At 53.8% G+C, this 264,430-nt stretch overlaps 9 protein-coding genes and 1 long non-coding RNA gene across 20 annotated transcripts; 6 read left to right on the top strand and 4 right to left on the bottom strand.

Moving 5' to 3' along the window:
* Positions 1 to 2,360: 2,360 nt before the first annotated feature.
* Positions 2,361 to 14,752, bottom strand: CCT3 (chaperonin containing TCP1 subunit 3). The gene is made up of 14 exons (XM_044991764.1): positions 14,612 to 14,752; positions 12,837 to 12,898; positions 11,147 to 11,197; positions 10,987 to 11,049; positions 10,680 to 10,776; positions 9,891 to 10,008; positions 9,232 to 9,418; positions 7,537 to 7,686; positions 6,969 to 7,101; positions 6,195 to 6,276; positions 5,702 to 5,882; positions 4,418 to 4,663; positions 3,600 to 3,731; positions 2,361 to 2,726 (listed from the first exon to the last, which is right to left on the bottom strand). Exons 1-14 carry the CDS (start codon positions 14,640 to 14,642, stop codon positions 2,622 to 2,624), a joined length of 1,638 nt encoding a protein of 545 aa, XP_044847699.1. The 5' UTR covers positions 14,643 to 14,752; the 3' UTR covers positions 2,361 to 2,621.
* Positions 14,753 to 14,968: 216 nt separating this feature from the next.
* TSACC (TSSK6 activating cochaperone) lies at positions 14,969 to 18,695 on the top strand. Its single transcript, XM_044991765.1, has 5 exons — positions 14,969 to 15,100; positions 15,905 to 15,973; positions 16,967 to 16,996; positions 17,777 to 17,929; positions 18,307 to 18,695. Exons 1-5 carry the CDS (start codon positions 15,034 to 15,036, stop codon positions 18,492 to 18,494), a joined length of 507 nt encoding a protein of 168 aa, XP_044847700.1. The 5' UTR covers positions 14,969 to 15,033; the 3' UTR covers positions 18,495 to 18,695.
* Positions 18,696 to 20,525: 1,830 nt separating this feature from the next.
* On the top strand, positions 20,526 to 26,026 carry SSR2 (signal sequence receptor subunit 2). 2 transcript variants are annotated; one of them, XM_044991925.1, is made up of 6 exons: positions 20,526 to 20,616; positions 22,720 to 22,874; positions 23,975 to 24,073; positions 24,526 to 24,634; positions 24,843 to 24,920; positions 25,255 to 26,026. In XM_044991925.1, the coding sequence occupies exons 2-6, from the start codon at positions 22,720 to 22,722 to the stop codon at positions 25,363 to 25,365; spliced, it is 552 nt and encodes a 183-aa protein (XP_044847860.1). In that variant the 5' UTR covers positions 20,526 to 20,616; the 3' UTR covers positions 25,366 to 26,026. The 2 variants fall into 2 exon arrangements, with proteins under 2 accessions (XP_044847860.1, XP_044847859.1); XM_044991924.1 differs by lacking the exon at positions 20,526 to 20,616 and adding an exon at positions 21,014 to 21,367.
* An 18,058-nt stretch (positions 26,027 to 44,084) lies between these two features.
* On the top strand, positions 44,085 to 157,908 carry ARHGEF2 (Rho/Rac guanine nucleotide exchange factor 2). 6 transcript variants are annotated; one of them, XM_044991029.1, is made up of 27 exons: positions 44,085 to 44,169; positions 52,808 to 53,114; positions 56,179 to 56,353; positions 58,705 to 58,813; positions 60,773 to 60,812; positions 71,253 to 71,382; positions 118,180 to 118,330; positions 139,473 to 139,540; positions 140,385 to 140,448; positions 143,735 to 143,864; positions 144,192 to 144,301; positions 144,770 to 144,916; positions 145,560 to 145,810; positions 146,485 to 146,610; positions 147,072 to 147,189; positions 147,471 to 147,728; positions 148,064 to 148,140; positions 149,162 to 149,331; positions 150,094 to 150,161; positions 150,334 to 150,525; positions 151,156 to 151,257; positions 152,260 to 152,321; positions 152,784 to 152,825; positions 153,193 to 153,243; positions 153,906 to 154,343; positions 155,174 to 155,327; positions 155,930 to 157,908. In XM_044991029.1, exons 2-27 carry the CDS (start codon positions 52,834 to 52,836, stop codon positions 156,013 to 156,015), a joined length of 3,600 nt encoding a protein of 1,199 aa, XP_044846964.1. In that variant the 5' UTR covers positions 44,085 to 44,169; positions 52,808 to 52,833; the 3' UTR covers positions 156,016 to 157,908. The 6 variants fall into 6 exon arrangements, with proteins under 6 accessions (XP_044846964.1, XP_044846968.1, XP_044846967.1 ...); XM_044991033.1 differs by lacking the exons at positions 44,085 to 44,169; positions 52,808 to 53,114; positions 56,179 to 56,353; ... (1 more) ...; positions 60,773 to 60,812; positions 71,253 to 71,382 and adding an exon at positions 86,692 to 86,853; XM_044991032.1 differs by lacking the exons at positions 44,085 to 44,169; positions 52,808 to 53,114; positions 56,179 to 56,353; ... (1 more) ...; positions 60,773 to 60,812; positions 71,253 to 71,382 and adding an exon at positions 87,328 to 87,422.
* Positions 89,960 to 100,781, bottom strand: LOC123351585. The gene is made up of 3 exons (XR_006574040.1): positions 100,648 to 100,781; positions 97,584 to 97,689; positions 89,960 to 90,811 (listed from the first exon to the last, which is right to left on the bottom strand). It is a non-coding gene; the product is annotated as an uncharacterized LOC123351585 (long non-coding RNA).
* Positions 157,909 to 160,250: 2,342 nt separating the features above from the next.
* Positions 160,251 to 167,565, top strand: LOC123351924 (tyrosine-protein kinase Fer-like). Of its 2 annotated transcripts, XM_044991615.1 has the most exons (10): positions 160,251 to 160,405; positions 161,323 to 161,535; positions 162,312 to 162,440; positions 162,830 to 162,883; positions 165,302 to 165,420; positions 165,513 to 165,607; positions 165,894 to 166,017; positions 166,242 to 166,399; positions 166,818 to 166,940; positions 167,347 to 167,565. In XM_044991615.1, exons 1-10 carry the CDS (start codon positions 160,331 to 160,333, stop codon positions 167,487 to 167,489), a joined length of 1,233 nt encoding a protein of 410 aa, XP_044847550.1. In that variant the 5' UTR covers positions 160,251 to 160,330; the 3' UTR covers positions 167,490 to 167,565. The 2 variants fall into 2 exon arrangements, with proteins under 2 accessions (XP_044847550.1, XP_044847551.1); XM_044991616.1 differs by lacking the exon at positions 162,830 to 162,883.
* A 16,338-nt stretch (positions 167,566 to 183,903) lies between these two features.
* On the bottom strand, positions 183,904 to 185,154 carry RXFP4 (relaxin family peptide/INSL5 receptor 4). The gene has a single exon (XM_044990878.1). The coding sequence runs from the start codon at positions 185,152 to 185,154 to the stop codon at positions 183,904 to 183,906; it is 1,251 nt and encodes a 416-aa protein (XP_044846813.1).
* Positions 185,155 to 189,275: 4,121 nt separating this feature from the next.
* ANKRD35 (ankyrin repeat domain 35) lies at positions 189,276 to 213,799 on the top strand. 2 transcript variants are annotated; one of them, XM_044990903.1, is made up of 14 exons: positions 189,276 to 189,406; positions 194,213 to 194,343; positions 195,810 to 195,898; positions 196,358 to 196,422; positions 198,343 to 198,400; positions 199,464 to 199,534; positions 199,744 to 199,850; positions 200,462 to 200,646; positions 202,008 to 202,045; positions 202,801 to 205,179; positions 207,075 to 207,164; positions 207,663 to 207,728; positions 208,601 to 208,709; positions 212,233 to 213,799. In XM_044990903.1, exons 1-13 carry the CDS (start codon positions 189,368 to 189,370, stop codon positions 208,661 to 208,663), a joined length of 3,381 nt encoding a protein of 1,126 aa, XP_044846838.1. In that variant the 5' UTR covers positions 189,276 to 189,367; the 3' UTR covers positions 208,664 to 208,709; positions 212,233 to 213,799. The 2 variants fall into 2 exon arrangements, with proteins under 2 accessions (XP_044846838.1, XP_044846837.1); XM_044990902.1 differs by having other exon boundaries at positions 212,194 to 213,799.
* A 4,447-nt stretch (positions 213,800 to 218,246) lies between these two features.
* PIAS3 (protein inhibitor of activated STAT 3) lies at positions 218,247 to 256,043 on the top strand. Of its 3 annotated transcripts, XM_044990905.1 has the most exons (15): positions 221,411 to 221,518; positions 223,975 to 224,030; positions 229,565 to 230,033; positions 236,563 to 236,647; positions 237,418 to 237,468; positions 240,205 to 240,295; positions 242,319 to 242,453; positions 244,840 to 244,945; positions 245,589 to 245,662; positions 246,163 to 246,323; positions 246,686 to 246,822; positions 247,276 to 247,447; positions 249,576 to 249,709; positions 251,705 to 251,742; positions 252,660 to 256,043. In XM_044990905.1, the coding sequence occupies exons 2-15, from the start codon at positions 224,016 to 224,018 to the stop codon at positions 252,921 to 252,923; spliced, it is 1,932 nt and encodes a 643-aa protein (XP_044846840.1). In that variant the 5' UTR covers positions 221,411 to 221,518; positions 223,975 to 224,015; the 3' UTR covers positions 252,924 to 256,043. The 3 variants fall into 3 exon arrangements, with proteins under 3 accessions (XP_044846841.1, XP_044846839.1, XP_044846840.1); XM_044990906.1 differs by lacking the exons at positions 221,411 to 221,518; positions 223,975 to 224,030 and adding an exon at positions 218,247 to 218,507; XM_044990904.1 differs by lacking the exon at positions 223,975 to 224,030 and having other exon boundaries at positions 221,389 to 221,518.
* A 51-nt stretch (positions 256,044 to 256,094) lies between these two features.
* On the bottom strand, positions 256,095 to 263,533 carry NUDT17 (nudix hydrolase 17). The gene is made up of 8 exons (XM_044990907.1): positions 263,405 to 263,533; positions 262,182 to 262,304; positions 261,270 to 261,453; positions 260,438 to 260,463; positions 259,792 to 259,884; positions 258,597 to 258,695; positions 257,925 to 258,061; positions 256,095 to 257,078 (listed from the first exon to the last, which is right to left on the bottom strand). Exons 1-8 carry the CDS (start codon positions 263,477 to 263,479, stop codon positions 256,916 to 256,918), a joined length of 900 nt encoding a protein of 299 aa, XP_044846842.1. The 5' UTR covers positions 263,480 to 263,533; the 3' UTR covers positions 256,095 to 256,915.
* Positions 263,534 to 264,430: the final 897 nt, after the last annotated feature.

Genomic DNA, 264,430 nt, shown 5'->3' with positions numbered 1-264,430 from the left:
GGAAGTGGACAGGAGGCTCAGCTTCTTGCAGCTGGGAAATCCACCTGGAATATTCTGGACCCTCCCGTAGTTTAGAGATGTACGGTGTCAAATCCCTAAAGATGGGACCCAGAAAGCGGACGTCAGGCCCGGTCTGCTGTAAATACATTTGTATTGGCACAGCATGATCCAGCAACAGGTTGACACACTAAACACGGTAGCTAAGGAAGCACAGACCCCATCAGGTTGCTTGAGATTGAGTAAACCATCCAACAAGCATTAAATACACATACACCCACCCCCAGCAGGAAATACACCTCATATGGATTTGAAAATCATTTCAGAGACCCTGTAAATTGTGGGTAACGAGAGGGCACAGATCACAGCAACGGCATGGCCACGTAGCACAGGGAGCGGGTCAGGATGTGGTTCAGCGGGAGCAGTGAAGCCTAGCACGTGCAGTTCCTAAGCTGGTGGTATATACACGCATGGATGTGGTTGCAAGCATGGAATTCTTAGTCCCTGCCAGTGAAGTGCTGCTCCCTTAAAATACACTTATAGCTCCTCCCATTGGAGGATTTCAGAGCATGTTACAGGGAATATACTAAGCCTCAGAACCTCTACCACAATGGAAGTATTACCCCCTGGAGAAACTGAGGCACAGAAAAGTGAAGGGACTTACCCCAGATCACAAGTCTGTGGTAGAGTTGGGAATAGAACCCAGCAGCCCTGATTTCAGGATCCCTTTGCTCTAAAATGCAAACCATACCCCCGGCCTCTACAGTGGTGGATTGACATCAGTGTCACGCAAGCAGGAACGTGAGTTTTTTCAAATAAAAGCTCCAATCTAAGGTGGCTAGTTGAAGTTTCAGGTACTACACATCAACTTTCAGAAGGATAGCTGGGTTAGTGCGTATCAGCAAAAACAACGAGGAGTCCTTGTGGCACCTTAGAGACTAACACATTTATTTGGGCATAAACAATTATAATTTTCATATAGCCCACAAAAACTTATGCCCAAATAAATGTGTTATTCTCTTAGGTGCCACAAGGACTCCTCGTTTATACATCAACTTTGTTAACTATTTACATTCCAGGCAGCAGGTAATTAATTCCCCTTGGACTAATCCATTTTAGTGCAAGTGGGAGAAGGGGGCTCCCAAACCTCAAACAGCCCCATCTCCAGCATTCAGGCGAGGCAGACTTAATCTACCAGCTAGCCCCAGCCCTACTTCAGTAGCCAAGCTTTGGTGCTCACATGCAGGGTCAACGGGCAGAATGATCTCCCAGTTCAAAGAGGTGCGGCTCAGGGCACCACTCAAACCCAACGTCTCAGGGAACAAAGTGATAGGTGAGTGGAAGCCGATGGGGCAGAATTCTTCCTTACCTCCTTTTGGAGCTGCACCGTGAAGTTACTTAAGCCACAAGAGCCAAAGGAGGATGAATCTAAATACGTTCAAGGTATCAAAGGATTCAGTTAAACAATCGTAACACTGCCCTGTAATGACACCCTGAAGGAACAGTCTGGACTAGTCACTGCAGGGCAGAGATAAAGTTGAGTGTCTTTACCATAAAACGTTCAAATTTAAGTTTAACCTTCATCCTCAATTTCCGAGGTTTAGAATACTTGGCTCTGGGCTAATTGTGACATCTCTCTGAGGTCCTTTACCCCGATACTTATCCTCAGTCCTAACTTCATTTTAACAGACTTTTTTGTGTGTGGGGGGGGGAAAGAGAGAAGATATATGTGGGTTGAGATTTCCAGGTTCATGGGGAGTTAGAAACCCAATTCCCATTAAATTAAACGACAGTGGGCATCCAAATTCTAACCTTAAGATTTTAAATGTTATTTTGTGCCAGCGAAAGATGCCAGCCAGTGGCCAGTGCCCACCAAGGAACAGAAGATCTACCCCTCAGATGAGGGAGGGGGAACCAACTGAGAATGGCAAGAGCAACTCAAGGTTCCTGCCCTCCCTCGATGAACCTCAGCCCTAGAGAGCACAGATTTCCGTCTGCCTGGCCGGCTCTGAACTGCCAACACAGGAGCCATGGTCATTGGTGGTTCTGAAACAGACACGATGCCCTCAGTGCTGCTCGTAACGACCATATATAATAGTGTCTCTTTCAGACCCCTTTTGGGGTGGTCGGGGGGGACGGACACAATAGGTGTTAAAGCCCCCAAACCTCAGGGATCCCCCAAAGCCTGTCTTAGTTTTGCTTTTCCTCCACTCCCCATAGGGGATTTATTAGGCCAGCACTGGCATGGCTTCAATCATGGTTGCTAGTAACGGAAATTCTTAAGAAACAGCACAGTGGGATAGTCCAGTGGACCAGCACATCAGGCTAGCGAGTCACGTTAGATATGGACACAAGGGACCGAACAGGAGCGACACGTTTTATTGTTGAAGCAAACAGCAGAAGTTACAGTATATACTTAAATTAAGTGTCAGTGTCTCCAAACAGCACACGTGACGGCAGCCCGTTCCCCACAGTCATGGACCTTCCCTCCCACCCACTGACTTCAGACAAACTAATACTCAATACTCAGACTGTGTCCAGGCCCAGGCCGAGGAGATACAGCGGTAATTTTGTTAGGCTGTTTCCATACTGTAGTTCAAGGCGCATGGTTCCTCAATCTCCTCTTACTCCTGGGCTGCATCTGGAGCTCCAGTCGATCTGCTTTGACCATCACCCTTTTTCTTATGCCCCGAAACGATGTCATCGATACGGAGAAGGAGGACGGCAGTCTGGGGAGAAAAATCCCAGGGCCGGGTCAGGGAGAGGACGTGCTGCAGCTTGTGCACCTTGCTGAGATAGCCAGCGTTCGCTTAGGGCTTGCACGCGCTGTATTCCCACCAATTTAACTAATTTGATTCTTAAACCAATTTGAAGTGGTGTAAAAAAAAAAACCTGTGCTAAATCCAGGGGGGACCCCATTGAATGCTGCTCTGAATTACTGCAATGCCTGCTTTTAAATCTGATCAGCAGCCTTTGCTTTCAGTTCTTGGGAGTTTGTACATTTGTATCACAGAAGAACAACAGTCAACCCAAGCGCACACACTTCAATCCTGTTGAGTCCCAAAGTACTTCACACCTTACCGCAATGCAGCCACCTCTGCGGTGGAACATGGTAGCTGCTTTAACAGCAAACAGCAACACGACATGGTGGGAAGTACTGAAAATATTGAATCCTAGTGTAACTAGGTGGAAGGCTGGCTGGGAGACGAAGCTGATAGGGAAAATGTTTAAAGTTTTCTGGATATGTGCAGGAAGGGAGAGAGTAACTGGTTTAATCTACCACACACCACCAGTCTACTGAACGTTCAAATCTTAATCTGTGGGGGAGAGAGGAAAGGGTCGTTTGATCAAACCAATCGGTTAACCATGGGGCAGGACACAAAGTCCTACCAACTGGATCCCAGAGGTATGTTCTTTGACCTGGATTTCTCTGAGACTGTGGCAACACCCAGCCATAGATAGCACGGGCCACAATATCTACTGACCTTGTAGGTATGGAGACACAGTGGCAATTTCTTCCCTTCCCGCACACCATTTCCTGCTCTAGACACTCAAGCACAGAAGGTCAGCGACACACAATCACTCATCAGTTGCTTCCTTACCTCCACAGCTGTCTTGTAGGTCTGTAATTTGACAGCTAAAGGCTCCCAGATCCCCAGGTCCTTCATGTCCACTAGGGCTCCAGTCTCGCCATTTACTCCCCAAGTTTGACTGCCTTCCTGAGTGTGTTTTGCCTGTAATAAATTGGTAATAAGGTTTCAAACCAACCCACCTTTCTGGAGGAAATCTGAAACACTGATTCATTCAGTCAGTCTTCTATGCAAATAGCAAGGAACTGTTACGATTTTAAACATGTGTAAGTTTTAAAGGGACAGCCGTTTTATTTATATGGAGAACAGCACTCAAACTGCACTAAACACTAACTAGATTTAGAGTCACCAACCGAAGACAAATTAACTCACCAGCTTTGTTAGTAAGATCTGAAACTAAGTGTAAATAAAACTAAACATTTATTTCTAAATCTTCTATGTCATTTGCTTAATTTTGGCATATTCACTCAGTTTAGACTAGTCAGTTTCACTTTCAGGTTCTCATGCACTATACAAAGCTGCAATATCTGGGTACAAACATTGCAGAGAAATGCAAAATAATCTTCCATTGATTTAACGAACACAACTTGGAGATTGTCTGCATGTTTTGTAAAAAACTGTTACAAAGCTGAAATCTAGGTCCCCAACAATCTCACATGCTACCATTACCAAATGATCTTTCATGCTATTTCTACTCGCACAACTAGCTAGGATTTCCAAGATGAAAATATATTTTAGAACTGGAAAAAAAAAAAAAAAGAGGCTGATAGTAACTAGCTCTTTGGAGAAGTTTTTCTTGCCAGCTAGATTCCCATGGACTATACCCTTACTCTTAGTGAGGTCAGAATGCGAATGGTACTGGCTCCACAGTTCTGAATCAGTGTTCTTGGAATGACTTCCAGAGCCTGGGCGACCGCACGGTAGGGCCACTGCTCCACTCCTGTCATGACTTTAGACTTTTCTGTCAAAGCGTGAGAAACAGCCATCTCTGCAGCGCCCCCTCCTGGCACCAGCTGAGGATCTACTAGGACATTACGACACACCTGCATGGCATCCTGGAGGTTGCGTTCCACCTCCTGTGAAAAAAGAAAAAGGCAAAGGTGTGATAGATTTGCAGGTTTGCTCATTTAAAGCACAACAGCAGCATGCCAGAGGCTACAGAGCAGTCAGGACCAATATTAAATCTGCACCAATATGACATGGCTCCTGTTTACAGGAACACTCAATATTGCTTCAAGTTCTGATCTGAGGCAGCAAGGCTTGCAGGTTTAAGAAAGAGATTAGGCACCAGCAGATCTGTGTTCTACTCCCAAATCTGGGAGCCACCAAGTTAGTTCAGTATGTCTTAGATAAATCAGGTGATCATTATGGGTCTCATTTTACTTCTCTCTGCCAGATATGGGGTCAGGAAGGAATTTTCACTCCGATCAGACTGGCATGAATGCACCTTGGGGAGTGGGAGGGTTCCTTCCTCTGCACCATGGGGAGTGTTGGGTTCACCTGGGCATACTTCACCTATGCAATTTGCTGCCATTGCAGTGCCTTGGGCATTGGTGGCAACTTGTTCTCTCCTTATGCTATATCATTTTTGCCTCCTGAACACTGAAATGCTTTAGCCTAAAGTTTTTGGACTCAATACAGGGTGAAATTCAATGACCTGTGATATACAGGAAGTGAGACTAGATGATCTAAACAGTCCCTTCTGGCCTAAAACTCTATGAAACGATTTTAACATAAAAGATATATTTGAAAGATGTTTTAACATCCTTGATGTAAGGTGCTACACAGAAGAAGCTGTCATAGGTGAAGTGCTATTAAAGGCCACACAGATGTCCACTGGTCAATTGTTTACTCTGGGAAATATAGATTTTGCTTTTCCTATGCAGTGTTTAAGGCTGGAATTCCTTGTAAACCATCAACTCTCCCATTTTTCCAAACCATTTCACAATTGAGAGAGATCTGCTAGCAGTAAATTTTGTCACACAAGATGGCTCTGCCTGACAATGGAATGCTGCTGGCAGTCAGAAAGATGCTATGATGATGAATTAGTAAGCTTCTTTCCAGGGAACTCTGCCTCCTGGCATCAAGGGAAGGTCTATCATGCCATAACTTACTGCTAGGATTTCCTTGCTGGCTCCACGCAGCATGATAGTGCAGGCCTTAGGGTCTTTGCAATCTGTGATGAAGGTGAAATACTCATCTCCTATTTTCTTAACTTCAAAAAGCTTGGCTCCAGTTCCCACGTCCTCGTCACGCAGCTCGTCTGTGCGGCTCACAATGCGAGCTCCACAGGCCCTGCCACAAAGGAAAAAAACCAGAAATCCTTCGCTGTAGTTTGGGTTGCAGTAGAGTGGAGAGGCCCTACATGATCAGGGCCCCACTCTGCTGGGTGCGGTACAAATGTGTAGCACAGAGACAGTCCATGCCCTAAATGTCCAAACTAGTTCGTAAGCTGAAGTGCAACATGCGAATAAGTGAGAGTTGGGGGGAGGGACTGAGGTACCAGTGAGAGTCCTGCTGAAATCAACGGTGCTATGCATGTGTGTAAATACCACTCAACGCGAGTGAGGGCTGCGCAACGTGGCTCAACAATGAAGGTCTGTTCACCTGGCGATTCTGTTGTTGTCTGTTTTCCTCACCCTGCGGATGGCTGTAATGTTGGCTCTGATCAGGTAGTGCTGGGCCAAGTCTGAAACCAAGTTTGCACAGAAGTTATTTTACATGGAAGAGTCACCACAAAGACAGTTTCTACAGCTGATGATACGCAGGTTTGGTTTAAGGTTTATCACCACTCTGGAAACCTACCCCAAGGATTATGGAAAGAAAAGAACCTGGTGCTCAACACTTCTCCTAGACCAACAGCAAAGAAAAATGTTCCAGTGCTGCTTGGATAAAACTATGTTAGACATTCCAGACCCAGCTCCTCTATATTCTGCTAGGTTCTTGTTCCCAATAGTGTTAAATACATTACCAAACCATGGGTCAAACCCTGAGAAAAGTTAAGCATCCACAGAAGTCACTGGAATCACAGGATGCATAGTCTGTATAAGTATTGCAACATCTGACTGACTAACCAGTGGAATCGCAAGCTTCCCAATTAGCATCTGTACAGCAGGAGGGGGGTAGTTACCCTAAGCAAGCTACACATCCAGAAAAAATAACAAGTTGGAGGTTTATTTTTTACCCACCCACCCTGGCTGTCTACAGAGTGAGAGGGTCTTTAGCACTCCATAAATCTAAGAGCCTGCTTTAATATTTTCTCTCTGAAAGGCAATATTCAGAACTTGTTACCACTCTCGCACTTGTTAACACTAAAGTATCATGTTGAAACACAACTACAGTTATATTGGTCCATCACGCCACTTAAATCATATACATTACCAGAGATTCCTTTCTCTGTGATGATGAGATCTGGTTTGACCCTTATCAAGTCCTCACAGATCTGCTGAATGTATTCTTCCTCCATTTGCAGGATGCGTGCAAAGTCTTCCTCACGAGTAATTTCAATATCAGTCTGCATAGAAAGAGATTTAAGGGGGTTAGTCTCTTTCTCCAGGGTTTTAACATAAATACAATGCATGTCCCTTAGCTAAAACAATCATACTCCATTTTTCTTGTCCGTTCAACTGGTGCTAAGACAGACTGAACAGAGAAGAGGTGAAAGGAATCATTAGTACCCAATGAAAAGCTGTTGATCCGATGAGTAAGCCTTGGTGTAATGTCTTTCCATTAGTGTAGCACCAGAGTATTTCACTGTTAATTAGGATGGGAACATGTTTCTATGTATATTTTACTCATACTTGCAAGACTATGCAAGACTTGAGCTGCAAGAAACCCTCAAGAAGCAGAAGAGAACATTCAAAACGCCTTGCCCATTATGGCATCGTTGGCTCTTTTCACCAGTATCATACAAAGACCTGCAGACATCTTTACACAAGACCTGCCTTACCTGGCTCTCTCCTTTCTTGTACTCTAGCGAACAGTCCAGAAGCACAATGCGTGGATTCTTGATATAGCGACGCATCCTTGGGTGAGTTACGTCTTTGTTTACCATGATTCCACGCAAGACACAAGAGTCTTCGATTATGCCACCTGGAATCTGACAGACACATGCAGGGCATACGTGAGAGTTATCAAAGCAAATGAGAAGACAAGTAACTCTCCAGATGACTGGGAAACCGATACAAATTTGGCAGATTGTAATCTCTAGCACAAATTTATTTTTAACATAACAGCAAACAAACCAGTTTATACTTAAGGAGGAATTAGTTGCTTCCAACAAATTGTAAGGCCCTTTAGAAGGCTGAGGAGAGATTCCCAAAGGTATTTAGACACATAATAGGTTCCCACAATTTACAAAAGCGCCTACACAGATTGGGAACTGGACTCTCATTGATTCTCTATGGGAGTTAGGCACTGAACCTACTCAGGTCCTTTCATAAATCCCCCCAAGGAGCCTAAATATTGGTGTAAAGCTGGCCCCACTTGTCCTTAAGTTTTAGCCCTATTTCTTCACCATTCCTTTTGCACACTTTGTTTGACACACTGGCTTATTACCCCTTTTACAATCCCACAGTATTCTTGGAACCAACGTGTGGCTTCTAGTTTTGATTGCTGTCCTTTTCCACTACACTGTACAACAGGCTACGTTTCTACACTTGGATGCCTAATTTTAGACATCCGCTTTTGAAAACTGAATTCCAAAATAAGACTTCTCCTTTTCCAATAGTGCCTTTCAAACACATTAGCATCACCAGTCTCCTCTGAAGTAGTTATCCTCATCATACAGATCAGTAAACGGAGGCCCAAAGTGGTCATGTGACCTGCCCCAAGCCACACAACTCTGTGGCACAGCCAGTAGAACACGGGCACCCCAATGCTCTAGCCACTAGAGGATCAGTTCTCCACTCTACAAGGCTGAATGCTGGTTCCAATGCCTTTATTTTTAGAATTTAAGAATTACTTTATGAGAGCACAAGCCCATGAGTGTACGAGCAGAATGGAAAGCTCTCAGAAGTCTATCCCATGAATGTGTGTGTCTGTGCTTTTGAAATCAAATGAATGGGTTTAAAACTGTACTTCGTTTCAGTACTGAAAACAGAATGTGCACTCTGTCTTAACTACTTATGACTTGTTCTGGTCATGGTAGACCATACTAAGGTAACTACTGCAAGCTGGCCTAAACTGTTAGTACCTGAGAAGACACAGAAGGCACTACTTACATTCCATTATTTGTGATACTTTCTTGGAAGTCTGAAAAATCAGATATCCCCCTCTCCCATCAATATTACTTTTTTCCCATTTGGCAAACCTGGTTTCTAAAACCTTGAAATTAATTCCTTCCCCAACGCCATTCCCTTCACTATGCCACAGCATCAAAGAAGATGCACAAAGTATAATATATTCCCAAGGACTGAGTTCCTGTTGACTTCACAGCAGCAGAACACAAAGCCTTTCCCACAAGGTCCTACATTAATATTATTTAGTATTTACATTATTATAGCATGTAGTAGCCCCAGTAATGGAAGGGACCCCATTATGCTAGATGCTGTACACACACAGAGCACACATTGTAGCATCAGAAAATTGCTCTGCCATTAGCGAGAGAGATACAGAAAGAAGCGAGGGTCCAAAGCACACTTACCTTTTCTACTTTTGCATAATTCTTGATATCAATTTCCTTTCTGCCATTTTCCTCAAACTCCACAGTCTTGACAGCATCAAGAGCAATGCCGCAGGCCAAGTCAGACCAGTGGCTTATCGCCTTGGTGTTTATAGCGCTCTTTATTATATTCAGCATCATTTCTCTGTTGTTCACGTCAACTGGAGTGCTAGAGCAAAGAACAAACAGCACATGGGATATTATTCACAGTACAGAAGGAAAAGATTTAGTAAATAACCCAGTTCAGCTCTCTGAAATTGCAAGACTATTCCCTATAGGGAGTGATCTTCCCCACACTGAGAGATGGTTAAAGATCAGACATGCTTAGCAATAATCAAATTACTGTGGGTCTGCTCAGAGACACTAGCCCGGAGGTACCACCATTCAAATATCTATTCAATGTAGTATGATAATTAACAGACTGAAACACAGAAATACTCATCTATAACATCCTCCCTCCCAAATAGAGCCATGAGAACTAGGTTTACTTTATCACCGTTGACACTTGCTAACTTGTGTGGCTATACAAACTGATTTCTAGACCTCCCTCTGAGTTACACTTTGCTGGGCTGAATCACCAGTTTCATCTTTACCCAGAATTGCACAGAGAAATAACTCCAAATCCAACCAGCACTGCTCACCTGATTTTGTTCAGACTGCTGATCATATCATCCAGAGCTTTACGATATGCACCAATGATCACAGTTGGATGCATCTGCTGTTCTAGGAAGTGCTCGGCAACAGCCAACATCTCTCCAGCTAAACAAAAAACAAAGACAAGTTAGTGGGAACTGGTGGCACATCAAATAAGGGACACCTAAAGCATCTGCTACCTATTTCAGGAGCCTTGTAATCACCAACACATCTCTTCTATATTTAATCATGATCATTTGCTTAAACCAGAATATAAGCTCTTGAGGGCAGGGAATTGCCTTCAGCTAAAGACCAGCGGCAATGAGTCTCAGAGCCCAGGTCAACTGACTCAGGCTTGTGGTGCTTGCGCTGTGGGATGAAAAATAGCAGTGTAGACATCTGGGCTCAGAGGAAAGAAAATTTTAAGTGACTGCAATGCTTGGAGGCATACTGGGGGGGGGGGGGGGAGGGAGAGAGAGAGAAGGAGGTGCCCCTTAGATAGTAACTCCCCAGTGCCAAATCACAAAAAATTGGTGCACAAAAGCAAAATGCTCAGCCCTTAGCCATCCATCAATTCACATGGCAAGTTGTCCAAAATTTCCACTTTGCTTGCCAAAGACAGAAGCCAGTCTTAGACAAAGTGGCTCATAATTAATGAGACAGCATTTGTCAATATCTCACAAATAGAAGAGCATCAATGCGAATGTTAAAATGAATATCACTTTGCCATAGATGTATTAACCAAAACACAACAAACTTTAGCTGCAATCCCTCCTTGATTTAAAGCACGTCCTCACCAAGGATAATTACAGATGTGGTCCCATCTCCAACCTCTTCATCCTGAGTACGGCTGATCTCTATCATGGATTTCGCAGCTGGGTGCTGGACCTGAATCTGCAGGGAAGAAAACAAAATGGGAACACTTGGTCTAGAATGCAAGGTACTTGTTCACATTTAGTGGGATACTGTTTTTAAATACTATATAAGGGCTAGATATGATTATTTTCTAGAGTTGTCCAAATCACTGCAAATGTACATTGGCAACGTAATGTGGAAATCACCGAGTATCTGCTTAAGAAAAAGGTATCAAAACTGAAGACTCACTTCTCTAAGTATAGCATTGCCATCATTGGTCATCACAATTCCACCCATTGGATCCATAAGCATCTACATTAGAGAAGAGAAACAGTATATAGATTGATCTTTAAGATATATAGCATTTCTAAGCAGAGTCTAGTGCAAAGACTACAACAAAAGCTCTTACCTTCATCATAGCTCTTGGTCCCAAACATGTTCGGATAACGTCAGCAATGGTCTAAAATGAAAGAAAAATGAGGTGATGCAGGAGTTGTTCATAACTAATGCATGTTCTGCCTTTTTTTTTTTTAAGCAAAACTCATGAGGAGAGGAAGAGAAAATATCAAGCAATAAGCTACTAAGCTGAATGTTACAGTTTTTAATACCAAAAAGTGACTTATGTTAATATTTAGAGCGTGGGTGAGAGAAAAATTCAATCCTAGTCTGTATTGCCTTAGTTCGTTAACCTCTTATTACCAGACCTCTTCGGCACTAAGCATGAACTTTGTGTGTTAAAACTCAGTGACAATATATTCTAACTGACAGCATCAAGAGTTAAACATGAACAGGAAAGGTCTGAAACTCCTATTTCTAATATAACTATAATAGTACTAGTTAGGCAACATTTGACGTATACGTAGTAAGGAAAACATATATAGAGATGGGACTCACTTTAGTTTAAAGCCAGCTAGCGAGCTGGACAAAACTGTTGTCCTGCTCATGCATGATTTAATATTGTGATATTAATTGCTGAAAAAATGTAAGCAATCCTGAGGGTAGGAAGGCACTACGCATAGATATGCTAATACATAACTGTCCCTTGTGAAAAGTAAACACCTTCCGCCGAAACATCCAGAATTAGCCAGTGTCAGAGGTAAGATAATGAACTAGGTGGACCCTTGGCTATGAAGGTTGCGTCTTTGTGCATAGCCCCATGAAATGCTTCAATACATACATGCAATTAGTCAGTACTGAGGTAGCTATATACCAATAGACTAGAGTGTGATGGTACAGAGCGCCTTTTATATACGAGTTACCAGTACAAAACTCTTTACAAAGAAATAGATAGGATTTAAATAGCCATATATTATTACCTAGATATCACACATGAGGTTATGAATTCCTAGGCACACTGTGCATGTTGCAATAAGGATTAGGTGTGTGGTTTCTACTTTTGAACTGCATGTAAACAACACTGAAGAACTGAACTGATTCAGACTTTGTCTAATGTTTCAATTTTTGCCCTGTACTCTAAAATATGAGGCTACCCATTCTGATTCTAAACTATCTCCTTTTAATCCCTTGGGTCCAGCAGTCAGGGTTTCATTAACACACATTCAGTGCTTCAAAATTCTAAATGGGCTTGAATAATCCCTCCAAACTACACAGAAAATGCAGACCTTGTCATTAACATAAAGTGACCCAATGATTTTACAGTTCCTTGGATGAAGCAAGAGCAAGATTTAATTAGGCATGACAATAAGGCTTAAAGGTTAAAACAACAGCTGCCTCTACTCAGACATCAGACACGATATTTTAACGTAATCATCTTCTCAGACATCACCCCAAACTACTTGCTAAACAAGGTGTCACGGTTCAGATATATGCAGCATTCTGGATTAAAGTTTAATTTTTCTTCTACCCTTTTTTTTCCTTTTTTTAATTACTGTCATCACTAGAATAAAAAGTTTTTCTTTTCAATTGCACCTGTTATTTTAGCACAGCAAGGGAGTGACCGGCATTTCTTCATTTGAGATTTGTAAAGAAATATCAACAAGTGGACTATAAAGAAGTCAAAGGACCTGCTAAAAATGTTCCAAGCTCATTATGCTTTTGATTTCTAGTTCGCGAACGTACTTGGTAGCATAAAACAGTACCTTAGCAGCACTGATGTTTCCAATCTGAACCTTCCTTCCAGACTCACGTTTTGTATTCTGACCTTCAGAAAACAAAAAATAGCAACAGCATGAATATAACTGATCTTGTGAGCTCTTAATGGGAAATCCAATGCTGAGGAGGCAATACTGACAACATATCAACGATGCAATCTTACTCGTGCACATGAATTATGGAACCATGCATTTAAATAAGAGAGTACCCAAGAGGTACAGCCACCAAACTAAAACTATGCCAACTTCTCCTCTTAATTTAAAAGAATATTAAAAAATAGCAACATTAAAGATTTCTAAGGTCGTCTTCATTAATTAAGTCTCATGAGTAGAAAGTATGTTTTCAAATAAGGCAATATATAAGATGTCTTGACTTGTCACCAAAAGAGGGCCAATAGTACTGAAGATTCAAGCTAGTCAATATTCCTGAGAATCTACTACAAAATTGCTACATGGTAACTTTATGGTACTCTGAAAAATTACTATTTTAAGGAATTTCTCTACAGCACCATAGTAGGTAGAATAACATTATAAGTGTTAAGTTTCCATACTGCACCTCAATGACCCATAACCTGCCATACATAAAATAGTGTGTATTGATTATACCCATAACCGAGGCTAACACCCATATTAGGTGATCTTCTCCTGTCACAAGGGTCTGCCCCAAAGAAACCCCACCCATATTAAATGTGATGTCATTTATTTATTGCAAGCCCAGCTTGGATAAGCAAGGGATCCTTTTGTGGGGAGGGGGAGAAAACAAAAGTGGAGGAGGGATGGATAGCTCAGTGGTTTGAGCATTGGCCTACTAAACCCAGGGTTGTGAGTTCATTCCTTGAGGGGGCCACTTAGGGATCTGGGGCAAAATCAGTACTTGGTCCTGCCAGTGAAGGCAGGGGGCTGGACTCGATGAGCTTTCAAAGCCCCTTCCAGCTCTATGAGATAGATATATCCCCATATGAAAAGAGTGAAATAACAGGAAGGGAGGAGTGAAAACTCCCACCCCCAATATTGGGAGGGACTCCAAAAACAGAAATAAACTCCATACAAGAGGGCTACAAAAGAGAATCCCCAAATAATGGGGGGGGGGTTAGTAATGTGAGATGGGAACCCAAATAGGAAGAAATGCCAGTGTAGAGGACTACAAAGGGGTAAGGAGACCCCAAGGTGGGAGGGGAACATCCGAGGTACCTCATACAAGAGAGACCAAAATGGGAGAGCACCACCAATCTAGCGGGACACCCATGAGAAGAGAGAGGCTGTAAAACAAGAAAGGGGGAACCTAAATAGGGGGGGAATATTTAGGGGATAACCCCAAGGGTGGAGGAGAAAAGTGGGAGGTTACCCAACCTACAGGAGGAACAATGGAGACCCAAATGAGAAGACACCCCAATGAGAGGCAGTGACCCCAATGAGAGGGGCACTTGGGAGGGGGGGGGGACAATATGAGGGAAGATCCGAGGAAACTCGAAAAGGCAGCACCAGGCGCCAGAGAACTGACATGTGAGGTAATTTTGGGGGGGGGGGGTGGACACAAGGGAGGAACAAGAAGGAAATGGGGGGAGACCCGTGGGCTGGGGAGGGGCAGGGGCAGGGGCACGGTGAGAACCTGACAGGAAGGGCCCATGCGGGAGGGGCCCAGGGCTCGCGGGCGGGGGGGGTTATTGGGGACCCGGGGGGGGGCTGGAAGTTTCCAGGAGGCCCCGGGGGTGGGGGGCTACGAGAGACACAATCGGGGGCGCGGCCCCCCCCTTCACACTCACTGAGCACGAGCACGGGGCGTTGGCCCATCATCCTGGCGGCGGCGCGGAGCAGAGGACCCGGCGCGGAACCTTCTGGAGAGAGAGAGAGAGACACTCCGAACAACGCCGCTTCACCGCGCCGCGTGACACCCTACCCCAATGGCCGCCCGAGCCGAACGCCCAGCACCCAATAGGGATACAGGACCTCAAGTATAGGCCCCGCCCCCCTACACTTCACCAAAAGCTCGGTTGAGCGGTGACTCCCTGCGCATGGGGCCTCGATTGGAACCGCCGCTGTTGGGAGGGGAACAGGCAATAGTGCGCACGCGCCGCAAAGTCGGGAGACCGCGCCTGCGCGATTATTCGGATGAGGTGATTTCACACATGCGCAGTGCCCAGGGTCGTGGTGAGGCGCATGCGTACAAGCTCCGAGCAGCGGTTGGATGGACAGAGACGGGGAGCCCGGCCTGCGTCCGTCGCGCTCGGGTTTCGGCCATGCCGGCTGTAGAGGCGAGTGGGGAGGAGAGCAGAAGCCGTTAGGCAGCTGGCTCTCGCCGCTGTGGAGGACCCTAGGAGTCGTAGTCCCTTCCACCGAGGCATGCTGGGAATTGTAGTCCTAGCCAGCGGCTCCCTCACACTGGGGTATCATGGGAGTTGTAGTTTGTTAATGAGCCATGTTGGGCCATATGACCGATGTCCTACCGTGCACAACATGGGGCCTAGATGTAATTATCTTTGGGGGCCAGTGCTGTGTTGGATGCCACTCACTGACCACCTCACCCCAGCTCCCCTCCATACACAGTGCAGCCAGGACTTATGGAGCAAAAACAGCCCTGTAAGAATGAGTTCTTGCCTTGTAAATGTGTTTTTTTCTCTCTGTGTTAACATAACTATGAATCAGCCAACGCACATGTTGCCATAGTCCACTGTGGATGGAAAGAGAACTGTCTGGTTGTGTGCCAGAGGCCCTATACTGCTACAATCTAATGAAGATTCTCCTTTAGCCTCAAAGCAAAGGACCTGCGCATGTGGAGCGGAGGGTTTGAGCTCTAGCCACCTATTTATATGGTGTAAATCACCCATATAGCTGCTACTGTAAAGTTCCAAGTGGTCACAGCTTTGTTACGATATAACATCTCTTTGTATGTTCTAATTTTTCATTCTTTCTAACCACTACAGTTTAAAAAGAAAGAATACAGTATGTCTCTAGCTAGCACACACAGCCAAGAAGATAGTTACATTCTAGTCTGGGTCTTTCCAACCTTCTTCCTTTAAAATATTCCCTTGGATAACATAGCTCTTTCCTTTCCATAGGCACAAGCTCTGTTCCTCCTCAGATGGAGCCAGAAACAGATGCTCAGGAAGAAAAACAACACTGGAAGAGTATGTTGAATGCATTTCTATTTCAGACACAAGCCAACCTTTAAAGGCCAAATTGGAACTTCTGCAGCGAAATTGACATAAACGCTCCCCATGCCAAAACATAAGCTCTCTGGGGCAGGGTCCATCTTTTTGTTCTGTATTTGTACAGCTCCTGCCTCCATGAAATCCTGGTCCATGAGTGAGGCCCCTAGGTTCTATTGCAATGCAAATAATAAATAATATGCATACTGATTGTATTACAACTTCATACAATATAATTCCTGCTATGAGTATATGTAATTTGCATGGCATTAGGGTTATGCATTGGTGCTGCTGGCTGGGTTGAGGACACTGCTTTGAATACACACCACCACTGAAATGCAGCTAGCACTGGGCTGGATGATGACAGATACATAGCACAACAGAAGACGAGAAGGGGATATGGTAGCAAATCTTTGCTTGTACAGACAGTACTGTGAGGGTCTGATTCTGAAGGGTGCTGAGCGCTGAAGGGAGCGGAGAGTGCTCAGTACCTTATAGGAACAGATCCTTAACTTTCATGAAAAGCATATAGGAGAGTGTTGCCTAGTGATTAGAGCACTGGTCTAGGTCTGAGATGACCTGGGTTCTGTTCCCAGCTCTGCCAGGCCTGCTGGGTGACCTTAGGCCAGTCACTTCCTCTCCTTGTACCTCAGTTTCCCTATCTGTAAAATGGGGATAATATTACCCTCCTTTGTAAGCACTTTGAGATCTACTGATGATAAAATCAGGATTAGCGCTAAGGATTATTATAGCCCCATTGGACATCTCTGGCAGTATAAAGGGGCCCTAAATTATAAATTAGTTATACTCACAGTAGCGTCCCTTTGCACAGGCAGAGTAGTGTAAAGCAGTTTAGTGTCAATAAAGGCACTCAATGCAAAGATATCAGAGCAGCAGAAGAACTCTTCCTTCGGAGTCTTGTTATCCCATCAATATAAAAACTCACGGTAACAACAGTCGTTTCTTTTGCAGACACAGTGAGACGATCCACTCAAAGCCCACGTACGTATTTCCCCAATCTGGAATCCCCAATCTTTATACCTACTTTTACTGTAATGATTGTTACTTTAAGATTAGGTTTTTTTAACAATAGGACATCAAATAATCACAGACAACCAAAAAAAAGGGATATATATATAAAACTGTATTTTATCCATGGTATTCCTATACATTACCTGAGAGGCAGTATGATGTTGTGGCTAGAGCTCCTGACTGCACAATCAGAACTCCTGGGTTCCGATCCAGGCTCTGCTACCGACTTGCTGTGTGGCCTTGGGCAAATCGTGTCATCCTCTATGCCTCAATTTCCACTTCTGTAAAATTATCAGGAGTCCTCCCTCCATGGAGCTGGGGTAGGGATTAATTGGCTAATGTCTACAAAGCAGCATTAACAACTAAAGCCTGATTTTTCATCGCCCTGCATCTTTTGTCATCATTTTCACCAGTGCTGTAAAATGCTACTGGATCAGAATAGTGGTGTTTTGCACTAGTGTAAGTGACAAGGAATAGATCCATAATATGCTACATAGTAAGTCTGTTAGCCTAGTGGATGGACTGGGACTCGGGAGTTGGGTTCCACTCCTGGCTCTGTCCCCAACCTGCTGAGTGACCTTGGGCTTTGCCGCTCTGTGCCTCAGTTTCCACATCTGTAAAAGGGATAATGATACTTGCCTCCTTTGTAAAGTGCTTGGAGTCCTACTGAAGAAAAATGCTATACAAGAGCTAGGGATTATTAATCAATAGTGAAAAACATCCTTGTAATACAAAGCCTTTTTTTGATAGGAGAGGATCACTTCGAAGGCCCTTCCTCTTCTTTTAAGAAGCTATGTCCTGCCAAACCCTCCCCCAGCTTTCTTGAGCTTCCATCTTCCCAACGGAGGCCCAGCCCAGGTCTACCCTGTGCCCAGGCTTCAAGGAAAGGACAGAAAAAATTCAGTAAGTGTTGGAACCACCCCAGCTTTGGGAAGGGCGTGTTCTCTAGCGGTAAGGGGTAGGGGGCTAGGAGTCAGGACTTCTGGAGTTTATCCTGGTTCTGGGCAAGAGCAAGGGCTAGTGGTTAGGACAAGGCACTAGGACTCCTAGGATCTATTCCCAGGTCTGTGTGACCTTGGGCGAATCATTTCCCTGCTTGGCGCTTCAGTTTCCCCATTTGTAAAATGGGAATAATACCCCGTGCACTGGGCTGTGGCACAGCACAATGAGGTTCTGGGATGCAAGTCTCTGTAAACAGACAAAATTTCAATAGAATTACGAATCACTTAGCATTTGAGGAAGGGGGAAACCAAACAGCGCTTTGCTCCTTTTTTCTCCAGCCCCTGATCATCAGCCACAGGAATGCTACGGCCTACTGGAGTGCATGCACAACAACATCCAGATCCAAACCCAGATCGCTCTGGCACAATTGAGCATCCTGGAAGGCTTGCAGGAATCCATGAACTTGCTTCTGGCTAGCGAAGAGAAGAGGAAGGAGCAGAGAGACCAGGAGGGCCTGCAAAGCTGAGTCTCCTCCCCCACCTAACATATCCATAGGTTTGGTGGCTAGCTTTGATTCCCATAGTCTCATCCCTGCGGCCTCGTCTCCTTTGGGTTCACTCTGGCACTGGCTATCAAGTGTATAGCTACAGGATTGGGGTTTGTGTTACCATGACAACTGATAGGGCTCTGCTAGAGGTGCTGCTTGGAAGTAAAACTATTGTAAATACTTTCAGTGTGAGTTTTCCTGAGGGCTACTCTAATTTTTGCTCTGCCTCCAATAGCCCTTGCAATATGTTCCAGCCATGCCTCCTCCACTGGAGACAGGGAGCAGAGTGGATACAGAACCCTTATGCAAGCTCCATACCAGCTGGGGTGGCTCCTGTGCAGGGAGGATTCCCAGGGAGCTGGTTCTGCTCATTTTATGGTCCCTCTGCACTGCCAGAGCAGCACAAAGGGACCTGAGTGTGACTGACAGTCAGGTTCACCATCTCTCCCCAGCTGAGGCTTCCTCATTAGAAGCCAGTCATGATGCTGTGCTCTGTTATCTGCTTTGGCCTTGATTGTGTGTCTGCTGGCTGGATGCAAGAGGGCTGGTTGGTTCTCTGGCACCCTGCATCTTGTGTAGTCTTTTATATGTGTGCAGTGGGGGTGTTGCACACCTGCTTGGTACTGGTGTGAATGAATACATGAGGTAGAGGGCAATATGGGATGAGGCCCCATGTCTGTGCAACCATCTCGCCACTGCATTACAGCTGGGTAGTTCATTTCATCTGGGGATCCCAATGTTAATGAGAAGATTCCTCTCCACTTACCTCCCCTGGGACTTAAGTATCAGAGATGGAGAACATGGAGCATGGCCGAGGGGCCTGCTCTTTAAAAGTGCTGAGCACCCTCAGATCACACCACAGTGGAAGTAGGCAGCCAGCTGCCCCCATGAGTGGGCAAAACCCCTTCATCTTTTCCAGCCAGATCCAGTTAACAATGCTGGCAGGATCCTGCAGTGGCCTGTGTGGTCAGGTGCAAACCGAAAGACAAATACAATGTACTTACCGCCTGAGATTCTATTTTGATTAAATATAAAATTATAGAAAAAGGATACGCACACAGGTGGCTGCTCCCTTCCCTTAAGGCAGCACCATCCTCAACAGGAGTTGAAACAGGAGGAGCATTAGGTTTCTATGTTCCCCATCTAAAGCTCTATTGTGAGGCGAGGTTAGACGATCAGGGAGAGCGGCTGCTCAGAACTCTGGATGCAGAGGCCAGCTGCACTGGGCTTTGAACCCCATATGAACTCTGTTTAAGAATGATTCCAGCTAACTTGGCTTCAAACACCATCAGGAGCAGTGTGGTCCAGTGAAGAGAGGGCAGAGTTGTGGCATCTATTCCTAGCTGTACTGCATAACATTGGGTGTGTCCCCTGCCCCACTCTATGCCTCAGTTTCCCATCTATACAGTGGGGATAATAGTGCTGCCCTGCCACAGTAGGTGTGAGAAGAAATACACTAAGAACTGTGAGATGCTCAGCTACTGTAGTGATGGAGCCAGGCAAGTACCTTAGATAGACAACACCACAGATGGGGTTCTGCACATGCAAAAGGGACCCTACCAACCTATGGAATATGTGAACCAAATAATAATGGGAGAGAGAACTGAAGAGACCATGGAACACTAGCGGTTTCCCATCTGATGGGTGGAGTGAGGCACGGAGCCAGGGATGCACAGAGGTCTGAGGCTCGGGAGAGAAGCAGCTGCTCCGAAGCGGCTCCTGTACCCGAGGAGGGGAGACGGTGTAAACCCGAGCACCGGGGCAGTCAGGCCCTGCTGATGCACCCTTCAGGCACGTGCTTGGTAGCACGGCAGTCTCCGGGGACGGGCAGGCGGCGCTGCGAGCTCGGGAGTGTGCAGGAGGCCGAGCGCAGCGAGCTGCCGGCAAGCGAACCTCCCCCTTGCAACGCTCCGCGCGCCTGGATCCCGGGAGCCTCCTATTGGACACAGCCGGGCTGTGCGCAGGCGCGCTAAGCTCCCGCCGCGGCGGCGGCGCCGGAAGCGGACTCCAGTTCCCAGCGTGCCCCGGGGCAGAGGCGGGTTTCCGGGCGCTCAGTGCTGACTCTGGCTTCCGGTGCCGCAGGGCGAGCCGGGCCGCGGCGGTGAGCGGGGCCACGGGCGGGTTCTGGGTCGGGCCGGGGCCCCGGGGAGCCGTGCGGGTGTGGAGGGAAGGTGGGGTCGGGGGGGAACCAGGGGGTCCGGGGGATCCGGAGGGCAATGGGGGTTGGGGGGGTCTGAGGAGGGAAGGAGGTTTGCAGGGGAGCCCCGGGGGCGGTGGTTGCGGGGGGAGCCATGGGGTTGGGGGGATCCGGAGGGCAATGGGGGTTGGGGAGCCTGAGGGGGAAGGAAGGTTTGGAGGGGAGCCCAGAGGACGGTGGTTGGGGGGAGCTGTGCGGGTAGGGGGGAAGGGGGGGGGGTTGGAGGGGAGCCCAGGAGATGGTGGTTTGGGGGGGACGGTTTGGATGACCCAGAGGTGGGGGTTTGGGTGGGGAGGGCTGTGGAAGTACATAGGGGAGGTCTCTGACACGTCAGCGCTCCATGGAGGAAAGGCAGCTAGGGAAGTTCTCCAGGCAGCCTATAATCAGGCTGTGGGGTTCCTGACTTGCTGCCTGTTCTGGCTCCAGAAATGCCATGGAAATGGAGCCACGTGGCTGAGCGTAGCAGCCAGGCCCTAATGCTTCCTGGTAGAAAGAGCAGTGTGTGCCACAGAGACGGGGGACGTATACTCGGCATAAGGAAGCAATCATCTGTGGCTGCGGGAGGAGGTGGTGGGAAAAGACATGACTGTGCCCTGTACAGGGGCTGAGCAGGAGATGGGAGTGAAAGAGCCACTTTTGCATACTTTCATTTAAGGTAGATCACGGATTCTCCAGCCTTTTCATGCTGTTGTCCAATATGTGTTAGAATAGATGGATCTTTTCCCAGACCCAACCCCCTCACTACTTGATTATCAAAATATAATTTCACAAGCCCCTGGGAAGGGCTGTGTGATATAAGACCACTGTTTAGGAATCACTGTATTAGCCAATTACTCAAGACTTTGTTGTGGCTAGGGAAGACCATGGCGCTGTAGCCTCAAAAATCTCAGAACTACAGGATGAGAGGTTTCCTGAGAGACCTATGGACAGGCATTTATATTGGCTATGATTTCAGGCTAGGTCTGGTTATCTGCCATCAAAAGAGAGGATGGATACAGAAAGCCAAAGGGGTGGTAGGAGCTTAGTGGAGTGAGTGGGGTGTCAGATCATCAGGACAGAGCTCTCTCACTTTTTTTGTCTGGGAAGAAGAGGTTTGTGCCAGGGCTGAAGAAAAGGAGTGTGCACTTTGGAAGGGTCTGCAACCAAACAGCGTTTGGATGGGAGCGGACTGATGTTTGAATATCTGTGTGTGAGAGTAAAGATATGAAATATATGGGCCCTCAAGTTAACTTTGTCTTAAATAACATGTTCTCTATTCTACTGCTAACAGCTGATATTAAATTAATTACTTTAAAAAACAAATCTTTAAGCCATTTGTTTTTCTCTCATCTGAATATAGGCTAGTAATTTTCCAGGTCATTTCTAGTCAGTTGCAATTCTCAGGTGCTAACACAATGCTGCAGTGTTTGTTTGCAGACACTGCAGGGGAATGTTGTTGTGGTGTGTGTTAAATTGTTTCCACTGGATTTCAAAGGAGAAATAGCAGCAAGGTTTTGTCTGGTCTTAGATATGAGACAGTAGTGGGCCCTTGTTGCCTAGAAGGCCAACGGCATATTGGGCTGAATTAGTAGGAGCATTGCCAGGAGATTGGGGGAAGTGATTATTCCCCTCTATTTGGCACTGGTGAGGCCACACCTGGAGTATTGATCCAGTTTTGGTCCCCCCCACTACAAAAGGGATGTAGCGAGTCCAGCAGAGGGCAACAAAAATGATTAGGGGGCTGGGGCACGTGAATTAGGATTGGCTGAGGGAACTGGGGTTATTTAGTCTGCAGAAGAGAAGAGTGAGGGGGGATTTGATAGCAGCCTTCATCTACCTGAAGGGGGGTTGCAAAGAGGATTGCTTTCGTGTACGATGTTTGAAACCACGCAGCTGCCTGTGCTTCATAACACATTGCACTTATGTATCTATTCTGCTGTCTGCTATTGCCCCCTCCAGAAGGCCGCCACCTCCAATTTTTCCTCTTTAGAAACTTGGGCATTACCAGTGAATGTTTTCCCCTCGCAGATGAAGCTGTTAGCTCTTGCTGTGTTTGCCCTGCTGTCTGTTGCTCACAGCGAGGAGGGAGCCAGGCTACTCGCCTCTAAATCTCTGTTAAACAGATATGCGGTGGAGGGGAAGGACCTGACTCTGCAGTACAACATCTACAATGTTGGCTCCAGGTAAGGCTGGTCTGTGTTCTTGGTACCTATCAGATGCCTGGCTCTGAAGGACACGGAGTGTTAGAGGTGTGTCTCTGCGGTGTGTGTTCCCCTAGCTCGGGGAGGAGGGAGACATCTAGAGTAAAAGCCTTTCTCAAGCTCCTCCCAAATCCCCTCTGGGGGCAGGAGCGAATAGAGGGGAAGAATCTCTGTTCATAGATTATAAGTCCAGAAGGGTCCACTGTGGTCACCTAAGGTTTTCTGTTACCGCTGTTAAAATGACTCTTCTCACTGGAGTCCATAGGACTGTTGACTTGAGCAGGAGTAAAGTTGCAGAGTATGAGCCCCCTATCAGGCCCACTTGGGAAGGGGCATTATACGTGGCTTCCAGGGTGATGAGACTAAAGTGTGCAGGGGGTTTTTTGGAGTGTGGGAGAGGAATGTGATTCTGGAGGCTGTGAAAGGGTCTCAGTGGATTCCTGTGTATGGGAGCAAATCAGTGTTCATTGTGTTGCTGTTTTAGACTCCATGGCTTCTCTGTCTCTGTCTGTCTCTCTCTCTCTCTGTCTCCCTTCCGCCCGCAAAGCTCATGTCTAAGCTCTTACCAGGTTCTGGCACTCCACTCTCTAATCCCCCTGTTTCCCCTTTCCTCCCTGTTCCAGCCCTGGTCTCTGCCTTCCTCACGTGTGTCTTTGACTGCATCATCATCCACCGGTGTCCAAAATGCTGCAGTTGAAAATCACCTTCCTTTCCTGTCACTCGTATCCCCAATGCGGGGCTCCCCTCCTCATGTGCATAGACCTCCTCTGGCTTCCCGGGCTCTTTCCACAGCCAATTCCTTGTCCTCCACTTCATGGCTCCTCCCCGCTCTTCCGCCCCAGGTCCAGCTCGTCCTACTCGGCAGTCATTTCTCCTTGACGCCGTCTTCCTTCTACTCTCATCTTTGAGGCTTTTTACTCCAGATCAGCAGCTAGCACTGAACTTTCCCCTGATTGTGAACCAGCCTGTAGCATCATAGGGTTAGAAGGCACCGCCAGGATCATCTAGTCTAACCCCCAGTGGGACTCCCGCTAATGCATACCCCAGGCTCTGTTCATGACCCCTCTCTCTGTTGTGTTTAGTGCGGCTTTGGATGTGGAGTTGTCGGATGATTCTTTCCCCCCGGAAGATTTTGGCATTGTCTCTGGAATGCTTAACGTCAAGTGGGACAGGATTGCTCCGTATCTTTTTGTAGTTTGAAACAATCTCCCCTCATGCCATGTCCTGGGTCTGTTCTTGGGCTCCTCCTTGTCCCCTCTGATGCCCAAGGATACCAAGACACTTCCAACTCCGTGCATCATCCCTGAAATGCAAGCGCACCTGACTTCTGGCTAAGCTGCGAGGGCCAATCCCAATAAAGTGCCCTGGGATTGCGAGTGTCCTTGCAAACAAGAACTAGTTCTCGGGTCTCACAACACATGGCCGCCCCTCACATTAAATTGCATGGAACTCCATTCATCCGTCAGGGAAGGAGGAATAGATGAGTTGTCCCTGTAAGGGTCTGAATCTGTAGTTCAAGGTGGTTTTAAGATTTCAAACCTGCTGGTTAGACACCCCCCCTATGTTTTGAGTCTTGCACCCCCTGTCCCCTGGAACATAATGCAATTTGTTTCCTTAACTGTCTGCTACCCAGAGCCAGCAACGTATCTCACACTGTGGTCCTGAGGCCCCTCAAAGCTGGTTACTTCAACTTCACCTCAGCTACCATCACCTACCTGGCACAGGAGGGAGGGCAGGTTGTGGTGAGTGGCTACTACCTTCTTTGTGAACTGGATCATGTACAGGATCCTTATGGCAGATCTTACAGCAGAGCTGCACAGTGTGTGCTCCTAGACACAACCGTAGAGGGATGATAGATCGTCCCTCTCTCGTCTCATGTAGTGTTTGCCACGCAGCGTCTGCAATGCCAAGAACAGCGGGCAGATGCTATTTCTCTTCCCTCCATTTCAGGTTGGCTTCACCAGTGCTCCTGGGCAGGGAGGAATCCTGGCTCAGAGAGAGTTTGACAGGAGGTTTTCCCCTCACTTTGTAAGTACCATTAAACCAGTAATCCATTTTCTCACAGTGACTGTACAGTTGAAATCCGCGTTGGCCTTTTCTGTGTGCGTGAAAGCGGAAGCCCAGGCACTAAATTAAAAGCCACCTGGGAAGCAAGTTTTTGGGGCAACTTCTGCAAAATCTTGCAAGAAGAGTGAAAATTAATTCATCATGGGCCGTTAGACTCGCTTCTAGGAATGAGCCTGTGTTGTAGGGTTCGGATCAAAACGCTTGGGCGGTGGGGGCTCAGGTATGAGATGCTGGGAGTTCAGCTGTGGATAACCCGTCTCAACTCTACTTCTAATGGGTTTTCCCCTTCTGCTAGCTCGACTGGGCAGCTTTCGGAGTGATGACCCTTCCCTCCATCGGAATCCCTCTGCTGCTGTGGTACTCGAGCAAGAGAAAATACGATACCCCCAAGACCAAGAAGAACTGAGGAAAGCCAAATGCAGCCAGCCCCCAGAGCTCAGGAACCCCGCTTAGAATGACAGTGTACTCAGAGTAGCAGCAATCAACCCTCCAGATCAAGTGACTGGGCCACCAGTTCAGTGCTGGCAGGGGCAGGATTGGTATAATTCTTGTGGCCAGTCGCTTTCTTGAGGGTTTTCTTAACCCTTTCTCAGCAGGTCTGGAGCAAATACCTCTCCGGTTCTGTTGTAATTAAGCTCCAGCCGCTGTACAAGAACGCTAGTAACGCCCAAGGAGTGTGGGGCTGAGAGCCTTTCTGCAGCATCGGTGGCATCACCCCTGCTTGCCGAATGCCAGTCGTGTGTGGCCAGATCTCCACAATCCTCCTCGATCTTGGATCAGCCCATCACCCTCGCTCCTCAGCATTTTATGTTTCTTACAGCTGTCACTGAGAGGATTGATCAAGTGACGGTAACAGAGACCTCCTTTCTATGCAGGTTTATTAGTGCCATTCCCTCTCAGCCAAGCGGTGGCCTATGAACCCCCATAGAAAGATGCCTGCCCTAGAGAGAATGTTGGCTACGTTGTTATATTTTGGTGAGCAATTGACCGCCGTTTTTCTGATGACTCTGTTGAGACGTGTGTGACTGTACGCGCCAAGGGTTTTATAATAAAATGAACACCACAGAGTGAGTCTCTCTCTTCTCCTACCAGTAAGTCCCACAGTCAGACTGGTGGGTTTCAGGAGCCGTACCTAGAACTACAGTAAATCCAGTGGGTGTTGAGGCTCTGTCTGTATGCACCAGCAGCCGGCAGATCCAGCTGAAAGAGTATACCAAGCCCTTGTCTTCATTAGGATTAATGGTCTGTGTTTAACACATGTTAAAATCCTACTGAGGATCCAACCCTCCCTCCAGGGTCCCTTGCGAGCAGTTGCCACATGTTAGAACTAAAACTCAGTGTAGATGAGGCACGTTGAACACTCCACTTTTTTTAGACTAGACATTGCCAAAGAGCTTAAACTCTAAGAGACGGGATGGGAGAGAAACAGCCCTACCAAGGGTAAGTGACTTGCCCAAAGCTGCATGGCCAGGAATAGAACCCAGATGCTCGTAGCTCCCAGTCCAGTGCTGGGTGCTCAGTACCATGCTGGCTGACATGAAGCTTTGAAACACCTGGTGTCCAAAGCACAGCAGAATGTGTGGCACATAACACTGCACTCTCCCTGGGGAGTGGATTAGCTGGGATCAGTCTAGAGTAAAACCCCTTTACAGCCCTCAAGAGCTGAGAGAAAATTGAAGTGGGTCTGCTGTACCTGCTCAGCTCTCTGTACCTTTGTGTATTGGCCGCTGGCTTCTGATGAGTTTTGAGCTGCCCTGTCTAGGGTGCTGTCCTCTGGAGCCTAGCTTCCAGCAAAGGCAGGAGGCACCTGTGTTCCCAAACTGCTTGCTGTCTTCTTATAATGATAGAAGCTTTAGAGTAGGAGCCCCAGCAATGGGACTTATTTTTTTTTTCAAATGCAAAAGATTTTCATAAGTGAAAACCAGGCCCGGGAGGCTCCCCAGGCGGCCCTGCTGCCCTCTTGTGCTTCAGGTCCATATTGCAGCTTATCTGTGCCCTCCTGCAGTGAAGTGACTTCTTACAAGCCAGTTCTCTGAATTGCCTTTCTAGAGATGTCTGCCTTGATTTGGTGGTGGGGTGGGCCCTGACTGGCCTTGGGCAGCGAGAATAGATGAATGTAAGCCAGGCAAACTACACCAGAGGTCCCCATTGGAGGAGATGGGTGTACATGACCTCAGGTGCGGGGGGAATAGAAGTGGGTGGTTTTTGGCAACCTCAGAAGAGAGTGCAGGGATTGGCCAGATCTAAGGCCCGTTCCCAAGGGCAGCGTGTAGTGGGCAGTTTGCCTTGTTGCTACTGCACAGCCTGTTCTCGGCAAAGAAGCCTTTGGTCTGCAGGGCTGTCAAACCAGCTCTAAATTCACACACGCGATTCAATTTAGTCTGCGCCAATTTCTTTCCACCTCCTTCCAAATGAGAATCGCAGAGAGCTTCATGGCCATTCATGAATTAAACCTTTCAGTCCCTCCCTCACTGGAATTAACCATCCCCATTTCACATATGGGGAAACTGAGGCATAGAAAGCGGATGTCACTTGCCTCAAGCACTCAGAGGGGGAAGAACTTGGGTCTCCTGCCTTCTAGCCCTGAACCTTCCCTATGTGCCCCATCATCTTTTCTCTGTCGACCAGGCTTCTGTGAACAGGACCCTGATGGGTGCTGCTAAAGTAGCTGCAGGATTATTATTTTTTTTGCCACTCAGAGCAAAGCGGTCTTGTTATCCAAGAATTCCGTGTCGGTGGCCCAAGCTCCCAGGCTCTGCTGGAAGCAAACACTGCAGCTTTGTCACAAGAACAATGTTTCCAAGGCAGGATTTCTCACCCCCTCGTCTCAACTGCTCGCTGCCGCCACCGGTTTCACCCTTTGTTTTGACTGAGGAGTGTTGCAGTTGGCAGGATCAAGGAAACCATTGATGCTAATACTGAACAAAGGAGCTCCGCTCCACGAAGGGTGTGCGGGGGGGGGGGGGGGGCTTAGAAGCTGAACTAACAGGTCTAACTGGTGCATCCCACTTCCCAGCATTAATGCTTTGTGCTGCCTTGCGTTGAGTGTCCCAAAACAAGGGAGCTTTCCTTGTGAGCCTTGGCTTTGGGAAGACTGTTACTCATCCTTTGCAGCTGCCTCTCCTGGTGATCTCTGGTAGGATGGATTGCAGGCAAACAGGTGAGAACCAACAGCTACACCTTGCACACATGTTGCTTTATTTGCTGCCTTTCAAGTTCTGTGGGGGGATGCTTAGAACAGCGGCTCTCAACATTTCCAGACGACTGTCCCCCTTTCAGGAGTCTGATTTGTCTTGCGTACCCCCAAGTTCCACCTCACTTAAAAACGACTTGCTTACAAAATCAGCCCTAAAAATACAACCGTGTCACAGCTCACTATTACAGAAAAAGGGCTTGCTGTCTCGTTTTTACCATAGCATTGTAAAATAAATCAATTGGAATATAAATCTTGTACTTAAGTTTCAGTGTGTAGTATATAGAGCAGTATAAAGTCACTGTATGAAATGTTAGTTTGTACTTGCTTCGCTAGCGCTTTTGCTGTAGCCTGTTGTAAAACTAGGCAAATATCTAAAGGAGTTGATGTACCTCCTGGAAGACCTCTGCGTCCCCATGCCCCTGATTGACAACCACTGGTTTAGAAGGACCTTGATAACGACTGGTCCTAGGAGGCTGGTCCTGTCTGATCTGTGTAACCTTTGTCTGCGGGGCTGTCAGGCCGGGACCTTACAATGGTAGCATTATTTATTGGTACCGTGGTAGCACCTAGGAGCCCCTGTCACCGATCGGGACCCCAGCGTGTGCAAGGTGCTGTACAACATGGAACAAAAAGATGATCCCTGCTCCCAAACTGTCTCACATTTAGAAAGACACAAGGTGGGCGAGGTCATCTTTTATTGGCCCAGCTGCTGTTGGTGAACAGAAGGGACTGGTGTGGCTATAACAATACTGCATACATCTAAAATGTGTGAATTTCCCAGCTCTCTCTACGTGGGGTAACAGTACAGTGTGCTTCCCAGGGCAGGAGCTTAGAGTTTTCTGCCCTCTTCCCTTCCCCCTCCCCAGGAGATGGGCGTTCTCCTCCTATAGACGGGAAAACTGAGTCTGCGTGCCCTGTATTTAGACTGTCACCTCGTGGACAGTCTGGTGCATTTGCTCACAATGAGATGGTTCTAAGAACAGATGCAGCCTAAATCTAAGGAGTTGTCTGTGGGACTAGCTGTAGGCTGTGCCTGGTCACTGGGGAGACGGGGGTTCACCCCTCACCCCATCTCTGAGGAAGGAAGGACTGGAGAGAAAATCGGGCACATGGGCTCTGTGGCGACTGCCCCCATCGATGGCCAATTGCAGTCATGGCAGCAGGACGCAGAGACTTAAGGGATGAAGGTGCCTTTCTCCACTAGGGGTCAGGCTTTCCCGGCTGCTGGATGCCAGCAGTTCCCAATGGTGTCCCTTGAAGTACTGGGTGCTCAGGTGCTAAAGCTTGAGGGAGACACACCAAGACCATTGTAGAGCTGGCCTGTGCCCGCCGTTCCCTTACACCTGCTCCAGGCTGGATTGAAAATGGATCCTGAGGCTGGAAGCCTCCACTGGCCTCTCCGCAGCTCTCCATGTGGTGGTGTGAATTCAACTGTGCTGTGGCTCCTCCGAAGCAGCGGGCGGGCCCGTCGTCCTTGCGCTGGGCCTGATTCTTACTGCAGCCCGCGGCTGGTACCGGCTCATCTTTGGAAACCTGCACAAAGGTCCCGGTGTCACCTGTTTGCTTAACAGGCTGTGGTCATGTTTACTGAACTAGCCAGAATATGGAAGAAAGGGCACGATCACAGACAGAGCCAAGGTACAAGCTCTGGGACCTGCTGGCAGCTCTTGCTCGGGAAACCTTTCATGCTAGATAAGGGCTAGCTGGATCAGTGCTAGAACTGTCTGAAGAGCAGCCAGATGCTGCAACGTGTGTGTGGTCAGTAGGGGGTGCTCGTCTCTCAAGTAATGTCCCTGTGCACCCCCAGGGCTGTGATGCGGGACCAGGGATGCTTAAAATGAACAAGGCCTTAATTGTTTGTGCATAGAACCCTCCAGGGGACTATTTTTAAATCTTGTTCCTGCTATTATGGCAGGATCCCAGTCCCGCTGCAGGGCTCTGCTTGCAAGCTTTAAAAACCTTCCTCCTAGCTTGGAAGGTTGGAAATTAAACTGGTGCATTAGTGGCCAGGGTAGGTTCCTCATTCCCCCTCTCCCCCAGGAGAGATCTAGTCCATCCAACAGCCCACCCCTATCCTGAAGGACCTAAGGCATTGAGCAGTTGGCCACGTGCATCCGCCACCTGGATGCATCTGGTCTGGTTGGGGGTCCACTACCATCCTCTATCCAGCCAGGCCTCTTCCGTCAGGCTCCACCCAGACATGGCTGGTACGTTGTCTTGCTCCCCATGCACCTGGCGTGCTTGGCGGCAGTCGAAGGGTTAACACACTGGCTCCCACAAGGCGAAGAAGGGACAGTCCCAGAGCTTGGAGCTGATTCGGAGGCAGGCGGTGGCTGGACCCACTGTTTGGAGAAGGCAGCATCCAGCAGCGTGTGGGCAGGGTGATGTCATGGAGGCCTGAGTCACCGCCGCAAAAGGTGTCACCTCCATTGTCCAGCCCTGCCCAAAGCCGCCTTATCACTGCTCCCGGTGGGGCCCCGGCTGGCTTGTGTGCACCCGCTGCAGCCCCGGACCTTCCCTGGGTCAGGCTGCGCGGAGCCTGCACCAGTGAGCTTTGGAGACTGCCACGGGGGCCTAACCACCCTGGCAGCCAGTGATAATTCGCCCTAGGTCTCCCGCGCCTTCCGCTGGAGGGTCTCAGCGCGCGTTGCCCACGCTCATGACTGAAGCCCCGCGCCCGGCCGGGGAGGTAGCTCAGTGTCACCCCCTCTCTGAGCTGCAGTTTCCCCAGCTGTGGACAGGTCACCCCCAGCGTCCTCCGGGGAGTAAGTGGCAGAGCTGGGAACAGCGGCCCGCTGCTCTTACCATTAGATCCCACTCTACCGCAGCCAGGAATTCAAGCCAGGAGTCCTGGCTTAGCCCCCTCCCGCTTTAACCACGAGGTCGCCTCCCTCTGCCTGCGTACCATGACAGGTGGGTGCTTGGTGCTCTGACCTCCCAGAGGAAGCCGTACTGGTTTGCAGATCTTGGCTCCCGGGAAGCCAATTTCCCATCTGCAGGGGGGAGCTGAGCTCCCCCAGACAAGCACCACCTTTGGGGAGCACTGGCAGCCGGGGTGGGGATGCAGATCTCAGTTGCCATCTGCAGGATGCTGCTCCCCGCCCCCGGCCCTTAGCACCATGCTGGGCTCTGTCTGCTCCCTTTCTGCAGCACCTCCTGTTCTCCCCAGGTCTCCCGTCCCCCCCGGATTAGCAAGGCCTGACTGAATCGCTGCTCTCGGCTGTGGGACTGTCGGGTTGGGTCTACGCAGCACGGAGACACCCGCGGCTGGCCTGTGCCAGCCGACTCGGGCTCGCGGGGCTGTCCCCCTGCTGTGTGGACCACGGCTCCAGGACCCTGCCAGGCGGGAGCCATTTCTCTGCGGGGCTCCTCTGTCTCTGCTGGGCCGGAAGAAGATCCCCTAGCATGTCACAGAGTGATCCTTGACATCCCAGGGGGGAGGCAGGTGACGGCGGCCCCCTTCTCACAGGTGGGGAAACTGAGGCACCCAGCCGGTAAAACCAGAGGCAGGATGAGACCTCAGGACTTCCCCATTCCCAGCCTCCTGCTCCAGGCTGCTTCCAAGGAAGCTTTTCTTTCTTTCTTTTCTTTTGTGGTCCAGGCTGCACCCTGGGTATTTTGCAGCCTTCAAAAGGCGGCCGCTTGCTGCTGAACCAAAGGTCCCCCCGCGGTGGCCGCCTCTGCCTCCTGGAGGAGCCCAGCGCCCGGGTGAGCCCCGCTGGGGCAGGGGCAGGCGAGAGGCAGGCGCTGGAGGAGGAGGATGCAGGCGGAGCTGGCCCCGAGGGTGAAGGGTTAACAGCGGGGAGGATCCGAAGCGCTGGGCGGGTCCCGGCTCTTTGATTCGGGGTGAGCGAGGAGACGGGGGAGGAACCTGCAAGTGGCGAAGAAGCGAGGCTGGAAGCGGGAGCTGCAGGAGGGGAGCGGGGTCCTGCCGGGGCATAGCGGATCCGCCACCCCGCAGCCCTCCCGGGGGAGCAGCCGCCCCCAGCCCAGCAGGTACGTTCCTGCCGCCGCTTTCCCCCCATCACCTGCAACAGGTGCCAGCCCGCCCGCCCCGACCCCTCCGGGGGCTGGGCCAGGTGCGTCTCTCCACCTGGGCTGGGGTCGCCCGGCGAGCTCCGGAGAATGGGCCGAGCCCTGCCCTGCCCCCCGGGCTCGGCCCCTGCCCTGCCCCCTGGGCTCGGTCTGTTGACGATCCTGTGGCTTCCTGGGTAACCTTTGCCCCGTGCTTTGGTGTTTAAAAAGGGCAAGGGAGAGGCGAGCTGGCAGCCGTCTCCGGGGCTAGTTAAAGCAGCGTCGTGGCATTAAGGTGGCTGCTCCCAGTACAGCTCTTCCCGCACGGTCAGGGGGACGAGCTACACCCGAGTACCTGCGTCCACACAGTCGGAAATCCCACCCCTACCGACAGAGCTGTGCCAGGACCAAGCCCAGACCTCTCGGTCTGTCCCAGCTCTGAATTCTACCACCTGAAGCCCCGGCTCTCCCTGCCCTCCAATTTTAGGTGTGGGGGTTAGGAGTGTGATTTTATTATCATCACTTATTTTATTTTACCGACACAGGCATGCTGCTAATAGCCCCTGCAGTTCGAATGAATGCTGCTTGGTGGAACCAGCAGAAGCTATTTGGGGACAAGCACTCTTATACCAGTGTAACTGTGTCCACACTAGAGTTTTCCCGTACAGGAGTAACTATACCTGATGAAACCCTCTAGCATAAGAAAGGCCTCAACAGATGTCAGATTTTTCTCCCATCTGGAGGGCTGGAGCGTGTGGCTGTGTTTAGTTATATTGAAAGTTTGGCTCAGCTTGGAAAAGTGACAGTGGAAATATGGCAGGTCTGCTTCTTGTGCGTTATCACTTTAGTGACAAATGACAATATAGTGCCATGAGCCCTGCAGAGCCAGCCTGGTTCTGGGTGCAGGAACTCCAGGGTATTCTACTTCACGCATGATCAATCAAATTGCTTCCTCTGTTCCCCTGGAGTCACACCTGGGGTGTTGTTGAGGGCAGAATTTGGGTGTTGAGGTGCAAGGTGGAAAGAATCCAAGTTCTGACTCTCAGATCCCCAGCTGGGTTTGCAGGGCTGGGTGCTTGGGGTGGGTGGGGGGAGAAAAGGAGAAGGGAGATCCCTTTGCTACAGAATCCTGGGAAGGTAATTTCATGGAGCCCACAACATCATTTTTTAGAACTGTCTTGGGGGGTGGGGGGAACCTGGCTCTGAACTCGCCCTAAGGGAAGCTGCCCCATCCCTTTTGCAAGTGATTCTCCTCTCAACCCATTTGCTTCTAATGGGTGCAAAGTGCTGGCTGAAAGGCCCCATACAAGTGCAAATCTGGGGCTGCTGGACCAAATTCATCCCTGCGTCACCTGGCTTCCCCGGAGTCATGGCGGGGATGCACTTTGGCCGAGGGTGTTTGAAGCACGTCTCCCCCTGCCCCAGTAATGCAGAGTATTGATCTTGGCTCCTTTCCTGAGGATGGCTTGCAGTCACAGCGTGAATCTGGTCTGAAGCGTGTTATTCAGTCCGGGGGGAGGGGGCTGCCAGCGTTGTAGCATAGAGCGCAGGGCCCCCACCCCTTGCATGTACAGGGGGGGGTGGCGGGGAGATGACTGGCCCGCATGAGATGAGCGGGCCGATCTCAGCACCCATTGTAGAAACAGCCCCGACAACCAAGAGGCCACCCAAGAGGCCATAGAGCCCAGAGCTAGACCTGGTTCAAGGTTTCAGTCGAAACAGGTTTCCAGCCGAAAAACGCCATTTTGACCGCGCTGAATTATTTTGCCGACTTGGATCCGTTTCGATGAACTGGCGTTCAGGAAACAAATTTGGAATTTCTTTGGGGAAAAATGCCGCAACGTGTTCGTTTCAAATGAAAAGTTTCCTCTTTTTTGGGCTCCAAAACGTCTTTGCCTTTTGAAATTCGCTTTCTGCTGTATAACTGTTGAAAACGGTCACATCAAAACGTTTCATTTCAATTGACCTAGAAGGATTTTTCCCCCCTGAAATTTCGTTACAGAAAAACTTCCGAATGTTTGGCTTTGGGGCCTGATTGAGGATGGAAAAAAATGTTAAGCTTGAAATATTTCACCGCATGGGCCCAACCAGTTCTACCTCCAATGGGCCATGGAGACGGAATTCCCCTCTCATCCCCCACGGTGTCCTTCTATGGTGGCAGTGAGACACCTTGGTCCATAGGTGGGCACCGTGCCCTGTCCTTACCTGGGCTGGGCCTGTTCTGTGGCTATTGGACTGGGCAGCCATCTATCCTGGATGGTTTAGACACAACAAATCCTGCATCTTGGCAGGGGATTAGACTAGATGACTCTTGCGGTCCCTTCTAACCCTCTGATTCTGTGACCTGGTCCATTGCCTAGTGGGGATCTTCACTGGGGATGGATTGGACGTCCCATGTCGGCAGGTTTTCGATCCCAGCCCAGCCCTCAATACGCTCAGGACCTGATCCAACATGTGCTGAAATCCAATGGAAAAACTTCAGCTGACTTCAGACTTGGGCTTTGGATCAGGGCCTTAATAAGATTTTGATCCCCTCCCACAGGAACTGGATTCTTTTCTTGCTAGCCTAAGCAGCGCCGAGGTTTGTACTTGGGGGAGGGGGGGGGGACTTTCCCCTAATCCTGAAAAGTCAGCACTGAAAGGAACATAAGAATTGCCAGACTGGATCAGACCCAAGGGGAGCCCTACAGCAGTGGATGTGAGATAATCTGCCCCCCAGCATCAGGTCTTATCCTGACCCCAAACAGAGCCTGGCTCAACCCCAAAGAGGTTTAATATCCCTTCCACTAGCCTAGCTCTGGGTAGTCATGCTAGCTGTATACATGTCCAAGCCCCTTTTGAGTCTTGCTGACTTCTTTGCCTTCGGAGTCATCCTGTGGCAATGAGGTCCACCGTCGAACTGCATACCGCACAGGGGACAGTATTTCCTTGTATCAGTTAGGAACTTGCCACCGGTTAATTCCACCTACTTGTTCCTATGTCAGGAGACAGGGAGGATCTGGATCCTGTGGGGGAAGGGGATTCCAGTGGCACCTCCCACGTGGGCCAATTTAGCAAGGTCTTACCCCTCATCTACCCCTGTTATGTTGTAAGGATAACAAAGCTGCTCATCAGTTGAGCCAGGAGCTGCGGCTCCAGTAACACGATCCACGAGCCTCTTTGTCACTCTGAGGCAGGTGGCTGTTGGAATTCTTTGCAAAACATAAACACAGGTTTTAAGAGGGCTGGGTGTTGATTTTAGCCCCATTCGTAAGTTACAACTGAGTCCACCACAATCCATTCCTTTCTGGGGGCCCCCCCGGGACTCAAATCCTTGCTGTGATCTGAGCTGTTCCGGGATGAATCTAGCAGGCAGCAAGATGCCTGGCTGAAAGAATGACCTGTAATAACCGGGGCAGATTCTAGAAGGAATGTGCAGGGATGTCTCCTGCTGTAGCACGAAGGCATGTCTTCCTGAACCCAGCATATAAACTCAGCCTGGAGCAACGAAGTTTTATAATGTCTGGCATTTAAAGCAGAAGAGATGTTTTCAGGATGTCCACGCACACTGTGTCGTGTTTGGATAGGGGTATGTTTCAGTCTGTGGGTGTGTCCAGGCATATAAGTGACTTACACTATCAAACAGTGTGTTCAGAGCCCTTGCTCTGCTCCACAGGACAGGATAAGAGTGTACTACAGCTACCAGCTGAGGGAGCTGCTCTCGCAGCTCAGGTGGTGTAGTCTTGTGCTTGAAGGTCTGGATTTCAAACTGCATCACTGAGCCCAGCGGGGACGGTGTGTCTGTGTGTGTTTGAATCTTTTGTGTACATGGGCGTGTTTATGTAGGGTCGGTGCATGCACCTGTCAAAGGTATTTTGGTGGATGGAGAGAATGTTGCCTAGGCTAGAAAAGGTGCCAGGCAGCGAGCTGGGAGTGTTGGACAGCTGGCTCCGAATGAGGGGCAGGATGGTGCAGTGGTTAGGGCTTGGAAGACATGGGGGTAAGTCCCAGCTCTGGGCCTCCATTCCCCATCTGTACAAGTGGAGCTAACAGCAGCTGCCCTGTGTCATGCGCTAAAGATCACGAGGTTCTGGGGCGGATGTGGGATGGGCCCTGGTTTCTCTCTTTGGGATCTTGGCCAGAGCCGCCCTGTTTTCACGCTGTTCCCTGCACGCTGGCACAGCTCCCACCTGCGCACGTTTCACTCCTGAGCAGCCAGACACTTCATGCCCCGATGCAGGGAGGGGAAGGAGCTGGTGGGGGCAGATTGTCTTGGATAAAATAATAATACCCAGCTGCTAGATGGTGCTTTCCATCAGTAAGGCTCCAAGTGCTTTCCCAAGTGGGTCAGTATGGTTAACCCCATTTTACAGATGGGGAAAATGAGGCAGAGGGAGGTGCAGTGACTTGCCCAAGATCACCCAGTAGGCTAAGGGCAGAGCTGGGACTAGAACCCAGGTCTGCTGAGTCCTGGTCCAGTGCTCTAGCCACTTGGACATGCTGCCTCCTCTTCCTTGATCCATTTTAAATGCACAGATTGACTCATTGGACAGGCAATGGCTTCTGTACCGGGATTGCTGGCTTGGTGAGGAGTAACTTGGGGTGCAGGAATAGATCCACATGAGTGGTGTATTTTCTGGGGTAGCAGCGTTTCCAGGAATGGCTTTGTTATTGAGGACCCCATACAAGCTACAGTGGGGTGCCCCCCCAAAATAATGTCCCAGTGCTGGAACAGGGGAACTGGATGCATATCTCACTAAGGCCCTAATCTGGACTCTCTCACTGTCGTTCCTGAGCACCTCACCTCTGTTTATCGTCACCACTCCCCTGTGAGGCAGGACTACTAGCCCCATTATACAGATGGGAAAATGGAGGCCCGAGCGGCTAAGTGACTTACCCAGGGTCACACAGGGAGTCTCTTGCAGAGCAAGGAATCGACCCCAGGATTTCCAGGTCCCAGGCCAGCCCTTCCCCTCCATCATCTATCCTGCCATGGAGCCCCCTAAAATCACTCTGTCTGACCCAGCCAATCCCACTGCTGCTGGGGTGGGGACGCAGCAGGGGATGTGTTTTAGGGGGCCACGGAGCTTTGAAGTGCCATGGGCTTATGGGTGAGTGTGTGTGAGGGGGCCCCCCGTTTGTGCCGATCCACAGCGGTTGTGAGTGTGGATTTCCCTATGCTCCCCTGCAGTGGTCACTGTGTTGCCAATTTAGTTGTTTTTCAGCCCCCCCTGTAAATTCGTACCCCCCCGCCCCATTTCAATTCCTGGCGAAAACACTAATCAGCCGCTCCCCTGACTCTGCATAGGGCTGACGCCGAGGTGTAGTCAGCGGTGCCTTTAGCAGTTACCAGATGCTCTTCTAGCCAGATCTGAGACTTCCACTGTAGCCCCACGGGCTTGGCTGGGTCCCTTGACGATTGGTGACTCAAGGCTCCGAGATCAGCAAACAGACTCTGCCACAAACAACCCACACCTTAGTGCCGTGTTTCCCGGGCAGGCAGGCAGGCCGGCCTTGTGCCCTGCAGGTCCAGTGCCCAGAAATGCGCAGCAGAGACGATGCAAACAGTAAAGGCAGAGGGATTTTTTTGTTTGTTTTTGCGGGGAGGGGGCTGGGAGGAATGGAAGAGGAAGAAGGGATGTCTACAGGGCAGAGGGGGAGCGGATACCATCGTGATCAGAGCCAGCAGGAAGAGAATTTAAGTGCCAGCGGGTGCCACCTGCTGTTGTCTGCACACCTTGGATTCCATTTGTTGTGCCAGTGTTTTGATGTGGCTTCTTGGTAGGTGACGCACGGCTGTGAATAGGACAGAATACCACACAGGCTGCTGCACCGAGCAGTTGCCCCCACTCCAGCTTTGGGTGAGATCCTGGGCAGAACACTCAGGTTTCTTTAAGCCCCACCTGTATGGGCAGAGGGGAGCATTGTTTAATGTCTCCTCCTGATCTATTATAATCAGTTTTGCGGTAACAGCCGGGAGCCGCAGTCATAGCCCAGCCCCCTGGGGTGCTAGGTGCTGTACAAACACAGAACAAAGCCACAATTCCTGCCCCAAAGAGCTTACAGTCCAACCTAACAGGACATGGCATTTATACAGGGCATAGGTTCTCAGCCTGGGGTTGGCAGAGAGAGGTCGGAGTCCTGACTGGCTGCTCATATTACTGAAAGGAAAGGGGGTCCTGGCTAGATCCTGGCAGGGTACGGGAGAGTTCTGATGCTGTGTTCTTGATATGAGAAAGGGTGAGAGCTGCTGGTCTGGTGCTGTGTGGACATTGATTCCTCTTTTCAGCTCCCTGAGAGGTGGGTCTGGGTTGTTCCCTCCATTTTACAGAAGGGTAAACTGAGGCACGGGGGAAGTGACTTGCCTGAGATGACACCCTGAGTCAGTGGCAGAATCCACAGTGGGGCCTCCTGGCCTGGCGCTCTAAGCCCTGGCCAGCATGCAAATCCCATGGACATCAGCGAGCACTGGAGGGCAGCGCCTCTTAGAGTCTTAGAGCTTGTATTTCTGTTCGGCGAGCCTCGCTTGGAGCACGAATCTGCCTTTCAAACAGCGGACTCTCCTGGGCCTGGGTCTGATTGGACACGGTTTGCTTCCCACTTGCTGGAAAGGGCTTTGCTGCTGCAATGTGACACGGGCATCTCCAGTGGAACAGACCTGCAAGTATTCCTGGGCCTCAGTTTCCTCACTTGTGAAACAGGGAAAGCAGCACTTCCCTACCGCGCAGCCTGTGGGGAGGATACACACAGGCTCGTGGGGTGCCCCCTGGCTAGATGCATTATTAATCTGTCCCTGCATAGGCTACCGGATGAGGGAGCTTGCTCTCTGCAACTGTACATGGCGTTAAGAGTACTGTTCTCATGATTCCAGCAAGGGGGTCTGGAGACCTGACAAGCCATGTGTTAGCCAATAGCCTGATAGAGGCGTGTTGCTCTGGGCACGTTATTTAACAGGAGAGAGTTAAATGCAGATCTACCTGCGTCCCTTGCCTTCCTCCACATCTGCTCTGCTCTCCTGCATGGTCTGGGGATGTTCCCGAGCAGGATTTATAAAGAGCCAAAGAAAAGGCAACCTGAACCCTTCAAGGCAATCCGTGCCACCCGCGAGCCCAGTGCAGGATGGGCTGGGAGTGATGAGGGCTAAGCCAGTTGCCCACCAGCCTGAAGTGCTTTGCTGCAGTTCAATCAGATCACTTTAAGAACGGATTTCAGCTGAATTAGTGCAACTTCTGTGTGGAGACAAAAATCGAGCCGCCAGGCCTGACTTCCACTCCCTCTGCCTTGTGCAACCACTCCGGTTCACGGTGAATGTAAAATGCAGCTAGATCTGGGTGTTTCCCACCCACTTTGTGTGAGGGTAAATGGTGGTCCCTACCGTCGCAATTGTATCCCAGCTCTTGTGATATTTAGTATTTTTTTTCCTTCAAGCCCCAACTCCTGGAGTCACGTGATTTGGGGAGAACATAAGAATGGCTGTACCGGGTCAGACCAAAGGTCCATCTAGCCCGGTATCCTGCCTACCGACAGTGGCCAATGCCAGATGCCCCAGAGGGAGTGAACCTAACAGGCAATGATTAAGTGATCTCTCTCCTGCCATCCATCTCCACCATCTGACAAACAGATGCTCGGGACACCATTCCTTACCCAGCCTGGCTAATAGCCATTAATGGACTTAACCACCATGAATTTATCCAGTTCTCTTTTAAACGCTGTTATAGTCCTAGCCCTCACAACCTCCTCAGGCAAGGAGTTCCACAAGTTGACTGTGCGCTGTGTGAAGAAGAACTTCCTTTTATTTGTTTTAAACCTCTGCTGCCTATTAGTCGCAGGGATTTGTTTAAAGTAAGTTTCTAGCTCTTGTGATTGCTGAGGGAAGCTGGACAACATGATCCCAACATGAAAGGCTCAGAGATCAGGAGGCAAAGGGGAAAAAAAAGAAGCCAAATTATTTATTTTTAAAAAATCTCATGATTTATCAGCTGATCCCATGATTGCATGGGGCTGATGCTGTTATGTAAATGACTCCATACAGTGCAGGGCAGTGGTGAAATCAGAACCTAGGGGTATGTCCTGGCTGATGTCATGGGGAATTTTGCCATTGATTTTAACAGGGTGAGAATTTCAGCACTAGTCCAGTGATTTAAAGAGTTCCCAGCACCTGCATCTCTTCAGACACGGTGCTTCCCATGTTCACATTCTTAACATTCCAAACGGTGCCCAGTAAGCAGGCTCGGAGGGGTTAGATTTATACTGGTAAATGTCAATAGACGTTGATTTTGCTGAACCCACACTAAAGAGAGGACAAACCATTTCCATCAATAACAATTGAAATTTCCAGCTAGGCAAAGCAGGAAAAATGCTGCTTGAGAGAGTTTAACTTAACCATAATACTTAGTCCTTCCACAAATGCAGGGCACTGGACTAGATGACCTTGCAAGGTCCTTTCTAGTCCTAGGATTCTGTGATTTTTTTGTGTGTATTTTCACGCTATGTGTATTGATGTTGACAGTTTGTGACTTACTGGTTACAAAGCTTTCATTTTTTATGTCTCGGCATCCCCTGTCATTCAATAATTGTCTGACACCTGCTCCCATAATTTCTGGCATCTGTGAACATTTAAATAGATCAAAATAGGGGGGAAAATGCATAAACCCCATAATTTTGCACAACTCTGAAAATGTAAATTGATAAAAATACACATTGATATTATCCGTTGACCTAACAATTGAATTCTGCCAAGCCTGCTAAAACAATTTTTATTAGGCTTTTTAAAAAAAATTCTTGGTCACTTTCTCATTATAAAACCATGGTCTCGAGAACAATAAGGATGTCCAGGAATCTCCCACATGTTATAAGGCTGCAACTCCATCAGGAGTGACTGGTGAGCTCAGAAATTGTCAGCACGATGCCGGAATGGCTTCCCCCTCTTCAGTTTGGGAGGCTTTGCTGAACGCCAGCGAGGGATGTGATCAGACAGTTAAAGCCCCTGATGTGGAAGCAGGACTCCTGTGTTTTGTTCCTGGCTCTGGAAGGGGCATAGGCGACTGGGAGTCCGGACGCCTGGGTTCTAATCTTGGCTCTGCAAGGGAAGTGTTTCCTACTGGTTAGAGCGAGTTTTGGCCATGTCCCGTTGAAACGGTTCGTTTTGATGTTTCCGAAATATTTCAATTTTGTTTTTCAGGCTGGAGTCACAGACTTGAGGGCGGGGGCGTTGCTGCCTGGGGAAGTGAGCGCTGGGTGACAGTGAGTGCTGGCGTGCCAAGGAGACGAGTTTGTTACAGCCCCCGCTAGGGTGGTTTGGTTGTGTAGCTCCTGCCATAGCAGCTCCTGCTTTCAGCGGTAGAGGGCCCCGGTGGGCACCATGCGCTCGCAAATGCTTCCCAGCTGAGGTTGCCCAGGTCATGGCATTCGCCTCCAGGTTCTCTTCCCTGCTGCTGCTGACGGGAGCCTGGCCCCTTCGGGGATGGGGACTGCAAGGAGTAGAACATGGGACTCCCCAGGCTGGATTAGATCTGGGGCGGGGGGGGGGTCCCATCGAGTCCCGCATCTCATCTCTGACAGTGGCCAGCACCAGCTGCGTCAGAGGAAGGTGCCGGATCCCTGCAGTAGCAGACAAGAACGTGGCTCAGGCCCAGAGGCCCTGTCCCAGCCCTCTCCTCGCTCTCCCCGAGATCAGTCCCAGCCTCCCAAATCCCTCTTCTCCACCCCTCCCCCACCCCCGGCATTTCTTTTTCTTTTCTTTTTCTTTTTGCCTGTTCCTCCCCCTCTCAGCAGCTTGGGTCTCAAGCCTGTTTACATTCCCCAGCAGCACACACAGCGCGTATGACGTGCTCGTCCGATCTCCTTTCTCCGAGTGTGAGGGTGAGTCCTGTTCTGGATTAAAGCTCGAAAGATGGGTTGGGCTGATGAGCTGTATTCATTCACTACCAAATACTTCTTCTAAAAGTACAGGCAGGATGCACGCAGGGCCGGGCAGGGCTGCCTCATCGTCAATTACGTGTTTGATCCATTTCAGAAGGAGGCCGCGTGTGGGCTGGGGGTAGGGTCCTGGGTGGGGAGTCAGGATTTGTGGGTTGTATTCCTGGCTCCAGGAGGGGTGTGGGGCCTGCCGGTTAGAGCAGGGGACTGGACGTCAGGACTCCTGGGTTCTGTTCGTAGCAGTGGCAGAGAAGTATTTGATTGGGAGGCAGGACTCCTGGATTCCCAGCTCTGCCACTGATTTTCTTGGGTGACCTTCAGCAAGTCACTTCCTCTCCCTTTGCCGGTCTCCCCATTCGTAAACCCCCCCCCCAACCTCACCCCCTACCAAAACAATACTCAATTCTCCCCCTGGGGAGCGGGTGAGAGAGAGGACATATCACAGAGGCCAGATGGTTGGTGGCTTAATGCACACCTGGAAGAAGCTCACTTGCTACTGTGAGGAGGAAGGTACTTGGATTGCAATCTCTTTGGGCGGGGGCTCTCATTTTGTTCTGTATTTGTACAGCGCCTGGCACCATGGGGTCCTGGGGCATGATTGGGGCTCCTAGATGCTCTGATAATTGAAAGAATAATTCATAAGAGAAGATATGAGACCGTCTGTAGAGTCTAGTAGAACAGAGACGTTGCCTCCCCACAAGGGAGTTTTGGGGTGGGGGGGCGCTAATCCAGTGCACTGAGCTCCTCAGATGGAAGGGGAAGGCTGATTTCTAGTCTCTCTCTCCTCATCTGAGCCACCCACCCTGCCTGGGTCATCAGCAGGGGACTGACTTCCCCTGCTTGAGCTAAAAGAGTTTGCTCCGCTCCCTGGCAGCAGTAGTAAGCCTTTATCCTCTAGCAGATCAGCTACTGGCTGGAGTGGGGACACACACGCACATAGCCAGTGGGTCATGCTAGCCCTGCAGGGGGAACTGTGGCCCCAGAAGGAGAATCTCATCGGGGGGGGGCACTTTGATTTGCTTTTCAGTCACTTCCCTGATTCTGGAGCTGTGGCTCTGAGATGGGCGCTGGCCTCTTGGAGTGGTTCCCTGGGGGAAAGGCTGGCCTGTCCTCACCCCCTGCCTCTCCCCACGCACCCCAGTGGGAATCCGGCTGTGTTGTGTACACTCCTCCAGGTTTCCATGGGAGCGCTTCCCGCCCTGCACCCTATCAGCTGACTGCCTCTCAGATCGGCTTCCTTTTCCCTTCTGCGCTAGATATTCCCACCCACCCCCGTTAGCTCCCGGCTGGCTCAGTCCAGCCTGCTGAGTGGTTAAATCGGTGCTGGGTCCACCCAAACTGCCCCTTCCCCAGGGCTCCTAGAGCCTCCTTCTCCAAGCCAGACTCTTCCTCTCCCTCCACACATGAGTCCTCGTTCGCCTCCTGCTCCCAGCCCAATGCTCCTGATTCTTCCCTAGCCTCCAGATTTGCCCAACGTTCCATACTGAATTGGTATCAGAGCTAGGAATAGAACTCAGGTGTCCTAGTGCTCTAACCACTAGACAACACCTAGAGCTGGGTATAGAACCCGGGCATCTCCCAGTCCCATCCGCTATCACACTACCTTGTTGTGAAAAGAGAGCTAAATTTCTCAGGAGTCCTGCCCCCTTTGTTCTAATCCCTACAGAGGCCACGCTCCCCTTCCGGAGTTGGGATGGAACCCAGGAGTCCTGGCTCCCAGCTTTAACCACTAGACACCACTCCCCTCCCAGAGCTGGGAAATGGATCCCAGGCTCCCTGTCCCCTCTTCTAACCACTAGCTCATGCTCCTCTCCCGGTTTTTTTTTTTTGCTCCATCGCTGTATATGGAAAATTGGTAACTGGCCCTAGGACAATTCAGCAAAGATCTGACAGCAGATAAAGGGCTGAAGGGGAGGAAAGTTCTTGTCAGCTGACTGTGCCTGGGCGCTCGAAAACAGGAAAGCAGCTGAGCTCATCCCGTTTGCCCCGGGGCGGTAGCGAGGAAGTTTGTATGTTGGGGAGAAAGAGGACGCCGCAGGCTGGCCACAAGCGTGGGGAGGCGTCAGTGCAGACAGAGACTGGAGCAGATCTCCGCAGGAGCAGGTGAAGAGGGGGAGTCTCTGGCAGCTAGAACAGAAGGATGGGGCTGATCACACATGCAGGAAAACGCAAGGTTTGGTCGGTGACTGAGCAGGGCTAATAGGCCTGGTGTTAAAGATGGTTGTAGGATGGGCAGCATGATCTGGTGGAGCGGGCACTGGGCTGAGCCTCAGGACTTCTGGGTTCTATGCCTGTCTCTGCCACTGACCTGCTGGGTGACCTTGGGCAAGTCCCTTCCCCTCTCTGTGCCTCAGTTTCCCTCCTGCCCTTTGTCTGTTTTAGATTGTGAGCTGTTCCAGGCAGGGCACGGTCTTTCACTGTGTGTCTGGTGCAGCATGTAGCACGTTGGGGCCTCTAGGTGCTACTGTAATCATAATATTGTAGCCAAGGGCCCGTCCATACTAGGGCTCCCAACATTGCAATGTCATTAACCTCCCACCCAACGTGGGTCATCAACAGGGTGTGACCAAGGATCTGCAGCACAACTGTCTGCTACTTGAGCTAAAGGAGTAACTCCGGCAGTTGGCAGCAGTAGTAGCCTGCTATCTTCTATGTGCAGATAGAGCCATGACTAGGGCTCTACCAAACTCACGGCCATGAAAAACGCGTCACGGACCGTGGAATCCAGTCTCCCTCTGTGAAATCTGGTCTCTTATGTGCTTTTACCTTATATTATACAGATTTCATGCAGGAGACCAGCGTTTCTCAAACTGGGGCTGCCAACCCAAAAGGGAGTTGCAGGGAGTGGGTCACAAGGTTATTTTAGGGGGGGTTGCAGTATTGCCACCTTTACTTCTGTGCTGCCTTCAGAGCTGGGTGGTCGGAGAGCGGCAGCTGCTGGCCAGGCGCCCGGCTCTGAAGGCGATGCCCCACCAGCAGCAGCGCAGAAGGGTGACAATACCATCCCGTGCCTCCCTTATTTCTGCACTGCTGCCTTCAGAGCTGGACGGCCGGAGAGCGGCGGCTGCTGACAGGGCCCAGCTCTGCAGGCAGCAGCGCAGAAGTAAGGGTGGCAATGCCAGACCAGGCCATCCTTACTTCTGCCCTGCTGCTGGCGGCGGCTCTGCCTTCAGAGCTGGGCTCTCAGCCTGCAGCCGCCGCTCTCCGGCTGCCCAGCTCTGAAGGCAGCGCTGCCGCCAGCAGCAGCACAGAAGAGCAGCAGTACTGCAACCCCCACCTGCCCCATTCCCTTGCGACCCCTCCCCCCAACTCCTTTATTGGTCAGGATCCCTAAAATTACAACACCCTGAAATTTCAGATTTAAATAGCTGAAATCATGAAATTTACGATTTTTAAAATCCCTTGTCTGTGAAATTGACCAAAAGAGACCGTGAATTTGATAGGGCCCTAGCCATGAACCATAGTGAGGTTATGTCTTCACTGCAGAATTGGTCTGGACTCTTACCTGGGTGTTCCTCCTAACCCCAAACCCGGCCACACACACAACCTCTGACCTGAGTTTGGTGCTACTTTCAACCTGAGCTCACTGAGAGGGGGTGAGATAGATCTCTCTAGTGTAGATGCAGGCTAAACCCCTTGCATGCTGATAGTCCTCCAACGCCTTTCCACAGTTTCAACCCTGTGTGGCCAGAAGGACGGACAAGTTCTCCCACAATTTGCTGGGAAAGAATCCTGGAGCATCTCGGTTCTCTGCAACACAAAGAACCATGGAAATGTCCTAGCGACCCAGAAGTCCTAGCGACAGATACGGGGTGAACGGGGTGGGGGACGGGACACAGAACCAGTGAGGACACAGTCATCCAGGCAGGGCTTTGTAGCAAGGAGGCTCAGAACCCACAATCCCAATCACTCCTTGTACCTACTGCATCCCAGGAGGGGCAGGTCTAAACTGGGGGCGCAGAGGAGGCGGTAAATATGCAGACACATGTGGATGCTCAAATTGTCCGACAGCCACTGAATGTAGGGCCCTTGGGTTTCCCGCGGGGAGGGAGATTTGTGGTGAGCTGACTGTTCGCAGCCCTTCCCTCCACAAAGACACCAACGTGACCCGCAGTTACAGGAGCCATCATCTTCCCACCGGGCTCAGGGCAACCATATATAATCCCTAGTTCTCCTGCAGCACCTTTCCTAGCTGAGGCCTTGTCTGAGCCAGAGGATAGACCACGTCCGTCGGCTGCATTAATGCTGCTCCCAAAGAGACATGCCAGGGTCTCAGCTAATCAAGGGTCACCCCACAGCTGGGCGGGTGAAGGAGCCTAGGGCTGGGTAAGGTGATGGTGTTACAGCTAGGGGAGAGTGAGCTGGATTCCGTTCTGCCTCCCGCATCATTCACAAAACAGGTGTCTCCGGTTCTAATTTGCAGAACTTTTCCTGCTGGCGATACTGACCGGGGCTGGGGCAGGAAGTATTACCCATCCCCTGAGGCTGCCTTTCTTATCACTTGTTAAGTGCCTTGAGAAGATACAATAAAGAGAAAGGCAAAGTATTTATTATAAATAAGAGAGTAACTCAGAGAGGATGGGTGACCTTGTGGCTAACAGCAGTAGCCTGGGATTCAGGAGATCTAGGATCAATTCTTAGCTGTGCCACAGACTCCGTGTAGGACCATGGGCATGTCACTTAGGGTATGTCTAGACCTCAATCAGTGTCTGTGATATACCCCAGTCCTGGAACAGTGAGGCTGCAGCAACTAGAGACACCTTTAATTTTCCTGGGCCTCAATTCCCCATCTGTAAAATGGGATTATTTATTTATTTTGATAACGTTGCTTCCTTTGTCTTGTCTATATAAGCTCTTCAGGGCAGGGACTGTCTCCTACTGTGCGTCAGTGCAGTGCCTAACACCGTCTCAGCTGCGGTCTCTGCACTGTACTATCACAGTAATAATAATAATAATGATGCAAAGAGCAGAGGTGGCATTTCAGATCTCATGGGGCTGGTAGGACAATTATCTCTCGCAAATGCAGCTGGACGCTAGCGAGAGGGGATAAACGGGCCCTTTCTTTTTTAATAGCATCGCTTTTGTGAGCACGCCTGAAAAGTCTGGGCTCTCAAACCGGCAGCCAGGTAAGCCCAGGAGCTCCGGCAGCAGCCAATGGAATAGGTCTCATGGACTCCTCAAAGCACCACGTGAGCTTTTCAACTAACACCGGGACTGGGCCTCTTTTTCTTCATTCTGACTCACCACCTCTGCACTGAAGGAAGGTCACTATCTGGACGGTTTTTGCTTTTAGCACCATGACCTCACGTTGACCTGTGAGTCAACAGTCTCCGGGTGAGAGCATTTGAGTGCAAAATCAAAGGAAAGGAATGTCTGAGCAGGCCTTCATGACGGTCCCTCTGCAACTTACAAATTTCATGCAGTGGCCAGGAATCATTAAAGCCACTTCTTGGGCCGAGCCTTCCCAGGTGTGTCGATAGATCATCAGGCCTTGCAGAAACGGCAGCAGTCGTCGTCTAATCCAATTTCTGTACTTAGCTAATAAGGCATCGGATTATTACTATTGTATAAGTTATTATCATAGCATCTAGGAGTCTTCACCATGGACCATGGTGCCAGGGGCTGTACAAATGCAGAACAAAAATATAGTCCCTGCCCTCCTGTTAGCATTTTAAGGGCCAGGTCATCAGCTGGTATAAGTCAGCACAGCTCTGCTAACTTCAGCAGGGCTCTGCTGATTACCAGCAACTGAAGTCTGGGAAAGTAAACTGGATCAAAATTGGGAGGCTGGATATCCCTCTGTCTTGGGTAGTTTAGACACAACAAATCCTGCATCTTGGCAGGGGATCAGACTAGATGACCCTTGCGGACCCTTCTAACCCTCTGGGTCTATGACTTTTGGGGCCCATTCTTGAAGTTCTGTGGTTGAACTTTGCATTTCTCTCCTGGAAGTCAATGAAGCGAATCTCTCTTCTGTTTATGGTCAGTTTCACATTCAGTGCTGCCTGCCCGGCAGCGTTTGGGTTGCAGACAACGGCGGGGGAGCAATCCAACTGGCTCCGGGCTGGATCCAGTCAAATCGGTTTGAGGTTTTGTAAATGCTTTTAGGTTGTTGGGATTTGGAACCAAGCCTGCGTGGCTGGTGCTCCTGGCCTGCTGGATTTCCTCTAGAAATGGTGTGAATTTCATTACCCCAAAGACCTTTTGTTGGCTAAGTCCAATTTACTCTCTCACTTCACATGATTGTAAAATGAGGCCCTGAGAAGTGATGACTCACCCGAGGTTGCACTGGGAGTCGGTGGCAGAGCAGTGAATTGAACGTGGGTGTCTCGAGTCCCAGGCTAGTGCCCTAACCACTGCCCCCTCCTTCCTCTAAAAGGTATTAAGCCCTATTCAACAGCGGGGGAAACTGAGGCACAGTGACTTGATCCAGGCCAGACAGTGCGTTGGTGCAAAAAACCCAGGCGTAGCTAGCTCTAACCACTGAACCACACTGCCCTTCAATGTAACTTCAGCCCTAATGATTGCTAAACGGCAGCTCTAGGTTGCTTTCGAAATGCTGAATTCCCCTCTTTGTCGTTAGGTATTAACTACGCTCCCTGCCTAGTGTGATTTCCCCATCTATGTTTTCTGTTTTCTGCCGGTGTTAGAAATGCCAGGCGAGCTGTAAGGGGACCGCGATTGCTCGTTGGATCTGGATCTCAGTCCAGCAGTGAGCTGCCTTGGATGCTGTGGCATGTTTACACAGGAAATGCATCACATCAGGGGAGGGACAGAGACTAGCAGGAGCGGGCGGATGGTTTGGTGGTTAAAGCACAGGCCTAGGTGTGGGGACACGTGAGTTCTATTCTTGCTTCTGCCACAGACTTCCTGTGTGATTTTTAGTTCGGGTCCTTCGGCTGGGGTTTGCAAAGGAGCCTAAGGGATTTAGGAGCCCCAGTTAAATTGGATTTAGGTGCCTTAGCCTCCTTGGGAAACCCCCAGCCAGAGTGTAGTGAATGAGACTGGGGAAAGAGGGTCGCGTTTCAGGCGGGGCCTCATTTTGTGTGACACGGAGGGCAGAGTAGTGCAAACTGGGCGAGCCAGGCTGCTCAAGACAAACACAAGCCCCTCCGTGTGTAATGCTGACCCCTCTGCCGTCTCCATACAGCTCTTTCCTACCGCTCCGCTGCGTCGGGTTTTCTTTAACCAGGGGCTAGAAGTGGGCAGCCTCCCAGCCACCTGACCCGGCCTGCCTTGGGCTTTGATGGGAACCGGGCATTGGTGGGGAGCTGGCAGAAGGAATTGCCTGGCAGGCTGCTGGACACCCTCTGTCCCAGGACTGGCGTAAGACGCCTGCTCCCGCTTGTCAGAGGGGCGATGCTGCTGCCGGCACAGGACAGTGGTGCCGGAAGGGGGCGCAATAAATGCTGGTGGTGCATATGTTGCACGATGGGAAGACTCCCAGGCTGGGCCCTCGTCCTCAGGTGCCCCCAAAGGAAATGGTCAGAGGGTCGGACAGCAAAGGCTGTTGGTTTTACAGGAGCACCTAAGTGCTCTTGTCCTGGACCAGGACGCCACAGGGCTGGACGCTGCAGAAAAATGGTCCCTGCCCCAAGGAGCTCGCGGTCGGAGACACGAGACAAGAGATGGATGGAACGAGACAGAGGCTGGATTCCAGGAATGAACCCTCTTGTCTAGGGAGCTTATTAGAGACCCCTGAGTGGCGTGGTCTTTGCAAGGAGAGGTGCCCTTGCACACCCACCCGCCCGCCCACAACTTGTCCATTTACACACACACACACACACACACACCCCCGTATCCATTTAACCCGCGACCCAGGCGTGGAGTGTGTCTAGGGGCACAGGGGGTGGGGCCGGCTCCTCTTTTCCTTCAGAAATTCTTTGCCGTTTAATGAGTAACTCGGGTGGCGAGATGAGAGGGGGGCACTTGGCTTGGGGAGATTTTTTTTTTTTCGCTTTCCTCTTAGCGCGCTGGAATATCCAGGGCCGATAACGCCACCCACTCTTGTGCCCGTCTTGTGCCATCCTCCCAGCTCCTAGGCAAAAGGCCCAGGGCGTGAACGGGTGCCCCCCCCTTCCAGGGTCTGCTCCAAGCCCACGCTAGGCCCGGCAGGGGCGTGTGCTCCCCAGCGAGGGACGTGGACTCTCACGTGCGCTCCAGCGAACGGGCCCGACAGAGGGACCTTTAGGATGAGCGATCCATAGGTGACCTACCCGCCTCTTACAGCCCTGGCTGCTGCTCAGGTTGGCCAGCGGGGCGGCTGCCGGTTGAGCCACGTATCCGCCTGGAGCCCCCCACGTCTGCCTAAGAGGGAGGGAGCTGGCCAGAGGAATTCAGCCCCTTGAGCTGGTCCGCGCCTTGAAGGGCCTGATTCAAACCTGAAGTCAATGGAAAGACCCCCAGGGGGCTTCTGCTCAGGCCGCCCGTTCAAACTCCCCAGCTGGGGGAGGCACTGCAATGAGCAGTTAACGGGGGTGAGTCGCCGCCGCAGTCGTGCCTGGAATGGGACCTGCTCAGCTCTGTGTGTCCTAAGCCCTATACTGCTGACCCACCAGTTCTCCTTTAGCTCAGGTGGCAGCGGGCCCGGCGCTGTCAGCTCAAGAAGAGCTGAGTTCTGTCCCTGCCATGTCCGTGAAGTGCCAAGTGGAGAAGTCTCGGGCAGGAAATACCCGGTGCGGCTACAGACTCATTAAACCATCCATCATCTCTTGGGGTCAGAAGGAGAGAGACGGGATGGAGCGATTGCATAAGGCAGAGGCAGGGAGGAGTGTGTGTCATATCCCTGAGGAGTTCCCAGCTCTGCTGTGAGCCCTCTGGAGAGGGTGGCTGGGCTAGTGGTTCAAATCCTGCTCCGCTGCAGCTCCCCATGTGACCTGGAGTCGCTCACTTAGCTCATGGAGCCTCAGTTTCCCCAGCTGTACAATGGGGCTAATGCGTCCCAGGAGGGTTGTGAGGATAAATACGTCACAGGCGGCGAGGTGCTCGGGTACTGCGGTGAGGGGGAGTGAGTACGACCCACAGGCGCTTGGCTAATTGCTTTGCTGTTTGGGGACGGGCGGAGACTTGTTTTCCCTTAGCGCTTGGCAAGGGCTCGCTGGGAATCAAGGTCTCTTCACCCGCCCAGTGCCCAGCTGCTGTGTCTTGGGGGACCCAGCCAAGAGCCATTGGGGAGCACGGATGCTGGAGCCCCAGATTCTTGGTCGATTCGTCTCCTCCCAGCATCACCCTCTGAGCTGTAGGTCGGCCGCTTGGGGGAGGCTCTGGGGTGGTTTACGACGTGCTCGCTGAATGGGTCTGTTGAAGGGAACACGGGGAAATGGCCAACAAGGGCCGTTCCTCTTTATGGCTGTAATAAACTTTAATGTCCACTTGAAAGGCGGCTGCTTTCATGGAAGAGCTCATAAAGAGAGCATGATGGGACGGGGTGGGGATGGATTGGTCAGGGGACACAGGATCAGCTGTAGCAACCAGCTTACAGGAGCCTCAGTTTTCCATCAGCACCCCCAACAATTGCAGGATAAGGCTTGACAGCCAGGTTGTAACTGGGTGCTACAATCCTGCGTAGAGCCGCAGCGCCGTATTGGCTGACTCACCCGGGAGTTAGCCCAGGTGGGTCCTATCAGCTTGAACAGGCAGATGGAACTAGGGGCTGGGAGAGAGGGGAGTTCCCAGATCCAAAGTGGGGAGTTCCCAGATCCAGCGTGTCTGGTGGTGCAGGGGGGAGGGAATGGAGCAGGATGGGAACTTCCACCAAACTTTGTCCTCAGCTACACAGGCAATAGCAGGACAGGCAAGAGGCTGCCCCGTGTGGATGTACCCCCACCCTGCTCTGACGTGATCAGCGAGCCTGGTTCTGTCCCAGCGTGTTCCGGTTTTTCCCGTACTCTGGCCTAGAAATTTGGGGCCTTAAAATGGGCAACTGTGTTGTCCCTCTTTCATGCTCAGTAGTTCCCCATGCTGCCCCTCCTCCCCCTACACCCCAGTCGAGCAGGCGCCGCAGTGTCCATCAGCCGTGCCACCAACGCCACTGAGCCCCGGACGGCGGCTCTGGCACTGGTACCACCCGGGCTGGCTGGGGTGGGGACTTGGTCAGCTCTGGCACAAGGCTAGCGAGGAGGGGGTGACGGGCCCCTGCTGGGTGAGGAATGACCCAGGGTCCTGGCCTTCGATAATCTGGTCACCGTAATCCCCAGGGTCCGCTCGGGCTCTGGGGGCCTGTCCTGGCCTCTGGCAGCGAGGGGGCTGGTCGGTGCCAGTCAGGGTGATGGCTTTGGGGCTGCGGATGCTTGCAGAGCTGAGAACCCACCAACTTGTTTCCTGTAGGAGCTGTATCCTGCGGGGGTGTGGCTGGAGTTGGGACCTTGCCTGGGGGCTGTGGGGGCAGTTTGGGGAAGGACAAGCATAGGGGCAGGGAGCAGGCACCGGTCCCAGGGTGAAGCAGGAGTCAGGGGTGAGCGGGAGTCATAGCCAGGGGGTCAGAAACCAGACGGGAGTGGGGCTGGGCGTGAGGACTGGCTGTGGAGGGGGCTCCCTGGGCCCAGCTGAGCTCGCTGGGTTGCCTAGTGGTCAGGCTGGAGCTGACGGGCCCCATCCGGTGGCCATCTGATGGGAGTGACCCCAAGTCACCATTGGGAACCCCCTACCCTTCCGTACCCGCCCCCAGCCGGCTCGCTGTGACGTTGCTTCTTGACTCAGCCGGGGCCTGACCTCTCTGTCCTGTCTGTCCCCCCCCCCACAGCGTCCGTCTGTCCCCGTGACTTGAGGATGAACAGCCCCGAGCAATGCCCGGGGGCCTGCGACGGCGCCCCCTGCAGGGCCCGGGGCCAGAAACGCCGCTGCATGTCAGCTGTGGAGCAGGACTCCTGCCCCGACGGTGACCCGGAGGCTGATTGGGAGATAGAGGAGGAGGAGGACCGTTTCCTGGGCGTGCCACTGCGGAGGTCGTGCACGTCGAGGGCCTCCTTCCGTGGACGGGACTCCTACCGGCGCCACAGCTGGGAGCCCGGCAAGAAGCTGCAGAGCGACCCGGACTACGACCAAATGAGGTACCCAGCCTGGCCCATGGCACCTTCTCTCCCTTCCACGGCCTGGAAGCCTGGATCCCCCACCCCACACCTGCCATCTTGGCACCAAACTCAGAGCCTAAGAAATGTGCTTGCTGCTTGACATTAATGGTGATTGGGGGGGAGGGGTTAACCCTTGGAACTGGCCGCTGCAGGGTGGTGGTTGGGGTGTGTCTAGCTGCTAGGGTGTATTACTGGTGGAGATGGGGTGTTAACACCTATTGCAGAATGTTATGTGGGCAAGGGTGTGGCTTGTGGATCTTGTTTCTGAAGGGTATTTTGGGGGCAGGCGGTTAACTTACTGCCACAGGCCTGTGAGATATTAACCCATGGAACTGGCTGCTGCAGCGTGCTGCGACTATCTGCCAAGCAATACTACTTGGGGGGACGTTAACCTGTGGAACTGCTTGCCACAGGACTGCACAGAGTTTGGCAAGACCATTGAAAGGCTTAAACCATGTGGCTCGCACGCAGTGATGCCAGCTGGGATAAAAATCTGAGGGCTCCCCATCTCTCTGCTGCAGGACAAACCACAGCCCCTCTCCGGGCCTCAGTTTCTGCAGCTGTGAAATGATACTGGCCTCCTTTGTAAAGTGCTTTGCGATCTATTGATGGAAAACTCTGTATGTCTGTGCAGCACCTTGCACAGTGGAGCCCTGGTCCGTGGCTAGGACTCCAATCCAAATAGTAATAATAGACCATGGCTCTGTCCTGCTGTGGCCACCTCCCCACTTCCTGTCCTACCCCTGTCCATTCACCCCTATTGCGTGGGCTTCCCTGGGGACTGGCTCCCGTGGACTGGGCTCCGATGGGGTTGGGGATGGGGGCTCTGATCCCAGGGTCGCCGAGGGGGGCTGCAGCTCTGTTGTTTCTGATCTTGGCTGCCTTTGTTCAGTGGCTTCGATTCCCTTTTATTGCCCCTCGGCAGCTAGGCCCAGCGAACGGGCCCCGGGATTGATGGCGATGACCGACAAAGCGATGCTTTGGCAGCTGGCCCGGCTTGAGCCGAGATGCTGGGCTCCATCCTACCTGGCTTGACGAGCTGACCTCCTGCTTTGCCTCGGAGCCTGTTGGCTTTTGCTAGCGAAGCAGAGTCAGGCCGGGTCAGGGCTTGGATGGGAGATTGAAGTGCTCCAGGGGATCGGGGTTTAGAATTTGAACAGGTCAGGATCCAGTTCAGGCCTTTCCCTCGAAAAAGGCAAATGTCATCCCAGGACGTCCAGTAGGGAGAGGGAGGTATTAGCGCCAAGCTGCTGATAAGACCTCGTCGGGCGTCCTGCGTACAATTCTGGCCAGTCGAGTTTGAGAGAGGCGAATGCAGATGGCGGCAAGTGCCGAGAAGGGATCACAAAGGGACTGGGGGGGTGAACCCTACAGGAGGAGAGTCTCTGGCTTGTTCAGTGTGGCAGAACCAGGGCTGAGATCGAGGGGATCTGGCGGCGCTCTGGGAAGACATTGGGGTGAACCCCAGGGAGGGGGACGAGCTAAAGGACAAATGTTGGCATGAGAACAAAGGGGGATGAAGCGGCTGTGAGTAAATTTCACCTGGGAACTATAAGGTTTTCCAACCATCGGAGGACAGAGGGTCTGGGACAGCCTCCCAGTGGCAGAGGCAATAACCTCACTAGCTTTAGGAGGTGCTTGATCCGTTTCTGAAGGGGATGGTCGGAGGGGCTGCCTGTGACAGCCCCGGCCTGGACCGAGTGGTCCCTTCGGGTCCTGTGTTCCGGTTTGACACAAAGTAGGCAGATGGGTCCCCCTGCTGGTAGCTTGAGGCAATTGCGCTCTCAGTGAGCCACCTGCCCGTGGCAAAGACAGAGGCCATTGCTGAGAACCGGGTCCTTTGTTTCACAGTATTTCAGCTCCCCGATAAAGCCGTGCATGGCAAGATCCAAGCTTCAGTGTCTGTAGCAGAAGCCGTGCCCCCTGCTTGCGTGATGGGGGAGCTGGCCCCTCTGACTCACCCTGCTGCTACGCCCACCCCACGGCCCCTTCGTGTGTCCGGTTGAAGCAAAGCCTCTTTCGCTCCGAGGGGAGCGTTGGGTTTTTCTCTTTCTGAAAGTGGCCAGCTCAGGCTGATGATTGGCTTTTTTGTCCGCTGTAAAGAGGCAGCTTTGAAAAATAACCAACCCCCAACCACCAGCCCACTTCTGCAAACAGCGTGGAGGCCGGAGCAGGAAGTCGGGCTCTGAGATCCAGAGACCGATTCTAGAGACGTGCCGGCATTGGGGGAGTAGGGGGAAGGGGAGATTGCGACAGGGGTGAGGGAGGGGTTCATCCAGGCGCTATGTTCAGCAGGCTGTGGTGAGTAAGGTGTGCTCTGTGGGAATGATTTCCATGTCAATTTCCCTCCTGGCCTCTGAGATAGGAGGGGCTGGGTGGGGGGCGGGTGGGTTGTGGTTAAAGCAGGCAACCTGCGTGTTGGAGATGTGGGCTCTGTCCTGGCCTCTGCTTCCCTGGGTTGCTATAAGCATCCAATGCTGTTTGCAAAACTTGCATTAGGATTCAACTTTCCCCTGCTGAAAGTCAGGGGGCGGGTGGGTGTTGGACCCTTTATGGGTAAGGGAAAGGAAAAAGCAGCATGATCCAAGATGCAGCTGGTTGTGACCTCCCTGAAAGAGAGGGTTTTTATTCTGAAGCCAGCGGCGAGTTAAACCTCCTGCTATGCTGAAGCATCTATGACTAAATCCCCCTTGGGGACGGATTATCCCTAGCTGTAGGGGCAGCAAGGCATCATCATCCCCCTTGTGCAAAAAGGGGGAAACTGAGGCACGGAGTGGGGATGTGACCTGCTCCGAGCTCAGGACCTGCCCCCGGCCTCGGAGGGGAGCTGCTGTCAGAACCAGGTGGGGAGCGTGGCAGTTCTGGCTCCCGGTGCTGAGTGCGGAGCCGGGGGGCATGCAAGGTGCCCTGTGCTGCGGTGGAGGGAGCGAAGCAGTCCCAGTGTGCGTTGGTTTGGATTTGGGGTTGGGGTGGGGAGCCAGCTAGCAGGTTTCTGGGCCCCGGCCTCGGAGTTCTCAGCCTGTCTCTCCCTCGTCTGTTTCAGCGTGAGTTTGAAGGGCCTGGCTCCTGAGGAGCTTGACTCCGCTGCGGGGCAGTTGGACGGCTTCTCCCGACACCGCAGGGACCCCCGCCGGGCCCCCATCATCCGCAGCAACGACGAGCTGGAGTCCCTGCTCTCGCAGGACGAGGAGGAGGAGGAGGACCTGGAGCGGGCTCAGGTAGGGGATGCATCTTCCCTCCCTCCCTTGAGCCCCAGGGGACTTGCCCGAAGGGGGTGGAGGGCCAGATCCTGGAAGGTGCTGACTATCTCCTGCCAGCTGCTGAGGGTCCTCAGCTCCCATTGGCTTCAGCGAGAGTTCTCTGCACCTCACAGGATCAGTGCCCTTCCCCTCCCCCCCCATCTCGCCTACTTGCACCTGCATGTTTGCAGCAATCGTGCAACCAGCTCTCATGCTTCAGGGCCTTGTCCTGCACCTGACACAGCTCAGGAAGGAATTATCCCTCTGCTTGTGCATCACTACGCACCTGGCTGCAGTTGTATCCCCAGGGGCAGCTGTTTTGCTCTGAAGCACCCGAAACGGGCCACAAGAGGCAGAGATACTGACTCAGGTGGGCCAATGGTCTCTGATACAAGATGTGGGGAGACCGGGCAGGAATCCGATCCGCTGTGGAGGGAGGGTGGATGCCGGCGGAGAGGGGCCGAATCTGGTCTGGTAGGGAGGTGAAGAGACAATGAGATGGCCCTGCAGTGCAGCCTGGGAGAGTAGGAGGAAGTTCAGAGCAGACTCCTCAATGAGCTAAGCCAGCCAGGCAACCCCTCCGGTCCCTGCCCAGCGCTCTCTGCTCCAGTTCTCAGCTGTTTTCACCGTGACTCTGCGGCTCCCTTTGTTGGCCCGCAGTGGAAGGAGGAAGGCAGAACAGTTCCTGTTCGGGGGCGTGTTAGCCTCGATAAGTGATTTTTCTCTTCTGGGGAAGGGAAACGGCCGGCAGCGCTGGCGAAGGCCCGGGGGGTAAAAGCGAAGTACGGAGCCTCGTGCGAGACCTATAGCCACGGCCTGGCTGCTCGTCCTTCTGTTCCTAGATCGTAGAGCCAGATGGGACGTTGTGATTGTCTCGTCTGACTCTGGGGTGGGGGAACCAGGCCGGGGTGCTGGAACTAGGGGCGTTGGGGGGGCTGCCGCACCCCCTGGCTGGAAGGGAATTCCATCATATACAGGGATAACAGTTTGGTTCAGTGGCTCTCAGGACCCCTGGTACAAATTGTTCCAGCCCCCCATGAACCATGGCTGGGGGGAATCTGTTTACCCTTCTTCTGCTAGACCGAAGAGCCCGTTAATTCCCGGGGGGATCCAGTCACCCCTTCACCTTCCCTTTGTGACGCTAAACAGATCGAGCTGCTTGTGCGTGCCCTTCTTGGACGCGTCCTCCGATCCTTTCATCCGGCTCGTGCCTCTTCCCTGAACCTTCGCCAGCCTCCTGCTGGAATTGTGGTCACCAGCAGGGGGCCCAGGATTCCAGCTGTGATCACGCTGGGGCCAGATGCAGGTCCCACGGTGCTTTAACAAACATCGGGGGTGGGGGTGTTTAACCCCTGGTTTCCTGGCTAAATTCCAGCCTGGGCCAATTCTACCTACAACTAACTATTCTCTGCATTTTTGGTAGGGGCTAGATCAGACCCCTGCTGCAGTAGGTGCTTCACCTACACTAGTGAGAGACAGTCCCTGCTCCAAAGAGCTGGCAGCCTAAACAGAAAGCAGGTGGGAGGGGAAACTGAGGCCCGGAGCAGGGCAGTGACTTGCCCTGGGTTGGCCAGTGGCAGACCTGGGAATGGAACTCAGGGGTCCTTAGGCCCAGGGCCAGGTAAAGGTTCCCATGCTGGAGTACTGCTGATCTCTGGGATGCTTGCTGGTCTCCTGGCACTGGATTCTCTCGCCTCTTTTCCAGCAGACAGGAACAGGGGACGGGGGGAAGAGAAGCAAAGAGCTAAAGGTGGGAGGAGGAGGGTGACTAATTTCTGCCCCAAACAACAGAACCTCGGTGCACCACAGGCAGCGAAAAATCCACAACATGCATTTCAGGTGTGACCTGCCATGGAGGCGGCGCCTGTAGGTGCCATGGGGCTGATGTGATGGGGAATGGCGGGGCTGGGCAACGGAGAACGGGAGGGGAGCCCCCGACAGTGGAGGTGTCCAGGCTGCTTCTTGAATCCTCTCGCTCTCTTGCTGCTGCTGCTGTGGGGTTCCACCCCAGAGGTGGCTGCATTTTAGTGGTGGGCGAAGTGATCTGACCAAGCAAGAGCATCTGGAGAGGCTAAATTCTTCACCCCCTCCCTGCAGCAACCCCAACCAGCTCTCCTTGGAGCGGTGGGTGGGGGTCCCAGCCAGGATTTCAAGGCCCCACGTTCCGCTGGCGAGGGGGCATGGCGGGGACCCTGCCCCCTCTACAGGCGGGTGCTGCGGGAAGCAGTGGGCACACCACTGTGTTTCTGAGCCGTTGCCCCGAGCCACCCCCCTCACCTGGCAGCCGCACCCCTGCGTGGCCTGGCCCTGATCCCTGCGCTTGTCCCCAGGAAGACGCCAGGAGCCTGCAGGCGTATCAGACCAGGCAGAACCCCGTCTCCAGCGCCCTCTCCAAGTGCGTTTCCCTGAGCGGCATCGACCGCTTCCCGGATGTGGATGGTGAGTAGGGAAGGCCCCTCCACCCGGCTCCTCGGCTAGGTAACCCCAAGTGCCGGCGGGGGGGGGGGGGCGTCCAGAGAGGCTCGGGGCGCCGTGCAGCGCTGCAAAGCCCTGAGCACAGGCCAGGTGCACGGGCCAGGTGTTCTGCCATGTACCTCCCGCCTCCTCCTCCTCTTCCCCCTATGCTCCAAGCTCCCCCCCAGGCACTGCCTAGGGAGACCAGACAGCAAGTGTGAAAAATCGGAACGGGGGTGGGGGGTAATAGGAGCCAATATAAGAAAAAGACCCAAAAGTTGGGACTGTCCCTATAAAATGGGGACCTCTGCTCACCCTAGCAGTGCCAGCTACGGGCCACCAGGGAGAGAGCTGAGACCAGAGGAAATCCCCAGGACCCGCTCCAGGGCGTTTGAGCTGTTGGATTTCCCTCCTGGCCGAGCCTCCCTTCTTAGGGGGGAGGGTTGGGAAACAGGGGGCGTCTCTCGCTCTGCAGTCCTAGGACAAACCCCTCCCCCTCCCAGCCGGCTTTTCTTTCTCAGCCCTGCGCCCACCGGACTTTTGGTTTTGCTGGTGGGTGTTCCACACTGGCCCCGCCCCCTCCCCAAAGCCCCGCCCCCTTCCCTGAGGGGACCCCCCCCTCCTCTGAGCGCCTCCCGCCCCTCCCCGCTCACTCCTTTCTGCCCCTTCCTGCCTTAAGGACATAGGGGGAAGGGGGCAGAGAGGGGGCGGTGGCGGGGCAGCCCCGCTCGACAGCTGACGGGCGGGGCAGCCGCTGAAGAGCTGATTGGCCGCCAGCCCCAGGGGTACGTGGGCCCCTGAGCACCCCCAGAGATGGTGCCTATGCCTGCCCCCTAGCCAACAGGGAGGAGGGGAACTGGGCCGGGTTGTCACCAGCAGTCGAGTGCAGCTAGAAGGCTGGGAACGCCTCGCCCGCCCGGTGTTAGCCACTGCCGGGCGGAGGGCAGACTCCTGCCCCGTGGGAGGAAGCCAGATCAAAGCGACCTGGGTCAGCTTCCCACCTGATCCCCTTGCTAAGGTGGGAGACTCTGCTGGGGGCAGAGAGCCAGCCCAAAGCCAGGCCCAAGCAGGCTGCAAGGGGCCCATCAGCCTTTGAGTGGTGCCCCCTCCCCTGTGAGGGGAGCGACTTCTGTCTAGGACGCGAGCGTCCCCCTCGGAGAGCGTCCCGTCCTGCGGCCCTGGTGCTCGGTGAGCTCTCCAGCACGCCGACTGTTTCCTGTGTGTGTGAGGAAACCGCCAGGCCCTCGGCTTTGTGACCACGGCCTTGTGGGCCGCCCCTTCCTGAACCCACTGCGCGTCTCCGGCGCAGCCTCGCGTTTCGGCAGGGAGCTTTCCGTGACTTTGCAGGGTGATGACGTCCACTGGCTTTCGCCCTCCGGGCACCAGCCCGGCTCTGAATCTCTGTCATGAGCCATCTGCTGTGCTGCCGTTTCCCTCCTAAATCAATGGAACACCCCAAAACTTTAGCCTTGAGGTGGGGCTGCCCGGTGGGGCCTGCTCCCCTGCCAGCATGGGGAGAGAGGCGAAACTTAAACCTCTCATTCATGCCCTCGGGGTGCACAAAAAGCCGGGTGATTTTGCAAATGGCTAGTTCTAGGGGGCTGTATCTCAAGACCCCCTTACTCAAACAGCCCCCGAGCTGGACCATTAGCCATACCCCTCCCCTCCGAGGCGGCACAGCAAATTTCAAGACAATCCGAGTAAGTGTGGGGATTTCAGAGCACTTGGCGTAGTAGCAAGACTCAGCGTTAACCGGTGCTCTGCTGTTCCGCTCCTGTGTTCTCCGGTCCTAACCCCGAGCCTTGCGGTATCTCTAGGAAGCTGCAGGGCGCTGGATCGGTATCGTAGTGGTTTGTTCAGTGTAGCCCATGGGACGCTGAACTTGCTGTGAACCTCTTCGCTGGCCTCCGGCTTCCTACTGTCTTTTTGTTTTCACCTTTGCAGAAATCTCCCTCTTCGCTTCCGGGACGGAGCTCGCCAATGGGTAAGGCTTGGAGGCATTTGCTCGTTGTAAAGATCTGCCTGGGTGCTGGGAGCTGTACAGTGGAGGGGCTGTACTTGGAGACGGAGGCTGGTCCTGTGGGTAAGACAGAGGCATTTGCCTCAGGGGGTCCGGGTTCTGTCCCTGGCTCTGGTATAGGCTCCTTGTGTGACCTTGGGCAAGTCCCCTCCCTGCCTCAGTTTCCCCACCAGTCAAGTGGGGTTAATGATACTGACCTCCTCTGTTAAAGCACTTTAAGACCTATTCATGAGAGGAGCTTCGTCACTGCTGGGCCTGTTGTTGTTTCTCTTTTCTATTTAGCTTGCAAGTTTTTCAGGGCAGGGGCTGTCTCTCACTATGTCTGTGTCCCGTGCCTAGCATGATGGGGTCCTGATCTCAGCAGCTGCCTGTCGATGCTCCCATAATACAAATAATAATAAGCCGCTCCCCAAGCCCCGAAGGGTTAACAGGCTAAGGACCCCTGTTAGTCCAGTACCATATGGAGCAGGTTTCACGGATGCCATACTTCAAATGGGATGGGAACCTGGATTCCCAGCACCTCACGTGCTGTTGCTGAATTGGTGCAGACAATAGCAGTGTGGCTTAAGAATTGCGAGTCAGGTCCCTTCTGCCCCCCAAATCATGAGATTAAAAAAAATAAAACCAGTAAACTTGAGGTTCTTTTTATTTACCTTCTGGTTTGGGATTCACATTTTCAAGCTTCTGTTTGCAGCTGTGAGAGCTAGAAACTTGCTTAAAAAAAGAAGCAGCAGCTGAGAGTCTTTCCTAATCCCATGACTCCAGAAGCAGGAGCTTTAAGAAAAGACACCAAATATGAGTAGGGGCCCTACCAAATTCACGGTACATTTTGGTGAATTTCACGGCCAGAGGGTTTTAAAATTGGTCAATTTCACGATTTCAGATGTTTACCTCTGAAATTTCAGGGTGTTGTAACTTTGGGGGTCCCGATTGAAAAGACAGGGCTGTCCAGAGGGGGGGGGGGCAAGTGGGGCAATTTGCCCGGGGCCCTGCCAGGGCCCCCATGAGAATACAGTATTCTATAATATTGCAACTTTTTCTTATGGAAGGGGCCCCCGAAATTGCTTTGCCCCAGGCCTCCCGAATCCTCTGGGCAGCCCTGTGAAAAGAGGATCATGGCTGGGGGGGGTGTCATAGGATTGCCACCCTCACTTCTGTGCTGAGCCCAGCTCTGAAGGCAGCAGCCGCGGAGCTTCCTGCAGCTGGAGGAGGTTCGTGGAGGTGGAGGTGATGCCAATCCTCCCCCGCTGCCCCAGCTGGGGGCCCATGGCTGCTAGTCCCAGCCAGTGTCCAAGGACCCCGGCCAATTTGGAGGACCCTGGAAAAATGGGCACCCTGTGCTCCAGCGGGAGCCGTGGGGGTGGGGCAGAATGCCCAAGCACGGACACCCCGAGGCTGCTGCAGCGCAGAAGTGAGGGTGAGAACTTCTGCGTTGGCTCTGCAGGTGGGTCTGCTCTCCCCACCGAGAGCGGCCGTGCAGGGGGAAGGACAAGTCCTGACCCTCCCCAGCCTGGCCAGGACTAGCAGTTAGGTGCCCCCGGCAGGGATGCTCCCAGCAGCAAGCAGGAGATCGGATTTCACGGGGAAGGGCTGATTTCGTGGTCCGTGACACGTTTTTCACGGTAGGGCCCTAATTGGTGAGATTCCAGATGCAAATCACACTGCCATGGGGGGAAACGTTTCCCTTGTGTGGACAGAGTCATAGAAGCAGATAACAAGTGGCTGAAAGATTTGCTTGAATAAAGGATCTAAGGGGACATTTACCAGCGTGCAGAACTACAGAGGTGTTTAGGCTCCTGATTTCAGTGGAAGTTAGGAGCCTAAATACCTGTGTGGATCTGGGCCCCGCGGACTCCAGGAGCAAACGCCGATGAGAGGGAGTCCCGGATGACAGAGGGTTTAATGCATCTGGGTGTCCCTTTAAGCTGTCGATTTCATTTTGTTTGCTCAAGCATCCCCTTGAGCTCACTGGTTGCCGAAGTCCTTTCCCAAGCACGTCCAGCTGCTGCGTCGCGGCCCCCGGACGTCATGATCCTGGTCGGCTTGTGGAATGTGACTGATGCAAACCCTGAGTAACTCGTCTGAGTCAGGCCGCCAGAATCTCCTGGGGCCCCAGCTCTCACTGCCGTGTGAGCCCAGCCAGCATGCTGGGGTTTGCTCCGGCGCTTGCGGCCCTGCCCAAAGCCCCCCCAAGAGGAATGGGAAGGCGTAGGTTCAGTTCCCGGCTCGGCCGCAGACTCCCCTGTGTGAGCTGGCTCAGGCTCCGGCTACACTGCAATTAGACACCCGCCGCTGCCAGCTGACTCAGCCGGAGCCCCAAGCGGCTGTTTAATTGTGGTGTAGACGCTCAGGCTGCAGCCCAAGCTCTGGGGCCTTCCCACCTCGCAGGGTCTTAGAGCCCAGCCACCAGGCTGAGCCACAACTTCAAAGCACGGCTGGTTTTAGAGGAGTAGCGTGAGCCCCCGCATCTGCGGATCCGGGCTGGGAGGCCCAGTCCAATACACTGCACAGTCTCGCCTGCCACTGATCAGCCACCTCCCAGCTGGGCTGGATCCCTAAAAGCCAGCGAGCGTCTCCGGTGGGAAGCGGGCGGGGTTTTGTGCCGCGGGCCGGAGGAAGAGCTGCGGCCGTACGGTGTGGGAGTTGTTACCTGATGAGTCGGGTGTCTGAAGAATCAAACTGGGTAGAGTCTGGGCGTGTGGGGTCAGCCCTTCCTGGGCTGGGGGAGACAGGCCAGGAGCCTGCAACCAGGTTCAGTTCCTGACCTTGGGCAAATCACTTAGGCCAGATCCTCAAAAGTATTTAGCAGGGCTGTCAAGCGATTAATCACAGTTAATTGCACCGTTAAATAATAGAATATCATTTATTTAAATACTTTTGGATGTTTTCTACATTTTCAAATATATTGATTTCAATTACAACCCAATACAAAGTGTGCAGTGCTCACTTTATATTATTTTTGAATACAAATATTTGCACTGTAAAAAAACAAAAGAAATAGTATTTTTCAATTCATCTAATACAAGTACTGTAGTGCAAGCTCTTTATCATGAAAATTGAACTTACAAATGTCGAATTATGTACAAAAAAAACTGCATTCAAAAATAAAACAATGTCAAACTTTAGAGCTTACAAGTCCACTCAGTCCTACTTCTTGTTTAGCCAATCATCCAGACAAACAAGTTTGATTATATTTGCAGGAGATAATGGTGCCCACTTCTTGTTTACAGTGTCACCTGAAAATGAGAACAGGCGTTCGCATGGCATTGTTGTAACCAGCGTCGCAAGATATTTACGTGCCAGATGCACTAAAGATTCATATGTCCCTTCATGCTTCATCCACCATTCCAGAGGACATGCATTCTTGCTGATGACGGGTTCTGCTCAACAACAATCCAAAGCAGTGCAGACTGATGCATGTTCATTTTCATTATCTGAGTCAGATGCCACCAGCAGAAGGTTGATTTTTTGTTTTTGTTTTGGTGATTCGGGTTCTGTAGTTTCCGCATCTGAGTGTTGCTCTTTTAAGACTTCTGAAAGCATGCTCCTCACCTCGGCTCTCTCAGATTTTGATGGCACTTGAGATTCTTAAACCTTGGGTGGAGTGCTGAAGCTATCTTTGGAAATCTCATATTGGTACCTTCTTTGCGTTTTGTCAAATCTGCAGTGACAGTGTTCGTAAATCAAACAACATGTGCTGGGTCATCATCCGAGACTGCTATAACATGAAATATATGGCAGAACGTGGGTAAAACAGAGCAAGCGACATACAATTCTCCCTCAAGGAGTTCAGTCACAAATTTAATTATTGCACTATTTTTTTAACGAGTGTCATCAGCATGGAAGCATGTCCTCTGGAATGGTGGCTGAAGCATGAAGGGGCATACGAATATTTAGCATATCTGGAATATAAATACCTTGCCATTTTGGTTACAAAAGTGCCACCATGAGAACGCCTGTTATCACTTTCAGGTGACATTGTAAATAAGAAGCAGGCAGCAGTATCTCCTGCAAATGTAAACAAACTTGTTTGTCTTAGCAATTGGCTAAACAAGTAGGACTGAGTGGACCTGGAGGCTCTGAAGTTTTGCATTGTTTTGTTTTTCAGTGCAGTTATGTAACAAAAAAAATCTACATTTGTAAGTTACACTTTCACGATAGAGCTTTCACTGCAGTACTTGTATGAGGTGAACTGAAAAATACTATTCCTTTGTTTATCATTTTTACAGTGCAAATATTTGTAATAAAAAATATTAAGTGAGCACTGTACACTTTGTATTCTGTGTTGTAATATAAATCAATATATTTGAAAATGTAGAAAAACATCCCAAAATATTTAATACATTTCAATTGGCATGCTATTGTTTAACAGTGCAATTAATTTTTTTAATCGCAATTTGTTTTTTTTGAGTTAATCGTGTGAGTGAACTGCGATCCATCGACAGCCCTAGTATTTAGGTGTCTAACTTCAACAGAAATTAGCGGAGCCTAAATCAGGAGTGGAGTGGAGCTCCCTAAAAGTGGGTGGGGGCCACCGGCACCTGAGACCCTGCCTCTGTGCCACCCCTTTCTGCCAAGACCCCCCACCCCACCCCCATCGCTCACCCTTATGGCCAGTAAAAAGTGATGGGGCCATGGCCCCCTGGATCCCCCTGGCCTAAATACTTGTGAGATTTTGGGCCTTCATCTCTGCATGTCTCAGCTCCCCGCTGGAGATAACGGCGCTTCCTGCCTCGCAGAGGTGCTGTGAGGATAAACGTTTCACAGAGTGACGGGGGCTCAGTAAGGGGGACAGAGAGAAATATGCCATCTAGAGGAAGACTAGCTCCAACCCAGGGCTGCCCGGGGGCGGGGGGGAGAAGTGGGGCAATTTGCCCCGGGCCCCACAGGGGCCTTGCGAGCCGCTCTAGGTTTTCAGTGGCACTTTCGCGGCAGGCCCTTCACTAGCTCTGGGTCTTCGGCAGCGGGTCCTTCGGAATGAATGAAGGACCCGCCGCTGAGTTGCCGCCGAAGACCCGGCCCTGCCCCAGGCCCCCCGAATCCTCTGGGCGGCCCTGCTCCAACCTAAGGGCGTAGAAAAGGCTTGAATGCTGCTTTTGGCAGGAGAAGGACCTGCTGGGAAAATCCTTAGCGCTGCTCCAAGCTGGGGAGAAAGCTTCCGTTTTATTGCTCTCCGGTTGTGGTCACAAACCCAGCCTGGGCTGTGCTGAGAGGCCAGGATCGGGCCTTACTTCATTCACTGGCTGGCCCAGGCAGGCAGTCAGCTGCGGCCACCTGCCTGCTATTAACAGGCTTCATTCATATTTATGCCTTGGGCAAAGCCTCCCCCTAGTGGGGTGTCCTGGCAGCTGCAGATACTGCTGGTCTCTGCTTCCGGCGAAAGGGGGGTATTTGTCACAGGTAGTAAGGGAAGGGTTTGAGATTCTTGGGAGGTTGGCGCCAGACTTGTAAAGATTTGAAGATGCTGATAGGCACCTACTGAAAATCGCACTAGGCACCAAAATGCCTTTACAGATCTGGTCTCAGGCCTGGCCGCTTGGCCTGTCTGTCACAGTTCACGGCCTTCGCATATTTCAGCATCGCCATCTCTGGCTGCTTTACTGCAAGTCTTGTGCTATTCAGTGGGGTTTTTCTTTAAAGCTCTAGCTTCTGGGGTCATGTGATGGGAGACCCTCCGGTTTCTTTTCTTTTCTTTTTTTTTAGAGTAAGTTTCTAGCCCCCTTGTAAAGTTTGGAGATGTGATTCCCTACAAGAACTGGGAACGGAACCCACCACTTGCTCCTCCTACACTAGATCTGGCTCCCCTCCCAGAGCTAGAAAAGAGAAGCCGTGTCCTGGTGCTCTGACCATCAGGCTCCACTCTCAGGGCTGGGAAGGCAAAGCTTGGATTTGTGAGTCCCTCGCTCCGACCACTAGACCCCGCCATCTCCCTGAATGTCTCCCGACCCGCCTGTCACACACTGCCCTCCATTGTTTGTGTCTGTGTCAGGCGGGGCAGCCAGTGACGAGGGATCTGTCGCTGGAGCTGGTGGGAGGGGATGGATGAATGAATGAGAATGGAGCCATGGGCTGCCAGTACATTGCTCACCGAGAGCAGCTTCATGACTTGAAAAGGAAAATATTGGTTTGTTCTGGCCAGTCCTTGTGAAAAATCATGGGTGAAATCCTGCTGGCCTGCGGCATAACTCCCAGGGATCCAGTGAAAGCTGTGAGTTAAATCAACATGTCTCTGTGCTACTAACAGCACCTCAGGTTATTAGAACGGGCAGGGTTTAGGACAGGAAGTGAAGACGTAGGCCATATCCAATTGAAACTGCAGGGGGAGGTGGCTGGAATGTAGCTACCCAAACTGGACTTTACCCACCCCTATTTCTGCTGTTTGTTTACTTCTGCTGGACTTCAGTGGGACTAGTCAGTTTCATTTGTACTTAAGGTTGATTTCACATCTAGGCTGTAACTAAGGCCTTGGACTGGGACTCAGGAGACCTGAGTTCAAGTCTGGTCTCCTTCTGTGACCTTGGGTAAGTCACTTAGGCCCAGAGGTCCCAAATCTCATTGATTTCAATAGGACTTAGGAGCCTCAATACCTCTGACTGAGGGTCTGTGCCTCAGTTTCCCAATCTTCCATGGGGGAAAATATTTCTTTGCTTGTCCAGTTAGTGTGAAAACTTGTGTGCCCTCTTGGCCCTTTTCTACACACAATCGTGTGCCACTTCAACCACAGCGGTATGGTTCAAGCCATGCGGTCCCTTTAGTGTGTGGGGGCACATTGAGTCTTGAGAAGACAGGTGGGGGGAGGAGAGCTGAAAACTGTCTTCAAATATGTTAGGGGGTGCTACAAAGAGGACGGTGATCAATTGTTTTCCGTGTCCTCTGAAGATAGAAGCAGCAGCAATGGGCTTAATCTGCAGCTAGTGAGATTTAGGGTAGATAGTGGGAAAATCTTTCTAACTCTCAGGGGAGTTAGGCTCTGGAACAGGCTTGCAAGGGAGGTTGTGGAATCCCCTCATGGGAGGTTTTAAGGACAGGGATGTCAGAGATGGTCTGGGTTTACTTGGTCCTGCCCAGCCGGATTTGATGACCTCTTGATGTCCCTTCCAGCCCTACAGTGCTATGACTCTTTGTACAGCTCCTAGCACAATAGGGCCCTGCTCTTGGTTGCGATCTCTAGGTGACTGTAATCTCTTTGAGAGATTTTAAAGCTTTTTACAACCCAACCTCTCTGTCCCCCTTCACCGTTGGAGATCATTCTGCCACCAGCGCGTTGCCCCGGAAACGAGCGCTGCGGTTCGTGTGGGGCGTTATGACTTCAGTGCAGGGTGGGATACAGGCGCCGGGGCCGGGAGGGGAGCCGAAAGCCTTGGATCATTGCAAACTGGTGAGGTGGGCGGGGACAAGTGAAAGGTGACTCGGTTCATGTGTTGAGTCTGATTTAGCTGGAAGCTTCCCCTTCCTGTTGGGAAAGTCCCTCTACAGCCAGATCTCCGCTTAAAGGTTTCGCCAGCTTAGCACTTAGGGGATGTGACTGTTTAATAACACAACCGCGTCGCAAAAGCCCTAGTGTAGATGCAGCTCTGCTGCCTAAAAAGTGGTTTTGCTGCCATCGTCGATTTTTCACCCCCCGAATCAGGACCAGCGATGGCGGCAAAGCACTCTTTTGCTGGTATAAATACATCCAGTCCAGGAGGGTTTTTGCTTGTGTAGCTATACTGGCAAAGCTTTTCAATGCAGACAAGGCTGGGTGGGAGCTGGGTGGTGCCCTGGGGAGGCACCCTGGAAATCTTGACTCCCTCCAAGAGCGCTGACCCCTGGCTTCCCACCCAGGAAAGGGTCAGGGAAAAACCTTAAATTGGGGTCTGTGGACCATGTGGGTATGAAATTCTGCCTCCTTAATCCCATGACTCCTGGAGCTGGGGCCTTTAAGAACCCCCCCCCCCCCGATACCGCCAGAATTGGTGACGCTGAATTGTCCTGGACAGCCAAGCCCACGCTGAATGCACCAGCCCCATTGTATTCCCTCCGTTCCTGTCGATTGCAGCCAGGGGTGGGGTGACCAGCTCACCCCTGTCCAACCAGCTTTCAGCTGCCGTTTATCCCTGCACTTGCAATGAGAACATGGCCCCTTTTCCAGCCAGCGGGTGCGCCACATGCCTCCGAGCTCTTTACGGCCATGCAGACGTGTTAATTGACCTCTCCTTAATGGATCTGCCTTGCTCAGAATTCACCGCCGTTAATTAGCGCTGAGGCTCATTCCCCACCCGGCCTGGCAAACAGAGAGGCCCTTGTGCGCGGCGCCGGCCCCCTGGGAGCCTGGCCCGTGTTTGCTCAGGGCCCTGGCACCGGTATTCTCGGTGGGCGATGGGGCAGTGAGAGGTGCCGGCTTGCAGCGGCAGGGCAAGCCCCACCCCTGCCAATCTTGCTGGCCCCTCGTATCTGTAAGACAGTGATGCCCAGGGCAGGAATGCAGCTCCCCCTGCTAAGAGCACAGGGGGCTCCCTCTCCCCGCCCCCCAGGCTTGGGGTAAGCAGCTCCCTATCCCATAAGCAGCACTTCCACCCTCACCCCACAGCTCTGGCTCCCCCCTGCCCCAGAACAGCCCCTCTCCTTGGCTGGTGCAATAAGAACTCCCGTGTTGCAATCTTCTTTAACCCCGGGGAAAGCACAAGACGCCAGCCCGAGCGGGGCCCTGTTGTGCCCGGTGCTGGCCATACCTGGAGATGCTGCCTGCCCTGAGCCCATGTCCTCTAGGGACCAGGGTAGGTGGCTCCCTGGGGCCTGCTGCCGTGGACCCCAGTCCTGCTAGGGGTTGGGCTGAGACCCTCCAGCTGGTTTCACGGCTGCTCCCGAAGGGGGAGAACCTTCGTTCCGAGTGGGAGACCCGGCCCCGCATGGTATAAAGCGGCTGTAGCTGCCAGGCAGCCGGAATCTCACACCATCATCTCACCTCTGGGCCCCTGGGCTCGGTTGGTGTCTTTGACTGGGATCCTCTGCCAGGCTCCCGCACCTCCCCACCCTGCCAGGCTGCAGATGTCCAGGTCTCCGCCCGCCCCGCGCTGCCCTGCCGAGAGAGGATTACCATAATCTCCATCCATCGCCTGTCACAGCCCATTCCCGTCTTCATTAGGGGGGGACCGGCCAGCCGGGCGCTTTGTTATTTCAGGGCTGGGATTACTGAGCGGTGCCTCTCCCCTGGCTTTGATAAAGGCCGATCTCTCGCTGGCTGCCTGCAGGGCGCCGGGTGTAGGGAGGGTAACTGGAAGCTGTGTGGCTGGAGTCTGTGCCGTGCGAACCTGGCCTAGATCTGCGTCCGTTTCACTCCGCGGATGGGACCCTTTTCTCTCCGCCTTCCCTTCGCTCAGCCCAGACCAGAGCCTGTCCCAGGAGAGTGGGGGGGAGGGTGCTTCCTTATCGCTCTGCATCTCTTGGCTTTGGAATCAGGTCTGTGCCTGGGACCGTCTCCTGTCCTCGCTCTGTGTGTGTGTAGTCCGGGGGGGGCGGGGGTGACTTCTGGAGCACGCCTCACCCTGCCAAGGCCCGAGTGAGGGCCTCCACGTGTGGCGAAAGACCCAGGATGAGGGACCCCCCGTGATGCTAATGCAGGAAACGGACCCTGCTGGAGCGGCATCCATTCCTTTAGTGGGGATGGCCCTTTCTGCAGCCCTGGTGCTAAGAGTCTGCCTTCCTGATGGCGGTGACAGCAAGGGGCGCGCTGGCTTTTGACAGAGCCTCGGGGCTGAAATTTCTGTGTGGAGGCAGGCAAGCGACTTGCCCCAAGGTCACCCAGGAGGCTAGTGGCAGGGCTGGGATTAGAACCCAGATATCCTGGGCAGTCCCTTAACCACAAGTCCATCCTGCCTCTCGTGGTACAGCCGGCAGGTTCCCACCCTGGTTCCTGCAGCGGGCCCAGGGACTTGGGGCAGGTCTCGTCGAATCTCGACGTCAGGACAGCGGGATCGGCCGGAGGGGGGACGAGGGGAGGGATTTACCTGTAGTTCTCCCCCCTGGCCCCCCGCTTTGGGTTGATTTGTGCAGACTAGTTCGTGTCCCATCTCCCTGGATCAAGCGGGTTATAAGCTGCTGCCCATCACCGGGGCTTCTGAGCGCCTGAGCTCAGGGGTGTGTGAAATCCCCCCCCCCTCGCCCCCAATTTCCTTCCTGTGCAAAGGGGTTGGGGCTACAAACCCAGTAGCCCAGCCCAAGCTCTAAGGCTGCTGCCAAGCAAACAGAGGGCTCTGTGTGCGCTTCGCCCAGCTGGGGACTGCAGCAGCCGCCCTGGGTGTCGCTGGGGCTGCTCAGGGCGCTGGCCCCTCCCTATTTCCTGGCCTTTAAACAACAACAAGAAAACAGGGGGATTGTTTTGTCTTTAGCGCCTGTGGGTTTTTTGTTATCCTCCTTCCCCTGCAGCTTTAATGCCGGGAGCTGTGGACAGCTGGACGCTGCCGGGGAGGCCGGAGACCAGGAGAACCAGCGCCGGGAGGGGAGCCCTCTGGGACGAACCCTGAGCTTCCTCATGAAGATGACGGGCAAGTCGAAGGTAGGAGGGACCGTTCGGTTTGTGACCCAGCCGGGGACTGGCAGTGGGGGGAGCCCGGGGGCTCCTGGTTGGAGCTTGTGATCAAGAACTCCTGGGTTCTCTTCCCAGCTTTGGAGGGGGAGTGTTGTTTTGTGGTTGGCGCATGTGAGTGGATGTCAGGACTCCTGGGTTCTCTTCCCAGCGGTGGGAAGGAAGTCTTGTCTAAGGGTGAGAGCATTTGAGCAGATGAGAGGACTCCTGGGTTCTTTTCCCAGTTCTGGCTGGGGATTGGGGTTCTGCTGGTTAGAGCATGTGAGTGGGTGTCAGGACTTCTTGGTTCTCTTCCCAGCTCTGGGAGGGAAGTGTTGTCTAAAGGTTAGAGTGGGGTGGGGGGACGCCCACGCCTGCTGATGCTGGGACCCCATCCGCTAAGGAAGACGGTGGGACCTGTGGGAGACCTCTCCTCCCAGGGTGCCTGGCAGCTCAGTAAGCGGCATTTTCTGTGAGATGTTTGGCTCATCACCCCGGTGCTTTTGATCCAGGCTGGATTTGAATCAGTGACCTAGTGCTGACGGATTCCCTGTGATCCATCCGCTGCCCTGGAAGGAAGCTCCATTGGGATGTAACCCACCCTCCCGCTCTGCCATACCCTGGAATTCCCCTGCGTCGGGCTGTCGGCTCAGCCTCTTGCTTCCTCAAAACCTGGTGTATCCGCAAAGTGAAAACCTTTTCCTGCCTCATAAAGGGACAGGGAGGCGGTGCAGCAGGAAGGGTTAGCAAGCGTGTGCACTGCTCCGCGTTGCCCACCCCGGCTTTCTTTAATCAGGTCCAGGTCCTGGAGCATGTGGTTCAGAGTCTCCTGCCGCTGCTTTCCAGGAGATGGGCACAGGCAACAGATTCTCCCAGGAGAGTTGTGCACGAGCAGCCATTAGTGAGTACACTGAGCTCAGGACTCTTGGGTTCTGTCCCCAGCCTCCTTGGCCTAGGGATGGTCCTGCTCTCTCATGCCTCAGTGTCCTGTTCCAGGGGGCTAATGTTTATTTACCCACCTTTGTAAAATGCTTTTGAGAGCCACACGTGACTAGTCTCGTGTGAGTGCCGAGAGCCATTATTTAGGATTGCCTGGTAGCCCCCAGGAAGCAGCTAGTTGGCCCCTTCTAACTTGAGCTAATGAGGAATCGCCATCAGCAATACAGGGCTCATGACACATAGCTGGGCAGTGCCGATTCCCTCCACTGGAGGGCAGTGGTGCCACATGCACGCTCGCCCATTCAGCACACTGCAGATTTTCACGCTGGCTTGTCTCGCCCTTCCTCTCCGGGGCTGGGCAAAAAACAGGAAACGTTGCTTTTCTCTCGATAGCATCTGCAGGGTGCAGCCTCGCTCCTCCTGATGAGCGTGGATTAGGCAGCTGGGTTAAACCCCTCTTAGGCTCTTTTGCAGAGCTCTGGCTCCGTAGCCCCCGGGCACAGACCGTGCAGAGCAGAGTGCCGCGGGCGAAGAACAGGTGCAGCTGTGCACGCTTGCCCAGGTGCATTATGGGTTTCCCCCTCAGCTTCCTCCTAAGCATCCCTCAAGAGATTGGGGGATGGGGTGGGGACCTCTCTGACCTGATCCCATGCATGGCACAGATATGGGGCTGAATTCACCAGTGCAGAGCCCAGTAGAAGGGGCTCGAACCTCCCACAATCCTGGAGCTGGCTGGAGTAGGGCCTGTCCCTAGGGCACCTCCGTCTGGCTACCTTCAGTGAGGGGTGCACAGCGCTGGAGCACCTGGTTCTGCTGTACCCTCGGCTGCTGCACCCAGCACACCACCTCCGGCCCTGCTGCTGGCTGGGGGTCCGTAGGATTGAACCCCACCCCCAGACGCTGAGGGGAAGCAGGGCTGTGAACCCGCCGCTCCGGGAGCTGCAGAAACCATTAATCCCGACCAGCCTCCCCAATGTGATCCTCCCTCCTTCCTCACCGTTCAGGGGCGAGGCGGCTGAGCAGCCAGCTGTGAACAGCGCTACCAGCCAGCCCAGAAATACAGCCTCGCTCATCCCCCCTTTTGCACGGTTGGGAAACTGCTGGCAACTTTCACCTCTTGGCTCCCAAGTGTGGAGGAAGGAGCGGGAGGGCGAGGGAATGCCTCCGCTCTCCTTCAGAGGCTGGCTTGGGCCTGTTTTTTCGCTCCATTCAACAGCTGTTTCCAGGTCTGTTCCCTCCTGCCCCCACCCCCCTCGGCCTGAGATGATCCAGGCCATCGCTTGATGCTTGAGTCATGGGGCGCCAGGAGGTTGTAGCCATTTAAACCGTCTCCTGTGCGTTTCGCTGTTGCTTATTAATCATGGGAGGGAGGGAGGGAGGAAGGTGGGAAATGGAATGAAAACCTCTCTGTGCCCGGGGAGCCCTGTCTGAGAGTGGGGCCCCCTTGTGCTGTATGGACACACGGAAAGTCCCGGCCCCAGACAAAGGGTGGGAGGGGAAAGCGGGGGCGGGGGAAGGAGATGCCAGAGGTCACCCAGCAGGCCAGTGGGAGCATCTTTGATCGGAGGATCTCAGTGTCCTACAGACACGATTGAGCTAAGCCTCGCAGCACCCCCTGCCTGCTTTCCAGAGACGGGGCCGGAGGGGATTTGCTTGAGGTCGCTCCGCCAGCTGGTGGCAGAGATACTGCCTGGAGACCCCAGGGGTTCTGGTAGCCGCACTTGTGCTAACCAGCGGGTGATACCTCCTGCCTAGCTGTTGCTTGTGTGTGCAGTTAGCGGGAGGCCAGGGGTGCAAAGGAAGCATTAGAGATGAGCAGGAGAGAGAGATTTGAGGCTGGTTAGAAAGCCCCAGGGAAGCCGGTGTCAGCCGGTTTGGATCCAACGTGCTTCCTGGAGCCCAAGAAGCGGCTCGAGAACAAGGTTTGAACTGCCCTGCGGCTGCGAGTTTGTTTTGCGTAGAAGGGATCAGACTCGGGACATGGGTCAGGGGCCCCCGGGAAAGTTGCTTTCGTAAATTTCCTTTTGAGTAGTTAGGCGACTGAGCCTCTCATTTCAGGGAAGGAGAAGGTGTCAGTTCCTTAGCCTCTCCCCCTTGCCTCTCCAGGAAGTCTGGGATTGTGGTCGCAGGGCCGTAGTCAGGAACCGGCCGTTTCTGTCCAACTTTAAAGCGATCTCCAGCCGGGCGGGGGAAAATCATCTGTTTAGACGTTCTTTGCCAAACCGGCAGGACACACAGGGCTTCATGTAACAATTGCATCAGGCGTTCTGTCTGCCTAGCAAAACAGGGCTGTGCTTCAACTGGGAGCCCGAACGCTTCCCTGCCCCACTGGCCCTTCACCCCCAAATACTAAACCACTGGCCTTTAGAACCGACATCATCAACACAGGGCTCTTCATGAAAAAGCTCAATAATGCTTCGTCCTTCGAGGCTTTCATCCAGGGATCTCAAAGCACTTTCCAAAGCAAGAGAGAGCTCATCTCTGCTTTATAGATGGGGAAACTGAGGCACGAGGAGGGGAAGTGACTTGCCGAGGTCACCCACCAGGCCAGGGTCAGAGCCTGGACTAAAACCCGGCTCCGCTAATTGCTGGCCCAGTGTTCCAGCCGCTAGACCGGGGTAGGCAATCTGTGGCATGGGTGCTGAAGGTGGCACGCGAGCTGATTTCAGTGGCACTCACACTGCCCGGGTCCTGGCTACCAGTCCGGGGGGCTCTGCATTTTAATTTAATTTTAAATGAAGCTTCTTAAACATTTTAATAACCGTTATTTACTTTACATACTACAATAGTTTAGTTACATATTATAGACTTATAGAAAGAGACCTTCTAAAAACGTTAACATGTATGACTGGCACACGAAACCTTAAATCAGAGGGAATAAATGAAGACTTGGCACAGCACTTCTGAAAGGCTGCTGACCCCTGTGCTAGACTATGCAGCCTCGTGTTTTAAAAGGGGCAGGGTAATTTTATGGCCTGTAACTTTGTGCCTCTCTTAGGGGTTGACCCTCAACCTTCGATCCTGACATGGGGAAGATATGGAAATCCCAGTCCAAACCGCCCCGCTGGCTGGAGAATTCGACTCTCACTCACCCTAGAGAAAGATTCGAGCTGTGAATTCGGACCTGAACCCGTATCGGGATCTGAGGTCCCCACTTCAGGTCTCCATTTCTGACATTAGCTCTCGTTGCTTGAGCCCCTGCCTGTGATCTGTGTTCCAGGCAATCCTGACCCTATGCAACAGCTAAAGAGGAGGAGAATAAAAGCTGCTCTCAGATGGCTGGGAATAGCCTCAAACTTCCCAGCAGGACTAAATCCCTGGCCATGAATTGCAGCACCATGGGGAGATGCTGCTAGGTTCCTAGTTGTGCAGCTAGTGGGATTGTTTGCAAGTGACACACATGCACAGAGTAATTTACCCTAATGGCCTGAGCACAGGACTGGGGCCCAAGAACTCCTGAGGTCAGACCCTGCCTTTGACACGGATTCCCTCATGTCTGTTGGTCTCCAAGCCTGAGCTTTCCCATCTGTAAAATGGGGGCTTGGGGTGACCAAACTGCCCCAGCTCCCAAGCGGCAGTGGCTTGCAAAGCCCCGTACAACCGCCCAGTACCCTACTTTGCAACGTGGAAAGAGACTAGGGGCCAGAGTGAAATCCTGAGACGTTGTCGAGCCAAGGAGATTGCCTGGTGTATGGGGAGCTCTCCGCCGTCGTGAGGCCAAAGCGGAAGGTGGGGGGAGGGGTGCTGGAATGTTTCTTGCCCCCACGTTCCCACCCTGTCGCCTCCCGGCTCCCACCTTCGCGTTACCTCCTGGGCCCTGGGGTGCTGCCAGCTTCCCAGCTGGCGAATAAATGCGGCCCGGCTGTTACATGCCCAGATCTCCGCTCCCGCGGGGTATTTTTGTCTCTCCCAGCGATAAGTTTCAGCAGGGCCGCCCGCCCGCGGGTTTGAATCGCCTTCAAAGTGGCACGGCGCGGACGTCTCTCCGCTCCCCAACCCAGCCACTAATTGAGCCCCGCTGCGCGGTGTTTCTGGGATGGGAGATGGGCCCTGGCTGAGTGATCCGGTTGGGCCGCTCCGGTGCTGGCCCTGGCACATCAGGACACGTGTTGTAATGCAGTTGGCCATTCCAGAGCAAGGGATTTTGCTATAGCTGCGTGTCACCTGGCTCTCTCCTTTCTTAGCTGTCCAGGTTAATGAGCCGGGAGCTAGCTTCCCCGATAAGCACCAGAAAGAGCCTTTTCTACCACGCTACACTGCATGGATTTCCCCAAGTCCTCCTCCAACAGGCAGCCTGTGAAATAGGCTCTGTGTTCTGGGCTGTGGAGGGCGTGGGGAGGTGGTGATTCTCCAGGAGGGGCTCTCTCCATGAACTGAGCCAGTGTTGTGTGGAGGAGAGGTGGAACAGAACCTATTTCTGGTTCTTCACAGTCCTCTGGCACTTTTTTGCCTGAGTGTTAACCCTGAAGTCCTTGCCACTGTCCCTTGAGGGCGTTCACATTTTGCGTCCTTCAATTCCCCATGCAGTTTCAACTGAGTACGGGACTCTTCTTTACCTCGTGCCCTAAATGGTTCTGCCGAGTTGCTGTGTATCCGTTCAATAGCAGCAGTGCTCCGCCCCAGAGATGGCTGCATTTCCGTGCTGAGTTAGCGAGCCTTGTGCAGCGTTGCTGTGAGCTACTAAACAGCTGCTGCGTTCCGCCGCAGAGGTGGTTGCATTTCTGTGATGAGTGAGCAATCCCTGTGCAGTAGTACTGTGAGCTGCGATACAGCTGACGTGGTCCAGCCCACAGGTGGCTGCATTTCCATGCTGGGTGGGTGAGTTGCTGTGTAGCATTGCTGTGAGCTACTACAGAGCTACGTTGTTCCCCCCTGGAGGTGGCCGCAGTTGCATGCTAGCTGAGTGATCCCTGTACACTGTTGCTGTGAGCTACTAAACAGTAGTCATGTTCCACCCCAGAGGCAGCTGTCCTCTAGCAGTGGGCAAAGCAAATGCAGCAGGCAGTTTGTGTGTCAGTTTGCGCAAGGTTTGGAAGCGCTCTTCCGCCCAAACACTGCTCCAGTGTCCCCTTTTCTTCAACCTCTACTATTTTTAGATGTGACTCATGTTCTAAAATCAGAATCGTGTGTGTGTTTTAAAAATAAACCCGCCGAGCTGCTCATGAGCGTTACATAGAATCAATGCTGGCCTGGTTTGAATATTTCACTGGCTAATGAAAACAAAGACAAACACATTGTCCCAGCGGTTAGGATGCTGTTTTAATGGCTAGGGCTGGGCCTGGGCAGAACTTCCTGGGAAGTGATTTATCACATGCGATGGCTGCTCTTACGGCAGTTCAAAGATCCTCTTTCATGACCCGATCTGATGCCCACTGAGTGCTTCCATTGACAGCAGGACACTTTGGATCTGGCTGTTAAGAAGCAGGTGAAACCTGCCCACTCCTTTATTTAAAGAGACAGGATCCCAGCCCAAGGGATGCAGGGAATCCGCAGGTCAGCCTGTTTCAGGGCCTGATCCTCCAAGGTCCTGATGCCTGGCTTGGATGGGAGGCTGTGGGGAGGGGGTCTCCTCAAAGGCTGGTTCAGCTGTGTACGTTAATTTTATAGGCCCTGCTCTGTGATGCAGAGGGAGAGGGTTGCCAGTTTTGGTGGGACGTATTCCTGGCGCTTTCATCACATGACATAATTTTTAATTTAATATTCATCTTTAATTCCTGGAGGCGCCAGGCCAATCCTGGAGGGTTGGCAACCCTAAATGAAACCTTAATCTGTCACGGTCTAAATAGGGTAAGCGGGCGAGGGACAAAGACTGACAAGGAGGGGGCAGGGATGGGGGTTAAACCCTAGATCCAGCCACCTCCACATACTGGAGGCAGGAGCAGATCCCAGCTTGGATCCAGATCAGAATTTCTTAACCGACCTCCTGTCCCGCCTTTGGGTCAAAGCAAGTCCCTGGATCGGAACTGAGCGGAAGCAGGTCCGAACTTTGCACCTGGGCTCCATAGCAAGAGGAAAATGAAATCAACAGGACCAAATGCTGTGACCCCTGTGGAATTTATATATGTAAATCATGTGATTTTCATCTCTAATCACATGCACGCAATATGTGTGTATAGATATAGAGAGGGTATCTACATCTAAGGGGGGAGGGATAGCTCAGTGGTTTGAGCACTGGCCTGCTAAACCCAGGGTTGTGAGTTCAATCCTTGAGGTGGCCATTTAGGGAGCTGGGGCAAAAATCTGGCTGGGGATTGGTCCTGCTTTCAGCAGGGGGTTGGACTAGATACCTCCTGAGGTCCCTTCCAACCCTGATATCCTAGGAAAAAAAAATATATCTTTCTCTCCTCTCATTTGTACCTGATGGGCAGAAGGTTGCAAGCAAGCAACAGATGCTAATTGTGCTCCTTAATGCCTTACTGGAAGAGGGTCAGATAGCAGGGTGATGGGCAAGGGATAGGATAGGATTTTTGTCAATAAACACTGCTCAGCATTTCTGACACAGGTAACTTACGAGGGATGGAACCAAATGATGGGTCTGAAACTTCCCCAGGGTCTGGAAGGTACGTAGGGTGTGTGTGTGTGAGATGGAACATTTTGAGTTCAGCCTCACCTCTGTCACTTAAAACACTGAGCATGACACATCAGCAGGTGGGGGTGTAGCTTAGGTCTGTAATGAGAGGTGATGGGGTCGGAAAGTCCCTGCTGAAGAGCGACAGCAGTGATATAATGGGGGTGGGAGTGGAATGTTTTGAACAGCTGAGTGGGATTCCTACCTGTACACAGAAACTCTTAGTGATTGAGAGGTTCCAGCAGACTGAAGGAAACTCATTGAGCTGCCAGTCATAGTTGGAAGGAGGAAGCATCGGACACAGTTTGGGTTAGTTTATGCAGACAGGGGTGGGTGTTACAGGATCCGGGGTTATTTGCATAGGTGCTGGAATTAGGGGGGCTGTTGCACCCCCTGGCTTGAAATGGTTTTCTTCATATACAGGGGTCACAGTTTGGTTCGATGGCTCTCAACACCTGCCCTATAAAAATTGTTCCAGCATCCCTGGTTATGTGGTATCTACTGTCGGAAAGTATGTAGCAAATCTGCATTGTGGGGGAAAATCTGCATAATTTCAACATGAAACTGTTGAGCGGCGACGTGGAGGAGGATCTGAAAGAAAGGGGTGTGTGTCTGGGGGAGGTCTGGCAAGGAAGCACTATAATAATACCTTACCTTCTTCTAGCAGGATCGCCAAGCAAACACAAATGAAGCCACGCACCACCCCGGGGGAGGGAGGAGGTGGTGTTGTCCCCATTATACAGATGGAAAAACTGAGGCACAGTGGGTGGACACGTCTCAGACACCACGTCACATGGTGAGAGGTGCCAGTGAAATACATAGAATGAACAGGGAGTTAGTATCGGAGCAAGGAGTCCAGATTTCCAGGCCCCGCCCATAGCTCTAACCACTAGACAATACTCCCTTGTCCACTGGAGGGAATCTGCATGTGACCCTGTTTTAAGGCATGATCCAGGAAAATGCTGATCAGTGGCTTCAATGGGAAATTTGAGTCCTCCCAGGAGGCAAGCTTGTGGGGAAGAGACTCCTCAAAGATTGATGAAGTCAGAGCTGGGGATAAAACCCAGCAGTCCTGGCTCCCCAGCATCTGCATTAACCACTAGACCATGAATCATAGAATCTCAGGGTTGGAAGGGACCTCAGGAGGTCATCTAGTCCAACCCCCAACCATGCTCCCTCACAAAGCTAGGGATAGAACTGCAGAGTCCTGATGCTCAGCTCCCTGGTGTAACTACCGGACTCCCAGATTCTGTTCCTGGCTCTGCCACTAACTTACTGTGCAACCTTAAGCACGTCACTTCACTTCTTTCTGTGCCTCAGCTTCCCCCATCTATATAATGGGCATATTGAAGCCATAGGGAACGGGGGAGCTAGTTATGGTGATGGCTGCGACTTTAATTCTTAAGATTTTGTTTTCTCTGTACTGCACCTTTCAAATGTCTAGAGAGCTGCCGTCTGTCATGTATCATGTGTCTGAAGGCACAGCTCCTGTTGTGACAGGCAGAGTTTTGTAGCATGTTACAGAGGAGCTATACACAGTGTGCTCTTCCCCCTGGAGACTTTACTTTGGTTCTTTATTGTTCCGATTTTCCATAATCTGAAACAAATTGTTCAAACTGTAGTGTAGTTTTCCTGTTTGCATATAGAAACCGTAAGAGCGGTGTTGGTTGGGGTGATTGCTTAGGCATTGTGCTTGGATAGGTGAGCAAACATCACCCCAGTTTTCCATGCTGTAACAGGGGAGTAATGATTGATATCTTCCTGTGTGAAATGTTCCCAGGCTGCAGGGAACTGGCTGATCACATGCAGCTGCTGGGCTCCGCCCCTTGTTCAGAGGAGTGGAGCAGAGGGGAGCGGGGAGATGAAGTGGAGAACAAAGGAAGCAGGGTGACTAAACTGAAAAGGCCAAAACCTCGCTGCACTTGAACTGAATCTAAGCAATGACTGTAGCAGTCACAGCGGTGTAGCATGAGTGGGAGAGACGCGGGGCTGACGGGTGGGGAATGCCCATGAGATAAAATATGAGCCACTACCGGGAAATAGATTGAGAGTCCCTGGTCCAGAGCTTCATCTGCTCGAAGCACCTGGGTTGATGGATTAGGAAGCGGAGGGACAGAAAGGTGAAGTGACTCGCAGAAGGTCACACATAGAGCCACTAGCCGCGCTGGGAATCGAACCTGTGGCTCTCACTTGCCAGAGCTTGATTACACACCAGGTACGAAACTTCATTGGAATCACAACTTTAGTTCATCACCTGGGCAAATCCCATGGGAACACGGGCCTGCTTGCAGATCAAGCGCCGCCTGGATCAGTCTCTGGCCAGTCCTTCAGGGGGGCGGGCTGGCTGGCTATGCAGCTGATGTTGTCACTGGCGATCTTATTGGGCCACTCTGAAGCTTTTGGTACCCATGTGCCAGCCAGCTAGCAGCCTTCCTGGGTAAAAGCGCTTCAGAATTTGTTGGTCTTCCATCCTAATAACACGTCCGCGCCGAGAGCGGCTGAAACCAAACCAGGGCTGAGGGCGGCCATGAGTGGGTTTGGCTTCAAATATCCTCCTGGCTGATTTTTGGCCTGGAGAATTGCAAAGCTCAATCCGCTGCTCTCCAGCCTTCCTCAGCACTCACGTTCCGCGGCCGGACACTGGCGTTGGTGTTAAACGGTTGCAACGTTGCGCCTTGTTCCTTGGGGCGAACCACTCACCTGCACTGCCTCGCGGACCATTCCTAGTACTTAAACAAGCCCCTCGGTTGCTACGGGAACCAGGTTGGTAACGTTCCATACCCTGCGCCTGTTGTTGAAACACACCATGAGAACAACACCCCCACACACCAGCCCCCACCAATGGTGGCAGAAACAGCTCCTGAATTCCACGCACCACCTGCTTTACCCCCCGCCTCCCCTGCTCCTGGGATTATGGTCCCTCTGCAACGACAGCGGTGGCACTGGGCAGAGAATCGGCCTGGGACTTTTTCTGCTGTGTCTGGGTTAGAGTTGTTGGGGTCAGGCCTGCTAACAGCAATTCCAGGCCCCAGGGCTGAACAGTCAGGGGGCCCCCCCACGCACGCCGTCCGCCTGACGTTTGGGTGGTGCTGGGCCTCTGGTGGCTGGTGCCCAGCGAGCTGCCGGCTGCGCTCCTGGGCGTGCTCTTCTGGCACCGCCCGGTAGGGTTGCCAACTGTCTAATCCTGCAAACCCAAAGACCCTTGCCCAGCCTGCTGCCCCGCCCCTTCTCTGAGGCCCCGCCCCCTGCTCCCCTTCACCTTCACTCACTTTCACCAGGCTGGGGCAGGGGGTTGGGGTGGGGGGGGGCGGGTGCAGGCTCTGAGAGGGAGTTTGGGTGTGGGCTCAGACTCTGGGCAGGAGTGGGAGTGCAGGCTCTAGGCTGGGGCAGGGGGTTGGGATGCAGGAGGAGGTCAGGGGGTCGGCGCTTATCTTGAATGGCTCCCGAAAGCGACTGGCACACCCCTCTGGCAGTGGCTCCTAGGTGGGGAGCCTGGGGGTCTCCGCGCATCGCTGCCCACAGGTACCACCCCTGCAGCTCCCATTGGCTGCAGGTCCCGGCCAATGGGAGCTGCGGAATCGGCGCTCGGGGCAGCGCGCAGAGACCCCCTCCCCAGGGGCCGCAGGGACGTGCCGGACGCTTCCAGGAGTGGTGTGGAGGGCGAGCAGGAAGCCTGCCTTAGCCCCACTGTGCTGCCGCCGCTGCTGGGGGCCCCCGGGCCCTTTTAAATCACCTGGGCCCCTGGGCAATTGCCCCCCACTGTCGGCGGGCCTGGGGAGGGGTTTTCTTTAACCTGAGGTTTTCTGAAGTATTTTGAGAGAGGGAGCGTGAGTGGTGGACACGCAAGCAGAGAATGGAGCTGAAGAAGGGGAGGCTACTGCTAGGCAAACAGACGAGGCTGGAATAAAACAGCTCATCCACCAGTCGGACGCTTTGTGCTGGAGAGGAAGGATGGGTCAGAGGTTACACGGACCGCGTGCGACATGTGGGAGCTGGGCACAATTCCCGGCTCCAACATGACCCTTATCTTGGGCAAGTTGTGGAGGGCGACCTTTCCCAAAATGCTTTAATGACTTGGGAGCTGACTGTGGTTATACTAGAAGCCGTCGGGGCCAGAGACTCTCTCACTGATTGTACAGCTCCTAGCACAGCGGGGCCTGCAGCTAGGTTGGGGTCTCTAGCTGCTCTCCTCCTCAGTGCCCGTTCGACGGATAAACAAACCGCTGCAACCCATTCACCAGCGCTGAGCTCGCTCTTGAGAGAGCCTGGCCTTTCAGAGCTGGAGGGGATGACAGGTTGGTACAAGGAGGAGGGAGAAAAATTGTTCTCCTTAACCTCTGAGGACAGGTCAAGAAGCAATGGGCTTAAATTGCAGCAAGGGAGGTTTAGGTTGGACATTAGGAGAAACTTCCTAACTGTCAGGGTGGTTAAGCACTGGGATAAATTGCCTAGGGAGGAATCTCCATCATTGGGGATTTTTAAGAGCAGGTTAGACAAACACCTGTCAGGGATGGTCTAGGTCAGGGGTAGGCAACCTATGGCACGTGTCCCAAAGGCGGCACGCAGGCAGATTCTCAGTGGCACTCACACTGCCCGGGTCCTGGCCAGTGGCGTAGTCAGGTGGAGGGAAGAGCGGGAGCGGGGAGAAAAAAGGCACCACCCACTACGGCGCTTTTACTGACGGGGCAGCGCTCCGGGTTTTTGGCGGCACCTCGGCGGCGGGACCTTCACTCGCTCTGCAGGTCTTCAGCAGCATTTCAGCGATGAAGCTTCAGTGCCACCGAAGACACCCGGAGCGAGTGAAGGTCCCACCGCCGAGGTGCCGCCAAAGACACCCGGAGCGAGTGAAGGTCCCACCGCCGAGGTGCCGCTGAAGACACCCAGAGCGAGTGAAGGTCCCACCGCCGAGGTGCCGCTGAAGACACCCAGAGCGAGTGAAGGTCCCACCGCCGAGGTGCCGCTGAAGACACCCGGAGCGAGTGAAGGTCCCACCGCCGAGGTGCCGCTGAAGACACCCAGAGCGAGTGAAGGTCCCGCCGCCGAAGACCCGGAGCGCCACCCTGTCAGTAAAAGCGCCGCGGTGAGTGGCGCCTTTTTTTTCCCGCTCCCGGGTGAGTAAAATTAAAAAGGCACCACTTGTGCTCGGTGGGGGAGTGGCCGCTGCCCTGCTCTGCCCCTAGCTACGCTGCTGGTCCTGGCCACCGGTCCGGGGGGCTCTGCATTTTAATTTAATTTTAAAAGAAGCTTCTTAAACATTTTTAAAACTTTGTTTACTTTATATACAACACTAGTTTAGTTCTATATTATAGACTTATAGAAAGAGACCTTCTAAAAACGTTAACATGTATGACTGGCATGAGAAACCTTAAACCAGAGTGAATAAATGAAGACTCGGCACAGCACTTCTGGAAGGTTGCCAACCCCTGGTCTAGATAATACTTAGTCCTGCCAGGAGGGCAGGGGACCGGACTAGCTGACCTGTCAAGGTCCCTTCCAGTCCTATGAGTCTATGAGCTAATCAAAGATGGACCAATAAGTAGAACACCGGCTGCCCAGTCCTGCTGCATGGCTCAGAGGAATGAAGACGCCTGATCCGGAGGCCCATGTATGGCCATCCTCGGAGGAGGTGGGTGAGTCAGTGGAATGTCTTGTGTGGGCCCAGCAGCCCCTCGCTGGGTTTGAATCCAGCTAAAAAGAGATGCCGAGGACGGATTTCCTAATGAGTTGGCAGCTCGCCGCCCGGCCAAGCCCTGTCTCCCTGGGGTTAGAGCAGCAAACGGGCATGGGTAGCATTGAGCGGGTTTTTTACAGCAGTGCCGAGAGCAGAGCCCCATTGTGCTAGGTGCGGTACAAATACAGGGTAGGAGACGGTAGAATCTGGTAGCATCACGCCCTGGGGAGCCACAGCACTAATGGTCTATGGCGGGGAGGTTCCTAGATTCCTCAGGCCTTGGGGGTTTGCTGCTGGTGCTTGGCAGACACCCCCCAGGATCTCATCAAATCCCAGCCACTCTACACCTTATACACAGAGCAGAGTCTTTTTATGAGGGAGAACTAGGATGCGGCAGGGTATTGGTACCAAGCAATGCCAACGGGCTCTCGTCTGTGCTGCGGAGGGGCGCTCGGGGGTGCCAGCCAAGCCCAGAAAGTACTTGTGAAGAGGATGAGCCCTCGGCTCCGCAGGCCTGGGGCCTGGATTCTGCCGTTTAAACCTGGTCTTCCCCTCCTTTCCCCAGGGAGCTGCTGTTCATAACCCTCTTCGCCAGGGCTCTAGCCTCCGAAAAGGAAACTAACCTAGACAGACCCCCCCACGGCCACTTCCCCTTCTCCCCATAAGGGGCCACTTCCTGGCACGTGACCTCCCATCAGCTCCGCTGTAGGGGCTTTCCACTGACGGGAGATCTTACCGGACACCGGTCTCATCCAGGGCCTCTGGAACAACAAGCCGCCCGTCCATGTGTTAATCTGACGCGCCGGGGTTTTCTCTGCAGGGTGCGGGCACCGACTTTTCTGCTGCTGATTCTCCCTTGAACTATTATTAGAGGTATGATGGCAGCAGTTGGAGCTCCCGCCCAAGATCACAGCCCTGCCGTGCTAGGTGCTGGACGTACACGTAGGGAGAGATCCTGTTCCAAAGAGTTTAAATAGACTGGATGGAGTGCAAGGGGAAACTGAGGCACAGAGGGACAGCAGCTTGCTCAGGGGCAGTGGCAAAGACAGGACTAGACCTGCTGTCTCCTGCATCACAGTTTGGTGCTCTGACCACTAGCCCACACTGCCTTCCCTCATTAGCTGGGGCCACCTATGGATGTGGGAATGACAACAGGTTGCTAGGTGCTCCTAAGGAAACCATTCCCCCCTCCTTTAGCTCTAACCAGGAGACCACACTCTGCAAGAAAATCAAACACTGTGGTAGGACCCTCTAACTTCACAGCCATGCCATGACAATCAGCCTTGGAAATATGCTTTAATTATGGAAATTAATTATAATCTCTGTGAGGCAGGAACAGTCTTTTTGTTCGATGTTTGTCCAGGTGGCCTGGGCCATGACACGGGCTCCTAGTTGCTAGGACCCTACACCTCATAATAATCATAAGTACTACAGCATCCTTTCAGTTTGAATGGTTTCATCGAGATTAGGGAACGACCCAAGCAAGAAAGAACAAATGTCAAGTGCGTGCGCAACTCCCTAACATGCTGCCTCCTGATGCAGCCCTGCTGAGACAGCCTTCAATATTTAAAGGCTCAGAACAAAGAGGTAGCAATTACCCAACTCTGCACACCGCAGAGAAGGCTAAATGGGTCTTTTTCCATCTCAGGGTCCTCCCCTTATGAAAGGCAGCCAGGCAAGGTGGAGTCCTGAGAGGCTGCTTGGTAAACATAAAGATGGATTGTTTGTAGGAAGCCCAGGGACTGTTTAACCCTCTTGTCTCCCCTGTGCGCTGGCTCAGGAGCAGAGGCAGCGTCCCCCAGGTAAAAGGTGCTGCAGATCCCACAAAGCAAATTTCTGTCCTCCACACACTCCTGCAAGGAACAGGAGCAGTTCCACCTCCATGGTCTGGGGGCAGTTCTCAGCTCATTAGTGCAAAGTGGGCTGGGAGAGTGGGAGGTGGGATTGAAACCCCACTCCTCCCCTAAACTCATTGTAGCTCAGGTGCGTCTTCACTACGGAGTTTGCCTGGGTGGGAGCAGCCAGGCTGCAAAGCCCTGTCCAGGTTCCTGCGTCCTCACCGCTGCTGCTGTGTGCTGCTGGGACTTCTGGGGCCCATCCCCTGGTTCTTTGGGCTGCAGTGTGATTCGTTCCCTATGAAAAGTGGGCGGACTCACCTGTAATGGGTGCAGAGGGAAGGCACTGGAGGAGTAGCGGCACCTGTGGGGTTTAGCCTGGGTCCACACTACAGAGCGAAAGTCTCTAACCCCAACCCGCCCAGGATTGGATGCAACACTAAACTCAGGTCAGAGGGTTTGGCTGGAGGGGGAACAGCTGAGTTAATGCTGCAGCAGAGACACACTCATAGAGGATATTCGATTTTCTACAGCGGTTGCCCAAATTCTTGCACTTCGCCGCAAACTGGGTCTGACCCAGCGTCTTGACACCATCTACTCCAGAGGAAGCTGTAAACGTGGGATGAGCCTCTGTCCGACAGCTGGCTGCAAAGCGGGTAGCAGTGTTCCTGGCAGGAATGGTGTTTTCCCCTCTCAGCTCCGATGGTAGCGTGCCCACGCTTGGCACACCAGCCGCGTGTCGTCATCCCAGTGCGAGAGAGGGGTTGGCTTTGTTTCTTGGCTAGTGGATTTCGTTAAAACGCCCTTGGCAGTGAGCCAGCACTCCCCCTCCATCCCCCAAAGGGCTCGTTCGGTGCTAGCATTGGCAGCTGCTGCTAACAAAGCAGTGGGCTGTCTAAAGATGAAGTGGTTAATTAATTGAGAGAGTTAGTAGCTCCCATGAGCACTTGGGGTTTGGCCTTAGAGATGTCCTCTCCGTGTGGGTACCTGGTAAAGATTCAGGAGGCCCCCATCCCAGGTAAAGCTAAGGTGGCTGCTTGCTTATTTCTTTCATATGCTTCAATAAATACCTTATTTTAGAGCCCTTTCTTTATACACCTCTCCTTGGGCCTTGGTCCTTTCTATTTGCCTCATCTCTCTCTGCTCGCACACATAATCAGCGCAAGAGCCTTCTCCTCTGCAGCCCTCTCCACCTCTGATTTCTTTCCCAACTGAAGCTCAAAAACCTCCCCTTGCTTGCTGTTGGGTTCTTGATTTCTCTCATGCCTTCTGCTGCTTCAGTTTAACTCTCATCACCATCTATGGCATTTGTTTGGACTTGCTAACAAAGGACACTGCAAATTAAGCTGTTCTGTTCTCTGGGAGCTTAGCATAAATAAAATAGCAACTTCAGGGGAGGCTGTGTCTATGAGTGGTTAGAGCGCTGGAGTGGCTGTCAGGAGCTGGGCTGTACTGCTGGCTCACTCCCCCCTGCCTTTCTTTGCCTCGGTTTCCCTATCTGTAAAATGGGGATAATAATACTGACCTCTGTTGTAACGCACTTTGAGATCTACTGACTTATTGTTTATTTTTTTTAGAAATATACCAGGCCACAAAAATGACACAGGCCTTATCTATGCACAGTTTATCTCAATTTTTAAATTATATCTTAATATTTAAATATTCTTATTAGTTACCTCAATTTAAATCCCAGTGATGTATTGGTGTCTTAATTTAGTGAACCAGGATACACCAAATTAAGCCAAATGCAATCAGATTTAAGTGTCCACATAAGGGGATTTGCACCTGTTTAAAATCAGTCAATGCAACTGTGGCGTATAGCCAAGGTGTGAGGGTTCTGATCTTGCAGGTGCTTGTGTGTCGGTAATTCAATGGGACCCGCTACTCTGGGGGAAGTTACTTGTGTGTCTGCAGGATCGGGCTCTAACTCAGCTGTTGGGTGACCCAAACACTGGACTGTTTCCATTTCTCGGCGGCGCAGCCCGTGTTAAATCTCAGCTTACAGGGAACGGGCGTTCTGTTGCTGGGATCTCGTTAAGCAATGGTGTCCGTCGCTGGGATGGATGGCGGCGGAGGAGTGGGGAGCAGCGCTGGTTCCCATGGTGAAAAGAAGAGGAAACTCGATCTCCTGAGTCCTGTTGACTTGAAGGCAGGGCGCCTAGCGCTCAGGTGTCCTTGTTCCTCTGGGGCTGCTTTTCAGGTTCAGCAGGTTCTGAGATGGAAGATGCTGTTTCTGGTGACGGTGACCAAATGTCCCATTCAAACCCACTTATTCCTTCCCCGGTCTCCATTGGTTATAGGCGAGATTGCCCATCTCCAGCAACTTGTATTTCAGGCCTCCGCTCCTTTACCCCAAGGTCCCCCAAGTATTGCTTGAAGTATCTTCTCCCCATTCCAGAGCAAGGCAAACTGAGGCAGGGAGAGGTGTGGTGACACACCTAAGCTCCCAGAATGAGGTGGTGACTGAGCTGGGAGTGGGACCCAGGAGTCCTGAGTCCCAGCCCCTCTCCTCCTAATCTAATGACTTGACATGCTGCATGGCTAGTGCCTGGGCTGTAGAAGAGATGGGTGAAGCCCAGCCCAAAGGAGGAGCCGCTGGAGAGAGGGAAATTGAGTTGGCCAAAGTCAGCAGTAAACTCTGAGTCCCAGTCCTCTGCTCTAACCACTAGGCCATGCGGACGCCTGTTAAGTTACACAGGCTACTGCTTTCACTGGACTCCCTTGCACAGCCCCGGAAGCTGGGTTGACTACCCTCCGGCAAAGGGAGGTTGGGGGGGAGGGACAGGCCCACTGCAAACAGGGTGGTTGGGTGAAACACACACACACACACTTTTCTTTCCTCGCTGTGCCGTGTGTGTGTGTCCATCCAACCTTACGGCAGGGTCTTGCTGCTCCCTTAAATAAAGAGGGGAGAGTAAATCTGTCCTCCAGCACACAGACTGCACAGGACAGGTGGCTAACTAGCCCTTTGCTTTTAAAAGTTTCCTTCTGAATCCCTTTCCTTCATCATGGCCTAGTGGATAGCGCACCAGGCTGGGACTCAGGAGCCCTGGGTTCTATTCCTAGGTTGGCTGCTGGGTGACCTCTGGTAACTAATGTTGCCCCATCTGTAAAGTGGGGCTAATGGTACTGCCTTCCTCTGGAAAGCACTTGGGGATCTATGGATGGGGAGGTGTTATCTGTTTGAATGAGTGTAGCTGCTAGAGTTCCACCTGGGTGCTGCCCAGACATGTGTAGAGAGACAGATCTTTCCCCTAGAGTTTCCACTCTGCATAGGGATGGGGAAAAGGAGTCTTTATTAATTCCCCATTTTATAGATGGGGAAACTGAGGCACAGAGAGGGGCCATGACTTGCCCAAGGTCTCTCACAGAGTCAGTGGCAGATCCAGGAGTAGAACCTAGCTTCCTTGGGGGCCAGCCCAGTGTCCTCCCCACTGCGCCAGGGTGGGAGGGGGAATGGATGCTGAGAGGTCCTTGTCCAAGGTGAGGGAGCCGGGGTCTCCCACTGGGCCATGCAGCCCCTTTAAACTTCCAGCTTTACTCCAGCTGCTCCTGTGGGATTTGGGAAATAATCCTTCTCTGTTAACTCGCTAGAGGAAACTCCTACTGGCGTGGCCTCACTGGGGTGGTGGGGGCAGAAGGGAAGGTAAATCTTTTATTAGCTCTCTTGCTGGGAAAGTGCCCCCCTCCTTCCCCTCTCCCCCGTTTGGAACAGAGGCCTGAGTGAGAACATTGCTGCTCTTGTCTAAACACTAATGTTTTTCTTCTGCGTCCAGCCCGTTGCATTTTCCGGCCCGTCTTGTGGGACAGAATGAATTTATTTTGTGTTGGAGTTTTGTTTGTATAAAGAGTCCTGCCCTGAGGGGCTCTCTCTGTATATACACTCCACTCAGGAGCACTATATAGTTCCTGGCTTGGCACAGAGTATCTTTATTAGCGGTGGTATGTTTTAGCAGTTACTCATTAAGCCGTGTACCGCTGGCTTTTCCCTTCATGTGCACATGGCCTCGCCTTGGGTTCACTTAGACGCTGGGTCGTGTGGAATGTTACCGGGCCTTTAAAATTTTTATTTTAAAAGCACTTTACTGGCTTACGGTCTAACCTGTCCAATTTCTCTGCCCCGATCTCTTTCCCCCTGCCCCCATGCATGATGATTGCTTTATTGTGTAGCAGGGAGAAAGAAAAAGCTCCCATGCAAAATCCGACTTTGTAGATTTAGAGGCAAGCCAGGGTTTTTCTTGCTGCTGACTGCTGGAGACGAATGTCACTTGGAGCAGGAGTTACTGCGTGTTAGCACTGGGGAGCGGGGGGCTGGTTTTAGTGGATCTGACGCTGCCCTGGCATTCAGGAGATCTGACTTCAAGTCTCTGCCTGCCGAACTCACTGGGCTGAGTGAAATCTGCTGGCCTGTGTTAGAGAGATATATTAAAGCCAGAAGGGACCATTGTGATCACCCTTCCGCATAGCCCATGCCACAGAGATTTGCCTGGCAGTTCCTGCAGGATCGCCGACTAGCTGATCCCTTCTGGCCTTTAGACATATGAAGCAAGCCACAATTCATGGCCCCGATCCTGTGAAACCAGCATGTGCGCTGAGTTCCTGGGACTGCTCACAGGCTTGAAGCTGCAGAGGAGAAGGCGCTCGCGTCACCTGTGGTCTGGTTTCGGGAAAGGGGCTGGGGCTAGGTGAGATGGAAAAGGGGGAGCAGAGACAGTGGTACAAAGACAGGAGGTTCCAGCCCCCTGGATTTCTATAAACAACGATTTGGGGTAAAGCAAGGCTGCTCTGAAGTTACTGTTTCATCTCTCAGGATGGCTCTAGGGAATGTGTTTCTGTTGTTCACTGATCATAAAAGCATTGAAGCCACTGGGAGCCTTTCCACTGATTCCCAGTATGGCCAGCCTCAAGCATTGGTTAAAAAAATCATGAGTGGGGCCTACAAGCAATGAATTTAAAAACAAAACAAAACAGGGATTCTTTTCATTTGTCTTCTGGCTTATGATGTGGGGGAGTTTTTGTCTTTTCCCAAGAAGCCATGAGGACTAGAAACTTACTATTTTCTTTTAAATCAGAGTTGAGATTCCCATAGACTCACGTGACTCCAGCAGCTGGGGCTTTAAGAAGAAACATTAATTCTATCACATGGTTTGTGATTAAACTCATGAGCGCTGGCAGCGGGGGGGAGGGGAGGCTTTTGGATCAGGCTCTGTATCTCTTAAAATGTACCTGTTTTTCTTTCTTTGACTGTAACACAGAGCTTGACTTCAAATGTACAAACCCCCGGGACTGTGTTCCTCAGAAGCTGCCCCTCTCTCTGTTGGCTGGTCACGTGGGCAGAGCTACGTCCCGTTACACTGGTGTCAGACCAGTGCAGTTATTCTGGATTTACGGTGGTGTAAATCGGCACTGTCTGGCCCTGGGTACCCAATTAACTGCCTGCACAGGGTCTGTTGGGGTCTGATCCTTAGGTGGTGGCTACCTCTGCTCCTGTCTTCCCTGAGATTTGCTGTAATGAGTTTAGGCACCTGCCTTTGATTGGTTAATGCTCATTTGGATGAAGGCCAGAGTCTAATCCCTCCGAAATCCTCAACTGACCCTTCTCTGCATCTTTGATCTTTTCCCCAAAACTCTTTCATCTTAGTCTATTAATCTGGATTCTCCCCGCTCCTCCTGCAAACAAAGCAAGCCTCACTCCCTTGTATTTCAGATTATACTGCAGGTTTAAAAGTAAAATTGCTGTTGAAGTAGATTTAAAGAAAACACAAGCAACCTAATTTCTAAATGAGAAGAGCTCTGTGCAGCTGGAAGGCTTGTCCTTTCCCCCTACAGAAGCTGGTCTTTTCTCTCTCTAATTTCTAAATCTCCATCTTCAGCTACACTGTACTAATAACTCTTGGTATTTATCTGCCTTTCAAAAGGAGCATTTTTCTAGTGGTTCGCGCCTGAGATTTGCCATCAGGACACCTGAGTTCTATTTCCGGCACTGTGTGTGAGAAAGATGTCAAATTATTTAACTGCTCCGTGCCTCAGTTTCCCCACATGTGAAATGGAGTCGTTAAAACTTTCTCACCTTTGTAATCATTTGATGAAAGGTGCCACATAGTACTGTGTGGATATCAAAGCACTTTATAAACTGTAGTTAATCTTCATGACAGCCCTGGTTAGGTAGGTAACGTGTTATCCCACTCTTATAGAGTGGGGAAACTGAGGCAGAATGAAGTGATTATCTATGGTCCTGTGATAAATTGGTTGCTGCGTCCGAAATAGAATGGAGAAGCCTCAATGGCAGTCATTTACCCTGCCATCCCAGAGCTGGGCAGAGAACCCAGGAGTCCTGGCTCCCCATCCATCCTCAGCTGGAATTGCTAGACTGCCCTCTCTTTGACAGAACTTATGTTTCTGTCTGCTGATTTCTAACTTTTACCCCCCCCACCCATGTGCACTGCGATCTGCAGGGAAACAAGTGAGATTTTCTAGAGTGGTTGCCCGAATTCTTGCACTTCGCAGCAAACTGGGCAAAGAGTCGTTGTCTTTCGCTGTTCCTTAAAGAGAAGTTAACGGCCCTCCCGTAATTATTTATTAATGTGAAGTATCAGCCTCGTCTTAATATTCACTTTGCTGCAAACCGGCTCTGCAGATTTTACACATGAATGATGCAAAACTGGAACGGATCCAGTGTCTTTGTCTTCCCCCCGCCCCAGCTCTCGTTCTCTATCCATGGCAGAGAGACGCTTTGCCGATTCCTAAAGTGTTCCCTTATTTCTCCTCCTTTAGCTTGCAAGCAGTGAGTAACCATGCTGAGAAAAACTTCTGCCTCTGGCTTTTGTCATGCTTTTTAATGATCGTTTAGCTTCCTGCTAATGCAGAATCTAAGGAGCAGGCCATTAATCAGAAGCCATATTAACTAGTGCTAGCCACCCTTGGGCTGCCAAACGGGAGGTAGTGTTTCCTAAGGGTTAGAGCAAGGGTGGTCTGGGAGTCGGGACTCCTGGGCTCTATTCTTAGCTGTGCCATTGACTCGTTTTGCGACCTAGGGCGAGGACGGTATCCTCTGTTGAGCCTTGTCTTCCCTAGAAATGAGGTGTTAAAACATGACTGTGAAGAGCTGGGTTAGCTTAACATGACTCTAGCTACACTAACAGCAGAAACAAGCAATGTCTCACCTCGACAGCTGATTGCAGGTCATCCTGTTTTGATCAGGGTACCCACAACCAGCCGACGTGATGTTAAACATGATGTTCTCAGTCTGTGCAGAGTCACGTTGCCTGGCATGACTTGTCTGGGGCCACATTCTCGGAGTTAATTTTGTCGTGGCTATCACCCCGACGGGCCTCAGTTGCCCTGTAAACCTGACGCTGCTCGCTAGCTCGTGCTGGGAGGCTCTCCCGAATGGCACGTGCTGCGCTTTGATATCGATCATGCATAGTCTAACTTCCTTGTGGCGCTGACAAACTCCCAAACCCTCTTTCCCGCGTTACTGACCCGAAGCATTCAAAAATCCTGATCTTAAATACAAGGGGTTTTTTGTCTTTAGGGTCACATTTTCAAGCTTTTCTCGAGACCTTCATTTCATTATGTTTTAAATGAAAGCCCGGTTTCTCTCTCGACTCCAGGACCTGGGGCTCTAAGAAAATACACCCAATATCACAAAACTCATGGTAAAATGATGCAAAGCTGGCAACACTTACACATGGCTTCTCTTCAGCACCCAGCATAACCAGGGCCCTCTCCCTAGTCCTGTGAAAAGTTTTGTTTTAGTATTGTGAGCTCTGCAACACAAGACGTGTCTACAGATCCTGCATAAACTGATTTTTTTTCTCCTCAGATTTCTCCCCATCAGAATTTTTTTTTTTTCATGAAACGCTCTGGGCTGTAACAATTTTGAGAGACCTCATGTGTTGGAGCTACATTATGAGTATCCATTTAATCTTCAAGTGCCATCTTGCTGAACAAGTGAAGCGCATTCTAGGTGATTGGGCTGAAGCATGGTGTGGTTTGGGTTTTTTTGTCTTCCTGTGAAATATTACGCATTGGCCACTGTCAGATACACCCGACTTGATAAACCAGGGGTCTGATCCATTACGTCAAGTTCCTAGGATGTGAGGAAGTGACGCGAACGCCTGCGGTGGGCTTTTTTTTTTTTTTTTTGGTCCATCCCAGTTTGGGATATAAATAGGGCCCCAGCAAATTCATGGTCCATTTTGGTCAATTTCAGTCATAGGATTTTTAAAATCATCAGTGTTGTGATTGTAGATACTTAAATCTGAAATTTCATGGTGGTGTAACTGTGGAGGTCCTGACCCAAAAGGGTGTGTGTGTGTGTGTGGGGGGGGGGTTACAAGGTTATTATAGGGTCGGCATGGTATTGCCACCCTTACTTCTGCGCTGCTGCTGGCGGTGGCGCTGCCTTCAGAGCTGGGCGGTTGGAGAGCGGCGGCTGCAGGCCGGGAGCCCAGCTCTGAAGGCAGCGCCGCCGCCAGCAGCAGCGCAGATGCAAGAATGGCATGGCATGCTATTGCCACCCTTACTTCTGTGCTGTTTTCAGAGCTGGGCCCCCAGCCAGCAACCACCGCTCTCCGGCCGTCCAGCTCTGAAGGCAACAGTGCAGAAGTAAGGGTGGCATGGGATGGTACTGACACCCTACTTGTGCGCTGCTGCTGGCAGGGCATTGCCTTCAGAGCTGGGCGCCTGGCCAGCAGCTGCCGCTCTCCGAGCACCCAACTCAGAAGGCAGCACAGAAGTAAGGTTGGCAATGCCATGGCCCCTCTACAATAACCTTGCGACTTCTCCGTGACCCACTTTTGGGTCGGGACCCTCAGTTTGGGAAACACTGGGCTGTCTCTTGGAACACCACATCTAATAAGCTATCTAGTCTGGGAGCCTGTCTAACGTGCCACACTCCAACCCTGCATCAGGATAAAGCAGGATCTTAGCAGATATCCCAATTCCGGCACTTTGCTCCCAGGAATATCGTGGCCCAGCTGGACAATCCTCTTCCAAGGCTGTATTCTGTTGGTAAACCGATTTGGGGCTGGTTGGGGGATCTTGCAAATAACAAAGGGGACAGTGACTGGGCTGCTAGAGGAGAAAATGACTTGGGGGATGTTTGATTCTGTGCACCGCTCGCCACCTCCCCCACCTCTGTCCACGCTGCTGTCTCTCTCAGATCTTGATCAATTTGATCTGTTCTTTTCTTCCAAAACAGAGGTCTGCGTGTCTGGCAGGCTGCAGCAGGATGCGTGTGCCTCCTCTCCGGTCGTGTTCCAAGTATAATTATAGCATACTCTGGAAGGCCCGCTTAGCATCTCTGTAATTCTGGTGGTGGTTACACGATTGCTTATTTTGCAAGAGGAATGCCAAATCCCTTTGGGCCTGGAAAGTTCAGCTCTTGTTCCTAAGCAGGGCTGGCCAAATTCTTTGGAAGGAATAGTGCTCATGCATAGATCTAGCTACTTCTTAAGGTGATATTGTTTGGGGTTCCTCCTGTTGCGTTGGGGTAACTGTTCCCATGTTTTGGCTGAGCTGGCAGGCTGAGTCATTTGATAAAGGAGGTGGTTTTTAGGGTTGTGTGTCTGTGCGGTTAAATAAACTCTAAAAGTCGCCCTTCTTAAATCTTCCTCCTCCCTGCTGCTGTTGCTTACAATCGGCTTTTATCTTGCCTTTGTGGGATCACAAGATGTAAACGCGGCAGCAGGACCACCCGGGTGTAATGCTCTTGCAGAATATTTACTCTTTGTTGTGATGTTTAGAGGAAGACAGGGAGGATTTTGGTCACCTAAAGGGTGTTGATACGTGTCTCTAACGCCTCTTTCCAGGGAAGGGAGCGTACAATAACAGTTTACTCTGTTTTAAGATAAATACGGAAGATCATCCACAGATCAGTGCACAAGGGGCTTAGGAAAAAGCATGATGGACAAATGGTGGAGAACGGGGCATAATTCATCATTTTATATTTTTCTAAGAAGCTGATTCCCTTAGCCAGGGACTGTGTGTTTGTACAGGGGTCAGTTTAGAGAAAATAACAAGGTTTGATTGTTTCCTTGTAAAACAAATTCCAGACATCTCGCAGGTAAAAGAAACCACGGTGCATTAGCTCGGCGGAGACCAGGCATCCCATGAGGGGTTGTTCCTGCTTGAATGCTAGAGCACAGGCCTGGGTTCCAAGGTTGCGAACCTCAAGCAATCAAAAATCACGTTAGCCCGCCCAGAAATAATGAGACTGGCTTAAAAAGAAAATGAAGAAATGTTGGGGTCCTTTTTATTTTCCTTCTGGTTTTCAAGCTTTTCTTTACAGCCGTGAAGGCTAGAAATTAGGATAATACGGACTGACTTTGTAAAGTGCTTTGAGATCTACTGATGAAAAGTGTTGTATGATCCCTAGCTAGGTACATAAGAACGGCCATTCTGGGTCAGACCAAAGGTCCATCTAGCCCATTGTCCTGTCTTCTGACAGTGGCCAGTGCCAGGTGCCCCAGAGGGAATGAACAGAACAGGGAATCATCAAGTGATCCATCCCCTGTCGCTCATTCCCAGCTTCTGGCAAACAGAGGCTAGGGACACCATCCTTGTCCACTCTGGCTAATAGCCATTGATAGATCTGGCCTCCATGAATGTATCTAGTTCTTTTTTAACCCTGTTATAGTCTTGGTTTTCAAAACATCCTCTGGCAAGGAGCCCCACAGGTTGACTGTGGGGGAAAAAAACAAACAAACTTCCTTTTGTTTGTTTTTAAATCAGATAAACAAAGGTATTTGTTTTTTAAATGACAGTGGAGATTCTCACACACAGTAGAACCTCCGAGTTAGGGACACCTCGGGAATGGAGGTTGGTTGTAACTCGGAACAAAACATTATGGTTGTTCTTTCAAAAGTTTATAACGGAACGTTGACTTAATACAGCTTTGAAACTTTACTATGCAGAAGAAACATGTTCCTTTCACTTTATTTTCCAGTAGTTTACATTTAACATAATACTGTAGTTGTTGCCTTTTTTTTTGTTTGTTTGGTCTCTGCTGCTGCCTGATTGTGTATTTCTGGTTCCAAAGGAGGTATGTGGTTGACCAGTCAGTTTGTAACTCTGGTGTTCATAACTCCGAGGTTCTGTTGTAATGACATGACTCCAGAAGATGGGGTACACTTTTTTTAAACAAAAAAACCTCCTAATATCCCATGAGACTCACCAAAAAATCATGACAGTTGGCAGCACAGGAGTTGTAGAATTTCCGGGGTCCTTCCATTGCTCTCCGGCTGACCTTGCACAAGTCGCTATGCCTCAGTTTACCTCGTCTGTAAAAACGAGAATGGCAACACAGGGAAGTTTAAAAAGTATTGCTTATAAAACGCGTTCTGGTCCTTTAGATGAAAAGGTGTTTTTGATAGGCAAGGAGTTAATGCGTCTACCCAGCCCCTGGAGTGAATCTCAAACAATATAATGTATGCAGTGGAAATTACCTCTCCAGGAACACAGCTCTTACCTTCCACTTCTAATAAGCTAGGAGGAATTCTGGAGCGGAGTCAATTGTACATTGCCATTGTCTAACTTTAAGCGTGTTTCTCAGAAGCAATTACGTGGCTTCCTATTTCTTTTCCAGAATCTGAGACCTTAGATTTCCTTTTGTGAGAGATTCTGGGCCTTGATTCTAATGTACAGTAATAATAATACTTACACCTCAGAGTGCTTCGCAAAGGGGGTCAGTAGCATTAGCCCCCTTTTTACAGATGGGGAAACTGAGGCATGGATGTGACTTGTTCGACATCAGCCAGCAGGACTCTGTTCCGCTTTGGCTTTATGTAGGGGCCCTAGGCTGCTGCAGTTTAAAGGAGCTCCTTTATGCGAATTGGAATCGGGGCCTCTGGTTTGTCAAGAGAAATGGGCCAGCCTGGGCGGAGAGACTCAGAGATGAGGACATCCTGGCAGCTAATGAGGTTGTTAATCAGCCCATTGAGGGTCAGGTGAGCCCTGCCCTGTAGCCTGCAGCTGCAGGCTGTATTGATAGCCAGAAAGGAGTGGCAGCTCTGTGCCTTGCAATGTTGATAGTGATTAGAACAGGTGACCAGAGACAGGTGCTTTCTGTCTTTTGGCTGCTTTCTTCTTGAATTAATTTATTTCTAGTGGATAGTGCACTGAACTGGGACATGGGAGGCCTGGATTCTATCCCTGGCTCTGACACTGGCCTGCTGTTTGACCTTGGGTGAGTCACTTCCCTGCTCTGTGCCTCAGTTTCCCCAGGGAACAGACTGTCTTTTGTGTGCTGTGTGTGTACAGACAGATGTGTTACACACATAGTGAGTTAATAGCTAAAGTGCCAGTAGGTGGCGATCAGGAACATCCTGGGTTTTCTAGGACCCAGAAAGCTTCCGGATGTGCATGGTGAATAGTTTCTGGTGGGCAGCTCTTGACACCTACTATGAGCATTAATCTCTGTTGTTGCTAAACTAATAAAAATCACCCACTTAATGAGGTACCTGCTCCCTTCTGATCATGCTGCTAGAATGCAAGATGCCGAAGCGCCTTGCAAACCAGCCTCGCCCACCTCCTGTGAGTTAGCTCTTGTTAGGTGGATCGGAAGCTCTTTGGATGCAGGGACCATGTTTTAGTTCTGTATTTGTACAGTGCCTTGCACCATGGGGCCCTGCCTGCTCTGTGAGGGGGGTTCCTAGGTATTACCATGATGTGAATCTTGTATACCCCCATTTCACAGCTGGGGAAGCAGTTTGCTCTAAATTCACACAGCGCTGCGCAGAGGACCCAGGAGTCCTGATGTGCTACGGGACTGCACTGGTGCACCTATCCCCATGGCTGCAACTGGGACATCTCCTCCCATGTAGATAAAGCCTGAATGTGTATCCTCCTTTCCGGCCCCTTCCCCACTACAGCAGCTTCCTAGGCTATTGTCCTGAGTGACTGTTGTCCCAGCAGGAAGCCAGGAAGGTCCCGCTGAGCAGTGACTCTCCATCCCCGCCCCCCCAGTGTGTATTGCAAGCTTCCCTTTGAACTCCATCAGCTGCTGATCTGCCCTTTGCTCCCAGTTCGCGACCCTCCCTCTACCCCCCCTTACCCAGTTAGAACCACTCATGCTTTTTTGCGTTGGAGAGATCTTAGGCAGGTTTTTCTGCCTGCATTTGAAAATCCAGGGGCCTGTTTGAGGCATGTGCCCTGGCCAGGTTCCTGGCTTGTGTACATTTGCTGCTAGACAGAGTATTTTTTCCCCCTCTCTTCCTGTTGGGTGGTGACAGCCAGCCATTGTGCTCCACCCCAGAAGAAGCTGCATTTCAGGCCAAAATGAGAGGTGAACCATGAGCTCCTTATCCGTCTCCAAGAGCTTTGCAAACTCTGCTATCTGAAGGCTGAGATTGCTAGCGCTTGTGCAGGTGTGCGCCATCTGAGCTGCTCTTAGGCCTGGCCCTTTCTCATTGTTTGAGGACACCTTGGCTCGTAAAATGTAACTTGCTCAATGAGTGACTGCCGGGGGTGGGGGGAGCAGCCAGACCAGCGGATGCCAGTTGGGCTCCGTTCTGTTTGCAGGGGCTGCAGACTGGACTGGGTGCAGAGACTGGAAGCTGCTGTTTCAGTCCAGGTCTGGGTCTAAACTCCCCCAGGAGCTGGGGCGTGGGGTGGAGCTGGGGAGGGGGTTGTTTTAAGCCCCCTTTCGGTGCTTTTTGGCAGCACCTCTGGCTTGGCAGTTCTCAGCCCCAGCCCCTCTGGACTCGCTGCATCAGTTATGCAAGTAAAACAAAATAGCTTGAGCCCCGGCAGCTCTCTCATGACAAATGATGCCCTGAGCAAGGGAAGACCCTACTATAAACAATAAGTAACAGGGCAGCTGGGGAGGGGGGGAAGTGGGGCAATTTGCCCTGGGCCCCCACAAGAACATAATATTCTATAGTATTGCAACTTTTTTTAATGGAAGAGGCCCCCAAAATTGCTTTGCCCCAGGCCTCTGGGCGGCCCTGCTGAGTGAACAAACCGGACAGGGCTGGAGGGCTTCCTGGAGGCTTCACCACGTGCCACAAACTTTTAAAGCTTAATCCTGAATTCCTGGAGATTCCAGGGCGGGTTGGCCACCCCCCCGCGCGCCCCCGGTAAAGCCCAGCTCGGAGGCTGTTTGCCCGGGGCAGAGTTCAGGGACTGGGCGGGCTCCTCCCTCGCTCTCACAAAGATCAGCTCCAGCCAGCCAGTTTCGGTCGCTTCCCCCACCCCGGCGGCCCCTGATGGGGGATTCCCTCCCCCGCGGCCCCACTCACCCCTCCCCGCGTGGGAGGCTCGGCCGCTCCGGGGCCGCTCGGAGGTGGGTGGGCGCTGGCCCCAGCCGGGCTCCGGAGAGGAGGAGACTGATTTGAATAAGCGAGCTGCGCGGCGAGCTCCGCGGCTCTTTGACTTCCTGCGCCGGAGCCGGGCTGAGGTCCCTGCTGCTAGCGCCGCCCGTCTGAACGCGCCGCGCCGCTCCGGGGGGCCAATCCCCCGCGGATCCGGAGCCTGGGGCGCCGGACTATGTCTCGGATCGAATCGCTGGCCAGGACCAGGATTGACCGGACAAAGGACATCGCGTGGAAGGTCGGTGCCCCCCCCCCTCCCTTGGGGGGGAAAAAGCAGCTCTGCGATATTTGGGGCGCGGGGTGGGGGGGGGGAGTTTCTGGGAGGGGCCGTGGAGGGGGGTCGGGTCTGGGAGAGAGGGGGCAGCTGCTTGGGCGCGGGGTGAGGGGATCTGGGAGGGGACGGAGGGGGCAGCTGTTCCCCTTTTAAATCTAACTGCGCCCGATCTGAAAGTTGAATCCTTTATTTTAAGTTCTGGGGGGGGGGGTGAGGAGAAATGGTCTATTTCCACCCCCCGGGTTTCTGATCAATCTCTCCAGAATCGCCCCCATAGACCCTCTTCGCGCACGCACCCAGGTGCCATTCCGACTCCTGCCTTCAGCTCCGCAGGGGTGGGGGTGATGGAGAGACACCCCCCCCCCATGCTGGGCTGACGAGCAGCTCGCCGGGGTCTCTCGGCCATTAGGGGAGCGGCGGAATCCCAAGTCCTGGGCAAGGCGAGAACTTTACTGGCGTGTGGAGAGAGACTCTGTCTGTCTGTCTCTGCTCTTTGTGGCTCAGCCGCTGTCTGGTCTGAGCTCCCTTCCCTCGTGGAGGGGGTGGGGGGCAGTAATCTGTGTCTGGAGGGCCCCTGTAGCTGGTTCCTATTAAGCAGGCATCTGCAAAACCACTTAGGCTGGGGAGATGGTGCCTGCAAAGGGGCTGGGCTGGGCAACCCCAAAGACGGAGCGGTTTTAACTTACCAAGTGTGTGTGTGTGGGGAGGTGCAGATCCGTCAGCCGATCTGGATTCCGGTGGGGGGTCCCGTTTGGACCTGTGCACTTCGGGCTCGGGTGCTGGTTCCGAGCTGGGGGCAGGGAGGGAGGCCCATTTGAAAATCCCACCTTCATGGCCCGCGGTGATTCTGTGTCTTTGAATTCCCCCACCCCCAGTCTACAATGTTCCACCGGTTCTTTTTGTCAAGAGGGATTTGGAGATTGAACTCTGGATCCTGCACCAGCCCCGTTGTATAGGGGAGAGCCCCGGGAGGCAGCGTAACTGTGTGATGCAGTTGAGAAGGGGGTATAAAAATCCCCCTTTTCCACCCACGCACCCACCCACCACTGCTTTCTTGTTGCTTCCCCCCTGTTTTTAGACCCCAGGGGTGACACTGGAGCTGCTGCCACGTGGGGCTATTTATCAGCTCCGGCCAGGCACAATGAAGTGGTTTCCGTAGCCATGTGATGCTCCCAGCATGGTGGTTAAAATAGCGCTGAGCTAAAATGCTGCTATTGTCCAGCCTTGCAGGGCCCCCTTTGCCAGCAGGCCTGGGGGGCTGCACAGGATGAAATCCAGGCAATCTGGGAGTCCTCTCTCCACCAGTAAAACAGGGGATCGTTGCAAACACCGGGCAGGGAGAAAGGAAAAGAGACGGCACATGTGACTTCATAATAAGCTTTATCCTTCTAGGGTGTCTCCAAATCAGAGATGGGTTCAGGTCTTGATCCAGATTCCAGGCGTCCTCATGCTTTTGGGCCTGATGCTCCTTTGTACCAGGGTCCCTTTACGCCGATCTGGCAGATAAATTACACCACACTGAGGCCTCTATCAATTCCTTTACACTTTCAGCCATAGGGACCTTGGTGTAAAGGAGGATCAGACCTCTGATTTATTATTACAGTAGCACCCACAGGCTCCAGATCGGGCCCCCATCGTGACTGGTGCTGTACGTACACCTAGTGAGACCTCTGTCCCTGCCAGATAGACAAAGGGTAGTTGAAAGGAAGGATGATTCCTCCCTCCTTTTGCAGGTGGGGGAAACTGAGGCACAGAGCTGACGGGCCTCTCCCAAGGCGGCACAGAGTCAGTAAGCCCATCTCGGGAGATGTTTGGAACCAGGGTTTGGGTTCTGGGTACATCTCTGCTCTTGAAGCTTAGTATAGTGGCAGATCAGAGGGGGGGGGGAGTTGGAGGGGGTGTCTACCTGAGAACTGCCACTGGGAGGAGGTCTCCCTGCTAATCCCCAGCTGCTACACTGCTAAGGAGGCGGGGAAGGGAACTGTAGCTCAGTTGGGGGTGGCGGGTCCCTTCCCTTGCCAGCTCATGAGGCAATAGCTGGCCTGATGAAATGAGACCTTGGTATCTCGAAACCCAGAGCAGCCGTGTTTTTGTTGGCTGCTGGGAAGCTTTGAGGCCCCAGCTGGTGCCATGAGAACAGGCGGGGGGGGGACGCTGCACCCGGCAGACTGGCAGGATGCTTGTGTCTCTCGGAGGGGCAGATTGGTGCCGGCGCTTGGCACGAGTAGCTGACTGCTCTGCCAGCAGCGTTGATTGGCAGGCCCTGGTGGGTGCTGTGCTGACGCTGAAGGAGGGTGGAGTTGTGGTTAAGACATCAGCAGCTGGACTCCTGGGTTCTATTCCTGGCTCTGGGAGGGGAATGTAGAACAGGGGACTGGGTGCCGGAGACACCTGGGTTCTCTTCCTGGTTCCAGCGTGGTTAGAACGGAGGAGTGGGAGTCAGGACGACTGGGTTCTATTCTCAGTTCAGCCACTGCCTCACTGTGTCCTCTTTGGTGTCCAGCCTCCTTTGTGCCTCAGTTTCTCTATCTGTAGAATGTGTTACCGGGATTCAGGCTTAACTATCAACTGTGTCCCCCTCCGGTGGCTGGTCCCAGGTTCAATCCCGCCTTCGGTCAGAGTTCTTAGAGGAGGATTTTTGTTGCTCGCCGGCTCCTGATGGGATGTTCAAATTTAGCAGCCCTCGGTGCATGTTGGGAAGGAAATGCTGAGGCGGGGCTTTCTCAGGGTCTGGGAGGGGCGGGCTGGTCATGAGTGGCTGCGTATTGGGATGTGGGGGGAAGTGGTGGTTTGCATGTCGGATGATTTCATCAGCACCCTGCTTGCCGCACCCCAGCTGGGCTTGGGGTCTAAATGCATCTCCGCTCCCAAGAGGCCTGGTTGGGGGCAGAGCTGCAGTGGCTATGACCGATCTCAGGCACTTGGAGAGTTGCCACTTTCCCCTCCTGGCTCCCGCTCCCTGCTTGCAGGCTGCTGCCACCAGCTGTCACGGTCTTTAAAATAGTCGCCCCCCACTGAAAGCCAGGGGGAGCTAGCTGGCAAGGGGTGGTGGTGGCCCGTGCCTGGGATCTCCCCATGCATCTCTCTCAGCTCCCCTCACTCCGCCCTGCCAAGCACCCCCCACCCCTCTTCTGCTATCCAGAGCCCTTGGTTTTTGGCTGAGCAAGGCCTGCCAAGGATAGGCAGAGAGGGGGATGAGGAGCGCCACACCGGGCAGCTCCTGGGAGGTCTGGCTTCCTAGCAGACACGATGGGCACCGGAGGCTGCTGAGGTTGCTCCCAGAAGTGCCTGAAAAGGAATTTGCCAGGATTCTGAAGAGCCGGGGTCTGGTCCTGGATCCAGGGTGGTGGAAGCCTTCAGTGTGGGGCCATGACCCTTTTGGGAACGGGCCGTGGGGGAGCCATTCGGGGGGCGTGGAGAACCGCTACTACCTGCATCTTCCACATGGGTGGAACCAACACTCTGTGGGTCTGGACCCTGTGGGAAAGTCCCTCTCTGCAGCGCTGGGCCCATCTCTGCTTAAGATGGAGGCTTCCTTGGCCCTGGAGATTCCAGCTCTGGGGGCAGCTGGTTGGGGCAAACCCCTAGTGCCTGTCTCTTGGGACTCCCCACTGGGACTTTGCTTCTCGTATGTGTGTGTGTGGGGGGGGGATTAAACTGGTGTCTGAAACCCAAGACCAAGCCAGAGAGGGCTGGGGATGGTGTGGAGTGACCGTGGGAGAAACTGGGCATAATAGACAGCGAGGGTTACAAACCGCTTTGACTCAGAAGTGGATGGAGTGTGGGAGGTGGACCAGTGTTAGCAACTCCCGTGATTTCGGTATTTGGTGTGTTTCCTTAAATCCCCAGCTCCTGGAATCATGTGAAATAGGCTTGAACCTCTGCTTTGATTTAAAATCCACCCCCCATGAGTTTCTGTCTCTCACGGTTGCAGAGAAAAGCTTGAACAGCTGACACCCTTCTCATCCCCCCCCCCCCCCGCCAAATCTCAAACTCTAGAGGGCAACTAAAAGCATCCCTGCCTTATTACTGCTTTTAAAATCTCCTGGTTTTCAAATCCAATCTCACGATTTTGCGGCGAGGGGAGGGCCCCGACTCGTGAATGTTGAAGGGGGCGGGGGGGCGATGCTGGCTCAGTCTTGTTTACTCCATACCGGGCCTCTTGCGTCTACCGGCACCGTTGTGCATCCGGCATAAAGGGGCTGTTGTGAGCTGGGGTCTTGCTGGAAAGGTGAAGTCATGGGGGCTGAATGGGGAACCTGTGATTCGGAGGCTAGCGCCTCTGCTTTCATCTCCTGCCTGAAAGGAGCCAGTTGTGCTCCTGGTCAAACTCTGCCTTGGCAGGATCTCCCGCCCCTGAAACTCCGCCGGCCTCTCCCTGCGTGTTTGGGTTTGAGGGCATCTTTTGTTGCAAAGTTAAGGGGAGGAAGGAACTGGGCATTTGAAAGATTGCTTTGTTCCCGGCCTGCGGGGAGTGGGACTGGAGAGCGGCTGTGCTGTTGTGTTACAGGCATGTCTGGGGAAGGTGATAAGGAGCAAAATATCCTCTCGAGAAGGGGTGAAATAATCTAAATTGGTGGGGGACGTGTTATTCATTTGTATTATTTCAGTGGCCAACTGAGACCGGAGCTCTGGTGCGCTAGGCACTGGAAGCGTGTGCCGTATTACTGACCCAAAACATTTCAAGCCCCCAAAGTTGTGAGACTTGGTTTAAAAATCATAAGGTTCTTTTTTTTTAAAGTGTGTGTGTGTCTTGATTTGCCTTCAGGTTTGGGAGATAGTGTTTTCAAGTTTTCTTTGCAGTCTAGAAACTTTTCCCTTTTTTAAACAAACACTGAGATTCTTGCATCATCACCTGACTCCAGGAGCTGGGGCTTTAAAGAAAAAAAGTCACTGTCAATTGCAAGACTCCCAATAAAGTCTTGGGAATCAGCAGCACTGCCTCTGATGTGAATCAGCTTCAGCTGTAACTTACAAATTGCAGTTTGGTCCCCTCACTAGAGATAGGATCTTAAAAACCCATCTGCCTGCAGGAATCACTGGGGTGGGTTCTCTGGCTTGTGCAATGCACTGGTCAGGCAAGATGATGTCATGTGATTATTAGGGGGGCTTTATCTCTGAGCCCCTTGTTTGAGACACCCAAAATTTGGCCCACTAGCCCTACACTGGATCCCCATGAGATACAGCAATTTGCAAGACAAACCGAGGTGGCATGTGGATTTTAAGACACTTTAAAAAAAACTATCTGCTGACCGTTAAGCAACTCTCAATCTTCCCAGCAGAGCTGCGACTCTGTTATACTGGTCATACCCTTCTGGCCTTAAAATCCATGAATAAACAACCCTGAAATGGCGAGGAACATTGAGATCTGTCAGCAGCGTCTCGCATCCCGTCTGTTCTCATTATGCTCCCGTTGGCTTACCGGCCAGTCAAGTTGTGCAGAGAGACCACCTGTCCCTACCTCTGGGACAATGGCCTCCTTTGAAACTGCTGGGGCCGGTTCTTGTTGCAGATAAAGGCTGAGGGATCTGCTGCCTCTTTGGGGGAAGGAGCGCGCTCCGGCGCTGCGGCCGCCTCCTCCTTTGGGATTTGCTAAGGTGCGGAGCCAGCGATGGAGGTTCATTTGTTTCCAGCTTTTTCGACCCTCTTTGTCTCTTCCTGTTAACTCCTTAGAAGCTGGAGGTTAAAGTTCTGAGGTGGTGGATTTTCCCCTGCTCCATGCCGGGTTGCTATTGGAGGGGATTACCTGTAGGGGCATAGGGGAGAGGGGAGCTTGGCTGTGACAACTGATGGGTTAAAGACTGAAACATGGCTAAGATTTTTCCAAAGGGGCTAGTGCCTTTTTTTTGGGGGGGGGGGACTAGTTTGAGACCCCTCAGTCCTAGTCTACACACAGGCTGCACTGCTTAAACTGTGCTGCTTTACGTCAACGCTAGGGCTTGTACCGGGATACCTGTGTTGGTTTAAAAAACCAAATCACACTCGTAACCACTATAGCTAGGAGTGCAACTTTCAGTGGCAGACCCGGCCTGATTTCAAAAGGTGTTTGACAGACGCCCTTCTGAAAATCAGGATTAGAGCGGGTCAAAGTTTCCATCCAGCTTTTTTTTTTCAATAGATTAAAAAAATATTTTTTTTTTAAATCAAAACAGAAATGTGAGTTGCCCCCCTCCACCCACCCTGTGAAAACCTGAAGCTATTGAAAGGACAGTCAGATCCGTGGCCCTGATGACCTGGATGCCCCTCTTGTCATGCAGGGAGTCAGCGGCACATTGGATGAGTCGCGTTGGAGCCGCAGTCTTGACCGTGGGGGGCTGCTTGCTATGGGGACAACCAGCTGAATAATTTGCTGCTGTTGACGGTTTATATTACAGCAGCAGCAAGAGGCCCCAGCTGAGATCTGGGCCCATTGCGTTAGGTGCTGTACATGTACCTGGTGAGAGACAGCCCCTGCCCCCAAAGAACAATCTAAAAAACTAAGGGTGGGAGGGGAACCGGGGTCTCAATGACTTGCCCAGAGTTATCCAGTGGGAGTAGAACCCAGGTGTCCTGAGCCCCAGTCCAGAGCCCTAGACTACGCTGTCTCCCCTAGCTGGGCTGGATAGATAGGCCCTCATTCAGCCCATGGCCGGGTGCAGGAAGGAGGCAAGACACCCGTGCCCCTTATGTTGCTCTGTGCATGAGCCGTGCTTCGTCCGGGTGATGCGCCCCGGAACGGCTTCCCGGGGGCAGGATGACACAGGCGTGAGCTGTGGAAATGTACCCGCACGCTCGGAGTCGCCCGCATCCTGACACCTCATGGGCAAGAGGAAACCCGCCAGGGAGTTGCCAGACTGAGGAGGCGAAGTGGGTTGACTGTCTTGCCGCCTCCTACCTGTCTCACACCTCCCCCTTCCCTGAGCAGGATTAGGCAGGTAGCTCTATTCAAGTTAACAGCCGCCTGCTGATGTCTGAGATCAGGGAACCTAGCAACTAGGTTGACTCCTAGTCACCTGTTCGAGCCGCTGCAGGGCATTTCCTCAAGGGTGGGAAACGGAACCTCAGGTGTCCTGGCTCCCAGTCTCCTGTTCTAGCCAGGGCCGGCTCCAGCGTTTTTGCCGCCCCAGAGACAAGGTGCCGAGGAGCCGGCCGTGCCGCCCCTCGCCGTTGGCCGCCCCAAGCACCTGCTTGCTGCACTGGTGCCTGGAGCCGGCCCTGGTTCTACCCACTCCACGGAAGGTGAGCCCGGATGTCGGCGCTCCTCACCCATTGTGGTTGCCTCTCTGCCTCCCCAGTGTGCGTCTCCCCGGCTCCGACTGCCTCTGGCTGTTGGAACCTGGGGAATTCGTTTCTCCAAGTTGGGCTCTGGGCACTACTGTAATCTGGTGATGCTGATCTGTCCAGTTGGGCTTGTCTGCCAGCCAGACCTGCAGCCTCAGCTGCACTTCACCAAGCCAATTTCAGCACTAGCAACTCTGCTTTACATTTGAGGAGAGGGAAACTGAGGCACCAGGGGCTGGCTGCTAACATGGGGTTGGCTGGCTTTCCGGGCACTCTCAGCGGCTGGCTTCCCGGGAGGTCAAACACCCACCGTGCCCATCGAGGTCAGAGTCGGGGATAGAAAAGGGGCTTCCCTTCTCAGCGTGGTGGCTCTGTCCTCCCGAAGTGGCTGCTTCTAGAAACGTCGGCCCAGGCTGGTGGATCCCACAACGGCCGAGTGGTGACAGCGCAGCCTGAGCTATTGTTCAGAGAGACAAAGGGCTGCAGAGACTCTCAGTCGTCGTCCTCCCTCTCCACCTCTCTTAGTGTTTGTTCCACTCCGCTGTGCTTGCCCCTCACCCTGAGGTCTCTGATCTGTACCCGCTCTCAGACCCTCTAATACCAATGATCTCTGCTCCTATTGCATCTTTCATCCAAGGCTCTGAGACAGATGAATTAACCATCACATTGCCGGGGTGTGTGTGAGTCCCCCATTGTACAAACGGGTAAACTGAGGTACGGAGGTGAATGTTTGCACTGGAGGTTTGTGTGGAGTCCTGATCTCTGCCCTCCCAACCCCCTCATTACAAAATCATACTCTTCTCTCAGCACTGGGGATAGATCCCCGTAGTCCTGACTTCCCCACATCCCTTTCCTTTTTAAGGTTCAGGGTGGGGCTGGGGGCAAGCTTTCTGGGCATCTTAGTTAGTGGTAGAGTTGTCAGGCAGTGTTGTCTAGTAGTTGGAGCAGAGCTAGGAGTGAAGCATATGGAGTAGTGGCTAGAGCAGGGGCCTGGGAGTCAGGATTCTTAGGTTTTATTCCCAGTACTAGGAGGGGAGCATGGTGTAGTGGCTAGAGCAGGGGCCTGGGAGTCAGTATCCCTGGGCTATATTCCAAGCTCTCCTGGCCTTGTAGGCACTTGTGCTTGTGAGTCTTGCTACCGTGAACAATCCTGTACGACAGAACCCTGCTTTAACCGCCTGACCTCAAACCCAGCCAAAGTGCCCCGCTTACAAGTTTCATTACAAACCCGAACGCTCAGGTCGCCTGGGCTGAATCATTCTGAGTCTTCTGGGGGAGCTGTGTATAAACTTCACGGTGTTAACCCCAAACCAGAGCAAAAAACCCCTCTGACTGGGTGAGTGTTTCTTTATTTAGCTCAGTTACGAATGCTGCGATCAGTTCAGTGCCCGAATTTCGGAGCAGTGAGAAAGTGAGTGGAAAATCTCTGAGCACCAGTGCACCAGAGTCTCCTGCCTCGCCGGGCTGGCTCCTTTCCCTGTAGTACTGGCAGAACCCAGAAGCGTGAAATAGCTACAAAGCTCTGCTAGCGTGGGGACAGAGCTGACAGAGGGCCCGGCAGCCAGCTGCCTGTGGATTGTATGTGGCAGGGAAGGATCTATCCATCCCAGGATTGGAGGCTTCGCAGGCAGCTGCTGGCTTTGATTCCATAGATGTCTGCTACGATGTGCGCCTGGAGGAGAGCACATGGCATGAGGAAGAAGCCAGTTTTGGAGGATGCGGGGACTAGATCCTGTTGCTTTCTCCCCAGCCCTCTTGCTGTGTGGCAGGTGCTCTGATACCATGAATCTGGAATGGAAGAGCAGCAGGAGTAGAGGGAAGGATCACTGAGGATTCGGGGCGTGGAGCCAGGAGTTCAAGCAGTAGGGAAGCCTCCCACTGAGGTCGGCCCCTCCTGGCAAGCCTGGCCAGGGGTTCGGCTTCGCACCCATTCGGCCCTGCATAAACTGATCTTCTCCCCGCTCGGAGGAAGAAGTGTCTAGTGATGTCTAGGAGTCAGGATGCCTGGGTTCTTTTCGCAGACGTGAGCAAGTTGCCTCGCCCACCACTGACTCTGTTTTCCTGTCCATAAAACAGAGATGACGCTGGACTCGCAGGGGGAGTTGGTGTAGGATGCTGTGACAGGGTGAGCTGTTTGCAGCAGGGACTATGCTCTTAATACGTCACGCTGCGGCTCCCAACCTGGCTGGGTTGCGGCTGCTACTGTAATATAAATACTTAAAGTTTTTACTCCTCTCGAGGGATTTTATTATTTGCCTTTTAGGGATTTCACCCACTCCTGGTACTTATTCCTCCTTTAATGTTCTAGCCACCCTCACTTTGCCAGGCTGGTGTTACAGCCAGTCTGTGCCATCAAGAGGTGGGAATAAGCAGCGTTCTGGACTGATAGATGAACTGTCTCCACTGCTGCAGTGCAGCTGCTTCTGGGGAGGAGCAGGGCAGCGGTTTAAAATCCATACAGCAATGCTCTTCAGGGATTGCTTCACCTGCTGCTGAAATACAATCACTTCTGGGGTGGAACATGGCAGCTGCTTAACAGCTGCACAGCAACCTAACAGGGAGCGAAGTGCCCACATAACCCTGTTTTTTGTGGGGTCCTGAATGGCCACTTACTTGAGACACAAACTTCAAGGGTCCAACTGTAAGTCTAGAAGATGTGGGGTTTCGAGGAGGCAGTATGGCCTAGTTAATGGAGCACAGGGCAGGGACTCAGAAGATCTGGGTTCTGTTCCCTGCCCTGCCACTAACCTGCTGGGTGAACTTGGGCAAGTCACGTTCCTGCTCCGTGCCTCAGTTTCCCCCTCTGTAAAATGACGATAATGACGCTAATCTCCTTTGTAGATATGCTGAGGAGAAGTATCAGAGCGTGGGATTATTATTTTAGAGAACTGGGCCTATCTCAAATAGGCAAGAGGAGGATCCTTTTTTTTTCTGTCTGGAACAAAAACCACGGGCTGCTAGAAAAGCACTGCAGGCCCCTTACTCACTGCTAAGCAGTGACTGTACATCCTGGATGACTGGAGCATGGAGAACTGATTCTGCACTCAGACTGGTGCCTCCATGAGGGGGCTTGATCCGAGCTGATTGTTACGGTTGGTTCAATGGTAGACGCTTCCGAAACTGGCAGAGACCTGGCAAACTCATTCCCCCTGCGCAGCCAAAGGGGGTTCTATCCCTGGCGCTCAGAGGGGAGAGTGAGGCTATTTCACAAAAATACTTTTTTGGGGGAAAGATTTTTTCCCCTATACAACTGTTTTTTTTTGTTTTTGTTAAACTTTTTCTGTGTGTGGAGGGGGGAGGGTGAAACTACTTTTTAATAATAAAAGGAACCTTCCCTCGCCTTTTTCCAGTTTAAAGAAAAAAAAAAGTGTGTTTTAAATTCCCCGCCCGCGCAACTAAAAATGTCAAAGAAATGGATGTTTCTGTGGAATATTGAGATTGTTTTCCAGGCCCTGTTTTTGTGTAAATTCTTTTTCAATGAGGAAAAAGGGAAACCCTGCTGATTTAGACCAGCGCTAAACCCTTTTTTTGAACCAAGATAACAACTTAGGGGCCTGATTTTTTTGCGGGGGGGAGAAGGAGGTTGTTTACCATTTCCCTAGTGGGGATGCCAGTATTTGGGACTATAAATCTGTGCAGGCCAGGCCAGTCCCTTGTCTGGATTCATATGGGCAACCCCATCTATTAATCTGAAGTCTTGACGGCTCCCATCACCACTGCATCAGGCACCTCGCAATCTTCAATGGGTTTTATCCGCGCACACCTGGAGTGTAGGGAAGTGCTGTTAGCGTCTGCCAGATAGGTCAGTATCGTCTGCCTCATCTCCCAGGTGCATGCATTGGTGTTTGTGAAGTGCTTTGAGATCCTTTTGATGGAGGAAGCTAGAGAACTTAAGAACAAGATAACGTCCCCGTGCACGCCCTGTGGCTGAGGATTTCTGGGGCTACTGCAGAGACCTTTATGTTTTCCGAGGATGGTGTCTTTCAGGGAAGCAGGTTTTTCGTCCTTTGAAATCCTGAGAGCTCTGAAGCTGGGCAGAGATTCTGGTCTCCTGCACACTGTGCAATTTCTCTTATCGGTGGCTTTCAATGAGGGATTGCGTTTGCCGAGCAAGGCGTGCAAATCCCTGCTTTCCGGGTGTGGCGTGGAAGAGTTTGTTTTATGTACAAGGCTCGTATCTGGCTTCCCAGCCCTGTCTCTGCTCCCGAGGGTGAGAGCTGCCTTTCTAGTCATCCTGCCTGCCTAGATTCTCCATGACGGGGAAGGGAGCTGGATTCTGATCTCCGTTACCCCACTGTGAATTACCGGGCTTGATTCTTAGTCACACTCCAGGCTGCTCTGGCAGCAAGAAGGGGCCTTGAAGCTGATGGAAACAGCCCCATGAGAATCCTGCCTGCCCAGCGTAGAGCTGGTGTAAGGGTTTTGCCCCAGTGGGTGAGTGTGTGGCTGGAGTGCACTATGCTGTAGGTATTCTCTGCTTCCCAGGGTCCATGAGGCACCAGAGCATAAACTAGGGCAGCCCAGGGGTTGCTGTAATTTATGCTGGGGCAGGATCCTGCATCACTGTGGAATATGGATTATGTTGGGTTAATGCCCCTGCTGCTCCAAGCACAGGAACAGAGCAACTGAGGCCAGTGATCTGTGGGGGGTAACTCCCTGGCTCCGTGAGGATAAATTACCCCCAATTTGTGTCTGGGGGTGGGGGCGGTTTCACTTGTGGGGATTGTAACACAAGAGTTAAAAGGCCTGGCCCCCAAAGTGGGTCCCTTTCCCTTTAAGCCCAGCCTGCATGTGCGCAGTGGGGGGTCCCTTTAAAAAAAAAAAAAGAGACAGAGAGAGAGAGACAACAGTGTCAGGAACAAATAAATCCTGGGACAATGGCTTGATGATGTGCCCAGTTGCCAGTAACCAGGCAGGATGCTTTGTGGTTCGGGGCTCTCTGCACCAGGATGGACTGCGGTTTCTGTTCCCCGTTCAGTGATGGTTGTGGGGCAGAGAGGCTCCTCTGTGGGGATTGGGTGAGTTCCCTGGGCCCTGCCTCCCCCTCCGGTGTAATGCAGGCAGTTGATTTCCAGGCTGGGGGGTGCAGCTTCTCTCTGACGGGCGCTTGCTCCTTTCCTGTCCCCTGGGGGATCTCTCCCGCCGGACGCCCCCGGCTGCGTGAGGATGACGTGCCCGCTTTGGGGAGGCTGTGGGGTATGGCAGGTGCCAGCCCGGCACCCGATCAGCTGCTGGGTGGGCATGCCACGGCGGAAGAGAAAAAGGCTGTGAATCCTATTAGAGTCAGAAGGGACCAGATCCTCTAATCTGACCCCCTGTATCTCGCCGGCCACCGCCAGTACCTGCACACCCAGCCCGACCCATTGGTGTAGCTCTGCAGCGCTGGTCCCTTGGCGCAGCGCAGGGTGACTCCTGGCGGGTGCCCGGCGGCGATGTCCCACTCGGCCATTGCTGCTTCATGCTTGGTGCCGAGGAATTGTACAAAACAAATAGCGGGGGGGGGGAGGGGTTCACCCAGTACCCCGCTGTCCTCCCGTTGTCCCCCTCACATCAAGGCTGGGAGTGAAAACAGCCGACTCTCCCCTTAAAGCGCTCTCCCGTGTAGAGCCAGCCGAGCGATCCCTGCCTGGTACCGTCCATCCCCCACTCCAAGAACTGTCTCCACGGCCTCCTCCCCCACCTCTCGGCTAAATCCCCTGCTGTGTTCTCTCTCTCTTGCCACCCCCCCGCCCCCGCCTGATACATCTTGGGGGGGGGGGTGACTTTAACCAGATGTTGCATCGCTATGCAGGACCGCAGGAGAGGAGATCTTCCTCTTCCCTGCGGAGCTGTTTTAACCTCCCACCCGCCCCGGTAGCATTCCTGCCCTCTTAGCACGGCTGCCCGCCTTGGCCTTGGTGCTGGTTTGTATCCGATGGAAATCTCTGAAGGGGCGCAGTGTGTGTTGCGGGGGTGTATAGGCAAGCGACTGGGCCTAGGAGTTGAATATGGATGGATGGCGGGTGGGGATTGAGTCAGCCCCCCCTGCAGGGACAAGATCTAGTCCATTTTCCCCTCTCCACCCCAGCCAAAACTCGTCCTGGGCTACCTGCGCCTTCTCTCTTCCCATCACCTGGGTTACGGGTAAATAGGTGGGATTCCCTCTGTGCCATCTCAGCTGCTCTTCATAGCATCGGTGAGTCTGACAGTCAGTCGCTGTGTCTGAATGGTGGTTGGAAGGAGGGAGAAGTGCAGGGCTTATGACCCCCGTCCTGTCTGATAATCTAAGCCGTCCTCTTCATTTCCCATCCCCCCCCAGGGACTAACCTGGCTAGGAGAAGGAAAGGCCATCTGTTTATCGGAGGAGAGCTGTCAGGAAAATGCCTCATTTCCAGCAACCGTGACCCCTCCATTGCCGGGCTTATCAAATCAGTGTCTTGGGGAACACAAAGCAGAACTGAATCCGGCAACAGGGAAGGGGACCGAATGGCTCTATCTGTGGCTTGTATTACAGAAGAGCAGTTGTATACACATTCTGTGTGTGTGTGGGGGGGGGGGGGGTTCTGTGTACAGTGAAAATGGGGCTTGTGGGCTCCCAGGGTCTGATTCCTCCCCCTCCTCTCCACCCCCAATTCTGGCTTTATAATCTCCTTTAAATGGGGGAAGCCTCTTAGGATTAAACCCAGTGGGTCAGACTTCACCGCTCTGCATACAAGTGCAGACGCAATTCCTTTGCTCTAGGATGTTGGGTATCCGGTGAGCCCACTGGTCTGTCTTACTCCAGTACCCAATGCCTTGGAGGAAGGCAGCACATCCTTACCGTGATCTTAATTTTGCATGGGAGTTGGGGAAGGAATTCCTTCCTGACCCCTGCAGCAGAAAGGCAGTGCCCTGAAGGGTGGCAGCTTGATGCCCCATATTGTCAGCGGCAGAGATGAGTAGAAAATTCATCTGCTGGTTCCTTTGGGGCGCCTTCCCTCCCAAATTCTCGGGAAGCCTGAGCAACAGAGCGGGTGAGATTTTAAGTTGTTAGAGCCAAGTCACCCACCAACCTTCTGCGCCTGCTGGTGGGCTGTGGCTGGGGGATTGAAAGCAACAAGGCATCTGCTCTCTGATCTTGTCAATTTCACTCTGAAATTGTCAAATTTTAAGCTCTTCTCTCTTGCCGATTGCTATCTTGCCAGAACAGAGCTACCCAAGGGTGCTAAGCCACGCTGCAGCTTTTATTAACCCGCTGGGTGAGTTGGCTGCCTATTTGCCGAGGGGCGGGGGGGGGAGCCACATCCTTAGCTGGTGTCAATCAGTGTCGCTCCAGTTTACACCACTGGAGGATCTGTCCTGCTATTTTCAAGACTGTTGCATTGCTGCACCATGGTGGATTTGGAGGTTTGGCGACAGGCTGTGGGGCTGCAGTGAATTACGAGGGGATGGAGACCCTTTCCAAACAATGATCCTACTGGAAGTTTGGAGTTGTGGTGGGCTGGTCCCCACTTTGATGCTATCCCTGCTCTGTATTAAGCTGCAGTCACCAGGCTCTGCTGGGTGTTGGCTGTTTGGTGCAAAATACCCTTTGCTGAGCCCTGTTACTTTGGACAACCCCACCGCTTAGATCAGAGGTGAATGCTGACGCTTGAAGAGCTTAGAAAAAGGAGAGGTCGGTGATCCGGATAAAGTGACTGCTTGGGATTCTGTCCTCCTGCGGGTTCTGCGCAGAGTCTGATCGGTCGCCCAGCTTTCTGAGAAGTGTCTCTTCAAGTGCTTTGAGATCGTTGAGTGAAAGGCAAAAATCTCACTCCTCTTCTCCAGAGAGCTGCTGGTGTGTGGGGCGTGTTATGGACACACGGGAGAAGTTCCCTGCCTGTTTGGGAATCTAAATTAGACAGGGATTAGCGACCAGCGTTGTAGTAGGCAGCGAAGTCTAGCGATTGGGCACTGGGTTCGGAGTTAGGAGACCTGGGTTCTATTCCCAGCTCTCCCACAGACCTGATGGCCAGCCTTGGCCAAGTCACCTCGCCTTTCCGTGCCTCAGTTTCCCCTCCTGCTCTTTCTGTATTGTCTCTTTAAACTCTCAACCCTTTGGCTTGTCTCTCGCCATGAGTCTGTACAGCACCTAGCACCATGGGTCCCGGATCTCACTGGAGGCGCTAGGTGCTTCTGTAATATAAATAATTTGCAGGTTTGGGTGTGCAGGGCGGACACGGTCTGTTTTCTCTCACCGAGACACGTGATGCAAAGCTGACTTGAAGTCAGAAATAGCTAGGACTAGGATTACTCAGAACTTTGCAACAGGAAGTGACCAGCTGACTTCCTTTTTCTGAAAGGAGGGTGCCATGACAACCTGTCCCCAGTCCAGCGCCAGGGGCTAGATCCTTAACCCTGTGGCAGCTTCCAATCTTTGTAGGGTTTGTGTTCTTCAAACCTCCAGGCCACACGTGCGAAGGCCGGGGGGAGGGAGGGTTTGCGGCAAGGGTGGAGACACCTGGTTCGGTTCAAATAAAATAAAACGTCACCTGGATTAGGGCAAACTCACTAAATTCATCGCCTGCATCGAAATTGAACTCAGGGGTGTAGGAGTCAAAACTTTAAGCCAGCGCTTGAATGCGCAGCAGCGGCAGAACTGGAAGTCAGGACTCCTGGGTTCTCTTCCTGGCTCTGGAGAGGGAATGCGGGCTAGTGGCTAGAGCAGGGGCTTGGGAGTCAGGACTCGGGGATTCTGTGCCCAGCTTGGCCACTGGCCGTCTTGGGGACCATGAGTTGCTTTGCCTACAGGCTGTAGTGTCCCGTGCGTGGTAGAGAAGGCCCAGCTCTCTGTTATAATTAGTAAAAGGAGGATTGGGGGGGGGGCGGGGGGGACGACTGCGGGACCCAGACAGACCCTGTGGTTCTCTCTGGCTCCCAATCTGTGCTGCCCAGTGTCGTCACATGCAGTCTTTGAGGGTCCTGGCCTGAACACTGCAGTAATGGAGGTTTTCTCGACGAGCTGTGAGGCGTAAGCGTCGGGTTTGAAACGCCGCCTGTTTGAATCTCCATGGGGTCAGCTCAGCCCTTGGTTGGGCAGATAATGTGACTGTCTGTGGTCTCTTGGCTGAGTCTGAAAGCCCCTGATGCTTTTTCACAGCCCACACTGAGATGGCCATTTACCCTGAGTAATGATTGGCTTCTGTCTGCCACCCCAGAGGTGGCTGCATTTCAGGAGCACCCTGTCTGGGGACCCTGTGGGATATGAAAGGCACCAGATACATCTTTAAAGCATTACTAGGAGACTCACTGCACAGTGTTGGGTTGTTTTTTTTTTTATGGGGGTCCTTTCTTGTTGAGCGACCCAATTCCCCCTGCCCCATTTTACACAGGGTACCTCGGCCCCTCTGATCTACAGGAATAACGGGTGTAGATCTTCCCTTGGGCTGGTCTATCACACCCGGGTCTGTGCCGCTTTATGGCATGAGGCATCCATGGCAGGGTGGGGGTGTATTTCTTAAGCAGACACACGGTTGTCATGGTTATCGGAAACAGGGAAGTACAGGAGATTTGAAATAACTGGGTGTCTTCTCCCATTCTCCTCCGTGCACTTTCTCCCTCCTAGGATTCCCGTGGCTCTGGCTGGCTTTTCCAGCCCCCCTCCCCTGCCTCTTTTACCCCATCCTGGTGTGATTGTCCTGCTGGACGCGACATCAGCTGGGTTCTGGTGACCCAATAACACCCCGTCCCCACATCTGTTTGCAGCGTCGGCCGATTTTCCCGGAGTACCCGTGGTGCCCTTGGTCGGCGCCATGAGCTGGAACGCGAAACGACTGGCCGAGGGAGGGATTATCAGGAAGGCGCAAGCTGGAGGGAGGGCCGCCCGGGTGAGAGGCTTCTAGGGTGGTCGTCCCGTTCTCGGGCGGGCGGGCGGGGGGTCCCCCTCTGCGGAGCCGCGGCTTTAACTCTCTCTCTCTGTCGGCCAACAGAACAAAGAGAAAGAGAAGATGAAGGAGGGCAAGGAGAAGGACGCCCGCTACACCAACGGGCACCTCTTCACCACCATCACCGTCTCGGGCATGACCATGTGCTTCGCCTGCAACAAGAGCATCACGGCCAAAGAGGCTCTCATCTGCCCCAGTGAGTAGCCGCGCGTCGGCGAGCGACTTGGTCTTCAGCCCGGTTTCTCCCGCCCACCTATCTGCACCTGCCACTCACCTGCGCCTCCTTGTTGAACCACCTGCTCCTCTCACCTACCCATGTTCCTGTCCACATCTGCCTCTGCCCCTGTATCACCCCACGTCTCTGTTTCCTTCATCCCTGTCTCCTCCTTCCTACCTCCCGCTCCCCGGGCCTCCCCTGCCTCCCCATATCAAGCCTCACCATCTCCTCTGCCCCCTTCCTCTCTCTCATCACCTCCCACCCCCGGCTTCTCTATCTCAGTCCCCCCAACTCAACTGCAACCTCCTGCCCATCCCACGGCATCACGAGCCGCTCCTGGAGCAGGGAAAACACGTTCCACTCCTGAGTGAGAGTAAAACCCTCCTTCCCGCAGCACCAGGTGGCTGGCTCGATGCGCCCCTGGCTACTACCCATGGAAGGGCTTAACTGGGTTGATGGCGAACAAGAGGATCGGTGCTAGTATGAGAGAGGACACTTCTGTGTTTGCACAACTATATCTGGATGCAGGAGTGTGCTGTCCGTGGGGGGCCCCACGTAGCCTGTAGGCACGTTTGTGGCTTGCACAAGACATCAGTGGTGTTCAATGGGATTCCCGGTGCAGGATGGGGGAGAGATTTTAGGGCACCGAGGAGACAGACTGTGATGGATACGCTCGGTTGACTTGCATTGCCTTCTTCTATGCACCTTAGTTGTACACATGGTCCTGATCTGATTTGGTGTGTTAACTACTCCAGTTCACTGCATTGCCTGGTCAATTGAGTAGGTCGTGTGCTCTCTGCGTCTTGGGGACCTAGCTCTGTTCTTGACACCAGAATTGCTCCCGATACGTGAATCGTTGGGGGAAGCTCCCCGGTTCTGCTCTGTTAGTCGATTTCTTTTTGATCGGCTGCACGTGGAAGGTGCAAGATGCAGTATGTGAAAATCTTTGCTCTAGCGGTGAGATTTTTCCACAGGAGTAAGCCTGGGCGACGTCAGTTATGGCTGCACTACGGCCGTCTGCCGGCCCAGGTGTGCCTGTCAGGGGGGTGATGGCTGATGGACAGAGCTCTGCCGGCACAAGCACCCAGTGTAGACACAGTTGTACTGGTGAAGCTGTGCTTTTACTGGTGTAACTTTTCGCTCCTGGGAGGTGGTTTCACTAGACCTACAAAGCTAGAGAATGTACAGCTGCATCCACCCTAAGTACAGTGCTCCAGTACAGCTATACCAGTAACGCGCTGCTAGTATAGACATGATTCAGCTGGGGTCACTGGCATGAAACCGATATACACCAGTGGGAGGGGGGTCTGGCCCATTGACTCCAGTGGAGCTGCCCCGATCTACCCCAGCTGGGGATCTGACTCGAAGTTCAGTCGAAGGATCGTGCAATGGCTCGTTCTCCAAATCCTCAAGGAGAGGCTAGTGCCTGCGTGTGTGGTCGGGCCAGAGCGCCGTGGATGAGCGGGAGGTCCTGTGGCTGGGGGTGGGTTTTGCCTTCCCTGTATTCTGGCCGGGTTTAGCTGTTTCTGAAAGGATCATTCCCATAGCTGATGTATGGGACGGCTTACAAATAAAACGCGTGGCTCTGTGCATACAGGCCCTGCCCTGCCCAGGCTCCAGCCAGCAGGCAAATCCCAGCTGTGGCCGGGAGCGAGAATGAAATTCCATCTCCTCGCTGTGTCTCATTAACACGATGCCTTTCGATCTCAGCGGGCGGGCGTGTGGGGAGAGGGAGCAGAGATTTCATTCAGAAGCTGCGGTTTCTTCCTCGTCGAGTTTAAAAGTGCTTCTTTCTTGCCGTGGAGCAGACAGGGCTGAGCTGCTCAGCGCGCCCAATCCAGCTTCCAGCCAGCATAGGATTGTTCCCTACAGCACATGCTCTTTGCCAAGGAAGTGTGGTCCAGTGGTTAGAACACTAGCCTGGGACTTGGAAGACCTGGAATTCCTTGCTCTGCCACAGACTCCCTGTGTGACCTTGGGCAAGTCACTTAGCTGCGCTGTGCCTCAGTTTTCCCATCTGTACAATGGGGATAATAGCTCTGCCTTGCCACATAGGGAGAGGTTAAAGACGGGGAGGTGCTCAGATACTCTGGTGGTGGGAGCCAGATAAATATGTGTTTGTCCTGGCTAATTGTAAAGCCCCTCAGCAATGTAGCTGTCACTGCTTCTTCCCTTAGTTTCATCTCTCATGCCTAGTTCCTACCGTCCTCGGTGTTTCCACCATCCGGATCTCTCTAGTCGCTGGATACAATTTTCAAAAGCACCGCCGTGACTTCGAAGCCGAAGTCCCATTTTCGAAAGCGGCTCAGGGCTTGTCTGTACGGAGCGGGGGTTATTTCAGCCTGGGGTCCCGTTGACAATACCTGCATCGGAGGACGCCGTAAACAGCTGCACGGAGCTGTGCAATGCATGGTGGGAAATCCCCCACCCGCTGCCTGGCTGATGCTCTGGAATGGGGGTGATTGCCCACTAAGGTTGCAGCAGGTGTTCTTGGAGGATTTAGGTGAAAGAAATAAGAGAGGAATAGATCACTGGAGATGCAGGGTTGTTCCCAGTGGCTTGATTTCCAGCGGTGCTGTCTCCCATTGACTCCCTAATCAGCCTGTTTAAATACCTAATTCTCTTCCAGTCTCTGGGCTTGGTGGCTAGACTCTGCTTTCCTCTTTGCCCTGCCCTCCAGCCCTTTGATCAGAGATGCTAAACCCTAGACGGCTGGGTGAGGGAGTTGGTCTGGAGCGTCCCATCCCTCGGGTGTGGCACGATGGATGTGCTAGTGACTTGGAGTCCCGCCACCGACCCTATGGTCTGATCCGCTCTCTTGCTCCGTTCAGGGGACAGGGCTGCACCCAGGCGGGTCTGAGGGCAGAGTTCTGCCCTTGTGTTGATTTTCGCGGTACAGGGGACAGGCTGATGTGTGTGCAGCGGGTCAGATCTTGTGTGCATGCATCTTGGCTATCAAGTGAGAGGGTGCACGCTGTATGCAGTTGGGTTGTCCCAGGGTTTTGGGGTTTGGCTGTCCCTTTCTGATGGGAGGCGGCTGGGATGCCACGGGGACAGCTAACCATTGCATCAGCCCTGGGTGTTTCCTTCCTGCCGCTGCAGGATCAAAGCTGAGTGAGTTTGAGGAAAGCAGATGCCCATGCACCAGGGAAATTCGTATGTGACTCTCCCGGGATGGCTTTGCCGCCTCCTGGTATCCCGTAGGCCGTGCCTATAGAAGTTAACCTATTCTAGAGTTTAATACTTGTTCCCATCACTGTGGTATCTGGGCAGCTGTTGATTGCAGCCCTACTGCTTGCTTGTGTTTGGATCTTGCTCCTTTGTTTTTTTAAGGAGATGTTAAAACTTAAGGCGGATCATTAAAGATTCCTCTACACACGAGAAGAGATGCTAGCCCCAGGGGCCTGGCCAAATTCTAGCTCATCTCGCTCCGTTCATCTGACTCCAGCATTCCCTCCTCTGCCCTGCAGTTTCAATTGGATGCTTTCTTCCTGTCCGAACGCACCCCAGGATGTTGCTGTGTGGCTGCTAACCAGCTGCCGCGTTGCGCCCCAGAGGTGGACGCACTTCGGTGGCGAGCAGTGCCGTAACTGCGGTGTGTTGGGATGGAAGACGGCGAAGGGGCGTAAATACGAGCTCTGGATTGTTATTGTAGGTGTGCCTGGAAAGAGGTCTGTTCGCGGTTCGGAAGCACTACGGGGCAGGGACTGTCTCTCAGTTCTCTTTGTACAGCGCCGAGCACCGTGAGGTCCTGGTCCATGACTGGCGCTACCACAATACAGAGAACGAGCTACCAGGTGCTCTGGAAGAGGAACCCGTTGGAGACATGGGCTTGGCTCTGAGAAGCCATGTGCATATAAGGAGGTCCCGTGCCCAGCCCCCCGCACGGTCAGTCCCTGTAACCTGGCTCCTGCAGGCCCTGCTGTCTCGCAGGTTACCTGGCTTTGCGCAGGGTTCCTGAGGCTCGCCGGCCCTGCAGCCTCATGGGACTTAGTGCGGAGGAGGCCAGAGCGCTGCCGGGATTCCCTCCTGGCTGCCAGCTGAACGGTACAGATGTACGGAACGTTGTTCGTTTCCTGTCGGGTTCTCCGGCGGGCGGGCGGGCAGAGGAGGAGATGGAACGGCTTCCCTGGGGATAACGCGCTGAGTCACCCGGTGGGAGGAATCCCTCCCCACTCCGCTTTCAGGCGTGACTCCCACCAGGCTTCTCTTTCCCCTCCGAAGCGAAATCCGGGCTGGCGACAGATTGACGCTGTCCCCCCTGAGCAGCGGCAAAGCAAGCTTCCCCATCGCCGGCCTGCGGCTGCAGGTTAGCCCTGACCCGAAAGGGTTAAAGGCGGCTGTGTGGGGCGTTCGCCCTTTCTGCTGCCCGGGTACCGCATGTGCATGCTTTGCCCTACGAGGAAGGAGCGTGGTGGGTCCGAGCCGAGGGTTCGCATTTCAGAGGGAGCTGGGGGCCGAGAGCCACGAAGCTCCTTTGGAAAATCTCATCCCTTGATGGCCAGGGTAGCGCCTAGCGGACCCAGCCGAGATCGAGCCCCTGCTTTGCCAGGCACTGAGCGGAAGGTGTAAAGAGATGAGGCAGACAAAGCCGGGGGAGGCGCAGAGAGGGAAAAACGACTCTCCCAAGGTCACGGAGCAGGTCAGTGGCAGAGCTGAGAATCCCGACTCCCAGCCCAGCGCCCTCCCCGCTAGCCCGCGCTGCCAGTCCCTGATTGTTACCCCCATGGGCCGGATTCTGGGTCCTGCTTTAAATCCTCACCCACTCCAAGCTGCGCCGGGTTAACGTATAACCGGCCAGTGCAGATCCAGCTCCTCTGTGCCAAGAAAGAGCAGACGGGCTGCAGCCGTGCGGCTGGGGCAGGAATGTTTGCAGATATCCGCTCCCCCCTCTCCCCGTTGGTCAGAGACCCTGTGGCGGTTAATAAATGAACGTACGGCGCGGCAGCGGCTATTGTTCTCTGTCGTTCCCATCCGTTGCTGGAGTCCATCCCGCGTCCGGTCATCGGGCATCTTGTATGTTTTGTGTCTGTACCTCCGCCAGTCTAGTCCGCCCCGGCCGGGACGGGTGGAGCCAGGGCCGCCTATCTGGTCCCCCCCCATCCCCAAGGCGGCAGTGAGGGGTACCGCCAAAGAGCGAGAGGTCTGTATGGCCAGCTGGCAGCCGTCCCAATGCAGGCTGCTGTCTGCAGCAGCTTCTAGCAGCAAGCTCCCCGGTGCGTCGGTTTAAACTGGTGCAACTGTCTCCCGGACACCAGGCCTAATGGGAGCAACACCCAACCGTGCCAGGTGGGAAGGGAAGAGGCGATTTGGGAGCTGAATCTAGACTGGGATTGGCCACGGGGCCGAGATCCTCCGGCACTGCGCGGCACGGTCTGTATGCCCTGGTATGCAGCCTTGTTATAAAACGAGCTGAACAAGCCCCCTGGGAGAAGGGCTGGTGACTTCAGTTTCAGCCGGGTGGGGGTCGCTCCCCGAATCCCGTCCAGAGTCCCACGGTCGCAGCTGTTCCCAGCCTAGACGGCCCACTGCTTCTCAACAGCTGCCGTGGCCGCGGGCTCAATCGGGGCCTTGTGTCTGCAACATCTGTCTGCAAAGCAGCTGCCAGCTCTGGGGTCAACAGCTTTCGCCGCCCTTCAGAGAGGATCTCACCCGTGGGAAGAGAAATGGAGTTCTCGTCTCCCCCCCCCCCCCCCCCCGCCGCCCTAGGATCCCGGCCCCATGGCACGGGGACGGGGAGGGGAAGGTCTGCTCTCTGTCGACCCCTTAGCACCTGCCTGCGTCCATCGCATTGCAAAGCTGTTGCCTGACAGTCAGAAAAGTGGCTTGGCTGGAAATGCGATCGTGGAGCGGCCTGTGTTTCCAGCAGTCACAGGTCGCGTGACGAGCCATCGGCTCTGCCCTGGATCTACCAAACTGGCTGGGTGTCCCAGCGGTAGCAATGGAAGCATGCTTGGCATTCCCTTGATTCTGCCATTGCTGGTAGGATAGGCTGCAGCTTGCTGTCCCCTAGCTGGGTCAGCTCATGTATATGGAACGGGAAGAGACAGCTGTGGATGCTATGGGCACGTGGCTATAAGCAAGCAGGGCTATAAACCCTCATGCTTCAGGGCATAGAGCAACCTCTGATAGGGTCAGGAAGAAACGTTTCCCAGGGACAGGTTATTGTGGAGTTGCAGGATTCTTGCCTCTTCCTCCGAAGTGGCAGGTGCTGGTCGCTGTCGGGCCTGGGAGACTGGGCTGCATGGCCCCTCAAGTCTGACAATTGTTTGTATGTAGAGTAGAGCTTAGAGGCCCCAAAAGAGAGCAGGGCCTCCTGGCGCTAGGTGCTGTACGTGCACAGTGAGTGACAGACCCTACCCCAAAGAACTGAGAGTCAAAATAGGCAAGACAGACAAAGAGAGGATTCTTTTCCCCCATCTGTGAAACAGGAAGCTGAGGCCCAGAGATCTCCTGAGTTTCAACCCACCGTCTTACCCACAAGCCCACCCTTCCTCTTACTGAGCAGCTGTGTGGCTCCGAGGGCAGAGGGTGGCGTTTCAGTGGGTGTGGTTCAATGGGCAGCTCCTGCCAGCCTGGCTTGTGCGTTTCTAGGCACTGAGAGAGGAGACTGTCCCATGCGTAGGCAGCGAAACCCGCGTCACTGCTCGAGGCCATTCCCGATCAATATTGCCTGTTCCACGTGGGCTGAAGTGCTGGCAGCAGCTCTGGCTACTGCAGATGGGAGAGACGGGCTGGCATGTGGTGTTTTCTGCCATCCTTCCTCCTCTCCTGGTGCGTGATGAGGGACCGCCTTTGCATTTAATTTTATGGCTTTTGGGTGCAACAGTTCACGCTTTTTAAAAAACCTGGCTTGGGGTGGTGCCTACAGGCCCGTTCTGCTTGGGGCTGAAAACCCACCACGGCCCCTACCTCCTCTTTGAGGCTTTTCATCAGTACATCTCAATGCATTTTAGGATCGTGATTCCCCATCTTACAGTTGGGGAAACTGAGGCACGGGGGAGGGGGAAGTGACTTGCTTAAGGTCACCTGGGGGGAGATCTGGGACTAGAACCCAGGTCTTTGGAGTCCCAGTCAAGTGCTCCGGCCACGAGGCCTCACTGATGTTTATATGAAATGGCCCCTGCCCCAAATAGTTTATAGTCTAATGAACCCCTGAACACAAGGCCTGGTTCTTGTCCGCAGTCTGGCCTCTCTACATTACTCCGGCCGTGTAAATGGCATAAATGACACTGGCACCTTCTTGACGGCCCCCTTACGCTGCCAGAGTGGTGTCAGTGAAGTTGATGATCAGGCCCTAGGAGGGGTAACACTGGATCAGAACTCGGGCCGTGAGTTTCGAAAGGGACTCCTGATTTTTGGGAAGCCCGACTTGAGAGAGGCCTGGCTCTCAGAAAGCACTGAGCACCAGTTCTCCCAAAATCTCGCCCATTCGGGGCACCCAAAATCTCAACCCCCCTTTGGAAAATCTTCGATGCAGGTTTCCTCCCCATTTATCTCTGGTCAGACTCCCTCTCCCAGTGGCCGGTGAAATGTTATTTCCTAGCTGGGCTGAAGCCGGGTCAGTTTTAGGCCATTTCCCCTGCTTTGATCTCATTGTATTTATGGAAGTGAATAGCCCCGGGGGGGCCAGCCTGGGCATTGTCTAGCCAAACTGCTTGATTGTGTTCTCCAGACTCCGCCTTTTCCCGCATACACAGAAAATTCATGAATCTCACGTGAAGCCGTGGTAGGTCCCGTGACTTTGTGTAGCGATGCCAGTGTAGCATCTGGCCCGTGGAATCGAGGGCAGCGTTTCTATCCCTGACCTCCAGCCTGGTGGTGGTTCGTCTGCTCCCCCAGTCGTGGTTTCATTAGATCTTGCTACATAGGATCAGGCTTGGCCGGTACTGGGACAGGAGACCTGTGTAGAGTGAGCAATGGTGCAGGAAGTGATGCCTGCGTATCAGGTGGTGATGCCATCCATGCCCGGCTGTGTGGAAGAGAAGTGGATGTAGCTTCATAGACTCCAAGGCCAGAAGGGTCCATTGTGATCATCGTGGCCAGGGGTTCTCCAACTTCATTGCACCACGACCCCCTTCTGACAACAAAACTTACCCCACGACCCCAGGCGGGAGGACAGAAGCCTGAGCCTGCCCGAACCCCGCTGCCCTGGGCGGGGGGCAAAGCCGAAGCCTGAGGGCTTCAGCCCCAGGCAGGAGACCTGTAACCTGGCCCCTGCCACCCAGGACTGCAGCCCTCAGGCTTTGGCCTCGTTCCCTGACAGTAGGTCTCAGGCTTCAGCCCGGACCCCGGAAAGTCTAACTCTAGCCGTGGCGACCCCATTTCGCGACCCACCGTTTGAGAACCACTGATCTAGTCTGATCATCTGGATGACACAGGCCAGAGAATTTCCCCCAAACAATTCCTAGAGCCAGACCCTTTAGGAAAACATCCAACCTTGCTTTAAAAATGGTCAGTGATGGGAGAATTCGCCAGGACCCTTGGTAAATTGTTCCAGTGCTCAGTTACCCTCCCCATTGTAGCCTGATCACGTCACCCCTTCATCGTCTCTTTGTTAAGCATAAATAGATTGAGTCTATTGCGGTAAGGCCTGTTTTCTAACCCTTTAACCATTCTTGTGGCCCTCCACTGAACCTCCTCCAATTTACCACCATCCTCCTTGAAAGGTTGATTGATACCAGTCAAAGCACGGTTCTGGCTTCTCAAGGTGGTTGTGTCTCCTGGTGTTTTTTGCAATGGAAGGGATGTCGGATCTAGTGTCCTGGCCAGATTCCAGTTTTAAAATTTCTGCCAGAATGATTCAAGAGGCCTGGGGGAGGAAGGCCCCCAGATCTTACGGGAAACCAATGGAAACTGAGCCAATCCCAGTCTATATACAGCCCACAGGACTCTCTTCCCATCCTGCACAGCGGTGGGTTTTTCTGCATTGCCTAGTGGCGGTGTGCCTACATGAGACAGTTGCGTGAATTTAAACCAGTGCAAACCTCTGGGTAGATGCTCTGACTTCAGTTTAAACCGGACTTATTTAAGTCGATCAGGAACTAGTGTAAACTAAATGAGTGTGTCCACACATCCAATTTGGGTGAAACTGGTATAGATTCTGTCTTTAGCATTGGCTGCCGGTTAGTACTGGGTGAAATAACTGTTTACAATTGTGTTGTAATAACCCCTAGCTCTTTTCAGCCACAGATCTGAGACTGCTTTACAAAGGGGGTTAGTTAGTATCCTGGGGAAACTGAGGCACAGAGAGGGAAATTGATTTGCCCAGAGTCACTCCTGGGGCCAGTGGCAGAATGGGGAATAGAACCTGGGTGTTCTGAGTCCCAGTCTAGTGCACTAACCACTAGGCTACTCACATCCATGTGGGTAACAGCTGGGTGACAGTCTGCTGACATGTCATCTGAGGTTCAGCCACGGCTAATATGTGACTCCTCTGATGTTGCTGAAGTTGATCCTTCTTTTCTGGGAGCGGGAGTGGAGCCTGGCCTATGCCCAGGGTGCTCTAGTCCTTTATACATTGTGACTGATTATCTGTGGGTGTCTCTCCTCACACTCCTTTGCGGAGACTCCTGGAGCACAGAAGTACTGGGACGGGGTCCTGCCTGGAAGAGGTTGTCCAGAAAGCTGAGAGGCCTGGGCCCTAGTGGGGTGACTAATCTGGTGTCCGGGGAGCAGGGCTGTTTGCAGGAAGAACACAGCGACCGATTACCCAGGTGGTTCGGTTATAAAGAGGGAACTGCGTGATGAGCTGTCCTCCCTGTGCAGGCAGGAGATCCCCCGGGGTCCTCTCTCGATTCTGGCTCTCACGAGGTGACTCTGTGGTATTGGTCCAGGTCAGATTCTGCAGTGTCACTCCCCACCCGGCCCTTCTGCCGATCAAGTCAGCAGCTCGCAAAGGGCTTTCATTTTAGTTTTGCAAATGGTTTCAACATCCTTATGCCTCAGGAAACCACTGAGATCCCTTGGCTTGACGCAGCAAGGAGAGTGTGTGTGGGGGCGGGGGGTGAGAGGGAGGGAAGTGCCTCTGAACACAAGTTCCTTTTTCACGCCACCATTTGGCGGAGGTGTTGAACTAGTTGGATCTCCGTCTGTGTGAACAGCCCTGTTCATCTTGGTAGCATGTTCGCTCTGCAACCTAGCAAGGGGGTTCGATGAGCTTCACCTGGGACATCACAGAGGTCCCAACCCTTCTTAGGGGCAGAGCGAACTAGAGTCTGGGACAGAAGGGTCCTCCAGAGAAAGGCCAAGCCCAGGGAGATGGGTGAGGCTGAATTATAATTTAAAAGCCAGGCTTGCAGAGGGTGTGGGAGCACCTGGACTTTATCCTGCATCCGTTCAGAGCGGGGCGGGAACTCTGCCTGTCTACACTGCTGTGACTTGCACCGCCCTTGTTAACTACTGTATTCCACTGCTGGGCTGATCAACCCAATGAGACCTCCCTATGGTGTCACGAGTGGGTGGAGCTTAGGTTGTGGGCGGGGTTTGGGAGAGTACCACTTTCAGGGCCCTCTCTAGGCCGACTCCCCCTGGTGGTGAATACCTGCAGTTGGCTGATTTACATTGTAGTAGCCTATCGGTGCTTCAGCCATGGATCGAGAGCTAAGGTGCTAGGAGCTGTACAGAGAGAGAGAGAAGTTGGTCCTTGTTCGTGCCTGGCTTGACTTTCCAGCCCACATGCTGCCCCCCTTTCCTCTTCTGCCCGTGGAACATGCGGCTTCCCTTTCTGTAGTAACTGAGGTTTAGATCTGCTGCCTCATCTCTGCAAGTTCCCCTCCGGAAGAGCAGTTGTTCCTGGGCTCTGCTTATCATCTCTGCCATATGATGTTTTCCCCGGAGCAGTTGCGTGCTGCTGGTAGCTAATTCAGGATGCTTCACCATTGCTTTTCTCCAAGCACCCCTCGGGGTGGCAGGCTCTGTTTGTTTTGGCTTTTTTACAGGGCCGTTCAAGTGCAATTTAATGTGAGAGGCTGGAAAGTGACTTTGCAGGGGAAGGCCATTGCGGGCTCCTATCCTGTGGATTTCCAGAGCAAAGCAGGCTCGCTGCAGGCGCCATTGTATTAAAACACCTTGTGCTGATATATGAGAACCCTGCTAGCTTCCTTCTGCCTCTTGCGTAATCCTTAGTAATAAAGATTCTCCAGTAGATTGCACAACCCCCCCCAATGGGATCTGAGAAACTGTCTTCTGCTGTACTCTGCAGACCTGACTGTGTTGGAAATGTGGAGTGAGAGAAAGGTGTGTGCGCCCTGTTGTTTGTATTACAGTAGCACACAGCGGCCCTAATTAAAATCAGGAACCTGTTGCGCTAGGCCCTGCACGTGCACTTAGCGAGTCACAGTCGCATCCCCGGCACAATTAATCCCTGGTGCCTCTCACAACATAGGGTTCTTAGCCCAGGTTTCCTGTCCTCTGGCCCGTTGCATTCCTCTCCTCAAATCGTAGGCAGCATTTTTCACTCTCCCGTGCTCAACTGTGGCATGTCACCCCTGGGTGCTGTGAAACAGCTGCCGTGTTCCTCCCCAGAGGTGACTGCAGTCATTAGGAGGGGCAACAGGATGCCCAGGGGCTGCTTAAAGGTGTCGTCTAAGGGCAAGAGATTCTAATGGACGCTGCACTCCCACGCCCCCCGCAGAGGAATTTTTGGTACTGCCTGCTGCAGCTTCACTGCAAGGCAGAACGATCGTTGGGCTTGTCTACCATGCAGCTGAAAACCCCTGGCTGGCTCGGCTAAGGGGCTGTTTAATTGCGGTGTAGACGCTCGGGCTGCAACGTGGGAGGGTCCCAGACCTTGAGTTGATGTCTGCACTGCAATTAAACAGCCGCTTTAGCCTGAGCCTGAGTCAGCCAGCACGGGCCAGCCGGGGGTGTCTAAGTGCAGTGTAGACGTGCCCTTTGTTACAGAGGGGCAGCAGACCCAGCAGTCGTCCCCCACCACGCCCAAATGTCCTTGCTACAGCGCTGCAATTGTAGCATTGCAACAGCTGATCTGAGCTCATTTCCTGGAACAGCTGCCAAATCAGACTAAGGAGCAGCTCGGGCTCCTCCAGTCGCTCATTCGCTGAAGTAACCTCTCTCCTAGGCAGCTGCTTCGCCTCCAGCTTTTACCTGCTCTTCTTGGCTACTTTGTACAGGTTGGAGCTAGAAACAAGCGGGCCGGGCAGCTTTGAGTTCCTGCTATGCCAGCCCACAGACAGGCCACTGAGTGGCAAAGCCGTGTGCCCGCTCCCACCCCTGTGCCAAAGGGAGTTGATGGAGGTTTTTCTATTGTCCATGCAGCCCTGGGTGGATAACATCCCCAGGGCCTGGATTTACCATGTATTACTAGAGAAGTCGCAAAGCCGAGGCCAGTCCAACTGCCTGGCCTCTAGTGCTTCAGATAAACAGGAGCTCCCCTAACTGGCTGTGGAAGTAGGTCCTTTATCCTCTCTGTGGACCAGCCACCAGGGGGCAACGCGAGTGAATGAACGTAGTGTGTTGCAGGCGGAGAGAAACGTGGAAGAACTGTTGCCGTGGGAGCTCAGTGTTAAAAAGGGGGGTAATTGCTGAAAGGGAAAATTGGCAATAAGAAAAGCCTGGGGCTTGATCCTGCGAGGGCCCGACTGCTGAGCCCTTCGGAGCTGGTACCTATCAGCCTGTGGGTTAAATCCATTCTGCTCTCCGGGCCGCAGTTCCTCAGCTCTGCCAGGGCTGCCTCGCCTGTCCCCAACTGTAAACCCCAGCACACAGCAGGGCCCCGATTCCCATCACCCGCTTAATCACAACACAGCCCTGGCAGCTTCTGGGCGATAAACCTGTTTCCAGACTCCGACGCTCCCCGCCGGCCTGCGACGATCCTATCCCTCACGTTTAATAGGACAGAGCCTCGGCCGCTCTTCAGAGAGGAGTGAGGCCGGGTGGCGTTCAGAGCCAGGGGCTGTGAGAAAGGGATCGGGACTGGGGCTAGCTAGTGGAAACGCCGAAACACTGGGTTTCTCCCTTGTTTTGTCTCTCTCCCCCCTGCCGCTTTTGAGTTGCACAAGAGCTGGCTCGCCAATCTCTCAAACAATATTTTTCTTCTTAAAAATGCAGAGCATGACTTCATTTCCTCCCCTCGGTCAGCAGACTGCAGCGTCTGACCCGGCTGGCACAGGAGCCTGGGTGCTCGTGTGTTGCTTGCACTTGGGGTTGGTTTAGCCGACGCCTGGCCTGCATAGCTGGATATATTATTATATTATATATGAGGGCAATAATAATATATTGCCCTTATATAAATCGATGGTACGTCCACATCTTGAATACTGTGTACAGATGTGGTCGCCTCATCTCAAAAAAGATCTACTGGCACTAGAAAAGGTTCAGAGAAGGGCAACTAAAATGATTAGGGGTTTGGAGAGGGTCCCATATAAGGAGAGATTAAAGAGGCTGGGACTCTTCAGCTTGGAAAAGAGGAGACTAAGGGGGGCTATGACAGAGGTATATAAAATTTGAGTGATGTGGAGAGATTAGATAAGGGAAAGTTATTTACTTATTCCCATAATACAAGAACTAGGGGTCACCAAATGAAATTAATAGGCAGCAGGTTTAAAACAAATAAAAGGAAGTTCTTCTTCACGCAGCGCACAGTCAACTTGTGGAACTCCTTGCCTGAGGAGGCTGTGAAGGCTAGGACTAGAACAGGGTTTAAAAGAGAACTGGATAAATTCATGGAGGTTAAGTCCATTAATGGCTATTAGCCAGGCTGGGTAAGGAATGGTGTCCCTAGCCTCTGTTTGTCAGAGGATGGAGATGGATGGCAGGAGAGAGATCACTTAATCGTTGCCTGTTAGGTTCACTCCCTCTGGGGCACCTGGCACTGTCAATAGACAGGATACTGGGCTAGATGGACCTTTGGTCTGACCCAGTACGGCCGTTCTTATGAGTGGGGCCATAGGGCTGTTCTCCCGTGCTGGTGCTTGGGGCGTAAGGCCACTTGATGCCCTCTTTGCACTGCCTGTATGTGGGGGGCCCTGCAGAGTCTTGCCCAGCGCTGGTGTAAATTAGAGCAGCCCCAGGGCTGTTGTCACTCGGGCTCCGCCCCCAGGCGAGCAGGGACAGCAGAACAGTGCACCCCTCCCACACCCCCGATGCTGGGGGCAGGGGCAGAGCCCTGACACCAGTTGCATTCTGGCACTGGGAAGTCCCCTGGGTAAAGGGGTGGAGATTCTCAGGGGGCCAGTTCTGCCCCCTTTATGATGCCCTCTTGCGTGTCTGCCCCTTTCTAGGGGCCTGATGGAGGCAGCAGCCAGTTTGTGCTCGGTGGAGATGGCGCTTTGCAGAGGAGAGGCGCACGCAGTGCTCTCTCTCTCTCTGGATTCTTGTGATCCGTGTTTCCATCGTTCTCAATCAGCAAGTCATGCAGACTGGAGGGCTGAAGAAAGAGCCACAGGGAGCCAACCCAATGCTTGTGCAGGGGGGGAAATGTATCAAAACTCCTTATCTGGCCCCAATCACTGTAGTATCTGAGCACCTCACAGCCCTCCTGTGAGGCAGCGGCAGCTGGGGAAACTGAGGCAGGGGATTAAACCCGGGACTCCCAAGGCTGGTGTCCTCACCACCAGGCCGTCCTTCCCCTCTGTCCTAATAGGAACCCTGCTGCGGATCCCTTTTACGCTGGGGTGGTCAATGCTTTTGGGTGCCTAATAGATTTTTGCTGTTAGGAAGCGTCTCCAATCCTCTGCTTTGTTGTGTGGGCTCCTGGGTATCCCCCTTGGGCGTTCCCCTTTGTGGGTGCCCCTCCCTGCTGAGGCTTAGCCGGGGAGCTGTGCCGGCACCCTCAGGCGCTAGGGCACTGAATATGGAGCTTTTGTTCTGCGCTGCGCATTGATCCGCTCGCCCTGGGACAGCAGCTTTATCCCTGCCCGAGCGTGTGATCAGTCGCTGCCCGCTCCCCCCGACAAGGGGGTTATGGTGCAGCAGGGACAGTCGCTCTGTAAGGTGTAAGTGAAACGGCTTCAGATCCCGACTGGGGGAGTCGAACGCTCCTAGGCCCTTGGCTCCGGTAGCCGATTGGCCCCCGCAGCCTTTACTGATGCGCCCATTGGAATCGAGAAGGGGGCGTTTCTTGCCTAAGTGGAGGTTGGGATTTTTCAGAAGGGCCTGAGGGAGTTGGGCATCCAGCCTCCCCATTGAGTTGCGAACGCCCCTTTTGGAAAAATCGGTGCCTAAATCTGCAGGGTTGGATTACGATCTGTATTACGGCATCGTCGCTCCGCCCAGTGGTGCTAGGGGCTGTACAATGCCAAGGACACTCAGCGCTACAGGGCAGGGGCTTTTTGTTGTGTCTGTACAGCGCCTAGCGCCCCCGGGTCCTGGTCCACGGCTGGAACCCCGAGGTGCTACCACAATACGGATGCAAGGAATGGCTCCTTGCCCTTGTTTTGCTACACAGCTTGTGGATAATTGGGGCCTGTTTCCACTGGCTGGCAGGGCTCCTGTACGTGAATCTGAGTTTTAAACCAGCTTTGAATGGGGTCATGCCCATTGGCCAGGTCTACAAAACCCTGGTGTAGGCAAGATGTGATGGTAATGCATGTCCGCTAATGGGGGGTTAGCCCTTGGCTCCTCTCCCCACCACAGTCTGCCCCCAAAGTTGACCCAGACCCGGTGATGTGTTTAAAATCTGTGTGTGTGCAATACACACAGGGCAAAATATGCTCTAAAATCAAGCCCCCTTCTGTGGGTGGGTGTCCCTCTGAGAACAAGCCGGCTGCTGTTTCTTCCTATAGGCTGTGCTCTCTGTAAACAGCGCCGTGTGATGGCTAACGGGTGCATACGCAGCGGCCCACGCCTGGCCTGAGCTGGATGCGCTGAAGGCCCCTTGGACACGGCTCTGGCAGTGGCCAGGGACCTTTGCAGAGGGCAGAAATCCAAGGTGTGCCCGCGTTGATGTCCCGGCATGCCGGAGCTGATGAGCCCCAGACCCCCTGAGCACGGCATGGTCTCTGGCTCCAAGCAGCTGAGGGGCCGCTGGAAGCCATTTGATTTCTTAGAACCAGTACAACCAGTCTGCATGCAATTATACCAGCGCAAAGGTGCCTTGTCCCAGAACGGCTTATTCCTCGTCCCATATGGGAATAGCTGTATCCCTATGAACACCTGTATGCCCATAGAACTCATCCACACGAAGGGGTTTGTACGGCTTTAACTACCGGTGTAGTGAAACCAGGACTGGTGGGAAGGGGAAGGAGGGGGGGACAAGGCCTTCCGGCTGTCTCAACCCCTTCCCCATCCCAGCCCCGTAACAAAAGATCTCCCTCTGCTCTGTCATTAACAAGATCTTTAACATCCTGCTTCTAATTATTCCCCCTACCACCACCACTTTGTTGTCCTGGGAGAATTTGGGTGTCTGGTGGTGGTGGTTTTTTTTTTTAAAAGCATCTTTTCCCTGATCTGTATTTTTATAAGGGGCGTGTGTGAGTTTTAGGGGGTTTATTTTTGTTTGCAATCTCTGTTCCCGTCACATCAAAGGGCTAGGTTGTATTTGCCATCTGCTTCTTTTGGAATGTTACCTAGCTCTTCAAGGCTGCAGCTGCCCAGAACAAGGGACGCCGTCGTACTCCCACATTACAACGGAATAGTCACTCTCCAGTAATGAGAAGGGGAGGATGGTTTTGTGGTTTTAAAACATGGGACGTGGAGTCTGGAGATCTGGGGTATTCCTGAACTGGCCTCTGACTCACTATGTGACCATAGGCAGGGTGACTTGGTGTTTCTGTGTCTCATCTGCCCCTGCCCCAGCGACAAGGCGTCATTCCTTGTGGGTAAAGCGTTTGAGCGGCTCAGCTGAGAGGTGGCAAAGCAGGGCCGGTATGTGGCCAGTAGTGGGTATTTCTGGCGCTGGCGGGGCGGAAAGGCCCAGCAACACACCCCGTAGCAGCTTGGCCACGGATCTGTGACTTTACAATAGCCTCAGCTGGCCCGTGATCTCAGCCAGTCACATGCAGGACCCTCTGTTAGTTCTCCATTGGCAGAGTGCTGGCTCATGGTTTGGGTGGGCCCCCCACTCCCCTGGCTGCTACAAAGCATGGCTTTGGACCAAGACTGGCACGGAGCTACGTCAGTTTCACATTCTTCCTACCAAAGTTAGAGTAGGTCACGTTCAGGGCTTTTATCGCCTGTTACTACTCTCCAGGGATCCCAGAGCTCTTTAGGACACCCGCAGGGGGGAACTTTTTTTGCCACCACTGAAATGCAGTCACCTCTGGGGTGGAATGTGGCAAGTGTTAACAGCACACAACAACGGGACAGATTGGCACAGAATGTTTTAAAAAAATCTGTTGGAAGCTACAAGGGGAGTTTATGGAGGCATAAAGTAATTAGCCGAGTTGGAACTTTAACCTGGGTGAAGTGGTGTTAGGTTGCCAAGGTCTGTTTCTCTCATCAGCTCCTGAGGACAGTTGAACATTTTGAGGAATGAATTGCATCATTGGCTGGATAATTGACCATCCATTCAGCAAAAAATCACAGGCAGGGCAAAATGGAAAGAATCTAACTTGTTCTAGGAATTGTGTTAAAGAGCTAATCTCTGGAGAACTGGCTGGGAATTCTCCCAATCCAACTGAATTTGGAAACCCAGGGGAAACTTTTGTATTTAAAGTCTTTTTCCTGCTGTTACCAGTTCTCACGGTACTGGGTGTTTTGACATAAAGCCCCAGCTGCTGGAGTCATGTGAATCTTGACTTGGGTTTAAACGAGAAATAATTTCTAGCGCTTGTGGTGGCAGAGAGAAGTTTTAAAATGTGAATCCGAAAGGTTCGGAAAACCAGAAGACCAGTTGAAAGAAGCCAACATTTAGGTTTTTTCTTTTACAAAATCTCATGGGGGGGGGGGGCTAACTCATATTTTTGAATGCTTGGGGTTGGTGATGCCGTAACATCCCATCCCCCTAAATTCTCACTGTTGAACGTGCTCTTCGTCAGGAAGAGCGCTGCTGGGGTGTTGCGTGGGGTGACTCGGCACTGCAGCATCCCACCCCAGAGACGGCGGCTTGTCACTGGCAACGTATAGAAGAACAACAAACTTTTTTTTTCTCTTTCACCTTTCGGATCCTAATCGCTCAGTGAACAGACACTCACTGGCTGTTGCAGGGGGGTAACTGCTTATCTAAATTCTCCCTCTGTTGTTCAGTAAGGACTTAGAGGGGTTTTAATATTTGCCCTCAACCACTGTAACCCATACAAGGACCTTGAAAGGGCTTGATAAACACTGGAGTCAGTTTCACCCCAGTGCATCTGTCCTAGTACCTAAGACACCCTGCAGGTAAAGCCTGAGGCATGAGAGCTTATGCCAACCTCCTGCTCCGGGGTAAATCTTATCCCCTGACTAATCTAACCTCAGCCACCTTGTCCCCGTGTCACAGAGGGCACAGGGAGGGGGAAGGGACTTGTCCAGCGATGGGACTGGGCAGAGAACCCAGGAGTCCTGGCTCCCGGTCCACCACACCCCCTCCCTGAGAGGTCCTTAACTTGCTTCTTATTTTTCAGTACAGACTGTAGACCAGATTCAGACCCGTGGAAGACAGCGAACTTTGCAGGGGATAAGAGGGGTCTGGTCTGGGTTAAGGGAGCTAGGTTTGCTTGTTGGTGGGTGAGTCTCTCCCCAGGGTCCTGCTAGCCTGTCCCTGCACAGACCTCGCAGGCCATCTGAGCTGGGGCATTGGCCACAAAGGCTTGTAAAGCACCCGGCGCCTCCCTCGCGTGCATCTTCGGCAAGTGGCATTGCAAGGGGGACCCGTCTGGAGCGAGCGCTGAATCCCTGCCTGTCTCGCTCACCATCTGGTGCCCAGCCCCTGCAGCGGTGGGGAGGCTTGTTGCTTGGCAGCGGGGGCCGGGGGCCTCTTCAGACCAGGTGGCACTCGCCTCGCCCCAAGCCCTGGCACGGCGAGATGCAGATTGCAGCCAGCGCCACCCCCGGTGCCAAGCATTCCAAGGGGAGTGCCCGTCCCCCCACCCCCACCCCTCCGGGAGTGCAGATGGTGGTGACACCCTCCCGCCTCCCTTGTTCGGGGGGGGGGGTCAATTGCACATGAGAATCCATAAGCAGCTGGTAGAGGCTTCCCGGGAGCCGCACCAAGTCTCCTGCCCCAGCTGGCAATGTGCCCTCTAGGGATCTGTGCTCCGCAGCTGCAGTGCCTGCTGCTGGAGTAGGGATGACAGGGTTTGCAGCCTCCCCAGCATAATTCAGGCCTGACTGGGTGGCTGGAGCCTCCATCGAGCGTGCCCAGATCATAGAATATCAGGGTTGGAAGGGACCTCAGGAGGTATCCAGTCCAACCCCCTGCTCAAAGCAGGACCAACCCCAACTAAATCATCCCAGCCAGGGCTTTGTCAAGCTGGGCCTTAAAAACCTCTAAGGAAGGAGATTCCACCACCTCCCTAGGGAACCCATTCCAGTGCTTCACCACCCTCCTAGGGAAATAGTGTTTCCTAATAGCCAACCTAGACCTCCCTCACTGCAACGTGAGACCATTGCTCCTTATTCTGTCATCTGCCACCACTGAGAACTGTCTAGATCCATCCTCTTTGGAACCCCCCTTCAGGTAGTTGAAAGCAGCTATCAAATCCCCCCTCATTCTTCTCTTCTGCAGACTAAACAATCCCAGTTCCCTCAGCCTCTCCTCGTAAGTCATGTGCTCCAGCCCCCTAATCATTTTTGTTGCCCTCCGCTGGCCTCTTTCCAATTTTTCCACATCCTTCTTGTAGTGGGGGGCCCAAAACTGGACACAGGACTCCAGATGAGGCCTCACCAATGGAGGGGGGACGATCACGTCCCTCGATCTGCTGGCATACATCTGGGATGGGCCCCTTTATGGTGGAGAGTCTCTGGTGTGTCCGGAGATGAGAAGCTACTTCTGTCTGGGGCCAGAGGAAATAGTTTCTCAGCGCGAAGGCTCGGGATCTGCAATACCCCAGGCCTTGCCGGATCTACTCATCCACCCACAGGGTGGGGAGCTCTCGCCCAGAGCCTGAACCCTTGTTTGGCATCCGTCCTGAGACACTCCTGCCCACCAGGAGCTCAGCGCCTGGGTAGCGCCAGGCAGGAGGTGGGAACCGGCTGTGGCAGCAGCCGAATGGCCAGGGTGCGGTGATGTCGCTGGGTGGATTTGATCCTCCGCAGCAGGGAAGGGAGGAAAACTGGTGGGAAACTGACGTGTGGTGATGCTCGGCAGGGCAGGGCAGCGCAGGCCTGGCTCAGCCTTTCCAAGGGGAGGTTACAGAATAACACGGCACCCTCCCAATGAGCTCTGACGCTGAGGTCCTGCGTGAGGGTGGGTCATTAAAGATCCCTCTGCACTTCCTGGCCTTGGGAGGAAGCATGGCCTTGTGCTTAAGGTACCGGACTGGGATTCACCAGGTCTGGGTTCAGTTCCCAGCATTGGCTCTGACCTTGGGGAAGTCTCCTCTCTGCTTGGTGCCTCAGTTTCCCCTCCCATCCTCTGTTTAGACCCTGAGCTCTTCAGGGCAGGGACTGTCTGTGTACATACAGCACCTAGTGTAATGGAGTCCTGGGATCAGATTCCATTATGTAAACAAGAAGACTGTAAACCTCTTGGATCCTGGCTAAATTCCACTTCTGTTCACTACGTTCTGTCTCCTTGCAGTTTCAGCTGAACATGATTTTTCTTCAGCCCTAGCCCTGAAGCAGTGTTGCACTGTGTTTCTCTGCACGGTTAAAGTTGCTGCATCTTGCTCCAGAGGTGGCTGCATTTCAGTGGTGGACAAAGTATATAACAATAACACACTTTCACTTGTGGCTATCCATGTGCTTTAGAACCCTGGATACATTGTTATCCTATTTTACTAGTTGGGGGCACAGGGGGGCTCCCAGCCCCTGATCTGACCGCTAGGCAAATCTCCCTCCCAGAGCCAGGAAGGGAACCCAGGAGTCCTGACTCCCAGAATTATGTTCTACGCTTTCTAGACAGCACTCCAGGCTGGGACTAGAACCTAGCAGTCCTGCTTTAACCACTAGGCCATAATGCCAGCTCAACCCTTATCTCAGAGGGGTTTTAATGAGGCCCTTAAAGCGGGCTGAGACCCCGGAATGGGGCAGTGCTGTTACTTTGGTGTCCGGTCTAAACTCACCTCTCCTTCTCTTCCAGCCTGCAATGTCACCATTCACAACCGCTGCAAGGACACTCTGCCCAACTGCACCAAGGTCAAGCAGAAGGTGAGCAGCCAGTGGGGCTGGGGAGGGGTTGAGACCTGGAGGGGGGGGGGGTCCCCATCACCTCTCTTGAGCACTGGGTGAGTAAATGAAATGAATAGGCAGCAGGTTTAAAACAAACAAAAGGAAGTATTTCTTCACACAACGCACAGTCAACCTGTGGAACTCCTTGCCAGAGGATGTTGTGAAGGCCACGACTATAACAGGGTTCAAAAAAGAATTAGATTCATGGAGGATAGTTTCATCAATGGCTATTAGCCAGGATGGGCAGGGATGGTGTCCCTAGCCTCTGTTTGCCAGAAGCTGGGAATGGGCGACGGGGGATGGATCACTTGATGATCACCGGTTCTGTTCATTCCCTCTGGGGCACCTGGCATTGGCCACTGTCGGGAAAACAGGACACTGGGCTGGATGGACCTTTGGTCTGACCCAGTAGGGCCGTTCTTAGGGAGCTGTTCACCACCAGATCACCAGCTCCAGTCTGCCATAGTAGTTCCCTTTTGTGCAAGGAGCTGGCTGATTGTCGTAATCAGCGAGGCAGCTCTGCTCTCCCCTCCGGAGGGCAGGGCAGAGGCACAGGCACGTAGGTAGGGGGTGCTCTGTGGGGGAAGCTCGCCCCACATGCTCACCCCATTGCACCCACTGTGAAATCAATGGGACGTAGGCGCCTAAATACCTTTAAACATTGGCCCTGGGGGATTCTACAGAGTTCTGAGTGCAGCTTCTTTCAGCAGCACTAAATGCAACCGTAAATTAGCTGGGGGGGGGGGAGCGTGCATGCGTGCACACGCCTGTTCTATCACCAAACCTCGGTGCGATAACCTGGCTCGTCCCCTTTCACCCCCAGCAACAGAAAGCCGCCCTGCTGAAGAACAACTCGGCACTGCAGAGTGTGTCCCTGCGGAACAAGAGTAAGTGAGCCAGAAATCCTGACCGGGAAGGAAGAGCCCCCGAGGGGGCCGAGTGCCGGGGTGGCTGGTGAGGGCGGAGAGCGATTTGTTTCTGTTAAAGGAATTGGATTAGTGGGCAGTGAGCGAGGCCTACTGGTTAGGGCAAGGGGGGCCGGGACGGCGTGGGGCCGGGGGGTTAGAGCGGGTAGATGGGAGTCTGGACTCCTGTGTTCTATTCCCGCCCTGGGAAGGATTGTGAGGTTTTGTGGGTCAGAACAAGGGGATCTGAGACAGGGCCTGGAGGTTCAGTTCTCAGCTCTGGGAGAGGCAGGGGGGACAAGTGGTTGGAGCAGGGGACTGGGAGTCAGGACTCCTGGGTTCTACTCCCAGGTATGCTGCTGAAGAGAGCCGAGTCAATGGCACATGATAGCCCGGGGGGCTGCAGTGCCAAAGCTGGAGGTGTTTCTCCATCACCCCCTTACGTGAGTGGCCCATGTGGCATTCCTGTCCCTTTAACTCTCCATCTCAAAGCAGCGGGGGGGCGGGCAGCCTAGGCTTCCAATCCTCAGGTTTGAAATCGCTGGACTTCCCCCACCCCCAGGTTCGGATCCCAGTTGGGCCATCCCAGACCTTTGTCTGCCCCAGGGAAATAAATTGTTCCATGCACGTTACTCCCTGGGGGTCTGCCAGGAGGGGTCCTTAACGGTGGCCACGAAAGATCCCGTGGCCCTAGTGGCAGAGCTGGCCTTAGTCCCCTTGACCCGGACGTCCCACCGCAGCGTGCTGCGTTCCAGTTGGCAGCTGCCCGCCCCAGAGGTGGCCGCATTCCAGCAGCGCTATGTGTGTAGTTCGCAAAGTGCTCTGGGCCATCCAGAGAGGAAGCTGCCACGGCTGCTATTGATCAGAATCTGAGCAGGGGGAGGCGATAACCCTGCGGTTGTCTCGTGAACAGGGTGGTAGTCAAGCCCTGGGTTGAGCATTAGCCCTTCAGGACACGGCAAACTGACCCGGCGTGACTTCGCTGCCCGGTTTGCTGAGCTGAGGTGCCCGTGACACGCACACAGTGTTCGGCTGCACAGGGATGGGGAGTAACATTGAAAAGAGCCGAATGCTTTTCTATAAATCAGTGATACCCCCCTGCAGCACCGGTCGCCCCCTCGCAAAGGGGGCGCAGCAGAGTTAGAGGGGCTGCGGGAGAAGTGACAGAAGGCTGGGATCATTTCACTGCGGTAGACGGGGGCAGGTTATCAAAGAGGACGAAAAGCGAATGGGTTAGAGAAGGTGCATCAGGAGCTTGCGTTCAGCCTGCCTCTTCCCAGGCACAAGGGGCGTTGGGTGACATGAAAAGGGGGTTCCTGTTTTCAGCCGGGGCGTGGTCCTGGGTGGCACCCCCTGGCCTGAGCTCGGCGGCAGGTCCCGGCAGATGACGGGTTGGTCGCTTGTGGCCCTGAAATCTAGGAGAGGGAAACTCTGAGGCCGCCTCTGTCTGTAAATATAGTGGCTGACCCTGCAGAAGGGGAGTTCACACAGGGAGGAGCCGTGGCAGAAGGTGCCCCCCTGAATTGCCCCCTACCCAAGCCTCAGGGCTGGTCTAGCGGGGTTTGGAGCCTCCTGGCCCCGGTGCTTTTTGCCCCTCCTGGGGAAAGGGAGGGGTCTCCACCGAATGCCCTGTGGGGAGGGAGAGAGCTGCAATGTCTGGCTTCTACCCCCCCTGATTGACCCCAGTAACTGCCCTGGGCCTGCAGGGGGCCTGCCCCCTGTGGGTCTCGTCCCATGGCACCCCCCCTCCAAGGGCTGCATGCAGCTGCTAACAAAGCCCCAGGTGCTCTGCGGGGATGGGGCTACACTGCCCCCTCCTGGCGTGACATGGATACTGCACCCCGAGGCAATGGAGATGGGTGTCTCCCCAGGAGAGAGGTCTTCCACCCCTCCTAAGATGTAGATCCACTCTTGGATGATCTGCTGCGATTACGTCCAGGCTCCCCTGCAGGCAGCTGTGGAGAATGCCAGCGGATTGTTTCTCCGAGGCTGGGGGGGCTGTGACGTTCCCGGCCGGGGTCTGCAGCGCTCGGCGCTGGCTCTCGACTCCACCAGACGTTAATCGTCCCAAGGAGGGTTCGGTCGCCCCCAGGCTGCACTCTGTGCCAGTGGAGCTGCTCACCGGGCAGTTAAACCCATTCACGCCAGCAGGGGTGCTGGCCCCTCAGCGCCACGCGCAGAGGGTGAAATCCTGGCCCATATGGAATCGGTAGCACCGCTCCCGCTGGCTTCACTGGGCCAGACTGTCCCACACACCCCAAGGCTCTGAGATGTTCACGTGTGGGCACAGACTCTGGATCCCAGCCCCGGCCTGTTACCCACACAAAATTCTCTGTTACTCACACACTCAAGGGCACCCATCTCTACCCAGTTCCTAGGACTCCAGGCGAAAAACACCTAACTTTACCCCTCCATGGGCTCTGGGAAAACCCCCTTTCCCTGTGGACTCGGGGCAAAATCTTTTGTGGGTTTACGGGGTCTTTTACCAGTGAAAGAGCCTTACGCAGTAATATCCTACATCACCTGTATTTATTAACAATCACCAAAACCAGACGGCACACGCTACACAGACAGGGCTCACCGGTCCTAATAAGATGAACTTTTCTTCATGGCAAGGCAGGATCAGGTCCATCTGGGGGACTCCAGTCTCTGCCCGGCATCATTGGCAGAGTGTTGAGGTCTGGCCGCTCTGATCTTTGGGGCTGTGTCCTGGAGCTGGTACCCAAAGAACTTCCTTTTGGACCCATTTATATAGTGAAATTTGAGTCTTTTTTTAGCTGTACCTTAACCAATCCTAACAGTGCAACAAAATTTGTTAACCAATCCTACCCCCCCCACCTTAATTAATTTACACCTAGCAAAATTAATTATACAACAGATAGAAGCTGGGACCCCAAACGTTCTCTCTTTCTGGGTTTCCTCTCCCTCCCCCAGCCACCTGCTCTAACCACTAGTCCCCACGCCCTTCCCCAGAGCAGGGGAGTGCTCTCCCGCTGGGCACGGCTTCGGGGAACCACGGGCTGCACTGGACAGGGTTGGGTCCCTAGCATGGATGCTGCCCCCAAGTATTTACTGCGGTGGCTGCCTTGGCCGGGTCCTGCACGGTGGGGACCCGCGTGCTGTGGTCTGGCTCTCGACGTCTTGGCGTGGCCCATGCTGTTCATTGGCACAGTGAGACTCTAACTGGTCTGGCTGTGCCGGGGTGGGCTCGCCAATGGGACCCCCGGTGCCCCAGCTCACGCCGCCCGTTTGCACCCTCTCTTTGCAGCGACCACAAGGGAGCGTCCCAACTCGGCCATCTACCCCTCCGAGAGCTTCCGCCAGACCCTGCTGGGCTCCCGCCGGGGGCGGCCCACCCTGTCCCTCTCCAAAAGCGTCTCCACCACCAACATCGCAGGGTGAGTGCCGGGGCGGGCGGGGTCTAGTGGTTGGAGCGTGGGACCAGGAATCAAGGCTCCTGGGTTCTTTTCTCAGCTGTGAGCGGGGAGTGGGGTCTAGTGATCAGAGCAAGGGGGCTGGGAGGCAGGACTCCTGGGTTCCATTCCCAGCTTTGCCACTGGCTTTCCCCATCTGCCCGTCCCCTCCTAGTGCCTGGGTTCCCAGCTGTGGGAAATTGACTGTCCGGTGATGGCTGGCGCGGCACGTGGCCAGGAGCTGCAGTGTTTTCGTTTCCCGTCCGGGGGGGGCTTTCTCTGACCCTTGATTCTCCCGCCGTCTCCCTCCAGAAACTTCAATGACGAGTCGCCCCTGGGTCTCCGGCGCATCCTGTCCCAGTCCACCGACTCCCTCAACATACGCAACCGGACGCTGTCGGTGGAGTCGCTGATCGACGAAGGTGCGAGCGCGCTGCCGGGCTCCCTCGGGCTCTAGGAGGGCACATCGGGGTGACGCTCGAATCGGTCTCAGGCTGGGCAGTGACCAGAGATGGGCACCGCCTCACCGTCAGTGGGAGACCTGAGGTGGCGGCCCTGGGCACTGCAGGGGCAGGGGGTTCTGGGCTATGCAACGGGTGGGGGGTCATTGGCGCTGGGGCAAAGGGGGCAACATCCCCCCTGGACTTCTCATAGGCCCATATGCTCTGCTTCGCCCCTGCCCCCTGCCTTCTCAGGGTATAATAGGACATAGCCTGTGATTCTCCTCCCCCGCAGTTCTGAAACGACACCCCAATGTGCTGGCGCCAGCTGGGTGGGCGCATTGCTCTGCCCCCGCTCTCCTGTTCTGTGCACACACCCCTGGGTGGGGTGGGGGAACTTCACCCCTCTGGCCGGGCTCCCCCTGACTGGCCATTCTCCCCCCACCCCAGGGGCCGAAGTCATCTACAACCAGCTGATGAGCACCTTCGAGACGGACGAGCAGGACTTTGCGGCCGACTCCTGGAGCCTGGCGGTCGACAACAACTACCTGCAGCAGCACAAGAAGGAGGTGATGAAGCGCCAGGACGTCATCTATGGTGAGCCCTGCCCCCCTGCGCGCTGCTGGGCCTGGCCGGGACGCGGCTCCGCCCCCCGCTCTGCCCGTCCCCGTCCCGGGAGCGCGGGGCGCCTCCCCATTCCCAGGCGGGGCAGCCCCGGTGGGTCAGGGCGTGGGCCTGGGACCCTTTATCTCTCCATCCCTGCTCGGGGAGGGGCCGAGCAGATGGCTTTGTGCAGGCCAGGACTCCTGGGTTCTATCCTCACCTCCCGCTCTCCGTGCCTCAAAGGCGAGCGGCTCGCAGGGGATAAAGCCCCTGTCCCTGCCCCCAGGAGCTCACAATGCAGAGGCCTGATTCCCGCTTGCTCGCGACGTGAGTGCGAGACCCAGCCAAGCTGGGATGACGGTGATTTTAACCCCGCCTTGGGCTCGGCTATGGGGCTGGGCTCAGCCCTGTGGGTCGTTACAAAGCAGCTGATTCACTGGGGCGTCCCAGCGCCAGAACCAGGGAGCTGCAGGGTTGAGCGTGCCAGTGCCCAGGGCTGGAGCTGAGGAGCCAGGCTGCCCAGCTAGGGACTGGGTTGGAGTCTGGTCCTCTGTGGGCACATAGCCCTGCCCCTGGGGGGGCTGCCTTGGGGTTCCTGGCTCTGCCTCTCATCTCCCCGTCTCGCGCACCTCCCCAGAGCTGATCCAGACCGAGATGCATCACGTCCGCACCCTGAAGATTATGACCAACATGTTCCGCAAGGGGATGCTGGAGGACCTGCAGATGGACCCGGCCCTGGTGCAGAGCATGTTCCCCTGCGTGGACGAGCTGAGCGAGATCCACGACCGCTTCCTCATGCAGCTGCTGGAGCGGCGCAAGGAGTCGCTGGCCGCCGACAGCAACAAGAACTTCGTCATCCACCGCCTGGGGGACGTCTTGATCCAGCAGGTGGGAGGGGGTGGGGCTCGCTCTGCCTGGACCTGCCAGCTGGGAGCTGTAGGCTGGGCGAAGGCCGGATGGGAGACACAGGGACATTGGAGCGGGGTGGGGGGCTCAGCAGGGGGCGCTCTCCCCCTGAGTCAGTGCTGAATGCAATGCCCCAGCATGGCGCTAGGGGGCGCTGTGCTGCAGGGAGCAGGTTGGGGGGCTCAGCAGGGGGCGCTCTCCCCTCTGAGTCAGTGCTGACTGCAATGCCCCAGCATGGCACTAGGGGGCGCTGTGCTGCAGGGAGCAGGTTGGGGGGCTCAGCAGGGGGCGCTCTCCCCTCTGCGTCATTGGGGTGACCGCTGTGCTGTAGCACAACACTAGGGGGCGCTGTGCTGCAGTGAATGTGTAGGTTTCCGCCAGGGGGCACTGTCTGTACTGGTCAGTGGTGACTGCATTTCCTCAGCATGATGCTAGGGGGCGCTGTGCTGCCAGGCCCAGAGCAGGGACCCAGCAGGGGGCGCTGTGCTGCGATAATGAGCTCATGCGCAAGCAGCGGCCGGATCTCCTGCCCCCCAGAGACGGCTGCAGTTCCGCGGTGGGGGAGGGGGAAGTGGGCCCTGCGTGTGCTGGTTCTCCCGGCTCTGTGCAGCGGCGCTCGGTGGCGATGCCTGACGCTCTCTCTCCCCCCCCCGCAGTTCTCCGGCCCCAGCGCCGAGCAGATGAAAAAGGCCTATGCGGAGTTCTGCAGCCGGCACATCAAGGCTGTGAAGCTCTACAAGGAGCTGCTCGCCCGGGACAAAAGGTTCCAGCAGTTCATACGGGTGAGTCCCTGCCCGGCCTCCATCCGGAGCCGCAGCGGGGTATAGGCTGGGGTATAGGCTGAGCGCGGGAATTCAGGGCTCATTCCCGAGGGTTGGCCCCACCTTGGCAAGCCAGGCTCCTGGAGCACCCAGGGGCCTGGCAGAGGAGTGAGGCTGGCGTGACTCTGTCCTGGGGGGAGCTATTGACCGGAGCGGGTGCTGGGATGGGTCAGGAGATCTGGCGTCTGTTCTCGGCTCTGCTGCTGACCATGGCCAAGACCCTTCCCCTCTCTGTGCCTCAGTTTCCCCATCTGTATAGAGGCTCATAGACTTTAAGGTCAGAAGGGACCATTATGATCATCTCACGGAGCTTATCCTGCCTGTAGGGCAGTGCGCCATTGACTGAGCAGTGACCCAAGACTGGGGAGCCCCCGGGCTCTGAGCTGACATCTGACCCTTGTCTCCATCTCCCCTCCTAACAGAGGCTGACCCGCTCCTCAGTGCTGCGCCGGCACGGGGTGCAGGAGTGCATCCTGCTGGTCACCCAGAGGATCACCAAGTACCCCGTCCTCATCGACCGCATCCTGCAGAACTCCAAAGGTGAAGGGGCTCCTGGGAGGAGGGGCTGGGGGGGATTCAGGGGCATGGGCAGAGCTGGGCGGTGGGGAACCCAGGGCCGGCATAGAAGGGGGTTGAGGGGGCAGAGCTGGGGGCGTGGGGAACCCAGGGCCGGCATAGAAGGGGGTTGAGGGGGCTGCAGGTCGGGCTGGAGGGACACGGGCAGAGCTGGGGGCGTGGGGAGTACACTGCCCTGCCCTGCCCAGCTCAGCTATTGGGGAAGGAGCCGCCCTGACGCCTGGTGCTGTCCCCTCCCTTCCCAGGGAACGAGGTGGATCAGCAGGACCTGGGCACGGCCCTGACGCTGGTCAAGGACCTGATCTCGGCCATCGACCAGGAGGTGCACGAGTCCGAGAAGAGCGCGCGGCTGCAGGAGATCTACGGGCGCGTGGACGGGCGCTCCAAGGCCCTGCTGAAGTGGGAGGGCCGCAGCGGCTCCTTCTGCAAAGACGAGTTGCTGCGCCGGAAGCTGGTGCACGACGGGTGCCTGCTGTGGAAGATGGCGGCCGGGCGCTTCAAAGGTGCGGGCCGGGGGGAATCCCTGGGGGAACCCGGCTTAGGCTCAGTCCCCCGCCCCCAGGCACATCCACATGGGCTTCATTTTCCCCACCCCCCCAAAGCCCAGCCTGAAGCCACGCCAGGCACCAGCCTCCGCCTCCTCCCAGGGGTGGCTGCTCCCCAGGGTGTCCCTGCCCAGCTCCTGGTTCCTTCTGCTGCCGGCGGAGGCTCCATCCCCCTCCCTCTGTGGCCTGGCGGAGGCTGCGTGAACCTGCCAGGCTGCAGCAGCTGATGGCAGGTTCCCATCGCCCGCAGGCCCCTCGCCTTGATGCCTTTGTGTCCTTCCTCTTGCTCCCAGATGTCCTGGTGCTGCTGATGACTGACGTCCTCATCTTGCTCCAGGAGAAGGACCAGAAATTCACCTTCCCTGCCCTGGTGAGCTGCTGCTGGTCTCTCCGGCGTCTCATCCTCTGCCACAGGGCCGGTCAGAAACAGCTGGGCCTCCTGGCAAAAGGGGTGGCTTAGCTGGGGCTCAGGGCACACGGCTAGGTGGCAGGACTCCTGGGTCCCATCTTACAGCAGGAGAGCCCCTGGCCTGAGCTCTCTGCCTCAGTTTCCCCAGCTGTAAACAAACCTGATGTGATCCTGACCCACTCCTGCCAGGGGCCATTGGGAGGGTGAATTCATTGGCATCGGGAGCATCTCCAGTGGTAGGCGCTGTGTGAGCAAAGCGTTGTTAGCCGGCCTGGCTCGTAGCCCGGTGGTCTCTGTGTCACTCTTTTGTGGCTATCGCTGTTGTTTATATGGTAGTGGAGAGGGGCCCATTGCACCGAGCGCTGCACAAACCCAGCGAGAGACAGTCCCTGCCCCAAATCTACATGGAAAAGGCAAAGGCTGGGAGGGGAAACTGAGGCACGGCGGGGGTAGCGATTTGCCACCCAGCGGGTCAGCAGCGGAGCTGGGAACAGTCGATGTCTGGAGTCCTATCGGGTGCCTGACCCAATAAACGTGTTGCTCTGCTAGATCTGCTGCGCCCGGCTTAGTAACCCGCGGCTCTGTCTGCCCTGCAGTCCGGGCAGGCAGACCTGCCCGTCTAGCCTGGTGACGACCAGCTGTGCCACTGGCCGCACGGGCTGGCCCAGATCCCTGGGCACCTGCTCGCATCGCCCCGGCTCCTGCGTCGTCTTAGCCGCGCTGGCACGGGTAAGCCTGCCCGGGTGCATTGCCCGTTGGCCGGAGCCGGCGTTACGATAGTGTCCACGGTAGTCCTGGACCGGGCCCCCATTGGGCCAGGACACAGAGTGCCCCGGAGTTTCCCATCTAAGTATGACACGAGATGGGCAGACGGATGGGCTAGGAGATAATGGCTCTGCCAGTCCTCTCTCTTCGTGAACCCCTGGGATGCCCCCATTCCCCTTCACGCCCCCCTAATGGGCTGCCACACCCCCTCCCGCAGGACAAGCCGGCGGTGATCTCCCTGCAGAACCTGATCGTCCGGGACATCGCCAACCAGGAGAAGGGCATGTTCCTGATCAGCGCCACCCCGCCGGAGATGTACGAGGTCCACGCCGCCTCCCGCGACGACCGCAACACCTGGATGAAGATCATCCAGCAAACCGTCCGCCTGTGAGTGCCCCTGCCCCGCGGGAGGGGGAGAGGGAGGGACTCCGTCTGCCTCTGGTCAGGATAAAAGCTTTACTACAGCTGCCGGCAAAGGGAGCTGCTTCTCCAGCTCGAGCGTCGGAAGCTGGGGCTTTTAGCACTGGAAATTCCAGGTTCTGGTTCCACTGTTGGCCCAAGTGGGGAGGCCCCGGGCAGGGCTTGTGTTCTGGGGGAGCCTCCCTGCACTGGGGAAGGGGGTGAGCAGTGTGGGAGGGGCAGGGAGGTGTCAAAGGTATGGGGTTGGGGGGTGCCTGGGACCTCTGGGAGGTTGTGGGGGAGGAGCGGATAAGCTATCGAACTGGTACTGGGTGGCCAGGGTGACCATCATGAGCAGCCAGTGAAGGGGTGAAGATGGCATCAGAGGGAATGGGGTGCCCATGGGGAAAGGGGGCGGGGGGGAGGCAGCCATCCACATGGGCTGGGTGCCTATGGAGGGGGCACTGCTGGGTGGATCTGTGGAGCCTCTGGCTGGGTGGACGGAGCCAGCTCTGATTCCCTGCTCTCGGGGAGAGGGCTGCGAGCTGGACTGGGCACAAAGGGAGTCAGTCTCTGGTGGACACGCCCCCGGGGGGGAGAATGACAGTGACCTCCCCCAGGGGCCTGGGTGGAGCTCAGGCCCTCAGCGTCTGGGTGGTGCTTTGGGATCTGCAGTCAGGGGAAGGGGCTGTGGGGTCTGGGGATTTCTAGCCTGTGGCTCCAGCCCCTGACACGGCCGATCTGCTCTAGGTGTCCCAGTCGCCACGATTTTCCCCTGATCGAGACCGAGAGCGAGGCCTCCCTGCGCAAGCTGAAAGGTAGGGGGTCGCCCTGCCCCTGCAGTGACTGCCCCCACTCCCCCCGGTGTGTGTCCCTGGCAGTCACTGGCCCTCGTGTCCCATCCCAGCAGTAACCTCGACCTCCACTCCCTGGCCCAGGCTGCCCTGCCAGCCCCCGTCATTCATCCCCCTCCCTTCCTGTCTCCCCCAGACCAGATGGTGCAGCGGGACCGGGAGATCACGGAGCTGCTGGAGGAGAAGGTGGGGCTGTTTGCGGAAATGCTCAGCCTGCAGAGCGGCTGCGAGGACCCCCCAGCCTGCCCGACCCCCCGCACCCTCTTCCGGGCCGAGTCATTGGACGGGCCCCGCGGAGAGAAGCTGCTCCATGAAGCCATCCGCGAAGGTACCCGATGCCACGGGACTAAACGCCCCCCGCTCTCAAAGTGCTCTTCCTCCTGCAGGGCCGGCCTGCCGGATCGCCTGCCATAGCAGATCAGACCCCGGGCCCATCTAGCCCGGTATCTGGTCTCACACACTGTCGGCACCAGCTGCTTCTGAGCAAGGGGCAAGGACTCCCTCTAGTGGACAGTTGTGGGATAACCTGCTCCCCAATGGGTCTGCTCCAAACCTCTAATAAGGATGAGTTTTAAGGCCGAAAGCAGGCAGATTTCCCCTTCCCAGTGTTGTCTCTTGTCAGGGGGGAGAACAGCCAGTGCTAAGAGGGAGAGAGTGAACCAAAACTTGCAGTCTGCATAGACCAGACAGACACAGGGTGCTAAAGAGGCATTTGTATTAATTCCCCATTTTACAGCTGGGGAAACTGAGGCACGGAGCCCGGCAGTGACATGCCCACGGTCACGCAAGGAGTCAGTGACAGAGCTGGGAATTGAACCCAGGTGTCCCGAGTGCCGGTTTAGTGCCCATCCTTTCTCTGTACCCCTCCAGCCCCATTGCTAGCAGACCCCAGGGCTGCAGAAAGATAGGGAATATCAGTGTCTTGCCAGCCCTAGTTCACCAGGCGTTTCTCCCCCAGTGGAGTGTTTGAAGGATCTCTTCGTGGGAGCCGCGAGGGACCGAGACCAGAACCACCCTGCTGATCCTGACAGCGGCTCCGGCACCAGCTCCGACACCCCGAGTACGAGCTGAGACCTCCCTTCCGATTCCTCCCCTCCCTGTCGGGGGCGCCGCGTGGCGCAGTCTCACTGCAGGGCCCGTCGCTGCCCGTGTGGACCCCGGAGCTGATCAGGGGTTTCTATTAGTGCCAGCTCCTTTTCTCCTGTGTGTATCTGGCAAGACAGGAGAGGCCTGTAGCGAGAGGGACGGGAATGAGTCACGGGGCTGGGAAAACCTGCCTCGCAGCGAGACGCTTCAGGAGCTGCCCCTGCCCTTTGGGGGAAGCAAAATAGATGGAGGGCGACTGGGTCCTATCCCAGGACCACCTCCAGGGGGAGGCGATTTGAGTGGGGGGAGGGGTGTCTAAGCCAGCGGCCGATGGGTGGGAGCTGAAGGGAGACCTAGCTAGGAATGAAGCACAGATTCTTAAGTGCGGGTCGTTAACCATTGGAACCCCATGCCTAGGGACATGGGGGATTCTCCACCCCAGGACCGCGGCTACGCTAGAAACGCTCGTCAGTATAGCTGTGCTGGAGAGCTCCACTGGCTCCTAGTGGGGGCGCAGCAAAAACCGTACACCAGTTCCCCAAACTGTCGGCAAACGGGCTTTTGGTACCGGTGTAACTATGTCTACACATGGGTCTGTTGCTGGCTCCGCTCTGGGTCGGGGATCGCGCCTGGGACCGACTGCTCGACCAGCGAAACCTGCAGTAGACCAGGCCTTAGGCTTTATGCCAAGACCGGGGCTCTCTTCCTGAAAGTGCCTCTCCAGCCCCGCCAGGTGCAGCCGTCGCTGGGTGAGGCTCTCGGCTGTGCAGGAGCTCAGATTGGCAGATCACGACGGTCCCTTTGGGCCTTGGAGCCCTTGTCCCCTACGGAGGTGCTTCCTAGCACAAGCTGCTGAAATTAGGTGTAGCAAGGGCTGGGCCCCTCGGCGCCTCCTGCGTTGGTGACCCGCAGTCGGATTTCAGCCCTGGAAGGGGCTAGCGCGACCTGTCTCATCTGCTCACTCTTCCCTCCATAGATGGTGAGACCAGCAGCCTCAACGGCTCCCTGGAGTTCTGCAGGGCCGACTCTGAGCAGCGGGTACGTCCCTTTCTGCCCCGGCAGGGAGCCAGTCCCGGTGGGGACGCCACGGCAGAGTCTGACAGCCAGCGCAGGGGGAAGCTGGGTTCCATTCCTGGTGCTGCCTGAGCCACGTGGCCCTGGTGTGCCTCGGTTTCCCCATCTGTAAAACAGGGATGGCGTGCTCCCTCCTGGGAAATGTAGCGGGGGCTGTTATGCTCAGCTTAGGCCTGTCTGTAGAGCCCTTGGCCGGCACATTACTGACACTGCCTCCATCCACACTGACACGCTGGGGGCTGAACCAGCGACCTCCAGGCCTAAAAGCAGGAGCTGCTACAGCTTGAGCGGCAGAGCCAGCCCCCCTGGCTTGGGCTGTAACAGATTCATCACATGGGGGGGCCTGTAACACACACGCTTACTTTAGGGGTCCTGGCTGGCTGGGGGGGGCTTCACACGGCTAATCTCTGCCTTCTCTCTCTGTAGGATGGGAATGGTAACCAGCTGCAGCAGAAGGTACCCCATGAGGTAGGGGGGCTGGCGGCCTCTGGATGGGTGTGGGATTTATACAGCTGGAGGGAAGGGGTCAATAGGAGAGGGGAGTCCTGGCTCTGCCCCCCGCCCTCTTTGCCCTGTAACTCGGTGTGTGTTTTCCAAACAGCTGTGCTGAGTGTGGGGAGGCAGTGTGGCCTAGTGGCTAGAGCCCTGGGTTCTATTCCCAACGCTCCCAGTGGCCTGCTGGGCCAGTCATTTGCCTACTCTGTGCCTCAGTTTCCCCATCTGTAGAATGGGGATAATGATACTCAGCTCCTTTCTAAAGCCCCTTGAGATCTGTGGCTAGAAAGAGCTGTTGATTTATTATTTACATGGATGTATTGCTCTCTTCCCTCCCCAGGAAGTGATTCACCGGCTCGTGGCACTCTACGCCCTCCTCCATGGCCTGCAGGTCTGTACCATCAAACCTCCCTCCCATCCCACATGCCCCCGGCTGGGGGAACCCCGAGCTTTGCTCCCCACTAGCTGTAGAGCAAGTTTTCGGTTCCCCTTGGTGGGTGCGGTGGGATCCGTCCTGGTGTGGAGCTGAGGCCTGTCCCTATGGGTGGGGGTGAGGTTCCCCTGTTGCTGCCTAGGTTTGTCATTGGGACGGAGGGAGTCATAGTGTGTTGATGTAGAATGAAGGGACGGGGTAGGGGGACCCCTGGGCAGGGGGTGAGGTGGGAGGGGGAGTCCTGAGGAGAGGGCTCTGAGAACCAGGTGTCAGGGATGGGGGTATGAGGGGCACAGAGCTGGGGGTGTGGGGGGGCATTCCTGGGCCAAGGGGTGCAGAGCTGGGTGCAGGGGATGGGGTGGGAGGAGGCCCAGAGCCCAGGTGAAGGGGGCTGGAGGGAGGGACACAGGCCCTGGGGACAGGGGCACAGCTGTCCCTGGGGGGCAGAGTACGGGGCCGCCACTGGTACGAAATGAGCGCTAGAGACAAGGGTTTGGTGGCCGGGGAGTTGCTGGAGCCAGGATCCCAGCCTAGGGGTCGCCCCTGCCCTGCCTGGGCCCTGTACGTCCGGCTGAGCGTGGGGCCACGACAGCCCCGGTGACGCCCTCTCCCCTCCCCAGGCCGCCGTGGTTCAGCAGGACACCATCCTGGAGCTGCAGCTCTACGACGGGGGCGGCCGGCAGGAGAAGCTATCGCGTGCCAACTCCCGCAAGGGGGGGCCGGGGGACGCGGCCGTGGCCAAGGCCCCGGAGAAGCAGGCCACGGAGCTGGCGCTGCTGCAGAGGCAGCACACCCTGCTCCAGGAGGAGCTGAGCCGGTGCCGCCAGCTGTGCCAGGAGAAGGTGCAGGAGGCCGGGGCGCTGGAGGCGCGGCTGCGGGAGAGCGAGCAGGAGCGGGCCCGGCTGCAGCGCGAGGCGGAGGAGGCTCGCAGGCAGGTGGCCGCGTTGCGGCCAGAAGGGGGCGCTGCCGAGGCGGTGTGGGTCCGGAAGGGGGCGGAGCCTCGGAGGCGGAGCCTGCCCGCGGGGGACGCCCTGTATCTCAGCTTCACCCCGCCCCAGGTATGGTTACCCACGATGCACGGCGGCGCCTGGGGCGGGGCAGCATTGCGAACCCGCTGCTCAAGGGCTGCCGGCAGGGCTAGGGGTCGGAGGCGCGGCAGGGAGCCCCTCAGTCACCAGTTCGACTCCCGACGGGGTCGGGAGTAACCCAGCGTCCTGAGCCATGACGCTGGGCGTGAAACCCATTTGCTGGGTCTCGGCTCCGTGGGCAGCAGATGGGTGGCACAAGCTGGTCCCAGGCAGGGCAGGGCGAGGCGGGAGGTCGCCCTGCCGTGTTGCTGTCCCCAGGGCTCTTGAGCCGAGCTGAGCCAAGGCATTCACACGCCGCCCTTCCCCGGACAGCCCTCTTGTCCCCGTGCTGAAACGGGGAGGCAGCTAGGAGCCTTCTCTGGGGTTTCCCTCTGCCCCCCAGCACAGCGCACCGCTGGTTCCTGGTGCCCGCGGTCAGTCTGTGCGGGTCCCAGACAGCGAGTGCAGGAGCAGGATGTAAAAAACCCTGGGTGCAGTTTGATTTGGAGCTGGAAAAAAATCTCTCACCCCCTAAAAAAAAAACCCCACAACCCCGTCGTACCTGCTTCTTAGCCCCCCATCCAGGGCAGCGTCACCCCCTGCGCCATCCCCTCCAGATCCTAGGCAGGGTCCCTCCCCCCGGGAGCCCGTGACACAAGGATCCCATCTTTCAGCACAAAACCCTTGGAGTCCTTGGTCCTCCCCGTTCCTCGATTGGCCCTGCTGTCCTGCCCGTGTCAACGGGACTTGGTTTGAAGCCCTGCTGCTGATGACACCCCCAGGGCCACCGCGTTGCATTCACACGGGTCCTCTTTCCGCAGCAGAGCCGAGGGAGCAACCACGGGAACCTGTTGCCAAGCGACCGTGCCTTAGGCGACGGCCCCGCCCAGCTGCAGGAGGGCGACGAGGACTCTGAGGCGCTGTCTGAGGACGAGGGCGTGGCCAGCCACCCGTCTCCGCCTCCCAGCCCGCGAGGTCAGTGTGGTGCATGTGGCGGTGTCACCCCCGGCCGTCGCCACAGCCAGCTATTAATGCACCCAGACCCCTTTGCTCAAGGGCAGGGGGTTGCGCGCTCGGCTCGGTGCGGGAGGCTCTGGGTTTGATCCTGCCCCTGGCGTGCGTATTTCCTCCCTGTGCAACTTAGCAGGAGCTTTGGGGCTTCAGGGTAACGAGGCTGCATAGGGTCCGACATGGAAATGGATGAATGATTTGGGGGGACGGGACCTGTCCTGCACTGGGCAGTCTCTGGTGTCCCTAAGCATTACAGTGGAACACCCAGTTCCCCGGCCCTTCTCCAGAATGGTGCATCTGGGAGTCAGGACTCCTGGGTTCTGTTCCCAGCCCTGGGAAGGGAGCGGATTTAGTGGCTCAAGCAGGAGGGGCTGGGAGTCAGGAGTCCTGGGATCTGGGTGACCTTGACCAAGTCCTCCCCCCACTTGTGCCTCAGTTTCCTTGTCTGTACAATATGGGTGGGTGATGCTGTGCCCCGTGGTGCTCTGGGAAGGGGGTGTTAGTCCATGAATTAATGGACGTCTTGGTGCATGAACTTATCAGTTGGGGTGTTTGGTTCCTTGCAGATTTTTCGAGGATGCAGGACATTCCCGAGGAGGTGGAGAGTGGCCAGGAGATCAAGGACGGAGAGGGCGGTTCCTTGGACAGTTAAAGCGGGGCCCCGACCCCCCTACTTCTCCGCCCACCCATTGCCAAGGGATTGACGCTGCTGCCACAGATTTCCCTGGCCAAAAACGGGAAGAGACCCTGGGAAAAACGGCACCAAATACAAACCAAATTGTGGAGGGGGAGCAGGACCACGGCCCGGTTCCCGAGCTGCCCCAGGACATTGGGCTCATGGGATGTTTTTTAACTCTTTGACCCACGGCTCCTTTTTTTATTCCTTCCCCTGGGGAGGGGGCGGCCGGTTTGCCACGGCTTCCCGAGCCAATTAATTTATTTATTTTGTTTGTTGGGGCGGGAGGGACCGGAAGGGTTCGGATTATTTGCCGTCCTTTGGCTGGGAGCCGATCAGACCTTGGGAGGAAGCCACAGGTGTCTGATATCCAGGGCAAACGTTAATTTCCCCCTGGCTGGTTTGGTCAGACGCCAGCCGGATGAGTCCTCCCGTCTGGGTCCATTCTCCGTGACGTTGCACGAAGCTCACACTAGATGTGCCTGTGCGAAAACACACAGAAGCCAACACTATAGGGGGCCCCCTGGCAGGTTGGGGTGAAGGATTTAACCCTTCCGCTGGGGTGCCCAGCAGCAATATCTGGAAGATCCAGCAGTCAGAAGGGACCTTCTGCTGGGAAGTCCGGCACTGAATTGGTTAATTATGCAAGATGTCGCTCGCCCCAGTTGACTCGGAGCCAGGACAAGTGCGAGCCACTCTGGGGAGGAGCCCACATGGTGTGTAACATAAGGGAGGGAACAAGGAACAGACCTCCCACTGTGGCCTGCTCTGTTTTTGATGCTCTCTAATGGCTGCCGGGCAGCATCCCTTAAAGATACAGTGAATGGCCCCAAATCCCATCTCCGGGTATTTATAAGCGGTGGTTCTACTGGCCCTTTAAAAGAAACAAACCTAAAAGAGGCTCCTCAATGTGATGTTTAAAGGGAGGATGGCGGGCGGGAGTTGGAAATGAGGGCGATCTCATCAGGGTTCAGCCCTCTCCCAGATTTTTTTGGGGTGAGGGGGGCACTGTTCCCTGTCCTGGGCCTTCCCCTCCTGCCCCCTGAAAAACAGATGAGCGCGAACAGTCCCCAAATCCCAAGGCCTCCCAGACGTTGCCCCCTGCCTGCCAGCGTGCGAATGGCAGTTGTTTAAAACCCCCTCCTGGTGTTGGGGGGCTGCTGGTGCAGTGGGGATGGAAGAGAGGGAACGTACTTAAGCCCTGGCTGCATTGTTTGCTCCACAGTGTATCAGGCAGCTCCAGCAAAGGGATCTGGGGTGTATCAGAGGGCAGCAGAAAAGCAGGTGGCGGGTTCTTTGTACCAAAGCTGGAGTTCTTTATAATAAAATAAAATAAAATAAAATAAAAAGATGATGGAGGAGGGGACAGTTTGGGGCTCTGATTTTTCCCAGAGGGATGATTGACTTTGGGGTGTTGCCATTTTCCGGGGAGTCATCAACGGAGCTCTCCCTTAAAGGAGTCTAATGTACAGGTACCACAGACCATCGAGCCACTGAAAAAAATGCGGCCTCGTTACATTTCATTTTGGGGTGACTCCAAAATCAGTTTGCAGATGCACTAGGAACCACTGCAACATCTGGGCCTTTGTGTTTACAATATTCAGCTGATCTGCTCCTGCTGGCTGGATCTTAGGAGGAAAACAGGGATTGGGGCATGTTGAAATAGTCCCGGAAGGTTTGAGTTTTTCAAAAGTCTGACCACAGAAAATCTTTTTTTTTTAAACACCTGCTGGCCAATAAAACCTATTAATAGAAGATGTTGCTGCAAGGGAGGAATTGTTTTTTAATTAACGCCAAAAAGAGTTTTAATTGGTTTGTTGTTTCCTGTTGATTTAACTGTACAAAAAAAATATTAAAAAATCAACCCCCCCCGTGTGTGTGTGCTGGATTTACTCGAGTCAAAACAATCTGCTTGAGAGAAACTTCTCGTGAATTTTTAACGGGTGTCTTGGTTGCTTACAAGATTCAGGAGGCTGGGGGGTTGCCAGCTGCAACCCTGCAAAGAGGAGCCTCCGCCGAGCTCATCGGCCGGTGGAAACTGGACGTGTGCTTTTCAATCATTGCAGTATTGGGCAGCCCAGAATGCTGCGTGAGGCGGAGCCAGTGGCGCAGCAGGGGTACGCTCTGCAGTCAGTGATGACCAGTGCGGTGCCAGAGGGTACGGGGGAAGGAGGGGGCACTCTGGGTCAGTGCTGACCCCAATGCCTCACTCCAGTGCTCTGCTGCAGGGGGTCAGCCCGGACTCACTCCAATCTGGCAGTAGGGGGCGCTGTGCTGCAGGGGACGAGTTTCTGCTGACCCCCGTGTGGCAGTAGGGGGCGCTGTGCGGCAGGGAGCAGTATCTGGGAAGCAGCCCCCTACTGACGAGTGGAGTGGAGTGGACGAGTTCTCTAGAATCCCGTTTACAAGGCTGGCACAGTCATTGGGGTGGGGATGGGGGTGAGATTTGGGGATGAAAAGTCCAAACGGCAGGCGGTTTGTATTGAATGTAAGATGTTTCTGGTTTAATTCGTGGTGGTGGGCTTGCAGCCCCTAGGGTTTTCCATAGACTTCTTTGTTTTTTAAGCCAGAAGCGCCCACAGCGACCCCTTGTCTGGCCCGTGCGACTCAGACACTCAAAGCCTGTCCCGTAACCTTGCTGGGAGGGGCTAACATGCATCTTCATCGCACGAGACACCTCGGGGCTTCCTTCTGGAGGCTGGGGGTCGCACAGGGCATTCTGCACAGGTACCACTTTGAAGCTCTGACATCTCCCAGCAGGGGACTGGACTGATCAGCTGGTCGGGGGGCAGGGTCCAGCGAGGCTGCTGTGAGGCAGGTGCGATCCTGCTCCAAGCTCCAGGGGGTCAGTCCCCGCAGGCCGCCCAGCCACAGGGCATCCTGCTGCTTTCCAGGGGTTGAACTCTGGCTGGGGCCAGATCCTCTTCGCTTCCCACCAGCAGCTGAAGTCAGCCCCCGGTCTCTGTTTCGGGGTCCGATCCCTGTTCCAAGAGCAAACTCTTTGTGCGTTTGTGACGACAGAGGCCGGGGGAAGGAGATTTTTGTGATGTAAAACTTTCCACCCGCCAGAGAGACTCCGCCGCCCGTGGGCGCCGGAGCTGGGCTCTTTGAAGCACAATTCCTGGCGCTCCGGCTGATGCCGGTAGCAGACCACCCAGGGCTGGAGTGGAGGGGGAAAGGGGATAGGAGCGCTAATACGTCCTGGAGCCAAAAGGCTTCTGGAGGGAGCTTGGGAAAAGAACCAGATGTTGCTGAAGTATAAACAGCGAGCGGCGTGGTCTGTTTCCATGGCTTTTGCCTCCCTTGCAGTTTGTTTGGATGCAAGCCGAGGCTAGGGCCCTGCAGCGCGAGGGGCTGCAGTGACCAGGCCTGAGAGACGGTCCCTGCCCTGCAGAGCTTGCCATAGACGTGAAGAAAGACAATGGCTGGGGGAGAGGCTGCTTCATAGACTAGGAGGCCAAGAGAGATTAAGGCCGGATTGCTCCGGCCTTAATCTCTAGCAAACCCGACTAGAACGAGAGGGGAAGGAGCCGAGCCTGGGGAAGGGTCAATACACCAACAGCCGGCACCAGTGGGGAAACGTGAAGCAGGTCGGGGCTCTACAGCCATACCCATCTCGGCAGGGCTGGGAGACGACTGATTGGCTCTGCTTCTCGTTGGGAGACTTGTCTGAAGCCCCTCTCCACCGTTCTGGCAGTGCACAGTGGGCCCAAATTCCCTTTAAATTCACTCTAAGGCCCCCTGGCCCGGCCCGAGCGGTGGAAAGGGGCCTTCACGTAACTGAGAATCAGGCCCTATTGTCTTTAAATGCATAGAATGGTATATTGACGCGATGGCTCTTTAACGAAGGGCCTGCGTCATGTGACTACTTCCCGGCGTTAACCCCATCAAGTGGGGGCCGCTCTACGAGGTTGCCCCCTCCACCGTGCTCTGTTCAATGCCAGATCCCCGATGCTGACCTGCCTTCCTTTGGGACACCCCCCACCACATCTTCTGGGGGCAGCTTCGGGCTTCTTCCTTCGGCCTCGGGCTGTTGGACGCTCACCGTTTTCCAGCCCGGCTTTACACGCCCGATCCAGCGGGGCCAGGGCTCCCTTCTTGCTGGGGGTGTAACTCTGAGCATGTCTCTAACGTACACACTCCTCCCAGGGTCTGTCCGGTCTCACGTGACTGCTGATGTCACAATACCCCATTGTCCCCCTGCACGGGCTCCCCGGAGGGTGGCCGGGTGGCAGGTTCCCATGCTGGGTTACGAGGGCCTACGGGTGCCCGGTGCTGCGTGGAATGAAGGATGAGCTGCCCCTCGTGCCAGAAATACGCGTGGGGCTGCACTTACGACAGGCTGCGCCCCGTCAGACCCATCCGGGTACCGTGCGACAATGCAGAGCAAGAGGGAGGCAGGCCCCATAGAAGGGTGTCCCTTATAAGCCCCATAGGAACCCATAAGTGATCCAGGGGCAGACTTAGCTGCTGGTGTGACCTATGGTTCAGGGGGTGTTGCTAGTCCCTTGAGCCAGAGCCCGGTAGGAAGCTTTAGTTCGAGTTATGGAGCCTTGTGCTCTGCTGGTCACCGGTTCAAGCCCTGGTGTTGGGCTGGGAGAAATTCCCATGCAGGGCCGCCCAGGGGTGTGGGGGAGGAAGTGGGGCAATTTGCCCCGGGCCCTGCAGGGGCCCCGCGAGCCCTGGCCCAGCGGCGGTCCAGGTCTTCGGCAGCATTTTGGCAGCGGGGGGCCCTTCAGTGCTGCCGAAGACGCAGAGCGACTGAAGGGCCCCCCTGCCGCCGAAATGCCACCGAAGACCCAGACCGCCGCCGGGTGAGTACAAGCGCCGCAGCTCCCCGGCTTTGCCCCAGGCCCCCTGAATCCTCTGGGTGGCCCTGTTCCCATGATCCGGTGAAGTTGCAGTTAACTACGGGGAACGGCTGCTGCTCCAGATTCAGCATGTAGCAGCCGGGATGGAAAGCGAGTCTCTGCCGGGGGCTGCACCGTAGCCGCTGCATGAGATGAGTTTTCGGTCCACTTAATGCAAAAGCATTCGCATCCCAAATGAACCACCCTGTCCATTGGCACGGCCTGGCCCCTGCATGGGAGTGGCTGGGTGGGGGTGACGGTCCCACAGCGTCCTGCTGGGGAGGTGGGCACGGCAGGGTAGGGTTGAGGCATGCTGGCAGGGGGCAGCGCCTGGTGTGCAGAGGGTTGCCCTGGTCTGTTCTTAAAGGCTGGGCCCGATGGACGCCCTGCGAGCAGCTAACCCTAGATTCTCTCCTGTTCTCTCAATCACAAGCTGCCCCCTCCGGTGCCGCTGGTGCCAGTGGCCCAGAGGCCCCTTGGCCAGCAGGACTGGTACCACGGCTCGCTCCCCAGGCAGGAGGCTCAGGCGTTGCTGACCAGCGAGGGGGATTTCTTGGTCCGCGCAAGCCAGGGGAGGCCAGGAGCCCATGTCCTGTCCGTGCTGGCTGGAGGACAGTGCAGGCATTTCATCATCCAGTGCCGGCAGGTGAGGAGCTCGGTGGGGAGGGGCCGTGATGGTGAGCCCTGCAGGCCGTGCATGCCAACCCGCCAAAGGGTTAATCACCTCCAGGCAGGTTCTCATGCTTGCTCGTGTAGTTGAATTGATCTTTCTGGCCATCCCTCCAGCAGTCGCTGCCTGGACTTGCAGCGCCCAAGAGGAACAGGCTTGGGCTTCTATTTCTGGCTGAGACTGGGCAAGTCACTAGACCTTGTTGTGCCTCAGTTTCCCCAGCTGTAAAATGGTGATGCTGATTTGCTGGCCCCATCGTGCAGCCAGCACTCTGCAAAGGGGGCCTTAGGATAAAGGAAAATCGGGCTCCAAATCTTTAGAGCATAGAATACAGGCCGCTATGCAAATATAGGGTTTTTGTAAGAAATCAGTGGCCACCTGGGACTTCGCAGCTGTTGCCGCTCAGAAGCGCACAGCAGCAGTGGGGCTGGAATTCAGAGCCTCCTGGTCTAGAAACACGGCCCCCTGCTATGGGAGAATCCCCACTGGCTGGGAGCAGTAAAGGGCCTGTAACGCACACAGTGGATTTCTGATTCATTCCAGCAGAGGGCAGTGTGCTCTCTTTCTCTCACTCAAGGCAGCTGATTCCCTGCTCCCTCCCATGGTTTTTAAAATTTGGGGACCCCCCTGAGGGGGACCCATCCAACCTGGCCGCTACACTCCCCTTGTCTACCAGCAGCAATAGCAGCTTCTGTGCCGATCAGCTGATTTCCCCCCCCGCTCGCTCTGTACTGATCTGGGCTCTTCTGCAGGGCGGGTACCAGCTCGAGCCTGGAGGGGTGGGGGCACCCACCATCCCCTCGCTCGTCCACCACCATCTGCAATCACGCCAGGTGCTCACCGCGAAGTGCCCATTCCTGCTGCGGAACCCGGTCGCCAAGGTGAGCCCGCTGCGCTGCTGCATGCCCGGGACCCCCGGCCAGGTGACGGTGGGTGGGGGGTATGGCAGAGATCCAGCGGGGGCTTGCAATGGGAGAAGGGGCCTGGGACAGGGGGTTCACCTCTGCTCCACTCCCCCCCTTGGTGGGCATGGGGGCCCCCTTGGGTAAGGTTATAAGAGTGGATGTGAAAAACAGCTTGGATGGAAAATGTTGGGCCGGCCCCAGAATCAGGCCCATTTCTCTGTGTTTGCTCCAACCCTTGGTAACCCCCCCATTGTCCCCCGGGGCCCGATCCCATCCCCACAGTCAACGAGCAGGATCAGCCCCCCACCCAAGCTATCAGCGGTATTGTCGCCAGCCCTCATTGACGGTGCCTTGTTCTTCTGTAGGCCAAATGGGACCTGAGCCATGAAGACGTGGTGCTGGGGGAGCTGCTGGGCAGCGTAAGTGACTCTGTTCTCGGCGGTGAACCATGTACTGCTCCGCACAGGAAGCCTGATGTTAATTGTGGACAGGGCAACAATCTGACAGTCAGGACACCAGGGCGTTGTTCCTACCTGTGCCACTTCCTGCCTGCCTGGCCTTGGGCGAGTCACTGCCCCTCTCTGTGCCTCTCTAGCATATAAATGAGCATCAGGCCCACCATCCCCCTGGAGAGAGCACAGTGTGTGCATCCCACACCGTGCTGCGGCAAAAATGAAATTCAACAAAGACAGGTGCAAAGATCTAGATGTAGGAGCTCCCCAGCTCCCTCTGCCCTTCCCCAGCGCCGCTCCACCCTAGGTACCCTCCTCGGCTTCCCATGCAGCCAGGTCCTTCTCTCTCTACAGCGAGAGAGAGACTCTCACAGCCTCTGGCCCTCAGCCCTCTTATAGGGCCAGCTGTGGCCTGATTGGGGCATGGCCCCAGCTGTGGCTGCTTCCCCTAATCAGCCTGGTTTCCCCCGTCCCCCTACCCAACCCTCTCCCAGGGCTGTTTTAAGCCCTTCAGGGCAGGAGCAGGGTGGCCACCCCGGTACAGACCTGCCATACAATTTCCATACCCAGATGTGGCCCACGGGCCAAAATGTTTGCCCACCCCTGCGCTATACTCAGCACTGATGAGGCCTGAGGTGGAGTACGATGTCGGGTCCCAGGCACCACGTTTCAGGAAAGATGTGGAAAAAACGGATGCAAGTCCAGAGGAGAGCAACGAAAAGGATTTCAAGGATTAGAAAACATGATCTATGAGGGAAAACTGAAAAAAATGGGTTTGTTTCGTCTGGAGAAGACTGAGGAGAGGACGTGACCACAGTCCTAGAAGGTTGTTCTAAAGAAGAGGGTGATCGATTGTTCTCCTTAACCACTGAGGACAGGACAAGAAGTAATGGGCTTAAATTGCAGCAAGAGAGATTTTTCAGGGTAGTTAAGCCCTAGAACAAATTAGCCAGGGAGGTTGTGGAATCTCTCTCACTGGAGCTTTTTAAGGTCAGGGATGGTCTAGATAAAACTTAGCCCTGCCTCCGTGCAGGGGACTGGACTAGAGGACCTCTCACGGTCCCTTCCAGCCCGATATTTCTGTGCTCTAGAGGGAACTCTAAATGTATCTGCTCATTGCCTCCGCCCTGTCTAGTAACATATGGACGAAATCCCTTTAAAAGTTACACCTCTCTGTGGTGCTTGTATCTGCCTTAGGCATTCACTTCCTAGTCCCTTTTGTTCACTACGTCCTCAGCACTGAGGTAATGACACTAACCACAGGGCGCCGTGAATATTTCATACAGCAGCTGCCATCCCGTCTTCGTCCCGTGTTAGGAAATACGGATCTGATGGTTTCGTGCTGCCGTGGCCCGTAAAAGGCTCTCGGAGCAGTGATGAGGGGCGGTGGGTCTAGGGGGTTGGAGGGCGGACAGGAGTGTAATGCACCTTGCTAAGGGAAGGGGAGGGAAGGATAATGGTGGGAAGGGTCTGTGGTGTCTGTCATGGCACGGCCCTGGGCGAGTCAGCAGCAGTGGGACATCTGCATCATACGTCAGAATCCCTAGTTCTTACCTAGCACTTTTCATCCTTAGAGTGCCAAGTACTTGGCAAAGGAAGCGGGTACCATTATACCCATTTTGCAGATGGGGAAACTGAGACAAAGAGAGGGGAAGTGACTTGTCCAAGGTCACCCTAGTGGCAGAGCTTGGAATAGCACCCAGATCCCCCCGACTCCCAGTCCAGTGTGCTATCCGCTAGGCCACACAGCCGCTGAGCAGTAAGATTTGTTGTTCGGTGCTGTGGTTGGCATCTCAGGTGCAGCCCTGATGTCACTGGGAGCTCAGTGGCCTCTGCAAAATGAGCTGGTGGGTGTCAGGATGATGTCTGCAGGACAGGGGTCGGCAGCACAAAAACCCAGCCGTGCTGTGGGCCCTGCTTCGCTTGCAGCCTCAAAAGAGAAAGCAAGGAGACATGCCCAGATACCAAGGTGATGGGCTCTGTCTAGGAAGCTGCAGAGAACAGAAGGACTGAATGGGCCAAACTCTCCTTTCATCCCTCGGGGGGAATCCTTCCTGGCAAGGGCACATTGGCAGGGGGTCGGTGTGGCAGGGAGGCCCAGGCAGCTAGAAAGCACTCCAGCCTTCAGAGCTTGCAGGCTGACACAGTTTGAGGGGAAGGAATTGGGTGTGCAGCCCCTTTAAATTTCTAAGCACTCCGCCGGTGGGTGGAGACAGCTGCCCTTTTGTTCTGGGAGTGGCTGCAGCGTGCTGCCAAGTGAGGGGGTGCACACACTGTGCTCTCTCTATGGAGAGGCGGGGCCTGATTTCCCTTTGGCATGTAATGCAGAGCAGGCCTTGTTCTGCTGCCTGATCACTGCCCCGACCGCTGTTTCTCCATCCCCAGGGGAATTTCAGGGAGGTGTATAGCGGCCGCCTGTCCTACGACAACACCCCTGTGGCTGTGAAAACCTGCAGGGAGCACCTGGCCCCGGAGACCAAGCACAAGTTCCTCATGGAAGCCAGGTCAGCCAGCAATGGGGTCTGACGGCCCAATGGGCGAGGGTCCTGCCCTGTCGGCTCAGAGGCTCATCCCTCTGCTCCTTCCTGTTTCTAAGGATCGTGAGGCGCTACAGCCACCCGAACGTCGTCCGGATTATTGGCGTCTGTGCCCGGAAGCAGCCTGTCTTCATCGTCATGGAGCTGGTGTCGGGTGAGCAGGAGAACTCGCTGCATAACAGCATGCGCTGCGTGTCTGCCTGTGACCCCAATGCACCTTGCCTCCTGGGTGCAATGTCAGGCCTGCTGCAGCAGGGTTGGGAATGTCACCGCCTAGTGGTCGCAGCCTGAAGTGCGTGCATGCCCTATTTCCTGCGCAAAACCTAGCGAACGGGGCGTTCGACTGCGGATTGAAATCCAGCCATAGCTGGTGAGTTGGCGTGAGGGGCACGGATCATCTGGGCCTTTTGTTCTTTCGTTCCCTCTCTCCCCCCACCCAGGTGGGGATTTCTTATCGTTCCTCCGCTCCGAGGGGAGCCGGCTGTGGGTTCAAGACCTCATCCACTTTGCAGTTCAGGCAGCCGCAGGGATGGCCTATCTGGAGAGCAACGGTTGCATCCACAGGTATGGATGAGACCCCCCCACCTTGCAGCACGGAGAACTGCACCCGCTGGGAGGCTAAGGTGACATCCCGGGTACCCAGAGGGTCAACAATTGCCCTGAAGAGTGAACAAAGTCCAGCACTAAAGCTCCGTGTCTAGCTCCCCTGCTGGCCAGTCCTGCATGCTGCATCCAGGGAGTATCCAGCCAGCGCCCGGGTGCGACTACCCTCCCTCCTCTCCCCGCAGGGACCTGGCGGCCAGGAACTGCCTGGTGGGGGAAGGCAACGTGCTGAAGATCAGCGACTTCGGCATGTCGCGGCAGGAGGCCGACGGCGTCTACGCCTCCCGGGGAGGAATGAAGCACATTCCCATCAAGTGGACGGCGCCGGAGGCTCTGAGATACGGTCAGGGGCCGGGGAACAGCTCACTCCTCGCTGAGCTTTTACAGCGGTCGGGGCAGGAGGAAGGGGCCTGGGTCCAGGAAGGTCTGGGGCAGGGGCGGCTGGTCAAGGCCAACAACATGCGCCCTCCTGGCGTTGGAAGGGACTGGAGCAATTTTTCTCCTGGGTTTGTCTGATATCAGCTGGACACGGGGAGGATGCTCCGGTGCAGAGCGGGCTGATCCGCCCTCCCGGGTGTGAGCTCACTGGTGAAGGCAGGATCCCCCAGGCAGGGGTGGGCCCAGGCAGTTCTGGAGTGTCCTGTATTCTGGGGACGCGTCGGTGGCTACCCTAGCGTCACGGGTAACCCTGCCGATCGCATGACAAAGGGCGACGGGATCGGGCCCCCTTCACTAATGGCCTCCGTGTGGGTTGATGGCAGGCCGGTACTCGACGGAGAGCGACGTCTGGAGCTACGGGGTCCTGCTGTGGGAGATCTTCAGCCTGGGGGCCGCCCCCTACCCTGGCATGTCGAACCAGCAGGTGGTGAACCAGGTGGAGCGAGGCAAGTAGCGTGAGCTGGCGTTTCTCACAGCACGGGTCCTGGACAAGGGGCACACCCCGAGCTAAGGGGGGCGGGTGGCCATGTGCTTAAGGCTCAGGAGACCAGGTTCAGTTCCTGGCTCTGCTGCAGTACTGACGATCGTAGACTCATAGACTTCAAGGTCAGAAGGGACCAGTATGATCATCTAGTCTGACTTCCTGCACAACGCAGGCCACAGAATCTCACCCACCCACTCCTGTCTGAGCTACTGAAGTCCTCAAATCACGGTTTAAAGACCTCCAAGGTGCAGAGAATCATAAGGTACCTCCGTCCCGTACATAGGGCTATTTCCTGCCCTAATCCCCAGCCCCCCGCAGAGCTACCGGCCCCCCGTGCTGTGTGTCTCCAGCCTCTCTTGCCTTGGCAGGTTTCCGCATGCGAGCTCCTCCGCGCTGCCCGGTGGAAGTTTACGACGTGATGCTGAGGTGCTGGGAAGCCAGTCCCAGCCTGCGCCCCAAGTTCAGCGCCATCCATCAGGAGATGACGCAGCTCCACTGGAACTCTGAGTGACCCCGGGCTTCCACTTCCCCTTTGTAATATGTATCCCCCCTCCCCCCTGAAATAATCTATATAAAGCCTCTCAATGCCTTTGCTCCAGGCCCTTCATCTCAATACTTGGAACTTGGTTCCTAGAAGGGCTGGTGGTTTGAACCCACTTTAAATAGTTCCGTGACATGCTGCCGTTAACCAATCAGAGCTCCTCTGCCAAACGATTGGCTGCGGCGAAGGTCAAAATGATTCTCCCCTGAGCCGGTTGGACAGGCTAGGCACCAACTCTGCTTCCCGATTGGCTCATTGGTGAGGAAGGTTGGTGATTTTCTCGTCCTGAACTTCAGATGTTGTCTCCACTTCTGAAGGAGGGTTTAAACCCACAAGGGCTGAGCAATCCAGGCCTGCAGCACAGAGAGCTCTCGGCGCAGCCGATGGAGACGTTCCAAATGCAGGTAACAACGCGACGATGGTTGGGCCAGTGCGGGCCTGGGCGCTGCTTCGTTGTCGTCCGTGAAGTCCTGGTCACTGCTGCTCTGGTCTGGGTGTGGCCTGTGGATTTAGCGGTTCTGTGAACATCGGACTCCAGCGTGGGTTCACCTCCATGAACGAGGCCCCGCCCCTACTCCCAAGGCCCTGCCCTTGCTCCGCCCCCTCCCCTGAGGCTCCGCCTTCACCCCACCTCTTCCCACCCCAGCTCTAACCCTCCCCCCGAGGTCCCCACTTGCTGCTTTCCACCCTCCCCCAAGTGCCTTTCCCAGCCACCAAACAGCAGATCATCGGCACCTCCAAACAGCTGTGACTGATGGTGCTGAGCACCCACTGTTTTTTTTCCATGGGTGCTTGAGTGCCCCCATGGAGAAGGTGCCTATGGATCCAAGGGCCCTCTAGCCAAGCATCCGGTCTCTGGCACTGGCCAGCCCCAGCCGCTTCAGAGAAAAGCGCAAGAACCCTGCGGTAGGAATAACCTTCCCCTGCAGAAATCTCCTCTTTTCCCACAGTAATCAGAGGTTGGTTTATGCGCTGACACAGAAAGGTTTATAGCCCTTCCAATCTCTTGATGTTTAGTATGAGCTACAATACCTCTGTTTGGTCTCACTAGCCGTATAAATCACAGAAATGCAGGGCTGGAAGCGCTCTCCAGAGGTCAGCGGGTCCATCCTCACGCTCTGTGGCAGGATTAAATAGACCTAGACTATCTGGCTTCCTCTTTGGAATCCTGCTGACTGCTTGACCTCAATGATCCGTTGTGGCAATGAGTTCCGCAGGCTTAACGGTGCAATACATGGTGGGGAAAAACCCACAGCTTCATAGTGGTTTTTGAATCTTACTGGGAACACCTGATCCAAATCCTTCCCCCCACACCCCACAATGTTGGGAATGTTTGGCTCTGAACTGGCTAATCTCTTGTCAAGATCCACCTTCTCGTCTGGCAAAGATAAGAGGCCGGGTGATCGTAGAATCACAGCAATGTAGGGCTGGAAGAGACCTCGAGAGATCATCTCGTCCTGCCCCATGCACTGAGGCAGGACCAAGTAAACCTAGATCATCCCTGACAGGTGTTCGTCTCACCTCCAAGGACGGGGATTCCACCACCTCCCTAGATAACCTATTCTGGTCTCGCTTGTTAGAGGTTGTTTGCAGGGGGAAAACGCTGGACTAAACGAAGTGTGTAATGAGGTGGATGAGTGTTTAAAGCTCCAGATCTGTGATGGTTAAATAGAAAGAGGAAATTAAAAATCCTTGTCCATCCGAGCAAAAGCAGAACAATTAGAAAAACACGCACAGTCCAAATGACGCTCATTACAGGCCGTGATGTACAGCCAGTTGTGTTTGGCCAGACGGGAGCGAGATAAGGCCCTGGCTGTTGTTTCTTTTAGCAAGCGCGTTGATTTAGAACCTGATTTATAGCGCTTTGTAAATGCTCACGGCTCAGGGCACAGGCTCGCCAGAGTTCATCCCGCAAGCGGCAGCCCTGAAGGGGAAGCCGATCTCTCGATGCCCCTGTCACGGGATGCCCCCCGAGTCGTGCCCTCCAGAGACAGACCCCCAAGGATGGGAGCAGCATCTCTCCACATCCAGGCCTGTCTTCTAACCCCGAGGCGTGCTGGCTGCGTGTTGCCCTCCGAAGGGCTAAGCCTGGAAGCGTCACACGACCGATAATTCCCTGGTCCGTCGTCCTCCATCTAACCTGTTGACAAAGGGGTCGGAGCAGCCAGATCTGCTCGGGCCCGTGGTCCTGGAGCCCTCGCCCTGGGTCTGGCTGATGTCTGGGCTGGATGGGGATGCCCGGCCTCTTGGCTATTTTTTCCCCCATTTGGTTTAATGAGCTCTGATAGCTGCAGAGAGGCAGAATCCCAGGCTAGAGGGCAGGCGCTGGGCTGCATGGCGCCTAGTGGACCGAGCACCGGACTGGGACAGAGGCCACCTGGCTGTGGCAACCACTTCCTCTCCTCGGGCCTCTGTCCTGCCCCGCCCTTTGTCTCGAGCGCCTTGTGACAGAGGCTGGTCAGTTAACGTCCAGCTGGAAGGTGCCCAGATCCCCTAGCGATGGGCACGGTGAAAGGCGGACAAAGCTGGTGGGAGCTGGCTGGTCCCTGCGCTGCCGGTGCAGTTTGAGATGGTCACCGTGTGCATGGGTATCTCTAGCAGCAGAGGGGCCAGGTAGCGCGAGGCCTGGGCGTGACCCACCCCCGGTTTGTCACTTGCCCTCCTGGGCCCTGCAAAGCGACGACGAGCCGGAAGCGAGACCCTTCCGCAGGCCAATGTCCACCCCAACCCGCCGTGGCTTGCACGGCGAGCGGCTCCTCCAGCCCCGGCGACCGGAGAGCGCCTATGGCCCTAGAAGGGCCGTACGTTCCCCACGCACGCGCGTTCAACCCCAGCGCTCCTGTCCTACATCCTTGCTCCCGACTGCGCATCTGTCTGGGCTCCCGGCGTGGGGCAGAGAGAAATACATTTTCTGTCTCCAGTTCTCCCAGCCCCTAGGCCCTCCCCCACCCTCCAGCTGTTCTGCAGCGTCTCCAGTTCGCCCACCCCTTGTGATAATTTTGCACATTATCCGTCAACCCCCGGCAAGTGGAACCTCTGAGACTCTGACCCCCAGAGAGTGGGCAGCAACCTGGCCCCTTCTGCAGCACCACAGACACTCAGGCAGCCCCTGGGATGATGCACCTGCCTCCCCTTTCCCCAGCCAGCGACTTTAATTAAGACACAGCGGAGGCTCTGCCATGAAACCCCGGAGCGCTCTCCAGTGGAACAATAATCAGCCCCACAGACAGGCTCCTCTTATCTCACAGCTGTGTTGATCTACGGGGCTTGTCAATGAGGAACAGCTGATTACAGGAGTGAAGGATGCAGATGGTGCTAGATTGCACTGCTTATCGATGGCCCTTCGATAACCACCCTGCCGGACCGAGCCTCCTGGGCACAGGTTCGAATCCAGCCCAGGGCTGCACCGGCTGCACCGGCGCTGAGTACAACGCATGGATGTGAGCAAGCCAGCTGGGCTCGAAGCCCCTGCTTGTTAGAGGGGGGCTGTTGCCCAAGGCGTGTTCCAGCCTCTCGATTGATTCGGAGAGCTGCAGGTTTGAGGGTCGGCCAGGAGTTGGCTTGATGATTAGCCAGGTCCTCCGAAGCCTTGCGAGGCTGTGGCAAAGGAAAAGTGCTGCAGTCTGGAAAGGGTTAATGGATCCCACAGCTGCTCGGGCTGGAGTCCAAAAGGAAGGGGCAGCTGGGTGGAAGCAGGCTAGGGGGGAAGACATGGCACTTCCCTTTCTGGCTGGTTAAAGCCCCAGGGAATTACGCTCCAGGGTTTCATCGTTGATTTTCAGTGTTGCCGGTTCTCGTGACGTTTTGGTGCTAAGCTTGAAGCTCCAGCTCCTGGAGTCCCGTGACTAGGGAAGAATTTCATCTGAAACAAAGCCCTTGAGACCCCAACACCTGGCACTTTTATTTAATCTGACATCACGCCAGCAGCTCGGCATCTCTGCGGAACACCAGGATGGCTGGCGGCCTCAGCAGCATGGAGGTGGGGAGGAGGAGCTATCGCTGCTGTCAGCCATGTACGGAGCTGGGGGGTGGGTCTGAGTGGTGGCCTGGGAGCCAGGAATCCAGGGTCCCACAAGAAGTTGTTGGCTGCGCTGGGAATTGAGCCACGTCTCCAGAGCCTCCAGGCGAAGGCCAAGCTCGTCCTTCCTCCTTGAAGGGCTGCCTCCAGTTCCCCGGATGTGAAGAGAATGGTCTAGTGGTTAGAGCAGAGCGGGACTAAGAGTCAGGCCTCATGGGCTCAATTCCTCTCTGCCACAGCGTCCCTGCCCTGCTCTGTGCCTCAGTTTTCCCACCTGTAAAATGGATATAATAACTTACCTCCTAAGGGCAGCGTGAGGCTAAACTCACTACTGCCGGCCACAGAGCCTGTGATGCTGTGGAAGGGCACAGGATTGTGGGTAGCTGGGCAGTATTCATATTAATAGGACAGGAAATTTTCCAGTCCTTTACAAACATTGACACAGATGTGTTCCCGGCTCTAACGAGCTCGTCCTTTTAATTAGCGAAAGACAGGATACCAAGGAGCAGAGGCTAGATCCTCAGCTGGTGTAGCTCCATCCGAGTCAATGGGGCTATGCCAATTTATACTAGCTGTGGGGCTGGCCCTATATTTTCATGTAATGCCTGGAGATGGACAGCGCTAGGTAAAAATTTTCCACGCCGATGGCTGCAGTTTTTGGCAGCTCAGTTTTCTTCCCTGCTTGCTGTGTGGAAATTGCATGTATACGTCAATCATTTGTTCTCCCACCAGCCTACCCTCAAGTGTCCCTCCAATTTTTTCTCTTCGCTTGGTGCTGGAGCGCCCCACCCCAGCCCCCCAGCATATGCAGGCTTCCTTCACTGTTCAGGAAGAGAGAGAGAACATGCAACAGCTGGCGATTTCCTGCACTATCCTGGACAAACCATATTGCATTATGGTTTTTAGGAGCCCGATTTATTCCCATTGCAAATGTTTGTGGGAGTGCATGGAACTGTTTTAGGATGAAGACGGGACTAATGCAGCTATTAGGAAGCTGAAGGACTTTGGGGGACACTACATGTGAGGGGAATTTCTTAGGAAACGCTTGGGGGAAAGGGAAGAGCAAAGGACCCACCCCAAATCCCGCCTTTAGAAGAGACCTGTTGGCTGGCTAATCACCTAGTCACAGGCTCGTCACAGAAGAGTTGCTCTTAATCTGAGCAAAAGGGTGTAATGAACATGAGACCCCCCCCACCCCGCCAGGACACCCCTTTGGGGGGTTTGAAGCACTGCTCACCTGCCAGAGTCCACGTTGGAGTTGGGGTGATCTCTGGTGAGCTTATCAGCACACGTGTAGGTTCTTTTATGATTGTAAATATGTTTTCTCGGTGTTGCTTTTACCTTAAGAATAAAATGTGCTTGCTGGGGAAGAGCGGCGTGGGAGCTTAGCACTGGGACGGTGACACTGGGTCCTGTCTCTGCGGAGAGGAGCCATGCAGGCCTGCTGGGGTAGTCAGATAGCACCGTGAAGGCAAGGCTCTCCTCCGCCTGGCAGTAGCCAGGCCAGAAGGGAGAGAGATGCAGGTCTCTACCCAAGGGCAGGGATGGCTGGAGAGTCTGGAGCCTAGCACGGGAGGCCCTGTGGGATCATAAAGGAGGAATACGGGTGCAGTTGCCCTGAGCTGTGATAGGAAGGCCCAGTGGTTTGGGCACTAGCCTGGGACTTGGGAACACTGGGTTCAGTGCCTGCCCTGCCACAGACTTCCTGTGAGACCCTGGGCAAGTCACGTCATTGCTCTGTGCCTCAGTTTCCCCATTTGTATAAACAGAGGTAACAACCCATCTGTTGTCTGTCTTGTATCCTGAGTCTGTAAGTTCCTCGGGCCCGGGGGGCCTGTCTCTCACAATGTGTCTGCACAGCGCAATGGGTCCCTGATCCAGGGCTGGAGCATCCATGGAGAAAAATTAGCGGGTGCTTAGCACCCACCGGCAGCCAGCTCCCCTCCCTCCCCTGCACTTCCACCTGCCGGCAGCTCCGGCTGATCAACTCCAGCACAGAGCATCACGCAGGAGGCGCCGGGAGGGAAGGGGAGGAGTGGGGATGGGGCGTCCTCGGGCAGGAAGGGGGGCAGGAGGAGGCGGGGTGGGGATTTGGGGGCAGGGGTGGTGTGGGGGTGGGAAGGGGTGGAGTGGGGACAGGGCCTGGAGCTGAGCGGGGGGTTGAGCATCCCCCAGGAAAATGGGGGGGGGGGTCTCGCAGGCTACTGCAGTGATGGTATTGGACAGGGAAATACCTGACCTCAGCTTTGCGTTAGGCTGGGTGCTGAGCAGGCAGGGAGAGCTGAGGACTGTGGGCTTGTCCCAGGGCCTGGCCGTCACCGTGACCTCGTGTTGTATAAACCCCCCAGTTCCATCGAGGGTGAGTGCGACTCGTCAGCACTGGACAGCTCAGGCCTGGACTCGGGGCACGTCCAGCACCGCAGACAGCTCCCAGTAACGCCTGCAGCCTGGCCCAGCAGGATTTTGAGGGACTGGCGGGGGAGTTTAGTGGGTGGGCGGGGGTGTTACTCACTTAAAATACATTATTTGTATTCCAGATTGGGGCCCCATTGCGCCAGGTGCTGTATAGACACAGACCGAGCGACAGTTCCTGCCCCAAAGAGCCGGCAGTCCAAATAGACACAGGTTCAGAGGGGAAACTGAGGCACCCAGCGAGGCTGTGACTTGCCCAAGGTCACTCCAGCAGGTCAGGCGCAGAGAGAGGAATGAAGCCTGGGTGCTTCACCACACTGTCCGGTTTGATTTTCCTTCAAAATGACTCTAGATCTAGCACCTTCCATCTTAATGCGTTGGGTGTACAAAGGAATCACTGCACCCAGCAGTGCAATGCAGCCACCTCTGGGGTGGAGCAGTGTGCACGGGTTCGGGACAGGAAGTGAAGACTACGTGGCTGCTGTCTCTCTCTGGCCCCTCCCACTGGCACTGACGTAATTCCCTTTTTTAACGACGACGAGAGAGAAGTAGGAATTACCATCTCCCCCAGTTCCCCTCCCCTTCCCCAGTCTGCCCCCAACAACGGCTGCAAAGGCTCCGGGGTTGGTTACTCTAGTGCATAACAAGAGTAGGATCTCTGTCTATACCACGTGTGCCTTCCAGGGACGCAGCTAGATGCAGGCGGCAAGGCCAGCATGCTCGTGTACAGGTAGTAAACGTGTCTTTGGAACTCAGCGGTTCCCAGTTGATTCCTTCGTATCATTATTGTTGTGTGAAGAGCAAAAGACTCTCTGATCCTCCCCAGCCCGGAGCTGGGTACTGCCCATTTCCGTCCCCCAGGACTGAAAATCCTGCCCTCCCCCACGCCTGGCAACCACGCCCATGTTTCGTCTGCACTCGAATCGCTTTGATGCATCCTCCGTGTGAGCGTCCGTTCTCCAGGGCAGGGAGGGAAGGGGGTCTGATCCCTGCTGGCTGAAGCCATGGTTCTATCTTTTAAGCTGGAAGCGGAATATCCTTTTGATTCATAGACTCATAGACTTTAAGATCAGAAGGGACCATTATGATCATCTAGTCTGACCTCCTGCACAACGCAGGCCCCAGAATCTCACCCACCCACTCCTGTAACAAACCCCTGACCTCTGTCTGAGTTATTGAAGTCCTCAAGCTGCAGAGAATCCTCCTGCAAGTGACCCGTGCCCCACGCTGCAGAGGAAGGCGAAAAACCTTTAAAAAAGCATCGTCATTTTAAGCCCTGCTTTCATCCTGCAGAGCAAACCTGGCACCCGCCAGCCTCATTCACAGCTGCAGCCTGAGGGGCTGTTTGGTTGCAGTATACGGTGGAAATCCCACGAGCTGGCGTACCCAAACAGGTCACGTTCTCTGCACAGTGAGGAGGGAGTCCAGCAAGAATCTCCCCTTTTTACAATATTACAGCCACAGATTATTTTTATTCAAGGATTATGTCTGTTGTGGTAGCACCTCCAGGGTCCCACCCCAGAGCAGGGCTGTTGTGTTAGGGACGGTGAGGCATCTCTTCCTGGAGGTTAGCTGTGTGCCTGACATAGCGCAGATCCTCTCGAGCCACTGGGGGTAACCCGTGCAAGGTGGGGGGCTGGCCCCCAGTCGTGGCTGAGGGGGACAAAGCACCACACGCGCTGGGTGTGGGTTACACAGGTGAGTCTTAGCAGTTTGGCGGAGGTGAAAGGAGGGGCTTTGAGGGGGTTTATTTCACCACACTGATTCGCTCCCCCGGAAATGCAACCAACCGGACCTTTCCCCAGCCAGCCAATCACCTCCCTCCAAAAGAATCAATCTGAAAAAAAGTAAATTAATAGCATTAAAAACAACCCAGAACCCCCACCCCAAAAGCAGAGTTTTTATTCCCCGAAAGGAGAAAAGCCAGAGGCGCCATGAAGCCCCTTCCCAGGGCCTTCACTCCCAGTTTTGACATGGGACGTCCTCGGATATAATGGCAATGGGTGGCCATAGTCAGTAGAGAGCAAATCTGATGATGGCCCCTGAAAACCGGCACTGCTTGTACCGTGATAAATATTTTCCAACTCGGGTGCTTGCAGGCAGGCTCCTAAATCCATAGCTAGCTACCTAGACAAGCGGCCTGCGAAAGCTGGTGCCCCGCAGAGGAGAAAGCAGCAAGGTACTTGAGTTAATGGACAGCAGCCTGCACCCATGAAAGGATTAATCAGCTCTCAGCATTGCCAGGTAAGTGTCCAGGTGCCTGGAGCCAGTGAGTGTGGAAAGAATGCCTTGAGTGGGTGCTGCTCAGCAGAAAAGGGAGAGGGTTCCCCTAAACCCGTGGAGAAAGGAACGCAGCTTTGCTTGCACAGTTTGAATTAGACCCTTCATAAACGCAGCTGTCTTTCTAATCCCCACCACCACCGTGTGCCTTGTGCAGTCATGGACAGCTGTGCAAAGCGGGTGGACAGGGCTCCTCTGGATTTGTACAGCACCTAGCGTATTGGGCATCCACTCCTGAGTGCTCCCTGGGCAGTGCCATGCTAAAACTAGTGACTAATAGTACAGCTGTGCTCTGGGAGCGTTCCACACCCACTTGGCCCTGGTGTGCATCATTGCACGTGGCGCAGGGCAGGAGAGAATTGGGCACTACTGCTCAGAGGCCAGACCGCCTGCAGGAATGGAGTCAAATCGACAAGGCTTTTCCCAGGCTGATTTCCTCCCCTGTCCTTTCTTTTGGCACTGAAATCGCTTTCGCCCATGCAGGAAAACTTTCCAAACCGTTCTTTGCTTTGGACCGGTTTTTCACACCACATTTTTTTTATTGCTTAGGCACGTGTGCCTGAAAGGCCAGATCTTTGCTGCATCTGCTGCTAATTTCTCCCCATTCCCCCAGCACCTGACGCCATAATCTTCCCCTGGTGAGGATATGATATGGCGATGGCAACCAGCCAGGCTGTTGCAGAGAGAGGACTAGGGTGAGAGCTGTAGCTTTTTGGCTTGCAGGGGATTCGGCAACTGTTACGTGTTTGGGAAGGAAGGTGGGTTTATGTGAGTTTTGTGGGCCGAGTTTCCCATGTGCCCAGAGAGGACAGACAAGTTCTCCACTGTGCAAGAATTAATAGACCGGCTTGGGCCCTACGAGCCATGGCATGTGCCCCACACCAGTGAGTTCAGCACCGGGGTAGACACTGGGCACTACAGGGTCTTGACTTGAGTGTTATTTTGCAGCGAGGCGGCTCTCTCTCCTGCTAAGCTAACTCCAGAGCAATTAACTCAACTCTGCAGTGACGCTGCAGCCTTTGACTTTGGAGAGGGGATGCGTTAGAGATGAATCAGACTGGATTGTCCATGCAAAACCCCCTGAACACCAGAGAGGGGGCTTTGAACCTGCCTCTGTCAGATCCCCGAATACGCTGGAGACCTGCACACCTGGAACTCCATGGTGTCAGCCCACGGACAGAGTGATAAACTCAAGGACAGCCAAGCACCCTGAGTCTCTTCCTGGGTTTCTCCTGATGCCCCAGGCTCTGCGTTCCCTCGGAAGGTTTGCAGACCTCAGAGCTTTTGGGAGCCAACCGTATTATTAGTCCCTATTTTTAGCATGGCACGGCACTGCCCAGGGAGAGCTCAGTCTTCCCATTGCCCTCCAGTACCGGCTGCTCCAGAGGAAGAGGCAGGAAACCCGGCAGCGCAGGGATAACGTGCCTCCTGGGGATGTATCTGCCTAACAACCAGCAGGTATCAGCACCACCAGGTAAGAGAGGACGTGGTTAGGACTTTAACTTAGGATATTACAGATGTGGGTTCAAATCCCTGCTCTGCTACACATTTCCTCACTGATCTTGGCCCAGACTCTTCAAGGTATTCAGGTCTCCAACTCTCATTGAAGTCAATTAGTCTCTCAGGGTCTCCATTCCCCTGCCTCACGGGGACATTGTGAGAATACCTGCGTTACAGATTGTAAAGTGCTTCAGTATTGTGATCACGGAGAGTGGACAAGGACCGAGCGAGATTCTCAGATTGATTCATGTTCTGTAGGGTGTTTAGCCCTTTCCAATCTAAACTGGTGCTTCTGTAACAGAAACAGGTGAGTTTCTTTGTGTGGTTTGTGCAGTCCTAATTATACCTTGATTAAGGAGCCAGAAGCGATTAACTGCTAATCTCCCTTCTCTGTCCCCTAGCAGGAGTAATGATAAAAACATGAAACATAAAATAGACCCATGAGCAGAGTTGTTTTCCTGTGTTCTGCATTTAGAGCAGCAAGAAAACACAACAGCTGAGAACCACCTCAGGGCTTATCCCCTCCAGAAGGAACACTGAATACCCCCTAGATTCTGTTAAGCCAAGGCCCCTTTACAAACCCCCGGCAGTGTAAAGGAGCCTTGAAATGGCAGCATGGTACCCACTTTAAAGCCTCTTTACACTACCAGAACGAGGCCTTTAGGATAAATGAGACTCAGCCCCTCTATCACGAGTGTCGCCAGCTAAATCACAGTGAATAATTTATTTACTTCCATTGCTTTTTGCAACTGGTCTGCAAACAGGCTGAAAAATTATCAAATGTGTTCACTGATCAACTGGTATTTGGGTCAGAATGGAGAGGGGTAACTAGTGGTGTTCCCCAGGGGTCAGTCCTAGGACCAATCCTATTCAATTTATTCATAAATGATCTGGAGAAAGGGGTAAACAGTGAGGTGGCAAAGTTTGCAGATGATACTAAACTGCTCAAGATAGTTAAGACCAAAGCAGATTGTGAAGAACTTCAAAAAGATCTCACAAAACTAAGTGATTGGGCAACAAAATGGCAAATGAAATTTAATGTGGATAAATGTAAAGTAATGCACATTGGAAAAAATAACCCCAACTATACATACAACATGATGGGGGCTAATTTAGCTACAACGAGTCAGGAAAAAGATCTTGGAGTCATCGTGGATAGTTCTCTGAAGATGTCCACGCAGTGTGCAGAGGCGGTCAAAAAAGCAAACAGGATGTTAGGAATCATTAAAAAGGGGATAGAAAATAAGACTGAGAATATATTATTGCCCTTATATAAATCCATGGTACGCCCACATCTCGAATACTGTGTACAGATGTGGTCTCCTCACCTCAAAAAAGATATTCTAGCACTAGAAAAGATTCAGAAAAGGGCAACTAAAATGATTAGGGGTTTGGAGAGGGTCCCATACGAGGAAAGATTAAAGAGACTAGGACTCTTCAGCTTGGAAAAGAGAAGACTAAGGGGGGACATGATAGAGGTATATAAAATCATGAGTGATGTCGAGAAAGTGGATAAGGAAAAGTTATTTACTTATTCCCATAATACAAGAACTAGGGGTCACCAAATGAAATTAATAGGCAGCAGGTTTAAAACAAATAAAAGGAAGTTCTTCTTCACGCAGCGCACAGTCAACTTGTGGAACTCCTTACCTGAGGAGGTTGTGAAGGCTAGGACTAGAACAGGGTTTAAAAGGGGACTGGATAAATTCATGGTGGCTAAGTCCATAAATGGCTATAGCTAGGATGGGTAAGAATGGTGTGCCTAGCCTCTGTTCATCAGAGGATGGAGATGGATGGCAGGAGAGAGATCACTTGATCATTGCCTGTTAGGTTCACTCCCTCTGGGGCACCTGGCATTGGCCACTGTCGGTAGACAGATACTGGGCTAGATGGACCTTTGGTCTGACCCGGTACGGCCTTTCTTATGTTCATATGTCTCGCACCATCCAAAGTGCAACGCACGCTGCGTCGGTTAGTTGCACGTGTCACACGAGGTTGTTTCTGAATTGGGGCTGGTGGACATTTTTCAATCATTGACAAGTCGAAATAAATGTTGACAAAATGTTTGTGACCTCGCCTTGCTTTTTCCAGCTCTTTTGGGTTTGAAACATTTCAAAATATCAGTAAATTTAGGAATATTTTAATGACAATTTACATGGTTTCTTTTCTCAGAACCAATGCATTATGATTCTGAAATGCTGCCACAGTGAATCATAGGAGTTGTAGTTCAGGTGCTTCATGCGCCCATTCTCCCTTCTGGGCTGGCCTCACTGGTCATACTCCATCTCCCATGATGCACTATAGTTTCCCATCTTGATGTATCATGGCAGTCATGTGGCCATGGTGCATTGTGGGAGATGTAGTCTGACCAGAGAGCTTAGCCAATAGAGGAGAAAGGGAGCATGAGGCTCTAAAACTATAATTCCCATGAAGCACATGGCGGCATTTTGAAAACAAAATGTTTCACTTTGGGGGCATTCAGGTTTTGGATGAAACAACAAACTGTCTGCACAGAGCAGGTGTTTTTTGTGAAAAATTCCATTTAGCTGAAAACCTGATTTTTCCCCTCAAACATCAGTTTTGATGGAAAATCTGCAATCAGCCTTCTGGGCTCAAGATATTTGAACGATACCATAGATGGGTTAAATAGGAGAGGAGTTTGTCAATGATCAGCCAAAATCTTGTGATTGGCTTAAAAAAAACCAACCCAACCTCCTGAGTTTTGAACAGTTGGGGTTGACCACACTTCCCCAGTAAAGAAATGTCTTCCTGTAAATACTGTTTTTAACTTAACCATTGCTTCCCCTTATGCCCATGGTTTCCCAGCACCCACAAAAGTCTTGTGTCCAGTTTTGGGCCCCCCAACACAGAAAGGATGTGGACAAATTGGAGAGAGTCCAGTGGAGGGCAATGAAAATGATTAGGAGGCTGGGGCACGCGGCTTAATGAGGAGAGGCTGAGGGAACTGGGGTTATTTAGTCTGCAGAAGAGAAGAGTGAAAGGGGGGGATTTGATAGTAGCCTTCAACTATCTGAAGAGGGGTTCCAGAGAGGATGGAGCTCAGCTGTTCTCAGTGGCGGCAGATGACAGAACAAGGAGCAATGGTCTCAAGTTGCAGTGAGGAGGTCTAGGCTGGCTATTAGGAAACACTATTTCACTAGGAGGGTGGTGAAGCACTGGAATGGGTTCCCTAGGGAGGTGGTGGAATCTCCACCCATAAAGGCTTTTAAGGCCCAGCTTGACAAAGCCCTGGCTGGGATGATTTTGTTGGGGTTGGTCCTGTTTTGAGCAGGGGATTGGACTAGATGACATCCTGAGGTCCCTTCTTTATTATTATTAAAATATGGAGATATACCTATTGCCTAGAACTGGAAGGGACCTTGAAAGGTCATTGCCTTCACAGCAGGACCAAGTACTGTCCCTGACAGATTTTTGCCCCAGATCCCTAAATGGCCCCCTCAAGGATTGAACTCACAACCTTGGGTTTAGCAGGCTACTGTTCAAACCACTGAGCTATCCCTCCCCCTCTAACTTCCTTGGCCTCCCTCTTCCAACCCTAATCTTCTATGATTTCCCCTAGTGCTCATCTACTCTTGATACCTCTAAATCAGGGCCAGATTTTTCACAAGTGCTCAGCATCCCTTTAGGGTATTTAAGGCCAGAATTTAATGTTCTGAGCTCCCTTGACAATGAAGCCACTTATTTTGGTACCTAGAGAGGGTCTTTGGGAAAATCCACCTCTGACTGCGAGTGCTGAGCCCTGCAAAAGGTTCCGTCCCCTTAGTCGTGACACTGGTGCAATTAAACTCCTCCGTCTAGGCTGGCGCTTTGCTACTTCCCAAGCAAAACAGTGGCCCTGGGTTGACTCCAATCAAAATTTAATTTCTGTGAACAGGAAATGGGCCCTGCTTGTCCCCTGACGGGCTGGGATTTTGTGTTTGCTCAAGGGCTGGGAGCTGATTACCTTTTTGATTTGTCCCTTTTTGATGGCCCTTTATCACCCCACCCCACCGCCCCCCCACATACGGCCTACGTTAATTGCAGTATTGCAGAGCAATTCATAAATCAGATGGCTGGGAGTGAATTATAGCTACAGGAACAAGTGAATCATATTTTTTCCCGAAGAGCTTCTCTATACACAAGCTTTAATTACACTGGTCTAGTTAAAGCAGTATGACACTCTCAGTTTTATTGGTATAAAGGTGCTTAACTGTAGCCATACTAGAGGGGTAAAACATCTCTTTTCCTGGAGGCGGGGTCCCTGTGACCAAAAGGGAAAGGGCTTTACCATTATAATAATTCCTACAGCTTTTCATCAGCAGATCTCAAAGCACTTTCCGAAGGAGGTTGGGATCATCCCATTTTACTGATGGGGAAACTGAGGTGCAGAGCAGGGACTCACCCAGCAGGCCAGCGGTAGAGTCTCCTGAGTCCCAGTGCTCTATCTCCTAGGCCACACTGCACCTTTATTACATCCACACTCGGCGTTTGACGGATTTAACCCCATTCGCTTGGAAGATCCTGCCAAACTTGTTCAATGGGCACAAACCCTGCGTGCCGAACCCCACCCCCGACGTTCCTACCCAGCTTCAATAGGAGCTGATGGAACTCAGCACCGACCACAATCAAGCCCTTAGGATGGATTTAACCCTTTTAACCCTTCATGTGCTGGATAGCGCTGTGGAACGTTCCCTTGCTAAGGAATCCAGCTGCTCCAGCGGTTCGGCGGGGCGGCCTCGGCCTGACTAACACTTGTGCTTCCACACAGCTGGAAGCATTACGCGGGGTTATGTTTTCAGCTGCGGTGCAGTTCCTCATTAACCTCTGTCCTGGAGCTAAATCAGGTGCTGGCAGCAGCGTCGATGCCGCCTTGATTTAGACTTTGACACAGGCTGGAGTTGATAATACCTCACGCGAGCCCCATAAATCTGGAAGCCAGAGAGTTGGCTTTTTTTTTTTCTTCCCCCAGCTGATCTTGCTGCTGAATCCAGCCTTGAAAACAGAGCCATCTTCTGTCTGTCCAGGGTTCGAGGCTGGGGGGTGCCCGGCAGAACAGAGCTGGCTATAAGAACAAGGACATCTGGGGTTTAAGGTGAGTGAGCAAGGACCCCATGTGCTGAGCGTGTCACGTAGGAACCCCAGAAAGTTATGCCACTGTTTACAAAGCCAGCCTGACCCCTGGGGTAACCAACCCCATTGGCCTTGAAGTTACAGTGCAGTTGACGATTGCTTTGGGCCCATGTACTTTGTGGGCGGGAGGGTCGGGGACACTGGCCTGCTGGGAGATCGTAATTCAATTCCTCACTCCCGTGCACTGCTTAGGCTGGGGGGAATTGCCCCGAACGGGGGACGTGATTTGTGCTGCTCAGCGTAGACGTCCCTCCCGCCCCAGGGCTGCCAGCAGGACTCTAAAGAGGAAACCCACCTGGCCCTCTTTGGTGAGGGTGCCATGCCGGGCCGGTGGGAGACGTCGCTCTGTAAAAGGCTCTTGCGTCGGGGTTTGGCCATTGCGCCGCAGACCTGGCAGGAGGGGCGGAGGCCTGTTGCACCCTCCTTAGAGAGGTCAAGAGGAGCACACGTGTAGGTCTTCGAGTCCCAAGCCCCCTTGCGGGTGGAAGCAGGGAAGGTCCCGGGATCTGCAGGCAAGTGCTGAAGTCCTCGTTAAGCTCTGGAGTCCTCTGTGGCAAGACCACGACGGGACGGGGTCTCCTGTGACGTCTGCCCTATCAGAAGCTGACGGTGGCAAATGAAGCCAATGGAAACGTAAAGGAGGGAGCCACGAAACTCGAATGCAGATACCATCCGGCTCATCAGACCGGTCGTCAGCAGGGAAGAGGTTTGCTTGGCTCTGACGCGCTGTGGAAGTAAGACCACAAAGTCCCTCTTTGCTCCCCGGCAAGTCCTGCAGTGTTAGGAGTGTTAGGGCTTCAGGACGGAGCCCTGGCTGAAGCTCCAGCTCCAGAGTCAGGTCCCGGCATTCCTAACAGGAATACAGTGGAATCGTTGCTTTCGCCAGCCTGCATCGCAAAAGACCTCCAGTTAGGTTGGGTGCAAAAGATCACAACCCGTAGCACGACCAGTGCTAATGGCAGCCCCGTGCCCTGCTAGCCCAGGCTCCTCTGCTGTTAGCCCAACAGCCATCCGCGTGTCTTAGAGGCCGTGATTCACCCGCGCTCACTTCAGGCATCTCCTCGTTGAAGCCCGCCCCAGGGCCGTCCCTACCTCGCCCTGCAGGCTGGCCTCCTCGGCTCTCAGTTCAGGCACGACAGTGACGGTGGTGGACAGCAGGGCGTATTCCTTCTCTGCCACCGGTAGGTCTCTGGGGCTGCCCCTCCGGTGCAAGGGCAGTGACACCTGGGCGGTGCCCTCCTCCCTTGCCTGGCCGGTGGAGGAAGGCAGGCAGGAGGAAGCCTGGGCCAGGAGGCTCAAGAAAGCATCTTTCAAAGCCCTGCGGAACTCCCTCCGCATCAGGCAGTAGACGACAGGATTGAGGCAGCTGTTGCTGTGGGCCAGGCAAGTGGTGAGGGGGAAGATGTAGGTGTGGAGGAAGTAGAAGGTCTTGTCCCAGGGGACAGCCCCGAACTTCACCAGGGCTCCCCAGAAGGTTACCACGTGGTTGGGGAACCAGCAGACGAAGAAGGAGGTGACCACTAGCCAGACGGACGTGGCGATCTGGCTCTGCCTCCTGGGGTTGTTGGCGTTGACCCGGTGCTGTTGGAGGAAACTCAGGAGCAGCAGGTAGGAGGCCAAGATGATGACCAGGGGCACCACGAAGGCCACCAACACCTTCTGGAGGTGATACACCCCCAGCCACCGGTTGGTGGGGAACTTGAGCAGGCACAACTCCACCCCGACCACATCTGTCACCGTGGCAAAGATGGCGGTGGGGACGGTGGCTCCCAAGGCCACGGCCCAAAGCGCCACGGTGATCCACTTGGCCAGGTTGGCGGTCAGCTTGAGGCCGGGCCTGACGGCGGAGGCCACGGAACAGTAGCGGGTGACGCTCATGGTGGTGAGCAGGAAGACGTTGGCGTAGACGCTCAGGACGGTCAAGGTGAGGACCAGCTTGCACATGGCATTGCCGAAGGGCCAAGTGAAATCCAGGGCCGTCTCCACCGCCCAGAAGGGCAGGGTCAGGGCGAAGTGGAAGTCGGCCAGCGCCAGGCCGAAGACGAAGACGTCTATGGCGGAGGCCGGCCGGCCTTTCTGGGCCCGGACCAAGTACATGACCATGGAATTACCCAGCAGCCCCACAGCGCACACCACCAAGTAGATGCTGGAGATGAGGATCCGCAGGCCGAAGATCCTGTCCACCGGGACAGAGGCCGCATCATCCCCGCTCAGCCCCTCAGCGTCCAGCAGGGATTTGTTCCCAAAGTCGGGTCGGGACGAGCTGTTCAACCGCCCGATCCCCCCTGCCTGCATGTTCAACACACTCGCCTCCCAGCTGGGGGGGGTGGGGGTTGTGGCACTGGGGACGTACAGCACCCGGCGCGCGGAGGAGGAGAGCGGCCCCTCTGCTCACCACGTGGCCGGCGCGGCCATCCTCGCCCGAAGCCAGCCCATTCGCCGTCAGTGCTCTTCCGTGCAGCTCTGCTCACCCTGAGTGCACGCACCGTGGCACGGAAACGGGGACGGCCCCATGCAATCAACCAGCGGCAGCTCGCACGGCCGGGAGGGGGAATCCTTCAGGCACCGCTCGGCCCTTGAGCTCCTGAATCACCCCAATCCTCCCCTCGCAATCGACGCCGGCTGGCCGATCTCCTCTCTCCTGAGCTCCTGAGTCCAGCCGCGCAGGGCGTGTGGACTGAACTGTGCAAGGCAGGAGAGCTGCCGTGGGTGTGTATGTGACACTCTAGCGACTGAAGGCCGGCCCTCCCGAGGGGCAGGGCAAGGCTCCTCCTTCGTTCCTGGGGCAGGTGGAACAAAGGTGCCTCTTCCCCCCCCCCACGCTGCTGGACTCTCTGTTCAGCTGTTTACCTGCAGCCACTGCTAAGGTGAGACTTTCAAAGCCACCCCTGGTGCATGCAGCAAGCCCGGCTGGAGCACAGGCTCTGGGGTGAACCAGGAATGAATGAGCCAGTGGGGTCTGATTCTCCATTGGCCCCGCCGTGGCTAGCACCCCCTTTGCGCTGGGCTAAGTCACTGCACCAGGTGACCAATCTAGTTACCCTGGAGGTAGGGAAATCAAAATCAGGCCCAGCATGTGTGTGTGTGTGTGGGGGGGGGTATTTTAAAGGGCCAGTGTCAGGTCAGCGTTTGGGTCCCACAACCAGGTTTTTTTGCAGGAACAAAATTCTAATGTCGGTACCGACGTTGCCCTGAATTTAAATTCCAATGGAAACAAATCAACTTCCCTCAGCCTGGCGGGGGGGGGGGGGGGGTTTGCAACGTAGCCATTGCACTGCTGCGTTAGGGCAGGAGAGTGAACGATGACCTGAGCACGTTGCAAGCCGCGCTCCTTCCCTGCAGCCAGGGAACGGGTACAGAGACGGGTCTTGCCTGGCCCAAGGGGATCCAGCAAGCCGGTGCCTGGTGAGTGGGAGCGCCCTGCTCCATCCACTAGACACTGCTGCCTCGCTGGGCAGTTGTGGCCTACTCCTGGCTCTGACCCTAGGAGGCCTCGGGGGGGGGGGACGAGAGTCCTCTTTCTGTGCCTCAGTTTCCCCATCTGTCAAATGCTTTATGATCTCTGGTTTAAATAAGTGCTAGAAGTGGAGAGGAGAAACTGACTGTATGGAAACTGACCCGTGTCTCTGCCACCCTGAGACGCACCATGCTTGTCAATGGCAAACTCCTGCTGATTTCTGCCAGGTTAGGATCCCCAGGTCTGACCCGTGATTTCTAATCAGGTGCTGTCCCTTTAACTGTGCTTGTGTATCTCCATCTCCAGGTGATTGTGCTCCGGGCAGCTGATCAAAGCCTGGGAGTGCCCAAGCTGGCTTTCTTTCCCTGGGAAATCCTGGATTTAAGGGTGCTGAGGGGCGAGCTGTACCCTATTGTCCAGATGGGAAACTGAGGCACAGAGCCACCTAGCGACTCTCCCACAGGGAGTCCGTGGCAGAACTGGGCCTTGAACCCGAGTTGCAGGCTAGTGTCCTAACCCCTGGCCCATCCTCCCTCCAGCCGGTCCTTGATCTCTGCCGAGGCTGCAAAGAAGGAAGCCGGTTTTGCGCTGGTGACAGCTGAGGCCTGGCCTTTCGTCTCGCCACCTGGTGCCATCTTGAGAGCTCTGGGATCCCAACCCCACTGGGAGCCTGGAGCCGAGAGTGTCCCCAGACAGCTGAGCCCGCCTGTCCCCCGCACCTCCTGATCTCCGCTGGGCACCTTAACAGGACAATAGCTACCGGCTTCAGGGAAGTTTCTTCTGTCCTTGCCAATGATCTAACATGCTGCGATTGTCTGGTTTGTTTGAGTTGGCAGCAAGAGGCAGCAATAAAGTACCTGGCAGTCCCGGGTGACGAAGGAGGCCTGCAAGAACTTCGAGCACACAAAGCCCCAGGTTTATGAGGGCTAAGGCCGAGCAGAGCACCTCAGACCCGAACCCAAGCGTCTCGGCTCCCTGAAGACCCTGGACGTGACAGCACCTAGGACCAGAGCCTTGCAGTGGCGTAGTAGCTGTGTTGGTTGCAGGATATGAGAGACACGTGGCAGGTGAGGTGACGCCTTCTATTGGACCAACTTCTGGTGGCGGAGGGGACCAGCTTTCGAGCGTCACCGAGCTCTTTCTCAGGGCTGGGGAAAGTAACCCGGGTCTCCACGCTAAACTCAAGGAGGGAGCGATTGTTGGGAGACGCATGTTGTAGGAGACCACTCAAAAACGAGCAATTAACACCTCTGCAGTCCTAGGACAATGGAAGGTTAGTAGCAGAACTTAATTTGTGCCGGGCTTTGCCGGGCTCACCGGTGCCACTCTGGCACCAGCCGGTGTTGTCCTAAATCCAAAAGTACCGGAGGCCACGCCATGTGGAGGACACCATCTTGCTCCTCAGATAGTGTCCTTGGTGCAGCGTGGCTTTCGTGCACTGTGCCTGAGCCCCGGCCCCTCGTTCTTTACAAATGAAGGCGTGGTTAGCAGGCCGTGGGGCGTGCTAGAAATGCTTCTAATGGGCCACAGTGTCTCAGATCAGTCCCTGGTTTTGAGCCTCCGGCAGAATTGAAGTTCCCAGGCTCGTCGGTGGAAGGGGCTGTGCGGGTTTCCTTTGACATGGGGACGCCCGTGCTGAGACCCACCAACCGGCATGGCCCGGTGGCTAGGGGCTAGAATGGGAGTTAGGACTCTAGCCCCTCGGTAACTCAGATGAGTCGCTTCTCTCAGCTCCCCCTGTGTAATTACTAAACCCTGTTATCTTCTTACAGTCTGGTTCCCCCGATCCTGTCCTGCAGAGGGAGGGGTGCATCTCACCTCAGCTGCCCTGGGGTCACGCTGCCCTCTGGGACTGATTGGGATTCATCTGGAAAATGGCCCTCGCTGCATGCCCGTCCGTCTCTCCCCATCCTGTGGAGCACAGGAAGGACGGCACATTGGTGAGGGGGCCAGGAGCGCTGGATTCCTGGCGCAGCTCTGCCACAGACTCGCTGTGAGAGCTTGGGGACGTCACTTAGCCGCTGCGGCTCGATGACGCAGCTGTTAAAAACAGGAGCAACGGTCCCTATTTCCCAGGGGTGCAGGGAGGTTAAAAGCTGGGGAGGTGCCCAGATACTACGGGGATGGGCACCAAATAAATATGGAAATTGGTTTCCCAATCTACCCGTCTTCCTCTTGCGTGGGGGTGCTGCCCTCTGCTGGTGGATTATTTCATGAGCCAGGCTCCTGGCCCGGCCCGGAAATTGACTCAGTTTCCCGAACAGTTTCAGTTTAGATGAATCGGCTTGTTCCCAAAAAACTCCCAACCAGGGCTAGTGCGTCAAGGGGGAATGGGTGTATGCCTGTGTGTGCGAGTGTATCTCGGGGTACAAGCTGCACGGAGCCCATATGTTTTGGGTGTCTAACAATGCCATGTCTGATCTCTACAGAGCCCACCAGGCCTCCTCTGTGATGTCCAAGCAGGTCAAACAGGGGCAGGGGACTTGACTGGCTTGGAAGTTTGATCTGTGTCCTCTCGTGTGTTGTTCCCCTGCTCATCGTCCGTGCGGCCTCTGCTTAACGAAGAATGCGAACCCTGGTCCCGGTGCCGCCGTCGGACCCTGACGCTAACCGGCGTCTCTAATGGCGCCGAGGCTGCAGTTGCTTCTGGGGGCATGGCAGGAAACGTCTCTCCTTTTAAACCCGGGAACGAACACTCTCGGAGATCAGATCTCGGGCAAGCCCGGGCTGGGCCTGAGCCATCAGCAGGTGCGCGGGAGGCGGCGAGGGGAGGGACAGGCTGGCCCTCCAGGCAGAAGGATTAGCTTCCAACGCTCCCCAGACGCAGCACGCCTCCTCCCTTTGACAGCAATTACCAGCTCGGCAGCCGGCGCTGAGTCCCTCTGGGGCGCTGGTCCTCGCCCGGCCCTCCTCCACGCCGGGGACCCCGGCCCGCTCTCGCGGGCCCCCGTCCTGAGAAGCCAGGGGTGCGGCTTGGGGATGGTGTGAGCCCGGCGCTCGCCCTGGTGCTGGTGGGTTTCTCGACCGCCCTGGCGCGGGACGGCGGGCACCATGAAGAAGATGTTCTCCTGTTCCACCTCGCAGGTCGCGGTGAGTCTGATCCTCCCCTTGCCCTGAGCTGGCCGGCGTGCGGGGCTGCGAGCCCAGTGGAGGGGTCATTGCACTAAGACAGGAACGTTACCGTGTGCTGCAGAAGAGCCCTGTGCCACAGTCGTCTACGGGCGTTGTGCCCACAGTACTCCCGTGGGAATAGCCCCGTGCCTACGCTGCCCTCCTCGGCACTCGCCCCATACAGTGCGTATGCTATTGTACAGGTTCTCCCAGGGACCGCCGCACCCGCCAGCTGTTAAGGGTTCTGCCCCCCGTGCTGCCCCCCATGTTGCTAAGCAGGCAGGGGGGCTCAGCTCGCTGGGAGGAGGGGGCTCCCGGGGTGGCCAAAGACCGGGAGCCCCTGCGCTAGCCTCTGACCATAGCCCCCTGCTGCCGTATGGGGTGGGAACCGCGCCGTGCTCTCCCCTATAGGACTGGCCCGCGCCGGCAGCATCTTACGGAGCTAGCCCTTGCGGAGGGCATTTCACAGCCCGGCCCTTCTGCCCCTGGACTGCAGGGCAAGGCTCCTCCAGGCTGGGGCTGACTCTGCGGCCGCTGTTTGGGGGCGGGGGTGATGGGAGAGGAAGGACTGTCCAATGGTCAGAGCGCTAGCTTGGTCCCACGTCCATTCGCAGCTCTGCTCCGGACCCCTGCTGTGGCCTTGGCCAGCATCTGAGGGTTCAGAGCAGCCAGCAGGGGCGGTGCCCCCGAAAGCAAGAGCTCAGAGTAGCTAGTGAGGCCCTCGGAGCCTGTCCCCCTTTTGCTTAGGGGGCCACCGGGAAGCAAATCAAACCAGAAATCTCTCTGCACGGAGCCTCTCTCCCTTTGTTCGCTGTCGCCCCCAAGCCGCGGCCCCTCCTGCCCATGGGGTGAATGCCATGCAGTTCCCAGCCTGTCTCCGCTCTGCATCGCACGCAGCGATCTGGGTTTGGCAACGGGAGCCTGGGGAGGCAGCATCCGGGCCTGACAAACCGGAATGGCGGAGTGGGTTAATTACTCAGGCAGCCAGGGGCTGTTGCATCTCCAGGGTGTTCCCGGGCTTGGTACAGAAGCCAGGGGCCAGCCCCGGGGGGGGGGACGGGGGACGTGAAGCTGTAAAGAGCCCGTTGGGGGCTCAGTGTTCTCTGCCCCCCACCCTCGGCAGAAGTTACCCCAACACCTTTGTCTTGTGGCTCCTGTACCCAGCAGTGCAATGAGGCACTGCAGGGTCCGCCGGGGATCTCCAGTCACTTGCCTGTTAATAGGTATTGGGTGCTGCACATCTGTATCAGGGACAGATGTGTTGGTCCTCTGGTCCCACATCTTTAATACACTCCATAATAGCAAATAACCAATTAATAATCATTTCCTTTCATATCATCCTGAAGGATCCCAAACTTCTTTTCAGATAGGTATAGTGTAATGATCCCTCATATGCACATGTTTGCCCTCTGCTGGTTGGAATTGGAACTGTGTGTCATGGACCCTATACTGCCAAAAAGTTAAGGGATATTCTCCTTCACCTAAAGTGGTAGGGGGCTGGGCCTGGGAGTGGGAGAATCTGAGTTCTAGTCCTGTTTTTGCTGTGAAGATCCAAGTGGAAAGGATTGTTTACAGTTAATTAGTGTAGGCCCAGTTTACCAAACGCCACGTTAATAGAAGGTGGGTGATAATAATTTGCACGTCTATGGCATCGTTAATTGGAGCACCTCAAAGTTCTCTACAACCACGCATTAGGGTGTGACTGTAGGGGGTAGGGAAGCATTATTGTCTTCATTTTCCAGAGAGGGAAACTGAGGAACAAAGCAGTGAAGTGATGAGTAAGTGGATGTGGTAGGCATGGTCCTGATGTCCAATGTTATGTGCTAAACACGTCACAACCAGAGAGTCCTGCTCTAACCATTAGGCAACGCTTCTTTCAAGACCTGGGAATGGAACCCAGGAGTCCTGTTCCCACTCTAACCATTGGATCACACTCCCGCCAAGGTATGGAACCACTAGACCTCATTCATGTGCCCAGCAAAACAAGCGAACAATTGCTTGGCTTCTCTTGACTGTCAAGAGACAAGGTGGGGAAGGTAATATATTTTACCTTGTTTCACTAATATCCTGGGACCCACAGGGTCCAATTACAGTGCATGCAAGGCACAAAGAGAGCAGGTAACTAGACCCCGTTCCCCGCTCGTACACTCTAACCGGGCATCCCACCACGTGGTGATTTTCCCACTGCAGCCCTCATCTGGGCTATGGGGTAATTAGGATTTGAGCAATCATGGGGTGTGTTGTCCTTGTGTAATAATACACACACACACACATGCTCAAGGTGTGTAGGCGGGTGTGGAATGTTAATCACCAACTACCCAACGCTCAGGCTTTGTGGGTCCATTAATACTCCATGCTTGTGCAATGATTAGGGCACGAAAGACCCAGGGTTCAGTCCCGGCTCTGCCACACACGCCCTATGTGACTTGGGCAAGTCAATAAGTCTTTGTGCCTCAGTTTCCCCTCCCTGCCTCATCCGGGGTGGGTATGAGGATAAATGTATTAAATACTGCGAAGTGCTCAGATACTGTGGTGGTGTGAGCCAGATGAGTACATCAGACAGACAGATTCTGATAGTTTAAAAAAAAAACAGACTTGGAGCCAAATTGAAGCCCCCGTGTAAACAGATGCAACTCCAATGGATTTGCCCCCGTCTGCTCTCCCATGGCGTAATTTATCCCTGTGTTTTCATCCCCCCCAGGCCAAAGTTGTCTGTGAGGGAGTTAAGTAGATGGAGAAACTGAGACACAAAGCATGGAAAGGACTTGCCCAAGACCACAGATGACGATAAAAAAAAAATCTAGCTCTTCTATAGCAGCTTTTCATCCATAGATCTTAAAGCCCTTTTACAAAGGAAGGCGAGTATCGTTGTCACATTTCACCCAATGTGGAAACTGAGGCAGGGAGCATCTGGTTCTCGCTGCTGAGCTCAGCCCGTTAGACTGCACTTGTTTCTCTATCTTATGTCTTGAATGATATACAATTCTGGACTGATTAAGACGACTCACTGCATTTGGTCTTTTGATCTGATCCTTCTCTCTCTTATTTTAATACTCATTTGGGCAATTCCTGTGTTAATTAATACACCAGAACGTCTTGTGTCATGTCTCTTTAGCAGCTGGTTAAACACCCGCTTAACCACTCAGCACTCGCTAAACCCGGGTGTAATGCTGACCTGATTCTACAGCTGCCATTGCCTTTTCCTGCCATGAAGATGTCCTGCAGCTTTCCTGATTACGCATGTCTCAAATAAGAAACATGACATTTAACCAGAGGGGCCAGCTATTACCGCTAGGGCTCTACCACATTCATGGTCCGTTTTAGTCAATTTCACAGTCATAGGAACTTAAAAATCATAAATGTCATGATTTCAGATCTTTAACTCTGAAATTTCAGGGTGTTGCCACTGTAGGGGTCCTGAGCCAAAAGGGTGTTGTGTGTGTGGGGGGGCGGGTTACAAGGTTATTGTAGGGGCATCAAGGTATTGCCGCTCTCACTTCTGCGCTGCTGCTGGCGGTGGCGCTGCCTTCAGAGCGGGGCAGCCGGAGAGCGGCGGCTGCAGGCCTGGAGCCCAGCTCTGAAGGCAGAGCCGCCGCCAGCAGCAGGGCAGAAGTAAGGATGGCCTGGTATGGCATTGCCACCCTTACTTCTGCGCTGCTGCCTTCAGAGCTGGGCCCTCAGTCAGCAGCCGCCGCTCTCCGGCCGTCCAGCTCTGAAGGCAGCAGTGCAGAAGTAAGGGAGGCACGGGACGGTATTGTCACCCTTCTGCGCTGCTGCTGGCGGATCGCTGCCTTCAGAGCCGGGCGCCTGGCCAGCAGCTGCTGCTCTCCGACCACCCAACTCTGGAGGCAGCGCAGACGTAAGGGTGGCAATACCATGGCCCCTCTACAATAACCTTGCAACACCCCCATGACCCTTTTTTGCATCGGGACCCCCAGTTTGAGAGACACTTGTTTCTCCCCATGAAATCTGTATAGTGTAAGGTAAAAGAACACAAAACACCAGATTTCACGGGGGAGTCCAGATTTCAAGGACCGTGATGCGTTTTTCACGGCCACAAATTTGGTCGGGCCCTAATTATCGCTAATAAACCCCTAGGGAATGGCACTCCTGATGACAAGCATGCAGCTATAAATAGGCAATTGGCAATCCTTAGCTGAAAGGTGGTGTGTATTGTAAAGGCACCATGTTTTCTTTGTGCATCACATGCACCGGAATAATAGCTAGTGTCTTGAGAGCCAATGAACTGTCACTCTCCTCTGTGTTATTCGCTGCCTTAGGGAGAGCAGGAAACTGAGGCACAAAGGAAGAGGTGGGTTAGTCCCAGGTTACAGAGGGCTCGGCTTTTGTAGAAACTGGCCTGGACACTCCTCACATATTTGTGGTTTGCTTTAGATTAATCTCTAAGGAAAGCCACAGAGGGTTGGGGGAGTGTCCGGACGAGTCTTCACAAGCTTGGTGATGCCCTCGAGTTAATTTGCAGTCAACTCACTGGAGGGAAAAGCTCCAGTGTAGACGTACTCAGGGAGTAGGTAATAACAGTGGGTTTAGAACTCAGGCCACCTTGCTCCCAGTCTTTGCTCAGCCATTCTGCATGCGGAGGTGGGGGCTGCCCTGGCTTGTAGGGTGAGTCACCGGCAGCTACGGGATTAGAACTCAGGACTCCTGGCTCCCAGGCCTGTGCTTAGCCCATAGGACGGAGCCCTAGCTCTGTTTGGCCACGCGGCCCTGTCTCCTCCAGCCCTGCCCGTTCTCACTTTCTCTATGACGCTCTCTTCGAATCAGGTCGAGAGCTGGAACAAACACGACCAGAAGCTTTTTGAAGCCGTCGAGAAGGGGGACGTGGGCCGAGTTTCCGTCCTGGCTTCCAGAAAGACCGCGAGACCCACCAAGCTCAATGCCCTGGGCCAATCTGCGTACGTAAGTTTTCTTGGCCTCTTCCCTCCCACTAACCCAGCTGTTTTTCTGTTTCTAACCGTACCCCGAAGGCCGGTGCTCAGGTGGTTAATTCCCACCAAGCCAGGACAAAGCCCAGCTCCCTTCCAATCACATCTCCCGACCTATCAAGTGTCACTTTAAAATGGGGACATAGGATTTGCTTCATGCACCAGATCATAACACTGGCCTATCGGGCCAAACATCCCTCCCACCCCCATCTTCCTATTCCAGCCCAACCATTGGCCAATCCAGTCCAGCATCCCCACCTCCTGCCATAGCACACCTGCCCGTTGACAAGTGGGGTGGTCTTGTGGCCAAGGCATTGGGCTGGGACTCAGGAGACATGGCCCTGCCATTGACCTTGGGCAAGACATGGCTACTCTCCGTGCCTCGGTTTCCCCTCCTGTAAAATGGGAGAACAATCCTTTCTCCCACCCTTTGTCTGGTCTATTTAGAGTCTAAGCTCTTCAGGGCAGGGACTCTCACTCTGTGTCTACACAGCAACCAGCACCTTGGGACCCTGATCTCAGCTGGGGCTTCAAGTTGCTTCTGGATTTTAAAAAGAGGAAGAATAACTAGAGCATGAGGTCTGGTTTCCCTCCCTCCTACTGTACCAGAGCAAAGCTTTGATCTCATTTAGCCAGCTGTCTCCAGCCCAGACCATTGGTCCAGCTATTCCTGGATCCTGCCCCTAACAGAGATCACCGCCTGATACGTTGAAGGCCCGGGGTAGCGGGTGGGGAACAAAATCCCCATAATGCGTCTGGCTAATTGTGTGATGCAGCACATGGTAGCGGACCGTTCCTGAGCCGCTGGTGCCCTGAACCACAGGACTTGACTGTCCCTATCTTACAGCACATGCCCGCAGATGTTATCTCCCATTAACCTGAGCAATGTGCTGCAGTACCGGACGGCACTGCCGGTTGTGCAGCTGGTGCTGGTTGGCAGCGCATCAAATGATGAGCAGCATTATGATGAGTAACCCCTTCACCCAGCAAAGGCTGCATAGACATGGCTGCCACTGGTGCCATAGGTACTAACTAGATCTAGGAATAGAACCCAGGAGTCCGGGTGCCCTGTTCCCTGCTTTGACCACTTGCTTACGCTCCGCTTCGACCTGGCTCCTCATTCCTGGTCTAATCAAAATAGCTCGCGCTTCCCTGCCAGGAATAGAACCCAGGAGTCCTGTTCCCTGCTCTAACCAACTAGATCCCACCCCCTTCCCAGAGGTTGGACTACAACCCAAGAGTCCTGGCTTTTTTACCCCTGATCTAAGTATTAGACACATCAGGGATTCTCCCACAAGCCTCTCTAGGAAGCCAGCTGGAGCTTCTCTCGGACAATGATTTTAGGGTGGAACGTTCGCGGCTCCCCAAGAATGTGGCTCGCTGGGTGAGTTTCTCGCTGTGCCCGCAATGAGTCCTGGCTCTCCGCCTCTTTGCAGGTTCCATCTGGCAGCTTCCAAAGGGCTCACCGAATGCCTGACCATCCTGCTGTCGCATGGGGCGGAAGTCAATGAGAAGAATGATGACGGTACGGGTAGGGATTTCCCTGGCTCAGCAGAGGAGCAGAGTGCAGGACTGGCCTGGACTGATGCTCCACCTAGGCCAGTGTTTCCCAAACTTGGGATGCCGCTTGTGTAGGGAAAGCCCCTGGCAGGCCGGGCCGGTTTGTTTACCTGCCCCGTCGACAGGTTCGGCCGATCGCGACTCCCACTGGCCACAGTTCGCTGCTCCAGGCCACTGCAGACCCTGGCTCTGCCCCAGGCGTGTCCTGAACCTGCCTGCCACAGTCAGGATCTGTTACTGGGCACCAGGCATGTTGAGCCCGGAGATGAGTCCAGGGGCTGATCGGCCTCCCACCCCCTCCCTGGGAGAGATTAAGCTGTTTTCACCCCTGCTCCATGCACCCACAGTGAGACTCCCCAGCTCCGGGCAGTGCTTAGCTTTCTGTTCCCGAGACGTGATGCTCTCCCTTTGCTCTGCTCCCCAGGCAGCACGGCGTTGCACCTGGCCACCATCGCCTGCCAGCCCCAGTGCGTGAAGGTTCTGCTGCAGGTAAAAATGGCAAATAGCCCTCCCGGCCCCCATGCTCTGGGCGGGGCACTGGGGTGTTCCCCGCTGGGGTCTCAAGCCATCAGCTGGACAGCCACAGGGTCCATCTGATTTCCTTACAGACTCGCTTCACATTCACTGACCGGGTCTGTAGGAGGCTGCAGCGGGGTCTGCTGGTTGGATCAGTGGCCAGAACCTCTTGGGTTCTCCTCTGAGAAAAGATGGGCTATCCGGTCTATGGGTCTAGTGGTTAGAGCAGAGTGGGGACTGGGAATCAGGATGCCTGAGTTCTATTCCCGGCTTTGGGAAGGGAGTGCCTGTCTAGTGGTTAGAGCAGCGGGGACTGGGAATCAGGACGCCTGGGTTCTATTCCCAACTTTGGGAAGGGAGTGCCTGTCTAGCGGTTAGAGCTGGGGGGGCGGGGGAATGGGAGTTAAGGGCCTGGGTTCTATTCTTAGTCTGGGTGACTTGTGGAGAGTCCCTTCCACCACTCCGTGCCTCAGTTTCCCCAACTGTGAAATGAGACTGATAGACCCTCTCCTTCCATTCGACAAATGAAGATCGTGAGAGGGCTGTGCCTGTGATTCGCAAGCGGCACATTGGGAGCTTGATGATCCAAACCAGGTGGAATTCAAGCTAAACTGGGCCGGGATCAGCTGAGAATGCACAGCCCTGAGCCGCCTTGTGCATTTCAGGGACGAAATGAGACCTGAAGCTGGACGTAGGGGTGGGGGGATTCTCTGTAGAGAAACTGGGTCCCTAACTTGGATTTCTGGGAGCACTGGTGGAGCTGCAAACCATGGAGGTTCCCCTAGATCTAATCACATTTGCTAGCGGGGGTGGAAAATGGAGGGTCCCCTTCAGAGCCCGGCCTGCACAGGTGCAATTTCTACTCTCCGTTACCCCGCTGTTGATCCGGAGTAACCCCAGATGTAGTGGGAGCTGTTCTGCATTTCCCCCCGCAAAACCAGAGATCAGACGCTGGGCCCCAGACTCCTCCTGGCTCTGTGGGTGGCATCCGTGCCCTAGCCCAGCCCAGCAGTGGCCGTGCCCCATCTCCTTGCATTTGAGCTGCTCAGGGGCTAATCGGTTCCCTCCGGCGTGGCAAGGTGTGGCCAGGGAGTTTCAGTCTAGAGGTGACAGGGTAGCAGTGGGCGAGACAGAAATGTAACAGGCGTGTCTCTTAGCTCAGGGCAGTGAGCAAATTCCTGCTTGACGACTTAATGTGTTGGCTGTTTGGCCTGTGAGCAGGCAGCAAAACCCCTCGAGATGAACGGACGCCTTGGGATCCTCTGAGAGAAGGTGCTGGGGAGACGCGGGCAGTTGTTCCTGAATTAAGCCCTTGTCTGCCTGGATAACTAGCCCCACTTTACCGCTGGGGAAGTGGAGGCTGCCGGACAGGTGGGGTTTGGCTCACCTGAGGTTCTGCAGTGAGTCAGTGCTGGAGATGGGGAAACGAGATCTCCTGTCTTCCCAGATATATGCTGGGCAGCACTGCGGGGCCTCCATTGTGCTCGGGGCTGTACAAACACAGCCAGAGACTGTCCCGACCCCAACAAACTGGGAGGCTAAACAAAGCCAGAGGAATGGTCGTTATCCCCATTTTACAGATGGGGAAACTGAGGCAGAGATTATTTTTTTTAAAGTGACTTGCCTCAGGGTCACGCTGGGAGTCCGTGGCAGCCTTGGGGCTAGAGTTTAGGTGTCTGGGGCATCGTCTGTCCTGGATACCTGGAAGCCGTGCTTGGCTCACCCCAGGGTGAGGGTTCCTGCTGTCCCACGTCGGCTGGGCCATGTCTCGCTCTGCGGCAGGAGGTGGGTCTGCGGCTCTGTGCTCTAGCCACCCCCCCGGCCCATTGGTGCGGGGGGAGGGAGGTGGCCATTCTCACGCGCTGCCCTCACGACCACGTTTGTTCCTCGCAGCACGGTGCCAACGAGGACTGCGTGGATGGGGAGAACCGCACCCCCCTACACTGGGCCGGTGAGTCAGTTCCGGGCGGCGCAGGCTGTCGGGCAAGGGGAAAGGCTGAGCCCCGTCCGACACGCGCGTCACGGCAGATCTGCTAATGGGGCTGAGGGGTGAGGGGCTCAGAGCCAGGTTGATCAGCCTGGGGAGGCTGAGCCTGGGCTCCTGGAGACAGCTGGTGGGGGCTGGCTGGGGCCCCATCTCCCAGCAGGGAGATCTGACGAATTCCCTCCCATCACGGTTGTCTTGCTGCCGTGCTAGAGAGACAAACACGAGTCAGGTCTCCCATGGGCGTCCCTAGAGTCTTCTCTCTCTAGCCCTCACCATCCCCATACGTGTCTGTCTGTCTATCGCCGTGCAAACCTGCCTGCCTGTCTGTCCCCTGACGTACCTCTGTCCACCTCTCGCTCCATCCCCAGACATGGGTCTGTCTGTCCGTCCATCAGCAGGGATGGGATGCTGACAATGCGCAGTGCCTGCGCATGTCCACTGGGTGTCGCCGTTGCTTAGGTGACAGCCAGCCAGGGGCCATATGGACCTCAAAAAGGCTGATTTGAGAGTGGGCGAAATATACCAGTCCCTACAAGCCGCCCGAGTCCCTAGGCTATTGCCCTGCAGGGATAGCGGGCAGGGAGCCAGACTGCAGGAGCTGCATCAGGGCAGTGGATTGTGTTCCAGCCGTTCCCCCCACACCCACCTTCAAGGAGAGGACCCGAGCGACCAGAGATGTGCCCAGTCCCATCTAGTCTCTAGTCCACCTCTTTGGCCAATGCTGCCTGGCTTGGCCAGTCTAGCTGTAAATTTCCCATGGGAGATGCCCTAACAGATCTAGCTCCCTCCCTCCCCCTCCTGGGGGTTTAAACCCACGTGGGGAAATGACCCTGCTCGGGTCTCGCCTCGCCTGAAGAACCGCCCTGTGCAGAGAACAAGGCCCCAGCTGCAGGAGGTCTCGAGTGATGAAGGTCAGATTGAAGACTTCTTCCCTCACTGGCCCTTGAGAGAGGGGGTACCTGCAGCCGGGGCCTACGGGTGGTGTGTCCCTCGAGCACTGACCGCTCCTTTTCCTCCTGCCCTGCAGCCTCCTCGGGGTGTGCGTCCAGCGTCCTGCTCCTGTGCGACCAGGAGGCCTTCCTGGATGTCACCGATAACGTGAGTGTAAAACCCCCTTCGGGACAGGGCCCGGTGGAAGGACCCTCACGAGGGCTGAAACTCGCTCCCCATGTGGAGGGCACAGGCCAGGGGCCTCATAACCTTTGCAAGGTTCTCGGGGAGCCGGCTCCCGGCCGCTGGGTGCTGGGAAGCTGCGCTGGCTTTGGGTGGGGCTCCGCCACGCAAACCGCCTCTGCTGTACCTTCCAGAACGGACGCACGCCCCTGATGATAGCGGCCATGGGGAACCATCCCGCCATCTGCTGCCAGCTGCTCCAGAGAGGGGCCAGCGGCGACCTCACCGACAAGGACCAGAAGTGAGTCTTGCCTGGGCTCTGGGAATAAAAACAGCACTGGCACCGGGGGCATTGTCGGGGGGGGGGTTCCCCTGGGAAATGGGGGGGAGCAGTTCCCCAGAGGCATTATGGGTGTTCTCACCAGGGAACGGGGGGGGAGGAGGGCAGTTGTCCAGGGGAATTGTGGGCATTCTTGTCTCGTCTCACCCACTGTCCCCAGGTTTCACGAGGTGGCCCCCAAGGCCTTTCAGAACTTGTGGGCTGTGTGGGACAGCTGGCTCAGGGGGACTAGCCTGTTATTACAAGAGTCCCCTAAAATTTCTCAGCCTGGCCTGGGGGCCGGGACCACCCGAGACGGGGGTCATGACTGGGAGTCAGGCGCCTGCAGCCAGCCTGCCGTACCTGTATTACTACCTGGGGAGGGGTCAGGGCTAGACAATAATGGGGAGCCCCAGGTTGCCCCCCCCACCGTACAGGAAAGGTTAAAACCTGCTGCCCTAAATGGGAGCTGCTCCAGTGGGCCAGAGCAGAGAGGGCCACTTGAGGGGGATTATCCAGGTGGCCTGGCTGCAAAGGGTGTCCCTGGGGCTCCCCAGAACTGACCTGACGCCCCCTCACGCCCCCCCCCCCAGGACTGCTCTGATCCTGGCCTGCGAGAGCTGCAGTGTGGAGTCGGCCGAGTTGCTGCTGCGCAGCGGGGTGGACCTCAGCCTGGCGGACAGGACGGGCCATGACGCCCTGCACTACGCCCTGCAGTCCCAGAGCCGCCCGCTGAGGAGGCTGCTGCGCAGCGCCCTGAAGAAGAGGAAGAGAAGAGGTGAGGGGAAGGGGCTGCTGGTTTTGGGGTCAGGAAGGGATTGGGGGGTGGGGGAGGTTCACCTTCCTGTGCAGCATGGGGCACGGGTCCCTTGCTGGCTCGAACTAGAGTAACTGGCAGATCCTCGATCACTTGGAGTCTTTCCATCAAGATCGGACAACGTCAGTAACGCAGCCAGAGGTCAGGGGCCTGTCACAGGCGCTGGGGGCCAGGTTCTGTGGCCTGCCATGGGCAGGAGGATCTACAGGATCACGATGGTCCCTTCCAGCTGAACGTCTAGGAGTGGCTGAGCTATCCAAAAGGCAAGGCTGGCACAACCACCAGAGATTAATGCAAGAAGCTTGCTTGGGGTGGGACACGTTTCCCACTCTGGAGGATGCTCCTAAAGGACTTGGGGGACCCTCTGCTGAGAGCCATTGGTAACATGGCAACAGTTAGTTAGTAGGTAGCATTTTACTTCATTCCAAGATGCAGAAATGCCTCTGAAAGCAGCAAAAACTGTCGTCCCCCCTCGCCCCCAGCTTCCACCTCCAACTTTCCCTTTGTGCCTCTAATCGGCTCCTTTGGTTGGACTACACCCAGCCTCGCTTGGGCAGGATATTGGTTGCTTGGGGTTTTTTTTTAATACGTGTTTGTTTAGTTCATTTGCAAGGAGGTCTCCAGCCTCCGGCAGCTTCTCCAGATGGTTTTGATTTCTAAAAGCAATAATCGGGCTTGGCGGGACTTGGCGAAATGTAATATCCAGGGGACCTTGTCTTCGGCGTTCTGCTTGCTAGGCTTTCGTTTCCATGGCGACTGCCTTATGGATGACAGGCAGGGCCAGAGCCAAAAAATAAACCGCCGGAACGTTTCCAAAAGAATCTCAGCAAGTTTTGTCGAGGATAAGAAGAAAGCTTTGCACGTAGGGAGGAAATTCAGCCTCGTGACTAACGCACAGGACTGGGAATCGGGAGATCTGGCTCTGCTGCTGGGTGACGCTGGGCGAGTCACGTCCCCTCTCAGTGCCTCAGTTTACCCAATGGTGGTGTCCAGTGTTTTAAAGCCGGGGTCTGGAAGTTGGAACCCCCAGGTTCCAGTTCCACCTTTGGGGAGGAGTATTGCCTTGTAGTTAGAGCAGAGGGTGTTTTGTAGCTAGCTCTAGGATGGGAGTGTGCTCCCACGGTTGGAGTTGGGTTCTCCTGGGTTCTATTTCTGGCTTGGCTACAAATTTGCTGAGAGACCTTGGCCAGTCACAGCTGTTGTCATTGGGGATGATCCATTTCTCACCTTACTAGCTGAATTCCGAGGGCAATGCAATTCTCCACTCTGCGCTACGGAGAGCTTTAAAATTTCATTCAGTGCTTTTATTTTTCCCCTGGCAGAGCACGGACCCAGCCGTCAAACAGGAGCCACTGCACAGGTGAGGAGAACCCTTTCGGGGCCAGCCAGAGACAGCCTGGAGGTGTGTCAGGGCTTCTTGGCTGCGTTATGCATCGATAAACTCCGCAGTCCCTGGTTACTCACGGAGGATTGGGGAAAAGTTAGATTGGATCAGGGCGGCCGAGAAGCATCAGCCCTGATTGTGCTGCTGTTGCTAGGCCTGAATCCGAGAGCTTGATTTCCCAACGCCAACCCCTGGTGGTGTCTGTGCAAAACGGGTGCACAAAACCGCTCTTCTCGTCTGCTGGGGTTTTCTGCACTGGTGTAAATGATGGAGCGAGGGGCAGAACTGGGCCTTGTCCCCACCAATTTGGTTCAGCGAGAGCAGTGATTTTCAGTCCCAACCAGCCGAGGGGTAGATTAGAACTAGCCACCTAAGGTATATTGGGAAGGGAAAAGGTTCCACCTCCTAGTACCCATCCTCTTGGAGAGTCTCTGGCTGACTTTTGTCCTTGTTGTTTATAGGACAGTAGCACCTAAAGGTCCTCAATGTGCTAGGTGCTGCACATACCTAGAGGGCAGGGGGTTCCAAATTTGTGCTGGCACGACTCCATTTTAATAAAGTCTTTCCTGTTGGGATCCCGGACAATCTGGAGGCTGCCATTTTGAAGAGCAAAATGGCGTCTTCCGTGCAGCGTGACCTCACACCCACTGTACCTGTGAGGTCACACTGCGCGGAGGATGCCATTTTGTAGCACCGCTCCAATAAACTCATCTGTTCTGTGGTGGTTCCAGGTGACCGCCGAGCCACCGGAGCACAGCATCAGCAGCACAACTTTGCAGAGCGAGGGAGGCGGAGACACCGACGGGGATGAAGAGGATCTCGACGCCGAGGAGTGGAGGTGTCGGTACGAAGACGAGCAGACGAAGGTCCTGCAGCTGGAGGAGCAGCTGGTGATGAAGGCGAAGGAGTGTGATGCCCTGGCGGAGGGGTGCAAGGTGATGAAGGAGAGGATTTGGGAGCAGGTGCAGGAGATAAGCCAGCTGTTGCCGGAGAGGGCAGATGAGGGCAGGCGAGTGTTGAGCCGCCGGTACAGCCGGGACACCACGGAAGAGGACTATTACCTGAACCTTTTGGCTGAACAAGTGCAAGAGCTGAAGAAGAGACAGCAAGAGGCAGGGAGAGGAGGAAGCCAGAACGTAGCAGTGAAGGAAGAAAGGATACAGTGGCCGGGGGAGGAGGAAGAAGAGGAGAAGAGACACCATCAGGAGGAGTTGATGCGGCTCCAGGCCGAAGTGGCCACGGCACTGGAGGGGAAGGAGAGCGCGACGAAGAGGGTGGTGGAGATCGAAGGCCATCTGGAGAACATGAGGGCGGTAATCGCCGTCTACGAGGCCAAGAAGCGGGCCCACGGTGAGGCACTGGAGCAGCTGCAGGCTCGTGTCGCTGAGCTCGACGGCGACAACCAACGGCTACGTGGGCTGCTGGGAAAGCAGCAAGGAGAAAGCCAGAAGGCGGGAAGGCAGGAGGTGGATCAGAGAAGGCCCAGAGCCGCTCTCTGTGCTGAGCTAGGCCAGTTCCTGTCATGGATGAGGGAGGCGGCTGCCAGAGCACAGGAGGAGAAGGCCGCGGTCCTCGCTGAAAATGAGGCTCTGAAGAGGGAGGTAGAGGAGGCCCTCGGGGGCAAATTTCACCTCGAGTCGGTGCCATCAGAAGCCATCAGGAAGAGCATGGCCTCTTGGGAGAAGATGGTGATGGGCTTAGAACGTGCTCTGGCCAAGATGGATGAAGCCAACTCCAGCCTCCTGGAGAAAGCCAGGCCTCTTCAGGAAGCCATCTCAATCCCTCAGAGCAAGCAGGAGTCAGGGGTCTTGATAAACGGCATGGTGGCTTCCCAGCTCCAGGAGCTCAGAAATGGCCTGGAGCAGCATGAGGAGGAAAGCAATGTCTTTAGAGATGAGGCTGAGTCTCCACTGAGACAACCTCAATCCCTGGAGGAGCTGGAGAAGGGCAGGATGGAAAAGAACCAACTCCAAGATGGCCCCCATGGGCAACTCAGACCTAGGCTGAGGAATGATTCTGTGGAAACCAAGGGCCAGGCCAGGAGGAGAAGCTCTGACCTAGAGAAAGAGGTGTCGGACCTCAGACAGAACAATGGCAGCCTCATGAACGAGTTGGCCCAGCTGGGCCAGGAGAGGGAGAAGCTGCAGGATGAGCTCCAGCACCTCTGGCAGCACCAGAAGGAGGGGTCTCCCCAAGGAGAGGCGCAGGGCCTGGTGGAGGAGCTGAGGCAGAGAGTGGCCACCTTGTCCCGGGAGCTGTCAGCTGAGAAGGAAGAGACCAAGAAGCTGAGACTAAGGCTAGAGACTCAGAAGAGGGAGATGGTGGTGCTCAGGGACAGCTTCCTCAAGCAGATGATGGGAGAGGCCAACAGCGTGGGAAGCCAGAGCCTCAGCACCTGCATCTTGGAGGAGCTGCACTGGAAACTGGACAACCTGGTGAAGAAGCATAATGAGGCCCTGCAGCTGGTGTCGGAGATAGAAGAGGAGAGCCAGGTGCTCGGGGGCGACCAGGCTCCCGCCGTGCAGTGCGAGGCTATCGACGCCTCCGTGGAGGGCGAGAAAAGCCCTCAAAGCCACAGTGTCCAGGCCCTCGGTCAGGAAGCGTCCGAGACTTTGGAGATCGTTGGCGGAGAGCTGGTGCTTGAACCCTGGCGTTGGGTGAATGAGCTGGAGAGAGATCTGTGGGAGCTGAAGGAGGAGCTAGAGGCAGCTCAGGCCACCCTGGGCGGTGAAAGCCACGACGTGACCAAGCTGAAGCAGATGCTCGACCGACTGCCTGTGAAGGTGGCAGAGTTGTGCTCGGAGGAGGAGGAGACCCTGCGGATGCATGAGAAGGCCTGGAGCTCCCTGGCGCTCCAGACTCAGGCTCTGGAAGAGGAGCTGCGAGCCCTTCAGGAGAAGCATGAGGAGGTGAGGGGGAAGTCCGCCCAGCGAGAGGAGGCCCTGGTCGCAGAGAAACATAAGAACAAGGACCTGCTGGCCAAGATGGCGGAGCAGGAGAAGGAAGCAGGAGAGCTGAGGGGGAAGTTGGAGCAGCTGGAGAGAACCATCCAGAAGCTGAACAAGAAGGTGGAGGAGCTCTCCAGGACCTGCCAGGACAAAGAAGGGAAGGTAAGACCAAAGAGACCTCTGGAGCTGGCTAGAGACCTATTAATGTAGAAGAGCCTGACACAGCACCCATTGAACCAACAGAAAGACTCCCATTGACTTTGATGGTGGCTGAGATCTTCAGCTGGTGTAAATCAGGGTAGTTTCATTGCCTTCAGTGGAGCTACACCGACTTACACCAGCCAGCGATTTGGCCTATAGATTTAAGAGGAAAGGACAGAGGGTGGGGGGGTCTCCACATACTTCTCAGCGGGATCGCCTGCTTCCCTGGCACGACATCCCACAGCGAGTCCCTGGCCTTCCATGTCCAGCTTCCATGGGGTTTGCAGGTGTTGCTCCCAGGGCACAAATCAGCCTTGCGATGCTATTGGTTGAGATTTTCGAAGGGGTGGGTTAGATACCCAACGTGCCTGAATCCCATAGCCGGCTTGGAGGGTCTCACGCGCTGGTCCTTTAAATGTTCTGGTCTGGATGCGATGCTCAGGGTTCGATTGTTAGCTCACACTGGAACATTGTCCCATGACAGGGGGTTTGCACCCTTATTGAAAATACCAAGGGCCTGATTTTCAGTTGCCCATCAGTGTAAAAGACAGTACAACTGAGAATCAGGCCCTGCTGTGTTCTGCAGTATTGGTCCAAAGCACTAGAAGTGGAGAAGGGGGCAATCATGAGCTGGTATGTAGAGATGCCCAGAACAACCCATTTGCAGTGTGCACTCAAGTTTTCATTGATCCTACCAACCCCAGGAACAACCCTGCATTTTTTTGAGTGCCACACATTGGCACCATAGCTAATAACTATTTATCTGCATAGAGCCCTCTGATCACAAGCCTTAGCAATTTGGATCATCACTGTAAATGTTACAGGGTGTTCAGCAGAAACTGGCCTGAGACTCACCAGGTCAGTTTCACGAAGGAGCTCCTGACTCACCACCCTATGGGAACAGCTGTCAGTTGTTCCCGAACCAGGCTGGATTCAGAGCCCATGACTAGTGTCCCTAGCCTCTGTTTGTCAGAGGGTGGGGATGGACAGCAGGAGAGAGCTCACTTGATCATTACCTGTTAGGTTCACTCCCTCTGGGGCACCTGGCATTGACCACTGTCGGTAGACTGGATACTGGGCTGGATGGACCTCTGGTCTGACCCAGTACAGCCGTTCTTATGTTCTTACGTTATCCCAGCTCTAGTTCCCTGAATCACCCATTTAAAAATCAAAGAGGACCAGGAGCACAGTGTCAGGAGCTATAGGTAAAAAGGATTGAGGGTCAGAAACTGGCATCTCCCGTGGAATGGAAAATTCTGTAAAACGTTCAATTTGGAAGCATCAGGTTGTTTTGTTTCAATAACGTCAGAACATTTCATTTCAGTCCGATAAAGATATTTCATTTTGACTATCAGTCTGATTCACGTTGGCTTGACTTTCATATTAGATGAAAATATGATTGGATCAGATTGAATACCTATCGTACCTAAATATAGGATATTCATTTTCAGAATTTCATCTAAGAGAACAGTCTACATGAAATGAATTGACACACGTGTTGAAATGAAATGTCTTTACAGAAACTACACGTTTGTTTTGTTGTGCTAACGTCAAAAGTCAAAATGATTCAGATAGACTTTTTCCCCCGTAAAAAAAGTCAGCGAAATTGACGCGTTCCTGCAAACATTTCAGTTTTGACAAAGCTGCATTTTCCAACAGCAAGGGGTCTCGCTGGAATATTTTTGACCAGATCTACTTGGGGAAGGGGTTAGTTGCAACATCCTAGGGGCCAGTGGGTGTAAATTGGCCTAGCAACTTTGAAGCAGAGGGAAGAAAACTGATTTATGCCAGTGGAGGAGCAGGCTGTATGGAATCCAATCTGCGACGTGTTGATATTCTTTGTCATTGAACTGTAGATTAAAAAGCTGCTGAAGGAGACGGAGAAGCTTTCGGCAGAGATCCTGGCCCTCCGCAGCGAGAGTGCTCGTCTCCAGCTGCAGTTAGAGGTGAGTCGTGTGCTACCCTGCCTCTGTAGGAATGCTCTGAGCGCACGGTGTCTGCTTGCCAGGCCAGGTGATTGTGGGAGTTTTTACAGTGGGAGGTTCCAGTTCACCTAGGCAGTGCAGCATACTAATACCCAGCACAATAGTCATTCAGATTGCAAGTCTCGTCCATCCGCATTGCAGTCAGGGTGCCATTTATAGGTCTGAGAGGAGCGTGATCTAGTGGGTAGATGCTCTGGCCTGGGACTCAGGTGACTTGGCTCTGCCATTGACCTCCTATGTGACCTGGAGCAAGTCCCTCTCTGTGCCTCAGTTTCCCCTCTCACCCTTTGTCTATTTCATTTGTAAAGTGTTGGAGGTCGGGGCTTTTTCTTACCCTGTGCACATGCAGCTTCTGGCATAATGGGTCCCTGATCTCTTCTGGGGTGCTATCCTAATAGAAATACAAACCCCTGCTGGCAGATTGAAACTCACCAGCACTGTCCATTTTTGCTTTCCCAGGTTAAGGAAAAAAATCACCAGGAGATTGTTACTATCTACAGAACCCACCTGCTCAATGCAGCCCAGGTACAAACCTCAGACGGTCTGGGTTGTGTGGCTTCAGGTAGATTTCAATACATTTCTGCTCCTGCTGGTTCCCATAACCATTAGGTGATTCTCCGCAGGAGCTTAAAAGGTTCTCACTGAATTCTGCTGTAACTGGCTTGAGACTCAGAGCACTGAGGTACTGTAGGCTAGAACAGGGGGGACTGGGAGTCAGGATGCCTGAGAGTTCATCTCCGCTCTCAGAGGGGAGTGGTGTCTGGTGGTTAGAGTAGGGGGAGCTGGTAGAGAACTCCTGAGTTCTCATCTCGGCTCTGGGAGGCCATACGGTCTAGTGGGGTGAGTATAGTCCTGGGAGCCACTGGCTCTAAATCCCCATTCTGGGAGGGGAGTGGTTAGTGGTTAGAGCACTGGATTGGGAGTCCTGAGTCCTATTTCTGGCTCTGGACACGCCTCCAGCCATTTGGAGCGACCCGGCCCGCGTGGCGGGTCACAGGGCTCATCAGGAGGTGCCTCGCACAGCCAAGGGGCTAGATTTTCCCAAGCTTATGCCCGGGTGCAGAGTCCCCAGCACTGCACAGCAATGAGTAGGGACGTTGTAGCCCTGCAAGCCACAGATGTCTCTCTGCTGGGGGACCAGGGCTGCCTGAAAGCGGGCAGCGCTGGGCGTGGATGGGGCAGAGCCAGATGCAGATCTGACAGATCCTGGCAGCAGAGGCTCTGCCGGACAGGCCCGTATGGATGGACGCTGGAGCAGAAAGGAAAATTGTTTTCCCCCGGCAGACCTTCCCCCGCAGGGCTGGCGGTGGGGTGGGGAGGGCCAGACCATGGACACCAGTGTGTTACACAGCCAGAGCACAACACGCTGATCGGGGATGGGGTTTCTTCTGGCTCAGGGGTTCATGGATGAAGAAGTTCACTCGATGCTGCTCCGAATCCTGAGGGCGAAGGACGAATGAGCTTTGCCCTCCTCTTCCCGGGAACTAGGATCTGTCTTCTGTGCAAGTGAGTGTGTCTGTCCGTCTGTCTGTCTTTCTCCCCCCCACCCTTTGCTTCAGAGAAGGTGCAGCTCAGCCCGCTCTCATCGAATGTCCCCGTAAGGTCCCCATCACCGTGGCATCTGAGCTTCCGGGTGCTGCTTTCATACAAACCATCCAGCTGAAAGACTTTAAGCCACAGCTGGGATGCTCAGTGATCACTCAGCAGGTCGGGTGCTGGCAAGAGAGCTTCTGGCTGGGAAGCTCAGCCCTTAAAGGCACAGTCCTCAGTACAACAGCAGCACCCACCCCCCTACCTGCCCCAGCCTTGGAGCTGGCAACATTTGTGCAGCTCCAGGCCCTCTCCCCGTCACTGCTTGGGGGAGAGGGCGGTGACTGACGTTTATGGCGAGATACAAATCATTCGCAAATGAGCTCATTCAATCATCTGCGTTATAGGGTCACACATGGAGGTGTGCAAAACTTGGCAGCTCGGTGTCTGTGAATCCCTGATGGGGCAGTACCTTAAGGCCACCCCTCTCCCCAGCGTGGCCCTGCCCTGGGGATGAATCGTGGCCTTGGTCTCACGGAGGCAGTGTTTGTGGGGATCAATCCCAGCCTGGGATTGTGCCATAGATGTAGTGCTGTGAAAGGGCCACTAGATGGCGGGGTGGGGCTGTGCGGCTCAGCGGGGCATCATGGTCTTTGAAGCCCCCCAGTATTTCTCAGGGTCAGGGCCGTATGGGCCCTTTCACAGCTGGAGACCCGGCTTTGAACCGCAGGTGAGGCTGGCTAAGCATGAGCAGGCAGAGCCAGAATGCCATAGATGACCAGGCCTGTAGATAGGAAACAGGTGGAGCGAAGCACGAACTAACTGCTGGCACTGAACTGACCCCTTTGTAGGTGACATGTATATAGACATATGCTACTTCTGCTCCCTTCTGGATGGGCTCAGAACTGCTCACCTGTGTGTCATATAGTCTCTACTGCTAATCACTTGTGGAGATTCTCCTTTAGTTCAAGAGACAGGGGCTTTTGGAGCAGGAAGTTTCCAGGGATCTGAGACAGACAGGAACGGACACGTGCCACGTGATCTCTTCTAGAGCAGGTGCAGTCAGACAGGAAAGGGCCTGCAAGCAGCCTGAAGTATGAAGTGACGCTTCCATTCGGTACAAACCATCCCGTATAAGACAAGGCTGGATCAAAGCCTCGTGTTCTGTTTCTCTCTACTCACCTGGGCTCATCGCGGAGGCATCTCAGGCCCAGCTTCATCCCATGCCAATACTGAGCCCGGCACAGGGAGTGAGCGGGGGAAGCACTGTGCTTCCCTTATCCTGGAGCTACTTCAGGCATCCCTGAGATCTGCCTTAACATAGCGTTGCACCAACTGAGGGGAGTGGCCAAGCCACGCCGCTTCCTAGCCCCACTGCACCCGGGCTCCTACAGGGCCGGTGAACTCAGCCCTCTAAGCTGGTAGGTATTAGCCCAGAGGCTGTATGGCCCCTTTGCACTGGTGTAGCCAGCACAGAAGGGCCACTGCATACAGGTCCCACAGCTGGATGTAGCTACCCCAAGAGGAGGCTGGGGAAGAGGTTTTTCTCCCATTCCATGTGTGGCCCCTGGCTCCTCGCAGGGCCCTGATCAAGGGGCAGCTCTCGACAGGGCGGCTGAGTTCACAGCTGTGACACAGGGCGTGGGCTGAATCTGGGTACGTGCTGAGCCCTGGGTGGTGGGGGCAGGTCCGCGGGTACAGCTTGGTAGAAAGCTGGAAAGGCACAAGCCGAAGGCAGAGGTCTGGTTCCCAGTCACTCTTTTGTTGTGACTGGGGCCGGGACGGAGGGGATGAAGGTGGCTTGAAGTCCTCTTTCCACTGCCCACATTGTGGGGCTGTGCAAGGCTCTGGCTGTCCCCCAGTGTACATTAGAGCAGCCTCAGGGTTGCTCTAACTTACAGGCTGTTTTCCGTGGTCCCTGGGAGACGGAGAAGTAGCACATTGCTTTCCAGCCACACCCCTGATCTGCCATTGATCCCCCATAGCTGCCATCTAAACCCAAGATCCACCAGCTCATAGAGCCCTTATGCCAGCTCCATAGCAGCCAAGGAGGCCCCGCACAGGGTGGATTCTTGGGGCTGTTTTTGCCCTTTCTAAGGTCCCTTTGAGCTGTCCAAAGCAGCACAACGTGTACAAGAGCTGCAGCTCCTTCCTATCTCTTGCTCCGCGGAAGGGTGGCGACTGCAGCGTAGTTTGTTTGGCATGAAATTGATGCTCAGTGTCTCCCCCCTTTAAGCCCCCCAATAAAATCCCCACCATGAACGTGATGCGGGTTGGCCAGGCCGCAGAGACGTTCTGCAGCTGGAACAGACGCTGCAGCTGGCGGGCCGGCCACGCAGTGGGCGTGCGGTTTGGCACATCTGTTCTCGAGTTGAACTTTAAGCGTTTCCATATGAGAAATGTGATTTCCCCAGGGGAAGGGAGGGGCCCCGTCACCCGGGAGCGGCTGAGGCTATCGCTCATCCTCCATCCAGTGGGAGAGGAGCAGTGGGGGTTGCAGCTCAGCGGGCTGCAGATGGGGATGATTTTTATTTTTTTTTTAAAGTGACAGGGTGGCTTGTACGCAGGTGTCGTCTTCTGTGGCTATATTGCTTACCCCATCAGCATGCTCGAGCTCAGAAAGGGCCGGCCTTTGCTTCTCCAGGAAATCCCAGGGCGGCCCAGTCCGGGTGGCTCAGTGGGGGATGCTTACCCCTTTCCCCATCCTGGCCCTAGCGTAGCGCAAGGGGATGACCCGTCAAACCAAAGTAAACGCCTAAGGTAGATGCGGTTAACAGGGTTTAAGTGGGTGCACAGTAGGGGTGTGCACTGATTAATTGACATATCTAAATCAGTCAGGCTCATAGATTTAAAGCAAAAGGGATGGTATGATGGGAGAGCCTAATTTTGGCAATTCATTGATCTTTGACTACTAGCGGTAAATATGCCCAATGGTCTGTGATGGGATGTTAGATGGGGAGGGCTCTGAGTTACTACAGAGAATTCTTTCCTGGGAGCTGGCTGGTGAGTCTTGCCCACATGCTCAGGGTTTAGCTAATCGCCATATTTGGGGTCGGGAAGGAATTTTCCTCCAGGGCAGATTGGCAGAGGCCCTGGGGGGTTTTCACCTTCCTCTGCAGTGTGGGGCACGGGTCACTTGCTGGAGGATTCTCTGCACCTTGAGGTCTTTAAACCACAAGCCGAGGACTTCAGTAGCTCAGACATAGGTCAGGGGGTTGTTCCAGGAGTGGGTGAGATGTGCAGGAGGTCAGACGAGAAGATCATAATGGTCCCTTCTGACCTTAAAGTCTATGAGTCTATAATCTGCCGCACCCTTTCCTGTACAGACAGGGCCTTAGTCTCTCCCAGCACGCAGGCAGGTTTTGCTGCAATTGGTTTTGGCTGCAACTGACCTGGGTCCATGCAGAATGACCTGCCTGCAGAGGTGTGTCATTAAACTGAAATATCCATTTATTCCAAGGGCTGCAACATTTTCCAATGCCGGCTTCACTCCATTTAGGAACATTCCAGGTAACAACCAGGAGACTGGAGGGCCAAGGCCACACCTTTCCAGCAGCGAGGATAGCGCTCGAGGAACCAGCTGACGCATCACTGGGACCACGTCTGCCACCCCACCGAGCCAGAGACCCATCCTCCAAGGATGTCAACGCCAGATGATCACCTCTGCAATAGCTTTGGTGGTTTTTCCCCCTCCCAACCTGCCTCTTCCCGGTCTCCATGTGCTGCTGGCTGAGCACTGGGGCTTTATTTCAAATAGCCCCAGAGATTTGAAATCATTTACCTTTGAAAGATGGGCCGCGGGGCAAGCGTCGCTTGTAACAAACAAGGCGCTGCAGCTGCTAGACGCAGTGACTCGATCAGCCTCTCGCACGCCTGGATACAGGACTAGAACCTAGGCCGTTTTCCGCCACAGTCCCCACCCTCTACCACTTGCGCTAAAGGACAGCTCCCTTCCCTGCTTGTAGAGGTCGTTTCCTTATCTTCTCTGAGGGCACAGCCAGCTGAGAGCAACAGGAAAGCATGCACCGAGTAAACTCTACGTCAGCCTCCCTCTCGCTGCAACTGCAGACTGACGAGGCAGCCAAAGTGTTTGGACTTTGGTAGCACCTAGGAGCCCCCAGCGTGGAGCAGGATCCCAGGGTGCTAGGGGCTGTACAACCACAAAACAAAATGACGGTCAACCAGGGTTCCTTTTCCTGCCTCACCTTTCCACCACGGAGCTGTTTCTGTTCATCGGGTGAGCAAGGTAGTGGGGTTTGCCCTTCAGACCAGGTGGCTGCAGGAGCGAATCAGGCTGAGTTGGCCATCGGATACATTGCAGCAGTGCTGAACTCTCCAATTCAGAGGTGGGAGCAACTGAGACGTCCATCCTCGTTCTTTGCTTCCTGCTGGATCAGGACACAGTCTGATCCTGCTCCCATTGGAGTGAGTGGCCAAAATCCAATTGATTTCCAAGGCACGGGATCAGGCCTCTAAAAAGTAGACAGCTCCTTGGTGCGCCTCTCTTACATCAGAGGCTCTGGCTGGTTGGCTTTGCCCTTGCCTCGGTCCTGAGTCTGTTTGGCTGTGGAAAGAAAATGACCTGCTTCCAGATGTTTATTCTGGAACCAGGCTTTGGTGCAAGGCCAGATCCTTGTGGCTATCTGAGCAGTGCTGGGAGGAGCGGAGCACCGGGGGGAATGAAAGCGCTGAGATCAGCAAACAGAGGGAAGGGGTTTCCACTGAGCTAGGAGCTGAGATACTCTTGTGGGCCTAGAATTTTGTCACATGGTCTCAGCCTTGCCACCTGAAAAAGACACTAGCATAGGCAGTGTTGTCTAGTGGGTAGGGGACGCGACAGAAGACCTGGGTTCTAGTCTTGACCCTACTGCGTAGCCTTGGGCAAATCCATGTTGCTGCTCCGTGCCTCAGTTTCCCTTCCCAGACTTTGTCTATTTAGATTGTAAATTCTTGGGGCGGGGATTGTTTCTTAAGGTGTGTTTGTAGCGTGGCCGCCCTCCTCCGGATTGGGGCCCCAAGGTGCTGCTGTCATAGAAGTAACGAATGATGTGTCTTTTGTCACTCAGAAACCCATTAAATTGGAAGTTTGGAAACTCTTATTTTCTTCTCTTCTTCTGATGCTGGTTGTTTGTTTCCCCTGCGCTGCTGGGCTTCCATTCCACTTATCGTCAATTTCTCTGCCAGGGTTTGGGGAGAAGAGAAATGATCTGGGGGGCCTGACCAGTGCTGAGAGCGGAGGGCAGCTCCCACTACCCTGCCTGGCTTGGAGAAGCCCCACACCCACCCAACCTCCCCACAACTCCCCTCTCTGGCTTCCAGAAGCTGCATCCCTCTCCCAGATCGCCCTCCCCTCCTTGGCTTGGGAGGGCAGCACCGTCCCCTCACCCCCCTGCCTTTTCCCCTGCTTTGGCAACAGCTCCTCCTCTTTATTGCACTGCTGTGACCAGATCGATTTCAATTACAGCAGGGCCAGGGGGCCAGCGTAGACCAGGCTGCGCGGTATTACCATTGGAATTGCCACTGGAAGGCACCCAGACCGTTCATGGTCGCCCCCACCCCCTTGTGCAGTCATTTCCGTCGCCACACTAGGCCGAAAAGGGGACCGCGGGCAGCCAGCGAGAACCCTCTCGCGCTGGCTGAGGTGGTGAGGGCTTGGCAAGATAGGTCTTTGCCATCTCCCATGCTATTGACTGCCTGACTTTTGCATTGCAAGGGGGTCCCAGACACTCACCCCCTCCCAGACGTGCTCTCACCCCCTTAAACCACACCACATTAGCAGGAAATGGCCGGGGGAGTGGTGTGTGAAGGGGGAGGCATGTTGTGCAATAGCTTTGAAGTGTTAGGCACGCCCATGATCATGCCACAACCTCCCCGGTGCTGCTCATCTTCCTTCAGCTTTAATGCTTTGCGCTGGATCTACTTCCGTACCAGAAGAGATGCAAGAAGCTACTATTCTGCCTACCCAGGTGCCCTCCTTAATCTGATTGCCTCATGATCGCTGGTAGCTTTTTATCCTCACGCCACCCCCTTGTGACATAAGGGGAGTTTTATCCCCATTTTAGTACAGGAAAGGGCACTGAACAGATCAAGCAACTTGCTCAGGGTCACACAAGGAGTCGGTGGCAGAGCCACGAACTCAGCCCAGGTCTCCTGAATCCACATTCTGTACTGTATCCACTAGATCGTCCTTCTTACCAAACACAATCAATTGCATATATTCATAAGCTCCTTCCACAGCAGTCATAGAATCATAGGACTGGAAGGGATCGTGAGAGGTCATCTAGTCCAGTTCCCTGCACTCGTGGCAGGACTAAGTATTATCTAGACCATCCCTGACCAGTGTTTGTTTAACCTGTTCTTAAAAATCTCCAGTGACAGAGATTCTACAACCTCCCTAAGCAATTTATTCCAGTGCTTAACCACCCTGACAGTTAGGAAATTTTTCCTAATGGCCAACCTAAACTGCTCTTGCTGCAATTTAAGCCCATTGCTTCTTGTCCTGTCCTCAGAGGCTAAGGAGAACAATTCTTCTCCTCCCTCCTTGTAACAACCTTTTATGTATTTCAAAACTGTTATCATGTCCCCTCAGTCTTCTCTTCTCCACACTAAACAAACCCAATTTTTTCAATCTTCCCTCATAGCTCATGTTTTCTAGATCTTTAATCATTTTTGTTGCTCTTCTCTGGACTCTCTCCAATTTGCCCACATCCTTCCTGCAATGTGGTGCCCAGAATTGGACACAATAGTCCAGTTGAGGCCTAATCAGAGCAGAGTAGAGCAGAAGAATGACTTCTCGTGTCTTGCTTACAACACTCCTGTTAATACATCCCAGAATTCAGTGTTGCCAGCACCAAGCAAAAGTTATGATCACCCCCCCTCCCCAAAATCACGAGATTGGCTTCAAAACCATGAGATTAAAAAAAAAAATTAGTGGTGCTTTGTAGTCACCTTCTGGATTTTGTGCCTCTGGGGTTCACACTTTCAAGATCATCTCTGCAGCTGTGAGGGCTCAGAGCTTGCTTTAAGAAAAATATTCTCTCCTAATCACTTCCCTCCAGGAGTTGGGGCTTTAAGTAAAACACCAAATATTGTGAGACTTTGTGATCATATCATGAGAGCTAACGGCCCTGCAACTACCCAACTCACTGCTCATCAGAAAATAGTCCTGGTGTTCGAGCCAACTCACATGGCCAACGGTCATGGGCATTTGCTGACCAGGAAGGAAGTTGGCTTGCTTTGCACAACCTTCCTGAGCATGAGTTTCTTTAACAGTACCCAAGACTCTGTGTGTGCGTGTGCGTGTGTGCGCGCGCAGGGAATGGAGTAGTTTTATTCTGTTCACCTGCTCTCTTCTTTTAGCAGAAACAGCTCAAATTCAAGATGAGAAGCAGTATGTTCTGCTGGAACTGGCACTGGGCTGGGAATCAGGAGACCTCGGATATAGTCTTGGCTATCACTGCTTTGCTAAGTGACCTAGGGCAAGTCACTTCCCCTCTCCATTTCCATCCTGGCTATTTAGACAAGGGCATGGACTAGCTCTTACTCCATGTATTGAAAACTCTCCTTTGCCAGGATGCAGACACAAAACTTGGCGACAGTTAGGCAGCTGACATGCAGAGACCTTTGTTGCCCATGCTGTCCCATACTGTCTCATTGTTTCCTTTCCTGTCTGTCTCCACCTGTTGTCTTGTGTCTTATACTTAGATTCGAAGGTCTTTGGGGCAGGGGCCATCTTTCTGTTCAGTGTCTGTATGTCACCGAGTGCCACAGGGGTCCGGGAGCATCACTGGAGTTCTGAAGCTCTGTGGCAATAGAAAGGATAAATAATCATGTATGTACAGCGCAGAGCACCGTGGGGGGTGTCTGATTTTGTGGGAGACCTGTAATGTGGAGTCGTGGGGAAGGCAGAGCTGCCAGAACACACGGACACACGAGAGCCCTGCAACCTGACCCAAACACGACTACAGGCATCGGGGTCAGGTCAGGAAATTGAGGTGATTCTCTCGGGCTCAGCTCTCCTCCTCCCACCCAGTGGGTCGGCCCCACCCTGCTGCTGTGTGCGCTGCGATATGAGTCACTCGCTCTGCAGCACGCACAGTGCAGCCAGGGGCTGGATGGCAGGACTGGGGCACACGCCACTGGGTGAATGCAACCGCCGCGATGCCAACCCCATGGACTGGAGGAGACATGTCCAATGTAAGCCCGAAGGAGGTGGCAGCACTGACTCAGGTTCAGGGGGATGAGTCAAGTCAGAAAACAACTTGAGCTGCTTGGGTCAGATGGACTTGGGTCCGATTCGGGTCTGGTTCGGGCTTAAAAATTAGGCCCTAGCAGACTCCTAGAATGCTCAGTGAACGTCTGGACCTGTGATATGTACATACGTTTGGCCTGCAGAATAACCACAAATGTCACATGCCTGATGTTATATGATACAATTGGCTACTATAATAATATTAATGATAGCACTTTGCACTTCCATGCCGGGGCAAACATTCATTAATTCTCTTAGCCCCCAGAGAGCTAGACAATATCCTCATTTCATGGATGGGTAAACTGAGGCATAAGAATGAGTTGGTGGCAGATCTGGGCATAGAAGCCAGGCATTCTGAGGCCCAGCCCCCCTGCTTTATTAATTGGTCACTCCCATTCTCCGCCTGTGGTGTGCAGTTTAGTTTCCAAAAGGCCTGAAACGCTTTGGTATCATTAGAGTCTTTGGGATTAATAGAGGGGTATCTGGGGGAAATGTACTATACAAGAGTCTGACTAGATGGGCTAATGGGCCTTTCTGGCCTTAAAGACCCGGTGATTCCATCTGGCTTTAGAATCTGTGAATTCAGGAAAGACAAATCCATCCTGACAGGTTGGAGCTGGGAAGCGTGGAAATGTCTGTTCAAAGTGGGGGTGGGGGCAGGAGGGGGAGAAAGAAGGTCGGGGTGGAGGGACAGTCCAGGGTGGGGCATAGGTGCTGGAAGTAGGGGGGCTGCTGCACCCCCTGGCTTGAAGTGGTTCCATCATATACGGGGTTTACAGTTTGATGAAATACCTCTCAGCACCCCCACTATCCAAATTGGGTGGGGTAGGGCTGGGACGGGAGGGATTGTGGGGAACTGAAGGACCGAATTAGCCCAGGCGAACCCCACACGCCGAGCATCTTGGGGGTCACCCATCACTGACACGAGGCATTGGAGTGAAAGAGCCCAGTTCTCCACTGCCCTACACCTTGCCGTAGGCATCTGAGGCAGCACTGAGCGGGCGTGAAATGCCACCGGCTCCCAGTGGGGAGCAGATCACACAGCACATGGACCAAGGCACGATGGGACCAGGTCAACAGAGCCGCGTGGCTGAATTGGGGGGGACCAGCAGCAGGGATCCCACGGTGGGAAGGCAGGCGTGGATCTCTGCCCTGTTTTTGCAGCTGCTTTGCGGGAGCTGAGCTCCAGGGGGCAGCAAGGGAGGGTTGGTTATTTATTTAATCATCTGTATTATCCTGAGTTCCTGGAGTTTGCAGCTAAAGAAAGAGTCAGGCAGGCTGGGGTTTGGGAGGAAAGGGTTAGTTGTGGGCTTTCCCTGGCTGGATCCCTTTTCTGCTTGCAGACCCCTGCCCCCCTCCCCCCCAAAAAACACCCTGAAATCAAACACCCTGCCCCCCCCCCCCAAACCAAACCGAACAATAGTAACAGCAAAGCATGGGGCCTGCGGAATCTGCTGCCAGCTGCACCCGGGTTAACCACTCCTGACCTGACCCAGAGGAAGGCCTGGGCCAAAGTGAACTTGGTGAGTAAGGAGACCCTGGTGGGGGGGTTCTGGGCCTCCAATCCGCCCTCCTCCTCCTGCCACTTTGCCAAGAGGAGGGGGGAATCCAGCTGGCCCCAAAGTGGGTTTCCTGCTGCAAGAGAAACTTTGCTACTTCCAGTGTCTAGATCCCACTTCACTCCCCACAAGCCTTCCCTGCTGCCCCCTAAACCGCCCCTGGGCCCCAGCTCTCCCACGTTAACTCCCCGCTGCCCCCTAAACCGCCCCAGGGCCCAGCTCTCCCACGTTAACTCCCCGCTGCCCCCAAACCGCCCCAGGGCCCAGCTCTCCCACGTTAACTCCCCGCTGCCCCCCAAACCGCCCCGGGGCCCAGCTCTCCCACGTTAACTCCCCGCTGCCCCCCAAACCGCCCAGGGCCCAGCTCTCCCACGTTAACTCCCCGCTGCCCCCAAACCGCCCCGGGACCCCCAGCTCTCCCACGTTAACTCCCCGCTGCCCCCTAAACCGCCCAGGGCCCAGCTCTCCCACGTTAACTCCCCGCTGCCCCCTAAACCGCCCAGGGCCCAGCTCTCCCACGTTAACTCCCTGCTGCCCCCAAACCGCCCCGGGCCCAGCTCTCCCACGTTAACTCCCCGCTGCCCCCCAAACCGCCCTGGGGCCCAGCTCTCCCACGTTAACTGCCCGCTGCCCCCCAAACCGCCCTGGGGCCCAGCTCTCCCACATTAACTCCCCGCTGCCCCCCAAACCGCCCCGGGCCCAGCTCTCCCACGTTAACTCCCCGCTGCCCCCCAAACCGCCCTTGGGCCCCAGCTCTCCCACGTTAACTCCCCGCTGCCCCCCAAACCGCCCCGGGGCCCCCAGCTCTCCCACGTTAACTCCCCTCTGTCCCCCCCAAACCGCCCCGGGGCCCAGCTCTCCCACGTTAACTCCCCTCTGTCCCCCTAAACCGCCCCGGGGCCCAGCTCTCCCACGTTAACTCCCCGCTGCCCCCTAAACCGCCCAGGGGCCCCAGCTCTCCCACGTTAACTCTCCGCTGCCCCCCAAACCACCCCGGGGCCCAGCTCTCCCATGTTAACTCCCCTCTGTCCCCCCAAACCGCCCCGGGGCCCAGCTCTCCCATGTTAACTCCCCTCTGTCCCCCCAAACCGCCCCGGGGCCCAGCTCTCCCACGTTAACTCCCTGCTGCCCCCCAAACTGCCCCGGGCCCCAGCTCTCCCACGTTAACTCCCCGCTGCCCCCCAAACCGCCCGGGGCCCCAGCTCTCCCACGTTAACTCCCCGCTGCCCCCAAACCGCCCCGGGCCCCAGCTCTCCCACGTTAACTCCCTGCTGCCCCCAAACCGCCCCGGGGCCCAGCTCTCCCACGTTAAGTCCCCGCTGCCCCCCAAACTGCCCCAGGGCCCCAGCTCTCCCACGTTAACTCCCCGCTGCCCCCCCCAAACTGCCCCGGGGCCCCCAGCTCTCCCATGTTAACTCCCCGCTGCCCCCAAACCCCCCCGGGGCCCAGCTCTCCCACGTTAACTCCCCGCTGCCCCCCAAACCGCCCCGGGGCCCAGCTCTCCCACGTTAACTCCCCGCTGCCCCCCAAACCGCCCTTGGGCCCCAGCTCTCCCACGTTAACTCCCCGCTGCCCCCCAAACCGCCCCGGGGCCCAGCTCTCCCACGTTAACTCCCCGCTGCCCCCCAAACCGCCCCGGGGCCCAGCTCTCCCACGTTAACTCCCCGCTGCCCCCCCAAACCGCCCCGGGGCCCAGCTCTCCCACGTTAACTCCCCGCTGCCCCCCAAACCGCCCTGGGGCCCCAGCTCTCCCACGTTAACTCTCCGCTGCCCCCCAAACCGCCCCGGGGCCCAGCTCTCCCACGTTAACTCCCCGCTGCCCCCCAAACCGCCCCGGGGCCCAGCTCTCCCACGTTAACTCCCCTCTGTCCCCCCAAACCGCCCCGGGCCCAGCTCTCCCACGTTAACTCCCCGCTGCCCCCCCAAACCGCCCTTGGGCCCCAGGTCTCCCATACCCTCTCCCTGCACCCTCACACCCTTCTTGATTGGAATGGGGAGGGGCTGCTTTGACCAATAAAAAGCGACAAAGAGTCCTGTGGCACCTTATAGACTAACAGGAGTATTGGAGCATAAGCTTTCGTGGGGTGAATACCCACTGCATCAGATGCAGACGTGCGAAAAAATATTAATAGTAATTCCCATACTAATGAGCAATTGTAGCAACTAAGATTGCTATTAATAATCACAGCGACAGGTAGTCCTATAAATATTGCGTGGTAATGTTGGTAAGTAATTATCTAGTAAAATTCAGGGCTAATGCTGATAGTAACTAATACCCTTATTAATACTCAGGCCTAGTGCCTTTAGCAGCCAATTATAGTAGCTAATCCTCAGGGCCGATAACTAATACTGCCATTAATACTCAGGGCCAGTGTTGTTAGCAACTAGCTATTATTCAGGGCTGATAGCAACTGTTACTTCTGTCAGTTCTCAGGACTAGTGCAAATAGCAATCAATACTCAGGGCTGCTGCTGCTTTTAGCTACTAATACTTATGGCTGATAACAACTAATTCTCCTATTAATACTCAGGACTGGTGGTAATAGCAACCAATACTCAGGGCTGATAGCAACTTACTGCTGTTAATGCTCAGGGCTCCTGGGAATAGCAACCACTGCTGAGTGCCCATAGTAACTCCTAGTGGGTTTTGCACAACCCCAGCGGTGGTATTAATGCTACTCGGTGCTGCAGTAGCAGGACTCCTGGTGGCCGGCACTGCGTGCTGGTGGTAATTAACGCTGCGGTGTGGTGATCAGCCGGGGAGCATGAGCCGGGCAGCCTGGCTGCGAGCTCCCGGTCCCTGGGGTGGGTGTGTGTCTGCGGCTGAGAGCCGGGTGCGGAGTTTCGCCCCGCTCCCTCCCGCGCGGGGTCTCTGCGGCTCCGGGCCGGGGGCGGAGTTGTCGCCGCTCCCTTGGCCGCTCTCCCCGCTCGGCTCGGCTACGATGTCTCAAGATGGCGGAGGCGGCGGAGCTGAAGGTAACTAGCCCCCCGCCTCTCCCCCCCCCGGCCGGAGCGACGGGGGACTCCGGGGGCAGCAGCTGAAGGGAGACCGAGGGGCTGCGGGGTGGGGGGGCACCGAGGGACGAGGGTGGATCTGGGGCTGCGGGGGGGCCGGGGTGGAGGGGGCTGCGGGGTGGGGGGCACCGAGGGGTGGGGGGGATCTGGGGCTGAGGGGGGCACCGAGGGGTGGGGGGGATCTGGGGCTGCGAGGTGGGGGGCACCGAGGGGTGGGGGGATCTGGGGCTGCGGGGGGGCCAGGGTGGAGGGGATCTGGGGCTGCGGGGTGGGGGGCACCGAGGGATGGGGGGGGATCTGGGGCTGCGGGGTGGAGGGGGCACCGAGGGGTGGGGGGGGATCTGGGGCTGCGGAGGGGGCGGGGTGGAGGGGGCAGGGGCTGCGAGGTGGGGGGCACCGAGGGGTGGGGGGGTATCTGGGGCTGCGGGGTGGAGGGGGCTGCGGGGAGGGGGGCACCGAGGGGTGGGGGGGGATCTGGGGCTGCGGAGGGGGCGGGGTGGAGGGGGCTGGGGCTGCGAGGTGGGGGGCACCGAGGGGTGGGGGGGATCTGGGGCTGCGGGGGGGCCGGGGTGGAGGGGATCTGGGAGAGGGGGCTGGGGCTGGGTTCTGCGCGGGGGGGGCAGGAGCAGAGGGAAGCTGGCAGGGGCCCGTGGCACTGGGGGCTGTAGGGGGATTCTGGGGGGTGGGGGAGTAGGGGTGGAGGGATCTGGGGGGGGGGGATACTGAGGGGAGGCTGGGAGGGGCCGGTCGCACAGGGGGGTGCTGTGGGGGCGGGGGGCACCGAGGGGCGGGAGTGTAGGGAGAGGGATCTGGGGTTGCAGAGGATGAGAGGGGGCTGGGAGGGGCCGGTGGCACGGGGGTGCTGTGGGGGAGTAGGGGAGGGGCCTGGGGTTGTGGGGGGATGAACTGGGGGAGCCTGGAGGGGCCCATGGCACTGGGGGCTGCAGGGGGGGGCTGCGGGGGTGGGGGGCACCGAGGGTGGGGGGCACCGAGGACGGGGGAGGGATAGAGGAGTAGGGGGAGGGGTCTGGGGGCACTGAGAGGTGGGGACCAGGGGGGGTGGAGTGGGGGGCACCGAGGGGCGGGAGTGTAGGGCGAGGGATCTGGGGTTGCGGAGGAGCAGAGAGAGGATGCGAGGAGGTTGGAGCTGCTGGGGGATACTGGAGGGGCCGGTGGCACAGGGGGTTCCACGGGGGTGCTGTGGGGATGGGGGAGCCGAGGAGGGGGCTGGGGTTGTGGGGGTTGAAATGGGGGAGGCTGGGAGGGGCCCATGGCACTGGGGGCTGCAGGGGGCACTGAGGCAGGGGAGCTGGGGGCTCTGCAGTGTTGGGGGAGGGGGCTGGCAATGTTGGGGGGCACCAGGGGATGAGGGAGGGGTTTGAGGCCTGGGGGAGCAGAGGGATCTGGGGTGGAGGATGGGAGGGGACTGGGGCTGCAGGGGGGCTGTGAGTGGGGCAAAGTGGGGGAGTAGAGGGAGGATGAGTGAAGTCTGGTGGCTGCTGGGAGGGATCGGTGGCACTGGAGGCTGGAGGGGGGCACTGAGGTGCGGGAGCAGGGGGCTCTGCGGGAGCAGGGGGAGTAGGGGGTGGGCAAGAGGGCTAGGGGTGCAGGAAATCCCTGGGTGGGTTTGTAATGGGGGTGGAGTGAGAGGGGTTTGAGGAGGAGCCTGAGGTGTGGGAGCAGGGAAGCCCTGGAAGGTGGGATGGGTTCAGGGGAGCCCTGGTGTGGGCAGGACAAGGGGTTCTTAGGAGGAGCCATAGGATTCTGGGGGAGGCTGTCGTGGGAATCCATGGAGGGGAGTTTTCAAGAGAGTACCAAGAGGGCGACCTGGGTCCTGAGTGGGACAGGACAGGGAGCAGGCAGAGGGTCTGTGGGGGTCATGGAGGAAGGCACGGGGTCATGATGGAGATACAGAAGCTTGGAGGAAGGGGCACAGGGTTTGGGGGTTCATGTGTGTGGGAGCAGGGATGTGGCTATTGAAGAAAGCAAAGGAGCTTGGGTATTTGGGGGGGAGCACAGGACCCTGGGGGGTTCAATTGTGGGGTGTGGCGGTGAAGGAGGGAGAAGAACAGGAGGCCTGGGGGGAAGTGCAAGAAGGAGGCGGAGAGCTAAGGGGCCGGGGAATTCAGCCCTGACGGGGTGCAGAGAAGAGTGTGGGGTCAGAGAGCCCAGGGAACACCAAGGAACAAAGAGGGGCCCAGCTGGGTCAGAAGCAATGCGGAGTGGAGGGGCAGAGTTGCCGTGGGGGGAAGGGGCATGGCTCCAGGATGTCCCTTGCCCAGAGCCATGGAGGCGTGGGAAGAGGGGGGCACGGAGTTGGAGGTGGCTTTGTTTGTAGACCAGTAGTTCTGCACCAGCACTCACCGCTGGAGGGGGTTTCGTCTCCCTCCACTCTCTTTTCTCTTTCTTGTTTTTAGGAGTCAGACTGTAACCACCTTTGCCCACCAGACTGTGGAATATGAAATTGCCCCTGGTAACTAATTCCAAAGCTGATTTGTGTCCTCATTGGCGTGTAATATTTTTCCCCACAGGCTAGAATGCAGCTCTTAGCTGGCTAAAGTGGCCTCAGAGTCCTTCCCCCACCCCTGTGTTGGGAATAGCAAGAATTAGGAACTGGCACCTTTTTGGCAGCCACAACGGGGATATAATTCTCTGGAGCTCGTGTTCCTCTGTAACCTTTCCAGTAGTGACCCATCCTGTTCTGATATTCATGTAGGGCCTGATCCTGCTGCCGGGAGCAAAACTCCCTATGACTTTAATATGAGCAGGACTGGGTTCCTATCTCAGTAAGCACCAAAGTGTTAAAATGTTCATGGAAAAACTGGACCCAAGAATTGTAATCAGAAAGAGTTGCAATTTTGCAGAATTCCTATTGGGAAGAAGCAGTGACTTTTTTTTGTAAAGTTTACCAAAGTTCCATGACCGTAATAAGCTAGACAATAGTCCCACATCTGCAGACTTGGAGAAATGGCATGTCTTAACATAGGTTTTGATCCTGCATCGATTTATACACATGCTTAACTTTATGCATGTGAGCAGTGGGACTCAGTGGGCCTCCTCGTGTGTGAAGTTAAGCACATGCATAAGTTTGCAGGAGTGGGGTCATAGTTAGCACACTGTTAAAGAGCATATACAGAGGGTGAGGTCGGATAGATACAGCGGGGGGTGGAATTTCTCTGACATCTTCCACTATACTCTCTCTCTGCAAATAAATCTCTGCGGAGAAATCATATTGTAAGAGTAGATGTAGCTTAGCACATGGGTTTACATTCTCTGAGGCTTGGTCCACCTCTGAGATTCTCTTATGGGCTCCCAGGCTTCAGACTTTCCCGTGCAGCCTGGCATTATTCATGGCTCTCTGCAGTTTATTTTTAAATCTGTGCTCTCTTCTGGCAACTGAATTCCCTTGTCCATCTCCCTTACCCCCCTTCTGGCTTCCTAGCTAGGGGTTAGTCTAAGATTTTTACCATCTGTCTTTCATTGTAAAGAAAGAGGAGCCAGCTGAAAGCAAAGTGATTGCTCCCTATGTCTGGAGTGGGCTTGGACACCTTCTGTTATTTAAATGATCAGGGATGACTCCTCTGGAAAGAGAAATGTTGTACACTGTTCAACAATTGTCCGTTCAGGCTATTCAGCGTGGACTCAAGTGTGATGTGGCTCATTCACTAAATAGGCCTTTGGGTGCCCTCTGGGAGCTCTTGATTGTGATCACTTGTGGCAATGAGAGAGTCTTTCCGCTGCCGTGCTGCATTGCGTGAGCAGTAATCGGAGACGCTTCAGGTGTCGATAAGAGTCCACAGTAGCGGTGACACAGCCATCTACGAGTACAGGTGTATTTTAAAAAGAAATGTGGTGCTGGTGAACCAAGCTCCACTAATCTCCCAGGAAATTAATGGGCTTAGTTCTCAGGACTTGGAGGGGAGCCGCTTCCAGTGGTGATGGGTGCTGTTTGGTCTCCGTGAAATAGGCAGCCTTTGCGGGTCTCTGAGATTGTCACGAAGGACGGCTGTCTTTGCAAGATGGGTTTATAATGCACCTATATCCGTAACACAATCTTTTGAGCGTTAAAAGGTATTTAAAAGAGACACTGTCAAAGTTTACAGTCTCCAAATTAAAATCTTCCTGATAAATATCTATAGTGCAGTTTTCCTATTTCTGAAAAGCGTTCTCAGTGCTCAAAAAAAAAAAAAAAAAAAAAAAGGGTTACGGTAATACTAAAAATTATTCTTCTCTCGAATAACCAGCCAAGAAAGGTGATAGATAAATTCCCTGCAATGTACTATGTGTGTTTTTTTTTTCACTTGAGACCCTAACTTGAGACCCTCCTCCTGCCCTGAGAAGTGAAACAGCTGGCATGCTGCTCTCTAGAGATGGTTGCATTTTCGGTGGTGGATAGTGGTCCTCGTATATATGGCTTGTAAACGGCTTTGGGATCTTTTGGCATGTAAGATGCAATAGAGCCTACTAAACTCAACTCTGCATGCTTGCTCGCTCTTGTCAGTCTGTGCGATATTGAAATAGACAAGAAGCCTGGTCTGGGAATTCCCAGGAAAAAGAAATATGGGATAGGTCCAATTTTTACCTCTTAAAATAGGGGTGTGGAGAGCAGTAGAAATGTTGCCACATAAGAGAGCATTTTATTACCTCTAATTTTCTTCATGCGTGAAGCATCGGGAACAAGAAAATTTAGAAACCGTTGGCCCTTAGAAGCAAAGTGTACTGCCTGCAGCATTGTTGGGTTTTTTTCAAATGAATACATTGGATTGGGCTCTGCAAATCAACCCAAGTACACAATATTCTTGATTTGTATACCAAAAGAGAGAGCGAGAGACACACGGGTATGTTTGTTTTTTATTGGGAGGAATGCGAGCTTTCTCGCTTTTGCAGAGTAACAGAATCCTAGCCTTTTCCTTCTGCCCCCTAGTGTCCCACGGCAGTCAGATGATAAAGCACAGAGGAAAAGGCGTGTCTGTGAAATTGAAAGGCCATGCGGACTTAAACCCTTCAATAAACTGTAGCTAATTTGAGAACAATTCTACTATTGTTGAATCTGTTTCATTTGGTTGCCTGAAGGCAACTGGCTACTTGGTGGTGGTGAAACACTGTATTCTCTTTCTTCTTTAAAATGGAGAATGTTTAAGGTGATTAGGTTTCAGGTTTAACCCTGTGGAACAGATAAATGTCCAGTATCCAAACATTCTGGAAGGTGTCAGCATCTTAAAGGTAAATATACCTTTTAGTTTAATCATTGGCACGTCTTCTGAGACTGCTAACAAAGTAGTAATGTTCTTTTTATAATGTAGACATGCATCAGCTATGACTGGGCCAGAGATCCACTAACTTATTTTAATCGGCCAGCCATCAGATTTGGTGATTTACTGATTTGGAGATGAAAGGCTATTTGTTCTTCATCCCTTATTACAACAGTATGTGTGTTAATAAACAAAGCATTATAAATATAAATGGGTTTGATTCTTGACTGGTTCTGGTTTCTAACTTTTTACTTGTGTGACCGGAAGGATTTTTTTACATAACCAACAGCCTCCCACAGCATCCGGTGCCATCCCATGAGTGTTTTTCTTTATGCTCTTGTGAGTAGCCAAGTAATCCCGAAAGTCCTATTTTGCATCAGAGAGGAACAATGGTCTTGTGGCGAAACCAGTGGACTGAGATTGAAGATTTGGGTTCAGTTCTGGCTCCACCCCTGTCTTTCTTTGTGACCCTGGGCAGGTCGCTGTGCCTCCATTCCCTCTCTGCAGAATGGGAATAATACTTTCTCCTATTCTGTATGTCATGTCTATTTAGACGGTAAGTCTGTATGGCACAGACTGTCTCTTATTATGTATCTGTGCAGTGTCCAGCACAAAGGGGCCATGATCTGGGATGGGTCATTTAGGTGCTACTGCAGTATACATAAATGATACACATTGCCCAGGCACATTTATAGTTGGTGCACACACAAACTTCGAGCCTGGCTGCATAGTGGGTGCAGCAAGGAGTAGCCGTGCATAAGAGAGTTCAGAAAATGGAAGGTTTTAATGTGTTGGGTTTTTTTTTAAGTGCAAAAAATAATTAGTGTAGGTAAAGCAAATAATCCTTTGCGCTAGTGCCCATCATAGATTTCTGCCTGCTTTACACAGGTGGGTAAAGAAAACTCTGTTTGACAGGTGGAGAAGCTGAGAGCATAGCTGCACTGCACGTGAAAGCGTGGTGGTAGCACGGGTAGGCACACCTGTACTAGCTAGCATGGGAAGTCAGCGTAGATGTGGTGGCATGGGCTACCAACCTGAGTACAGACCCGCTGGGGAGCCTGAGAACACCTTCTGGTTGCTAGCTCATGCTGAAGCCCGTGCTGCCACCAGGTGTAATTTCCAGCTCAGGGAGACGTACACGTGCTAGGTTTGTTTGAGCTTGTGTGCTAAAAATAGCCATGTAGCCGTGGCGGCATGGGCAGCAGCTTGGGCGAGCCCTCGGATTACACACCTACAGTCTCAGAAACTAACCTGCTGGTTTTAGCACCCTAGTTCGTGTGTGTGCATCTACCCGAGCTGGAAACTGCCTCCAGCTGCAGTGCAGACGTACCTGTAGTACAATCATACCTTTACTGGCAGTGCCGACATAACCCGAGGCACAGAATAGCCCAAGGCCACAGCAAGTTAATAGCGGGCGAGGGCTAGATCCCACCTGTCCTGTGGGCAGACTCTCCCATGGAAACAGCATGACCAGTAACTTCTTGTGGTGAAATACCTTGGCGCAGCTGAACAAAGGTATGCAGGAGGAAGGTATCTCCAGACTGGGGTCACACAGGGCCTTAACGCCCATAGTGAACTGGGAGCCATTCTGAATGATCGATTTGGGAAAAAATAGGGGCAGTTGTCTCGTATGAGGTTTCTGCTTTTGTGCAACCCCTTTTTTTCATGGGAAATGACCCGTATTTTTTGTTAAATCTCTTGAGCTCAAAAATACAGTAGCTCCCACTTGTTTGGGTGGAATAGCAAGCGTGACTTCTTAAAGAGGCTGAGGACAAGGCAATCCAAAAGTATATTTGTGCATTAATTTGACACGCAGTTTCATTTATGGCAGTACCTCAAACGTATGAATGTGGTGCCGTACGTCTTGTTAGTGTTAAGTGCCTTTAATGATGATGCCACCCTGCTGCTCTGTGGAGCTCTTGCTGAGATGTGGGCTGAATCTCCTGGCTCCATTTGTGAGAATTATTGGTGACATATGTAGTGAAGAGAAAATTAGCAAGCTGCTTTTAGATACCCTTTAATAGGACAATTATTTAATTCCAGCCTTGGTGTGGCGTTGGTACTTGAGGCATGCTTTTTCTTAGACTATTTCTTTTCGTTATGTTAACTCCAAACTTCTGACTAATCAATCATCTGTTAAATCTGTTCCAGATTTGGTACCCCGTATGCCAACCTAAAGGAATACTGGGCAGTATAATGCAGGCCCGTAGTTTCCGTATTGGAAGCAAAGTGGGGAGTTGCAGAATTTAAAAACAGTTAATAACCTAGTTCTTTAGTTTATGGGCCAGAGTCTCATTTACAACAAGGCTCTTTTATACCACGCTGGTAATGTAAAAGAGTCTTCAAGTGAGAATCATTTCACCTGCTTTAAGAGAGGTGTAAAGAGGCCTTTGTGTAAATGAGAATCTGGCCCAAAGGGTTCTTGTTGTTTAGCCATCCTTTGGCATGGCAGAAACCCCCCCCCCCCAACAACAACATTGTGCTAGTGCAAAAATGAAATTGCCTAGAAACTGGAAGTGGAACTGACCCATTTAGTTCCAAAGTCCAAGCTGAGAAAAATGCAAAGAGGTAAAAGTAAATTAGATGTTTACGGCTCGTTCACCTGTACGTAGATAATCGCGCAGGTAATGGGATTTGTAATTTGACAGTGTCTCTTTTAAGGTCTCTGCCACTTTCATCTAGTGAATTTGTAGCTTGTGTTTGGACTGTGTATTTGGAATTAGCAATGTTAACGTTGTTTTCTGTTTTCTTGCAGCACATGGTTATGAGCTTTAGGGTATCAGAACTGCAGGTTCTCTTGGGTTTTGCTGGCAGAAACAAGAGTGGAAGGAAGCACGAGTTGCTCACAAAGGCATTACAGCTGCTCAAATCTGGCTGCAGCCCGGCTGTTCAGATGAAAATTAAGGAGCTGTACCGGCGAAGGTTCCCGAGGAAGATCTTAACCCCTTCAGACTTATCCATGCTCCATATTCAGACAGGGCAACTGCCCTCCGCCACTGCACTGACGCAGGGCAGCACGGTGTGTCATTTGCCCTATGATAACAGTTCGGCAGCTTCTGCAGTGCCAACGGCTATGTTGCCTCCGGTGCCTATGCTGGGACCCAAACATGAGACAGATGTTCAGCACTTATCCCCGCCCATTCATCCGGTCCATCCAGATGTCAAAATGAAGAGGCTGCCCTTCTACGACGTTTACGATGAGCTGATTAAACCCACCACATTAGGTATGTTGAATAAATTAGCTTTGCTTCTCTTTTCTGCAGGACACTATTACTCAAAGCTTACTGGCTTGACAGCCCTTGAAACTGAAAGCTTCCGGTTATTCACAGATTGGGCATCGCATGGGCAGTGAGGGCTAGTTTCCCAGACTGCTTTGCAAGTGCACATTAGCCTTGATTTGGAAGGACATCATCTGTGGGTGAGGGTGGGAGTCAATCCTGGGCGTCTCTGCTGAGATTGGCTATGATATGTTTTGTGGTAGAGACACCTGTGAACGAATAACCTTAGATAGTTCTTGTCCAACCAAAAAAATCACCATCTTGGCATTTCTGTATGGTGCATAGTCCAATAGGGTCTTGATCCCTGACTCAGTCCTTAGGTAATACTGCAATTGAAATAACCACTGGACTGAGATCTCATTTTTAATAGGATACTGAAGAGGTTTGGTTGCTCCTGTGGTTTTCTGGATTCAGACTAAGGATTTAGTGAAAAGCCTGATATCTTCTTACTAATCCCTTCAGCCAACCAGTCTCCTGCATCTCTTAAGTGGATAATGACCAGTATGTGCCTTTTTTTTTTTTTTTTTTTAAATTTGGCCATCTGTATCAATAGAGCCAGTTTGTGAACTTTGTTGGGAACAGACTGAGTTCTTCATTAAAAATCACCCTCTTTTAGAATTACTATACTGCCTGTGAGTGATTTATGATATTTCAGCATTCGGACTACGAAGCCGAGAGAAGGAATAGCTGCTTAGTATGGGATGGGTTCTCAGAACAATATCTCGAGTGCCAGGTGTGTTAACTGCAAAACTGATAAAGGAAAATAAAAATTGAACAGTCTCTTGGGTAGCGCCTTTAGAATTCCATGGCACCTTCAGGCCTAGTTCTGCGTCACTAGACTTCAAACTTGTTGGCTGGTTCTTGATTTTTTTTTCTCCCTTGTTAGGATGATGGTTAACTCAATGAAAGTTAAGAGAAATGAATTGAAAATCATCAATAAAACCCCAATAAATGAAAAAAATATTATTTTTATTATGAAAGTGCTTAGAAGTCCCAACTGGGATCAGGGCCCCGTTGTGTTACAACAGTGGACAAACATGACGTAAGAGACAGGCTCTTCCAGGCAGGAACTTACTGTCTAAATAGACGAGACGGACAAAGGACAGGAGGGAAAGTGAAGGCATGGAGATTCTAAAGGTGAATAGAAACGGAGGAATAGGGGAAGAGATTCCTTTACGCTACGTGGAACTCGGAGGCCCATTCCATGTATGCTTTGCTGTCCATTGGCTGGCACGTTGGCAGCACCCCTTGGATAAGTGCCGCATATCTGACATGGTACCACTTGATTAATCATGTGCTTTGGTGCCTCACAGTGGCCCGCTTGAGCTGGGGGGGGAAAGTAAGAATTCAACCCGTACGAATCAGCTGGAACAGTCTCTCTTTGCCAATGGTGGGGTGACCACAGTCAGGGTAATTCTGTGGCAGTCTAACTTCAAAGACCTTGTGAGCCCTCCTTATAAGTGTAAGGGTGCCAGTTAAAACAACAGTTGGGGGATGGCGCCCAGCTTTTCCGTACAAACCCCTTTGACCCTGGGATGTCTGTTCCTGGCCCTGCCTCTGAGTAGCTGGGAGACATTAGATAAGTTGCATATTTGTCTCCCGAAGTGCTAGCCATTTTCCATGCATAAAAAAAGATACGTTATCTGTTGGAAAGAACTCGCGCTTTCCCCATCTGTAAACTGGGGGGAGGGGTGGCTGTGTCTCTTCGCTCATATCCGTGAAGTGCTTTAGGATGCTCGATCTAATGCTTACTGAAGTCAGTGGAAAGAGATCCCCACTGACTTCATGGGGTGTGGATCAGGCCCAGGAAGAGCAGAGTCTTATTGCCTGTTTTGAAGCTGGAAGTTGTGTGACCTGTCCTGTTAACTAAGGTCATGTGTTGACGGCACAGCTTCTCTGCAGACTGGCCTGACCCGGCCTACGCCGTTGGAGTGATTGTAGTTGGGATTCAGGTGTGGGTTTTTCCCCCACATAAATGTGGTAGTGTTTGCTGCAGGGGGGAGAGGTACGTCTGGCTTCATTATTCCTGCTCTTGGCACAGCAAGATCTCAGCAACTTGATGCTTGTTTTTTTTAAAGTGTATTTTCTTGACTTTGGCTGCATTATCCCTCCCAGGCAACCTGTGGTTTCCTTAAATGGGATGCTCATGTTGCAAAAGAACTCGTTATTGCTCTGTGCCAAAATCCTCTGCCCCCTCCCCCCGGATAAGCCTTCTTACTCAAATATTGATACTTGAATTCAAAATAAACTTTCTGTATGACTGAGGGGCGGGGGGCGACTCACACTCCTTGCCCCCCTTCCGTTCCTTCCCAGGGGCTCCCTGTGTGAACCCTCCCATCCCCCTCTATTTCAGGGATTCACTGCAACCCCCACCCTCATGCCAGGAGCTCTGTGCGAGTCCCGTTTCCCCCTCTGCCACATGGCGGAGTTCACAATTTGTCCCTCCAGGCCAGGGGTTCTGTGTGCCCCCCCCCCCATGCCAGAGTCTCCCATTCTCCTCCAGGTCTCCCTCCCCCATACCTTTGTCTCCCATTCTCCCCGCCCTGCATGCTGGGGCGCTGTGCTCCCTCATTCCTTCCTTCCCCTCCATGGCAGGGGCTCTGTGTCTCTCTCCCATTCCCCCTCTGCCACATGCTGGGAGATCTGTGTGCCCCCCTCCCCACGTTACTGTCCCCCGCCCCATGCCAGGAGCTGTGTGTACCCTCCCCATTCCCTCCTCTGCCAAATGTCCCCTTGCCCCTCTCCTCCCATACGAGGGTCCCACGTTCTCCACCTCCATTAGGGCTTGTGCTCCCTTTCCCTTATGCCGGGTGCTCTGTGTGGCTTCCCTTTCCCTTCCACCAATCTGATTTCATTTTCTTTCTGTCTGGGAGGAAAGTCATTCAGGGTGTCAGCGTTTTAAAAATGTTTTGGGATCACGGGCTGGGCTGAGATGGGAGTCGGGGAGACATGCACAAGCAAATGGCTTCCATCAACCAGTTTTTTTGATCTGTAGACAATTAGGGAGGCCTCTGAGCTGCTGAGTGTGATAGCCAGATGCAAGGGGCTCAGTATCCCCCCCCTCCCATTTCCCTCTTTCTGATTTCCTATTCTCCCCAAAATCAATAGAGTTCTGCCCTGTGATACCTAAACATTTCAATCAATTCCAAAATTCTGGGAATATGGCATTGAAAAGTTATCACGTTACCGGCAGAGAATTGCCATCAAGTTGAATGTAAGACCTCAATTTGCTTGGCCATTTCTGAAACATGTGTGGTGCCATACAGGTGTGTTCTCTGCTCCAGTGAGTTGATGTGACTTATTTCTAGAGTATCATGAAACTTCCTGATGCTTTAAACAAATAAACCCTGCGCCAAGGAGCGTACAGTAAAAAACAAATCCGTTTTCTGAATTCTGGTATCTAGCAAACATGACCGCCACCCTGAAAATTAGCTGCTGCTTTCTTCTAAACTAAAAATGTTTGCAAAGTTTTGTGTATTTTTATGTAGGGGACTTACTTCCTGCTTTAAGTGGAAACCTCAGTGCAACTTCAGCTATGTAGCTTGTCGGGCACTTTCATAATAAGGTCAGGAAAGGAAGAGTTGTGATAAAAAGAGAGGAGTGATTGAAGAAGTAGTTTTTCAGGAGAGATTTGAAAGAGGGAAGATGGTGGATGAAGTCCCTGAGAGCATCTTGGATGTAGGGGACAGCATGATAGAAGGCACAAAACAGGAGGAATAAGGCAAGAGGATTGAAAGAATGTAGGAAGGGACAGCTTTGTGATTAAGGCATAGGACTAAAGAATCTGGAGAGGTGTGTTCTGCTCCAGGACAAGTCACTTTGCCTCTCTTTGCATGCTGGAGATAATATTGACCAGGGCTTACATTCAGCCAGAGCTGTCTGGAGCAGAGCTTGAGTAAATATTTTCAACCCCCCCTGTAGTTTTTATAGCATGTTGGGGGCTCTGGAAAATACTCTAAGAAATTAAGCCCTGATATTGACCTACCCTTCAGGGGTATTGTGAAGATGAATTCATTCTTGTTTGTGCTCAGATACTAAGGTGATGAATGCTCTAGTAACACCTGTAAATAATGAATTGATGAGACCAGAGACATAGGTGGGGTGAAACTAGTAAGAAAGGCAGTGAGAAGGGTTTTAGCAATGGGGCCATGAGGAAGAGGTGGATTTTGGTGATATTGACAGAGGAGGAAGAAAGGAGATTCAGTGAGGGTCTGGAGAAAGGCCTTAAAGATGACACCGGGATTGTCAGAAAGGCTAGCGAGGTTCCGAGCTGGGACAGAGGAAGGAGTCCGAATGCAGCTCTGGCCAGGACAATGGATGCTCAGGCAGTCAGCATTCCTGCCCTGAAGACCTGAGTCTGTTGTATGGCATGGCAGTAAAAAGGCATGGAGATTTTGTTGATGAGATCGGAATAGAAGCCACAGAATCAAGTCAGAAGGACTCCTACTTCGTTCAGTCCTCTTTCCGTGTGCGGAGGTTGCCACCGAGGGTGCCGCTTGTGACTCTTTTGTGATAACAAATGTCTGCAAATTGTGTGGCCCAGTGGGCCTGGAAAGCTGCTATTGCGTAACAAAGTTTGAGCACCTCTGTGTTCTGGGATGGCTCCGAACTGAGCAATTGTATTGGATAGAAAAGGAGTGATAGGGAGACAGACAGTGGTGAAATTCATGGACCTTGGCCTAGGTCCTGCTATCACCAAGGTAGCGGTTTTGCCATTGACTTCAGCTGGAGCAGGAGCAGAGCCTTGATCTTGCTCCAGGACTGAGGAGTGGAAGGCTAGGACAGAAAGTGTTAAGACAAGGTCAGAAACCTCTCCAAAGAGCTCGCGTTTGTGCTGCCAGGGCAGTTAGCCTGTTTTTGGAGGCTGGCACAAGTTCTGGCAGGTCATCTGCAGAGGAAAGTTTCTGTGTTTCAGACCTTGCATTCTTCACATTCTTCAACTTCAGGAAATTGGAGAAGCAAGCTCCTAGCCCTATTGTGGAATCCTCTCTAGCAGAATTTAGAGTGGGATTAACTGTGTTCTTGGGGAGGCAGGGATGAGGGGGGTGTTGTGCCTAGGAACGTGGTCAGAGTCCTTTTTTGGTGCATGTTGCAGTACGTACTAACATCTGCCACAATTCAGTACGGCAGATTTGCCATAACTATCTTGAATTTATGTAATGCCGCTCCTCCTAAATGTGATACCAGTGCTCTTTACAAATCTGTCTGATACCCTGGCCCAGTGAAACCACCTCTTGGTGGGAATAAACAAGCAGCCCAGCTTCCCAACACAAGCAAAGCAGTGCATGGTAGATGTATGTGGGGTTGATTTGTCCTGATCCAGAGGGATGCTGTCCATCTGGGATCACTCCAGTGGGAATTGTGGGATAAACCCAGAGCGAATGCAGCAGAGTGCTTTGTGTTTGAAATGCCTACAAGATCTGCTGTCTTGTAGGTTACCTGAGCTTACGTTCTGCTCCTGGTTATTTTAGAAGCACCAAGTTTGCATTACTGGTGGTCTGCTACATTGAAGGCAACTCTTTTTTTTAAAGGCAAATTCCTCAGTAGGGTAGATTAAATGAAAATACCTGCACTAGATCAGAAGTGATATCTCCCCTTGAAGTCAAAAGAGTTTAATGCTCAGGAGGACTATGCTTATCCATAAAATTTGCCTCCGTGTCGGTAACTGCTGCTTAAAGTACTTGATTCACCCCCTACGTATGTTTCTCCTTGTGTTTTGTATTTTAGGTAAGTGCACAGCTGTTTTTGTATTTTAGATTTATTTAGGACCTTGTCTGTGCCTTTATGCCTGGGGAAGATAAGGAAAAGATCTATTTCTTATTAGGGGAGTGTGCTCCTACTATAATTACATAATGACTATCATTTCCAGGGTAGTTAATGACCTCTGGGATTGCCTAGCCGTGTCTTGGCCCATAGACTCCTCCAACCTGATCTCTAACTCCCAGGAAGTGCCGTGCACCTTGATCATTACTGCTTAGTCAGGAAGTTATGTATTGAAGATATTAGATCAGGGAATTGGGAGGCGAGGTCTCATGGATTCTATTTTCAGCGCTGCCACTGACTGACTGACTCTGGGTAAGCTGCTTTGCCTCCCTGTGCCTCAGTTTCCTCTTCTGTAAAATGCTGGTGACAGTACTGTGCTACCTTGCATGGGCGATGTTCTTTGAGAGCCCCTGACTGGAAGGCATGTTAGAAGTGCACTGAAGTAAGAATCATTGGTGAGGTGTGAACTACAATCCTTGTTTGTGCACAACTACCATTGAAGTCCACGGGAGTTATGACTAAGGACAGCTCTGTATTTATACTGCACGCGATGTGTTCTTACGTAATCGGAGATCAGTTTGTGTGGAAAGGGAGGGAGATTGGTTTTTTTAAGAACGCCTTGCTGACGACCAACCATCCTTCCAGGAGCAGAGAGATCTCAGCCTTGGGTTCAAGATAATCTTTACCACCTCCTTCTTTTGTTCTCCTACAGCATCTACGAACAGCCAGCGGTTTGAAGAGGCGCACTTCACCTTTGCGCTAACACCTCAGCAAGTTCAACAGATTCTCACCTCTCGGTAAGCAAATGGCTGGCGGTTCAGGATCTGTCTGCCCAATGCGCGTTGCATGTGGCTTTTGTGCAGGCTTTTCACTTGGCCTCCAATAGTACTGCCAGGTCAGTGGGGAGGAAAAATTTGGCAAGAGGTTTGGTGGCTGAGACTAACAAAGACGAGGAGGTCAGATGACATGGGAAAGGGAGCTTGTGCCCCGGAGCACGTTCACTGCAATAACTGGGAATAAAATCCTGGGCCAGATCCTCAGCTGGTGTAAATTGCGTCGCTGCCTTGACCTCAGTGGTGCTGTCCCACTTACAGAAGCTGAAGAGCTGACTCCAAGTCTGTATAATGGGATTGACTTTGTGTACCTAGCAGAGTTAATGTAGCAACCGGATCAAAATACGTAAAACTGGCCTCAGGATCATGTTTGCATTGCTGGTACTCTAGCTGGCCTGCTTTCTCCCTTTTAGCACATGAAACAGCTCTGCACTAGCAGGGGAATGGATTGGATGATCGAATAAGTCTCTTCTGATTTATTTACTTCCTCTTCTTTCTCCACCGTGTCTCTGTTCTCTCTCTTTCAGTCAGCAGTATTTTGCTGTACGCCCCTGTTTGGGGATTTGGCTGCTAGCGAGAACAGTGACCAAAAGCAGAAAGTAGCATGGGCACTTGTTTTATTAGTACTAAAAGATATAGTATTATATCATGGTTAATGAGATGTTTATAATGATGTAACTATCATTGTGCCTAATAAGCAATGCCAGCCATTTAAGAGATGTTTTCTGTTGCAGAGATATCTTACCAGGTGCCAAATGTGACTACACTGTACAGGTACAATTAAGGTAAGAGGTAGAACATTTGTATGTCGTCATGATCTGAAAAGTGAATGATCAAATCCCTTTTCTTTGAGCTGCTGTTTTGGCTGTAACATCATAATTTTGGGGAATCAGGCCGTAGCATTCAGTTATTTGGATTTGCATATCTAAAAGCGTGGAGAATTCTGAAACTTTAGGTGCTGTATTGAGACGAAGATCTTTAGATCAGCGTGGCTCATCCTGAGAAGAGGCAGCCAGGGTCAGACACTAAACCAGGCAGAGTCATCGTGAGAATCCAGGAGACTGAGTGCATGTTCTCTCTGCTTTTCCTCCTTAATGTTCCACGCTGCAGCCGACTGGCAAAATCGTCATGGACTGCCATGGGAGTTCTGCCTGATGGCGATCCAATCCTGCTCTTTTAACCAGCTTTTAAGTTTCTATAGACCTGATCGGCTCCTTTTTTCTTCTTTCCTTTTTTAAACACTTTTTAAAAGGTTTTTTCTTTCTACAGCATCATTATTAAAAGTGCAGCAGGAAGCAAAACACGTAGCTTACTTTAAAACTTGCAATATTCTGTTCACAACTCCTCCATACTGTTTCTAAACTATCTTGCATTTTTGTAAAGTGCCTGTTATTTTAAATATCCCAAAGAGCTTCACAAACGATACTTTGGAAATTGCGGCAGCCGGCTGTGGGGTGTTGACCCTGCAGTAACAAGCTAGTGAGCTACGTCCCTCTGATTAGAGGCTTTCTAACCTCCTTTTTCCTGCGCTGTTTGCTCCATTCTTGTACATGAACAGCACTGTGACACATACTGGCCTCTTGCTCTCTGACATGAGTTAGGGAGAAAGATTCTTATAAATTTCATCTGTGTGACTGAGACAAGCATTGTATATTGGTGGGTAGAAATCTCACCTGTACTTAACCCACTAGAGCTGGATTATAATTTATTTATTTATTTATTTTGGCCTACCAGTCTCAACCAGCACCCCTCTTCATATTTGTTAGGGGTACAATATCTTCCATTAGTGTCGAGAAAGAAGCCTTTGTACAACCTCTGTGGTGTTTGAACGCTTCTCTTCTGCCACAGAGAGAACTATTGCCTTTAGCTGGCAAACTTTAATGTTGGAGTTAGCAATGAGAATATTATCATAGGAGCCCCATCTGGGCCCAACTTTCTCAGACATGCCTCACCTTGAAAACGTCCCATGCCTCAGTACAAGAGAGAGAAGTCTAACCCCCATTTTATCCTTCTCTTTGCCTGGGCTGCAGAGACTGCAGTGGGATAGGTTAGAAAACAACAGGCACAGATTCTGACGTGGTAGTGGCAAGGATCTGCATCGGTGGGACACGCCAGGGCTTGTCCTAACAAAAAGCAGACCAGTGTCGTATTTGACTCAAGACTGTGTGGCAAGTCTCTGGTTTCAGTGTGGGGTGTGGTCTCTCTTTGGCAGCGCAGCCTAATTTGAAACAAAATAAAATGCATGATCATCTGATTCAATGGGATTAGAATTTGAACGTGATCCCATTCTGGGTTTCTCTTGCTGACATCTTTACGCCTGTTGAAGGCAATTGTAAGATATTAAGTGGTGGTGGATGAGCATTGAAAAAATATAAGGACTGGCCTATGCTGGGAATTTACATCCTCATAGCTATGTCTCTTGGGGGTTTGAAAAATACACGCCCCTGAGAGCAGGGGGTTGGACTAGATGACGACCTGAGGTCCCGTCCAACCCTGATATTCTATGATTATGCCGATGTAACCTCCAGTGTAGACATTGCTAGGTCGATGGAAGAATTCTTCATCAGCCTAGCTACCTCCTCTCCGGAAGGTGGATTACCCACACTGATAGGAGAACCCCTCTCATTGGCATAGGTAGCATCTACACTGCAGCACTACAGTGACGCAATTGCAGTGGTTTAAGTGTAGACACACCCTAAGTAATAACTAATCTCTCCTCCTGCTGCAAGATTTACATTCAGATAAAGGTAATTCCATTTCAGTTTCTCAGATGGTTGTAAATTATTTTTAAATGACTTTAAATTCTGTTTCAGAGTAGCAGCTGTGTTAGTCTGTCTCAGCAAAGCTTATGCTCAAATAAATTTGTTAGTCTCTAAGGTGCCACAAGTACTCCTGTCCTTTTTTTAAAATTCTGTAGCTCCTTTCACCCGGAAGCGCGGGGTAATTTATAGATACTGCACCACTGAAGAGCGCTCCTCTCTGGGATGGAGGGCAGCAGCCATATGGCACCAAGCATGCTTCATAACAGCTGGTTGTGTGGGAATTTTAACTGTGAGAACAAGGCAAATTCAACTTTCGCTCTTACTAAAGTAGCAGACAGGGCATCTGTTTTTAAGGCCTCATCCAAAATATCCCACCCACATGGGAAACTGAATGGAGCTCCATTCAATCTGCCGTGGAAGGCTGACAGGCTTAAGACAACATGCCTTGCCTTTGAACTTGTGGTTCTGGGGAGTTTTGTTTTTTCAGACCAGATCACTGATTGTCCCCGCCTGGAACATGCATGGTGCACATTAATAATTGGTTTTAGTTGCTGTCATCTATGGAACTTGCATTTGGAACCAATAGATTTTCTGTGTGGAGTGTGTAGAATATATTTGTTGTATGTGTGACATTTTTGTGTACTCACATACAGACATTGATATGCTTGGCTTGAAAAATGTTCTCTAAAGAAAAGTTTTCGCTGCCATTTTGTGTGAATATCACCACTCATATGCCAGTTTCTCTCTCCCGCTTCTTAGGTTTTGCCTGTGTGAAACCAGCTGTCCCCAAGAAGATTATTTCCCTCCTAATTTATTTGTCAAGGTCAATGGAAAGCTCTGCCCTCTGCCTGTGAGTAAACCTTGTTCCTTGCTTATATGGGAGAGGCGGGGCCAAATTCTGCCATCAATTTTGCAACCACAACTCCCGCTATGCTTTGTGGGAGTTAGGCATATATATCAGAGATTCAAAGTTGGCTCTAAGAACCGAATGGTGCCATTAGGATGTCATACTGATCTTGTTACATGCTTGTGAACTGGTTTAGAAGGAATAACTTACCCAAACTTTTGCCTATTCCTCTCATTGAACACTAAGCTACTTGGTTATAACTTGTACTGTGAAGGCAGAAGTGCCAGAATAGCATAAGAGAAGCTGATCCTGCAGTAATTCAACCTGGGCCAAAATGAGAATTAAAAAATTCTCACTTGAGAACCTGTACTGCGTATGAGATTTACTGGCCGAGTTCAATAGATCCAAGTGGGGATGATGAGCACTGAGGTCAGGATTTTCAGAGGGGGAGGGTGGTTCGTTGTTTAAGCTCCCATCTTTAGATGCCTTGAATGGGTCTGATTTTCAGAAAGCCCAGAACCACTCGCTTTCTGAAAATCAGGCTCCATTAAGGAGTTTCAGGTTTGTCCCATAAACCTTTGGATGTTCCTCTGAACCGAGCCTTTCTGAGGTTAGTCTGTCACCACCCTAATATCCCAGTTTGTTGACCTCCATTAATATTATGGCTTGGAAGTGGCCTCTTCATAATTAAGGTCGAGTCCTTATAAAGCTTGGAAAACTCCTTTGGCCTGGAAGTTGCCAGATTTCCCCCCGCTGCAGTGCTGAAGGTCCAGTGTTCAAAGCCCTCTTGATGATGCAGAATAAGGGAATTCCAGTAACGGAATTTGGTTTTATTTTTTCCTCTTTTAAAAAAAAAAACACCAAAAATCCCCAAAGCTAGGAAAGTACGTACAAAAAGCTCCGTTAAAAGAAGATTATTTCGGTTTCAAAACCAAGCATTTGAAAGGAATGAAATGCTGCCTTTACAGTCACCTGTGAAACCTCAGTTATGTCCTCTGTGTGATTGTATTATGATAGTTATTGCTTATTGACTTACTCCACCGGACCCGTACCTCATTCAGCGTACAGAATAGACACACAGTTGTGGCAGAATTAAGGTGATGAGGGCAACCATAACTCTGGCGTTTTCTAACCTTTGAGTGCTTGACTTTGTAACTAAATGACATTCTTTTAATGAAGCGTTTTGAATGTAACAGAGAATAGAAGGTCTCTGACCTGAATAGCGTAGAATCTGAACAAGGCATCATACTCTCATTCACATAAAGGGTCCGTAGCAGCTTTGATGTCCTTCATGACTAAGCTGGAATGGGAAGCAGTGAATGTTCACTAATTTGTATTCTATTGTGGTCCATTTTCTCAAACCGTGCTGGAGGTTTTACTTGTGTCTCTGTAGGGCTGTGCTCCCAAGCCCAAGAATGTCCTGGTGGTGAGAGAGACACATGGGAAGAGCAACTCTTAAGGCTTTTTACAGTTAACAAATGGTTACTGGGACAAGTAACCCAGGTATCTTCCTGAGGCAGACACTGACAGGGAAACATTGCTCCAGTCTTTTTGAAGACCCTGTCTTAGTGATTCCTGTTCTGTCGTGTACTCTTAAATCTTATAGCACAGGTATAACGTGTGTAGTCTGAATTGCACCTTCAGCTTCCTATGCCGAGACAAGAAACACCTCTTATTTGTCCAAAATAAAGAACCTTGCAGAAAGCCTGCAAGAAAGCTGCAGCCAGAACTGTTTGCTTAAAAGAAAACACTTTGTGCACGTCAGCATTGGAGGAGGGCTTGGAGTTGGTTGTGAAATTAAAACGGATCATAGACTATGAAACTGGCTCCAATTCCATGTTGTATTAGCTGCGGTTAAAATTCCATTGTGTTGCCTCCGGGGTTCTGATTGTTCAGCTGTTGCACTGGTAGGGAGGGGGACCTCAGGATAAAGCCAGCTATAAAAGAGGGTTTGCAGTGCGTCGTACAGGGCATTTACCCTATAAGGAAACTTGGTTGATCTCAAATAGCTTCCTTGCCTTTGCAGGGCTATCTGCCGCCCACTAAAAATGGTGTGGAGCCAAAGCGACCGAGCCGTCCCATCAACATTACTCCTTTGGTGCGGCTTTCGGCAACTGTTCCCAATACGATCATCGTGAATTGGTCCTCCGAGTTCGGCAGGGTACGTGACGTGAAGCACAGCAGGTGCTAAGCCTTTGTAAGCCAAAGGGCAACTAGAACCGGTCGCCTCCTAGGTCTTCATAATTGTCATTGTGCTGCACACCGTAGCAACTCAGAACTGCATGGTGCCTGCAGGGAGAGAAGGCTGGACCTCCTGCTCTGAAAGCATGGACTCCTACTACTTGAGCTAAGAGAGAATCTCCATTAGCTATTAACAGCAGAAGGCTTGTGGCACACAGATCAGCCATTCTGATTACATCCAATAGAGGGTAGTAGTGTGGCACTATGATAAATGTGGGAATTTTGGTAGTATATGTATTATCCCTGTGTATGCCTCAGTTTCCTTCTGGTCCTTGCATTGCTGTACACCGAGTGTAAAGGGAGGGGATGAGGTGTCTGACTCATGCAGCAGCCTGGCTGGAGACCAGTGTCATTGACAAACTGAATAAAGTACACATGTGAACAAAGGATCCTTAGAGACAATGCAAACCCCAATGGCCAGGACAGTCGCATCTCGTAACCAACAGCCAAGAAGAAGGAGATTTCCCTCTGCCTCTCCGCAGGGAAGCAGAGCAAAGGTCCCAAGCAGGGGAACAAAGTGGAAAGGTCTCAGGTGGCTGGGGTAAGAGCAGAGATAGGGTTCTGACCTGGGACTTCACTAGAAGGTTCAGCTAGGTTGATCTAATTTTTAAGTGTCGACCAGGCCTGAGAGAGTGAGTCAGGATGGATTCTACAGGAGCTTGGCTGGGTGAAGTCCTGGCATTGGCCAGTCTGAACTTTTGCTTCTCTGCTAACCTCAGGAGTTTCCGATTCTGTAGGCCAGGTGACTAATAAACTGTTATCTTGTTTTGAAAAGGCTCCCTGGTGTCACTGCAATAACTTCCTGAGAGCATGGCACCGTAAGGGGCCGCGCAAGTCTCCCACAGGAGTCTGGCTTGGCTGGGCTGGCTGCAGGGAGCCCCAGAGAGAGACAGGGAGTGCTGGCACCCAAAGGCCCAGTTTTGGAGTCATGGAAGCCACAGGCCTGCCCCTGTAGAATTGTGGATCCTTGGGGGCTGGCACACTAAAGGAGTCACACACAAGAGACTGGTTACAGGCTGGGGCACAGGCCAGACGCTCGATCCATGACAGCGGGTGGGAGAAGGGCAGATTCTGGATGCCATTGAGAGTATTTTGCAATAAGTGACGTGCAGCAGTAAAAACGAGGTTAGTCAAAGAAAACAGCAGAAAATCGCGTATAACCACCTCCCTAGGAAGAACATCACAGAGCTGTGCAGGGGGAGAGGTGAGCATTGGGAAGTTAAACAAGGCCCAGCTGATTGCAGGGCTGGGCAGGATGAGGAGGCCAGGAGCAGAGGTCCAGGCCTAGGCAGAATTCTGAGGGAGTCTGAGGATGGCAGAGGCAGTAGCCACAGCTTCTGCAGCAGCAGTGGACATCTGCAGGGCTCAGTTCCCCAGCTCTGGAGTTGGAGTGGCAGAGCTGGATGCAAAAAGGAACCGAGGCTGGAGTTTGAGGTCCCTGCAGGGGGCATAGGTGCTAAATTATTGGTCTCATTCCAGGGAGTGGGGGGAGATGTCTACCTCCCCACCTTTGTGAAGGTTTGTGAGTTGAACCAAATTCCCCCTGCAGACTGGCTGCGTAGTGTCACTCCCTTACGGGGTTCCCAAACCACTGAGGCACATAGCCAAGTGGACTGGGCTGACGCTGGGAACTATGAACCATTCAAGAGAGCCTTATTGCATATGTTTGACTTAACACCTGAGGCCTACGAGAAAAGGTTTTGGGGTGTGCAAAAGAACAAGGGGGTGATGTACATGGAGGTTGGCACCTTGCTAGGCAATTGTTCCCACAGTGGGGTAAAGGGGCCAGTGTCCCCACTCTGGAATCTTTGTAGGAGGAGTTCAGCGTAGTAGTGTGACGTGTCCCCTGGAGCTTGTGTGTGGTTAGCGGATTGAACACCTAGAATTCACGTCGTGCAGGCGAGTTGGCAGATCAAGTTGTAGGCAGTAGGCCCAGCTGCCAAAGGGGAGTGGCCAAAAGCGTGGGTCCTCTTGTGGAGGCTCCCCAAAAGTTGAATTTGGATAACTCCAAAGGGGCTGGGGGGAGGGACAGCTGATCCCAGTAGACCCCTGCCGAGGGACCCCAAAGACCTGAGGTGCAACTCCTGGAAAGGAGCCAGGCCTCGCCCTGCAGGGCTAGTGTGGGAGGGCCTGTACAGACATTAAGGAAGGTGTTATGCAGGTACAAAGTGTCACTAGTAGTTGTTAAAAATCCCTTTTTACAGAACTGTACAGTCACTCCAGGCTTTGCAAACAGAGAGGAGCCCTCTTCCCTAGCAGTTTGCTTTGCAGGCTAGAAGGCCTAACCTCAGTCTTTCTGTCCCTAGAACTACTCTCTGTCAGTTTACCTGGTGAAACAGCTGACTTCAGTCACACTGCTACAGAAGCTAAGAGCCAAGGGCATTCGGAACCCAGACCACTCCCGGGCCCTGAGTGAGTAGCTGCTGCTTTACGGTTTTTAACCGTTTGTTACACGATCTCTAGCTGAATAGATCTGAGTCCACAGCCAACAGGGCAAGCCCAAATTCCCATACGCCCTCTTGCAAACACACATACGCCTAAGATTACACATGCAACCAGTCCCATTTTTATGAAAAGCGTGAACTGCCCTCGAAAACAAAGATACCTGAGTTGAGGGAAGGGGGTTATACTGCGTGGCTGCTGGTAACATCATGGGACGAGCTCCACGTAAAAATTCACAAGGCTGCCCTCCTCCTTTCAAGCTCTCCTTAAAACCCCTCTGTGCTGCGATGTCTGTCCAACACTTAACAATGACTAGGCAGCTGGTGGTTGTGCTTGCTGCTTAGTGCACTGATCGTAAGCTGGCTCACCGGTAGCCTGTTCCCTTTGTCTGTCGTTTCCACCGGTTGTTTCCTGTTAAAGGTAGGTTGTAAGATCTTTTTTGTTATATGCTCAAGGGAGCCCTGATTGGGGCCTCTAGGATCTAATATAATAGAAATAATGTGTTTGCTACCATAAACACTTCCTAGATAGCTAACTTCCTACTGTAAAATATATAATCTGAAAAATATCACAAACACTTTTCATAGACCTGAGAAACTTTTTTTCCTTTCAGTCAAAGAAAAATTAACAGCTGATCCCGACAGCGAGATAGCAACAACGAGCTTGCGGGTTTCTCTCATGTGTCCGGTGGGTTCGATACGAGTTCTCTATGCTTCAACATCCACTTGGTGTTTGCTTAAAAATGTCATGTGGGATGCTGCTGTTCCGGTTTTATAAAAGGTTCTCCTCCTTGGGAGTCTTATTAAACCAGCCCCTTTTCCCCATGAGTAAAAGTTGGCTGGAAATGCTGATCCAAACTTCTCAGTGTATACACCCATATGTATATAGTATTTTCTGGGCATAGCCTAAACTGTGTGATACTGACTAAGGCTGTGTAAAGTTTTCCACTTTCACCAGTTAGGATGCGTGTGTGGGGTGGGAGATCCAAGGAAGTGGAACTTCCCCATCCATGGTGAAGCCTTAGTTGATGCTACATCACATCCCCCTCCTGGCATAAGTTGGGCTCTCTGGGCACGTTCAGTGAAAGGGCCAAAATAGGAAAAAATGGAACTTGTTGGTTTCTCCTGGTGCCCCGTGGAAGCGCTTTGAATCAAACCGTATTAATTTCTCCTTTCTCTGTCTTCCAGCTGGGTAAGATGAGGCTAATAGTGCCCTGCCGAGCCATTACCTGCACCCACCTCCAGTGCTTTGACGCGGCGCTCTACCTTCAGATGAACGAGAAGAAACCTACATGGACCTGCCCTGTGTGTGATAAGAAAGCCCCCTATGACAGCCTGATCATTGATGGGTAAGCTGAGTGGGTCCAAGACCAGCCTGGAAACTCTTTTTAAGCTAAGTCCTTAATGTTGGTATGTACAGACAGTCCCGGCCTTGAACAACTTAGTCTAACACTCCCACTCTTTCCACATACACCAGCCTGACTCCTGGTCAGTACTGGCCTGAGCTGGATTTGAACCCAGGACTTCGAAATGTAATTCTCTATATTTCATTTACCAGTCCCCTGAGCCCATCATGTCTGTGCCATGAGCCTCCCTCATGTCTGTACTGTCAGCACCCAAGTATTCAGGGCCAGGCAGGCTCCCTCAGTGGTGCGGGTCTTTTCATGGATGGTTTTTTTTCAGCGTATGCTTTTGCTCAACTGCATGACAGGTTGTTCATGGAAATCCTCAACTCGTGTACGGACTGTGATGAGATCCAGTTCATGGAAGATGGCTCCTGGTGTCCCATGAAGCCCAAGAAAGAAAACCAGGAGGTGTGCCCGACATCTGCGTACAATGGGATTGAGGGTACGGGAGCTACGGGCACCATCTCTTTTAAAATGTCTTGCTTTTCCGTAGGATCTTTCTCTGGAAGGGTCCAAAAGCATTTCAGATACTTGAAATACGATCCATATGTGCGGGTCGCTGCACCACTGAAGTGCAGCCAAGAAACACGGCAGGTGTTTAACAATGCACAGCAGTGCTACATAACCACTCCCAGTGGGAAAGGAAGAAGAATCCCATGTCCAGTTGAAACTGCAGAGGGTAATTCTAGGTAGGCCGGAAGCAAGTACTAGAGCTGAAATGTAGTTAATACCCTGTCTGTTATAAAAAGCGATGACACTTTTATCAAGGGGCTTAATGTTATTTGAGATCCTCGGACGGAAGATGCTATAAAAGTGCAAAGCTTCTTTGTGGGGCAATGCTTTGCCTTCAGCTACCTTGGCCAACTGCAGCTTCTTGCTTCCTCTCTCTCTGCAGCCAGCTCCCTTTACGCTGTGGGCTCTGACGGAAAACACTCCTTGGAGAGCAAAAAGAAAGTGGAGGTCATTGACCTCACGCTGGACAGCTCATCGGACGAAGAGGAGCCTCCTATCAAGAAACAGTGCCCTGTCTCCACGGTGGCTATCCCGTCGGCAGTAGGGCCCAAGGGGTAGGACACGTCTTATAAACCTTTTCGGGGTTTTCCTCTTTCCTGCATGCTGCAGGTTGCATAGTAACAAGGAGAAGCAGCTTGTCCCATTCATAGAAAATGTATTGGACCAGGCCAGTGGTCTCGGCAGTCCTGTGTCCTGTCTCTGGAAGTCTATACCGGATGCTCGGGGAAAGCAAACTCTCCGCCCTCGCAGTAATACACATTGCCAGTTGTATTGATACCATTGTGTAAGGGAGTGGGAGGCACATCTCAGCTTGACTCTGGGCCATGATCAGAGCGTTCCCTGAAGCACCGGGATTGATAGCCTGTGTCACTTTCTTGGATGCTGTTTTCATTCATGTGTCTCATTCTTTTTTTAATTCACAAAGTGTGATGTCTCACTGACTCGGTGTAGCCCTCATTGGATTTGAGTTTCACGATGCCTTCGTGTTGAACTGCTGCCCACTCGGGTATAGCAGAGTGTTTGGGGAATTGTACTGATTTCAGAGGCCTGGAATACGTAGTATGGGCATGACAGTACGTAGTATGGGTAGTTTATTTGCCGATTTGACTAACGGACAAACATGCAGGAGTTTGTATCAGCTTTTGTGCCTATAATTTCTGAGTAGAGCAGGACAGACCGTGCTTTTCCCTTGTCTGTTTTCCAAATGTCGGACACGATTTAAGAGAGAAATACTTTGGGCATTGTCCTCTCTCCGTGGCACATGTGTTGTGCCCCTGGGAGGGGTGCATGCCCCACACTTTGGGAAACACTGTCTGATGGGATTGTGGCTTATATTGCTGCTTCAACAGCAGTGGGATCAGCCCCTGTATGATGAAGGGGCCCTTGTGCCTGTCACTTACAGCATGTCTACACTGGTATAAAAAAATAAATATTATTTCCCACAGCACAGAGTCTCAGAGCTCAGGTCAACTGACTGCGGATGGTGCTATGGGGCTACAAATAGCAGTGTAGCCGATCCCGCTTGGGCTGGAGCCCGGGCTCTGAGACCTACCCCCCACCCCCACCCCTTGCTGGGTGACCGAGCCTGGGCCCTATCTGAGCAGGAACATCTACGCTGCTGTATTTGACCTGATAGCACGAACCCCGCAAGTCTGAGTCAGTTGACCCAGGCTCTAAGACTTGCAGCTGTGGTGGTGGTGGGGGGGGGGGATGATGATGATTATTTTTGCAGTGTAGACGTACCTGTAGTCTCTCTAGCCCAGATCCACAAAGGTATTGAAATCAGTGGAAGATCCTTGGCGGATCTGGGCCTCAGTTTCTCCATTAAAACAAGGAGGATGATACTGACCGATGAGAGAGACTGGTAACAAGCGATGGATAAGAGCAGGGTGGTGGGATCCTCCTCTGTACAATGGGGATAAATTGCACTTCCCTACCTCACAGGGGAGTTGGGAGGATAAACACTAAAGGTTGTGAGGTGCTCAGGTACTGCCGTAACGGGGACTATATAAGCACTTACCTTAGATCCAAGTCAGATTTTTTTTTGGTGTGATTTTTATTTTAGCCAGGTATCTTTAAACAGGTGACCTCATGTTCTTTCTCTTGGTAGTAATAATATCTGGCTTTTATATAGCGCTTTCCATCCATAGACTCCAGAGCATGCTTTCCACTAGAGGTCGGTAGCGTTATCCCCATTTGACAGATGGGGAAACAGAGGCACAGATTGGGGGAGTGATTTGCCCAAGGTCACCCAGCAGGCCACAGACAGCCGAGTATAGAACCCTGGTCTCCTGAGTCTCAGTCCGGTGCTCTGCCCACTGCATGACACTGGCTCCCCTCCATGCACAAGCTGCAGGCATGGGTAGGACAGCTGATAACGGTTCTGGGAACATGCTGTGAACAGGATGGAGGCACCACACAAGAGTGCGGCTAGTCACTGATCAGCTCTGACACCTGAAGCTGAGGCCTAACGCGGCTGGGCGTTCAGGTCCCATGGTGACGCTGCGTCTGTCTCATTTCCCATGGTGGGGTGGGGCCTGCTGCTTGGTGTCCAGTATTGTCTCTTGGGGTTTCTCCCTGGTGTGTCACTGTCCCTGACTTAAAGGACAGGCTGCTGGTGTGTTTCACACCCGGAGTTATGGTCGCTTTGCTCTGCCTTACTGGGTTCCTGTTCCATTTCAGGGTGTTAAATGTTGATCACCAGCCATCCTCTGTGCTTCGAAGTCCTCCCATGGCAGCTATCGGCAGTGACTATCTCTCCAGCCTCCCAATCCCCGAATACCACCCTTCCTACCAGGTGCCATCAGAGATTCAAGGTAAGGAGAGCAGCACTTTCCAAATCATCTATTCGGGCAACTGTACCAGTTTACCAGACCAAGACCTCAGCTGTAGCCACCAGCGCCCGTGGCCTCCCAGTCAGTTCTGTATGATCTAACCCACAAAGGCACTGTCGCCCAGCCTTGCGAGGCTTGGAGCAGCCTCATGACGGTTGCAGATCAGAGCACAGATAGTTGAATGGCAGAGTTCTCTTAGCCAGGAAGCAGGAGCCTGAAGTACCAGCCCTGGTGTGAGATTTCTGCAGACCTGCAGGTGAGCTCCTTAGTGAGGCAGAATAAATTGAAAGCTGATTATTAGTAACAGAGGAGGAGGAGACCTAGCCATTTGCCGGCCTAGTGGCTAATGCTTTTCATGATCAGAGACTTCCATTCCTGGTCTTGCTGCCGTGGCTGCCATAAGGGGAAATGGAGGCAGCTAGCTCCACCCTGAAAGAGTGGAGAGATTTGTGTCATTCAGTTGCAATCTCCTCAGGCCTGATCTAAGATTGCAAGGCAATAGTTCACTGCTCTAGAAAACAGTTTCCTGTCATCTGAGTCTCTCCAAGTGCTTCACAAAAATCACTCGTCATGCCCCACTGAAAGAGATTCCAACTTTACAGATGGGGACAGAGAGAGGGAGAAAGTGACTTGCCCTGAGGTCACACAGGCAAATCAGTGGCAGAGACCGGACGAGCGGTGTTCTAATTTCCAGTCCCACACATAGACCACTGAGCATGCTCCCTCCTCCTCGGCTGGTGGAATACTTGCACGGTAACAGGTTGATGGCCTGTTAGGAAGCTTTGATAAACTAGCTGGTTCCTAGCTGTCTGGCATCAGCGCACAGGACATGGGTGTCCATTTCGGGTTGTACAAAAAGTTTCATTTCATTCTGCTGGAATCAGAGGAGGGATCTGAACCCACATCAGTTTCCCTCCTGGGTGAGGCCCTACTCCGGCCTAGAGAGTCGCTCACTCTCTTTAGCCCAATGAATATTTAACAGTTTATGCAAAGTGGAACAGTTGCAACAGAAAAGAGTGAGCGCAGCCCACCCCAGAGTAGTCTGTAGCATAGTGAGTGGGGTGTTCACCAGGGAGGGGGTCAGTCTGAGCTCAAATCCCTGCTTCAGAGTCATGGTTCCATCTCCCCCATCCCAGGCAACAGTTTCGGGTCGACCGAAACTACATTTTTTGGCAACAAAAAAAAACCCTCTTTGCCCAGCTCCAGCCCTGAGCTTTGTGACACAAAGGACCTAGGATGCATTTTGCAAGAAAAACGTTGTCAACACCAGCATCTGGGCCATTCCGCATTGGGACGTTGCCTCCCTAAATTCCATTTGTGGCTTCCTTTCCTAAACATGCTTTGCACTTTCCCGTCCTCGGCTGCTCAGTAGCGTTGCTGAGCGCGGTTAAACAGCTGCTGCGTTCCACCCCCGAGATGGTTGCACTTCAGCAGTGCATGATGTTAAGGATTCTTATTTAAAGTGAATCCTATAGATAGTTGGCAAATGTGCTAGTAAATTTTGCCCAGTGATGATGGGACACGCACCCACTTTAAGGTTCCCTAACGCTGCCAGACCAGTACACATGAGAATCTGGCCCCCGGTGTATTTCAACACCAAGGCTGCATGATGAGTTACAGAGGGCTTTGTAGCCCGCTGGGAGTGTGCACCACAGCTCCCCCCTTTGCCAGTCTAGAGAGGATCCTCTTTGTGACAACTGCAGCTACAGAGCCCTGGCTTGTTAGCTCAAGCTGAAGCAGCTTATGCTTTTTGCTCTGAAAGTTCCTACTTCTCTCCCCGGTGTTGGCCAAAAAGGCAGCCATCGTAGTCCGTTACTGACCTACAGCAGTGAGGGGGATGGGCTGTAACGGTCTCTAAAGAAGCAATTAGATCCCATCCCATTAGTTGACGCTTAAAATCTAGCACAAATTGGCTCCCTCCCCCTCCCCCATAAATTTATTTACCATTAAGTTATTTTTCCCCTTTTATTTTTCTAGGTCTGGATTTGTTTACCTTCCTTCAAAGTGAAAATCAGGTAAGGTTGTTTGGGGGGGCTCTGTCTCTCTCTCTCTCTTTTCCTCCCTGGCAAATCTGTAGGCCAGTAACCCTGTCCTTTTCCTCTCAGCCAATCCTCCTCCTCCTCCACTGGAGCAGTCTGGGCCTGATATGCACAACATTCACATGGCCAAGCCCAGCCACATGCCTTCAGGTTCCATTGCTGTTGCCTGGAATGGTCCATGTGCTGTCTGGGGCTTGGAATGCTGGGTTCTCGCTTTCGAGACATGACTCTTCTTTTCCTTCTTAGCACCTGTATTCTTCACTCTGCCTCGCCACTCCAGGTTCTGGAAGGGGGTCGGGCGCTGAGCTGAAAATGTATCACGTACCTGCTAGTGAATCTAGACAAACTTGCAGTGCAGTTTGTTAACCCGGGGCTGCTCTCTGCCTGCCTGGCATTTGATCCTTTCACAGGTGACTCAGGGCGGAGCTGGTGATTGAGCTAGCTAGAAATACCTTCTTCTGACTTAAGGGAGCTTGGAGCGCGCTTTCCTTTCAGAGCTGGTACAATGGGCTCCTTTCTCCTTCCTGGGCCTTGTCTCGCCACCACGGCGTGTCTCCTGTTCAGATGGCGCCATGCTAACCTGCCATGGCGTGCCAACTATAGCAAAGCCCACGCTCTCTGCCGGGTTATACCAAATGGGAGGCAGCTGGCTCAGGGGAAGTCTTGGTAAACTGGTACAGTTCCCCCAAATTTCAGGAGTGTCACTTGTGCCTCTCAACTCTCTCCTTGGTAGCGCAAGCAGTGAAATCTGTTGCTTTGCAGTGATGCCTGTTCCCCTTGCAGATTGGGCCCCACCAGCGCTCTAAGCATTGAAGGGGGTTTGGGAGGGGGAGAGGTTTGAATGGTGATTGATGCCCTGCCTGGTGATCGATGCCCTGTTCCTTGCCTGGCAGCACTACAGCCCTTCCGTGATCACCTCCCTGGATGAACAGGACGCCCTGAGCCATTTCTTCCAGTACCGAGGCACGTCTACCCATTTCATGAACCCTCTGGCTCCCGTCATGGCAGGATCCCACAACAGCATCAGCCCTGCCAGCGGCCGCATCAGCAGCATTGTCTCCTCCACCACGCTGCGGGAGAGCCATGGGCACAGCGGGACAATGAGTAACAGCGCAGCTCTCCCGGGCTGCAGGTCGGACATCATTTCCTTAGACTAGCCCCAGGCCCAGGCATCTCGTTTCCCCCCCAAGGATGGGAGAGAAAAGCAGATTTCAGCAGCTGCTGCTGAGTTGGGATTTTGTCTGGGATGGAAAGGACCCAACCAATACCAGGTCTCCTAAGTGTGTGTCTCGGTCAGGGCAACTCCCCTGTTACGTCCAACCTTGGAGCCTCACAGGCGTGGCTTTCAGTTCTGCACACGCTTGCCTGAGCGCCCTGGTATGGCTTGCTGGGGGGTGCCAGTGGCCAGCAGGGAAATGCTAACCTCTGGTTTTCAAGACCATTTTAAAACTGTGTTTTTAACTCTCTTTTTTTGGTAGGATTCTGCACAAAGATCCTACAGTGAGAATCCCCACCTTGGTGCTGTCCTGCTGGAACAGCACCATCTAGTGGCCAAAGCAGGACTTAGCGGCCATTCACCCTTGGGGATCAGAGAATATCAGGGTTGGAAGGGACCTCAGGAGGTATCTAGTCCAATCCCCTGACAGATTTTTGCCCCAGATCCCTAAATGGCCCCCTCAAGGATTGAACTCACAACCCTGGGTTTAGCAGGCCAATGCTCAAACCACTGAGCTACCCCTGGGAGGTCACCTTCTGCAGCCCTTTGCACCACACCACTACTGGCTCCCTGAAGTGGGGTGAAGAGAGAAACTTGTGTGAGTCCAGCAAGCCTCTAGGCATGGATGGAAGGTGGGTGGGTGTCTTTCAGGGAGCTGCCCGCTGCTTTTATGCACCAACACAAGCTCTTTGGCAGTAGGGATTGAGCTGGATCTGGGCTCCTATGGCATTCTTGACTCCTTAATCCTCTTCTTTGCTCCCCTCCTTCCCTGGGGAGTCTGCCCTCCCAGCCCTAGGTTAGAGCAAAGAGCTGGTGACTCAGAAAGAGGCTCGCAAACTTCTGCTTCCAGCTACCAGGCTGTGCTGAGAACCTCTGCTGTCCCAGGGTTTCAATAACCGAATGGGCAGGAAAACAGATGCTTTAACTGAGCCCTGATTCCAAACCTCATCCAGCAAACATGGACATTCCCCAGCAGAGACCTAGCCACGGCGGGGAGGGTGAATCTGCAGCCTACGTGCACTTCAGGTTTCCCATTAAGCAGGTGAGCAGCTGGGGCTCCCTCCCACCTCGCTCTCGATGGTATGATCCGAAGCAACACCGCTGGGCCCCAAACTCAGCTCTGCTGAGCGAATCCGTTCTTCAACCCCCCGTGCAAACCTCTCGTGTTTGTAATGGAACGTGCTAGTGGGTGAGAGCCAGAAAGAGAAACTGATCGATCCGTTTTCAAGGAGAAAAAAAAGATTTTGTAAATGTGTTTTTTTTTTTTAATTGAACAACCTGTGGCATTACGAGTAGCGCAGGAAAGGAAACGTTCACTTTTTAATTATGAACGTTCACCACCTTTAAAGTCAGCCGTTTCCTGGCTGCTGTTTTAGTGTTGTCCTCATTACGACGTAACCTTTTTTTGGTAAGAATCAAGGCAAAAAGAGGCCATTTGAATTGATGTCCTGTCAGTGGCATTTACACGTGGGTTGAGGCAGTTCTTTATTGGGATGCTAGAGGAGGCAAGCGGGGGTGGGGTGGGGAGGGATTCTTGCTTGCGAACCCTCCTGCAGATAGGACAGTATCGAGTGGAGGCGTAGCAGGGTGACTGCCAGGCCTTTTGTCTCCCATCCATCCCCTCGCGGAGGCACTGGGCAGCTCGGCCCAGTCTGTCTCGGTTGTAATTACGATGTATTTTTTTTAAATGTAGATGTTTTCCTCCTCCTAAGTATTTCCAATACAGATCTGTACAGAGAACAAAGCTATATCTATATTTTTAGTTGCAGCTTTTGTACATCCAAAACTCCAAAGACCTCTCTGTGTCTATCTCCTGAGGACTAAATGAAGGTTGTGTTGTCCCCGCTACAGCGCCTTCGCGGGGACAGCGCATCGCCTGTTGCACAATTTATTTATGTATTTAAATGTATCCCTTCGTTTGTAACCTTCACAGCATCACAGCTGCTGCTTCGAGTGTCCTGCGTAACCAAGGTCTCGCTAAACTACCCCAAGTACCTACTGCCAAGCTCATATTTTTATTACTGTAGCAAGATTGGCACATGAGTTCGATGCGTCAAAATGGCATTCAGAAAGTATAATATGTAGCAGTTTTTTTGCACCTTTTCTCCCCTCCCAAGTGTCCTCCTCAAGAACTTAAAAACAAACCAATTTCCCTGTGGTTCTGGACAAGGCTGCTCTGGGGTAGCTGTGCCCAGACTCCTGCTGTGACTTTAATGGTTCTCGTATCATAGTTGTAGTGAATTTCTGAACGCAATAAAAGTTGGAAATCCTACTGAGGAATAGTTAAGGTGCAGCTTTACCGTGCGTTCTTCGCCCAGGCTTAGTCGCGCTAATCATTTCCCCTCGGTTTTGGAGAGGGACGAGTCCAGCTGACGCTCCGCATTTAAAGAGCGGTCGGCTGGAAAATGATGAACCAACTACTGCAGTCTCCTTCAAAGTACCAGCCCTCAGAACTAGCTTGCTTGGCTCTTTTCACCGGAAAACCTCCAAGTGGCAGACGTAGCTCTCTGTAAACCAAGAATTATCCTTCCCCACTTGCGTGAACGGCTTTGAAAGCCTTGGTGGAGAAGTGCGAGGTCGAGGATTTGCTTTTTGGAGAAATGGTGCTTGGAGAGATTACTGGACTTCTGCAAACCCCTTTCTCTCTGCTCATCTTCCCAGCACCAAGCTGAAAAGGGACTTAGGACCAGACCAAATGTACTGTGTACATTGCTGTGGGAACGTAATTGTTTGGGGGGGTTTTCAAGTTCTGATGTTGGGGGGCGGGGGGATGGACAGACCCGCTCCCAGTAAAGGCAGATTTCTATACACATTTGTAACCCTCCCCGTCTGTCCTTTGGCCCGTCTCCTACCAAGATCCTGCAGGGCCAGTCACAGGCTGATCAGCCCGCGTGACAATCCAGTGGCTCCACTGTACCCTTGGAGAGGCAGGTACTTTCAGTGTTACGTACAGGGGGTGGTTGAGGTGTAGCTAGAAGCTGAGGAGACCGACATGAAGGTATTACGCCTTTACAGGGAGCGCTGGCTGTTTTCAAGGTTTGTACATACAAGTTGTTTGTGTAGAGGGTGTGTGTGTGTGGGGGGGGCGGTTGGGGGGTAGAGGAGCGTCTAGGGTTTTGATACCGTCTCAAGTCCCTTAGTGTTTTATAAGCTCTCACACGGTAAACGTTATCTAGACACCTTTAAAAAGCAGCTAGCCACTTTCTCTGGTTTATTTATTCTGTCCGTTTGATATCCAGCTGTTTATTATTTGCAACACTTCTGTATATGCAAACTACCTTTTAGATAATAAAGTTCAAAGCAGCCCCCCGCTGTGCCAGTGTCAGTTACTGGTGGAGCAGACCCCTCTGTTCAAGCTGGATTTGAGCAGCTGGGAGCTGAGGAGAAGGGTGAGTTAGCCCCATTTCCCACAAGGGGAAACTGAGGCAGAGCCATGACGTAGTCAGTGGAAGGTGGAATTGGAACAGAAGTTCCTAGCTTGAAGGCCTGAGCTCAAACCGCTGACACACGCTGTCTCTTCAGTGCACCCTTTGGCTAAGCAAGACACTTGGATGGCTAAGGGCAGGCGTGGTTATTTGAATGTTACTGGACGTGTCTCACCACACGCTGGCTTCCAACACAGTGAACGACCCCCCCGTCCCAGGCAGCCGGGCTTTGGGCTTAGTGCTGGCATGCCCACCTAGTCCATTCAGGAGTTGCCTTCCCTTCCTGTCGGTCGCTTCCTTCATAGGAGGGAGAGCCAGAGAGTGACCCCACTGCCCGCCTTCCCTTCCTGCTAGGGCTTGGAGCAGTGAGAAGGAACTTCGTTCTGGGCAGGCCTCGGCAGCCGTGCTTGGTAAAGCCAAGGTGGTGACAGAGCCGACCTCCTTCGCCGGCAGCTCCGCTCCCCAGCTGTCTGCCCCGCGGGGAGGCCGGGGCCTGGGATTTCGCTGCTCACTTGTCTCGCACGGCTAAGGTGTCTAGCCAGAGCCGAAGGGCAAACCTGGTCCCGGTGCTGACCCGTTCCACATCGTCCCCCGCTGCAGGTGCTGTGTTCAGGAAGGTCGCAGCAGGAAGTTCCGAGGGCCGGGCCGAGCCCCCGCTCAGCTCCGTGGCGCTGGGTAGATGTAATGGAAGTTACTCAGAGGGGTGACTGAGCGGGGAGGGAGAACACTGAGCAGGCCTGATGCACGAAACACCCCGGAATGGCCAGTGAGGGCTGGTCCCTGTACCCAGCAATGCTCCCCCTGTGGCTTCCAGACCAGGCTTGCTCCTGTTAGGGTGGCCGGCTCCAGCCTGGGAACAGAGCACAAACCGGCTTCTGTTTCGGAGGCCTGGCCTGGCCTCCCGCACAGCGAGCTGGGGAGTGGGAAATGGGCATTGAGGCTGAATCCTCACTCTGGTTCCAGAGGGCCTGTGCTCCCCACTGAGCCAGGGCTAGCCAGCCCCCCTCCCCCCCAGGCTTTAATCAAAGGCAAAGCTCTACTGTGTTACCTACGGGGCACCCCCCCCCCATGACTGCGTTGGAGCCTGGGACCCATAAAGCCCCCCCCCCCACTTGTCCCCACCCAGCGGGGCAGGTGCTGACGGCAGTGGGAGCTGTGGCTCCCTGCCCTAGGGGACCATCTAGCCCTGGGCGAAGAGATGAGAGAAGCCGAGGGGAAGTTTTGGGGCGTGGGACACGCTTCCCTCAGCAGCGGTCCAGCATGGGGGCCAATAAAGAGCATTTCCGCCCAGGCGTGTTAACCCTGTGTCCGGTGGTCAAATCCCAACCTAGCCCCTTCCATTCTGCCCTCTGGAGAGTCTTGGTCACTTCCCATGGGGAAGCTGCGATGCTCCTCCCCAGACCTGGCTGCATTTCAGAGGAGGGGAGCAGAGTCCTGCCTCTCCAAGGGAAGATCATCATTCCCCCCCTTCTTAGAGGAAAACAGGTCAGGCTGGGTTGGCAAATCCCGCTCCTTACTCTATGGTTGGGGGGAGGTTGTTGGGCACACGTCCCGTGTTCTCTGCTCCGTCCTCGACCGCCGCGACACACTCCAGAACGTGGGGCTCCAGCCAGGCATAGGCGCTCACCTCGCTCTCGTCCGCCTTGATCCTCGTCTGAAATCCAACCCGTGGCTCTGAGTGCCGGGAGCAGGGCTCAGAGCTCTCTGGGGCTTTGGGCATCAGCTGTGGAGACTCCATCGGGCTATGGGCAGGACCGGGCAACGGGCTGGGAGAAAGGCCTCTCAGCCGGCCCGGAAGCACTGTCCAACCTCAGGGGCAGGCGCTGGCCGCCTCAGTCGGGTACCGGCCTGTCTCAGCAGAGAAGCCAAGGGCTGAACAGGCGGTGGAGGCTGGATTCCTCGAAGGGTCCCTCACGCCCAGGCCTGAGACCCTGGGCTTGTGGCGCTACACCGCCGGCCCCCCTAAGGCTGCCTTCAAGCTGCTGGGGAGGGTGGGGGCCGGGGACAGCAAGCCCAGGCAACGGACGTACATCAGGGCACGTAAGAACAATTCTCTACCTAATCTCTCCTGACCATCTTCTCCAGGGCCGAGCATCCCCTCGCTTGGGGGGCGCCAGTCACCCCCAGCAATGCTCCCCTGCAGCCGCCTTAGCCCGTCGCCCCCCCCCAACGCGCTCGGGGGTGCTCACCTGCAGCTGCTGGTGGCTCTCGGTGGACAGAAGCAACAGGTACACGACAACGTGGTGCCGCCTCGGCAGCCCCCTGCTCAGCATGGGCGGGTACACGGACTGCGCGGACGGAGAACACGGAGCTAGGAAGAGGCAGCCCCGAACAGGGCCGGCTCCAGGGTTTTTGCCACCCCAAGCAGCCGGGGGGGAAAGCCAAGATTGCGATCGGCGGCAGCTCCACCACACCGCTTTCTTCTTCGGCGGCAGGTCCTTCCCCCAGCGAGGGTCTTGCCACCAAAGAGCCTGACGGGCCGCCCCTTCCTCTCGGCCGCCCCAAGCACCTGCTTGCTGAGCTGGTGCCTGGCGCCGGCCCTGGCACCCAATGCCCGCCCCAGAGGCAGAAACCGAGAGCTGGAGCCTGAACTCCTCAGCCTGAAGGCCTCTAGCACACGACGTGAAGCAATGGAAACAGCTGCTCACGCCATCAGGGAAATGCAGCTGCCTCTGGGGTAGGGTGCTGCAGCTGTTTAAACAGCAACACTACACGAGCACTTGGGGCAAGAGAGCAGGGCTGACACCCTGACTTTTGGCCGGGGGGAGGAGGGCACAAGTGTCTTAAATGGCCAAGACCGTTCGTTTGAGCCCTCAGCTTCCCTCTCCAGCAATCCCCATAAGACCGGCCATGCTGGGTCAGGTCACTGGTCCATCCAGCCCAGTGGTCCGTGCCAGGTGCTGCACAGGGAACGAACAGAACAGGGCAATCGGTGAGTGATCCAGTCCCAGCTTGTGGCAGTCAGAGGTTTAGGGCCACCCAGAGGCTGGAACCGTGTCCCTGGCCACCCTGGCTAACAGCCATCGATGGGGGACTTTGAACCCAGCAATACCTCCTCCCAACCCGTGGGACGGGGTGGAAGCCACGGCAGGGAGTGCTGGTGATTCAGTAGGGGGCACTCATCCCCAACCCCTTTCATTGCAGCGGGTTACGGCTGCGTGTGTGGCTGGCACTAGGGGAGGGAGGGAAGCCATCGCCCCCTAGTGGCTGGTCCGCAGGAGAGGCTTGAGTCAGCCACTGCTGCTGGTTGACGGACATGGTCCCTCGGCCCACCCAGGAGAGGCTCGTGCTTTGAGCATGGACGATCCCAGATTTGCACCTCTCCGGCACCTGGCACGTGCCGAGCGGTTCCACGTGACCCAAGTCAGGAGAGGGGGAAGTTACCTCCCACAGGCCCAGCATCCTCCAGGAGAACCCGCCCGGCTCCAGCCGCAAGCCTGTCTCCTCCTGCAGCTCCCGCAGGCCCGCCTCCAGCAACTACGGGCAAGGGACAGTGAGGTGAGAGCCGGCCCGGCCCGGCCTGCCTGCGTCCCACTTTCTGCAGCGCCTGGGGCTCTGGAACGCAGCCTGGTGCCACGCTGCGCCGCAACAGCGCCCCCTAGCCACAGAACCCAAGAGCTTCACAAGCCTCTGCATGCTAAGCTGGCAACCCCACTTTACAGATAGGGAAACTGAGGCACTGAGCGGGGAAGTGACTCGTCCAAGCCCATGCAGCAGCTACGTGGCAGTTAGACCGAGAACCCAGAAGCTCTGATGCGTCCCTGGCTTGAAGCAGCCCTACCCCCGTTCCCCTTTGAAAATCCCAGGGAAAATGATACTACGCTCAGCTTTATCCCCCACTTCCCTTCCCCAAATAGGCACAGAGACCCCCCCCACCCTGCAATTGCTGCTCCCGCCCCACCCCTCCTTATTCATCTCCCATCCCTCTCGCCCCCGGGGCTCAAACTCCCCTCCGCTCCCCCCCACCCCAGCACCACTCGCCCATTCAAACCAAGCCCAATGGAATCTGCACGGCGGGTCGAGGAGGTACCTGTTCATCCGGCTCCATGTGCCCACCTGCAAGGGGAGAGAATTGGGAGGGGTCAGTGGCACAGCGAGCAGGTCCAGCGGCCCCTGGAGGCAATGGAGATGCTCCCAGCGGCTGTTGCTTCTGGACCACGGTGGTCTCACAGCCCCTGGTGGATTGGAGGGGGAGGGCAAGGGCTGTCTTTGTTCCGGGGTCTGTACAGCACCTTGCACCATGAGAACCCAATCCATGACTGGCCTCCTGGCCGGCACGGATAACACACAACCCTTGCAGAAGAAACACTCCGGCCACGGCAGGGGCCCTCAGCAGCGGCTGATCTCCCGGCAGCAGCATTTTCTCCCCATACCGAGCTGGTTTAACACAGCACTGGGTAGTTTCATTTCCTTCCACCTCCCCGCTGGTTAATTCTCTGCACAGTCCTAGCACCTGTCACCGCAGGATCTTGACGTGGCTAGTGAGTTACACCCTGATGCATTAGGTAAGGACCGGGGGGCAGTAAGGTGAGGGAGGCCAAGAGAAGGAAATTGACTTGGCAAAGGTCACACAACAAAGTCAGTGGCAAAGCTGAGAATGGAACCCAGGAGTCCTGCCTCTCAATCACTCTCTTTAACCACTAGCCCACACTCCTTTCCTCAACCTGGGAATGCGACTTCAGAGGCTCAGTTCCCAGACTCTGACTCTTCCCTGTAAACAACCCTCTCCCCTTTCCAATGACCACAGAACCCCCCACCCCATTGGGCCGGGCAGACAATGGACAGGAATCCCCAGCTCGATGCATCATCCGGCCCCCACTGCAGTGCCCATTTCTAAGCCAGCCTCGTCCGCGTCCTCTCACCGGGGGGCACCCAGATGTTGGGGAAGATGCTGAGATTCTTGGCCCTTCGCGTGAGCAGGACTCTCCTGTCGACAGACTGCAGGATGACGGCCACCCCCACGTCCACCCCGCGGCCTCGGAGCGTCTCTGGCAGCGCGGCAGCCTGGCTCTCCTCCAGGTGCTTGATGGGACAAAAGGACGGTCTCTGGGGAAGGAACAGGAGAGAGTGTTTGGTAACTCAGCCGGCGTCACGGCAAGAGACCACAGCTTCCCGGATCAGGCCCGTCGGACCTTTCATCCCAAAGAGCTTCACCAAGTTTCTACGCGCAGCAGCTGTGACATGCAGCCACCTCTGGGGCTTATCACAGCAGAGGGGTCATTTTGGGCCAACTCTCCTCACTACGCAAAGAGCATGAGGAGCAGCCAGGATCCGTGGCTGATACAGGCAGTCGCTAGACACCCCACGGCCAGTTTCACATACCCAGTCGTGTTCCACGTGCAGCCTCGGAGCTCAGACCCAGCTCGACGTCCCTTGGCAAGGACCCTGGCCTAAGCCCCTTCCTCCTCCCAGAAAACGCCATGGGCTCTTGTCCGTTAGTAAGTTACACAGCACCGACCAGCCGGGGAGCGCTGAGGATTTTAGATATTACCGGACTGTTCTCAGCTTGCAGGTGGAGAAACTGAGGCACAAATGCTTGCCCCAGGCCATGCAGCAAGTCAGTGACAGAGCCAGAAATAGAACCCAGGAGTCCTGACAGCCCGTGTTCAGCTCTAACTCCTAGGACACGCTACCTCCCAGAGAGGAGTGGAGGACCCAGGCGTTCTGATGTGCAATCTCCTGCTCTAGCCACTCAAGCTCACTCCCCTCAAGCCCATTGGTTTAGATACAAGTGCCTCCCCCCGCTGCAGACGTCCCCCCCCCAATATCCTGACCTTCAGAAGGATCCAGGTGGAGCCAGGGAACTCGCTGTCGGAAATGACAAACTGGTTTTGGTCCAAGCCGCAGCAGACCGTCGCCTCGTCCTCGTGGGACGCACAGAAGTGCCCGGTGATGCTCTGCGAGAGAGAGAGAGCAGGGAAATCACGGGCCTCGTCTTCTCGCCACGCTCCGTGGCGGGCTCCCAGCCCTGTATACACGTTATCCGTGGGCAACAGAGCCCAGCAGCTCGGGCAGGATCCTCCCCGCTCCGGAGGGGAGATGGGACTCGGCCATCTCAGGGGCCGGGTGGACACTAGAGGTCAGGAGTTGCAGAGACCGATCTCCACGTCCGAGCCCAGAGCTGAGGATAGAGCCCACGTGTACTGACGGCAGCAGGTGGCCCATCCACTAGACTCGGCCCAGGAAACAAACCGGGCCGTCCCCATCGGAGCACAGCGCCCACGGCCCGAACACCTGCAGGTTAACGGGGCTCAGAGCGAGAGGCGGCTGCCGGAGAAGGCCACAGGCCGGAGTCCCTCATGGAGGAGGGAGCGCAAAGGGGTCGCTGGCTCCAGGTTAGTGGTTGGAGCAGGGGCCTGGGAGCCAGAACTCCTGGGTTCTATTTCTGGCTCTGTCACTGACCCAAACCACCTCCTGCACACCCAGCCCATCCCCCAACCTCCCTGCACACACCCCCCATCCCCACACACCCCCTGCACACCCAGCCCTCCCCCTAACCTCCCTGCACACCCAGCCCATCCCCCGCCCCCTTGCACACCCAGCCCTCCCACTGAGTTCCCCCTGCACACTCACCCCATCCCCCAACCTCCCTGCACACCCACCCCTGCACACCCACCCCATCCCCCAACCTCCCTACACACCCACCCCCTTACACACCCACCCATCCCCAAACCTCCCTGCACACCCACCCCCTTGCACACCCAGCCCTCCCCCTAACCTCCCTGCACACCCATCCCATCCCCCACCCCCTTGCACACAAAGCCCTCCTCCTAATCTCCCTGCATACCGAGTCCCCCACACACTCAGCCCATCCCCCTGCACACAGCTCCCCACCCAGCCTCCACCCCACCTCCTGCACACCCAGCCCTCCCCCTAACCTCCCTGCACACCCAGCCCTCCCCCTAACCTCCCTGCACACCCAGTCCTCCCCCAGCCCCTTGCACACCCAGCCCCTGCCCTGCCCCCCCCCGCGCCGCACACACCACGCGCCCCGCACCTGCAGGAACCCGGCGCGCTCGGGCCGGGCGCTGCCCTTGGCCAGGCGCAGCAGCCCCCGCGCCAGGCTCTCCATGGGCCCGGCTCGGGGCCTGGCGGCGAGCGCAGGAAGCCCGGGAGCCCGGGCGGCTGCAGGCCGCGGAGAGGGGCGCCCCTGCTGGCTGCTCGCCGCGCTACCCGCTCAGCCGCTGCAGGACACGCGGGGACCCAGCAGGGGTTGGGCACACGCCGCCCTCCCGCGATCTCTGCAGCCCCCTTGGAGGCGGGGCGCACGGCCCCGGCCTGGGGCGGAGCCCAGCGTCCCAAGGAGCTGGTGGTGTTGCCGTCTGGAAGCGGTCGAGATCCCCCCGCCCCCGGGGGAGCCCTGTCCTGGACCAGGACCCCGTGGCGCCAGGCGCTGTACAGACACAGCACAAACAGCCCGGCCCTGCCCCAAAGAGCGAGCCCCCCTCTAAGTCTCAGCTCCTCCCATCGCACCTTCCTACCTAGGGCCTCGCCCCTGAGGGCGCCCCAGAAACCTGCCCGCAAGAGGGGCTGTAAAATCAGGGAGGCTGGGCCAGCTGGCTTGGAAGGTTTAGCAAGGGGAAAGTTTCTCCTAGTTTCTTGGTGCGTCAAAGCAGGGCCGGCTCCAGAGCCCAGCGGGGCAAGCACCCGCCTGGGGTGGCCCTTTCTCGGGGGGGCGGCAGGCTGGGCCGGCGGACCTGCCGCAGGCATGACTGCGGAGGGGACGCTCGGCTCCCGGCTCCAGTGGACCTCCCGCAGGCATGACTGCGGACGGTTCGCTGGTCCCGCGGCTCGGCTGGACCTCCCGCAGGCATGCCTGCGGCAGCTCAACCGGAGCCGCGGGACCAGCGAACCGCCCGCAGCTGCGGGAGGTCCAGCCGAGCCGCGCGACCAGCGGACCCTCCGCAGTCATGCCCGCGGGAGGTCCGCTGCTCCCGCGGCTCGGGGGCGCCTCCCGGGCATGATTGCTTGGGGCGGCCAAATTTGTAGAGCCGCCCCTGCGTCAAAGTCTCCGGCCTGGAGA

This window comes from Mauremys mutica, chromosome 17 (genome assembly GCF_020497125.1).
Source record: "Mauremys mutica isolate MM-2020 ecotype Southern chromosome 17, ASM2049712v1, whole genome shotgun sequence".
In the NCBI taxonomy this organism is placed as follows: domain Eukaryota; kingdom Metazoa; phylum Chordata; order Testudines; family Geoemydidae; genus Mauremys; species Mauremys mutica.
Note: the sequence above shows the minus strand (reverse complement) of the source record. Positions and strands in the feature narration are given on the sequence as shown.

Coding starts and splice junctions, on each gene's coding strand:
- SSR2 (XM_044991925.1), top strand. CDS start 22,720: ATGAAGCTGTTAGCTCTTGCTGTGTTTGCCCTGCTGTCTGTTGCTCAC. Junction 24,074..24,525: donor AAGTGGGACAGGATTGCTCC/GTATCTTTTTGT, acceptor TCTGCTACCCAG/AGCCAGCAACGTATCTCACA. Junction 24,635..24,842: donor AGGAGGGAGGGCAGGTTGTG/GTGAGTGGCTAC, acceptor CCTCCATTTCAG/GTTGGCTTCACCAGTGCTCC.
- PIAS3 (XM_044990904.1), top strand. CDS start 221,495: ATGGCGGAGGCGGCGGAGCTGAAG. Junction 230,034..236,562: donor GATTAAACCCACCACATTAG/GTATGTTGAATA, acceptor GTTCTCCTACAG/CATCTACGAACAGCCAGCGG. Junction 242,454..244,839: donor GGTCCTCCGAGTTCGGCAGG/GTACGTGACGTG, acceptor TTCTGTCCCTAG/AACTACTCTCTGTCAGTTTA.
- CCT3 (XM_044991764.1), bottom strand. CDS start 14,642: ATGATGGGCCAACGCCCCGTGCTCGTGCTCA. Junction 7,687..9,231: donor ATTATGCAAAAGTAGAAAAG/GTAAGTGTGCTT, acceptor TGTGTCTGTCAG/ATTCCAGGTGGCATAATCGA. Junction 6,277..6,968: donor CACAGAGAAAGGAATCTCTG/GTAATGTATATG, acceptor ACTTGGTTTCAG/ACTTGGCCCAGCACTACCTG.
- ARHGEF2 (XM_044991029.1), top strand. CDS start 52,834: ATGAACAGCCCCGAGCAATGCCCGGGGGCCTGCGACGGCGCCCCCTGC. Junction 56,354..58,704: donor AGGACCTGGAGCGGGCTCAG/GTAGGGGATGCA, acceptor GCTTGTCCCCAG/GAAGACGCCAGGAGCCTGCA. Junction 140,449..143,734: donor TGTGTCCCTGCGGAACAAGA/GTAAGTGAGCCA, acceptor CTCTCTTTGCAG/CGACCACAAGGGAGCGTCCC.
- NUDT17 (XM_044990907.1), bottom strand. CDS start 263,479: ATGGAGAGCCTGGCGCGGGGGCTGCTGCGCCTGGCCAAGGGCAGCGCC. Junction 262,305..263,404: donor AGCGCGCCGGGTTCCTGCAG/GTGCGGGGCGCG, acceptor TCTCTCTCGCAG/AGCATCACCGGGCACTTCTG. Junction 259,885..260,437: donor ACATGGAGCCGGATGAACAG/GTACCTCCTCGA, acceptor CCTTGCCCGTAG/TTGCTGGAGGCGGGCCTGCG.
- RXFP4 (XM_044990878.1), bottom strand. CDS start 185,154: ATGCAGGCAGGGGGGATCGGGCGGTTGAACAGCTCGTCCCGACCCGAC.
- LOC123351924 (XM_044991615.1), top strand. CDS start 160,331: ATGAGCTGCCCCTCGTGCCAGAAATACGCGTGGGGCTGCACTTACGAC. Junction 160,406..161,322: donor GCCCCGTCAGACCCATCCGG/GTACCGTGCGAC, acceptor CTCAATCACAAG/CTGCCCCCTCCGGTGCCGCT. Junction 166,941..167,346: donor GGTGAACCAGGTGGAGCGAG/GCAAGTAGCGTG, acceptor TTGCCTTGGCAG/GTTTCCGCATGCGAGCTCCT.
- TSACC (XM_044991765.1), top strand. CDS start 15,034: ATGGACAGAGACGGGGAGCCCGGCCTGCGTCCGTCGCGCTCGGGTTTC. Junction 15,974..16,966: donor AGAAAAACAACACTGGAAGA/GTATGTTGAATG, acceptor TTTCTTTTGCAG/ACACAGTGAGACGATCCACT. Junction 17,930..18,306: donor GAAAGGACAGAAAAAATTCA/GTAAGTGTTGGA, acceptor TTTTTTCTCCAG/CCCCTGATCATCAGCCACAG.
- ANKRD35 (XM_044990903.1), top strand. CDS start 189,368: ATGAAGAAGATGTTCTCCTGTTCCACCTCGCAGGTCGCG. Junction 196,423..198,342: donor GCGTGAAGGTTCTGCTGCAG/GTAAAAATGGCA, acceptor TGTTCCTCGCAG/CACGGTGCCAACGAGGACTG. Junction 199,851..200,461: donor CTCACCGACAAGGACCAGAA/GTGAGTCTTGCC, acceptor CCCCCCCCCCAG/GACTGCTCTGATCCTGGCCT.